General features: G+C 47.4%; 1 protein-coding gene across 1 annotated transcript; it reads left to right on the top strand.

Moving 5' to 3' along the window:
* The first annotated feature begins 16151 nt into the window (after nt 1-16151).
* Nucleotides 16152-222602, top strand: LOC135057112 (zinc finger protein 420-like). The gene is made up of 12 exons (XM_063963011.1): nt 16152-16235; nt 20506-20582; nt 20704-20801; nt 26661-26868; nt 45582-46647; nt 102394-103073; nt 167409-167503; nt 192030-192218; nt 193268-193346; nt 193465-193562; nt 215464-215575; nt 216913-222602. The coding sequence occupies exons 2-12, from the start codon at nt 20549-20551 to the stop codon at nt 217887-217889; spliced, it is 3636 nt and encodes a 1211-aa protein (XP_063819081.1). The 5' UTR covers nt 16152-16235; nt 20506-20548; the 3' UTR covers nt 217890-222602.
* Nucleotides 222603-288358: the final 65756 nt, after the last annotated feature.

The raw sequence follows: 288358 nt of genomic DNA on the forward strand, positions 1-288358 counted from the left end.
GAGTTGCCAGTGGCACATCATACTAATCGTCAGGTTTACCAACTGCAACGTCCTGGGTTCAAACCTCACCAGTCTCAGATTGATAACTTTAATCTGTTAATTTTTATTTTTATTTCTATTCAATTAACCTTTATTAAACAAAAATATATTGGTCATCATGTATATATCTATATACAATTTACTGATTCCTTAGAGTAATCAATAAATTATCGGCATTAACCAAAAATTCCCATCGCCCAAGGGGGATGAGAGGGCTGAACAGTGTCACAAAAGTATAATGGTTCTTAAATCAGTGTTCCAAGGTGTATCATTAGAGAGCTCTATAACAAAAGGACATATACATAGAGAAGACCTAAAAGGATTATATCACTAAATGATGTAGTGCACCTCTATATTTATTTCCAAAGATAGGGTCACTTAATCTAACTAATATAAAAAAAGGGGGGGAACTCGATATAAACAGACATTAGACATTGTTCATTTCAATACAGTCATTAAGACCATTTGGAAATAGAGTACCCAAAGAGAATATCCAAAAAGCTTCTCGTTTACAAAGGAGATTATATCTATCGCCTCCTCTGATAGTGGCCTTAATATGTTCTACACCCTGCTATCACATCAAAATCATATTAATGAGGCAATTTTGAACATCGCTGCTAATTACTTGCAACAACAGGGACACAGCTGACTGAACTTTTTGTCGGGTTATTAAGGAACGATAAATATACACCATCTTATTATTGGATATATTGGATTCCCTGTATCATAATTAATAGGGGACCAATTTTACATGTGTCTATCCAACACTGTTTGGTATAATCAATTGCTCCTGTCTAATTACCAATTGGCTCTGCAGCAGTCATTTTATGGTCAAATATATGCTGTTTTATCAATAATAAATTGTTTTTAAGATATTATATGTTTGCGCTCCCTATTATAGTATCTATAGTCTTTTTAGTCTACAGCTATCGCCTGAGGGTCTCTTGACCTGGGGCAATATCTCTGTAGCTTTTTGTTGAGGCGGGATGCCATCCATGTCCACCTGTGGCAGTTCCCACCGCCTTGCAATCTGCGTGAAGACTTCTTGATGAAGTCCCCACTCTCCCGGGTGGAGGTCATGCCTGCTGAGGAAGTCTGCTTCCCAGTTTTCCACTCCCGGAATGAACACTGCTGACAGTGCTCTTACGTGATTCTCCGCCCAGCGAAGAATTCTGGTGGCTTCCGCCATCGCCTCCCTGCTCCTTGTGCCGCCTTGGCGGTTTACATGAGCCACTGCGGTGATGTTGTCTGACTTAATCAGCACCGATTGGCCGCGAAGCAGGGTCTCCGCTTGACTTAGTGCGTTGTATATGGCCCTTAGTTCCAGGATATTGATGTGAAGGCAAGTCTCCTGACTTGACCACAGACCTTGGAAATTTCTTCCCTGTGTGACTGCCCCCCACCCTCGGAGGCTTGCATCCGTGGTCACCAGGACCCAGTCCTGAATGCCGAATCTGCGGCCCTCTAGAAGGTGAGCACTCTGCAGCCACCACACGAGAGACACCCTGCCCTGGGGGATAGGGTGATCAGCCGATGCATCTGTAGATGTGATCCGGACCACTTGTCCAACAGATCCCCTTGAAAGGTCCTCGCATGGAACCTGCCGAAGGGAATGGCCTCGTATGATGCCACCATCTTTCCCAGGACTCGCGTGCAGTGATGCACTGACACCTGTTTTGGTTTTAATAGGCCTCTGACCAATGTCATGAGCTCCTGAGCCTTCTCCATCGGGAGATAGACCCTCTTCTGGTCTGTGTCCAGAATCATGCCCAGGAAGGGCAGACGAGTCGTAGGAATCAACTGCGACTTTGGGATATTTAGAATCCAGCCGTGCTGTTGTAACACTTCCCGAGAGCGTGCTACGCTGATCAGCAACTGCTCTCTGGACCTCGCCTTTATGAGGAGATCGTCCAAGTATAGGATAATTGTGACCCCTTGCTTTCGCAGGAGCACCATCATTTCCGCCATTACCTTGGTAAATATTCTCGGTGCCGTGGAGTGACCAAACGGCAACGTCTGGAATTGGTAATGACAATCCTGTACCACAAATCTGAGGTACGCCTGATAAGGTGGATAAATGGGGACATGAAGGTATGCATCCTTTATGTCCAGAGACACCATAAAGTCCCCCCCTTCCAGGCTTGCAATGACCGCTCTTAGCGATTCCATCTTGAACTTGAACCTTTTCAGGTATATGTTCAGGGATTTTAAATTCAATATGGGTCTGACCGAACCGTCTGGTTTCGAGACTACAACATGGTCGAATAATACCCCCCTCCTTGTTGAAGGAGGGGAACCTTGACCACCACCTGTTGAAGATACAATTTGTGAATTGCAGTTAACACTGTTTCCCTCTCGTGGGGGGAAGCCGGCAGGGCCGTCGGTGAGGGGGCATCTTCTCAAAGTCCAGCTTGTATCCCTGAGACACAATATCTATTGCCCAGGGATCTAACAGGGAGTGAACCCACTTGTGGCTGAACTTACGAAGGCGTGCCCCCACCGAGCCTAGCTCCGCCTGTGGAGCCCCAGCGACATGCGGTGGATTTTTGTAGAGGCCGGGGAGGACTTTTGTTCCTGGGAACTAGCTGTGTTGTGCAGCTTCTTCCCTCTGCCCCCGCCTCTGCCAAGAAAGGGCGCACCTCGGACTTTCTTGTTTCTTTATTCGAAAGGCTGCATTTGATAATGTCGTGCTTTCCTAGGCTGTGCAGGAATATAAGGCAAAATATCCGAATTACCAGCTATAGCTGTGGAGACCATGGGGTATATTTACTAAGGTCCCGATTTTGACCGAGATGCCGTTTTTTCTTCAAAGTGTCATCTCGGTAATTTACTAAGCAAAAATCACGGCAGTGATGAGGGCATTCGTAATATTTTGGAAGACCTAGGAAAAAATCACGAATCAATACACCATCGGTCAAATACGCCTGCAATTTGGTAGAAATCGGTCATTTACTAAAAAGTGCAAAACACAAACACTGCCGACAATAGCCAAACACTGCCGTGCTAAAATAGAAATCGTGAAAAAGTGCTAAAAAAAAACAGACCTGCTTTTTTATCCCGTGTTTGTATAGGCATGCACGGATCCATGAGATCCGTGCATGTTTATCAGTGGGAAGGGGTGGGAAATGTTATAATTTTTCTAAAAAAAAATGCGTGGGGTCCCCCCTCCTAAACCAAACCAGCCTCGGGCTCTTTGAGCCGGCCTTGGTTGCAAAAATATGGGGAAAAAATTGACAGGGGTTCCCCCATATTTAAGCAACCAGCACCGGGCTCTGCGCCTGGTCCTGGTTCCAAAAATACGGGGGACAAAAAGCGTAGGGGTCCCCCGTATTTTTGAAACCAGCACCGGGCTCCACTAGCTGGACAGATAATGCCACAGTCGGGGGTCACTTTTATATAGTGCCTTGCGGCCGTGGCATCAAATATCCAACTAGTCACCCCTGGCCGGGGTACCCTGGGGGAGTGGGGACCCCTTCAATCAAGGGGTCCCCCCCCAGCCACCCAAGGGCCAGGGGTGAAGCCCGAGGCTGTCCCCCCCATCCAATGGGATGCGGATGGGGGGCTGATAGCCTTTGTGAAAAGTGTTTGATATTGTTTTTAGTAGCAGTACTACAAGGCCCAGCAAGCCTCCCCCGCAAGCTGGTACTTGGAGAACCACAAGTACCAGCATGCGGCGGAAAAACGGGCCCGCTGGTACCTGTAGTACTACTACTAAAAAAATACCCCAATAAAGACATCACACACACACACCTTGAAAGTATAACTTTAATACATACATGCACACCAACATACATACATACTTACCTATGTTCCCACACAGGTCGGTCCTCTTCTCCAGTAGAATCCATGGTGTACCTGTAGAAAAAATTATACTCACATAATCCATGGTTGAAGGCTCCTCTGCTTGTAATCCTTTTGTAATCCACGTACTTGAAAAAATAAAAAAACGGATACCTGACCACGAACTGAAAGGGGACCCATGTTTTCACATGGGACCCCTTTCCCCGAATGCCAGAAACCCCCTCTGACTGATGTCTAAGTGGGTTTCTTCAGCCAATCAGGGAGCGCCACGTTGTGGCACCCTCCTGATCGGCTGTGTGCTCCTGTACTGTCTGACAGGCGGCACACGGCAGTGTTACAATGTAGCGCCTATGCGCTCCATTGTAACCAATGGTGGGAACTTTCAGGTCAGCGGTGAGGTCACTTTCGGTCAACCGCAGACCTGAAAGTTCCCACCATTGGTTACAATGGAGCGCATAGGCGCTACATTGTAACACTGCCGTGTGCCGCCTGTCAGACAGTACAGGAGCACACAGCCGATCAGGAGGGTGCCACAACGTGGCGCTCCCTGATTGGCTGAAGAAACCCACTTAGACATCAGTCAGAGGGGGTTTCTGGCATTCGGGGAAAGGGGACCCATGTGAAAACATGGGTCCCCTTTCAGTTCGTGGTCGGGTATCCGTTTTTTTATTTTTTCAAGTACGTGGATTACAAAAGGATTACAAGCAGAGGAGCCTTCAACCATGGATTATGTGAGTATAATTTTTTCTACAGGTACACCATGGATTCTACTGGAGAAGAGGACCGACCTGCGTGGGAACATAGGTAAGTATGTATGTATGTTGGTGTGCATGTATGTATTAAAGTTATACTTTCATGGTGTGTGTGTGATGTCTTTATTGGGGTATTTTTTTAGTAGTAGTACTACAGGTACCAGCGGGCCCGTTTTTCCGCCGCATGCTGGTACTTGTGGTTCTCTAAGTACCAGCTTGCGGGGGAGGCTTGCTGGGCCTTGTAGTACTGCTACTAAAAACAATATCAAACACTTTTCACAAAGGCTATCAGCCCCCCATCCGCAGCCCATTGGATGGGGGGGACAGCCTCGGGCTTCACCCCTGGCCCTTGGGTGGCTGGGGGACGACGACCCCTTGATTGAAGGGGTCCCCACTCCCCCAGGGTACCCCGGCCAGGGGTGACTAGTTGGATATTTGATGCCACGGCCGCAAGGCACTGTATAAAAGTGACCCCCGGCTGTGGCATTATCTGTCCAGCTAGTGGAGCCCGGTGCTGGTTTCAAAAATACGGGGGACCCCTATGCTTTTTGTCCCCCGTATTTTTGGAACCAGGACCAGGCGCAGAGCCCGGTGCTGGTTGCTTAAATATGGGGGAACCCCTGTCCATTTTTCCCCCATATTTCTGCAACCAGGATCGGCTCAAAGAGCCCGAGGCTGGTTTGCCTTAGGAGGGGGGACTCCACGCAAATTTTTTTTTACATTTAAACTTTTTTTTATTTTTTATTTACAAGGTGCACAATGAAGCCCAGCACGGATCTCTCAGATCCGGCCGAGATTCATTGTATTAAAGTCGGCAGTGTTTTACAAGTCACTCACGTAAAACACTGCCAAAAAAAACGAATGACATCGACATCGGAAAACCCGAAAATGCAGAATACGGCAGCTTAGTAAATTAGTCGTAATCAATTCAAAAAGTTGCATATTTACACTTTCGATGTCATTCGTGATTGAACTTTGACCTCAAACGGGAAAATACGATTGTGACGACATGTGATGACACAGCTGGCGCGTCGTGTCGCTCAGTGGTAAAAGACACGTGGTTACTTTCCTAGCCCTGGTCCTACACATGGACTTCACCAATTGCCAATATGTTATTAGTTATATGTTAGGCAATATTGTATTGTATTGTGTGGTTATTATATTGTACAGTTATATTTTATCTGTTATATTTGGTATATGTAGTTTATTTGGTTATTATATATTCAATGTAATTGTTAACTGAATAAGTCTAGGACAGAGTGAGAGAGAGGCAGGAGACTGACTAAGAAGTAATGTTCTGTCAGGAGCTCCAGGAGGGAATTGTCGTGTAGAATTGGATCACAGAAGTGTGCTGAACTGTGTTATAACCTATTCTGTTAATAAACCACTGTTGGTTTTTCATCTACCACCGTGACTGAGTGATTTTGAACCCAATATCCTCACAACGATTCTTAGTAAATTTACCCCCATGACCGAGAACCCTTCTCCACACAATCCTCAGCCTTCCATATGCCTCTTAAGTCGGCATCATCTGTCCATTGCATATTCTACAGGACACGTCAAGCAGAAATCGACATAGCTTTGACTCTAGGACCCAGTATACTCATGTCTCTTTGGGCATGTTTTATATATACATATCTCTTAAGACAGCATTTTTAATATATATATATATATCTATATATGCATATATATATATCTATATGCATACTAGGGTCTCAATCTCTGCTGATAAGGTACCTCTCCACGCTGCCACAGCGCTATAAACCCATGCCGACACAATCGCCGGTCTGAGTAGTGTCCAGAATGTGCACGCTATCTGCAGGATCCCTGAGAATAGCTGTTATGTCAGGGCTACCTTTTGGGCAAACGTGACACCCTAGGGGAAGATTCCCATCCTATCCTGGCCCTAGTGGGGAAAGGATACTGTCTGGGAAATCTTTGTGGGAAACTGCAGTCTCTTGTCTGGAGATTCCCGCTCTTTTTTCTCATGAGAGGAGGGAAATTTACCTCAGCTTTCTTCCCCTTAAACATGTGTACCCTTGTGTCAGTGTCACGAACCGGTCTCTTACCTTTGCGGGTTCTGGGGTTCATCCATTGCCAGTGCGGTTGCTCGCGGTGCTGTGCGCCCGTGTGGGGACGCGGCGTGATCGGTGGCACAGGTAATGCAGAATCTGGGAACTGTGAGTGCGGGGACCAAATGGCCTAAAGCACTGCGGTGTGTCTGCTGTATAGGAGGTGGCCATGTTGGAGACCAAATAGGTAATACAGAGCACTTGTGAAAACACCTGTGGGCAGGTGTAAGCCAATCCCGTGCTTGTGCTGCCTTTAAGTAGGCTGGGATTATGTTACTCTGGGCCAGTGCTTTGTTGTATCAACGCTGTGCTCTAGCTCTGAGCTCTCTCCGTGCATTCCTGTGTGATTCCCGTGGTCCAGATATCGCCTCCGTTCCCAGAGGTCCGTCTGCAGCCTTCACTGCTGAAAGATCCACCGGCTCTCCGCTGTGCTGTCAGTTAATTGCTCACCTACTGGAAACAGTTGAATTCCCAGAGTCTTGCATGAGGTTACCTTGTCGGCCTACCATTCAAAGTTTGGAGGATTCCATTTCCCTCAGCTGTTCGTTTGTTCAACTCTGCATTTAACCCATTCATCACCTTGTCATCTACTGCAGTTTCACAGTGATCTCCGGAACCCGCAAGTAACCCTATTCAGTACTTTATATTTGCTATGTTGTCATAACAAGGATAATTCTTCACAGTCTCTCAGTTAACTCTCAAAACTCCATTGCAAATCCTTACAGTTATTTCTTCATGTCTGCATTATCCAGTTAATCACATTCTGCAGTTCAGCATCAAAGCTTGTTTATATTTGGACAATTCAACATTTATTCATCAGCTTGTTTTATATACAGTACCATGAACATTTCTTTTATTTGTCTTTGAGATTTATCCTGCATATTATTTCTGCCATTCCTGCAATACTTCAGTATGATATGATGATTAACAACTTGTCATTTAACTCTTTACTGGAATTGTTAATTTCAATAAATATATGGAATGGAACTTTCTTCGTCCTCCCTGCTTTCTTCATACCCCAGCACCTACACCTGTTGGTTGGTTCCGGGTTAACGGATTCACAAAAACACCCGGACCTGACAGTAAGCACTGGCCACATGGATCCGTCAAGTGACCAATTCGCAGGAGGCGGTGCTACGTCAGATATCCTTTCCCGTCTGGAAAACCAGGAGTCTATACAGACACAAATAGTGCAGTTTATGCAAACTATGGCAGACCGTTTAGAGACTCTTCATACGGCTATTAAAATGTCTCAAGTCCAGATTCCAACTCCGGTTGTCCCAATTACCACTACAGTTTCTCCTGTGACGTTGCCTACGTCCCGCTTGCAGTTACCCTCTCCGAGTAAGTTTGACGGAACTCCAAAACTTTGCAGAGGATTCCTGAATCAATGCGAGATCCAGTTCGAACTGTTGTCCGCCAGTTTCCCATCAGCTCGTGCTAAGGTTGCATATATTATTGCCCTCCTCTCCGGTCAGGCTCTGGAGTGGGCATCACCATTATGGGAAAGAGGTGATCCTATCCTCTCTAATTACAAGGAGTTCGTATCATCCTTCCGGAGAATCTTTGACGAACCAGGCAGAACCACCTCAGCATCTTTGGAGATTCTCCGTCTACGTCAAGGTTTACGTCCTGTCAGTCAATATATTATTCAGTTTCGCACGTTGTCTTCAGAGTTAAATTGGAATGAGGAGGCCCTGATCGCCGCGTTTTGGAATGGACTTTCAGAGAAAATCAAGGATGATTTAACCATCCGGGATGTGCCTACTAAACTGGATGAATTGATTTCTCTCTGTAACAAACTTGACCTACGCTACAGAGAGCGATGTTTAGAGAAATCCAGGACAGAGCGATCCAGTCCACGTTATCATCCTAGGCCTCGACAAGATTCTTCATCACAGTCGCCGGTAACAACAGAAGAACCTATGCAGATTGGGCGCTCTCGCCTCACAGAGGAAGAACGACTTCGTCGTCGACAGGGTAACCTCTGCATGTACTGTGGGTCCTCCGAACATTTGGTTAAATCCTGCAAACTCCGGCCTGGAAAACTCTCGCTCCTAGCTTATTCAAGGGAGGTTAAGCTAGGAGTTACTTTAGAATCACGTTCTGGGAAAGAGCCGACCTTGTCTATTCAATTAGAAGTTCCAAGTTCTACAGTGAAACTTTCAGCTCTCCTAGATTCCGGGGCAGCCGAGAACTTCATCTCCTCAGCCTTTGTCATACGGTCTAAAGTTCAAACCATGCCTCTGGAAGCAGCAGTTGCCGTTACAGCAGTGGATGGAAGTCGAATTCCAGATGGTATAATTACTCATCGAACTGTATGTCTCAAGATGAAAGTTGGTGTGCTCCATTCCGAATACCTCTCCTTCTACGTGATTCCCAAAGCCTCTCAAGATGTGATACTTGGTTTACCTTGGCTGCAGAAACATAATCCTCAACTTAATTGGCAAACCATGGAAGTCCTTTCATGGGGTAAATCTTGTACCAAGGACTGTTTAGCCTCAATTGTACCTCTCCGGTCAATTAGCCTTCCCGACCTACCTCCGGTGTATCAATCCTTTGCGGATGTTTTCAGTAAACAAGCAGCAGACTCTCTACCTCCTCATCGCGAATGGGACTGCCCAATTGTCCTGGTTCCGGGTAAAACACCTCCTAGGGGACGAATTTATCCGCTATCCATCCCAGAGACGCAAGCTATGTCTGATTATATACAGGAAAATCTAACCAAAGGATTTATCAGACCATCTTCTTCACCTGCAGGAGCCGGATTCTTTTTCGTTAAGAAGAAGGACGGTGGGTTAAGACCATGCATAGATTACCGTGGACTCAATGAGATCACTGTGAAAAACAAGTATCCATTACCCTTAATTCCAGAATTATTTGACCGGGTAAAAGGAGCTACTGTGTTTACAAAACTGGATCTCCGAGGGGCCTACAATTTAATCCGCATCCGGGCAGGGGACGAGTGGAAGACTGCTTTTAATACCCGGGATGGGCATTACGAATATCTTGTAATGCCTTTTGGTCTTTGTAATGCACCTGCAGTTTTTCAAAGCTATGTGAATGAACTTTTTCGTGATCTTCTCTACAAGTGTCTAGTAGTGTACCTGGATGATATCCTAATATTCTCTAGGGATATAAAGTCTCACCGTCACCAAGTTAAAGAGGTACTGACACGTCTGAGGAAAAATCAACTTTATTGTAAGTTAGAGAAGTGCACTTTTGAAGTATCTTCCATACCGTTCCTTGGTTACATCATTTCTGGATCAGAGCTATGTATGGATCCCGGTAAGGTACAAGCTATCCGAGATTGGTCCACTCCTACAACTCTCAAGGGGATTCAGCGATTTCTCGGCTTTGCTAATTTCTATAGGAGATTCATTAAGAATTATTCTCCGTTAGCTGCTCCCATCACAGCCCTAACTCGCAAGGGAGCAAATCCTACGAACTGGTCTTCAGAAGCAATCAAAGCCTTCTCTGATTTAAAGCAAGCCTTTGTGTCAGCCCCCATTCTTCGACAGCCTGATTTGAATCGTCCCTTTCTACTAGAGGTGGATGCATCTACAGAAGCAGTAGGAGCTGTGTTATCACAAGTCTTTGAAGATAAAAAGGTCCATCCCTGCGGATATTTCTCCCGTAAGTTCCTCCCGGCCGAACGTAATTATGCAATCGGTGAGCAAGAATTACTTGCCATCAAGTTGGCATTTGAGGAGTGGAGATACCTTCTAGAAGGAGCACAACATCGCATTACAGTTTATACTGATCATAAGAATCTTCTGTATCTGCAGTCAGCTCAGTGTTTGAATCCACGACAAGCTCGATGGGCGCTTTTCTTCACACGATTTGATTTCAAGCTCACCTATCGTCCAGGGTCTCAGAACAAAAAGGCAGATGCCCTTTCCCGGTCCTTTGCTTCTTCTGAATTAAATGATGCTACCACGAATCAAGCCATTGTGAATCCTACGTCCTTTTTAATGACTCGAACCTCTCCAGTTCCTCCGCCTGGCAAGACCTTTGTCGCCACAAGTCTTCGAAAACGGCTGCTTACCTGGGCTCACTCCTCTGCCTTCATGGGTCATCCTGGGGTTCTAAAGACTCTCAAGTTTATTCAACAGTCTTATTGGTGGCCACGTCTCAAAGCCGATGTCCAAGAGTTTATTGCAGCATGTCCTAAATGTGCCCAACATAAGAGTCCAAGAAGTTCTCCACCAGGTTTATTACATCCATTATCCATACCCAAACAACCATGGACTCATATCTCAATGGATTTCGTGACCGATCTACCTCCATCAAAAGGGCGAAATACCATTTGGGTGATAGTGGATCGATTTTCGAAAATGGCACATTTCATTCCATTAACTGGGTTACCATCAGCCCCTTTATTAGCCAGATTGTTCATCTCTGAAATCTTCAAGTTACATGGCCTTCCTCGAGAGATCATCTCTGATCGGGGAACACAGTTTGTGGCCAAGTTTTGGAGGTCGCTTTGTTCATCTTTAAATGTCAAGTTGAACTTTTCTTCTGCATATCATCCTCAGACAGATGGACAAACTGAGAGAGTAAACCAAGACCTTGAAACATTTCTCCGGCTATATATATCGTCCTCACAGGATGACTGGGTTGACTACCTTCCATTGGCAGAATTTGCTCATAATAATCTCTTCAATTCGTCTTCAGAATCTACGCCCTGTTATATTAACTTCGGCTTTCATCCTCGTGTGCCAGAGTTCCATCCATTGCCAGCCCTAGAGGTTCCAGCAGCAGATCAAGAGCTTCAACGTCTATCCAGAATCTGGAGTTGTGTGCGTAAGTCGTTGGTCAAAACTTCCGCTCGTTATAAATCTTTTGCAGATAGAAAACGTAAAGCTGTACCGAATTACAAGGTGGGAGACCAAGTTTGGATTTCTACGCGCAATCTCAGGTTCAAAGTTCCTTCTAAGAAATTTGCTCCCAAGTTTATTGGTCCATTTCCCATTGTAAAAGTACTCAACCCTGTGTCATACAAAGTCAAGTTGCCACCGTCTTTGAGAATTCCTAACGCCTTTCATACATCTTTACTGAAGCCTTTGATTCTCAATAAGTTCCGTACTACCCAGTCCAAATCTCCTAAAGTTCACTCTTTGCAGAATGAGGAATTTGAAGTTAAAGAGATTGTGGACTCACGTTCCCGATATGGACGTTTACAGTTTCTGGTCGACTGGAAGGGTTACGGTCCGGAGGAGAGATCCTGGGTTTTCTCTGAAGATGTTCATGCTCCAAGACTGGTACAAAAATACTTCTCCAAAAATCCTGATAAGGTTCAAAGGTGTTCGGAGACCACCCGTAGAAGAGGGGGTACTGTCACGAACCGGTCTCTTACCTTTGCGGGTTCTGGGGTTCATCCGTTGCCAGTGCAGTTGCTCGCGGTGCTGTGCGCCCGTGTGGGGACGCGGCGTGATCGGTGACACAGGTAATGCAGAATCTGGGAACTGTGAGTGCGGGGACCAAATGGCCTAAGGCACTGCGGTGTGTCTGCTGTATAGGAGGTGGCCATGTTGGAGACCAAATAGGTAATACAGAGCACTTGTGAAAACACCTGTGGGCAGGTGTAAGCCAATCCCGTGCTTGTGCTGCCTTTAAGTAGGCTGGGATTATGTTACTCTGGGCCAGTGCTTTGTTGTATCAACGCTGTGCTCTAGCTCTGAGCTCTCTCCGTGCATTCCTGTGTGATTCCCGTGGTCCAGATATCGCCTCCGTTCCCAGAGGTCCGTCTGCAGCCTTCACTGCTGAAAGATCCACCGGCTCTCCGCTGTGCTGTCAGTTAATTGCTCACCTACTGGAAACAGTTGAATTCCCAGAGTCTTGCATGAGGTCACCTTGTCGGCCTACCATTCAAAGTTTGGAGGATTCCATTTCCCTCAGCTGTTCGTTTGTTCAACTCTGCATTTAACCCATTCATCACCTTGTCATCTACTACAGTTTCACAGTGATCTCCGCAACCCGCAAGTAACCCTATTCAGTACTTTATATTTGCTATGTTGTCATAACAAGGATAATTCTTCACAGTCTCTCAGTTAACTCTCAAAACTCCATTGCAAATCCTTACAGTTATTTCTTCATGTCTGCATTATCCAGTTAATCACATTCTGCAGTTCAGCATCAAAGCTTGTTTATATTTGGACAATTCAACATTTATTCATCAGCTTGTTTTATATACAGTACCATGAACATTTCTTTTATTTGTCTTTGAGATTTATCCTGCATATTATTTCTGCCATTCCTGCAATACTTCAGTATGATATGATGATTAACAACTTGCCATTTAACTCTTTACTGGAATTGTTAATTTCAATAAATATATGGAATGGAACTTTCTTCGTCCTCCCTGCTTTCTTCATACCCCAGCACCTACACCTGTGGTTGGTTCCGGGTTAACGGATTCACAAAAACACCCGGACCTGACAGTCAGGGACAGATGAGTCATCAGTGATATGCAAATCATCTTTTATTACAATAATCATATATTGAATACTTTTCTGCCATTTTGGCTGTAACTTTGCATTATCGTAGTCGACAGTGGAGTCAAACTCTGTGTCGATATCAGTGTCTATTATTTTGGCAGTGCCTCCCCTGTCATTTGGCAGTGCCTCCCCTGTCATTAATGATTACAATATTACAAAGAAAATACTTATGACACATATTCTGTGTCATAAGTAAATGCTTTATATTATTGTAATCATTTTTACATTGTTAAAAAAAGGTTTAAATTAGTTTCGGAGGCACCGACAGCGGTGCCTCCTGCGGACAATGATGAAGGGCCGGAAGCGGGGGGCGAGGCCAAACAATGGGCAGTAAAAAGCCCATTAAAAAAGCAGTGTAAGCGGCACTAGTACAGAGTGCCTCAGTGACAGGGGCGTGCTTGTAGCCCATACGCATGCACGCCCCTGTCACTGAGACAGATATGATTGGGCACCAGATGGAGCTCTCCCTACGGTCCAGCCCACCACTTCACTGGCACTGACTGACTCTATTGCACATACCTCGGCTCGAGAGAGGTCCCAGCACGTGTTCCCCTGCACGGCGCCTCTGCTCCGCTCCTCTCTTTCATCGCCGCTGGAAGCTAGGGGGTACCGTAGCTGCAATCACGGCCCACCCTATCCAGGTAAGGCGTCACACTTTGAGGGCAGTGCAGCCTGACAGACCCTTTCCCAGCTGCCTCGGACACTGTTAGTGTCTCCTGTGACTGGCGCACCGCACAGCCCCCCTTCTCTCCAGCGTCCTCGGCCTCATGAAACAAGCGCTCCGCCCCTCCATGTCAGTGTGCATGCCGCTCTGGTCAGCAGCGCCGTGTGTGTGCAGTGTGGATATCCCACCATCTCCTGGGGGGGGGGGATGCATGTGTGCCAGGGTATGGGGGGGATGAATTTCTGCATATGTGCCAGAGATTAAAGGGGGAGGGGCGATCAATGTGTGTGTGCCAGGGTATATGGGGCTATCACTGTGTGTGTGTGCCAGGGTATAGGGGGCTATCACTGTGTGTGTGCCAGGGTATGGGGGGGCTATCACTGTGTGTGTGCCAGGGTATGGGGGGGGGGGGCTATCACTGTGTGTGTGCCCAGACTTTGCTGGCATTGGTGGTGGCATCAGACTGGGAATTAGCGGCGGGGGCAGTAGCAGACATGGGTAGCTGGCGGGGGCGGCAGTACAGTAGCGGTCACTGGTGGTGACTGTAATGGGCATGCCTCACCAGCCACTGACCTCACCGCACGCCACTGGCATTGAGAGACTCTAAAGGTCTCTGCGACAGACATGGGTAGATTTCCTGTCTGTTCTCTAATCTTTTGTGCAATAAATTCACCTTAGCATTTAATTACACATATCCAAACAGGTGTCGGCGTTGTCGACAGAGACACCCTCTCACACACATATTTGCTCCATCTCCTCTTTAGGGGAGCCTTTTACCTCAGACATGTCGACACACACGTACCGACACACCACACACTCAGGGAATGCTGATCTGAAGACAATTCCCCCATAAGGCCCTTTGGAGAGACAGAGAGAGAGTATGCCAGCACACACCCCAGCGCTATAAACCCAGGAATAACACAGTAACTTAATGTTAACCCAGTAGCTGCTGTTTATATTGATTTTTGCGCCTAATTATGTGCCCCCCCTCTCTTTTTACCCTCTTCTACCGTGTAACTGCAGGGGAGAGACTGGGGAGCTTCCTCTCAGCGGTGCTGTGGAGAAAAAACATGGCGCTGGTGAGTGCTGAGGAAGAAGCCCCGCCCCCTCGACGGCGGGCTTCTGTCCCGCTTTTATGTACAATTTTGGCGGGGGCTCATACATATATACAGTGCCCAACTGTATATTATGCAAACTTTTGCCAAAGAGGTCTCTAATTGCTGCCCAGGGCCATCCCCCCCCCCCCCCCCCATTGCTCCCTGCACCGTTACAGTGACCGGAGTATGTGGGTTTAGTGTGGGAGCAATGGCGCACAGCTGCAGTGCTGTGCGCTACCTCATATGAAGACTGGAGTCTTCTGCCGCCGCTTTCGAAGTCTTCTTGCTTCTCTCACCGGCTTCTGTCTTCCGGCTCAGCGAGGGGGACCAAGGGTGCGATCCTGTGTACGATCCCTCTGGAGCTAATGGTGTCCAGTAGCCTAAGAAGCAGGACCTAGCTTCAGAGAGTAGGGCTGCTTCTCTCCCCTCAGTCCCACGATGCAGAGAGCCTGTAGCCAGCAGATCTCTATGAAAATAAAAGACCTAACAAAATACTTTCTTTTTAGCAAGCTCAGGAGAGCTCACTAAGTAGCACCCAGCTCGTCCGGGCACAGATTCAAACTGGGGTCTGGAGGAGGGACATAGAGGGAGGAGCCAGAACACACCAGAATCCAAATTCTTTCTTAAAGTGCCCTGTCTCCTGCGGAGCCCGTCTATTCCCCATGGTCCTTACGGAGTCCCCAGCATCCACTAGGACGTTAGAGAAAATAAATTAAGAGGGAAGTCCAGAAACAGAGCATTTTGTACCTAGTGGGGCGGGTCATGTTGGAGGGTATGCTAATAACAATAACAGGACACCACCGGCTGCTCCCCCTGTATAATAATAATAATAATAATAATAATAATAACAACAACTACAGAACACCACAGCCTGCTCCCCCTATATAATAAGGTAGCGTCTATAGATTCTCTTTGTGCAGAGGACCTTTCCCATAACCCCCTGGGTCCATGTCACAGGCAACATAGACACAACCTATATAATAATGACAGCATCACGTGCTGTAGTTAAACACAGAGCTGTCTCCCAGCAGATGCCCGGAACTCAAAGCAGAAGGGCAGACGGCGGAGCTCACGTCGAACACACAGGCCGGAAGACTCGTGGAACGCACAGGCCGGAAGACTCGTGGAACGCACAGGCCGGAAGACTCGTGGAACGCACAGGCCGGAAGTCCGATGGAACGCACAGGCCGAAAGTCCGATGGAACGCACAGGCCGGAAGTCCGATGGATCGCACAGGCCGGAATTCAGGTGGCACGCAAAGGCCGGAAGTCAGAGAAGCAGACAGGACGGAGGATAAGCTCTATGTTTTGGTGAGTGATATAATTCCCCTGTGCTGGGTGTGTGGTTGCTTCCTAGCGCAACTCTCCTCCTGTTCCCCCAGCCTCAGTATCCCCCCTCACAGTCTCAGTATCCCCCATAACGATAGTATCCCCCCGCACAGCCTCATTATCACCCCTCACAGCCTCAGTATCCCCCCACACAGTCTCAGTATCCCCCATAACAGCCTCAGTTCCCCATAACAACCTCAGTATCCCCCATAATAGCCTCAGTTTCTCCCCTGTTCACAGCCACAGTATTCCCCATAACAGCCTCAGTATCCCCCATTTCACAGCCTCAGTAACCCCCTCCTCACAGCCTCAGTATCCCCCCTAACCGCGTCAGTATCCCCCCTCCTCACAGCCTCAGTATCCCCCCTAACTGCCACTATCCCCCCTCCTCACAGTCTCAGAATCCCCCATAACAGCCTCAGTATCCCCATAATAGCCTCAGTATCCCCCTCTTCACAGCCTCAGTATCCCCCCTCCTCACAGCCTCAGTATCCCCCCTCCTCACAGCCTCAGTATTCCCCTCCTGACAGCCTCAGTATCCCCCCTAACAGCCTCAGTATCCCCCCTAACTGCCTCAGTATCCCCCCTCCTCACAGTCTCAGAATCCCCCATAACAGCCTCAGTATCCTCATAATAGCCTCAGTATCCCCCTCTTCACAGCCTCAGTATCCCCCCTCCTCACAGCCTCAGTATCCCCCCTCCTCACAGCCTCAGTATTCCCCTCCTGACAGCCTCAGTATCCCCCCCAACAGCCTCAGTATCCCCCCAACAGCCTCAGTATCCCCCTCCTTACAGCCTCAGTATCTCCAGTAACAGCCTCAGTGTCCCCCCTCCTCACAGCCTCAGTATCCCCCTCCTCATAGCCTCAGTATCCCACATAACAGCCTCAGTATTCCCCCTCCTCACAGCCTCAGTATCCCACATAACAGCCTCAGTATTCCCCCTTCTCACAGCCTCAGTTTCCCCCTCCTCGCAGCCTTAGTATCCCCCCTCACAGCCTTAGTATCCCTGTAACAGCCTCAGTAACCCCCATAACAGCCTCAGTATCCCCCATAACAGCCTCAGTGTCCCCCCTCCTCACAGCCTCAGTATCCCCCCTAACAGCCTCAGTATCCCCCCTAACAGCCTCAGTATCCCCCCTCCTGACAGCCTCAGTTTCCCCCTCCTGACAGCCTCAGTATCCCCCTCCTGACAGCCTCAGTATCCCCCTCCTGACAGCCTCAGTATCCCCCTCCTCGCAGCCTCCGTATCCCCCCTAACAGCCGCAGTATTCCCCTCCTCACAACCTCAGTATCCCCCATAACAGCCTCAGTATCCCACATAACAGCCTCAGTATCCCCCTCCCTACAGCCTCAGTATCCCCCGTAACAGCCTCAGTATCCCTCCTCTCAGCCTCAGTATCCCCCTCCTCTCAGCCTCAGTATCCCCCTCCTCTCAGCCTCAGTATCCCCCCTAACAGCCTCAGTATCCCCCCTACCGGCCTCAGTGTCTTGGTGCAGAACCAGTGCGATCTAACTCAGCCATCTTGGATGCTGCTATCTGTTACGACATCTGCCTCTTCTTTTTCCATACTGTGCATTCCATTCGCATCCATTCACTAGTAGCAGGTCTGAGGAGGACTCTTCTTAAACCACCCACCGTTGTCCACTCTCTTCTGAAAAGGAAGCCAGCCGAAAGGTTCCTGATCCAAGCCAATAAGAATTGGGACCATGGGGGTAATTCAGACTGGATCGCGGCATCGATCACAGTCTGAATCCCTTTGTGGAGTGCGCTTGCGCACCCCAGGAGGCCCGGTGAGATGCTAACAGCATCTCAGGGCTGCGATCACCTCTGCCTATGGTGGGGAACCGTCCGGACAACGCAGGTGTGTCCGGACCGTTGCGGGGGCGTCCTGCGGCAGCTGCGTGACGTCACGCAGCCGCTGCAACCCGGGACGTGGCGGGCAGTGACCTGCCAACACAGCTATACTACGCACAGCGGCGATGCTTTTGCACTCTTGTGGGGGGGGGGGGGGGTTAGGGCCTGTGCTGAGCGTCCCCCCGCATGTAAGAGAGACTGATCGTAGATGTGCTACATTTAGCACATCTGCGATCAGATCTGAATATCCCCACCCCCCACCCCCGTGTTCCTTGCTCCTGCTTGCTTCCAGTTTCATTGTTCTGACATTGGTGTTCCTGTGGTCCTCGGATTTCCACTTGTGTCTTTCTCATTGGTGCCCCGTGCCTCAAGCCTTGCTGACTCACTCTTCTATTCAGCATTTCCACAGTCCCACAATCCTCCTCCATCCGGATTCTCTTTACGTGCCTCCGGCATCGTACCTCCAACATATAACTAATAGTCATATCCGTGCACTTTTCTCTGTACTCCTGCCAGTGACTTCGTCCCGTACCTGTCTCACCTGGTGCCTACTCAAAGGGCTATGGCCTGGGGGCTACCGGCAGAAAAGTCCACCCCTCCTTGCTGTGGTTCCTGTTGAAGACCGGGTAGTCCGTTAAACTCCACGCCTCTGAGTTACTGATACCAAATCAGGGTGGACCGGCTCAAGAGCCTCCTTATCTTAAAGCTGTGAAATAAAAGATTGTAGGGGTGAGGTATTGTAGATGAGAAGGACCAGCCTTGTTACTCCAGTCCTTGGTGACCCTCCTGTATTTTCAGCCTCAGAGAGTGTCCCTCATTCCCGTGACGGCAATCGGAGAGATAAACACCACAGAACTACTTTATACATCTTCTGTATATATTTTTTGTGACCATAAGGTTCTGTGAGGTCACTAAAAAGTAACCAAATTATTGTGTAGCATGTATGTCTGGAAGCATAAGTCATTACTCTCAAGCTCCTCAGCAGTACGTCATTATCCAGAGTGGTGTCTGGGATGACAAGGCCTCCATACACGAGTAGTGGGGCTGTGACTATATGCAACACAGAGCTGTGTGACTACCTTCAGGGAGCTGATCATAGGACAAGCACTCACCAGGACTCTATGGGGGGAAGAGGAGGACTCTTTCTAGTTTTATCTGACTATGGGACATTTGTGTTGTTTATTATAATATAATTACGTTTATAGTTATTCCTAGAGAACTGAACTGTGAGAAAACAGAGTCCCTTTTAAATGCTACATGAGGTTTACACCCTTCCTGCATAAATCCCTGAGTTACTGAGGATGGACAAGGACAGGAGTCACATGACTGAGAGGATACTAAATATAACTTTGGAGATCATTTACCAGCTGACTGGGGAGGTGAGGGGATCTGGGAGTGTCACAGTGACATCACTTATATCTATAGTAATAATACAGGGACTTAACTGGGGATTTGAGGGGAATCTCGGGAGTGTTACAGGGATATGACTGGGGAGGTGAGGGGATTTGGGAGTGTTAAAGTGACATCACTTCTATCTATAGTAATAATACAGGGACATGACCATGGAGGTGAGTAGATCTGGGAGAGTCACAGTGACATCACTTATATCTATAGTAATAATACAGGGAAATGACTGGGGAAGTGAGGGGATCTGGGAGTGTCACAGTGACATCACTTCTATCTATAGTAATAATACAGGGACATGACTGGGGAGGTGAGGGGATCTGGGAGTGTCACAGTGACATCACTTATATCTATAGTAATAATACAGGGACATGACTGGGGAGGTGAGGGTATCTGAGACTGTCACACGGACCTCACATCTATCTATAGTAATTATACAAGAACATGTCTGGGGAGGTGCAGGGATCTGGGAGTGTCACTGTGACCTCACTTATATCTATAGTAATAATACAAGGACATGACTGGGGAGGTGAGGGGATCTGAGAGTAGCACAGTGACATCACTTATATCTACAGTAATAATACAGGGACATGACTGGGGAGGTGGACATTACTTCTATCTATAGTAATAATGCAGGGACATGACTGGGGAGGTGAGGGGGTCTGGGAGTGTCACAGTGACATCACGTATACCCAGAACCCCATCACATTGCCTCCACCTCACTCACTGATACATGAGAGGCACAATGACCAGAAGATCCTGGAACTCACCAACAAGATCATTCAGCCGCTGACTGGAGAGGTGACTGCTGGGAATGGGACATTATACAGTAACACCAGGGGATGTGTCTGGGTGATGACTGGAGAGGTGACTGCCGGGAATGGGACATTATACAGTAACACCAGGGGATGGGTCTGGGTGATGACTGTATCACTGTGTGTGTCAGGTTCCTATAAGGTATCAGGATGTCACTGTCTATTTCTCCATGCAGGAGGGGTAGTATATAGAGGAACACGGGTCTGTACAAGAACGTGATGATGGAGAATCACCGGCCCCTCACACCACTGGGTAAGAGGAGACTGTCATGTATTGTACAGGGGAGAGCAGGTATGGGGGCCCCCTATATACACACACATCATCTGATAATCACATATATACACTATACTCAGTCACTGTGTGTCTCCTACAGATGGACCCAGTAACAGAGATACACCAGAGAGATGTCCCTGTCCTCTGTATTCCCAGGATTGTACAGAGGAGAATCACACGATCCCACAGGAGGATCAGGTAGGTGGGATTTAGGGTCTCACCAAATAAAAGTGACTGTTACTCTATAAGATGTATAGAAGTTGTTTGTTTTATTCATTTATATTCTATTGCTTAAATCAGAGACATCAGATATTGGTAAAGTGTTATATAAATGTTTCTCATACGTCCAAGAGGATGCTGGGGATGACATCAAGACCATGGGGTATAGACGGGATCCGCAGGAGACATGGGCACTCTAAAGACTTTTCATTGGGTGTGAACTGGCTTCTCCCTCTATGCCCCTCCTCCAGACCTCAGTTTTAGAAATGTGCCCAGGTTGACTGGATGCACTCTGAGGAGCTTTACTGAGTTTCTCTGAAAAGACTTATGTTAGGTTTTTTATTTTCAGGGAGATCTGCTGGCATCAGACTCCCTGCTTCGTGGGACTGAGGGGGCAGAAGCAGAACCAACTTCCTCAGAGTTTCATGGCTCTGCTTCTGGCTGACAGGACACCATTAGCTCCTGAAGGGAACTGAACGCTAGCCGTGTCTAGATGCTCACTCCCACAGCACGCCGTCACCCCCCTCACAGAGCCTGAAGTCAGAAGACAGGTGAGTATGAGAAGATTGAACTTCAATCAAGTAAGTGACGGCTGAGGTACGACGCGGCTGGCGGGAGCGCAGCGCGCCATTGCTGCCCACACACACAGGCACTGAAGGGTGCAGGGGGTGGGGGGGGGGGGCGCCCTGGGCAGCAAAATACCTCTATAAACTGGCTAATAGGGGACATAATATGCCCAGGCACAGCCCTACCCCCGCCAGTATAAATATTACAAACAGTCTCTGAGGTAAAAAGGGCGGAACTTCTTCCTCAGGCAGCCAGCACACTGCTCAGCACCATTTTCTCTCTCTCTCTCCTCAGGCTGCAGAGATATAGCTGGTCCTCCTCCACTTCTGACTACAAGTATTCAGGGTGTAAATAAGGGGGGCACAAAGCGATTTGGGTGCTTTACAAATGTGTTTTACTGTGTTAAGAGCGCTGCATGTCAGTGGGCATTCTGTGTTCACAGACATTAAATACAGGCGCTGGGGTTGTGAGCTGGCTGCTCCTAAACTGTGTCCCTCTGACAGATTTTACTGTGGGTCTGTCCCCAAATAAGTCCCAGTGTGTCTGTGAGTGCTGTACAAGTGAGGTATGTCTGAGGCAGGGAGTTCCTCCCCGGAGGAAGCCATTTTAGGGACACAGAGTTGTAATGTGGTGGCGCTACCGGCACACCAAGAGCCTGCATGGGTGAAAGAGCTACGTGACAGTATGCATCTGATTAACCGTAGATTGGATAAGTCTGAATCTAAGGCTGCATGCTGAAGAAAATCTGTGGAAGATGTGATTTTTCAGGATGCTGTTATTCCTTATGCGAACGGCCCCTCTGGGTCACATAAGAGACCATTTGCAAATGTTGTAAACACTGATACCGACACAGATTCTGATTCTTGTGTCGACGATAGTGAATCCAGAGAGATAGATCATAAATTGGCAAAAAGTATACAATATATGATTGTGGCTATAAGGGACATTTTGGCGGTTACAGAAAGCACTTCTGTACCTCTGGAGAAAGCTTATTTATGTAAGGAAAATAAATCCAAAGTCACATTCCCTCCTTCACACGAACTAAATGCTCTGTTTGAAGGGATGTGGGTGAATCCTGATAAAAGATTTCGTATTCCCAAAAGGATTCCCATAGCTTATCCTTTCCCGGTTGAAGACAGGAAAAAATGGGAGTCACCCCCTGTGTTAGACAGTGCACTTTCCAGGTTGACAAAGAAGGTAATTCTCCCTGCTCCTGGCACGGCTTCTCTTAAAGAGCCGGCAGACCGCAAAATGGAAACGACATTGAAATCCATTTATGTTATCAATGGTACACTGCTCAGGCCCACTATTGCCTGCGCATGGGTGAGTCGCGCTATTGAAAAATCGTCCGAAAGCGTGTCATCAGAAATTGACACGATTGTTAGAGATCAGATACTCCTTAAGTTAGGGAATATCAAGGACGCTGCCGCCTACATGCTGGAAGCAATGAAGGATATTGGACTCTTGAGTTCACAAGCCGCTACCATGGCAGTATCGGCTAGGCGGGCCTTATGGATTCGCCAGTGGAACGCGGATGCAGATTCCAAAAGAAACATGGAGGCTCTCCCATATAAAGGTGAGGCCTTATTTGGCGATGGCCAGAATGCGTTTGTGTTGGCGGCTACCGCAGGTAAGTCAACATTTTTGCCCTCTGCACCGGCAAAGAAGACCTATCACCCGCAAATGCAGTCCTTTCAGCCCAATAAATACAAAAAGACGAGAGGTTCCCCCTTCTTTGCAGGAAGGGGAAGGGGAAAGAAGCCCACACCAGCTCTAGGTTCCCAAGAGCAAAAGTCTACCCCTAATTCTGCCAAATCCCCAGCATGATGCTGGAACTCCCTTGCGGGAGGCCGCTCGGGTGGGGTCACGTCTCAAACTCTTCAGCCAGGATTGGATTCTATCTGACCCCTGGGTGTTGCAAATAGTATCCCAGGGATACAAACTAGAGTTTCAAGACGTTCCCCCATGCCAATTTTTTAAATCGACCTTGCCAGCTTCTCCGCCAGAGAGAGAAGCAGTAACAGCGGCAATCCAAAAATTATGTCAAGACCAGGTCATAGTCCTGGTACTGTTGTTACAACAAGGGCGGGGTTTTTATTCAAGCCTCTTTGTTGTCCCGAAGCCGGACGGCTCGGTCAGACTGATCTTAAATCTAAAAGTTCTGAATTTCTTCCTGAAAAGGTTCAAATTCAAGATGGAATCACTTCAGGCGGTAATTGCCAGTCTGGAGGAGGGGGACTACTTGGTGTCGGTGGACATAAAGGATGCTTACCTGCATGTTCCCATTTATCCTCCTCACCAGGCTTATCTGAGATTCGCGATTCAGGATTGCCATTACCAATTCCAGATGTTACCTTTAGGTCTCTCCACGGCGCCGAGGGTATTCACCAAGGTGATGGCGGAGATGATGGTCCTCCTTCGTCAGAAAGGAGTCAATATAATCCCTTATCTGGACGACCTCCTGATAAAGGCGAGATCCAGGGAGCAGTTATTACAAAACATATCACTCTCTCTGTCAATACTCCAACAACACGGGTGGATCATAAATGACCCAAAGTCACAGTTGGAACCGACGACAAGGTTGTCTTTCCTCGGGATGATTCTGGACACAGAAGCTCAGAGAGTATTTCTTCCACTGGAAAAGGCTCTGGAAATCCAGAAAATGGTAAAACAGATATCGAAACCATCGAGTGTGTCGATCCATCAGTGCATTCGGTTGTTGGGGAAGATGGTAACGGCCTACGAGGCCATACAGTTTGGCAGGTTCCATGCCAGAGTATTCCAGTGGGACCTGTTGGACAAATGGTCGGGGTCACACCTACACATGCACAGAAAGATAATCCTGTCGTCAAAAACCAGGATTTCGCTCCTGTGGTGGTTGCACAGCTTTCACCTGCTATAGGGATGCAGGTTCGGGATTCAGGACTGGGTCTTAGTAACCACGGATGCAAGTCTCCGAGGCTGGGGAGCAGTCTCTCGGGGAGAAAACTTCCAGGGATGTTGGTCACAACAGGAAGCCTGCCTTCACACAAACGTTCTAGAGCTAAGAGTAATTTACAACGGCCTTCAACAAGCGGTACATCTTCTTCAAGACCGTCCCGTGCAGATCCAGGCGGACAATGTAACAGCAGTCGCATACATAAACAGGCAGGGCGGAACGAAAAGCAGAGCGGCAATGGCAGAGGCGACAAAAATCCTCCGCTGGGCAGAAAAACATCTACAAGCTCTGTCGGCAATATTCATTCCGGGAGTGGACAACAGGGAAGCAGACTTCCTCAGCAGACACGATCTCCATCCAGGAGAGTGGGGTCTCCACCAAGAAGTCTTCGCAGAGATGACAAGTCTTTGGGGAGTTCCTCAAGTAGACATGATGGCGTCTCGTCTCAACAAGAAGCTTCAGAGATACTGTTCCAGGTCGAGAGACATTCAAGCAGTAGCAGTGGATGCACTGGTGACCCAGTGGGTGTTTCCGTTAGTGTATGTTTTCCCTCCACTTCCGCTGATCCCAAAAGTACTCAGGATCATAAGAAAGACAAGGGTTCGAGCAATCTTCATTGCCCCAGACTGGCCAAGAAGGGCTTGGTACCCAGATCTTCAGCAGCTACTCATAGGAGATCCTCAGCCTCTTCCTCCTCAGGAGGACCTGCTGCAGCAGGGGCCGTGTGTTTACCAAGACTTACCGCGGCTACGTTTGACGGCATGGCTGTTGAGTGCCTTATCCTAGCCAGGAAGGGTATTCCTAAGGAGGTCATCCCCACCCTTATTCAGGCCAGAAAGGGAGTAACGTCAAAACATTACCACCGTATTTGGAGAAAATATGTGTCTTGGTGTGAATCCAAGAAGGCTCCTTCGGAGGAGTTTCACTTAGGACGGTTTCTCCATTTTTTGAGGATGTTGTGGAGGCGGGCCTACGTTTGGGATCAATCAAGGTCCAGATTTCGGCCTTGTCAGTGTTTTTCCAAAAACAATTGGCCTCTCTACCAGAGGTTCAGACCTTCGTGATAGGGGTTCTGCACATCCAGCCTCCATTCGTGCCTCCAGTGGCACCATGGGACCTTAACGTGGTATTGCAGTTCCTTCAATCGGATTGGTTTGAGCCTCTACAAAAGATAGAGTTGAAGTTTCTCACTTGGAAAGTGGTGATGCTTTTGGCATTGGCATCCGCAAGACGGGTGTCTGAATTGGGGGCCTTGTCTCACAAGAGCCCTTACCTGATTTTCCATGAAGATAGGGCAGAGTTGCGAACTCGACAGCATTTTCTTCCTAAGGTGGTTTCTGCTTTTCACATAAACCAACCTATTGTGGTGCCAGTAGTTACTGACACATTCACTGGTTCAAAGTCTCTTGATGTGGTTAGAGCTTTGAAGATTTATGTTGCTAAAACAGCTCGTATACGGAAAACAGAGGCTCTGTTTGTTCTGTATGATCACAACAAGATTGGCTGTCCTGCTTCCAAGCAGACTATTGCACGTTGGATCAGAAATACGATTCAGCAAGCTCATACTACGGCTGGATTGCCGTTACCGACGTCGGTAAAGGCCCACTCCACTAGGAAGGTGGGCTCATCCTGGGCGGCTGCCCGGGGGGTCTCGGCATTACAACTTTGCCGAGCAGCTACTTGGTCAGGGTCAAACACATTTGCTAAGTTCTACAAGTTTGGCACCTTGGCCGATGAGGACCTAAAGTTTGGTCAATCGGTGCTGCAGGGTCATCCACACTCTCCCGCCCGTACTGGAGCTTTGGTATAAACCCCATGGTCTTGATGTTGTCAACAGCATCCTCTAGGACGTATGAGAAAATAGAATTTTGATAACCTACCGGTAAATCCTTTTCTCCTAGTCTGTAGAGGATGCTGGGCGCCCGTCCCAGTGCGTACTTTACCTGCAGTTTAGTTATTACAGTTACACAAGTTGTGTTATTTTGGTTTCAGCATGTTGCTGCAATTAGTTCATGCCTGTTGGCGTGTGTTATGTTGAATGCCATGTGTGCGCCATGGTTGAGGGTGTGAGTTGGTAGATATCTCACCACTAGTTAAGTAACTCCTTTCCTCGAAATGTCAGTCTCCCTGGGCACAGTTCCTATAACTGAGGTCTGGAGGAGGGGCATAGAGGGAGGAGCCAGTTCACACCCAATGAAAAGTCTTTAGAGTGCCCATGTCTCCTGCGGATCCCGTCTATACCCCATGGTCTTGATGTCGTCCCCAGCATCCTCTACGGACTAGGAGAAAAGGATTTACCGCTAGGTTATCAAAATCCTATTTTTGTGTATTAGGTTGAATATATTACTAATATTAAGGCAGAAGATATAGAGGAAGAAGAAGAGACATACGTGACTGATATAAAGTTAGAACCTATGGAGGGAGAAGAAGAGACGTATGTGACTGATATCAAGGTAGAACCTATGGAGGGAGAAGAAGAAACGTATGTGAGGGGTGATCAGCAGTGTAAGGAGGAGGAAATCCCTACAGATATCAGCACAGGTGAGTAATAATCACTTATTACAGAGAAGAGTCACATATTCTTCTTGCTCAGTCACTACATCAATCTCTCATCCCGCACCCTCATCTGTCACTTCAGACTAATGAGGAAAATTTATCTGCCCAGTGGGGGAGTCAGCCATCATTCCATATTCTTCTCCTGCTCTCCTCCTCACATCATGTCATTATTGTCATTACTGTTACCAACCGAGAGATCTGACCAGTCTTTCCCCCTCCCCACACGCTCTGGTGTGTCATACAGTACTGTACAACGTTTTAGGCATTTGTGGAAATATTTTTTTGCAAAGTAAGAATGCTTTCAAAAATAGAAGTGTTAGTAGTTTATTTTTATCAATTAACAAAATGCAAAGTGAATGAACAGAAGAAAAATCTAAATCAAATCACTATTTGGTGTGACCACTTTGTCTTCAAAACAGCATCAATTCTTCTAGATACACTTGCACATAGTTTTTGAAGGAACTCGGCATGGAGAACTAACCACAGATCATCTGTGTATGTAGACTTGCTCAAATCCTTCAGTCTCTTTATGTAATCCTAGACAGACCCGATAATGTTGAGATCAGGGCTCTGTGGGGGCCATATCATCACTTCCAGGACTCCTTGTTCTTCTTTACGATGAAGATAGTTCTTAGTGACATTGGCTGTATGTTTGGGGTCATTGTCCTGCTGCAGAATACATTTGGAGCCAGTCAGACACCTCCCTGTTGATATTGCATGATAGATGAGTTCCTGCCTTTTTTTCTCAGCATTGAGGACACCATTAATTCTGACCAAATCCCCAACTCCATTTGCTGAAATGCAGCCCCAAACTTCCAGGAACCTCCACCATGCTTCACTGTTGCCTGCAGAGACTCATTATTGTACCGATCTCCTGCCCTTCAGCGAACAAACTACTTTCTGTTATAGCCAGATATTTCACATCTTGACTCATCAGTCTATTGCACCTGCTGCAATTTTTCTACACCCCAATTCCTATGTTTTTGTGCATAGTTGAGTCCATTGACCTTGTTTCCTTAGCAAAGGTATGGCTTTTTGGCCGTAATTCTTCTATGAAGACCACTTCTGGCCAGACGTCCCTGATGGGTGTACCTGGGTCCCGCTGGTTTCTGCTAGACATTTGCCAATTCCAAAGGGAAGTAAGCATGATGTGTCTTTCATCTGATGCACTAAGTTTTCTTGGCAGACTACTACATCTACAGTCCTCAGTGTTGCCCATTTTTTGTGCTTCAATGCTAAGAAATACAGGCAGGTGTACTTCAAGCATGGTACTGGATGCCACTACTGCAATAATATGGTTCGTAAAATTTCATTCCTGCTGGGTATTCCACAGTCAGCTGTAAGTGATATTATTAGAAAGTGGAAGCATTTAGGAACAACAGCAACTCAGCCACGAAGTGGAAGACCACGTAAAATTACAGAGCGGGGACAACAACTGCTAAGGCACATGGGGGGTCATTCCGAGTTGTTCGCTCGTTATTTTTTTCTCGCAACAGAGCGATTAGTCGCTAATGCGCATGCGCAATGTCCGCAGTGCGACTGCGCCAAGTAAATTTGCTATGCAGTTAGGTATTTTACTCACGGCATTACAAGGTTTTTTCTTCGTTCTGGTGATCGTAATGTGATTGACAGGAAGTGGGTGTTTCTGGGCGGAAACTGTCCGTTTTATGGGTGTGTGTGAAAAAACGCTACAGTTTCTGGGAAAAACGCGGGAGTGGCTGGAGAAACGGAGGAGTGTCTTGGCGAACGCTGGGTGTGTTTGTGACGTCAAACCAGGAACAAAACTGACTGAACTGATCGCAGATGCCGAGTAAGTGTGGAGCTACTCAGAAACTGCTAAGTAGTTTCTATTCGCAATTCTGCTAATCTTTCGTTCGCAATTTTGATAAGCTAAGATTCACTCCCAGTAGGCGGCGGCTTAGCGTGTGCAAAGCTGCTAAAAGCAGCTTGCGAGCGAACAACTCGGAATGACCCCCATGGTGCATAAAAGTCACCAACGCTCTTTGATTCCATAGCTGAAGAGTTCCGAACTTCCAATGGCATTAATGTAAGTACAAAAACTGTGCGGCGAAAGCTTAATAGAATGGGTTTCCATGGCCGAGCAGCTCCTTGCAAGCCTCACATCACCAAGTCCAATGCCAAGCATCGGATGGAGTGGTGTAAAGCCCACCAACACTGGACTGGGGAGCAGTGGAAACATGTTCTGTGGAGTGACGAATCACGCTCTGTTTGGCAGTCAGATAGGCGAGTCTGGGTTTAGCGGATGCCGGGAGAACATTACCTGCCTTACTGCATTATGCCAGCTGTGAAGTTTAGTGGAGGGAAAGTGGTATGGGTCTGTTTTTCAGGGTTTGGGCCAGGCTCCTCATCTCCAGTGAAGGGTAATCTGAATGCTTCAGCATACCAAGACATTTTGGAGAATGCTATGCTTCCAATTTTGTGGTAACAGTTTGAGGAAGCCCTTTTCTATTCCAACATGACTGTGCCCTAGTGCCCAAAGCAAGGACTAGAAAGACATGGTTTGATGAGTTTGGTGTGAAAGAACTTGGCTGGCCCACACAGTGCCCTAACCTCAACCCCATCGAGCACCTTTGGGATGAACTGGAACGGAGATTGCGAGCCAAGACTTCTCATCCAACATCAGTGCCTGACCTCATAAATGCTCTACAGAATGAATGGCCACAAATTCCCACAGAGTCCTCCAAATCTTGTGGAAAGCCTTCCAAGAAGAGTGGAAGCTGCAAAAGGGGGACCAACTCCATATTAAAGTATATGTATTTGAACACAATGTCATTACAGTCCCTCTTGGTGTAATGGTCAGGTGTATATATATATTATATGTGTGTAGACATGTTTATGTATTTATTAATGTATCTATGTATGTGTGATGTGTATGTGTGTGTGTATATATATATATATATATATATATATATATATACACACACACACACACACACAACCTATCTCTTCTGAGGCAGCTCTTGATTTTGTGTCATAACCCTAACCTGCAGTAAGGTCTTTAATTAAGACATAGGGCGGTATTCAATTGTTTGAAAAGTCAGTTGGGTGTCTGTTTTTTCCTATTAAATAGGAAAAAACAGACACCCAACTGACTTTTCAAACAATTGAATATCCCCCATAGAATACAGTCTCATATGATGTGCAAAACTGCAAGTACTAAGTCGTCTTATTGCATAGTCTTGTAGGTCTCACACAGCCATAGTCAGTTCAAGACTAAAGATACCCTGATAGGATTCATCCGTTCCATCTCAACGTGAGTTTGGGTACGCCCACTTCTAAGAAGCATGGTGTAAAGATACCTTGATAGGAGTGTCTGTTATATATCTTCTGTGAGTTCAGGTACGCCTGGGGGAATTAATATATTTTGGACACACTGCAATGTATGAGCTGTGAGAATCACCGGTTAAAGAATACCTTCACGGGCACATCACCACCCAATTTCTTTGGTGTGAGTGGGGTACGCGAGATATTAGTTATCCACTATTATTCACCAAAGTATTAGTGCCTTTTCAATTTGTGCACTCTGAATTGCACAAAAAATACTACACATTGTCCGCCATTGTTTCCTTTCTCTCTGCATACCCATGAGCTACCGAATCAAACCACCAAAGTTGGACAGAAGCTCCACCATTGAATAAAGATACCTTGATAGGAGCAGAATATCCAGTTCCAGTGTGAGTTGGGGTACGCCTCATCTATACCGAGTATAAAGATACCTTTTAAGAAGTGCCCACCTCATCTTCTGTGTGAGTCTTGGGTACGCCTGTGTTTGACTAGCATATTTTAAATTGATGTCTGGTTATCTGGAAGCTGTGAATACCATTGCATAAAAGATACCTTTACACACCAATACTTATTTCAGTGTAAGTGGGGTACGCAAGACATCACAAGATCCCTATTATTCACAAAATATACCACTTGTCCATATTTTTTGTGAACATCGAACTATAAACAATATTACACATTGCATGTTATTATTATTTTTTTACATGTACGGATAACTACGAAATGTTGTAATTGGATGAAATTACGATTCTTCCCTGTTGTGTGAATCAACTCCGAGATCATCCTTCTTTCAAAGGAACGTATTGTATCCATCATTTATGGTTTAGTCACCTTATAAGCGCCTAGGACACATTTTAGTGTCTACTTTTTGTATATATCTGTGTTTTATAAATGTGGTGACATTTATTCTTGACATTAGAAGTGTACAGGCAGCTTTTGCGCCAAAAGAACTTGCTTGACTATTTTTCTATAAGGGAAGAACCTACCTAGGCCGTCTGTGTTTGTCAGCCCAAGGTTCAGTGTTCCAGCAGGTTTGTCTTATCATATCTTGGCTAGACTCTAGTCTTGAGGTTTTTTTCTTGCCCCTCACAGGCAAGGAGGTTGGGTAGCCTTCTCCAGGGCTAAAGCTTGCATTGCAGGGCTGCACTCAGTTTTCAGTGACCTGGAGACAGTTGCATTTGTGACCCCATGAATGGGAAGTTTGTGGCTAACCAGAAGGAGCAGTAGCTTTTTTTCTTTGTTGTGGCTGGCGGGTACCTAGGCCTGTGAAACTTCCAGATAGTTATGTTTTGGGGCACTACCTCTGTACCTGGCTGACCAGTTGGGCCATGTTTCCATCTTTTGCCATGCAGCTCAAGACAATTGCATGTCCAACTTTACCGGCATTGAGATTGCGGTCTTTTATCAGTCTTTGTGTACCATTGGCCTGTATTCTTTGCTGGAGCTGCCTATGCCAGACTGTCCCTCCTCTTTAGTTCATTACTCCCGTGAATGCGCACGCTTCATGGGAGATTCTGGCCTGTTTTACCGCACATCCATTTACAATAGGGTGTTTCACTGTTCCACTGTGGTTATCCTCATGGTTGCAGGTGCCACAAGCTATGTTTCTGGGCGTTCTACCAATTGACGATGTTAATGTCTCCTACTGTTTAGGTTCTTCCGCAGCACTCCTATATAGCTCAGGATTGTGGGAAATTCCATTTTCTATTCTTAGGTTTACCTACTATCTGGAATTTTAGGTTGCACATTGGCAGTATAATGGTCAGTCCAACAGTGTCTGTTTCCATCTGGACATCCTTCTTAGTTGGGCCCTGTTGCTAATATCCATTATTCAGCTCCTCTGGGGTTTTCATTAGGTTTGCAGGCTCTAGTTAGTTGGAGTATCCTCCTTCAGCCTACTCTCTTTTCAGAGGCTGGCTTTCCTTGGGGTGTTTGGTTAGCCCATAGACTTTGTAGCTGTGCATCTTGTGTACTTTCCTGAGTTCCAGTCACTAGACTGCTGTGTTGGGATTGAGGTCATAGCTTAGTTTCGTGGCCAGTTTGTGTTCATTCCATATCTCTTGGCAGTTTCAGCTTCTAGTTCTGCTACACTTCTCTTGTCTTTAGTGTAGCATTTGCCCCAGAAGTGTCTTGAAGGACACTATAAAGTTGAAGAACATGTGGACTTTTCCTAAGATTTCGGTTTCTATTCTCTTTTGCTCTTCATAGGCCAGGTAGACTTACGGTCTCCGACTTTGTTCTTTGACACATTTATGCAGGGTGTGCTCCATGTACAGCCTCCTTATGTTCTGCTGGTCCTGCCTTGGAATCATAATTTGGTCTTGGAGGTCCTTCAGCAGGCTCCTTTGAGCCTCTGGAGTAAATTGCCCTATGGTGGTTTACTGGAGACATGGCATTTCTCCGGCAGGGTCCACAGGTTATCCACAGGATAACATTGGGATATGAAGACGCGACAGCGGATTTGCACCAAACGGTCAGAGCTTTTGGCCTTCCAGCATGGAACGGGCCCATCCTTATATCCCCGCCTCCTGGCTCAGGCAAATCAGTTTTTGGTTTGGTGCGGCAGGAGCTGACCATGGTCAAGAGGGCTGCTGTTTTTTTAGCACCCATAAGATTTTTTATTTTATTTTTATAGTCTTACTATTTTTTGGTGATCTTTCTAAAAGTGTCTTATACTTACCTTAGAAAGAGTCGCTCCAAAAACTCTCTGCTGGGTCGCGACAATGCTTACCCAAAAGTACAGTGCCGTTTCCGCGGGCGTCTGTGTAGGATGTACTAGCAAGTCAAGCAGACGTTACCAGGCTGTGGCCGGAGCACGGGGAGAAGGTAAGGCATCGGTTCCACTTAAAGGGGAAACACGGACACAGCCGCACTGTTTTAGAAGGCGACTACCAAACAGTCGCTGACGCAGCTGCCACCTATGGTGCACCAGTGCTAGGCCCTAGGGATCATAGGCTCCAGGCGTAGTATGAGGCAGTGATCCCTAGGGTTGATGTCAGCAGTGTGGAGTCAGACGCTCCCCTGGTTGCCCCTCCCCCGGTTCATAACCAGTTTCCTCCGAGTCTCCCGCCATTCCCGCTTCCATCTGAGATGCTGTATATCTAAGGGGACCCAGTCGCAACATAAGCGGCTTTATGACTGGTGCGTCAGTGTTCACTTGGGCGTCTGTGTTCACTGTAGGTTCACGGGGTGACTGTGTACACTATTAGCATCTGGATCCACTCAGCGTTCGCTATCGTATTGATCGATCCTGGAAGCAGGGTGAGTCTCCCTGTATCCCACTCTATTGAGCCGGGTAATACAGCAATAAGTCTCTTATCTACTTTGAGTATGAATAGTTGGATAAGTGCCTAATGCATATTGCTGTTGTTTTCTTTCGCTGTGCGACTGAATACGGCTAAATCCTATATAAAGAATGCAGTAATATGTTTCTCCTACATACTTGAAATGTATCTGTAGTTGATTATGTGCTCATATTGCTTATTATACTAATGTATAACCTGTGACTGACTGCTAGTGTGATTGCTGACTTTACTATAATTCTGTCAGTTTTTCTGTCTATTCCGATCCTCAATGCTGGTGCAAAGCAGGGTAGGGTCGGATTGTATGTCACTTTAACAAAATTTAAAGTGATTACAGTCACAAATTGTGTAGTTTACACTGTGCAAGTGTGTGATTATTATCATGTCTAAGAGTGGTAAAGGTGAGGAAAATACACTCACAGCAACACCAACACTCATATCATGTTTGTCTTGCAAAGCTGGGTTAACCTCTCAGGATCTTTGTTCAGAATGGTTTGTGTGTAAATTGTTTTAGCTTTCACCAAAACAGTTAGGACTGAGTTTCCTGGGTCAGAACAGCTGACCGAAATCATGGAAGATGCTTGGGTTACGGCAGGCATGTCCAAACTGCGGCCCTCCAGCTGTTGTGAAACTACATATCCCAGCATGCCCTGACACTGTTTTGCTGTCGGAGAATGCTAAAGCTGTGTCAGGGAATGCTGGGATGTGTAGTTTCTCAACAGCTGGAGGGCCGCAGTTTGGACGTGCCTGGGTTACGCCCAGTAAGAAGTTCAGAATTCCAAGGAAATGGAATTACAATTATCCTCTTCCGGCGGGGGACTGTTTAAAAAGGGAGGTGACTCCCAAAGTAGATATGCATGTCATCCGATTAGTGCGAAAATCTACATTACCTCTGCCTTCAACATCAATAAATAATGTCACGGATAGGAGAGTTGATGCTTTTCTAAAAAACATTTCTCTTACGTCCTAGAGGATGCTGGGGACTCCGTAAGGACCATGGGTATAGACGGGCTCCGCAGGAGACATGGGCACTATAAAGAACTTTAGAAATGGTGTGCACTGGCTCCTCCCTCTATGCCCCTCCTCCAGACCTCAGTTAGATCCTGTGCACAGAGGAGACTGGGTGCATTACAGGGGAGCTCTCCAGAGTTTCTCTGTAAAAAGAATTTTGTTAGGTTTTTTATTTTCAGGGAGCACTGCTGGCAACAGGCTCCCTGCATCGTGGGACTGAGGGGAGAGAAGCAGACCTACTTAAGTGATAGGCTCTGCTTCTTAGGCTACTGGACACCATTAGCTCCAGAGGGACGGAACGCAGGTCTCACCCTCGCCGTTCGTCCCGGAGCCGCGCCGCCGTCCTCCTCACAGAGCCGGAAGATAGAAGCCGGGTGCGTAGAAGAAGAAAGAAGACTTCAAAGGCGTCAGAAGACTTCAGTTCTTCAGTGAGGTAATGCGCAGCGGTAACGCTGCGCGCCATTGCTCCCACACACACACACACACACACACACACACACACACACACACACACACACAACAGCGGGCACTGTAAGGGTGCAGGGCGCAGGGGGGAAGGGGCGCCCTGGGCAGCAATTAATAGCCTCAAGGGACACTGGCAGATGTAAATATACTGTGGAGGCAGTATATTATTAACCCCCGCCAGTTTTTTTATTATTTGAGCGGGACCGAAGCCCGCCGCTGAGGGGGCGGGGCTTGATCCTCCAGCACTAACCAGCGCCATTTTCTCCACAGCACATGCAGAGAAGCTGGCTCCCCGGACTCTCCCCTGCTGAACACGGTCACAGAGTGCAAAAAAAAGGGGGGGGGGCACTTTTTATTGGCGCAGTGAGTGTATATTTATATATTTATATAAAAGCGCTGTTTGTCGGGGAATTTGGTTTCCAGTGTCAGTTGGCGCTGGGTGTGTGCTGGCATACTCTCTCTCTGTCTCTCCAAAGGGCCTTATTGGGGAACTGTCTCCATATAGATATATCCCTGAGTGTGTGGAGGTGTCGGTACGCGTGTGTCGGCATGTCTGAAGCGGAAGGCTCTTCTAAGGAGGAGGTGGAGCAGATAATTGTGGTGTCTCCGTCGGCAACGCCGACACAGGATTGTATGGGTATGCTGAATGTTTTAAATGCAAATGTGGCTTTATTACATAAGAGATTGGACAAAGCAGAGTCCAGGGATAAAGCAGGGAGTCAATCCATGGCTTTGACTGTGTCACAGGGCCCTTGTGGGTCTTAGAAACGCCCACTGTCCCAAGTAGCAGACACTGATACCGACACGGATTCTGACTCCAGTGTCGACTACGATGATGCGAGGTTACACCCAAGGGTGGCCAAAAGTATTCATTATATGATTATTGCAATAAAAGATGTTTTACATATTACTGATGACCCCTCTGTCCCTGACACGAGGGTGCACATGTTTAAGGAAAAGAAACCTGAGATAACTTTTCCCCCATCTCATGAGCTGAATGAGTTATTTGAAAAAGCTTGGGAAACTCCAGACAAAAAACTGCAGATTCCCAAGAGAATTCTTATGGCATATCCTTTCCCGGCAAAGGATAGGGTACGGTGGGAATCCTCGCCCAGGGTGGACAAGGCTTTAACGCGCTTGTCCAAAAAGGTGGCGCTGCCATCTCCAGACACTGCAGCCCTCAGGGATCCTGCTGATCGCAGGCAGGAAACTACCTTGAAGTCAATTTATACACATACGGGTGCCTTGCTCAGACCGGCAATAGCGTCGGCTTGGGTTTGTAGCGCTGTGGCGGCTTGGACGGATACTTTGTCAGCTGACATTGATACCCTGGATAGGGATACCATGTTATTGACCTTGGGTCACATTAAGGACGCAGTCCTATGTATGAGAGATGCTCAGAGAGACGTTGGCCTGCTGGGTTCGAGAGCCAACGCCATGGCGATTTCTGCTAGGCGAGCCCTGTGGACCCGCCAATGGACGGGTGATGCCGACTCAAAGAGGCATATGGAGGTTTTGCCTTACAAGGGTGAGGACTTATTTGGGGAGGGTCTCACGGACCTGGTTTCCACAGCTACGGTAGGTAAATCTACTTTTTTGCCTTATGTTTCCTCACAGCAAAAGAAAACGCCACAATATCAGATGCAGCCCTTTTGGTCGCATGAGTCCAGAAGAGGTCGGGGCTCTTCCTTCCTCACCAGAGGTAAGGGTAGAGGGAAAAAACTGCCGGCTACGGCTAGTTCCCAAGAGCAGAAGTCCTCCCTGGCTTCTACTGAATCCTCCGCATGACGCTGGGGCTCTGCGGAGGGAGTCCGCTCCGGTGGGGGCACGTCTTCGACTCTTCAGCCACGTCTGGGCTCAATCAGAGGTGGATCCCTGGGCAATGGAAATTGTATCCCAGGGTTACAAGCTGGAATTCGAAGACATGCCTCCTCGCCGGTTTTTCAAATCGGCTTTACCAGCTTCTTCCCCAGAAAGGGAGAGAGTTTTAGCGGCAATTCAAAAACTGTGTCAACAACAAGTGGTTGTCGAGGTTCCCCTAGTTTAACAGGGGAAGGGGTACTATTCAACCCTATTTGTGGTCCCGAAGCCGGATGGCTCGGTCAGACCAATTCTAAATTTAAAATCCCTAAACCTGTACTTGAAAAAGTTCAAATTCAAGATGGAATCACTCAGGGCGGTTATCTCCAGCCTGGAAGGGGAGGATTTTATGGTCTCACTAGACATAAAGGATGCATACCTTCATGTCCCCTTATATCCTCCTCATCAGGCGTACCTGAGATTCGCTGTACAGGACTGTCATTACCAGTTTCAGACGTTGCCGTTTGGGCTTTCCACGGCCCCGAGGATTTTCACCAAGGTAATGGCGGAAATGATGGTGCTCCTGCGCAGGTAGGGAGTCACAATTATCCCGTACTTGGACGATCTCCTGATAAAAGCGAGATCGAGAGAACAGTTGCTACAAAGCGTTTCGCTCTCCCTAAGAGTGCTGCAGCAACACGGCTGGATTCTCAATCTACCAAAGTCACAGTTGGTTCCAACGACCCGGTTGACTTTCTTGGGCATGATTCTGGACATGGAACAAAGGAGGGTTTTTCTCCCGATGGAAAAAGCCCAGGAACTCCAGAACATGGTCAGACCACGGACGCGAGCCTCCGAGGATGGGGAGCAGTCACACAAGGAAGAAACTTCCAGGGACTATGGTCAAGCCAGGAGGCTTGTCTACACATCAACGTACTGGAATTTAGGGCTATATACAACGGCCTGTGTCAAGCGGAGAATCTTCTTCGCGACCTACCGGTTCTTATTCAGTCAGACAACGTCACAGCCGTGGCTCATGTAAACCGCCAAGGCGGAACAAGGAGCAGAGTGGCGATGGCGGAAGCGACCAGGATTCTTCGCTGGGCGGAAAATCATGTAAGCGCTTTGACAGCAGTCTTCATTCCAGGAGTTGACAATTGGGAAGCAGACTTCCTCAGCAGACACGATCTCCATCCAGGGGAGTGGGAACTTCATGAAGAAGTTTTTGCAGAGATAACAAGTCATTGGGGACTTCCTCAAATAGACATGATGGTGTCACACCTCAACAAGAAGCTTCGGAGGTATTGTGCCAGGCCAAGGAACCCTCAGGCAGTAGCAGTGGACGCCCTGGTGACACCGTGGGTGTTTCAGTTGGTCTATGTGTTCCCTCCTCTTCCACTCATCTCAAAAATATTGAGAATCATAAGACGAAAAAGAGTGCAAACCATACTCATTGTTCCAGATTGGCCTCGCAGGGCCTGGTATTCAGATCTTCAGGAAATGCTCACAGAAGATCCGTGGCCTCTTCCTCTCAGAGAGGACCTGTTGCAACAGGGGCCCTGTCTGTTCCAAGACTTACCTCGGTTGCGTTTGACGGCATGGCGGTTGAACGCCGAATCCTAGCTGGTAAAGGCATTCCGGAAGAAGTCATCCCTACTCTGATAAGGTCTAGGAAGGAGGTGACTGCGAAGCATTATCACCGTATCTGGAGAAAGTATGTATCTTGGTGTGAAGCCAAGAATGCTCCTGCGGAAGATTTCCATCTGGGCCGTTTTCTCCACTTTCTACAGACAGGAGTGGATATGGGCCTAAAATTAGGCTCCATTAAGTTACAGATTTCGGCCCTATCAATTTTCTTTCAGAAGGAATTGTCTTCTCTCCCAGAAGTCCAGACTTTTATAAAGGGAGTGCTGCACATCCAGCCTCCTTTTGTGCCTCCAGTGGCACCATGGGACCTTAACGTGGTGTTACAGTTCCTGAAATCTCACTGGTTTGATCCTCTTCAAACGGTGGAATTAAAATTTCTCACTTGGAAAGTGGTCATGTTGTTGGCCTTGGCATCTGCAAGGCGGGTGTCTGAATTGGCGGCTTTGTCTCACAAAAGCCCCTATCTGATTTTCCATGTGGATAGAGCAGAATTGCGGACTCGTCCTCAATTTTTGCCTAAGGTGGTTTCATCGTTTCATATGAACCAACCTATTGTGGTGCCTGTGGCTACAGGGGACTTGGAGGATTCCAAGTCCCTTGATGTAGTCAGGGCCTTGAAAATGTATGTAGCCAGGACGGCTCGGGTTAGGAAAACAGAGGCTCTGTTTGTCCTGTATGCGGCCAACAAGGTTGGCGCTCCTGCTTCTAAGCAGACTATTGCTCGCTGGATCTGTAACACGATTCAGCAGGCTCATTCTATGGCTGGATTGCCGTTAGCAAATTTGGTAACGGCCCATTCCACTAGGAAGGTGGGCTCTTCTTGGGCGGCTGCCCGAGGCGTCTCGGCATTACAGCTTTGCCGAGCGGCGACTTGGTCGGGATCAAACACTTTTGCAAAGTTCTACAAGTTTGATACCCTGGCTGATGAGGACCTACTGTTTGCTCAATCGGTGCTGCAGAGTCATCCGCACTCTCCCGCCCGGTCTGGAGCTTTGGTATAATCCCCATGGTCCTTACGGAGTCCCCAGCATCCTCTAGGACGTAAGAGAAAATAAGATTTTAAACTACCGGTAAATCTTTTTCTCCTAGTCCGTAGAGGATGCTGGGCGCCCGTCCCAGTGCGGACTATTTCTGCAAGACTTGTATATAGTTTTTGCTTACTTAAGGGCTATGTTACAGTTTGATCAGTCTCGGTCTGACGCTGTTTGGTTTCATGCTGTTAACTGGTTCGTATATTCCAGGTTATACGGTGTGGATGGTGTGGGCTGGTATGAATCTTGCCCTTAGATTAACAAAAATTCTTTCCTCGTACTGTCCGTCTCCTCTGGGCACAGTTTCTCTAATTGAGGTCTGGAGGAGGGGCATAGAGGGAGGAGCCAGTGCACACCCATTCTAAAGTTTTTTATAGTGCCCATGTCTCCTGCGGAGCCCGTCTATACCCATGGTCCTCTACGGACTAGGAGAAAAAGATTTACAGGTAGGTTTAAAATCTTATTTTTTTCCTTGTCTTGGGCAATCATAAGACCAGCCATGGCTTCAGCATGGTTGGCTAAAGCAGTGGCTGCCTTGGCTGATGCATTGGAGGAGGATCTTTCAATGGCATCTAGAGAGCAAAAATCCCATATACACTTTTCAAGCAGGCGGCAGTGTTTTTGGAAGAAGCAGCATTGGATATGGGTACAATTGCCTCTCAGGCATCAGCTTCAGCAGTAGCGCTCGCAGAGCAGTTTGGTTACGTACGTGGAAAGCTGATTCAGAATCCAAGAAGGTTCTGGAGTCTTTGCCTTTTACTGGAGATATTTTTTTGGGTAAGGAATTAACCAGTATTTTGGAGTCAGAAGCAGACTCCAAGAAAGTGAAGTTTCCTTCCACACACAAATTCAAGCCTAAATTTCCCGTTTTTCGGTCTCAAGGAAAAGGTGATGGCAAACAGTCCCAATACAAGTCTGGCAAAACTAAAAAGCATTGGTCTACCAGAGGCCCGGCTTCCAAATCAGGAGATAAGCCATCAGGCCAGGGTGGGAGGCCGACTTCTTCATTTTGCACAGATCTGGCAGAAGTCCACCACAGATGCCTGGATGCAAGAAGCTTTATTTCACGGTTCACCTCAAAGGTTTTTTTGTACCAGCCCATCTTCAGTAGAAACGAAGGCCAGGGCTTTGCAAGAGGCAGTTCAGAAATTGCTTCAGTTAGGAGTAGTCATTCCAGTTCCTCCTGCGTAAGGAGGACAGGGTTTTTACTCCAACCTGTTTCTAGTCCAGAAGCTAAATGGGTCGTTCCGGCCCATACTCAATCTCAAAGTGCTGAACAAGTACATTTGGGTGCCTTGGTTTCATATGGAGACTTTACGTTTCATCATTTTGGCCATGGACCCAGGGGATTTTATGGTATCTCTGGATGGTTGATGCTAGATTCAAGTGGGCTAAGGAACCTTTTCCATCAGGGGGAGGAGCCACGACACAAGGGGGAGGAGCTAGGCCAGCAGGATAGTTGCTCTACTATCCACGCCACCAACTATTACCTTTAGTAATCAGGTGGCGAGCGAAGCGAGCCCGCGAGGGTACTTTTCGGGTACCCTGTTCAGCCGTAGCTCCTCCCCCTGGTGACGTGTCTCCACCCTTAGGTACGTCAGAAGGTCCCTTCTCCCACTCCGATATAGAATCAACCTTCTCTGGATATTCAGAATGCTTACCTACATGTTCATATAGCCCTGTCCCATCAGTGCTATCTCAGGTTCACTATCCTCCAACAGCATTTTCAGTTCCAGGCCCTTCCATTTTTTACCAAGATTATGGTGGTAATGGCATCTTATCTCCGCCAACAGGGGATGAGAATTTTTCCATACCTCAACGATTTATTAATCCTGGCACAATCTCAGGAATTGCTTCTGTGTCATCTGCAACAGATAATAGAGTGTCTGCAGAAGCACGGTTGGCTCATAAATTGGGCAAAGTCGTCTCTGGTTCTGTCACAGCGGATGACTGACCTGGAGGCTGTATTGGATTCAAGCCTTCCTAGAGTAACCTTACTTCTGAACAAAATATCCAAAGTTCAGTCAAGGATTGAGGAGCTGCTACACAGTCGAAAGGTATCCATTCACGCAGCAATGCGGGTGATGGGATTGATGATGTAAACATTCGACATGGTAGAGTATGCTCAGTTTCACTTGAAGCCTCTGCAACGTCTGATCCTTACCAAATGGAATGGTTTTCATCAGACAATAAAAATGCAGACTATGGTCCTTACTCTGGAAGTAAGGAGGTCATTAGCCTGGTGGCTACAGACATCCCATCTGAACAAAGGGGGACCCTTTTGGATATCAGATTGGGAAATTCTGTCAACGGATGCCGAGGGCTGGAGAGCAGTGTCAGGATGAAGTTGTTTCCAGGGGCAGTGGACCAAGGAAGAAAGTTGCCTGCCAATAAATATATTGGAATTTCGGGCCATATACATGGCACTGATTCATGCAAAGGTCCTTCAGGGGAAACCAATTCAGATCCGCTCGGACAATGAGACGGCAGTAGCGTACATCAACCATCAGGGAGGAACTCACACCCAGAAAGCAATGAAGGAGGTAAGTCACATACTAAAGTGGGCAGAATTTCATCATCCAGCCTTGTCCGCAGTGTTCGTAGCGGGAGTCCTAAACTGGGAAGTGGATTTTCTCAGTTGACACGCCATTCATGCAAACGAATGAGCTTTACACCCAAGGTCTTCCAAACCCTGGTAGACAAGTGGGGGTTGTCCAGAGATAGCTCTCATGGCATCAAGTCAGAACAACAAAGTTCCTGCATACGGGTCAAGAACAAAGGATCCCAGAGCGATCTTTTTGGATGCCCTGTCAGTGAGATGGGACTTTCGTCTGGCCTATGTGTTTCCACCAATCGCCTTATTACCCAGGGTGATGCGAAAGGCAAAACGAGGAAAGGGCGCCGTGATACTAATAGCTCCGGCTTGGCCCAGAAGATATTGGTACATAGATCTGCAGAGACTGTCGATGGATGCTCCATTCCTACTCCCTCAACGTCCAGATCTACTGTCTCAAGGTCCTAGTTAACACAAACACCTGGATCGACTGTCTTTGATGGCATGACTCTTGAGACCTCTATCCTGAAGGTAAGAGGATTCTCACAACAAGTAATTCAAACAATGCTCAGAGCAAGGAAACCTTCCTCAGCTCACATTTATCACCAAATATGGCAAACCTATATTCAATGGTGCAGTGATCGGAAATTTGACCCTAGGTGTTTCAGAGTTTCCAGAGTCTTAGCATTCCTTCAGGCAGGAATGGATAAAGGTTTACGAGTGGCTTCCTTGAGAGTGCAAGTGTCAGCATTGACTGTATGGTTCCAAAAGAAAATTGCTAACCTACAGGATGTCCGCACTTTTTTCCAGGGAATTCTGCACTTTCAACCTTCTTTTGTTCCTCCTACATTGCCTTGGGACTTAAGTTTAGTCCTAAAGGCCCTTCCAGTTGCCCCATTTGAATCACTTAAAAGAGTGAATCTTAAATGGTTCACAGCAAAAGTTCTCTTCTGGCCATTGCTTCAGCTAGGAGAGTTTCAGATTTAGGGGCATTGTTATGTCGTCCTCCATTTCTAATTTTTTTTATCCAGATAGAGCAGTTCTCAGAACTAAATCTGGGTATCTTCCTAAGGTGGTGTCTAAATTCCACCTTAACGAAGAAATTGTAGTCCCGGCCTTCCAGGGGCCGGACCTTTCTGCGGGAGATGCATCGTTGGACGTAGTCCGTGCCTTAAGGATTTACGTGGATCGTACCAGTGCCATCAAAAAGACAGATTCTCTCTTCGTTCTCTACGGATTTCACAAGAGAGGATGGCCTGCTGACAATTAGACACTGGCGAGATGGCTTCGGATGACGATTTCAGAAGCATATTCTCAAGCTGATCTCCCTGTTATGGCTAATTTCTCTGCTCACTCTACTCGTAAGGTGGGTCCATCATGGGCAGCACAACTTGGTGCCTCAGCAGAACAGATATGTAAGGCAGCCACATGGTGTTCCATTAACAGATTCATTAGACATTATGCCTTTGATACCTTTGCCTCTCAAGATGCTGAATTCGGGTGAAGGATTCTCCTGTCCAATCATGAGCGTCCCCACCACTAAATTGATTTGTGACATCCCAATGTTATCCTGTGGATAACCTGTGGACCCTGCCAGAGAAATAGTCGTTATGGTAACAACTTACCATTGATAATGTTATTTCTCCTAAGTCCACATGATCCACAGGGATCCCACCTTGACGCACCTGATTTGAGGATCCTTTTACTCACTAACCTCTTCCTTCTTGTACGGAAGGGTGTGCATGTGTGTTCTTCTTGCCTGATTAGGGCTTTCTATGATGCTCCTGCCTTGATCTTTGGAAAAACAACTGATTTGCCTGAGCCAGGAGGTGGGAATATATGGATGGGCCCGTTGCAAGCTGGGAGGCCGAAAGCTTTGACCGTTTGGTGCAAATCCGTTGTCGTGTCATCATATCCCAATGTTATCCTGTGGACTTAGGAGAAATAACGTTATCAACGGTAAGTTCTTACCATAACGACTATTTTTGTTGTCCATTGCTTCCAGTAGGTGGGTCTCTGAGCTGACAGCTGTTTGCTTGTTCTCTAATATTTTTCAACTCTGTCCGGGCACTGCTTTGCACTTAGCCGGCCTTCCAGATCACAGTGTTTTTCCCAGTTTCAGCTGAACGAGACATCATGTTACCATTTTATTTTGTTCTTCCTATTCTGACCAGGCATTGTAGATTTATGTAGATCTGACATCAGATAGTCTCTTGGTCCTTTATGGCACTCACTGATGAGGCGGTCCTGCTTCCATGTAGTCTGTGGTTTGCGGAGCATGTACCTTCTGGATTAGCCAGTGACTGCTGCCCTATCCTTAGACATACTCCTCCGGCCTTGAGTTCTTCCTGGGCAACATGGTAGGATGCCTCATTTGTGCAGTTGTGGATTCTTGGTCCTTTGTGCATATTTCAATTGCTTTTATAGGTTCCACACATTTGTGGCCACAGCTGTCTATCTTGGGCATCAGGTGTCCACTGCTCAACAATCGCGTACTCCCCTCCCTCTTGAGTCTTGCTTAGGGAAGTCTCACAGTCTGTAGTGTCGCCCAGATAGAAGGAAAGAGGATTTTTTGTACACACCATAAAATAAATTCTTTCTGGACAACACGTAGTCCCCTCCGTAGTCCCTTCCCTGGTTGTTTGATATGGTGTTGCATGTTGTGTTTGGCTTTTGGTGGGAGGGATTGGGGGGATATCTGCTTCAGTAGATTATGTATGTTGTAGTCCTCTAGATGGACTCTGAAAAATGTATTTTACCGTTAGTACAATTTTTTTTTCCCCCTGCTTCCAACATAGAAATTTCAAGACCCTGAATTTTCAATTGCAGCCTAGTAATCCCACCCCCTTGACTGGCGCCATTTTAACAGGATACTCAATGTTACTTCACTTGACGTTGGTTTTAATGTTATGGTTGATCGGTGTATATCTTACTGCCCATAATAATAATCCAGTTTAAGAGGATTTTGGTGAATTCTTCAGAGGCCTGACTGGGTGGGGGGTTCTCAACATCAGATCTAGCTGGAACTGGAGAAACTCAAAGGCTCCTCAGTATCACATTATTCTCCCTTCCCATTTGGCATTCTAAATTAATTCATAGGGCCCAGAGGAGGATGTCTGGACTTAGGCTTACTGCTTCCTACCAAGAAAAACTTGATGGCATTACTGCTTTTAAGATAGGAATGTCTGCACTTTGATGGGATCACCATAAGCTTGTGTCTGACACTATGTATGAGGCACATGGGACCTTTGAAGTTGATGCCCCTCTTTTCATAAAGCAGTATTGGTATGAAATAACGAACATTCCCACTACTCACCCGCACCTTGATAGCTCGGACACTGATACATTTAGAAACATATTAGCGTGTGAGGGGCCTCCTGCAGTATTGCTCTCCACTCATGGGGATAGCCGGGGCTTCTTAGAGGCCAATAGGACAAGCGTGAAAGCTCACACACTTATCAGATGGATCCAGATCTGTCTTAAGCCAATGTTTTATCTGCTCAGCAAAAAAATCTTATTTACTTTATGTGTTAATTTGCTCCTCAAGTTAACAAAATTCTATTTTCATACATGTATTTCCAGCAGATGGAGGCACAAGCAGGAAGACCTCGGAGGGAGATCTCATTTTGTCTTCAGATTTTAAAATAGAAGATAACATCACACAGGATTCTCCAGAAGACATCCCCGTTACTCTAAATATTCATCCTGTACCCCAGAGTGCTGATCTATCATCTGATCCCTCTGATCATGGGGAATGTTCTCCCGATAACTTAAATATTGCTCCACACAGTATAGCTCATACAGGTGATTCAGTCTTTATCTGTTCAGAGTGTGGTAAAAGTTTTGTACATCAGTCAGTGTTTGTTATACATCAGAAACGTCACGCAGGTAAGAAACCATTTCCATGCTCTGAGTGCGGGAAATGTTTTACACAGAAATCACATATTGCTGAACACCAGAGAAGTCACACAGGTGAGAAACCATTTCCATGCTCTCAGTGTGGAAAATGTTTTACACAAAAAAAAGTTCTTGTTAAACATCAGAGAACTCACACGGGTGAGAAACCATTTAGATGCTCTGAGTGTGGGAAATGTTTTACACAGAAATCACATCTTTCTGAACACCAGAAAACTCACACAGGTGAGAAACCATTTCCATGCTCTGAGTGTGGGAAATGTTTTACACAGAAATCAGCTGTTATTACACATCAGAAAAGTCACACAGGTGAGAAACCATTCCCATGCTCTGAGTGTGGGAAATGTTTTATACAGAAATCAGCTCTTGTTAAACATCAGAGAAGTCACACAGGTGAGAGGCCATTTCCATGTTCTGAGTGTGGGAAATGTTTTACACAAAAAGAAGTTCTTTTTAATCATCAGAGAACTCACACGGGTGAGAAGCCATTTTCATGCTCCGAGTGTGGGAAATGTTATACACACAAATCACAGCTTGTTATACATCAGAGAAGTCACACAGGCGAGAAGCCATTTCCATGCTTTGAGTGTGGAAAATGTTACACAAAGAAATCAGATCTTGTTATACATCAGAGAAGTCACACAGGTGAGAAACCATTTCCATGTTCTGAGTGTGGGAAATGTTTTACACAGAAATCACATCTTGTTACACATCAGAAAATTCACATGAGGAGGTGATTGGCATGTGATGTCTGGTTGATACAAGAACATGTTCAGAGGTCTGAATGGCATGTACTCGAGTATTCAGAACTTATGAGATCTGAGAGGTTATTATTTTATGGCATGTTGGAGCAAGCGAGGGGCATTTTGGGATGAGTGAAGTGGGGTGACCCAGTTTTTCAATTTTTTTTGTCACTTCTGAATTTAAGGGCTATACATGTTCATTTTGAATCGTAAGACTGTACATGCTGCCCTTTACGTATCAGGATGCCTGTTGCAGAATTAGTATACATAGAACGTGAATTATAATTATTAAGAGAGTCATTGTAAAGTGTAGGTAAAATATACACATCAGTCTGATAGTGTAGTAAATGCGTAAAACCGTTCAAATCTGTAAATGTGAAAGCCGTGATTATGTAAGGTGATGGGGGTAATATATTCATACGTGATGTACTGTACATAATGAGAGTATAATGATAGGACACCAGGAGACACTGGGGGGTAAATTTACTAAGATGGGAGTTCTATTTCAGATTCCAGGTATTATCTTCTAGAAGGTGCTAGATAAATTAGAAGTAGAATCTGATTGGTTGCTATGGGCAACATCCCATCTTAAATAGAACTCCCATCTTAGTAAATTTACCCCTGGGCGTGATTCAGATCTGATTGCTGCTATACGTTTTCGCACAGCGGGCGATCAGGTCCTATCTGCGCATTCGTACGCATGCTGCTATACGTTTTCGCACAGCGGGCGATCAGGTCCTATCTGCGCATTCGTACGCATGTCCGAGAACAACAAAGGGCATCACCGGTCAGCGAGAGGATGATGCGAAAAATCCGATTGCACGGGCGTTGACAGGAAGAGGCCATTTGTGGGTGGTAACTGAGCGTTTATTGGGAGTGTACGGAAACCCGCAGGCGTGCCTAAGTGTTTTCAGGGAGGGTGTGTGACGTCAGCTCCGGCCCCGATCCTCCTCTTCTGATCGCAGTGTAGGAATAAGTCCTGGGCTGCGCAGAGACTGCACACAGTGGATTTTTGCAGCTCGGCGTATATATGGAATCGCACACTTGCACTTGATATATACGGTATGGCGTTGCTATGGCATGTCTGTCTGATAAGGGTAAAATGTACTATTAGAGAATAGGATTATACACATCACACAATGACCTCCTGTGACTGGGAAGGAGCAATGACTGATCGGCCTGCACTGACCATGGGGAAATAATGTGACTGGTGAGATAATGGGAACAGAGACTGGAAGGGGGAAAGTGTTTGTTACTCAGCGCTGTATATGGTGTTTTCTGCCTCCACATTGTTTCATTTCTGCAGCTGATAAGTAATTAAATGAACCTATTAAAACCCACAATACGAAAATTCATATTTTCAAACTATTGATAAACATTTCTCAAACATTGAAAAACATGATTATGCCAATATATTTACAAATCACGCACCGGTTACAAAATGATAAAGTGTCCTTTGTATAAGACGGGATAGTTTTTGGATCCCATCGCTTGGGATGCTGGTGGTCAGAATACGAGCAGTGATATCCTTAATCCCCTAACCCTCTGTACTCAGTCTGACCCTAATCATCCCCAATGGTCCCTAATCCCCCCTCCCCACAGCCTAAACCTAACCCCTCCCCCCTCCTCGCAGCCTAACCCTAACCTCCCCTTCCGCAGCTTAAACTTAATCTCCCCCAGGGACAGACCCTCAGCTGCCCTGGCATATGTATGTTCAGGATCCTGGTGTTCGGCAGTCCGACGGAAGCATCACAACCCATGTCGGCATTTGAGCAGTGGCAGGATTTCTCTTACGTCCTAGAGGATGCTGGGGTTCCATTTAGTACCATGGGGTATAGACGGGTCCTTTGGGAGCCACTGGCACTTTTAAAAGTTTAATAGTGTGGTCCTGGCTCCTCCCCTCTGTGCCCCTCCTACCAGACTCAGTTTAGAAAATGTGCCCGGAGGAGCCGGTCACAGCTAGGGGAGCTCCTAGGAGTTTTTCTAGTTTTATTATTTCTCGAACGTCCTAGTGGATGCTGGGGACTCCGTAAGGACCATGGGGATAGACGGGCTCCGCAGGAGACATGGGCACTTTAAGAAAGAATTTAGGTTCTGGTGTGCACTGGCTCCTCCCTCTATGCCCCTCCTCCAGACCTTAGTTTGATACTGTGCCCAGACGAGCTGGGTGCTTTTCAGTGAGCTCTCCTGAGTTTGTTGAGAGGAAGTATTTTGTCAGGTTTTTTATTTACAGGGAGCTCTGCTGGCAACAGACTCCCTGCATCGTGGGACAAAGGGGAGAGAAGCAGCCCTACTCTCTGAAGCTGGGTCCTGCTTCTTAGGCTACTGGACACCATTAGCTCCAGAGGGATCGTACGCAGGATCTCACCCTCGTCGTCCGATCCCAGAGCCGCGCCGCCGCCCCCCTCGCAGAGCCGGAAGCCAGAAGCGGTGAGTATGAGAAGCAAGTAGACTTCAAATCAGCGGCAGAAGACTCCATTCTTCACTGAGGTAACGCACAGCACTGCAGCTGTGCGCCATTGCTCCCACACACCTCACATACTCCGGTCACTGTAAGGGTGCAGGGCGCAGGGGGGGGGCATCCCTGGGCAGCATTTGAAACCTCTTTTTGGCAAAAGTAAACATATATACAGTTGGGCACTGTATATATGTATGAGCCCGCGCCAAGAAAATGCATATTTAAGCGGGACAGAAGCCCGCCATCGAGGGGGCGGAGCTTCTTCCTCAGCACTCACCAGTGCCATTTTTTCTCCACAGCTCTGCTGAGAGGAAGCTCCCCAGGCTCTCCCCTGCAGATTCACGGTAGAAGAGGGTAAAAAGAGAGTGGGGGCACATAAATTAGGCGCAAAAACACAATATAAACAGCAGCTACTGGGTTAACATTAAGTTACTGTGTTATTCCTGGGTTATAGCGCTGGGGTGTGTGCTGGCATACTCTCTCTCTCTCTCTCTCTCCAAAGGGCCTTGTGGGGGAACTGTCTTCAAAAAGGGCATTCCCTGTGTGTGTGGTGTGTCGGTACGCTTGTGTCGACATGTCTGATGAGGAAGGCTATGTGGAAGCAGAGCGGGAGCAAATGAATGTGGTGTCTCCGCCGACGGCGCCGACACCTGATTGGATGGATATGTGGAAGGTTTTAAATGATAATGTTAATTCCTTACATAAAAGGTTAGAAAAAGCTGAAGCCTCAGGACAGTCAGGGTCCCAACCCATGCCTGATCCTATGTCGCAGAGGCCGACAGGGTCTCAGAAGCGCCCACTATCCCAAATTGTTGACACGGATACCGACATGGATTCTGACTCCAGTGTCAATTACGATGATGCAAAATTACAGCCAAAATTGGCTAAATCCATCCGTTATATGATTATAGCAATTAAGGATGTGTTGCACATCACAGAGGAAACCCCAGTCCCTGACAGGAGGGTACATATGTATGGGGAAAAGAAGCCACAGGTAACCTTTCCCCCCTCACACGAGCTAAATGAGTTATGTGAAAAGGCTTGGGAATCTCCAGATAAAAAACTGCAGATTTCCAAAAGGATTCTTATGGCGTATCCTTTCCCGCCAACGGACAGGTTACGCTGGGAATCCTCCCCTAGGGTGGACAAAGCTTTAACACGCTTATCCAAGAAGGTAGCCCTGCCTTCACAGGATACGGCTACCCTCAAAGATGCTGCGGATAGAAAACAGGAGGGTACCCTGAAGTCCATTTATACACATTCAGGTACCTTACTGAGGCCGGCAATCGCGTCGGCCTGGGTGTGTAGTGCTGTAGCAGCGTGGACGGACACCCTGTCTGAGGAACTTGATACCTTAGACAAGGATACTATATTATTGACCCTGGGGCATATTAAAGACGCTGTCCTATATATGAGAGATGCTCAAAGAGACATTAGTCTACTGGGTTCTAGAATAAATGCTATGTCGATTTCTGCCAGAAGGGTCCTGTGGACTCGGCAATGGACAGGTGATGCCGACTCAAAAAGGCATATGGAGGTTTTACCTTACAAGGGTGAGGAATTGTTTGGGGAGGGTCTCTCGGACCTGGTCTCCACAGCTACTGCTGGAAAGTCAAATTTTTTGCCATATGTTTCCTCACAGCCTAAGAGAGCACCGTATTATCAAATGCAGTCCTTTCGCTCACAGAAAAACAAGAAAGTCCGAGGTGCGTCCTTTCTTGCCAGAGGCAGGGGCAGAGGAAAGAAGCTGCACAACACAGCTAGTTCCCAGGAACAGAAGTCCTCCCCGGCCTCTACAAAATCCACCGCATGACGCTGGGGCTCCACAAGCGGAGCTAGGCCCGGTGGGGGCACGTCTTCGAAATTTCAGCCACAAGTGGGTTCACTCCCAGTTGGATCCCTGGGCAATAGATATTGTGTCTCAGGGATACAAGCTGGAATTCGAGGAGATGCCCCCGCACCGATACCTCAAATCGGCCCTGCCAGCTTCCCCCCACGAGAGGGAAATAGTGTTAACTGCAATTCACAAATTGTATCTTCAACAAGTGGTGGTCAAGGTTCCCCTCCTTCAAGGAAGGGGTTATTATTCGACCATGTTTGTAGTCCCGAAACCGGACGGTTTGGTCAGACCCATATTGAATTTAAAATCTCTGAACATATACCTGAAAAGGTTCAAGTTCAAGATGGAATCGCTGAGAGCGGTCATCGCAAGCCTGGAAGGGGGAGATTTTATGGTGTCTCTGGACATAAAGGATGCATACCTTCATGTCCCCATTTATCCACCTCATCAGGCGTACCTCAGATTTGTGGTACAGGATTGTCATTACCAATTTCAGACGTTGCCGTTTGGTCTCTCCACGGCACCGAGAATATTTACCAAGGTAATAGCGGAGATGATGGTACTCCTGCGGAAGCAAGGAGTCACAATTATCCCATACTTGACCAATCTCCTCATAAAAGCGAGATCAAGAGAGCAGTTGCTGATCAGAGTAGTAGATGAAAAGTAATTCAGCGCTAGTAACTAGTTAAATGAATAATGAGAAATTTATTAATTATGAACATATATCATTGGTTTCTTGTGTATTGACATACATTTTACTGTTGCAACAGATAATAGTAAAAATTGGTGGTACCACAAAACAAAAATTAAAAAATTAATTAAAAGTTCCAAAAAATAGGGCCTAGATCAACACTGCTTATTTGTTGAAGAAAATCTTAAATTGCTGGGTATGTAGCAAGATGCCTTATCCTAGGGAAATGAGTAGACGGTGTTACCAGTTCGCTGTAGTGAGTCCTCCACTCGGTTAGCACTCCGTAGTTATGGGGATTCTCTCACTTGTTTGATTGTCCCGTGCTGGAATTAGTGTGGGAAATGAACCCTGGCAGGTCCTGATGCAGTATCTTCCCTGAAGTTATTCCATACGGATCACCGTTCCCAGAGATGGATTGCCGGCAAATCTTGCGGTTTGGAGGTCCCAGGCTTATCACCAACGCGTTTCACTGCTGGCGCAGCTTTGGTAACACCGTCTACTCATTTCCCTAGGATAAGGCATCTTGCTACATACCCAGCAATTTAAGATTTTCTTCAACAAATAAGCAGTGTTGATCTAGGCCCTATTTTTTGGAACTTTTAATTAATTTTTTAATTTTTGTTTTGTGGTACCACCAATTTTTACTATTATCTGTTGCAACAGTAAAATGTATGTCAATACACAAGAAACCAATGATATATGTTCATAATTAATAAATTTCTCATTATTCATTTAACTAGTTACTAGCGCTGAATTACTTTTCATCTATTGTTCTTTACAAAGGGTTTAACTAGCCCTTCTCATTTAGCTGCTTGAGGATCCACAACACCTGTCAGCGCCATCTCTACTTCGGTAGTTCACATTCCGCTGATCAGAGTAGCACTTTCTCTGGAAGTGTTAAACGGCAGCACGGCTGGATTCTAAATATTCCAAAGTCGCAGTTGGTTCCTACGTCTCGTCTGCCTTTCCTGGGCATGATTCTAGACACAGACCAGAAAAGGGTTTATCTCCCAATGGAGAAAGCTCAGGAACTCATGACACTAGTCAGGAATTTATTAAAACCAAAACAGGTGTCAGTGCAACACTGCACTCGTATCCTGGGAAAGATGGTGGCATCATACGAGGCCATTCCCTTCGGCAGGTTCCATGCGAGGACTTTTCAATGGGACTTACTGGACAAGTGGTCCGGATCACATCTTCAGATGCATCGGTTAATCACCCTATCCCCCAGGGCCAGGGTATCACTCCTGTGGTGACTGCAGAGCGCTCACCTTCTCGAGGGCCGCAGATTCGGCATTCAGGACTGGGTCCTGGTGACCACGGACGCAAGCCTCCGAGGTTGGGGTGCAGTCACACAGGGAAGAAATTTCCAAGGTCTGTGGTCAAGTCAAGAGACTTGCCTTCACATCAACATCCTGGAACTAAGGGCCATATACAACGCCCTACGTCAAGCGGAGACACTGCTTCGCGACCAACCGGTTCTGATTCAGTCAGACAACATCACCGCAGTGGCTCATGTAAACTGCCAAGGCGGCACAAGGAGCAGAGTGGCGATGGCGGAAGCCACCAGAATTCTTCGCTCTGCGGAGAATCACGTAAGCGCACTGTCAGCAGTGTTCATCCCGGGCGTGGACAACTGGGAAGCAGACTTCCTCAGCAGACACGACCTCCACCCGGGAGAGTGGGGACTTCATCAGGAAGTCTTCGCACAGATTACAAGTCGGTGGGAACTGCCACAGGTGGACATGATGGCATCCCGCCTCAACAAAAAGCTACAGAGGTATTGTGCCAGGTCAAGAGACCCTCAGGCGATAGCTGTAGACGCCCTGGTGACACCGTGGGTGTTCCAGTCAGTCTATGTATTTCCTCCTCTTCCTCTCATACCCAAGGTGCTGAGGATAATAAGAAAAAGAGGAGTGAGAACAATACTCATTGTTCCAGATTGGCCAAGAAGGACTTGGTATCCAGATCTGCAAGAAATGCTCACAGAGGACCCGTGGCCTCTTCCTCTAAGACAGGACTTGTTGCAACAGGGGCCCTGTCTGTTCCAAGACTTACTGCGGCTGCGTTTGACGGCATGGCGGTTGAACGCCGGATCCTAGCAGAGAAAGGCATTCCGGATGAGGTCATTCCTACGCTGATAAAGGCTAGGAAGGATGTGACAGCTCAACATTATCACGGTATATGGCGAAAATATGTTGCTTGGTGTGAGGCCAGGAATGCTCCTACCGAGGAATTCCAGCTGGCCCGTTTCCTTCACTTCCTACAGTCCGGAGTGAATTTGGGCCTAAAATTGGGTTCCATTAAGGTCCAGATTTCGGCCCTATCCATTTTCTTTCAAAAAGAGTTGGCTTCTCTACCTGAAGTTCAGACGTTTGTAAAGGGAGTGCTGCATATTCAGCCCCCTTTTGTGCCTCCAGTGGCACCTTGGGATCTTAACGTGGTGTTGAGTTTCCTGAAATCCCACTGGTTTGAACCACTCAAAACGGTGGAGTTGAAATATCTCACGTGGAAGGTGGTCATGCTATTAGCCTTGGCTTCGGCTAGGCGTGTGTCAGAGTTGGCGGCTTTGTCACATAAAACCCCTATCTGGTTTTCCATGCGGATAGAGCAGAATTGCGGACCCGTCCACAATTTCTGCCGAAAGTGGTTTCATCTTTTCATATAAACCAACCTATTGTGGTGCCTGTGGGTACTACTGACTTGGAGGATTCCGAGTTACTTGATGTGGTCAGGGCTTTGAAGGTTTATGTAGCCAGAACGGCTAGGGTCAGGTAAACAGGGTCATTGTTTATCCTGTATGCTTCCAACAAGCTTGGTGCTCCTGCTTCAAAGCAAACTATTGCTCGCTGGATCTGTAACACGATTCAGCAGGCTCATTCTGCGGCTGGATTGCCGCTGCCAAAATCAGTTAAGGCCCATTCCACTAAAGTGGGCTCTTCTTAGGCGGCTGCCCGAGGGGTCTCGGCATTACAGCTTTGCCGTGCGGCTACTTGGTCAGGTTCAAACACTTTTGCAAAGTTCTACAAGTTTGATACCCTGGCTGAGGAGGACCTTGTGTTTGCTCAATTGGTGCTGCAGAATCATCCGCACTCTCCCGCCCATTTGGGAGCTTTGTTATAATCCCCATGGTTTTTACGGAGTCCCCAGCATCCACTAGGACGTTAGAGAAAATAAGATTTTACTTACCGGTAAATCTATTTCTCGTAGTCCGTAGTGGATGCTGGGCGCCCGTCCCAAGTGCGGAATTCTTCTGCAATACTTGTATATAGTTATTGCTTCAATAAGGGTTATGTTATGGTTGCATCAGGGTTGACCTGATGCTCTGTTGTTTATCATACTGTTAACTGGTTGTTTTCACTTGTTTTACGGTGTGATTGGTGTGGCTGGTATGAATCTCTTGCCCTGGATTACCAAAATCCTTTCCTTGTACTGTCAGCTCTTCTGGGCACAGTTTCTCTAACTGAGGTCTGGAGGAGGGACATAGAGGGAGGAGCCAGTGCACACCAGAACCTAAATTCTTTCTTAAAGTGCCCATGTCTCCTGCGAAGCCCGTCTATCCCCATGGTCCTTACGGAGTCCCCAGCATCCACTACGGACTACGAGAAATAGATTTACCGGTAAGTAAAATCTTATTTTTTTCAAAGAGTTTAGGTACAGGCAGGCTGCTGGCAACAGCTTCCCTGCTTCGTGGGACTTAGGGGGGGAGTAGCATCCAACTCTCTGAGGTTAATGGCCACTATCTCCGCTGACAGGACACTAAGCTCCTGAGGGTGATGTTCGCAAGACCCCGATGTGACCACTCACTCCCGCAGGACTGCCGCCACCCCCTTACAGAGCCAGAAGATCGAGGTGGTGAGTAGGACGCCGGTGCCCCAATAAGCGGGTCACCGGCGAGAATGGCGGTGCTCCGGAGGGCTCAGAGGTACAGTGTGCAGCGCTGTGAGGGGCGCCCTGGGCCAGCGCAATACCCTACACTGGTCACTATTGCTATCAGGGACTCTGTACTGCTGCTAGCTACCATTACCTCAGGCTAGTATAATCTCCAGAAGTGCGGGAAGACGCACCATTACAGGGGGCGGAGCTTCTCCTCAGAGCGGATCCAGCACTCACCAGCGCCATTTTCTCCCTGCATATCACAGATCAGAGACGCTGACAGGGAGCGCTGACCCTCCACATAACTCCAGCTATCCTGTGCGGTACCAGGGGGTTATAGAAGGGGGGAGAGTGTTTATTCACATTATAGTACTGTGTAGTCTATTAAGGTTACTCAGTCAGCACCAGGCTTTTATTATATAACTGCCTACTGGGGCGCTGTGTGTGCTGGCTCCTGTGTCTCTCTGAAGGTACTTGGGGGAAACTGTGTCTGACATTTGTGTGTGTATGTAATATATATCACATTACCATGTCTATCTTGTGCTGCAGAGTGTGTATCTTCTCCAGAAGAGTCTATTCCTTGTACTCAGGAATGCAATATACTGTCTCAGCCTTCTGAATCTGAACCCCAATGGGTGGCTTCTATTAAGGGAATGATATCCCAGATTTCATCTAGAATAGCTCATAATGAGACTGAAACACAGGTTTTTAAAAAACCTGTAGAGGTTTTGTCGTATTCTGCACCCACTACCTCATCAAAATCCACTGGTATATGCCCAAAAAAGCGTGCCCTTGCCCAGATTATACACGGATACCGACTCTGATATGGAAGACAGTGATGGGGATATACTTGGGGGGGGAGGCATCCCTTGCTAAGGGAGTGCAACTCATGATTGAGGCCATTAGGGACGTTTTACACATTATAGACAAGGTACCTGAACAGGTCGAGGAGGCTTACTTTACAGATCATAAGAAAGCCTCCCTTACATTCCCTGCATCTAAGAATTAAACGCATTGTTTGAAAAATCCTGGGAAAACTCTGAGAAAAAATTCCAGATCCCAAAGAGGGTTCTCGTTGCTTTTCCTTTTCCTGAAGAGGATAGGAAAAAGTGGGAAAACCCTCCTATAGTAGACGCTTCTGTATCTAGATTGTCTAAAAAGGTGGTTTTACCTGTCCGCCGGCAGACCGCTAGATTGAGACTACACTCAAGTCAATACAGGTTGAGTATCCCTTATCCAAAATGCTTGGGACCAGAGGTATTTTGGATATGGGATTTTTCCGTATTTTGGAATAATTGCATACCATAATGAGATATCATGGTGATGGGACCCAAGTCTAAGCACAGAATGCATTTATGTTACATATACACCTTATACACACAGCCTGAAGGAAATTTTAGCCAATATTTTAATAACTTTGTGCACTGAACAAAGTGTGCGTACACTCACACAATTAATTTATGTTTCATATACACCTTATACACACAGCCTGAAGGTCATTTAATACAATATTTTTAATAACTGTGTGTATTAAACAAAGTTTGTGTACATTGAGCCATCAAAAAACAAAGGTTTCACTATCTCAGTCTCACTCAAAAAAAGTCCGTATTTCGGAATATTCCGTATTTCGGAATATTTGGATATGGGATACTCAACCTGTATACACTGCTTCAGGCCCACTATTGCTTGTGCATGGATTTCTAAAGCCATAGTAAAGTGGGTCAGGTACATTACTAGAGGATTTAGACTCTATGGATAGAAGTGACATTGAAATGTTTTTCTCTGACGTCCTAGTGGATGCTGGGGACTCCGTCAGGACCATGGGGAATAGCGGCTCCGCAGGAGACAGGGCACAAAATTTAAAAGTTTGACCACTAGGTGGTGTGTACTGGCTCCTCCCCCTATGACCCTCCTCCAAGCCTCAGTTAGGTTTTTGTGCCCGTCCGAGCAGGGTGCAATCTAGGTGGCTCTCATAAAGAGCTGCTTAGAGTAAAAGTTTTGATAGTTTTATTATTTTCAGTGAGTCCTGCTGGCAACAGGCTCACTGCAACGAGGGACCTAGGGGAGAAGAAGTGAACTCACCTGCGTGCAGGATGGATTTGCTTCTTAGGCTACTGGACACTAGCTCCAGAGGGACGATCACAGGTACAGCCTGGATGGGTCACCGGAGCCGCGCCGCCGACCCCCTTGCAGATGCCGAAGTAAGAAGAGGTCCAGAAACCGGCGGCTGAAGGCTTTTCAGTCTTCATGAGGTAGCGCACAGCACTGCAGCTGTGCGCCATTGCGCTCAGGCACACTTCACACCGGCGGTCACTGAGGGTGCAGGGTGCTGGGGGGGGCGCCCTGGGCAGCAATGTTAATACCTTTCTGGCTAAAAAGAATACATCACATATAGTCCATGAGGCTATATGGATGTATTTCACCCCTGCCAGGTCTCAGAAAAACCGGGAGAAGAGCCCGCCGGAATAGGGGGCGGGGCCTATCTCCTCAGCACACAGCGCCATTTTCCTACACAGCTCCGCTGCTAGGAAGGCTCCCAGGCTCTCCCCTGCACTGCACTACAGAAACAGGGTAAAAAACAGAGAGGGGGGGCATTTTTTGGCGATATTATATATATTTAAGCAGCTATAAGGAAACAACACTTATATAAGGTTGTTCCTATATAATTATAGCGCTTTGGTGTGTGCTGGCAAACTCTCCCTCTGTCTCCCCAAAGGGCTAGTGGGGTCCTGTCTTCTATCAGAGCATTCCCTGTGTGTCTGCTGTGTGTCGGTACGTGTGTGTCGACATGTATGAGGACGATGTTGGTGTGGAGGCGGAGCAATTGCCGGTAATGGTGATGTCACCCCCTAGGGAGTCGACACCGGAATGGATGGCTTTGTTTATGGAATTACGTGATAATGTCAGCACGCTGCAAAAGTCGGTTGACGACATGAGACGACCGGCAAACCAGTTAGTACCTGTACAGGCGTCTCAAACACCGTCAGGGGCTGTAAAACGCCCTTTGCCTCAGTCGGTCGACACAGACCCAGACACGGACACCGAATCTAGTGTCGACGGTGAAGAAACGAACGTATTTTCCAGTAGGGCCACACGTTATATGATCACGGCAATGAAGGAGGCTTTGCATATCTCTGATACTGCAAGTACCACAAAAAGGGGTATTATGTGGGGTCTGAAAAAACTACCTGTAGTTTTTCCTGAATCAGAGGAATTGAATGATGTGTGTGATGAAGCGTGGGTTACCCCTGATAAAAAAACTGCTAATTTCAAAGAAGTTATTGGCGTTATACCCTTTCCCGCCAGAGGTTAGGGCGCGCTGGGAAACACCCCCTAGGGTGGACAAGGCGCTCACACGTTTATCCAAACAAGTGGCGTTACCGTCTCCTGATACGGCCGCCCTCAAGGATCCAGCTGATAGGAGGCTGGAAAATACTCTAAAAAGTATATACACACATACTGGTGTTATACTGCGACCAGCAATCGCCTCAGCCTGGATGTGCAGTGCTGGGGTGGCTTGGTCGGATTCCCTGACTGAAAATATTGATACCCTGGATAGGGACAGTATTTTATTGACTATAGAGCAATTAAAGGATGCATTCCTTAATATGCGAGATGCACAGAGGGATATCTGCACTCTGGCATCAAGAGTAAGTGCGATGTCCATATCTGCCAGAAGAAGTCTATGGACACGACAGTGGTCAGGCGATGCGGATTCCAAACGGCATATGGAAGTATTGCCGTATAAAGGGGAGGAATTATTTGGGGTCGGTCTATCGGATTTGGTAGCCACGGCAACAGCCGGGAAGTCCACCTTTTTACCTCAAGTCCCCTCCCAGCAGAAAAAGACGCAGTCTTTTCAGCCGCAGTCCTTTCGTTCATATAAGAACAAGCAAGCAAAAGGACATTCATATTTGCCCCGAGGCAAAGGAAAGGGTAAGAGACTGCAGCAAGCAGCCCCTTCCCAGGAGCAGAAGTCCTCCCCGGCTTCTGCAAAGGCCTCAGCATGACGCTGGGACCTTACAAGCGGACTCAGGGGCGGTGGGGGGTCGCCTCAAGAATTTCAGCGCACAGTGGGCTCACTCGCAGGTGGACCCCTGGATCCTGCAGGTAGTATCTCAGGGTTACAGGTTGGAATTCGAGAAGTCTCCCCCTCGCCGGTTCCTAAAATCTGCTTTGCCAACGTCTCCCTCAGACAGGGCGACGGTATTGGAAGCCATTCACAAGCTGTATTCTCAGCAGGTGATAATCAAGGTACCCCTTCTACAACAGGGAAAGGGGTATTACTCCACGCTATTTGTGGTACCGAAGCCGGACGGCTCGGTAAGACCTATTCTAAATCTGAAATCTCTGAACCTGTACATACAAAAATTCAAGTTCAAGATGGAGTCACTCAGAGCAGTGATAGCGAATCTGGAAGAAGGGGATTTTATGGTGTCCTTGGACATCAAGGATGCTTACCTTCATGTCCCAATTTGCCCTTCACACCAAGGGTACCTCAGGTTCGTGGTACAAAACTGTCATTATCAGTTTCAGACGCTGCCGTTTGGATTGTCCACGGCACCCAGGGTCTTTACCAAGGTAATGGCCGAAATGATGATCCTTCTTCGAAGAGAAGGCGTATTAATTATCCCTTACTTGGACGATCTCCTGATAAGGGCAAGATCCAGAGAACAGCTGGAGGTCGGAGTAACACTAACTCAAGTAGTGCTCCAACAGCACGGGTGGATTCTGAATTTTCCAAAATCCCAACTGATCCCGACGACACGTCTGCTGTTCCTAGGGATGATTCTGGACACTGTTCAGAAAAAGGTATTTCTTCCGGAGGAGAAAGCCAGGGAGTTATCCGAACTCGTCAGGAACCTCCTAAAACCAGGGACAGTGTCTGTGCATCAATGCACAAGAGTCCTGGGAAAAATGGTGGCTTCTTACGAAGCGATTCCATTCGGCAGATTCCATGCACGAATTTTTCAGTGGGATCTGCTAGACAAATGGTCCGGATCGCATCTGCAGATGCATCAGCGGATAAAATTGTCGACAAGGACAAGGGTCTCTCTGCTATGGTGGTTGCAGAGTGCTCATCTGTTAGAGGGCCGCAGATTCGGCATACAGAACTGGGTCCTAGTGACCACGGATGCCAGCCTGAGAGGCTGGGGAGCGGTCACACAAGGAAGAAACTTCCAGGGCGTGTGGTCAAGCCTGGAAACGTCTCTTCACATAAATATACTGGAACTAAGAGCAATCTACAATGCTCTAAGCCTGGCAAAACCTCTGCTTCAGGGTCAGCCGGTGTTGATCCAGTCGGACAACATCACGGCAGTCGCCCACGTAAACAGACAGGGCGGCACAAGAAGCAGGTGGGCAATGGCAGAAGCTGCAAGGATTCTTCGCTGGGCGGAAAATCATGTGATAGCACTGTCAGCAGTGTTCACCACATGATTGTAGTCCATTGGGAAAGACCAATGGTGGACATGATGGCGTCCCGCCTCAACAAAAAACTGGACAGGTATTGCGCCAGGTCAAGAGACCCTCAGGCAATAGCTGTGGACGCTCTGGTAACACCATGGGTGTACCAGTCAGTGTATGTGTTCCCTCTTCTGCCTCTCATACCCAAGGTACTGAGAATTATACGGCAAAGGGGAGTAAGAACAATACTAGTGGCTCCGGACTGGCCAAGAAGGACTTGGTACCCGGAACTTCAGGAGATGCTCACGGAAGATCCGTGGCCTCTACCTCTAAGAAGGGATCTGCTTCAGCAGAGACCGTGTCTATTCCAAGACTTACCGCGGCTGCGTTTGACGGCATGGCGGTTGAACGCCGGATCCTAAGGGAAAAAGGCATTCCGGAAGAGGTCATCCCTACCCTGGTCAAAGCCAGGAAGGAGGTGACTGCACAACATTATCACCGCATTTGGAGAAAATATGTTGCATGGTGTGAGGCCAGGAAGGCCCCGACAGAGGAATTTCAACTGGGTCGATTCCTACATTTCCTGCAAACAGGATTATCTATGGGCCTCAAATTAGGGTCCATTAAGGTTCAAATTTCGGCCCTGTCGATTTTCTTCCAGAAAGAATTGGCTTCAGTTCCTGAAGTCCAGACTTTTGTAAAAGGAGTACTACATATACAGCCCCCGGTTATGCCCCCAGTGGCACCGTGGGATCTCAATGTAGTTTTGGATTTTCTCAAATCCCATTGGTTTGAGCCACTCAAATCGGTAGATTTGAAATATCTTACATGGAAAGTAACCATGCTACTGGCCCTGGCTTCAGCCAGGAGAGTGTCGGAATTGGCGGCTTTATCGTATAAAAGCCCATATCTGATTTTCCATTCGGACAGGGCAGAATTGAGGACGCGTCCTCATTTTCTGCCTAAGGTGGTATCAGCGTTTCACCTGAACCAGCCTATTGTGGTGCCTGCGGCTACTAGCGATTTGGAGGATTCCAAGTTGCTGGACGTTGTCAGAGCATTGAAAATATATATTTCAAGGACGGCTGGAGTCAGAAAATCTGACTCGCTGTTTATACTGTATGCACCCAACAAGCTGGGTGCTCCTGCTTCTAAGCAGACGATTGCTCGTTGGATTTGTAGCACAATTCAACTGGCACATTCTGTGGCAGGCCTGCCACAGCCTAAATCTGTCAATGCCCACTCCACAAGGAAGGTGGGCTCATCTTGGGCGGCTGCCCGAGGGGTCTCGGCATTACAACTCTGCCGAGCAGCTACGTGGTCAGGGGAGAACACGTTTGTAAAATTCTACAAATTTGATACCCTGGCTAAAGAGGACCTGGAGTTCTCTCATTCGGTGCTGCAGAGTCATTCGCACTCTCCCGCCCGTTTGGGAGCTTTGGTATAATCCCCATGGTCCTGACGGAGTCCCCAGCATCCACTAGGACGTCAGAGAAAATAAGAATTTACTCACCGGTAATTCTATTTCTCGTAGTCCGTAGTGGATGCTGGGCGCCCATCCCAAGTGCGGATTATCTGCAATACTTGTACATAGTTATTGTTACAAAAAAATCGGGTTGTTTATTGTTGTGAGCCATCTTTTCAGAGGCTCCTACGTTATCATACTGTTAACTGGGTTCAGATCACAAGTTGTACGGTGTGATTGGTGTGGCTGGTATGAGTCTTACCCGGGATTCAAAATCCTTCCTTATTGTGTACGCTCGTCCGGGCACAGTATCCTAACTGAGGCTTGGAGGAGGGTCATAGGGGGAGGAGCCAGTACACACCACCTAGTGGTCAAACTTTTAAATTTTGTGCCCTGTCTCCTGCGGAGCCGCTATTCCCCATGGTCCTGACGGAGTCCCCAGCATCCACTACGGACTACGAGAAATAGAATTACCGGTGAGTAAATTCTTATTTTACGTCACATACAGGATTCTGCAGGTTTCATGGTGGAGGCCATGAAGGACCTTGGTCATCTAAATGCACGGACGTCTTCCATGGCTGTCTCGGCACGCAGGGGACTCTGGCTGCGCCAATGGTCTGCGGATGCGGAATCCAAGGAGAGTGTGGAGAACCTACCTTTCACAGGTCAGGCTCTGTTTGGGGAAGTATTGGATGTGTGGATTTCCACGGCATCCGCGGGTAAGTCAACCTTTCTTCCCTCAGCCACTCCGCCAACGAGAAAATCTTTTCCTACTTCTACAATGCAGTCCTTTCGGACTGCAAAGGTTAAAAAATCCAAGCCCCTTCCACTTTCTTCAGAGATGGTCGGGGAAAATACAGAAAACCTGCACCAACAGGTTCCCAGGAACAGAAGCCTGGTTCTGTTTCCTCAAAATCCTCAGCATGATGGTGGACCTCCCAGCCTGGAGATCGGGCAGGTGGGAGCACATCTAAGAAATTTCAGTCAGGTCTGGGCGTCATCAGGCCTGGACACCTGGGTACAAGATATGTGTCCCAGGGGTACAGACTGGAGTTTCAAGAACTCCCACCTCACAGATTTTTCAAATCAGGCTTACCAGCTTTGCAGACAGAAAGGGCTATCCTACAGGAAGCCATTCAAAAATTGGAAAAGGCAAATGTTATTGTTCCAGTTCCACCTCATCTGGATACCAAGGGTTACTACTCAAACCTCTTTGTGGTACCGAAACCGGACGGAGGGAATTCAAGTTCAAGATGGAGTCTCTGAGAGCGGTGATCTGAGGTCTGGAGGAGGGGGGATTTCTGATATCCCTGGATATCAAAGATGCGTACCTCCACATTCCGATTTGGCTGCCTCACTAGGCTTATCTCAGATTTGCGCTGTTGGACTGTCACTATCAGTTCCAAGCCCTGCCATTTGGCCTATCCACGGCACCGAGGGTGTTCACCAAGGTAATGGCAGAGATGATGCTACTCCTCCGCAAGCAGGGAGTGAACATAATTCCATATCTGGACGATCTGCTGATAAAAGCATCTTCCAGGGAAAAGTCGTTGCAGGACATTGCTCTCACAACTCGACTACTCAGGGATCATGGATGGATCCTGAATCTTCCAAAGTCACATTTGGAGCCCACAAGGAGATTGTCTTTCCTGGGGATGATCCTCGACACGGAAGTGCAGAGGGTGTTTCTACCATTGGAAAAGGCGTTGGTGATACAATCAATGGTCCGGGATGTCTTGAAGCCTGCCCGGGTATTGGTTCAGCAGTGCATTTGCCTGCTGGGGAAGATGGTTGCCTCCTACGAGGCTCTACAGTACGGAAGATTTCATGCATGGTCCTTCTAACAAGATCTCCTGGACAAGTGGTCGGGATCTCACCTGCACATGCACCAGAGGATACGTCTGTCGCCGAAAGACAGGATTTCACTCCTGTGGTGGCTACAAATGCCTCACCTTCTCGAGGGCCGCAGGTTCGGGATTCAGACCTGGATCCTTCTAACCATGGATGCAAGTCTCAGAGGTTGGGGCGCGGTCACCCAAGGGGAAAACTTCCAAGGAAGGTGGCCAAGTCTGGAATTCATCCTTCCGATAAACATTCTGGAACTAAGGGCCATGTACAACGGTCTTCTACAAGTGGCCCATCTTCTGCAAGATCAGGCCATTCAGGTGCAGTCAGACAATGTAACAACGGCTTACATAAACCGACAAGGCGGAACAAAGAGCAGAGCTGCAATGGCAGAGGTGACAAAGAGCCTCCTCTGGGCAGAAAAGCACGCAACGGCGCTGTCAGCAATCTTCAATTCGGGAGTGGACAACTGGGAATCGGACTTCCTCAGCAGACACTATCTCCATCCAGGGGAGTGGGGCCTCCATCCGGAGGTGTTCACAGAGGTGACAAGTCTTTGGGGTGTACCTCACATAGACATGATGGCATCCCGCCTCAACAAGAAGTTTCGCAGGTACTGTTCCAGGTTGAGAGACCCACAGGCAGTGGCGGTGGACGCACTGGTGACTCTGTGGGTGTTCAAGTCAGTGTATGTGTTCCCTCCATTTCCACTCATCCCAAGGATTCTCAAACTTGTAAAAAAAAATCAAGAGTTCAGGCGATCCTCTTTGCTTCGGACTGGCCAAGAAGGGCTTGGTACGCGGATCTTCTGGAGTTACTGCTGGAAGATCCGAGGCCTCTTCCTCTTCGAGAGGACCTTCTGCAACAGTGGCCGTTCGCTTTTATCAAGACTTACCACGGCTACGTTTGACGGCCTGGAGGTTGAACGCCAGATTTTAGCTAGGGAAGGCATTCCGAATAAGGTTATTCCTACCCTAATACAGGCTAGGAAAGGAGTAACGTCTAAACATTACTATCGAATTTGGAAAAAGTATGTGTCTTGGTGTGAGTCCAAGAAGTTTCCTACGGTGGAGTTTCAACTTGGGCGGTTTCTCCTCTTCCTGCAAGCGGATGCGGTTGTGGGCCTGCATTTGGGCTCCATAAAAGTCCAGATTTCGGCCTTGTCCATTTTTTTCTAGAAACAATTGGCTTCCCTCCCTGAGATTCAGACTTTCTTGAAAGGGGTTCTGCACATCCAACCTCCCTTTGTGCCTCCTATGGCACCTTGGGTTCTTAACGTGGTGTTGCAGTACCTGCAATCGGATTGGTTTGAGCCTTTACAGGAGGTTGAGGTCAAGTTTCTTACTTGGAAGGCGGTCACACTGTTGGCATTAGCATCTGCTAGACGTGTGTCAGAACTGGGTGCATTGTCCTGCAAGAGCCCCTAATTAATTTTTTCATGAAGATAGAGCTGAGCTCAGGACGCGTCAGCAGTTTCTCCCGAAGGTTGTGTCGGCTTTTCATTTCAACCAACCTATTGTGGTGCCAGTGGCTACTGACTCCTCGATTACCTCAAAGTCCTTGGATGTTGTGAGGGCTTTGAAGATTTATGTGAAGAGAACTTCTCGTCACAGAAAGTCGGACGCACTATTTGTCCGTTATGATCCCAACAAAATTGGGTATCCTGCTTCTAAGCAGACGATTTCTCGCTGGATCAGGTTCACTATCCAGCATGTTTATTCTACGCAGGATTGCCGTGTCCAAAATCTGTTAAGGCCCACTCTACTCGTAAGGTGGGTTCTTCTTGGGCAGCTGCCCGGGGTGTCTCGGCTTTACAGCTTTGCAGAGCGGCTACTTGGTCAGGGTCGAACACGTTTGCTAAGTTCTACAGGTTCGATACTTTGGTCTCTGAGGACCTTAAGTTTGGTCAATCAGTTCTGCAGGAGCCTCCGCGCTCTCCCTCCCGTACTGGGAGCTTTGGTACATCCCCATGGTACTAATGTGGACCCCAGAATCCTCTAGGACGTAAGAGAAAATAGGATTTTAATTACCTACCGGTAAATCCTTTTCTCATAGTCTGTGGAGGATGCTGGGCGCCCGCCCATTGCTTCGTATTTATGCATTGTTATTTGGTTCAGTATTATTGTTTCAGCCATTGCTGAATTGTTCCAAGTTGGTTAGCTTGGCTTTCCTTTTTGTTATGTGTGAGCTGTTGTTACTCTCATCACTTTCTGTGTATTTTCTTCTCATGAAGTATGTCGTCTCCTCGGGCACAGTTTCTAGACAGAGTCTGGTAGGAGGGGAATAGAGGGAGGAGCCAGCCCACACTATTAAACTCTTAAAGTGCCAGTGGCTCCCAAAGGACCCATCTATACCCCATGGTACTAAATGGAACCCCAGCATCCTCTACGGACTACGAGAAAAGGATTTACCGGTAGGTAATTAAAATCCTATTTTCTGCATTGGTATTCCGACTGCCGGGATCCCAACCGGATCCCTTATAGGACATTGGGGTCTATATGTATACATATGTATAAATAGTATTTCTGCAGCGAGGTACACTATGTTCCACAGGGAAAACATTGGGGGTATAGAGCAGGATCTTGATACAGAGGCACCATCAGGCAAAGCTTTGACTGTCCCAGGATGCATTGGGGCCTCCTCTATAACCCCGCCTCCAGCCACTAAGAGCTCATTTCGAGTGGTGCCTGCAGCAGCAGGTCACCTACCAGGCGGGCTGCACTGGGCAGCCCTGAAAAAGCTAAAAGAAGACTTCAAGGGCCGCAGCACTGTTATGTCAGGGTGACATTCAGTGCTGCGTCTTCGTCACCTCCCAAGCGGCGCCACATACCTCCGCAGCTCAGATCGCGGAGACGCTGCGGCTTAGGCACACGGTCGCAGACACTCCTGGTTTGCGTGGCCGCTACGAAGGGAGGAGGTAAGAGGGTCCCCCAAGTGGGAACCGCCACTAAATCGCGTTCCCGGTCACAGTCTAAGGAGATGGACTGCGACGCTGGCGTGGACACTGTCACCGAGCAGAGACCCCACTATATCCGCCAGGGCATAGGAGTACAAGTCGGGTGTACTAACGCCCCTATTGGTAAGGCTCCGTAGTACCGGCGGTGAGGACCAGCATAGGGGAGCTGGCACTTGACCTGTAGCCCCTCCCCCAGCCCAGGGAGCCATCTCCTCACAGATTTTCCCACCCTGGAGCTGCCTCACACTCTCCCTCAGTTCCTGACAGAGACACTGGGCGCCATCTTCTAAGCATAGCTGCTGCTGGTCTCTGGGATTGCAGGGCAAGGTCTCCCCTGTAAAGCCGCCTGTATACAGCGCTGTGACTTTACAAACACTTGAGTATTCTACATGTCTTACTACAGACAGCGTTAGGTAAGAAAGTGTGTACCTATTACAGGATATATTGTACGAGTATTCTGATATACCTCCGGTCTAGGACTGCACTGTGTTACAGTATATATATATATATATATATATATATATATATAGTAGTCCAGTGCAGTTATATTGTGCTTATAATAATTTCTGCATTGCCTGTGGCTGTGTGTGCCTGTATCTGCTGTATAGTTTCACTCTCATGTGTATCCCATCTAAGGTAGCTATCACTATATTCTGTACCTGAAGGGACTAGGGGGGTCATTCAGACCCGATCGTTGCAGTGCATTTTCGCACAGCAGCAATCGGGTCTGAACTGTGCATGCGCCGGTGCATGCCAGACAGCCGACGGCTGTCTTAGGCTAGCGAGCTCCTCTGCCTGATTGACAGGCAAATGCAGGAGGGGGCGGGCCAGCACCATTTGTCCACCGTTTAGGGGGTGTGGACCGGGCAACGCAGGCGTGCCCTTACTGTTGGGGGGGGCGGGCCGCAGCGGCTATGTGACATCACGCGCAGCCGCTGCAACCGTCACAGTGACGGGTAGCTCCCTGTCAGTGCGCAGGATCTGCGCTGGCTGGGAGCTACTCCTACAGTGCAAAAGCATCGCCACTGTGCGATGCTTTTGTACTTCTACAACAGGGCAGGGACTGACATGCGGGGCGGACTAGGCCTGTACTGGGCATGTCAGTGTGACTACGATCAACTCTGAATCACCTCCCAGGTGCATCAGGGTCCTCTAATATAGTATACACAGTGATAGAAAATGGGTCTAAAGAGCTACTGTGGCGCCAGATGAGAGACGCTCTGGGGAGCGTTGTGATTTCAGGGAATTGTCCCGAAACGCGTTGCAGCAGGAGAGTGGAGTGTTCTTATTCGTATGGGAACAGGCTGACCAGACGGTAGCGTCACATGGACCAGGGAGAAGAGTTCCGGAGCAAGTCACCCCACTTATACATCTTAAGGCCCACATTTCGCAGCTATCTGGTAATCCTCTACCTTAACCATAACCCACGGCTTGGGTTATTTTTTATGAAGTTACATCCATTTCGTATATGTTTTATATGTCCAACATTTAAGTTTTTGTCACATTAAATTTTCCTATATAAATATACTACACTATGGCCCTCATTCCGAGTTGTTCGCTCGCTAGCCGCTTTTCGCAGCAGTACACACGCTAAGCCGCCGCCCTCTGGGAGTGAATCTTAGCTTAGCAGAATTGCGAACGAAGTATTCGCAATATTGCAAAAAGACTTTTCTGTGCAGTTTCTGAGTAGCTCCAGACTTACTCTTCCAGTGCGATCAGTTCAGTGCTTGTTGTTCCTGGTTTGACGTCACAAACACACCCAGCGTTCGCCCAGACACTCCCCCGTTTCTCCAGCCACTCCCGCGTTTTTCCCAGAAACGGCAGCGTTTTTTCACACACTCCCATAAAACGGCCAGTTTCCGCCCAGAAACACCCACTTCCTGTCAATCACACTCCGATCACCAGAACGAAGAAATAACCTCGTAATGCCGTGAGTAAAATACCAAACTTCTTAGCAAATTTACTTGGCGCAGCCACAGTGCGAACATTGCGCATGCGCAGTTAGCGGAAAATCGCACCGATGTGAAGGAAAAGAACGAGCGAACAACTCGGAATGAGGGCCTATATGCCATTTTCTGTTTCCTTTACATATGGAACTCATTTGAGATGTTGTGCATAAATGAACGTGTGAAGTATATGGTATCTATTCATCCATTTTTTAGCACATAGTATACACAGTACTTATCACTATATGGATATTTTACTGTGTTACAGTCACGTACACTCGGAATTAGGTCACAAGTTTGTGTACTCTTATGCTGGTTGTGTTCTTTGTCCGCAGGTAGTGTACTCTGTCTGGCTTCATCGTACTATTAGACTAATTGTTGCTTTATTACAATGTCTAACAATAAGGACAGTAAAACTCTGGAGGCTCCTGTAAGTTGCAAGAGCATGCGCCAAGGATATACCTGAGGGGGAAGTATTGTGTGATGGTCTGTGTTCTAGATGTCATACACCTCCCAGTCAGTCTGCAGCTCCTGTGACTACAATGTAGCCACCCTGGCTATGTTCACTACCCTCCTGTGGACTATGTTGGACCATTTAGCTCCCCTATGGGACCGCCACTGCCACCACAAGTTGTCTCTGTAGAAAATCCACCTTGGGCAGAAAATTTGTCTAACCAACTGCAGCAGGTAAATCAGTCTTTGGTTAGACAGAAATCTACCCCAGGTCACTCCTGTGTTCCTGGGACCTCTAAGCGGGCTGCTTCCTCCTCACAATCCACTAACCTCTCTGGTGTTTCATCTGATGTGGAGGGGGAGCATACTGTCCTGTCAGACTCGGAATCATGTGTTATTGACGAGGATTCTACCCTACAGGTTGATGTCCCTGGCCTAGGTGGATGCTATTAAGCAGATCCTACAGATCACCGAGGAGGTTAAAACTGTTCCCATTCCTGTACCCCATTCTGATCTCTTGGACATCAGGAAGGAACCCTGGTCTACCGAAAATAAGAAATTCCGACTCCCTAAATGGGCTTTGGCTTGCTATCCTCTCCCTGGAGAGTTATGTAGTAAGTGGGAAAATCCACCACCGGTAGATTCTCACGTCACCCGTCTCGTGGTGTCGTCTACTCTGCCTGTCACCTCCCTGAAGGAACCGACATATAAGCATGTGGAGGGATGCCTGAAATCTATGTATTCCCTCAAAGGGGCCATTCATAGGCCCACCATGGATGCCTCTTGGGCCGCAAAAGGTATTGAGGTGTGGGTTCAGGCGTTAAAAGGATGATCTGCCTGAGGATATTTCTGACAAAGCCAGACAATACCTGTCTCACATATGCACCGCCGCCTATTACATTCAGGAGGCATCCTTTGAGGTGGGGGTACTGGAAGCCAAAGCGTCCTCAACGTCTGTCCTGGCTCACCGCATACTGTGGTTAAGGTCGTGGAAAGTGAATTTGGACTCCAAGAAGACCGTGGAGGTACTCCCCTTTACTGGGGACATTCTATTTGGAGAGAACCTTAATAAAATAGTGTCTGAACTAGCAGTTGCTAAGACTGCTTTTCTTCCTCCTACTAATCCTTCTACTCAGAAGGCGAAGACTACCACTTTTCATTCCTTTCGACCTCAAGGGAAAGCCAAGAGTCAGTCTTACCCCAGACAATCTCATGCTCCCAAGACCACCCAGCCCAAGATGAAACAGTCCTGGGCAGCCCGTCAGCCTGCTTCGAAACAAGACAAGCTTGCTGCATCACGGGGTGGGCCTCCCCATGGGGGACACCAGGATGGGAGGCCGACTTCTACAGTTCGCCCAGGTCTGGTTAAAGACCACTTCAGATGCTTGGGTGCTGGAAGTTGTGTCTCATAGGTACGCTGTCTCATTCAAGAGACGTCCCCCTCACCAGTTCTGCACTACGGTACTCCCTTCGGATCCGTTGAAGGCGCAGGCTTTACAAACGGTGGTAGGTTCACTCCTGAGTACAGGAGTGGTTGTGCTGGTGCCTCAGTCCCAGCGTGGCAGAGGCTATTATTCGACCCTGTTTCTGGTGCAGAAATCCAATGGGTCTTTTCGGCCTATACTTAACCTCAAGTCACTGAACAAATTTGTGAGGGTAGCCAAGTTTCGTATGGAAACGTTGCACTCTATTGTGCTGGCGATGGAACCCGGAGATTACATGGTATCCCTGGATGTACAGGATGCTTATCTGCATACTCCTAGTGCCATATTGCATCAGCAGTTCCTGCATTTTGCTATTGGCGACAGTCACTACCAATTTCAGGCTCTGCCGTATGGACTGGCCATGGCTCCTCAGATCTTCACCAAGGGACCTCTGTCGCCAGGGAGTCAGAATCCTGCCGTACTTACACAACCTGCTGATTCTGGCGAGTTCCCACGATGTCCTTCTCAGTCATCTACAATTGACGGTGAGTTGCTTACAAGCCCACGGATGGCTGATCAATTGGAAGAACTCCTCGCTGGTCCCAGCTCAGAGCATGGTGCACCTAGGGGCGCTTCTAGACACAGTCAGAGACTGTTCCTGTCTCCAGACAAGGTCCTGAGAATCCAGGACAGGATAAGACACTTCATCCGTCACCCCAGAGTGTCGATTCACTCTGCGATGCAGGTACCTGGCCTGATGGTGTAGACGTTTGACATGGTGGAGTACGCTCAATTTCATTCCTGCCCTCTGCAATGATTAATTCTTGCCAAGTGGGACAGCCTGCCTCATCGGATCAGATCACAGATGATCCTGTTGATTTCAGAGGTTCATTTGTCGCTGCCCTGGTGGCTCCAGGACCAGCAATTGAGCAGGGGTCATCCCTTCTGTATCCCCGACTGGGTCCTGCTGCCGATGGATGCCAGTCTGAGGGGGTGGGGAGCGGTGTTGGAGCAATCCTCTTTTCAGGGTTGGTGGACCAAGCAAGAATCACTCCTTCCAATAAACATCCTAGAGCTGAGGGCGGTGTTCAGTGCATTATCACTTGCCCTGCATCTGGTACGGAACAGACCGGTTCAAGTACGGTCAGACAACGCCACGACAGTGGCATACATAAACCATCAAGGCGGCACTCGAAGCCGCATGGCTATGAAGAAAGTGTCAAAAATCCTTTGTTGGGCAGAACGCCATCTGCCAAGTATATCAGCAGTGTTCATTCCGGGTGTCCAGGACTGGGAAGCGGACTACCTCAGTCGCCAGGACATACACGCTGGAGAGTGGAGTCTTCATCCAGAAGTCTTTCAACTCCTAGTGGACAGGTGGGGTCTACCGGACGTAGACCTCATGGCGTCTCAACACAATCACAAGGTTCCGGTCTTCGGATCAAGGACAAGGGATTCTCAAGCAGCGTTCATGGACTCACTAGCAATTCCATGGAACTTTCGGCTGCCTTTACGTGTTCCCTCCAGTGTCACTCCTGCCCAGGGTTCTACGGAAGTTCAAACAGGAAGGAGGAATGCTGCTTCTAGTCGCTCCAGCATGGCCTAGGCGGCATTGGTTCTCAGACCTGCAGCGTCTATCGATGGGGCATCCCATTCTACTTCCTCAACAACCAGATTCTCCTCGTACAGTGCCCTTGTCTCTACCCAGACTGGCTTTGACGGCGTGGCTCCTGAAGCATCACTCCTGAGAGCCAAAGGATTTTCAGAGGTTGTTATTCAAACAATGTTGAAAGCCTGCAAACCGGCCTCATCCGGATTTATTACAGGGTTTGGAACTCTTACTTCACCTGGTGTGCTGAGAAGAAATATGATGTCCATGGATTCAGAACTTCCTGAATACTGGCTTTTGTGCAAAGAGGCTTGGACTTAGGTCTTCGTCTGGCCTCCCTCAAGGTTCATATATCGGCCTTGTCGGTTTGGTTTCAGAGAAAAAATGCCTCTATACCTGATGTTCATCCAGGGTGTTATTTGGATTCAGCCTCCCTGTGTCCCTCCTGTGGCTCCATGGGATTTGTCTGTTGTGCTGAATGCTCTGCAAGAGTCTCCATTTGAACCTCTTGAAATGGTGGACCTTAGATGGCTCACAGCCAAGGTCCTGTTCTTGCTGACCTTTGCCTCTGCCAGACGGGTGTCGGACTTAGGCGCTTTGTCCTGTCGTCCACCCTTTCTCATATTCCACCGGGACTGGGCGGTTCTACAAACTCGCCTCGGTTATTTGCCTAAGGTGGTGTCATCTTTTCACCTTAACCAAGAGATTGTGGTTCCGGCCTTTGTCTCTTCCGATTTGTCTCCCAAAAAACGTTCTTTGGATGTGGTTAGGGCTCTCCATGTCTATGTGGAGGGGACTGCCTCTGTCAGAAGGCCAGATTCCCTTTTTGTACTGTTTGGTTTTCACAAACGTGGCTGGCCTGCGAATAAACAAATCTTGGCCAGATGGATTAGAATGGTGATTGCACAAGCCTATGCGCAGGCTGGACTCCCAGCTCCTGCTGCAGCTAAATCCTATTCTACTCGGTCTGTTGGACCTTCTTGGGCGGCCCGCCGTGGTGCGGCCCCAGAACAATCGTGCAAGGCGGCTACGTGATCCTCAGTGAACATGTTCATTAGGTTCTATGTCTTTGATACTTCCACCTCCCAGGATGCTTCCTTTGGACGCCGGGTTCTTGTACCTGCTAAGGCGTGTCCCCTCCCTTGAGGAACTGCTTTAGGACATCCCCGATGTTTTCCCTGTGGAGCAGTGTACCCCACTGCAGAAAAGAAGAGTTATGGTAGACTTACCATGGTTAACTCTTTTTCTGCGAGGTACACTGTGTTCCACAGGGCGCCCACCCTGATGCACCTAGCTTCTTTTGGTTGTATGGCATTAGCCGTTGGTACCCTTTCCTGTCGTGAGATTGTGGTTCTGTGTGACTAACATCTGCCTTCTCTTTTACCTGCTCCTGCATTGGACTGGTTAACGAAACTGAGCACTCAGTGCCTGGAAGCGGGGATATAGAGGAGGCCCCAATGCATCCTGGGACAGTCAAAGCTTTGCCTGATGGTGACTCTGGATCAAGATCCTGCTCTACACCCCGATGTTTTCCCTGTGGAACCCAGTGTACCTCGTAGAAAGAGAGTTAACAATGGTAAGTCTACCATAACTCTCCTTTTTTTGCCTTCTCTCATATTCACCTCTAAACATTTCCATGTCTATCTCACTGTCTGTCACTCTCACTGTGATAAGGGTCAAAGCATCTCATACAGAGTCCTCTGTTACATCACACATATTGTGGAAGGTTTGCCTTTTGGGCAATATACACAACAAAATTGTTTGCCAGTTTGATTTTTTGGAATTTCTTTTGGAATAAAATGATGTTAAAGGTTCAGTCATTACGTAAGTGTATTCAGCCGACAATTTATGTGAATATGGTGAAACACAAACTAAGATCGCATCTAGCGCCCTGAAAGGCAATGTGGATAAAATGCAGACGTTCAATTCCATAACAGGTTACATAAAAATACATAGAAAGAAAATACAATTAAAAATAAGAATTTACTTACCGATAATTCTATTTCTCGTAGTCCGTAGTGGATGCTGGGGACTCCGTAAGGACCATGGGGAATAGCGGCTCCACAGGAGACAGGGCACAAAAGTAAAAGCTTTAGGATCAGGTGGTGTGCACTGGCTCCTCCCCCTATGACCCTCCTCCAAGCCTCAGTTAGGATACTGTGCCCGGACGAGCGTACACAATAAGGAAGGATTTTGAATCCCGGGTAAGACTCATACCAGCCACACCAATCACACTGTACAACCTGTGATCTGAACCCAGTTAACAGCATGATAACAGCGGAGCCTCTGAAAAGATTGCTCACAACAATAATAACCCGTTTTAGTTAACAATAACTATGTACAAGTATTGCAGACAATCCGCACTCGGGATGGGCGCCCAGCATCCACTACGGACTACGAGAAATAGAATTATCGGTAAGTAAATTCTTATTTTCTCTGACGTCCTAAGTGGATGCTGGGGACTCCGTAAGGACCATGGGGATTATACCAAAGCTCCCAAACGGGCGGGAGAGTGCGGATGACTCTGCAGCACCGAATGAGAGAACTCCAGGTCCTCCTCAGCCAGGGTATCAAATTTGTAGAATTTTGCAAACGTGTTTGCCCCTGACCAAGTAGCAGCTCAGCAAAGTTGTAAAGCCGAGACCCCTCGGGCAGCCGCCCAAGATGAGCCCACCTTCCTTGTGGAATGGGCATTTACATATTTTGGCTGTGGCAGGCCTGCCACAGAATGTGCAAGCTGAATTGTACTACACATCCAACTAGCAATCGTCTGCTTAGAAGCAAGAGCACCCAGTTTGTTGGGTGCATACAGGATAACAGCAAGTCAGTTTTCCTGACTCCAGCCGTCCTGGAAACATATATTTTCAGGGCCCTGACAACATCTAGCAACTTGGAGTCCTCCAAGTCCCTAGTAGCCGCAGGTACCACAATAAGCTGGTTCAGGTGAAACGCTGACACCACCTTAGGGAGAAACTGGGGACGAGTCCGCAGCTCTGCCCTGTCCGAATGGACAATCAGATATGGGCTTTTGTGAGACAAAGCCGCCAATTCTGACACTCGCCTGGCCGAGGCCAGGGCCAACAGCATGGTCACTTTCCATGTGAGATATTTCAAATCCACAGATTTGAGCGGTTTAAACCAATGTGATTTGAGGAATCCCAGAACTACGTTGAGATCCCACAGTGCCACTGGAGGCACAAAAGGGGGTTGTATATGCAGTACTCCCTTGACAAACTTCTGGACTTCAGGAACTGAAGCCAATTCTTTCTGGAAGAAATTCGACAGGGCCGAAATTTGAACCTTAATGGACCCCAATTTGAGGCCCATAGACACTCCTGTTTGCAGGAAATGCAGGAATCGACCGAGTTGAAATTCCTCCGTGGGGCCTTCCTGGCCTCACACCATGCAACATATTTTCGCCAAATGTGGTGATAATGTTGTGCGGTCACCTCCTTCCTGGCTCTGACCAGGGTAGGGATGACCTCTTCCGGAATGCCTTTTTCCCTTAGGATCCGGCGTTCAACCGCCATGCCGTCAAACGCAGCCGCGGTAAGACTTGGAACAGACATGATCCTTGCTGAAGCAAGTCCCTTCTTAGTATCTCTTGAAGTTCCGGGTACCAAGTCCTTCTTGGCCAATCCGGAGCCACGAGTATAGTTCTTACTCCTCTCCGTCTTATAATTCTCAGTACCTTGGGTATGAGAGGCAGAGGAGGGAACACATACACCGACTGGTACACCCACGGTGTTACCAGAGCGTCCCTGCTATTGCCTGAGGGTCTCTTGACCTGGCGCAATACCTGTCCAGTTTTTTGTTCAGACGGGACGCCATCATGTCCACCTTTGGTCTTTCCCAACGGTTCACAATCATGTGGAAGACTTCCAGATGAAGTCCCCACTCTCCCGGGTGGAGGTCGTGCCTGCTGAGGAAGTCTGCTTCCCAGTTGTCCACTCCCGGAATGAACACAGCTGACAGTGTTATCACATGATTTTTCGCCCAGCGAAGAATCCTTGCTGCCATTGCCCTCCTGCTTCTTGTGCCGCCCTGTCTGTTTACGTGGGCGACTGCCGTGATGTTGTCCGACTGGATCAGCACCGGTTGACTTTGAAGCAGAGGTCTTCCTAGGCTCAGAGCATTGTAAATTGCCCTTAGCTCCAGTATATTTATGTGGAGAGAAGTCTCCAGACTTGACCACACTCCTTGGAAATTTCTTCCCTGTGTGACTGCTCCCCAGCCTCTAAGGCTGGCATCCGTGGTCACCAGGACCCAGTCCTGAATGCCGAATCTGCTGCCCTCTAGTAGATGAGCACTCTGCAGCCACCACAGAAGAGACACCCTTGTCCTTGGAGACAGGATTATCCGCTGATGCATCTGAAGATGCGATCCGGACCAATTGTCCAGCAGATCCCACTGAAAAATTCTTGCATGAAATCTGCCGAATGGAATCGCTTCGTAAGAAGCCACCATTTTTCCAAGGACTCTTGTGCATTGATGCACTGACACTTGGCCTGGTTCTAGGAGGTTCCTAACTAGCTCGGATAACTCCCTGGCTTTCTCCTCCGGGAGAAACACCTTTTTCTGGACTGTGTCCAGAATCATCCCTAGGAACAGCAGACGTGTCGTCGGAATCAGCTGCGATTTTGGAATATTTAGAATCCACCCGTGCTGTCGTAGAACTACTTGAGATAGTGCTACTCCGACCTCCAACTGTTCTCTGGACCTTGCCCTTATCAGGAGATCGTCCAAGTAAGGGATAATTAAGACGCCTTTTCTTTGAAGAAGAATCATCATTTCGGCCATTACCTTGGTAAAGACCCGGGGTGCCGTGGACAATCCAAACGGCAGCGTCTGAAACTGATAGTGACAGTTCTGTACCACGAACCTGAGGTACCCTTGGTGAGAAGGGCAAATTGGGACATGGAGGTAAGCATCCTTGATGTCCAGGGACACCATATAGTCCCCTTCTTCCTGGTTCGCTATCACTGCTCTGAGTGACTCCATCTTGATTTGAACCTTTGTATGTAAGTGTTAAAAGATTTCAGATTTAGAATAGGTCTCACCGAGCCGTCTGGCTTCAGTACCACAAATAGTGTGGAATAATACCCCTTTCCTTGTTGTAGGAGGGGTACTTTGATTATCACCTGCTGGGAATACAGCTTGTGAATTGTTTCCAATACTGCCTCCCTGTCGGAGGGAGACGTTGGTAAAGCAGACTTCAGGAACCTGCGAGGGGGAGACGTCTCGAACTTCCAATCTGTACCCCTGGGATACTACTTGTAGGATCCAGGGGTCCACTTGCGAGTGAGCCCACTGCGCGCTGAAACTCTTGAGACGACCCCCCACCGCACCTGAGTCCGCTTGTACGGCCCCAGCGTCATGCTGAGGACTTGGCAGAAGCGGTGGAGGGCTTCTGTTCCTGGGAAGGAGCTGCCTGCTGCAGTCTTCTTCCCTTTCCTCTACCCCTGGGCAGATATGACTGGCCTTTTGCCCGCTTGCCCTTATGGGGACGAAAGGACTGAGGCTGAAAAGACGGTGTCTTTTTCTGCTGAGATGTGACTTGGGGTAAAAAAAGGTGGATTTTCCAGCTGTTGCCGTGGCCACCAGGTCCGATGGACCGACCCCAAATAACTCCTCCCCTTTATACGGCAATACTTCCATGTGCCGTTTGGAATCTGCATCACCTGACCACTGTCGTGTCCATAAACATCTTCTGGCAGACATGGACATCGCACTTACTCTTGATGCCAGAGTGCAAATATCCCTCTGTGCATCTCGCATATATAGAAATGCATCTTTTAAATGCTCTATAGTCAATAAAATACTGTCCCTGTCAAGGGTATCAATATTTTCAGTCAGGGAATCCGACCAAGCCACCCCAGCGCTGCACATCCAGGCTGAGGCGATCGCTGGTCGCAGTATAACACCAGTATGTGTGTATATACTTTTTAGGATATTTTCCAGCCTCCTATCAGCTGGCTCCTTGAGGGCGGCCGTATCTGGAGACGGTAACGCCACTTGTTTTGATAAGCGTGTGAGCGCCTTATCCACCCTAGGGGGTGTTTCCCAACGCGCCCTAACTTCTGGCGGGAAAGGGTATAACGCCAATAATTTTCTATCGGGGGAAACCCACGCATCATCACACACTTCATTTAATTTATCTGATTCAGGAAAAACTACAGGTAGTTTTTTCACACCCCACATAATACCCTTTTTTGTGGTACTTGTAGTATCAGAAATATGTAACACCTCCTTCATTGCCCTTAACATGTAACGTGTGGCCCTAATGGAAAATACGTTTGTTTCTTCACCGTCGACACTGGAGTCAGTGTCCGTGTCTGTGTCGACCGACTGAGGTAATGGGCGTTTTAAAGCCCCTGACGGTGTTTGAGACGCCTGGACAGGTACTAATTGGTTTGCCGGCCGTCTCATGTCGTCAACCGACCTTGCAGCGTGTTGACATTATCACGTAATTCCCTAAATAAGCCATCCATTCCGGTGTCGACTCCCTAGAGAGTGACATCACCATTACAGGCAATTGCTCCGCCTCCTCACCAACATCGTCCTCATACATGTCGACACACACGTACCGACACACAGCACACACACAGGGAATGCTCTGATAGAGGACAGGACCCCACTAGCCCTTTGGGGAGACAGAGGGAGAGTTTGCCAGCACACACCAAAACGCTATAATTATACAGGGACAACCTTATATAAGTGTTTTCCCTTATAGCATCTTAATATATTATAATATCGCCACACAAAATGCCCCCCCTCTCTGTTTTAACCCTGTTTCTGTAGTGCAGTGCAGGGGAGAGCCTGGGAGCCTTCCTAGCAGCGGAGCTGTGTAGGAAAATGGCGCTGTGTGCTGAGGAGAATAGGCCCCGCCCCCTTTTCGGCTGGCTTCTTCTCCCGTTTTTCTGACAACCTGGCAGGGGTTAAATACATCCATATAGCCCCAGAGGCTATATGTGATGTATTTTTAGCCAGCATAGGTACTTTCATTGCTGCCCAGGGCGCCCCCCCCCAGCGCCCTGCACCCTCAGTGACCGTTGGTGTGAAGTGTGCTGAGAGCAATGGCGCACAGCTGCCGTGCTGTGCGCTACCTTAAGAAGACTGGGAAGTCTTCAGCCGCCGATTTCTGGACCTCTTCTCTCTTCAGCATCTGCAAGGGGGTCGGCGGCGCGGCTCCGGTGACCCATCCAGGCTGTACCTGTGATCGTCCCTCTGGAGCTAGTGTCCAGTAGCCTAAGAAGCCAATCCATCCTGCACGCAGGTGAGTTCACTTCTTCTCCCCTAAGTCCCTCGTTGCAGTGAGCCTGTTGCCAGCAGGACTCACTGAAAATAAAAAACCTAACAAAACTTTTACTCTAAGCAGCTCTTTAGGAGAGCCACCTAGATTGCACCCTTCTCGGCCGGGCACAAAAACCTAACTGAGGCTTGGAGGAGGGTCATAGGGGGAGGAGCCAGTGCACACCACCTGATCCTAAAGCTTTTACTTTTGTGCCCTGTCTCCTGCGGAGCCGCTATTCCCCATGGTCCTTACGGAGTCCCCAGCATCCACTTAGGACGTCAGAGAAAATAATTTAAAAAAAAGAATAAAATGCGTGAATTATTCTGCTGTGAAATACACGTTCTTGAAATACATGTATTATTGAACAATATGTAATCATACGGCGGAGGAGCCTATTATGTATCCTGCAATGCCTATGCTCACTTAAAAAAAAATTGTGACTGCGCATGCATCGCTAATAAGTCGGACAGCATGAGTGTCTACGCACAGTCACAGACTCGATTGAGCCGCACGGACTCCGGCATGCATTGTGCAGTGACTAAGACGCACAAAGTCCCGATACTGCTACTGATGGTTGCGACTCCCAGCCCTTGCGCATTAAGACGCACACTTGTTCGCCTTGGGAATAGCTTTTACCAGTATTTGCATAAAGTAGACACTAAAGTGGTCACAGCAGCATACGAATTTGGTCCATCACCTTCAAAGGAACATTCAGAAATAAAAATGCAGGTGCACACTCTAAGCACTAAGAATAATGTTTATTCTAGCACCCTTCACCTGTCTTAACCCATGCAGTTCCTCTGGGATGTCTCTCTCTGCAATGGTGCTTCTAGCACTCTCTGGCCTGTATCTTGGCACTGAGATACAGACCAGTGTGTGCTAGAAGCACCAGAGCAGACAGCGACAACCCAAGCAGGAAAGAGAAACTGCATGGGTTGTGACAGGTGCAGGGTGCTAGAATGAACACTACTAAGAATACTGATAATCAAAACAATTATGAGAAACTCTACAATGTTCATGGAGTGTAATTGAGGTTCTTTGTATATGTTTGGCCAAAAATGCATGCCCACCTACCACAACAAGGTGAACCTCATCACATGAGTTCCTAATGTCTGTAATACTGACACATTATATAAATGTATCCAGGACTTACCTATAATAGTGCCCATTCTGATATGTATATAGCAAATCGCAAGGCTCTATAATGATTAAAATCACATAAGGGCAGAAGGGGAGGGGTGCTAGTATCTGGCAGAAGGAGGCTCTACCTTCAGTGATACATTATATACACAAAGGAAGGCTGGACTGCACAACCTAATTCTAAACATAAATGGTGCTATCATGCATGGTAGCACATCTTATGTTTAGAATTAGGGTGTGCGGTCCACCCCCCACCCCTTTATTCAAAGGAACGTGCCAACACAAGAAACATTTATCTAATTATTTGTAACCTTAAAAAAAAACCTCTCTCAAAATAGTCCGTGTACCGTGTCATTTTTGCATATTTGCCCCCGGAAATGCATCTTAGACACAAAGTGATACAAGTATGACGCACAAGCAGCTTTTGCTAATTAAAATTATATGCGGCATGGCTATACTCTGTGTGTAATAGGAACTGTATCTGCATACGGAATGTTATGCTACAGTGTAATATAATTTGGTATGCCGATACTTCTGCAATTACACACAGAATATAGTCATGCCACATATCATTTTACTCAGCAGCATCTGCTTGTGCATCCTGGAGGACTGGGGTTTATATAGGGTGTATGTTGTTTCAATCATGAGACTTGTGGATGACTGACAATGGGTAACTTTCTAACACTGTGCAACTGTTATACTAATCGAGGCATTCCAGTTGGTCTGAAAAAGTCGGACGCTTACTGGTCTAAATATCCCATGAGAAGTCGGATCTGACTTGCATGCATGCCATTACATTGGCCAAGTTCCGGGAAACAGACGCACATTTTAATGCCTGAATTTGTCCGAGTTTTTCCCGGACACAAAACTCTGCTCCCATAACATTCCGGCCATCGTGTGTGGTCTTTCTATTGTATTCATGAAGACTATACACATTTAACTCTAAAATTGCATTTGCAATCTAGTCATTTTGTTGTATACCAAATTAAAGAAGAACAAGAACATATTTGTTTAATATTATTTTGGAAGGTGTTATTATATATTTCCCAAATGGAACAGAACATCTCCACCAGTTTGAAGACATAAAACAATCTACCTTTGAACATGGCCTGGGTTGGAGGGTAGAAAAGATCCATTGTTGTCATTGTTTTCTCTGACGTCCTAGTGGATGCTGGGTACTCCGTAAGGACCATGGGGAATAGACGGGCTCCGCAGGAGACTGGGCACTCTTAAAAGAAAGATTAGGTACTATATCTGGTGTGCACTGGATCCTCCCTCTATACCCCTCCTCCAGACCTCAGTTAGAATCTGTGCCCGGCTAGAGCTGGATGCACCTAGTGGGCTCTCCTGAGCTTACTAGAATAGAAAGTATTTGTTAGGTTTTTTATTTTCAGTGAGATCTGCTGGCAACAGACTCACTGCTACGAGGGACTGAGGGGAGAGAAGCAAACCTACCTGCTTGCAGCTAGCTTGTGCTTCTAAGGCTACTGGACACCATTAGCTCCAGAGGGATCGAACACAGGGCCCGACCTCGATCGTCCGTTCCCGGAGCCGCGCCGCCGCCGTCCCCCTTGCAGAGCCAGAAGACGGAAGAACCAGGAGAAAATCGGCGGCTGAAAACTCCGGTCTTCAATAAGGTAGCGCACAGCACTGCAGCTGTGCGCCATTGCTCCCACAGCACACCACACGCTCCGGTCACTGGTGGGTGCAGGGCGCTGGGGGGAGGGCGCCCTGGGCTGCAATATGTATACCTTTTTGGCAAAATGCACATAGGCCCTCATTCCGAGTTGTTCGCTCGCAAGCTGCTTTTAGCAGCATTGCACACGCTAAGCCGCCGCCTACTGGGAGTGAATCTTAGCTTCTTAAAATTGCGAACGAAAGATTCGCATTATTGCGAAAATACATCTCTGTGCAGTTTCTTAGTAGCTCGAGACTTACTCGGCATCTGCGATCAGTTCAGTGCTTGTCGTTCCTGGTTTGACGTCACAAACACACCCAGCGTTCGCCCAGACACTCCTCCGTTTCTCCAGCCACTCCCGCGTTTTTCCCAGAAACGGTAGCGTTTTTTCCCACACACCCATAAAACGGTCTGTTTCCGCCCAGAAACACCCACTTCCTGTCAATCACATTACGATCACCAGAACGAAGAAAAAGCCGTGAGTAAAATTCCTAACTGCATAGCAAATTTACTTGGCGCAGTCGCAATGCGGACATTGCGCATGCGCACTAAGCGGAAAATCGCTGCAATGCGAAAAAATTTACCGAGCGAACAACTCGGAATGACCTCCATAATACAGTTATAAACTGTATATGTGCCTAATCCCCCGCCATAAATATTATTAAAAAAGCGGGAGAAGCCCGCCGCTGAAGGGGCGGGGCTATCTTCCTCAGCACAGCCAGCGCCATTTTCTCTTCACAGCTCCGCTGGAAGGACGCTCCCCAGGCTCTCCCCTGCAGTATACACTACGAGAAGGGTAAAAAAGAGAGGGGGGGCACATAAATTTAGGCACAATTGTGATAATAAGCAGCTATTGGGGGAAAATTCACTTTGTATTAGTGTAAATCCCTCTGTTATATAGCGCTGTGGTGTGTGCTGGCATACTCTCTCTCTGTCTCCCCAAAGGACTTTGTGGGGTCCTGTCCTCAGTCAGAGCATTCCCTGTGTGTGTGTGCGGTGTGTCGGTACGGCTGTGTCGACATGTTTGATGAGGACGCTTACGTGGAGGCGGAGCAGGAGCCGATAAGTGTGATGTCGCCCCCTGCGGGGCCGACACCAGAGTGGATGGATATGTGGAAGGTATTAACCGACAGTGTCAACTCCTTGCATAAAAGGTTCGATGATGTAACAGCTTTGGGACAGCCGGCATCTCAGCACACGCCTGCCCAGGCGTCTCAGAGGCCATCAGGGGCTCAAAAACGCCCGCTACCTCAGATGGCAGACACAGATGTCGACACGGAGTCTGACTCCAGTGTAGACGAGGATGAGACAAATGTACAATCCACAAGGGCCATCCGATGCATGATTACGGCAATGAAAAATGTGTTGCACATTTCTGACATTAACCCGGTTACTACTAAAAAGGGTACTATGTTTGGGGAGAAAAAGCAGCCAGTGACTTTTCCCCCATCTGATGAGTTAAATGAATTGTGTGAAGAAGCGTGGTGTTCCCCAGATAAGAAATTAGTGATTTCTAAGAGGTTACTAATGGCGTACCCTTTCCCGCCAACGGACAGGTTGCGTTGGGAAACATCCCCTAGGGTGGACAAGGCGCTCACACGCTTATCAAAAAAGGTGGCACTGCCGTCTCAGGATACGGCCGCCTTAAAGGAGCCTGCAGATAGAAAGCAGGAGGCTATCCTGAAGTCTGTGTATACACACTCAGGTACTATACTGAGACCTGCTATTGCTTCAGCATGGATGTGTAGTGCTGCAGCAGCATGGTCTGATACCCTGTCAGATAACATTGATTCCCTTGACAGTTATACTATTTTGCTAACCATAGAGCATATTAAAGACGTAGTCTTATATATGAGGGATGCACAGAGGGACATTTGCCGGCTGGCATCTAGAATTAATGCAATGTCCATTTCTGCCAGGAGAGTATTATGGACTCGGCAGTGGACAGGTGATGCTGATTCTAAAAGGCACATGGAAGTTTTGCCTTATAAAGGTGAGGAATTGTTTGGTGACGGTCTCTCGGACCTCGTATCCACAGCAACAGCTGGGAAGTCGACTTTTTTACCTCAGGTTCCCTCACAGCCTAAGAAAGCACCATATTATCAAGTACAGTCCTTTCGGCCTCAGAAAGGCAAGCGGGTCAGAGGCACGTCCTTTCTGCCCAGTGGCAGGGGTAGAGGGAAAAAGCTGCACCAGACAGCCAGTTCCCAGGAACAAAAATCCTCCCCTGCTTCCACTAAGTCCACCGCATGACGCTGGGGCTCCACAGGTGGAGCCAGGTGCGGTGGGGGCCCGTCTCCGGAACTTCAGCGACCAGTGGGTTCGCTCACAGGTGGATCTCTGGGTTCTACAAGTGGTATCTCAGGGATACAAGCTGGAGTTCGAGGCGTCTCCCCCTCGCCGTTACCTCAAATCAGCCTTGCCAGCTACTCCCAAGGAAAGGGAGGTAGTACTGGCGGCAATTCACAAGCTGTACCTTCAGCAGGTGATAATCAAAGTTCCCCTCCTTCAACAGGGACGGGGTTACTATTCCACAATGTTTGTGGTACCGAAACCAGACGGTTCGGTGAGACCCATTCTAAATTTGAAATCCTTGAACACTTATATAAGGAAGTTCAAGTTCAAAATGGAATCGCTCAGGGCGGTTATTGCAAGCCTGGAAGAGGGGGATTTTATGGTGTCACTGGACATCAAGGATGCTTACCTACATGTCCCCATTTACCCACCTCACCAGGAGTACCTCAGGTTTGTGGTACAGGACTGCCATTACCAATTCCAGACGTTGCCGTTTGGTCTGTCCACGGCACCGAGGGTATTTACCAAGGTAATGGCCGAAATGATGATACTCCTTCGAAAGAAGGGAGTTATAATTATCCCGTACTTGGACGATCTCCTTATAAAGGCAAGGTCCAAGGAGCAGTTGTTAGTCGGAGTAGCACTATCTCGGGAAGTGCTACAACAGCACGGCTGGATACTGAATATCCCAAAGTCGCAGCTGGTTCCTACGACGCGTCTGCTGTTCTTGGGCATGATTCTGGACACAGAACAGAAGAAGGTGTTTCTCCCGGAGGAGAAGGCCAAGGAGTTGTCATCTCTGGTCAGAGACCTCCTGAAACCAAAACAGGTGTCGGTGCATCACTGCACGCGAGTCCTGGGAAAGATGGTAGCTTCTTACGAAGCAATTCCCTTCGGCAGGTTCCATGCAAGGATCTTTCAGTGGGTTCTGTTAGACAAGTGGTCCGGATCGCATCTTCAGATGCATCGGCTGATCACCCTGTCCCCGAGGGCCAGGGTGTCTCTGCTGTGGTGGCTGCAGAGTGCTCATCTTCTCGAGGGCCGCAGATTCGGCATTCAGGACTGGGTCCTGGTGACCACGGATGCAAGCCTCCGAGGTTGGAAGGCAGTCACTCAGGGAAGAAACTTCCAAGGACAATGGTCGAGTCAGGAGACTTCCCTACACATAAATATTCTGGAACTAAGGGCCATTTACAATGCCCTAAGTCAAGCAGAACCCCTGCTTCAAAACCAGCCGGTGCTGATTCAGTCAGACAACATCACGGCGGTCGCCCATGTAAACCGACAGGGCGGCACAAGAAGCAGGATGGCGATGGCAGAAGCCACAAGGATTCTCCGATGGGCGGAGAATCACGTGCTAGCACTGTCAGTGGTGTTCATTCCGGGAGTGGACAACTGGGAAGCAGACTTCCTCAGCAGGCACGACCGACACCCGGGAGAGTGGAGACTTCATCCAGAAGTCTTCCAGCTGATTGTAAATCGTTGGGAAAGGCCACAGGTGGACATGATGGCGTCCCGCCTCAACAAAAAGCTAAAAAGATATTGCGCCAGGTCAAGGGACCCTCATGCGATAGCTGTGGACGCTCTAGTGACACCGTGGGTGTACCAGTCGGTTTATGTGTTCCCTCCTCTTCCTCTCATACCAAAGGTACTGAGGATAATAAGAAAGAGAGGAGTAAGAACTATACTCATCGTTCCGGATTGGCCAAGAAGAACTTGGTACCCGGAACTACAAGAAATGATCTCAGAGGACCCTTGGCCTCTGCCGCTCCGACAGGACCTGCTACAGCAGGGGCCCTGTCTGTTCCAAGACTTACCGCGGCTGCGTTTGACGGCATGGCGGTTGAACGCCGGATCCTAATGGAAAAGGGCATTCCAGTTGAAGTCATTCCTACGCTGATAAAAGCTAGGAAGGATGTGACAGCAAAACATTATCACCGCATATGGCGAAAATATGTTGCTTGGTGTGAGGCCATGAAGGCCCCAACAGCTGGGTCGATTTCTGCACTTCCTACAGTCAGGAGTGACTATGGGCCTAAAATTGGGATCCATTAAAGTCTAGATTTCGGCCCTGTCTATTTTCTTTCAAAAAGAATTGGCTTCACTGCCTGAAGTTCAGACGTTTATTAAGGGAGTGCTGCATATTCAGCCCTTTTTTGTGCCTCCAGTGGCACCTTGGGATCTCAACGTAGTGTTGGATTTCCTAAAATCACATTGGTTTGAGCCACTTCAGACCGTGGAGTTGAAGTATCTCACGTGGAAGGTAGTCATGCTGTTGGCCTTGGCCTCAGCTAGGCGTGTGTCAGAATTGGCGGCTTTGTCCTGTTAAAGCCCATATCTGATTTTCCATATGTACAGGACAGAATTGAGGACTCGTCCCCAATTTCTCCCAAAGGTGGTATCAGCGTTTCATTTGAACCAACCTATTGTGGTGCCTGCGGCTACTCGGGACTTGGAGGATTCCAAGTTGCTGGACGTAGTCCGGGCCCTGAAAATCTATGTTTCCAGGACGGCTAGAGTCAGAAAAACTGACTCGCTGTTTATCCTGCATGCACCCAACAAGCTGGGTGCTCCTGCTTCAAAACAGACTATTGCTCGCTGGATCTGTAGCACGATTCAACTTGCACATTCTGCGGCTGGACTGCCGCATCCTAAATCAGTAAAAGCCCATTCCACGAGGAAGGTGGGCTCTTCTTGGGCGGCTGCCCGAGGCGTCTCGGCTTTACAACTTTGCCGAGCTGCTACTTGGTCGGGATCAAACACTTTTGCAAAATTCTACAAGTTTGATACCCTGGCTGAGGAGGACCTTGAGTTTGCTCATTCGGTGCTGCAGAGTCATCCGCACTCTCCCGCCCGTTTGGGAGCTTTGGTATAATCCCCATGGTCCTTACGGAGTACCCAGCATCCACTAGGACGTCAGAGAAAATAAGAATTTACTCACCGGTAATTCTATTTCTCGTAGTCCGTAGTGGATGCTGGGAGCCCGTCCCAAGTGCGGACTTTCTGCAATACTTGTATATAGTTATTGCTTAACTATAGGGTTATTGTTCTGAGCCATCTGTTAAATGAGGCTCAGTTGTTGTTCATACTGTTAACTGGGTATAGTTAACACAAGTTGTACGGTGTGATTGGTGTAGCTGGTATGAGTCTTACCCTGGATTCCAAATCCTTTCCTAGTAATGTCAGCTCTTCCGGGCACAGTTTCCCTAACTGAGGTCTGGAGGAGGGGCATAGAGGGAGGAGCCAGTGCACACCAGATATAGTACCTAATCTTTCTTTTAAGAGTGCCCAGTCTCCTGCGGAGCCCGTCTATTCCCCATGGTCCTTACGGAGTACCCAGCATCCACTACGGACTACGAGAAATAGAATTACCGGTGAGTAAATTCTTATTTTTTGTTTTGTTTTTTGCTATGGCTGGAATACATATGGATCTTTTGCCACCTGTGGAGACCCTAATGCCGGTAGGAGGAATGTCTAGGATTGCCAGCTCTGGAGGCAAGGGCAGATCATTCCTCAGGTCATAGGTGTTACACTGTTTTGAATGGTCCAGTATCTTTTAGTTGTACTTTAATAGTATCTGCTAAACAAAAGCACCAAGACAAAAATAAAAACTGCTAACTGATAATAATAATAATAATAACCCCGGCACACAAAGAACAACCCTACAGGAGATTCGAGTGTTATCAACACCTCTATGAGAAATTATGCTTTATACTTCCTTCCCCCTCCTACCCATAAATGTATCACTCTCCCCTCACCACAAGGACTCTGCTCAGATTACAAAACAAACCAATCCGTAGTTTCAAACAATATAAGAATATGGCTGAGATGGGATATGAAACTTTGTACTGATATTGGTGGCAGGGTCGGTTCTAGCCCTTGTGGCGCCCCAGGTGAAAAATAGGGGCGTGGCTTCATACAGGGGCATGGTCAGTTACGCCCCCTGTAGTTATGCCCCCAGTAGCGCCCCCATTTGTGCCTCCAGTAGCGCCGCTTAAAAAAAAATAAAAAAATGAATACTTACAATCCCCGCTCCTGAGTCCCGACCGCTGCAGACCTCCGCCGGCGCAGCTCCTCTCCTTGGATCTATGGGAGAGACGTCATGACGTCTCTCCCATAGCACAGCATAGACACTAGAGGTCAATCATGACCCCTAGCGTCTGTGCCAGTCCCACAATGCTGTGCGGTGCACGATGACGTCATCACGCACCGCACAGCAAAGGTCCTCTCCACGAAGGAAAACTAGACGGGTAGCGTCTAGTTCCCTTCACAGCGGGGGGGGGGCACTGCCAAACAGTAGTGGATGTTGCCATGGTGCGTGCCCTCCGGAAGGCGGCGCCCCGGGCAAAAGTCCTGCTTGCCCGTGGCAAGATCCGCTACTGATTGGTGGGTGAGTATAGTCTCGACTGAATCAAACACATCTTTAATGGCTTCAATGCTTTATCTTTTTACAATAAATAAATTGTATTATCCAGTTCCAGAGTAATAAGAGGGTTATCCCACAATGCAATGAGACGGGACACTATATGGGGTCTGATCATTGTACGACAAATGCCAATCCATGCACAATAGATTCCCAGAGTTCAGCATTGGGAAGTATGTTAGGGAGACAGAAGCGCCTTTGGTACATGTAGAGGGGCTGCTGGAGGGCAGAGCTTCCAAACCTTACTGTGTAGAAGGTTATCAAACATCCAATGTAGTGAAATAAACTAAGCAGGAAGAGCTTTTCTGCCTCTAAAGTAATTGCTGCTTTAAGTCTAATGACTATCTCATCAGAATCATGGCAGCTCCCGTAAAATCCCAAACTGTTACATTATGCCTAATGACTGCATTGAGGTAGATATTTCCATATTTTATCTAATTCATATTCAAGAGTTACCTGCTTAACTTCAGGTTTTAATCCATACAGTTCTACACTCTGATAAATCCCTTTGTCACACAATCTATTCCATCCTCCCATATACCTCTGCCTGACTGCCCGCTGGTCTAGGGCCAAAAGTCTCTGCTGTATGTATAGAGTTAGAAGGTGGATCACTAGGCAGGTGATGATAGTTGGAACTTGCCCCTTTATACATGGGAAATTTGATGGTTGAGCTGTGGAAGAAGGTGGACTGCCTGGAAACATCACAAATCACGACCAATGATCACGATGGTCATCCGAGGCTGTGTACTCAAACGAAGCACTTGGATCCCACAAATGCTAACAGGAGGCATCTGTCTCCTACAGACACCTCCTGCTGATTTTAATTAAATGGAATTGCTCCTGGACCTGCTTATTGTAATGTGGTATAAAAATAGCTGGCGTGCATTATTATGTTATGTAATATGAACTGAGGCACTGTAATGATAAGGTCCCTTTTTGCTAAAAACTTATCCTTATAATTAAACCATTTATAATAATCCTCTACTTCTTTACCCCCTGTTTACCACTTTATTCAATCACACGTGTTCACACACTGCTGTCTAAGGCCGTATAGGGGCATACAGTATGTAGTGTCCGCTTTTGAGTATTACTTTGGTTAACGCTTGAAGGAGGAATAGATAGAAATAAGTCACATTAAAGGAACGAAAGTGAAAAACACGTAATAATACTGAGGCATATGTAATAGAGGGGCAGATGTATTAACCTGGAGACGGCATAAGGAAGTGATAAACCAGTCATATGTGCAAGGTGATAAAGGCAGCAGCCAATCAGATCCTAACTTGTTATTTACATATTGGAGCTGATTGCCTGGTGCCTTTATCACCTTGCACATATCACTGGTTTATCACTTCCTTATCCCTTCTCCAGGTTAATACATCTGCCCCAGAGTTCGAGTTTGCCATAGGTATAGGATGCCGACAAAACTCAGAATTTTTTTTTAAAGCGCCAATCATTTACTAGGCATGGTTTTGCCGTGTAAATCACTGCCGCTTTAAAAAAACATCCGAGTTCATCCGTCATCCCACACATCCAGCAATCTCGAACCCTATTACATATGCCCCATACTAGTATTGTGTTTTTCACTTAACGTTCCTTAAATGTGGCTTATTTCTATCTATTCCTCTTTCAAGCATTAACCGAAGTACAGGTTGAGTATCCCATATCCAAATATTCCGAAATACAGACTATTTTGAATGAGCGTGAGATAGTGAAACCTTTATTATTGATGGCTCAATGTACACAAACTTTGTTTAATACACAAAGTTATAAGAAATATTGTATTAAATGACCTTCAGGCTGTGTGTATAAAGTGTATATGAAACATAAATGAATTGTGTGAATGTACACACACTTTGTTTAATGCACAAATTTATAAAAAAATATTGGCTAAAATTGACTTCAGGCTATGTGTATAAGGTGTATATGTAACATAAATGCATTCTGTGCTTAGATTTAGGTCCCATCACCATGATATCTCATTATGGTGTACAATTATTCCAAAATACGGAAAAATCCGATATCCAAAATACCTCTGATCCCAAGCATTTTGGATAAGGGATACTCAACCTGTAATACTTAAAATCGTAATTCTGTCCATCACTCAGACTCCGTGAAGGCCAGTCCAAATCACATACACTCACTTATTCATACGGTGATTAAAATGTTTTTTTAACATTCTCTTAAATAAACAGCAAAAAGAAACATTGGAAATGATTCAGTATCCATTCAAAAGTTGAATAATAATATCTTTTATACTGATAATTCATTAACATCAAAAAACGAAATTTATGGTAAGAACTTACGTTGTTAAATCTCTTTCTGCGAAGTACACTAAGCTCCACAGGGAATGACATTGGGGTGTAGAGTAGGATCTTGATCCGAGGCACCAACAGGCTCAAAGCTTTGACCTTCCCAGAATGCATAGCGCCACCTCCTCTATAACCCCACCTCCGTGCACAGGAGCTCAGTTTTTGTTAACCAGTCCAATGCAGTAGCAGGCAAAAGAGACGACAACTGTTCATAGCCACATACACCACACACTCACGACAGAAGAGGGTGTCAGCGGCTAATGCCATACAAATCCAAAGACGCATCAGGGTGGGCGCCCTGTGGAGCCCAGTGTACCTTGCAGAAAGAGATTTAACAATGGTAAGTTCTTACCATAAATCTTGTTTTCTGCTGTGGGGTACACTGGACTCCACAGGGAATGACATTGGGTATGTCCTAAAGCAGTTCCTTATGGGAGGGGACGCACTGTAGCAGGCACAAGAACCCAGCGTCCAAAGGAAGCATCCTGGGAGGCGGAAGTATCGAAGGCATAGAACCTTATGAACGTGTTCACTGAGGACCACGTAGCCGCCTTGCACAATTGTTCAAGGGTCGCACCACGGCGGCCCGCCCAAGAAGGTACAAACGACCGAGTAGAATGGGCCTTAATGGTAGCAGGAGATGGAAGGCCAGCCTGTACATAAGCATGTGCAATCACCATTCTAATCCATCTGGCCAGGGTCTGCTTGTGAGCAGGCCAGCCACGTTTGTGAAAACCAAACAGAACAAAGAGAATCCGACTTCCTGATAAAGGCAGTTCTCTTCACGTAGATACGGAGAGCCCGTACCACATCCAAAGACCTCTCTTTGGAAGACAAGTCAGGAGAGGCAAAGGCCGGAACCATGATCTCCTGATTAAGGTGGAAAGAAGACACCACCTTCGGCAAATACCCGGGACATGTTCTAAGAATCAGATAAGGTGACCTACAAGACAAGGCACCCAAATCCGACACCCGTCTAGCAGAGGCAATAGCCAGCAGAAACAATACCTTAAGGGAAAGCCACTTAAGGTCTGCAGATTCAAGAGGCTCAAATGGAGAACCTTGCAAAGCCCCCAGAACCACCGACAGGTCCCAAGGAGCCACAGGCGGGACATAAGGAGGTTGAATCCACAACACACCCTGAGTGAATGTATCCACATCAGGTAAGGTCGCAATTTTTCTCTGGAACCAAACCGACAAGGCAGAAACATGAACCTTGATGGAGGCCAGATGAAGGCCCAAGTCCAGGCCCTGTTGTAGAAAGTCCAAAAGTTTGGCCGTACTAAACTTGTAAGCGTCATAATTGTTAGATGCGCACCAAGCAAAGTAAGAATTCCAGACCCTACGGTAAATCTGAGCAGAAGCCAGTTTTCGGGCCTTCAACATGGTTTGAATGACCACCTCAGAAAATCCTTTGGCCCTCAAGACGGAAGCTTCAAGAGCCATGCCGTCAAAGCCAATTGGGCTAAATCCTGATATACACAGGGGGCCACAACGAGGAGATCTGGGCGCTGCAGAAGTAGAAGGGGACGCTCTCGAAGGTCTGAGAACCAATGCCATCTGGGCCATGCTGGAGCGATCAGAAGTAGGATTCTTCCTTGGACTTCCTTGGCAGCTGAAAGTTCCATGGAATTGCCAGTGCGTCCACGAACGCTGCTTGAGGATTCCTTGTCCTTGCTCCGAAGACCGGAACCTTGTGATTGTGTTAAGATGCCATCAGGTCCACATCTGGAAGGCCCCACTTGTCCACGAGGAGTTGAAACACTTCTGGATGGAGGCTTCACTCTCTGGCGTGTACGTCCTGATGACTGAGAAAGTCGCTTCCCAATTTAGGACCCCCGGAATGAACATTGCCGATATGGCTGGCAGATGGCTTTCCACCCACTGAAGAATCCGTGATACTTCCCTCAATGCCATGCGGCTTCGAGTGCTGCCTTGATGATTGATGTACGCCACCGTGGTGGCATTGTCCGACTGTACTTGAACAGGTCTGTTCTGTATTAAGGGGGTAATTCCAAGTTGATCGCAGCAGGAAATTTTTTAGCAGTTGGGCAAAACCATGTGCACTGCAGGGGGGCAGATATAACATTTGCAGAGAAAGTTAGATTTAGGTGGGTTATTTTGTTTCTGTGCAGGGTAAATACTGGCTGCTTTATTTTTACACTGCAATTTAGATTGCAGATTGAACTCACCACACCCAAATCTATCTCTCTCTGCACATGTTATATCTGCCTCCCCTGCAGTGCACATGGTTTTGCCCAACTGCTAACAAAATTCCTGCTGCAATCAACTTGGAATTACCCCCTAAATGCTGGGCCAAGTTCAATGAGTTGAACACCGCCCGCAATTCCAGAATGTTTATCGGGAGGAGAGACTCCTCCTTGGTCCACCGACCCTGAAGGGAGTGTTGCTCCAACACGGCGCCCCAACCTCTCAGACTGGCATCCGTTGTCAGAAGGACCCAGTTGGAGATCCAGAAGGGACGACCCCTGCTCAATCGTTGGTCCTGAAGCCACCAGCTCAGTGACAGACGGACCTCCGGAGACAAGGAGATCATTTGAGACCTGATCCGGTGAGGCAGGCCGTCCCAACTGGCAATAATCAGCTTCTGCAGAGGGCGGGAATGGAATTGAGCATACTCCACCATGTCGAAAGCCGACACCATGAGACCTAGCACTTGCATTGCCGAATTAATTGACAATTGTGGACAAGATAGGAAGCATTGAATCCTGTCTTGAAGCTTCAGGACTTTCTCCTGAGACAAGAACAACCGCTGATTGTGAGTGTCCAACAACGCCCCCAGGTGCACCATGCTCCGACCAGGGAAGATTTCTTCCAGTTGATGAGCCACCCGTGGGCTTGCGGAAATTGAATAGGCAGATCCAGATGGCGTAAGAGTTTCTGGGGAATTTGCCAGGATCAACAAGTCATCCAGGTACGGTAGGATCCTGACCCCTTATCGGCACAGCACAGCCGTCATGACCGCCATGACCTTGGTAAAGACTCACGGAGCCATGGTCAAACCAAAGGGTAACACCCGAAATTGGTAATGGAGGTTGCCAACTGCAAACCTCAGTTACTGCTGATGCGACATTGCAATGGGAATATGCAGGTAAACATCCTGTATGTCCAGGGAGACCATATAATCCCCAGGTTCCAATGCCAGAACAATAGAGCGAAGAGTTTCCATACAAAACTTGGAGAACTTCACAAATTTGTTCAAGGAGTTGAGGCTGAGAATGGGCTGGGATGACCCATTTGGTTTCGGGACTAGGAACAGCGGTGAATAATACCCCTTGCCTCTCTGAGCCAGAGGCACCTGTACTACCACTCCTGTGTCCAGGAGGGACTGTACCACCGAATGAAGAGTTTTTGCCATCACCTGATCCGAAGAGATGTCTGTCAGGTAAAATCGATGAGGGGGGCGATACTTGAAGGATACGGCGTAGCCTCGAGTGACGAATTCCCATACCCAGGCATCGGAAGTGGTCTTCAACCATTCCTGGGTATACCCTAGAAGTCGGCCCCCGACCCTGGGATCCCCCATGCGGCAGGCTTGTCAGTTTTGGAAGCAGGCTGATGGGCAGCCCAGGCCCGTTTGGGTTTATTGGGTTTGGAAGTGCGAACCTGTTTCGGGTACGCCTGACCTTTTGCTTTCCCTGAAGTACGAAAGGAGCGAAAGGGAGTACTCTTAGCTGACATATCTGAAAGCTCAATGCAAGGCAACACAGTACAATATCAGCAGCACAAGAACCCTCTGTGCAGTGTATCAGCACAAACAGGGAATTCAAGAGGTATATGGTGATTAAAAATCACAGAGAAAAATACACACTGAGTATATCCTGTGAACTGCCTATATAATGATAAACCTGACGCACTTAGCCCCCTCAGGTTATAGAATATAGCAGGCATTTTCAACTGGTGTGCCGTGGCACACTAGTGTACTGTGACTGGTTGTAAGGTGTGCCGCGGGGCCAGAGCCGCTGCCCCACCTTCAAAACAAACTGTGAACCCAGGCAGCCGCAGCACTGGGATTCCCTGGGAGGCTCAGACTCAAGCGTGCATGGGCCGTGACCTATGCCATGGAGATGCAGCGGTGACTTCATAGGTCATGCCTGCCGCATCCCACAAGCCAGGTAGCCTGCCCGCCCGCATCCACATCTACCCTCCCTCCTGCCCGCCACTCTCCCACATCCATATCTGCCCTCCCTCCTGCCCGCCACCCTCCCGCATTCACATCTGCCCTCCCTCCTGCCCACCACCCTCCCGCATCTGTACCTGCCACCCGCCAGCATGCAGGCATCCACACCCACCCGCCTGCTGCTCAGTGCTCGTAGGACTGTGAGCAACCCCCACCATTGAGCTACAGCCAAGGAGGAGGACAGATGACAACAGGGGCTAATATTTGTGGGGAATAATGTATGGGGGGGCAATGTAACTTATTTGGGGAAGAATATATTGTATGTAGGGAGCAATGTCATTTATGTGGGGAGCAATGTGATTGTTTTTTATTTGGGGAATAATGTAATCGTTTTTTTCCTGTGGAGGCCAATGTGTGTGGGGGGGGGGGCTTTTTGTTTTACTGTGGGGGGCCAACGTCTTTGTTTTTTTCTCCCGTGGGGTATGATGGTGTACTTTGGTAATTTTAATAATATTGTTTGGTGTACCGCGAGTTAAAAAAGGTTGAAAATCACTGAAATATAGGGATAGCAATCTGAGTGAGATACACGAAATGGAGGTCACACAGCAGCTTTATGCACGCACACATAGTCACATTGTACAATGCAGAAATTATGAAATGTAATAAAACTGCACTGGACTAGCAATACAAAGTAGTACTAAGTATAGCTATACACTCAATGGATATAACAATGCACAGTAAAGACTGGATGTATATCACAGGGTACTTGTACTATATAACCCTGACTAAATGCACTCTTTCTTAACTATCACTGGGGGTGATTCCGAGTTGTTCGCTCGCTAGCTGCTTTTAGCAGCATTGCACACGCAAAGCCGCCGCCTACTGGGAGTGTATCTTAGCATATCAGAATTGCGAACGAAAGCTTCTCTAATGTTCTCGTAATGATTATCCCGCAGTTTCTGAGTAGCTCCAGACTTACTCAGCCATTGCGACCAGCTCAGTCCTTTTCGTTCCTGGTTTGACGTTACAAACACACCCAGCGTTTGCCCAGCCACTCCCCCATTTCTCCAGCCACTCCTGCGTTTTGCAACTCGAACGCCTGCGTTTTTCCGCGAACCTTGCGCATGCGCAGTAAGCGACTAATCGCAGAATAGCGAAAATCGGCAATGAGCGAACAACTCGGAATGACCCCCACTGTCAGCAGACATGTAGAATACTTAAGTGTCCTGTAAAATGCACAGCGCTGATATGCAGGCGGCTTTACAGAGTAGGATTTGCCCAAACAGTCCCAGGATCAGCTAATGGCACCCAAACGCTGACAGGGAGTGAGGGAGAGAGAGATATGCAGCTCCAGGGCGGGAACATTTACTCTAAATGGTCCCTGGGGTTGTGGGAGGGGCTATAGGTTAAAGCCTTATTCCCCTGCTGGACTTCACCACCGGCAACTGTGGGCTTATGTAAACGGTTTATGAGAGAAAACCGACCTGTGCTCTTGCCCTGGTGGTTTTGTGGGGTCCCTGTACTACCACAGTGTCCACACCAGCGCGCGGCCCGCTTCCCACCAGCCACGCGGGATTGCGATTTACAGCAGGTCCCGTTGTTGAACTTCATCACTGAGAATGTCTGTTCACATGTGTAGGTAGATCCAAAGAGGACTAGAATCCTCAGAGCATGTCTCCTCATGTGTGGAAAGTTCTCCTCTTTGAGTGAAGAGTAAAACTCAAGCAGTGGGACTGACCTAAAGTGCTCTGCCAGAAGTGTGTCAGACTGCAAGTCAATGAGTTCCATATGAACATCACTGGGTGCATTATCCACACTGCAGGTGAAGGGAGAAGAAACCATGTTCATTTCACTCTCAAGTGTTTTGAAGTCTTGAAATCGCCTTGAAAACTCACCATGCAGTGCTTCTAACATGGATGCGTACCTGTGGAGGTGATCAGCTGATGGTGTGGCTTCCTTTAGTGTTGGCATGTGAGTGAGGATATTGTCCCCCATTTGGCTTGAGAGAAGCTGCAACTTTCTCATGAAAGCCTTCACTGAGCTGCAGTGGCGGAACAAGCAAGCGGTGGGCCCAGGTGCGACAAAATGCTTTGGGCCCCCCCCCATCCAAGTCCACCCCGGGGGCAGTGCGCGCCGTAGGCGCGCGCAAAAATACATAGTGGCGTGGCTTCGTGGGGAAGGGGTGTGGCCACAAAATAATACCAACACAGTAGTCTCCATTATTCAAATTACGCCGCACAGTAGCACCACTACACCAGGTAGAGACCCTTTTACACCTTACAGCGAACAGATTCCTCTTTTTACACATTACAGCAGACAGCGTGCCCTTTTTACACATAACGGCAGACAGCGTGCCCTTTTTACACATAACGGCAGACCGCGTGCCCTTGTTACACATTACGGCAGACAGCGTGCCCTTTTTACACATTACGGTAGACAGCGTGCCCTTGTTACACATTACGGCAGACAGCGTCCCCATTTTTACACATTACGGCAGGCAGATTCCTCCTTTTTACACATAGCAGCAGGCAGATTCCCCATTTTTACACATAGCGTCAGGCAGCCCCCCTTTTTTACACATTACGGCAGGCAGATTCCCCATTTTTACACATAGCGTCGGGCAGATTACCCCTTTTTACACATAACGGCAGACCGCGTGCCCTTGTTACACATTACGGCAGACAGCGTGCCCTTTTTACACATTACGGCAGACAGCGTGCCCTTGTTACACATTACGGCAGACAGCGTCCCCATTTTTACACATTACGGCAGGCAGATTCCCCTTTTTACACATAGTGGCAGGCAGTCCCCCCTTTTTACACATTGCGGCAGGTAGTCCCCCCTTTTTACACATTGCGGCAGGCAGTCCCCCCTTTTTACACAGTGCGGCAGGCAGTCCCCCCTTTTTACACATTGCGGCAGGCAGTCCCCCCTTTTTACACATTGCGGCAGGTAGTCCCCCCTTTTTACACATTGCGGCAGGCAGTCCCCCCTTTTTACACATTGCGGCAGGTAGTCCCCCCTTTTTACACATTGCGGCAGGCAGTCCCCCCTTTTTACACAGTGCGGCAGGCAGTCCCCCCTTTTTACACATTGCGGCAGGTAGTCCCCCCTTTTTACACATTGCGGCAGGCAGGCACAAGAAAGAAAGAAGGAAAGAAAAAGAAAGAAAGAAAGAAAGAAAGAAAGAAAGAAAGAAAGAAAGAAAGAAAGAAGAATTATACTTACCCTCAGGCTCCTCGGTGCAGCTGCGTCAGACGACGATTCCCGGGCAGTAGAGAATGAGGAGGAGGGAGCCGGAGGACGGAGCCGCAGCAGCGCTTTGTTACTGGTGGAGGCGCTGCTGCTGCTGCCCCTCTGCTTCCCTATAGGCTGTTCTCGGAAGACAGCCTATAGGGAAGCAGAGGAGCAGCAGCAGCAGCGCCTCCACCAGTAACAAAGCGCTGCTGCGGCTCCGTCCTCCGGCTCCCTCCTCCTTCCCCCGTCTGTACCGCTGCTCAGCTCCTATCTCCGGGCGGCTGTGCGCTGCGGGCAGCGGTTGCCTGCAGCGCACAGCGGCATGTAATGAGTCAGTTTGACTCATTACATGCTTGGGCCCCTGGACAGAGGCGGGCCCCAGTGCAGTGCACTGCCTGCACTGCCGGTAGTTCCGCCTCTGCTGAGCTGTACATTTCATGCACAAAAAGGCCCTTGCATTGCAGTTTGACATTCAGTTCATTCATCTGAGCAGTCACATCTACAGCAAAACCAAGGTCTACCAGCCAGTCTGCATCTGAAAGCTGAGGGATGTCATTTCCCTTCTTCACACAGAACTCCAAGATCTCTTCTCTCAGGTCCCAGAAATCTTTCAGCACTTTTCCCAGGCTGAGCCACCTGGCAGATGTGTGGTAGCTGATGTCACGATGTTCAGTCTCAATTTCCTCCAAAAGTGCAACAAACTGTCTGTGATTCAGTGCTCTTGCTCTGATGAAGTTAACTGTTTTAGTTACAACATCAACAACATGGTTCATTTTTAATACTGACTTACACAACACTTCCTGATGTATAATACAATGCAAAAATGTTCATTTCTGCTCAGGGTTTATTTCTGTCACTTTATCCTGCATTCTCTTCAAAAGTCCAACATTTTCCCCGTCAGATTTGGACAACCATCTGTTGTCACGCCTACAAGTTTGTCCCATTTCAGTCCCAACTTGTCCAAACATGCATTTACCTCCGTTAATAAATCACTCCCTGTTGTTGCCCCTTTCATTGACTGCATGGCTGCCAGCTCCTCCGTTATTTTGAAGTCTGCAGTAATCCCCCGTAAGAAGATAAGTAGCTGGGCAGTGTCACGTACATCGCAGCTCTCATCCAGAGCCAGGGTAAAACAGTCAAAGTTAACTGCTCGGTTCTTCAGCTGAAACTCCAGATTTCCCGCGATGTCCTCAACCCTTCTCGTTACAGTGCGCCGGAAGAGGGGGATGTTCTCAAATGCGCCCTTTTTCTCTGGGCATATAAGCGTAGCAGAGTCCACTCCAAGAAGTAGACAATATGAGCATGGACTGGGGAGCCAGCAGGCGTCCCTGAAGTTCGACCTCCAAATCCTGGATAGGAATCCCTCTGTCTGTTCACCTTCCTTGCCAACGCGTTTCGATACCCACAGTATCTTCCTCAAGGCATAAGGAAGGTGTGCACACAGTGGGCCATTTATACCCACTAAGTGGTGAACATGAGCTATCCCTAAAACTAGACATGGATCAACTGACATTCTTTCCCTAAGTATACATATGGAACAAATTTTCCCACATCCAATCCATTTCCTAAATTATAAGATCCCCTTTTTTTAAAAAGTCCGCCAAAAGGAGCCGTATACATCATCTAAACATCATCAGGCCGCGTCACTACGTATGACCACATCCCTCGTTCCCGTCCGTCTCCCGGAAGTGACGTGAGCCGCGCCGTCATCAGCGGCGTCACACCCGGAAGTCCAGTGTTGCGTTTCAGACCTTCGCCTCCCGGAAGTGATGTATACCGCGTCATCATCATCGGCATTGCACCCGGAAGTCTTATTCCACGCTCCGTCCTTAATCTTGTATGGGACTTAAGGGATGAAAAATAATACCCGAAATGGATTCCAAATATTCTTGGCTTGTCTTTCACAATAAATATCCCATGATGTCATCATCAGCGGAACATATTTGTATATCACGATGTAGTAGATTTTTATAACTCAGCTGTATTGAATCTTCATCTAATATACCTTAATACAAAAATGCATATGTTAGATTTTTTCTTGGATACAATGGGTGTACATTATAAAAACCACTTCAACTCAAAGTCTTTGTTAATACCCTCTGGTGTCAGTGTCTTAAAACAATGTATCATATTCATTTCCATTTTAGCCAACCTTTTATTAATATCACTATGTCTTATGTCACCACTAATTTTTTTCAAACCATAAAAATGAATGACGTGTTTAATATCACAGCTGTGTTTTTCTCTAAAATGTGAAGATAAAGCATGGGTTTCTATCCCCTTTTTAATATTGTGTAGGTGCTCACTAATTCGTATTTTTAGCGGCCTACTTGTTCTGCCAATATAAAATAAATGGCATGAACACTCAATCCCATAGACAACGCTATTAGTGTTGCAAGTTATAAACTCCTGAATCTTACACATTTTCCCATTTATGTTGACATCCTCTTTTTTGTTGCCAAAAGTATTCTTTACGTTCTTGCATCCTACACAGTCTCCACATCTATAGAAACCTTTTGATGTTATCGTGGGGATGTTTACTGGTGTTGGGCATAAACTTTTAACCAGCTGTGATTTAAGGTTTGGTGCTCTTCTAAATATGCACAGAGGTTTTTCAGGGATATAATTTCCAATGACCGGATCCCTTTTTAACAAATTCCAGTGTTTCTTCAGAACCCCTTCTACTTGTTTATGTTGTGAGGTGAACTGTGTTGTAAAGGCACTCTTAAATCTTTCATCTTCCCTATTTGTCTTCCGTTCTTTATATATAAGATCTTTTCTGTCAGTGTTTTGGGCGATTTCTAATGAGCTCAGGACACTTTTCTCATCATAGCCACAGGCTAAAAAGTTATCTTTCATTTCAGCCGCCTGTTCATTAAAAGTAGAGTTTTCAGTGCAGTTCCGTCTTAACCTTTTGAACTGCCCTATAGGTATCGATTTTAACCAGTTGTCGTGATGACAACTGTCCCTTTGGATATATGCCCTTGAATCAGTTGGCTTGATGAAATTCTTCGTTTTTAGAACCCCTTCTTCCACATATAAACTAAGGTCTAGGAAATCTATCCGGTGTTTATCAATATTAAATGTTAGAACAATATTCCTGTCATTAGAGTTGAGGTAGGCACAGAAAGAGTCGCCCCGGGGCGAACCTGGTGGCCTGGCGGAGGTATATAGACGACATAATTTTCGTCTGGAAAGGGAATAGAGAAGAGTTAGACTCTTTCTGTGCCTACCTCAACTCTAATGACAGGAATATTGTTCTAACATTTAATATTGATAAACACCGGATAGATTTCCTAGACCTTAGTTTATATGTGGAAGAAGGGGTTCTAAAAACGAAGAATTTCATCAAGCCAACTGATTCAAGGGCATATATCCAAAGGGACAGTTGTCATCACGACAACTGGTTAAAATCGATACCTATAGGGCAGTTCAAAAGGTTAAGACGGAACTGCACTGAAAACTCTACTTTTAATGAACAGGCGGCTGAAATGAAAGATAACTTTTTAGCCTGTGGCTATGATGAGAAAAGTGTCCTGAGCTCATTAGAAATCGCCCAAAACACTGACAGAAAAGATCTTATATATAAAGAACGGAAGACAAATAGGGAAGATGAAAGATTTAAGTGGGCCTTTACAACACAGTTCACCTCACAACATAAACAAGTAGAAGGGGTTCTGAAGAAACACTGGAATTTGTTAAAAAGGGATCCGGTCATTGGAAATGATATCCCTGAAAAACCTCTGTGCATATTTAGAAGAGCACCAAACCTTAAATCACAGCTGGTTAAAAGTTTATGCCCAACACCAGTAAACATCCCCACGATAACATCAAAAGGTTTCTATAGATGTGGAGACTGTGTAGGATGCAAGAACGTAAAGAATACTTTTGGCAACAAAAAAGAGGATGTCAACATAAATGGGAAAACGTGTAAGATTCAGGAGTTTATAACTTGCAACACTAATAGCGTTGTCTATGGGATTGAGTGTTCATGCCATCTATTTTATATTGGCAGAACAAGTAGGCCGCTAAAAATACGAATTAGTGAGCACCTACACAATATTAAAAAGGGGATAGAAACCCATGCTTTATCTTCACATTTTAGAGAAAAACACAGCTGTGATATTAAACACGTCATTCATTTTTATGGTTTGAAAAAAGTTAGTGGTGACATAAGACATAGTGATATTAATAAAAGGTTGGCTAAAATGGAAATGAATATGATACATTGTTTTAAGACACTGACACCAGAGGGTATTAACAAAGACTTTGAGTTGAAGTGGTTTTTATAATGTACACCCATTGTATCCAAGAAAAAAATCTAACATATGCATTTTTGTATTAAGGTATATTAGATGAAGATTCAATACAGCTGAGTTATAAAAATCTACTACATCGTGATATACAAATATGTTCCGCTGATGATGACATCATGGGATATTTATTGTGAAAGACAAGCCAAGAATATTTGGAATCCATTTCGGGTATTATTTTTCATCCCTTAAGTCCCATACAAGATTAAGGACGGAGCGTGGAATAAGACTTCCGGGTGCAATGCCGATGATGATGACGCGGTATACATCACTTCCGGGAGGCGAAGGTCTGAAACGCAACACTGGACTTCCGGGTGTGACGCCGCTGAGGACGGCGTGGCTCACGTCACTTCCGGGAGACGGACGGGAACGAGGGATGTGGTCATACGTAGTGACGCGGCCTGATGATGTTTAGATGATGTATACGGCTCCTTTTGGCGGACTTTTTCAAAAAAGGGGATCTTACAATTTAGGAAATGGATTGGATGTGGGAAAATTTGTTCCATATGTATACTTAGGGAAAGAATGTCAGTTGATCCATGTCTAGTTTTAGGGATAGCTCATGTTCACCACTTAGTGGGTATAAATGGCCCACTGTGTGCACACCTTCCTTATGCCTTGAGGAAGATACTGTGGGTATCGAAACGCGTTGGCAAGGAAGGTGAACAGACAGAGGGATTCCTATCCAGGATTTGGAGGTCGAACTTCAGGGACGCCTGCTGGCCCCCCAGTCCATGCTCATATTGTCTACTTCTTGGAGTGGACAACACCATCTGGTAGGAGTCCCAGCTTCTGTATTTTAGGATTACATTCTGTTGTGATTTTAGCAGAGTGGGTTCATATATTTGTCCCACATGATTTTATAAAAATAAAATGCTGTAAGGTTTTACACTATGGAGGCTTTTCTTTTCTTCATTGTATAACTGTGGAAGTGAAAAACCCACATACCATTAGAAGAAGACCAGACAGACCTCACGGTGATATCCGCTCCTCCAAAGCTTTATTGTCTACATACGGTAGACCATCAGAAGGGGTACGAGTCATCACCTTAACATTCGATATTGATTTCACTCATTATCATATTACGCTATGTTCATTTTTGTTTTTTTGAGGTATTGAGTATCACTGATCTATGTGAACCTCGAGAAGGAAAAGAACCGGTTCTGTTTGGGCCATTTACTTGAGGAGTTGTGCGTTTTTTGTGTGGTGGTATTTTGTTCCATTGTATTGTATTTGTTTGGGGTGTGGGTGACACTCCCTCCATTTCACACATTAGCAGCCATTCTTTGCGCAGTGGGAAAATTCCATCTACCCCATTCCAGAGTGATAAAGGTCTGCTTGGGGAGAACCACACTTCCAACAAGCATGTGTGTCAGCTAGCCCTATGAGACATCGTCTATGAGGTGATAAATAAGTCCTGTGCAAAATATTGAGAGACATTTCTTTATACCTAGAAGAGGAAAACAGTTTACAAGCTTTTACATGGGCCGTAAGCAAGTCAGTCGTCTCGATCCCCGGGAGACATTCCGTCCAGGACCGGATACCTCCCTGTCCCGTAGAGTAGTCTAGAACAGTCCGAAAGTACCCATATGCCAATGATATTGATTTCCTAACTCTAGGGGCTTGTTGCAGTAGTTTATCTATCGGATTGTTCCAATCCATAGGAGATAAACAGCCAATAATAGTAGAAACATAATGTTGGGCTAGCAGAAAGGCCACAGGATAGGCCAGTAGAACTGGGTGTCTAGCTGTGGCTTCCTGGAACGTGAGCGGCCTCAAGCTTTGCGAATCTACCAAATGAGCTATCTTGGAGACACCCCCCATCCGCCAGATGTTGTATGGATAGTGCGCCCTACCCTCCTGGAAGTCCGGATTCGCCATGAACGGAAGGTACAGTGATTTGTGGGAGTTCAGATCTAGTTTATTACGCATGTCAGTCCATAGTTTTTTTAATGGTCCACAATAGCGGATTCCTCCTCCACTCCCCGGACACCTCTCGAGCATGCAAATGTAAGAATGCGACCAGGTCCCCCCCTTGTAAAAATTCTCTATCTAAGTCAGTGTTTGTGTAGTTGTTGTCATTGTGCATCCAGTCATGCAAATACCGTAGTTGAGCGGCATGGGCATACCAAAGAACATTAGGAAAATTAATTCCCCCATTCTCCGTGGTTTGCTGTAATTTAATCAGCGCTATACGTGGTTTTCTTCCCTGCCAAATAAAGCGTCTAAAAAGAAAATTGATGCGTTGAACATCTTTGGGTAGGAGGACATGTGGCATGGCCTGAATAAAGTACATCAGACGAGGGAATGATATCATCTTTATCAAATTCGCTCTTCCCATGTACGATAAAGGCAGAGATTTCCAGGAGTCAAGTTCTGCCTCAATTTTTCTGATGGCCGAGGTAAAATTTAGGGTGTAAAGTCGCTCCAGTTGTCTCGAAATTTGAATCCCCAGATAGGTGAGTTGATCTGAGCTCCATGTCAGTGGTAAACCCCCCACCCCGTTTCTCAAAAACGCACCACTCCCGAGTCGTAGTGCCACTGACTTCGACCAGTTTACATTGAAGCCCGAAATATGTCCATACGCCTGCAGTAGATTGAATATATGAGTCAAGGAAGTCCCCGGATCTGAAACATACAGCAGTAGATCATCAGCAAATGCCGTAAACTTTAGCTCCCTGCGACCTATCTGAATGCCATGAAACTGAGTGTCAGTCAATAGCAGACGATGGAGGGGATCTATGGCCAAATTGAACAATAAGGGTGACAGGGGACAGCACTGACGTGTGCCACGATGCATAACCACCGGATCACTAGTATAGCCATTCAGTAAGAGGGTAGTGGAAGGAGAGTCATATAAGTAACGAATAATATTAACAAAGTCTTGGTTGAAGAGTCTACGTTCCAAGACCCTGAATAGATGGGGCCACAGTACCGTATCGAAGGCCTTGGTAGTGTCCAGGCTGAGGAGTATATTCCTGGATTGGGGAAAATGAGCAGAGGCTATGACTGCAGCAACCGCAGCCCGAATTTCTTTTACCGAATGTGTATTATGAACAAAACCAAGTTGATGAGTAGTTAGAGCATGGGGGAGAATCGTTTGCAGTCGATCTGCCAAAATCTTGGTAAATAATTTTATGTCGGTATTTAACAACGTAATGGGCCTGTATGAAGTCACCAATTGAGGGTCCTGGGCAGGCTTGGGGATAATAATGGTATGGGCTGTTGTGAAATGATGAAAAGGGGCACGGTGATGCAGCAGGCCGTTAAACAGCTCTAGCAGAGTCGGAGTTATATGAGGTTGAAGGATTTTATATAATTCATTGGAGAGGCCATCCAGGCCCGGGGATTTGTGCAGGTGGAGTTTGGACATAGCCGAGGCAAGCTCCTCCTCAGTAATTGCACTCACCAGAAAATCCGACTGCGTACTCGTTATAGGAGGCAAAGCTGAATCAGGTACGAGTGCTGTATGAGCACCTTCATTAAAAGGGAGATCCGAATATAAGTCTGCAAAATAAGTTTCAAAATGCTTCACTACAGCAGGGGAAGAGGTAAGGAGCTGCCCCGTATCCCGATGTTTAACAGCCGTTATGAATTTTCGAGCAGTTTTCTTCCTAGCCATATTAGCCAAAAGTCTACCAGACTTGTTACCCCACTGGTAATACTTGTGAGAAAGTACTGCTTGCGCCAGCAAGTGGTCATTCAGCAGTTGTTTTGCCTGCAAGTAGAGCCGCAATGATTCCTCAGTTTGTAGGGCATGGTGATTCTGCAGCGCAGCATCTTACTCTGAATGTAGTGCAGTATAAATCGCCAGATTTTTCTTTTTCAATCTATGGACATACTCAATAATCTGGCCTCGAAGAACAGCCTTTGCTGCACCCCAGAGGATATTCGGGCGATCCCAGTGCTCAAGGTTATCGTCTAAGAAGTTAGCCCAATTAGTTATCAAGAACTTCCGAAAGTCATCGCAATTATAAAGATAACTCGGAAACCTCCGGTGTCTGGAGCCCCCTGACTGAAGAGTTCTCTTTAGCATCAATGACACCGGAGCGTGATCCGAAATCAAAATGTTATGGATATCAGCATGCGCGACTCGCGTGACAAGAGAATCCGCAACTAGAACTGGACCAGGATCGATGAACCCCGGAGAAAAAAGTGAACAATCGATTTGTCGGAGGGGTTTAGGAGACGCCAAACGTCAGTAAGCTGGAGGGAGACCATTAGAGTTTGAAGGTGTGACCAAAAAGAAGATTGGGAAGTGCATGGGACAGGAGATTTATCGACAGTAGGATCATCTACAGTGTTCCAGTTACCCCCCAGAACGAGCTGAAAATTGTCACGTTGCAGCAACTGAGAACTCAGTTCCTGGAGGAAGGCAGCAGTTTCGACATTGGGTGCGTAGGCATTCACTAATGTATATTTAGTACCCCAAATTTCCACATCCAAAATTAAATAGCGCCCCTGTGGGTCAATAATAAAGTCCAGAATAGTGTATTGTAATTTCTTACTAAATAGGATCGCAACCCCCCTGGTCTTTCGTGTATTGTCAGCGGAAATACAGTCATCTAACCAAGGTGCCCGAAGAGCAGAGGAGGCGCCCGACACCCAGTGGGTCTCTTGGAGAAATATAATCTGGGGTTTAAATCGTTTTAAATGCGTAAGGACCCGCTTACGTTTAATCGGGGAGTTGAGGCCGCCCACGTTCCAGGACAGAATCTTAAAAAATTCATCCGAGGAGGAGGCTCTTGTATCGAAGGCAGTCATGAAAGATTACCAAGAACTAGCGCTATATTTGGATTACAGTAAAACTGATATGGATATTGCCACGTAGAAATCCCCTGTACGGTCTCTCCCCTGGAAAAACACTTACAGGTTGTTTCTTTCACGTGTGTCCATAAAGGTATCTTTTATCAGCATATGGATTTCACCCACTGGCACCACAGTATTCTTTCACTGATAACTGACAGTATTACAACTTACATTGCACTTCTGTCCCGCGTGCTCATAAAGGTATCTTTCTCCTCTCTGTGTGCTGATTTCCAGTCGGACAAGCTTGTTTCCAAAAGGGTTTTATTAAAATACAAAATTCATAAAAAAAGTCCACATACACCAACAGGAACTGGGTATCGGCAGCTGATGGAAAACCCCGTAGAAGAACGCACCGGCTGCAGACAGGTAAGCGCACAATACGGAGTCCGAATCACCGACTTCCAGGACCTTCTAAACACAGACACAGGACGGCTTCGACGCGTTTCAGGGAGTTCACTCCCCTTTTTCAAGAAGTACCGTCCCCTTCCTCATGTCCGATATTTATACTCTCACTCATTTCACAGCTGTCATCAATTATTAACAACTCTTTAAAAATTATTACAAAATCCATTTAAAACATTTATGTTACATTTTAACTTCTTATTCCCTGTGCATTTGTTTTGTCCGCTGTTTACTGGGTCCAAATACACCAATGCTGATATTCTCAATACTATAGTTCCATGAACTTTATTCTAAAGTGCTAATTATCACACTAATTAATAATTATTGTGGTGGGTATTGTGGTAGGCTGTATTGTGATCCCTTCACAGCCGGACAAAACATTACTCTTAGGTACAATATACATACATAAAATGAAGTAAAACTAAATAAAAACCAAACGATTCCACTATTTGAAGTGCCGCAGTATGTATTGAACGGTGGAACACTATAAAACCATTATAAACATCGCGTAAATATTCAATATCAAAAACGTCCTTTATTAGGGCAGTCTTCTTATTTTATCAGTCAGAAACGTAACCAGTGTCCATGGCTTGTTAAATCCAATGGTGAGGATCCTCGTAGAAAATGAGGGAACAAAAAGACAAAACAACACCATACAAGTGTATTAATAAACAGTTTCTTAAATGAACCATTTTGTTTCAAAGTCCATATTGAGACCATTAGGTGTCAAGGTCCTGAGTTCAAATATAGTCCTCATCTCTAATACGCGATGTTTATAATGGTCATAGAATGGAAGTGTGGATATTTCTTTACCTTGGAGGAAATGCACCGTTTTATACGTAGGTTTATACTAAATGTTTAGTTTAATATAGTTATTATGGAAAATATCCGTCTCCTGCGGGCCATATGATCGCAGCAGTTAGCAGGGTACTTTAATAATCATTATATGATGGTTGCATCCCTTGTAGGATCGGAATGACCACATTTCCATCCAATGTATTGTTGAAATGAGTTTGGGATAACGGGGAACCCTTTTGAACTGTGTATATGCGGGGAAGATATGGCTGTGAAGTGTCTCCGTACGTATCTAGTATTTTCCAGCCCCACGGGTCAAGTAATTTGCCCAGGCTTTGTCCAGTCCCTTAGCGGTATAATGAAGTCAGCAACTCCATTCCATGCCGATCACATGATCGGAACTTTTAAGGTTAAAGGCGGCTTATTTTAGTGTTCCACCGTTCAATACATACTGCGGCACTTCAAATAGTGGAATCGTTTGGTTTTTATTTCGTTTGACTTCATTTTATGTATGTATATTGTACCTAAGAGTAACACTGAGGAAGCCGCCGATGCTTGTTAGTAGGCGGCGAAACGCGTCTGTCAGTACCTCCGGTTACAAACCACAGACTACAGCAGACGAAAAGGTATCAGCTGGTCGGCCGTATTATACCCTTGAGGAGGGGAGCGCTGGATGATTCATCTGCCCACGGACTCCAGATAAGGCCGAGAATACGAGCACCGGCCGGGAGGGCAAAGCCTGATTTCCGTGGCCAAAGCGCAAGGTTGTATTTACTCTATATAAAGCTGATTATGAGTAATTAGCCAGGAGGAATATCACCTGCATCGTGATCAAACATAAGCATATGCATGGTATACCCACTTTTCAGTCACAAGATTGCTACATTACAGTGACTATTATGTATAAAATACTTTTGCACTAATCACTTTAAATTACGAACCAGCTGTGAACAAGGATGCACTTTATATAACATGATCAATACATGCTCCATTAATCAGATCAAACGGATATATGGACATAAGTACGTTCTAGTATGAGGCTGGGAAGCTTTTGAGCAGTGCATTTGAATATAATTGTTTCATTGTTGGACACAAGTCATCCACAGAGTATCCGGCTGATTGGAAATACAATGCAAACTCTGGATATCTGAGGAATAAGGAAATGTAATAAAATAAGTGGGACGGTTATCCCTACACATGCATGTGTAAAGAATTTATTTGAATATAATCAGTGATTTATCTGTTTTTAGGATTTTATGAAGTTATATTGTTATTTTTATTATATGTATATGTATTGCCGGCCGGCATGAATATTAGAGATTTTTGAATTGTAAAATAAAATCCACTTTGGATGTGAATAGCGCTCTTTCGTTTGTATTTTCTTAGTTTCGATTTTAGGGACAAATAACCAATTGCCCCTGAAAGAGCAGCTTACACATCTGTGGAATCACAGCGCCAGGAATTGTTTGGTTTTAATAATAGATACTGCGTTGAAGGGCAAGCTGATTGGTGTGGTACGGGACTCATGGTCTCCCAGCCGTCAAGGATAATCCCACCCCAGGCAGTAAACATGTTGTGGAGTAATAACTAATACTTATGTTACGGGTTCTCAGGATTCAACATATTTGTGACATGGGATTTGGCAGTAACAGGATCAGCAAATAGTAGCGTGCGGCCATTGTCATGTATCCTCAACTTAGCTGGATACATCAACGCAAATTTAGTATTGCTCTCATGAAGCATCCTGCAAACGTCAGAAAATTCTCTCCTCTTTTGCGCAACCGAGGCAGAGAAGTCATGAAAGAGTAAAATACGTTTACCATTCACTAGCAGTTGCGGGATTTTCCTGTAAGAGCGCAAAACACGTTCCTTCATGCGGAAATCCAGAAATCTTGTAATGACAGGCCGTGGCCTCACATCAACATCTGGGCCACGAATGGGACCAATTCTATGCGCTCTTTCAATATGCTTTAGAAATGGGGGGTCTGATATATCTAGAGCGGAGAACAGGTCATGCAGTATAAAATCAGCCAGCTGCCCATCCCTGATTGATTCGGGGATGCCCACGAAGTGCAAATTCGATCTCCTATCTCTGTTCTCAAGATCATCTATCTTCGCCTGCAGAGCAGCAATAGATGAATCTTGGGTGGCAGTGGATCGCTGGAGTGTATGCATCTGATCCTCCCCGTCACTAACCCTTTGCTCTAAGGAGTTTATCCGTGAGGTGTTCTGATCAATCTTTGTAAGTGTGGAATCTAGTATTGTTTGTATCTGCTCCAGTCTTTTGTCAATTAACTGTATATTTTCAAGTTTCTTGTCAATTTGAGGCATGAGGAGTCGCGAGATCTCCTGTGCCATATGTAGTAAAGAGGGCTGGTCAGGCAGAGCCTCTGTTTCTTGAGGCCGAGCCTGAGGATTGCCCACACCCGGTGGAGAGGGGGGGTTAAGTCTCCCCGTATTGTTTTTATTTTTACTCATTCTTGTAGTCACTGAGGATTGAGAAGGTCTAACCGCTGGAGTTTTATGGACAAATTTGTCCATAACCCGGTCGTCAGACCGTTAAACAGAAAGGGTATCAGGCCCTGATGTGAACACACAGTGGCATATGATAATAAAACACCTCACGGAAGCGCTCAAGTTGGAAGATATGTCAGAACTACTCAGCAAAAACAAATAAAAAATTAAAACATCAAGTTACCTAAGCATAATAAGGCACTTTAAAATAAATACTCCTGTGGAAGTAACCGGAAAGTGCACAGCACAGCAGAAGTCTACAATATGCTAAAGTAGTAGTGATTTTCAGGCCTCTGCGCTAAATCCTATGGTACAATTATAAGCGACAGTGACTACGTTAGCAATAACAGAGGTTAATCAGGGTAAGGAGCTCTGCAGCGTGTATTCTACAGCAGAAGAATTGCACCAGTAGAGTTCTATTGTACCACTGCAGGCAGGCACCAGGTGGCAGCAGAGGCCAAGATATATTCCTGTGAAAATAAACATCGATTGCACAAGACAAACAACTGTATCGATGCGAGAAGGAAAATAACAAACTATTTCTGAACGTTCTATTAGTAGATAATCCCTAAGTGTTACTATAACCTAGCAGAGAATTAAACATCGATAGATCTCAAACCTCGACTATAGCACAGCTTTGATCACTGTGAGGCAAGGTAAAATAATGGTGCCGGCTATAGCAGCACAGGTAGACAATCAGGAGAGGAAAGCCAGAGATAAGAGAAGGAAGAAGACAGGAGGAAAAAGAAATTTGTAGATAAGAAACAGGAAAGAGAGAGGCAGAGTCCAGGCTGGTTATAAGAAAAAGAGAGTCACAGTGGTGTTCCAGGAGTGTTGCAGTCCCAACCGCAGGGCTTAGTAGTCAGTGATCCGGAGGTTGCCTGGTGTCGTTGAGTCACTGCAGCACATTGTAAACCGTCCCCTGTAGTAGAGTGGGTAAAGGCGGTCTCTTTATCCGGGTAGCTGTCCCTTCAGGAGAATTGCGACACTGACCTCGCCACGCCACCCCAGGAATCCGGAATGGTGAATCGCCCACTCCAGCTGTCCCCCGCCACCACGCAGAATCAGCAGAGAGATAGGCGCCTCCGGCAAACAGGTCGTCACCCCAAAGGCCTCAGGTGTCAGGGCCACAGGGTATGGGGAAGAAGGGGATAAATAGGGGGCTAATGGTATCGTTAGGGACTCAGCATCCACTCCCCCCCAAAAAAGTAAAGAACGTAAGCCTTCCACCATCTTCAGGAACTCTCAGCTCACAGTCCCGAATGCACTGGAGTCCGATGTCGTCCGGGGTCTTTCAGCGCCAATTACCCAGGGTCAGTCTCGTCCGCCGCACCGTTCACCCCACCGGAGGAACCCGCACAGCCAGACGGGCACGGACAGAAGGAGCCGGGCTACAAGTAGGGACCACAGCGGCAGAGGTCGTCTCTCCTCCGGCAGCAGCAGGCAGTATGTTAAGTCCCCGCGGCGATCAGCCCGACGGTCATAGGGGGGGCTGCAAGGGTGTCTTGCCGCTCCACATGTCACGGGTCTATCAGCGTCACTCACCCAGGGTCAGTCCATTCCGCCACACAGCTCACCCCGCCGGAGATCTCCACACCACCAGACGGGTAAGGATAGAGGGAGCCGGGTCACAATCAGGGACCTCCGCAGCAGAGGTAATCTCTCTTCCTTCGTTGCACCGCAGCCAGCAGTAAGAAGCACGCTCTGTCCCCGTGGCGGTCAGCCGGATGGTCACAGGACAGCCGGAGCTGCAGGGGGCCGCGTCTCTCCACTTATCAGCCCAATGCAGGGGACACCGCCGAAATGCAGCAAGGCAAGGGGGGCTCCCCACTAGGGTAGGCAACGCAGAGACTGAAAAGGTAGACTCGGGTTCAGTCAGCCCGTTTTCGCGCCGAATGCACGGCGGTCATAGATGCCGTCTCTTTGAGGGCCGGCCACCGGGGGCATACAATCTCGCTCTGGTACTTGCAGGGTATCCCCAAGTGCAGTAAGATGTGGGGAACAATCCTGAGAGCTTCCCAGGAAAATATAGTGGTGATAGCAGGAGGATGTCTTTGGATTAATAGCCTGCAAAACCGAGCTCATCTAAAAGCAGCCATGCTGGATGGCCCGCCCACCGGAAGTCGCCTAATCGTATATTTCTATTTAATATTTGTTTTGAGTAGAAATAATTTGAGGCATATTTCTGCCTTATAGGTAATGTGGCAACATGTAAAGAGGAGGCACTATAGTGTGGCATAATATGAACTGGGGACACTGTCATAATGTGTATTGGGGGTACTTTGTTGCATAGTGTTCTGACAGCCCTACAATGTGACATAACGTGAACTACGGCACTACTAAGGTTCAGAAATTGAACATGGGCACTATTAGACTATTAAGGGGCATAACGTTAACTAAGGCACTACTATAGTTCAGAAAATTAGGGCACTATTATAGGGTGTAACATTACCTAGGGCACTACTATAGTTCAGAAAATGAATTAGGGCACTATTATAGGGTGTAACATTAAGTAGGGCACTACTGTAGTTCAGAAAATTAACTAGGGCACTATTGTGGGGCATAACATTAAGTAGGGCACTACTGTAGTTCAGAAAATAAACTAGGGCACTGTTATGGGGCATAATATTAACTTAGGTACTACTATAATTCAGAAAATGAACTATTTATTTATTAATAACAGTTTCTTATATAGTGCAGCATATTCCATTGCATTTTACAGTAATAGCACAAAACTGGGTAAAACAGACAGACATTCCCAACCTCGGTCCTCAAGGCACACTAACAGGCCAGGTTTTAGTGATATCTTTGCTTGAACACAGGTGACTTAAATCAGTACCTCTGTTATTTTGATTTAACCATTTGTGCTGAAGCCTGGATATCACTAAAACCTGCACTGTTACTGTGCCCTGAGGACAGAGGTTGGGAATGCTTGCTACAGAAAAATAGGCATTGATACACAAGGATAGATGCTACCTTTTTGCATAACGGTTCACCATATTGCAAAGGTTCTTAATGGGCTGTATGGTCACCCAGTAATGTTGGCCAAGGGTTAGGAAAGGGTGAATGTGAAGAAAGATAAAAAATTTAGGTTATGTGTGGACTGTACAGAGGGGATGTAATTAGATAGGGAGGTTATGTGGGTAGGTCTGGAATTTGATAAGCTTGCCTGAAGAGGTGAGTTTTCAGGGAACGTTTCGAGACTAGAGGTGAGTCTTATTGTGCGTGGGAGGGCATTCCACAGAGTGGGCACAGCTCAGATAAAGTCCTGTCATTTTAAGTGGGAGCAAGTAATGCGTGTGGATGAGAGATGCAGATCTTGTGCAGAGCGGAGGTCGGGTAGGGAAATATTTTGAGATGAGTGAAGAGCTGTATGTTGGTGCAGTTTGGTTAATAGCCTTATATGTGAGTAAAAGAGTTATGATAGACTTACCATTACTAACTCTCTTTCTGCGAAATATTACAAAGACAAGTACAATTAGCGCTGATGAACTGGATATGTTTAAAAAAGATACAAATTTATTACATACTCCACATAATTAATTGTTGCAACATATTAAAAAACCACATAGAAAAGTAATACGGGCATATCAGAGCACTGCTTCTAATTGAAATGAACAATAATATTTTGTATTGGAATTAACTACCCCTATTTTAATTAGCTGCTAAAGCTAGCCCATAATCAGCGCCAGACCAATTACTTGGTAATTTCTCTTTCTGTGAAGTACACAGGGTTCCACAGGGAAACATCAGTGTGTAGAGTGGATCTTGATCCAGAAGCACTAACAGGCAAAACTTTGTCCCAGGATGCATAGGGGCCTCCTCTATAACCCCGCCTCCAGGCACTGAGAGCTCAGTTTCGTTAACCAGTCCAATGCAGGAGCAGGCAAGAGAAAAGGCAGATGTTAGTCACATAATACCATACCACATGCTTACGACAGGAGAAGGTATCAGTGGCTAATGCCATACAAACCCAAAGAAGCTAGGTGCATCAGGGTGGGCGCCCTGTGGAACCCTGTGTACTTTGCAGAAAGATAGTTAACAATGGTAAGTCTACCATAACTCTTACTTTCTGCAGCAAGGTACACAGGTTTCCACAGGGAAACATCAGGGATGTCCTAAAGCAGTTCCTCAAGGGAGGGGATGCGCCTTAGCGGATATGAGAATCTGGCGTCCAAAAGAAGCATCCTGGGAGGTGAAGATACCAAAGGCATAGAACCTAAGACACGTGGTCACAAAAGACCACATAGCTGCCTTGCACAATTGTTCTGCGGATGCGTCACGGCGGGCTGCCCAAGAAGGTCCAATGGGCCTTAATCGAAGCAGGAGCTGGAAGACGAGCTTGCTTGTTAAGCATGTGCAATCACCATTCTAATCCATCTGGCCAAGGTTTGCTTGTTCGCAGACCAGCCACATTTGTGGAAACCAAACTGGACAAAGAGGGCATCCGATCGTCTAATGGAAGCAGTCCTATTCACATAGACACAGAGAGAACTGACCACATCCAAAGAGCATTCTTTTGCAGACAAGTCCGAAGAGATAAAGGCCGGGACCACAATCTCTTGGTTAAGGTGAAAGGATGACACTACCTTAAGTAAATAACCGGGTCCAGTTCGTAGAACTGCCCGGGTCACGTGAAAAATCAGGAAGGGTGGACGACAGGACAAAGCACCCAAGTCCGACACCCGTCTTGCAGAGGCAATAGCCAGCAAGAACAGAACCTTGGCTGTGAGCCATTTACGGTCCACCGATTCAAGAGGTTCAAACGGAGACTCTTGGAGAGCATTCAGCACAATAGACAGGTCCCATGGAGCCACAGGTGGAACATAGGGAGGCTGAATGCATAGAACACCCTGAGTGAATGTACGAACATCAGGTATAGAGGCAATTTTTCGCTGAAACAACACTGACAAGGCAGATATGTGAACCTTGAGGGAGGCCAGATAAATACCTAAGTCCAAGCCTCTTTGCAGAAAAGCCAGAATTCTGGTAGCTTTACACCTACCAGTGTCATATTTCATATCAGCACACCAGGTGAAATAAGAATGCCAAACCCTATAATAAATCCGGGCAGAGGCCAGTTTACGGGCCTTAAGCATAGTTTGAATAACCGCCTCAGTAAAACTTTTGGCCCTCAGGAGTGATGCTTCAAGAGCCGTGCCGTCAAAGCCAGTCTGGCCAGGTCTGGATGGAGACAAGGGCTCTGAACAAGAAGGTATTGACGCTGAGGAAGTAGAAGGGGATGTCCTGTTGACAGACCCTGCAGGTCTCAGAACCAGTGCCATCTGGGCCACACTGGTGCGACTAGGATTAGCATTCCTCCTTCTTGCTTGAACTTCCGCAATACCCTGGGCAGAAGTGACACCAGAGGGAATATGTAAGGCAGCCGAAAGTTCCCCGGAACTGCCAGTGTGTCCATGAACACTGCCTGAGGATCCCTGGTCCGTGATCCGAAGACCAGAACCTTGTGATTGTGCCGAGACGCCATGAGGTCTACGCCTGGTGGGCCCCACCTGTCCACCAGGAGTTGAAAGACTTCTGGATGAAGACTCCACTCTCCGGAGTGCATGTCCTGGCAACTGAGGAAGTCCGCTTCCCAGTTTAGGACGCCTGGGATGTACACTGCAGATATGCCCAACAAAGGATTTTTGTCACTTCCATCATTGCCATGCAACTTCGAGTGCCGCCTTGATGGTTTATGTAAGCCACCGTGGTGGCGTTGTCTTATTGTACCTGAACAGGTCTGTTGTGTACCAGAGGCAGGGCAAGGGATAGTGCATTGAACACTGCCCTCAACTGCAGAATGTTGCTCAGGAGGAGTGATTCTTCCTTGGTCCAATGACCCTGAAACGAGTGTTGCTCCAACACAGCTCCACATCCCTGCAGACTAGCGTCTGTTGTCAGTAGGACCCAGTTGGGGATCCAGGACAGCCCCTGCACAATTGCTGGTCCTGGAGCCACCAGGACAGTGACAGGCAAACCTCCAGAGTCAACGAGACCATCTGGTATCTGATCCGATGAGATATTCCGTCCCATTTTGACAGAATAAACCATTGTAGAGGATGGGAGTGAAACTGATGTCGAAAGACGACACCATCAGGCCAAGAACCTGCATCACCGAGTGTATCGACACTCTTGGGCAACAAATGAAGCATCTTGTCCTGTCCTGAAGTTTCAGGACTTTGTCTGGAGACAGGAACAGTCTCTGACTGTGTGTGTCCAAGAGTGCCCCTAGGTGCACCATGCTCTGAGCTGGGACCAGTGAGGACTTCTTCCAATTTATTAGCCTCCCATGGGCCTGCAGGAAAGTCACCGTCAGTTGCAGGTGACTGAGGAGGACTTTGGGAGAATTTGCCAGAATCAGCAGGTCATCCAAATGCGGAAGGATCCTGAGTCCCTGGTGACGGAGATGAGCCATCATCACGACCATCACCTTGGTGAAGATCCGAGGAGCCGTAGCCAGTCCAAATGGCAGAGCCTGGAATTAGTAGTGAAGGTTGCCAATAGCAAACTGCAGGAACTGCTGATGCGATAGGGCAATAGGAATATGCAGATATGCATCCTGTATATCCAGGGATACCATATAGTCTCCAGGTTCTTTAGCCAGCACAATTCAGTGCAGCATTTCCATACGAAACTTGGACACCCTCACAAACTTGTTCAGAGATTTGAGGCTGAGTATAGGCCGGAAAGACCCATTGGGTTTTGGAACCAGAAACAGGGTTGAGTAGTAACCTCTGTCTCTCTGGGACTGAGGTACCGGCACAACCATTCCCCCCATTTGCAGAGCCTGCAGTTTCAACGGATCTGAAGGAAAAACCGTAGTGCAGAACTGGTGAGGGGGGCATCTCTTGAAGAAGAGAGCGTACCCGATAGAGACAACTTCCAGTACCCATGCATCTGAAGTGGTCGTTCGCCAGACCTGGGCGAACTGTTGAAGTCTGCATCCCACCCTGGGGACCTCCAGCGGGAGGCCCACCCCGTCATGCAGCAGGCTTGTTGTGTTTCGCAGCAGGCCGACGGGCTGCCCAGGATTGTTTCGCCTTGGGCTTGGTGGTTTTGGGAGCATGAGATTGTCTCGGTTATGTCTGACCCTTTGCTTTTCGCCTGAGGCAGAAAGGAACGAAAAGTGGTTCTTTTAGCCTTCTGTGTAGAAGGATTAATAGGAGGGAGAAAAGCAGTCTTAGGAGCCGCCAGTTCAGACACAATTTTATTTAGGTCTTCCCCAAATAAAATGTCCCCAGGGAAGGAGAGTACCTCCAAAGTCTTTTTGGAGTCCAGGTTTGAGAACATTCCATCCAATAAGGACTTTACTGGGAAGAGTTAGATTTGGGAGGGGTGTATTCAAACTGAAATGTAAATTGCAGTGTAAAAATAAAGCAGCCAGTATTTACCCTGCACAGAAACAAAATATCCCACCCAAATCTAACTCTCTCGGCACATGTTATATCTGCCCCCCTGCAGTGCACATGGTTTTGCCCAATTGCTAACAAACTTGCTGCTGCGATCAACTCAGAATTACCCCCTATGTTTTCTACCTTTTATTTTTTTCATATGTGGAATAACTGCAAGCAACTTATACATGTCACAACTGAGGGTTTAGGCTGACGGGAGGAAGCCTCAGTTGTAGGGGCTGAGATGAAATTAAACCTGGGAGGTTTAATCAGACCCCTGGACATGTAAGTGCAGAATGATTACCCGAAGGTGTGACCATGACAACCAAGTTAAAACTCAAAATAAAAGTTTATTAACAGACTCCGTGATACAATAAGCAGCATTCAAGGTTAGCAATTGACAGTGGCAAATAACACAGTTCCTGGAACACGTAACCGTAGAAGGTATTGCAGAGCACTGGTAGGTTAGAACAGATGTAAAAGTCCTTTGATAGAAATCCTTACCAGGCCTGGTTGTAGTAGTGGAGATAGCCGAGGAACATGCCAGTAGTTGTAACAGGTGAATCTGTAACTTGAGTATGCTGCTGTATCAGCTGGATGGAACCAGCCAGATGGTAAGACACGGAGTGGATGCTGAGTGGAATCAGCCGGGTGATGAAACACAGAGTGGATGCTGAATGGAATCAGCCAGGTATTAAAGTCACGGAGTGGGTGCAGGATGGAACCAGCCAGGTGATGAAACACAGAGTGGATGATGTGAGATGCTAGTGAGCGTAGAAACAGAATAGCTGATAAATGATTACCGGTGGTAGTGGATACTGCTGGTAAGATAGGATCCGCTGGATCAGCACCGGTGTTTTGTAGAAGCTGAAATCTGTTTGAAAGCTGGCTGCTGTAAGCAGGTAGTAGATAGCTGGAAACTGGACAGCCACGGGGGACTGTAAAGTCAGGCTGCACCGCAGGATGGAAAGCAGGTGCGGGTCTCTTTGTGGATGCTGGAGACAGGAACTGGAACCTGGAGAAACAAGCCATAGGAGAGAGAAACTGGAACAAGGTATGACATTCAAAGCACTGACATCTATCTGGCCTAGACACAGGATACTTATACCTGCTGCTATGCAGGCATTGGCTAGGCAATTATGCAGATTCCAGAGATGGTGGATTGGAGGAATTGGAGCATGTGATCAAATCCAACATGGCTGCGCCCATGCTGGAACCTGGAGGGAAAACTGGTTTGTAATGAAATGTGCAAACATAGTGATAATGGTGGCGCCAGCCGCGGAGGACAGGAGACGCCAGATGACAGTTATATGCTGAGACACGTGGAGGACAGCGGAGGCCGCGGCAGGCATAATAACCACTCTGAGAACCTGCAACAATATCACAGGAACGGCGGCGGAGGCGGCGGAGGACGGGAGACGCCATGTTGGATTCAAACATGGCGCCGCTGTGGTAGTGTCTCAGAACAACAGGAGAGATGCGCAGAGTGTTGACACAGATGAGATCCGGACTTGGAACGCTGGGCCAGTCTCAGAAGACACCTGAACGGCAGGTAATGGCGTCCAGATACCCGGATCGTGACAGCACCCCCCCCCCTTTAGGAGTGGCCCCAGGACACTTCTTAGGCTTTAAAGGAAACTTTGAGTGGAAATTTCGGACCAAGGCAGGAGCATGGACGTCTGAGGCATTGGTCCAAGAGCGTTCTTCAGGACCATAGCCCTTCCAGTCAATGAGGTACTGTAACTGACCGTAACGGAAACGTGAGTCCAAAATCTTGGCCACCTCGTACTCGACTCCCCGTTGAGTCTGAACTTTGGGAGCTGGAGGAAGTGCGGAATGAAACCGATTCAGGATCAGCGGTTTCAACAAGGAAACATGAAATGTCCTGGGTATTTTCAAGAAGGGTGGTAACTGTAATCTGTAGGCAACAGGATTGATGACTTGTTCAATCTGGAAGGGACCGATGTAGCGAGGTGCAAATTTCATGCTGGGAACTCTCAACCTCAAATACTTCGTGGACAACCACACACGATCACCCACCTTGAGAGCAGGAACCGCTCTACGCTTCCTATCGGCAAACTTCTTATACCTGAATGAGGCTTTAAGCAGGGCTGCGCGGACGTTCTTCCAGTTATTTGAAAACTGACGCAAGGTGACATCCACTGCTGGAACAGAAGTTGCGGGAAGCGGTTGGAATTCTGGGACTTTAGGGTGGAATCCATAATTGATGAAGAATGGTGTCGAAGAAGATGAGGAATGGTATTGATTGTTGTGGCTGAACTCGGCCCAAGGAAGGAGTTGAACCCAGTCATCTTGAGAGGAAGACACATATATATACGGAGGAAGGCCTCCAAGTCCTGATTCACCCTCTCGGTTTGACCATTGGTCTGAGGATGGTAAGCAGTGGAAAACTTTAACTTGACTTGGAGGGCTTGACACAAACTTCGCCAAAATTTGGCTACAAATTGTACTCCACGATCCGAGATGATCTCTTCAGGAAGACCGTGAAGTCGGAAGATCTCTTGTATAAACACTTGAGCCAACTTGGAAGCTGACGGAAGACCGGTGAGAGGGATGAAATGTGCCATCTTGGTGAACCGGTCAACTACCACCCAGATGGTATTAAACTTATTGCACATAGGTAGATCAGTAACAAAGTCCATCGACAAATGGGTCCATGGTCGACGGGGAACAGATAGTGGAACCAGTTGCCCCGCAGGCGACTGGCGGGAGACTTTGTGTTGGGCACACTTTGGGCAGGAGGCAATAAATTCCATAACGTCCTTCTTCAGAGTTGGCCACCAGTAGGACCTAGAGATAAACTCCAGGGATTTCTGAATGCCTGTATGTCCAGCAAAACGGGAAGCGTGGGCCCACTGCATGAGCTTCTTCCTTAGAACTGGTTTAACAAAACTTTTCCCTGGCGGGGGCGTAGAGTCCATCCCTACCGTGGAGAATGCCAACGGATTAATAATAGGATGCTTGTCTGAAGACTCGGACTCATTTTCTTGCTCCCATGAGCGGGAAAGGGCATCGGCCTTACGATTCTGAGAACCCGGACAGAACTGGAGTTTAAAGTCAAACCTAGAGAAGAAAAGTGCCCATCTGGCCTGACGAGGGTTCAGACATTGTGCGCCTTTGAGATATAAAAGATTTTTGTGGTCGGTAAGTATGGTGATTGAATGAGAAGCTCCCTCCAACAGGTATCTCCACTCCTCCAGAGCGAGCTTGATGGCTAGCAACTCCTGATCGCCAATGGCATAGTTGCGCTCAGCTGGGAAGAACTTCCGGGAGAAGAAACTGCAAGGATGTAGATGACCATCTTTAGCCCTCTGGGATAACACCGCTCCTACTCCAACGGAGGAGGCATCCACCTCTAAGATGAAAGGAGAGTCGGTGTCGGGCTGTTTCAGAACTGGTGAAGAGATGAACCGTTGCTTCAGAAGGTGAAAGGCCTGCGTAGCTTCTTCGGACCACTTGGACGGATTAGCACCTTTCTTGGTTAATGCAGTGATAGCGCCACAATGGTGGAAAAGTCTTGTATAAACTTTCTATAATAATTGGCGAACCCCAAGAACCTCTGGACCCCTTTGAGGGTTAAGGGTATAGGCCAATTCTGGATTGCTTGGAGTTTCTCAGGATCCATCTCTAGTCCGGAACCGGACACAATGTAACCTAGAAACGGAATGGTTTTAACGTCAAACACACACTTCTCCAATTTACAATAGAGGTGATTGACACGGAGACGGGAAAGAACCTCCTTTACCCAGAAACGTTGATCTTCTAGATTATTAGCAAAGATGAGGATGTCATCTAGATAAACCACGACATGGCGGTATAAGATGTCCCTGAAGATCTCATTCACGAAGTGCTGGAAGACTGCTGGAGCGTTGCTCAATCCGAAGGGCATGACGAGGTACTCATAATGTCCGTCACGGGTGTTAAAGGCGGTCTTCCACTCGTCACCCTCACGGATCCGGATGAGATTGTAAGCACCCCTCAAGTCCAGCTTTGTAAAAATGGTTGCACCACTAACTCTATCGAAGAGCTCTGTAATCAGGGGTAAAGGGTATCGGTCCTTGATGGTAATGTCGTTCAGACCTCTGTAGTCGATGCTTGGACGCAGACCACCGTCTTTCTTCTTAACGAAGAAGAAGCCTGCGCCGGCTGGAGAAGACGATGGTCGGATGAAACCCTTCGCCAGGTTCTCTTTGATGTACTCTTCCATGGAGTGTGTCTCAGGCAGAGACAATGGATAAGTTCGGCCTCGTGGTGGAACCTTCCCTGGAATGAGGTCGATTGGGCAGTCCCATTCTCTATGAGGAGAAAGGATATCAGCCGAGGCTTTACTGAACACGTCCGTGAAGTCTTGATATGGAGGAGGTGGACCATCAGATGACCTGGGGAAGGAAGAGCAAACAGGAAGAACTTTGGCTAAACAAGTCTCAGCACAGGAGGGTCCCCATGCCAGTATTTGCGTAGTCGTCCAGTCAATCGATGGGTTGTGGAGACGGAGCCATGGAAGGCCTAAAACCACTGGATGTGTGGCTCTTGGAATCACTAGAAAAGAAATATACTCAGAATGAAGAACTCCCACTCTCAGACGAACTGGAAGAGTCCTTAGGGAAATGACTGCGTCAAAAATCTTGCTGCCATCCACGGCAGTCAAAGAGATGGACGAGGACAGTCTCTCGGTGGGTAGGGACCACCGTTTAACATAAGCTTCGGTTATGAAATTCCCAGCTGCTCCGGAATCAAGGAGGGCAATGACGTTCCTGTAACGTTGAGCAATTTGGAGCGACACTGGGAGGTTACCATCATGAGGAGATGGAGAGGAGATCATTACTCCTAGCCGGCCCTCTCCTTGGCGAGCTAGGTTTTGGAGTTTCCCGGACGTTTGGGACAGGCATTGATAGTGTGCGACGGAGCTGCACAGTAGAGACAGAGAGACTCGGAGAGACGTCTTCGGCGCTCAGCGGGAGATAGACGGGAACGACCAATTTGCATAGGCTCATCCTTGGATGGAGATGGTTGACGAGGAGGAGGAGCAGAAGATTTAGGAACGGATGATCTTCCTCGCTCGATTGCTCTCTCTCTAAACCGTAGCTCAACCTTCGTGCATAGTGAAATTAGCTCATCCAGTTTAGAAGGCAAATCTCTGGTAGCTAACTCATCTTTAATGCGTTCTGACAAGCCATGCCAGAATGCAGCATACAGGGCCTCGTCGTTCCAGGCCAGATCAGATGCCAGGATTTTGAACTGTATAAGATACTGTCCCACAGTACGTGTTCCCTGGCGTAGACGGAGAATCTCAGATGAAGCAGATGATACCCGGCCTGGCTCATCGAAGATGCGCCTGAATGATGCCACAAAGTCAGTATAGGAGGACAGCAGGGGATCAGACTTCTCCCATAACGGTGATACCCAATCAAGGGCTGAGCCACTGAGGAGAGAAATAATATAAGCAACTTTGGTACGGTCACTGGGGAAGTTGCCAGGTTGAAGCTCAAAATGGATTTCGCATTGGTTGAGAAATCCCCTGCAGAACCTTGGAGATCCGTCAAATTTTGCTGGCGTTGGAAGATGAAGACGTGGTATGGAAATTGGTAAGATGGGTGGGGTTACAGCTGGAGTCACTGTGGTGGACGCACCAGACGTGCCAGGTCCACGGAGGGTCGTCTGAATCCCATCCAGCCGAGTAGAGAGATCCTGGAGACAGCGGACGATGTGACCTTGTGCAGCCTCCTGATGTTCGAGTCTGGCTGCCAGTTCTTGCATAGGTCTAGCCGCTTGATCCTGGTCTCCGGCTGGATTCATATGGTCAGTGCTTACTGTCACAACTGAGGGTTTAGGCTGACGGGAGGAAGCCTCAGTTGTAGGGGCTGAGATGAAATTAAACATGGGAGGTTTAATCAGACCCCTGGACATGTAAGTGCAGAATGATTACCCGCAGGTTTGACCATGACAACCAAGTTAAAACGCAAAATAAAAGTTTATTAACAGACTCCGTGATAAAATAAGCAGCATTCAAGGTTAGCAATTGACAGTAGCAAATAACACAGTTCCTGGAACACGTAACCGTAGAAGGTATTGCAGAGCATTGGTAGGTTAGAACAGATGTAAAAGTCCTTTGATAGAAATCCTTACCAGGCCTGGTTGTAGTAGTGGAGATAGCCGAGGAACATGCCAGTAGTTGTAACAGGTGAATCTGATAACTTGAGTAAGCTGCTGTATCAGCTGGATGGAACCAGCCAGGTGGTAAAACACGGAGTGGATGCTGAATGGAATCAGCCAGGTAATGAAACACAGAGTGGGTGCTGAATGGAATCAGCCAGGTACTAAAGTCACGGAGTGGATGCTGGATGGAACCAGCCAGGTGATGAACACAGAGTGAATGATGTGAGATGCTAGGGAGCGTAGAAACTGAATAGCTGATAGATGATTACCGGTGGTAGTGGATACTGCTGGTAAGATAGGATCCGCTGGATCAGCACCGGTGTTTTGTAGAAGCTGAAATCTGTTTGAAAGCTGGCTGCTGGAAGCAGGTAGTAGATAGCTGGAAACTGGAAAGCCACGGGGGACTGTAAAGTCAGGCTGCACCGCAGGATGGAAAGCAGGTGCGGGTCTCTTTGTGGATGCTGGAGACAGGAACTGGAACCTGGAGAAACAAGCCACAGGAGAGAGAGACTGGAACAAGGTATGACATTCAAAGCACTGACATCTATCTGGCCTAGACACAGGATACTTATACCTGCTGCTATGCAGGCATTGGCTAGGCAATTATGCAGATTCCAGAGATGGTGGATTGGAGGAATTGGAGCATGTGATCAAATCCAACATGGCTGCGCCCATGCTGGAACCTGGAGGGAAAACTGGTTTGTAATGAAATGTGCAAACATAGTGATAATGGCGGCGCCAGCCGCGGAGGACAGGAGACGCCAGATGACAGTTATATGCTGAGACACGTGGAGGACAGCGGAGGCCGCGCCAGGCATAATAACCACTCTGTGAACCTGCAACAATATCACAGGAATGGCGGCGGAGGCCGCGGAGGATGGGAGACGCCATGTTGGATTCAAACATGGCGCCGCTGTGGTAGTGTCTCAGAATGACAGGAGGGATGCGCAGAGTGTTGACACAGATATGATCCGGACTTGGAACGCTGGGCCAGTCTCAGAAGACACCTGAACGGCAGGTAATGGCGTCCAGATACCCGGATCGTGACAATCCATCTCTATGTAATTGAATCTCTCATACTGAGAACTGATTATTACTACAATTAGGACTAATTATCATTTTACTCAACCAATAAGAGTTTTTTAATCATTGACTATATAAGGTGATCTTTTCTCCATTGTTATACCAACTGACTTTGATATATTTTACAGAAAAAATAAGATTTTACTCACCGGTAAATCTATTTCTCGTAGTCCGTAGTGGATGCTGGGACTCCGTAAGGACCATGGGGAATAGCGGCTCCGCAGGAGACTGGGCACAACTAAAGAAAGCTTTAGGACTACCTGGTGTGCACTGGCTCCTCCCCCTATGACCCTCCTCCAGACCTCAGTTAGGATACTGTGCCCGGAAGAGCTGACACAATAAGGAAGGATTTTGAATCCCGGGTAAGACTCATACCAGCCACACCAATCACACAGTATAACTCGTGATACTATACCCAGTTAACAGTATGAAAATTTAACTGAGCCTCTCAACAGATGGCTCAACAATAACCCTTTAGATTAACAATAACTAGGGCCCTCATTCCGAGTTGTTCACTCGCAAGCTGCTTTTAGCAGCATTGCACACGCTAAGCCGCCGCCTACTGGGAGTGAATCTTAGCATAGTAAAATTGCGTACGAAAGATTATCAAAATTGCGATTACACACCTCTTAGCAGTTTCTGAGTAGCTCCAGACTTACTCGGCATCTGCGATCAGTTCAGTGCTTGTCGTTCCTGCCTTGACGTCACAAACACACCCAGCGTTCGCCCAGACACTCCTCCGTTTCTTCAGCCACTCACGCGTTTTTCCCAGAAACTGTAGCGTTTTTTCGCACACACCCATAAAACGGCCAGTTTCCGCCCAGAAACACCCACTTCCTGTCAATCACATTACGATCGCCAGAACGAAGAAAAAAACGTGAGTAAAATACCTAACTGCATAGCAAATTTACTTGGCGCAGTCGCAGTGCGAACATTGCGCATGCGCACTAAGCGGAAAATCGCTGCGATGCGAATAAATTTACCGAGCGAACAACTCGGAATGAGGGCCTATATACAAGTATTGCAGACAATACGCACTTGGGATGGGCGCCCAGCATCCACTACGGACTACGAGAAATAGATTTACCGGTGAGTAAAATCTTATTTTCTCTGACGTCCTAAGTGGATGCTGGGACTCCGTAAGGACCATGGGGATTATACCAAAGCTTCCAAACGGGCGGGAGAGTGCGGATGACTCTGCAGCACCGAATGAGCAAACTCAAGGTCCTCCTCAGCCAGGGTATCAAATTTGTAGAATTTTGCAAAAGTGTTAGACCCTGACCAAGTAGCTGCTCGGCAAAGTTGTAAAGCCGAGACCCCTCGGGCAGCCGCCCAAGAAGAGCCCACCTTCCTTGTGGAATGGGCTTTTACAGATTTAGGATGCGGCAGTCCAGGCGTAGAATGCGCAAGCTGAATTGTGCTACAGATCCAGCGCGCTATAGTCTGCTTCGAAGCAGGAGCACCCATTTTGTTGGGTGCATACAGGATAAATAGTGAGTCAGTTTTCCTGACTCCAGCCGTCCTGGAAACATATTTTCAAGGCCCTGACTACGTCCAGTAACTTGGAATCCTCCAAGTCCCTAGTAGCCACAGGCACCACAATAGGTTGGTTCAAGTGAAAAGCTGATACCACCTTAGGAAGAAACTGGGGACGAGTCCTCAATTCTGTCCTATTCATATGGAAAATCAGATAAGGGCTTTTACATGACAAAGCCGCCAATTCTGACACATGCCTGGCCAAGGCCAACAGCATGACCACCTTCCACGTGAGATATTTTAAATCTACAGATTTAAGTGGCTCAAACCAATGCGAGTTTAGGAAATCCAACACCACGTTGAGATCCCAAGGTGCCACTGGAGGCACAAAAGGGGGCTGAATATGCAGCACTCCCTTAACAAATGTCTGAACTTCAGGCAATGAAGCCAGTTCTTTCTGGAAGAAAATCGACAGAGCCGAAATCTGGACCTTAATGGAACCCAATTTTAGGCCCATAGTCACTCCTGACTGTAGGAAGTGCAGAAAACGACCCAGCTGAAATTTCTCCGTTGGGGCCTTCCTGGCCTCACACCACGCAACATATTTTCGCCATATGCGGTGATAATGATTTGCAGTTACATCTTTCCTAGCTTTAATCAGCGTAGGAATGACTTCCTCCGGAATGCCTTTTTCCTTTAGGATCCGGTGTTCAACCGCCATGCCGTCAAACGCAGCCGCGGTAAGTCTTGGAACAGACAGGGCCCCTGCTGCAGCAGGTCCTGTCTGAGTGGCAGAGGCCATGGGTCCTCTGAGATCATCTCTTGAAGTTCTGGGTACCAAGCCCTTCTTGGCCAATCCGGAAATATGAGTATAGTTCTTACTCCTCTTCTTCGTATTATTCTCAGTACCTTGGGTATGAGAGGCAGAGGAGGGAACACATACACCGACTGGTACACCCACGGTGTCACTAGAGCGTCCAGCGCTATCGCCTGAGGGTCTCTTGACCTGGCGCAGTACCTTTTTAACTTTTTGTTGAGGCGGGACGCCATCATGTCCACCTGTGGCTTTTCCCAACGGTGTACAATCATTTGGAAGACTTCTGGATGAAGTCCCCACTCTCCCGGGTGGAGGTCGTGCCTGCTGAGGAAGTCTGCTTCCCAGTTGTCCACTCCCGGAATGAACACTGCTGACAGTGCTAACACGTGATTTTCCGCCCATCGGAGAATCCTTGTGGCTTCTGCCATCGCCATCCTGCTTCTTGTGCCGCCCTGTCGGTTTACATGGGCGATCGCCGTGATGTTGTCTGACTGAATCAGTACCGGCTGGTTTTGAAGCAGGGGTCTTGCTTGACTTAGGGCATTGTAAATGGCCCTTAGTTCCAGAATGTTTATGTGTAGTGAAATCTCCTGGTTTGACTATAGTCCCTGGAAATTTCTTCCCTGTGTGACTGCCCCCCAGCCTCGAAGGCTGGCATCCGTGGTCACCAGGACCCAGTCCTGTATGCCGAATCTGCGGCCCTCTTGAAGATGAGCACTCTGCAGCCACCACAGCAGAGACACCCTGGTCCTTGGAGACAGGGTTATCCGCCGATGCATCTGAAGATGCGATCCGGACCACTTGTCCAAGAGGTCCCACTGAAAAGTTCTTGCATGGAACCTGCCAAATGGAATTGCTTCGTAGGAAGCTACCATCTTTCCCAGGACTCGTGTGCAGTGATGCACCGACACCTGTCTTGGTTTCAGGAGGTCTCTGACTAGAGATGACAGCTCCTTGGCTTTCTCCTCTGGGAGAAACACTTTTTTCTGTTCTGTGTCCAGAACCATCCCCAGGAACAGTAGACGTGTCGTAGGAACCAGCTGTGACTTTGGAATATTCAGAATCCAACTGTGCTGTTGTAGCACCTCCCGAGATAGTGCTACCCCGACCAACAACTGCTCCCTGGACCTCGCCTTTATCAGGAGATCGTCCAAGTACGGGATAATTAAAACTCCCTTTTTTCGCAGGAGTATCATCATTTCGGCCATTACCTTGGTAAATACCCTCGGTGCCGTGGACAGACCAAACGGCAACGTCTGGAATTGGTAATGACAATCCTGTACCACGAATATGAGGTACTCCTGGTGAGGATGGTAAATGGGGACATGCAGGTAAGCATCCTTGATGTCCAGAGATACCATGTAATCCCCCTCGTCCAGGCTTGCAATAACCGCCCTGAGCGATTCCATCTTGAACTTGAATTTTTTTATATAAGTGTTCAAGGGTTTCAAATTTAAAATGGGTCTCACCGAACCGTCCGGTTTCGGTACCACAAACATTGTGGAATAGTAACCCCGTCCTTGTTGAAGGAGGGGTACCTTGACTATCACCTGCTGGGAATACAGCTTGTGTATTGCCTCTAACACAGCCTTCCTGTCTGAGGGAGTTGTTGGCAAGGCAGATTTGAGGAAACGGCAGGGGGGAGACGTCTCGAATTCCAGCTTGTACCCCTGAGATACTACTTGAAGGATCCAGGGATCCACCTGTGAGCGAGCCCACAGATTGCTGAAGTTTTTGAGACGGGCCCCCACCGTACCTGGCTCTGCCTGTGGAGCCCCAGCGTCATGCGGTGGATTTAGAGGAAGCGGGGGAGGGCTTTTGCTCCTGGAAACTGGCTGTCTGCTGCAGCTTTTTCCCCCTACCTCTGCCTCTGGGCAGAAAGGACGCGCCTTTAACCCGCTTGCCCTTATGGGGCCGAAAGGACTGTACCTGATAATACAGTGCTTTCTTTGGCTGTGAGGGAACATGGGGTAAAAATGCTGACTTCCCAGCTGTCGCTGTGGAAACGAGGTCCGAGAGACCATCCCCAAACAACTCCTCACCCTTATAAGGTAAAACTTCCATGTGCCTTTTAGAATCTGCATCACCTGTCCACTGCTGAGTCCATAACCCTCTCCTGGCAGAAATGGACATTGCACTTATTTTAGATGCCAGCTGGCAAATATCCCTCTGTGCATCTCTCATGTATAAGACTGCGTCTTTTATATGCTCTATGGTTAGCAATATAGTGTCCCTGTCTAAGGTATCAATATTTTCCGACAGGGAATCTGACCACGCAGCTGCAGCACTGCACATCCATGCTGAAGCAATAGCTGGTCTCAGTATAATACCCGTGTGTGTATATATAGACTTCAGGATAGCCTCCTGTTTCCTATCAGCAGGCTCCTTTAGGGCGGCCGTATCCGGAGACGGTAGTGCCACCTTCTTTGACAAGCGTGTGAGCGCTTTATCCACCCTAGGGGATGTTTCCCAACGTGACCTATCCTCTGGCGGGAAACCTTTTAGAAATTACTAGTTTCTTATCGGGGGAAGCCCACGCTTCTTCACACACTTCATTTAATTCCTCAGATGGGGGAAAAACCACTGGTAGTTTTTTCTCCCCAAACATAATACCCTTTTTTGTGGTAGCTGGGTTAATATCAGAAATGTGCAACACATTTTTCATAGCCTCAATCATGTAACGTGTGGCCCTATTGGAAGTTACACTAGTCTCATCGTCGTCGACACTGGAGTCAGTATCCGTGTCGACATCTGTGTCTGCCATCTGAGGGCGTTTTAGAGCCCCTGATGGCTTCTGAGATGCCTGGGCAGGCACGGGCTGAGAAGCCGGCGGTCCCATATTTGGTATGTCGTCAAACCTTTTATGTAAGGAGTTGACACTTTCACGTAATTCCTTCCATAAATCCATCCACTCAGGTGTCGGCCCCGCAGGGGGTGACATCACATTTATTGGCATCTGCTCCGCCTCCACATAAGCCTCCTCATCAAACATGTCGACACAGCCGTACCGACACACCGCACACACAGAGAATGCTCTGACAGAGGACATGACCCCACAAAGCCCTTTGGGGAGACAGAGGGAGAGTATGCCAGCACACACCAGAGCGCTATATAACACAGGGATGAACACTATAACTGAGTGAATTTCCCTTATAGCTGCTTATATATCTATTACTGCACCTAAATTTAGTGCCCCCCCTCTCTTTTTTACCCTTTTGTAGCTTGAAACTGCAGGGGAGAGCCTGGGGAGCGTCCTTCCAGCGGAGCTGTGAGGGAAAAATGGCGCCAGTGTGCTGAGAGAGATAGCCCCGCCCCTTTTTCGGCGGGCTTCTCCCGCTTTTTTTCTGGATCTCTGGCAGGGGTATTTTTCACATATATAGCCTCTGGGACTATATATTGTGATGTTTTTGCCAGCCAAGGTGTTAATATTGCTGCTCAGGGCGCCCCCCCCCCCCAGCGCCCTGCACCCATCAGTGACCGGAGTGTGAGGTGTGCATGAGGAGCAATGGCGCACAGCTGCAGTGCTGTGCGCTACCTTGTTGAAGACCAAAGTCTTCTGCCGCCGATTTTCAGGACCATCTTCTTGCTTCTGGCTCTGTAAAGGGGATGGCGGCGCGGCTCCGGGACCGAACGATAGAGGTCGGGCCCTGTGTTCGATCCCTCTGGAGCTAATGGTGTCCAGTAGCATAAGAAGCCCAAGCTAGCTGCAAGCAGGTAGGTTCGCTTCTTCTCCCCTTAGTCCCTCGTAGCAGTGAGTCTGTTGCCAGCAGATCTCACTGAAAATAAAAAAACTAAAATTATACTTTCTTTTCTAGGAGCTTAGGAGAGCCCCTAGTGTGCATCCAGCTCAGCCGGGCACAAGATTCTAACTGAGGTCTGGAGGAGGGTCATAGGGGGAGGAGCCAGTGCACACCAGGTAGTCCTAAAGCTTTCTTTAGTTGTGCCCAGTCTCCTGCGGAGCCGCTATTCCCCATGGTCCTTACGGAGTCCCAGCATCCACTTAGGACCTCAGAGAAATTTGGGATTTTGTATGATACCGTTCTTTTACGATTTTATCTGTGAATGTGGTAGCACCCAAGCTGTTTTCATTGTTATTCTTTTTTTTGGGTACATTAGTTTTCAATTTAGAATAACTTGCGCTCTTATAATGAAGCTACTGATTGGCGTCAACAGGATTTTTGTTATAGGTTTTGGTGAAGATGGAACCAAATTTTGGAGAGTGGGTTAGATCAAGATGGGTAATACTGATGGTATTATAAAAAGAAATAATAATGTGACTTAATAAACTAAGAAAATATAATGCTTGTGTCTGACCACCACAAATAATAATTAAGTAATCTATGTAACAAACATAGAAGTCCAAGTCCACCCTCTCTCCCACACATGGGAATGTTTGAATTCATGCATGTAGAGGCTTAACTGAGGGCAAACTTGGGCCCCATGGCTGTCCTGCACTAATGACCCTACTGAAACTTCACATCACTGTTTTCCACTGACTTTGATTACCCACATTGGATCACCTACTGTATGTAATATAAATATATATATATATATATATATATATATATATATATATACATACATATATATATATATATACATACAAATATAAGATTTTAAACCTACCGGTAAATCTTTTTCTCGTAGTCCGTAGAGGATGCAGGGACTCCGTAAGGACCATGGGGATAGATGGGCTCCGCAGGAGACATGAGCACTTTAAGAAAGACTTTGACTCTGGGTGTGCACTGGCTCCTCCCTCTATGCCCCTCCTCCAGACCTCAGTTAGAGAAACTGTGCCCAGAGGAGACGGACAGTACAAGGAAAGGATTTTTGTAATCCAAGGGCAAGATTCATACCAGCCACACCAATCACACCGTATAACCTGTGATATACTATCTAGTTAACAGTATGAAGAACAACATATCATCAGCCCAAAACCGATGAAACTATAACATAACCCTTATGTAAGCAATAACTATATACAAGTCTTGCAAAAGTAGTCCGCACTTGGGACGGGCGCCCAGCATCCTCTACGGACTACGAGAAAAAGATTTACCGGTAAGTTTAAAATCTTATTTTCTCTAACGTCCTAGAGGATGCTGGGACTCCGTAAGGACCATGGGGATTATACCAAAGCTCTTAAACGGGCGGGAGAGTGCGGATGACTCTGCAGCACCGATTGAGCAAACAGGAGGTCTTCCTCAGCCAGGGTATCAAACTTATAGAACTTTGCAAAGGTGTTTGACCCCGACCAAATAGCAGCTCGGCACAGCTGTAGTACTGAGACCCCTCGGGCAGCCTCCCAAGAAGAGCCCACCTTCCTAGTGGAATGGGCCTTAACCTGCCGTAGAATGCGTAGAATCCTGCCGTAGAATGTGCCTGCTGAATCGTGTTACAGATCCAGCGAGCAATAGTCTGCTTTGTAGCAGGGCCGCCAACCTTGTTGGCTGCATACAAGACAAACAGTGCTTCTGTTTTTCTGATCATAGCCGTTCTGACCACGTAAATTTTCAAAGCCCTGACCACATCAAGGGACTCGGAATCCTCCAAGTCACGTGTAGCCACAGGCACGACAATAGGTTGGTTCATATGAAAGGATGAGACCACCTTAGGTAGGAATTGAGGACGGGTCCGCAACTCCGCTCTATCCATATGGAAAACCAGAAAGGGGCTTTTATGTGATAAAGCCGCCAATTCCGAAACTCGCATAGCCGAAGCCAAGGCTAACAACATGACCACTTTCCAAGTGAGATATTTCAACTCCACTGTTTTAAGTGGTTGAAACCAATGTGACTTAAGGAAACTTAACACCACGTTAAGGTCCCAAGGCGCCACCGGAGGTACAAAAGGAGGCTGAATATGCAGTACTCCCTTCACAAAACTCTGTACTTCAGGTAAAGAGGCCAATTCCTTTTGAAAGAAAATGGATAAGGCCGAAATCTGAACCTTAATGGAGCCTAATTTTAGGCCCAAATTCACTTCAGTTTGTAGGAAGTGAAGAAAACGGCCTAGATAGAATTCTTCCCTAGGAGCATTCCTGGCCTCACACCAAGAAACATATTTTCGCCATATTCGGTGATAATGTTTAGACGTCATGTCCTTCCTAGCCTTTATTCGTGTAGGAATGACCTCATCCGGAATACCTTTTTCCGCTAGGATCCGGCGTTCAACCGACATGCCGTCAAAGGTATCCGCGGTAAGTCTTGGAACAGACAGGGACCTTGTTGTAACAGGTCCTTCCTTAGAGGAAGAGGCCACGGATCTTCTGTGAGCATTTCTTGCAGATCCGGATAAGAGGTCCTTCGTGGCCAATCTGGAACAATGAGAATTGTTCTCACTCCTCTTTTTCAACACCTTGGGTTTGAGAGGAAGAGGAGGAAACACATATACCGACTGGAACACCCACGATGTCACTAGGGCGTCCACAGCTACCGCCTGAGGGTCTCTTGACCTGGCGCAATACCTTTGTAACTTTTTGTTGAGACGGGATGCCATCATGTCTATTTGGGGTAGTCCCCACCGACTAGCAATCTGCGTAAAGACTTCCTGATGAAGTCCCCACTCTCCCGGATGCAGATCGTGTCTGCTGAGGAAGTCTGCTTCCCAGTTGTCCACTCCTGGAATGAACACTGCTGACAGAGCGCTTACATGATTCTCCGCCCAGCGAAGAACTCTGGTGGCTTCCGCCATTGCTACTCTGCTCCTTGTGCCGCCTTGGCGGTTTACATGAGCTACTGCGGTGATGTTGTCTGACTGGATCAGAACTGGTCGATTGCGAAGTAAGATCTCCGCTTGACGTAGGGCATTGTATATGGCCCTTAGTTCCAGGATGTTGATGTGAAGACGTCTCTTGACTTGACCAAAGGCCTTAGAAATTTCTTGCCTGTGTGACTGCTCCCCAACCTCAGAGGCTCGCGTCCGTGGTCACCAGGATCCAGTCCTGAATGCCGAACCTGTGGCCCTCTAGAAGGTGAGCACTGTTTAGCCACCACAGTAGAGATACTCTGGCCCTGGGGGACAGGGTGATCCGCTGATGCAATTGCAGATGCGACCCGGACAATTTGTCCAATAGGTCCCATTGGAAGATCCTTGCATGGAATCTGCCGTATGGAATTTCTTCGTATGTTGCCACCATCTTTCCCAGAACTTGAGTGCAATGATGTACTGACACTTGTTTTGGTTTCAACAGGTTCATGACTAGAGTCATGAGTTCCTGCGCTTTTTCCGTCGGAAGGAAAACACTTTTCTGGTCTGTGTCCAGAATCATGCCCAAGAAGGGCAGACGAGTTGTAGGATTCAGCTGCGACTATGGAATATTGAGAATCCAGCCGTGTCGCTGTAACACATTCAGTGAAAGTGATACGCTGTTCAGCAACTTCTCCCGTGATCTCGCTTTTATGAGGAGATCGTCCAAGTACGGGATAATCGTGACACCCTGCTTGCGCAGGAGCACCATCATTTCCGCCATTACCTTGGTGAAAATTCTCGGGGCTGTGAAAAGCCCAAACGGCAACATCTGAAATTGGTAATGACAATCCTGTACCGCAAATCTCAGGTACGCCTGATGAGGAGGATATATGGGGACATGCAGGTATGCATCCTTTATGTCCATAGATACCTAAAAATCTCCCCCTTCTAGGCTGGCGATGACCGCCCTGAGCGATTCCATCTTGAACTTGAACCGTTTTAAGTAAAGGTTCAGGGATTTTAAATTTAAAATGGGTCTGACTGAACCGTCCGGTTTCGGAAGCACAAACAGAGTTGAGTAGTACCCCTGCCCTCTTTGAAGCAGGGGAACCTCTACCACCACTTGTTGAAGACACAATTTGTGAATCGCATGTAACACTATCTCCCTTTCCAGGGGTTGTTTCGGTAGGGCCGATTTGAAAAACCGGCGAGGAGGCACTTCTTCGAATTCCAGCTTGTAACCCTGGGAATGTTAGGCGCGGCGGTGCGCCCGCTCTCTGACAGAGCAGCGGTCACGGCCGCCGCGCCTCTCTTCTTGTTTCTTCTGCACGGCGCCTAGCAACGCCGGGACGCTAGGCGCGCGCTAGCCGCCGGCTCCCTGGCAACGCTAGGACGCCGTGCGTGCAGGGCCGCCGGGTCCTTAGCAACGGGGACGCCACAGGCGGACCGCGTTCCCCGTTGCACTAATCAGCATTCACTTGTTTTCCCCTGCTCGTGCAGCAAAGCAGCTGCATGACATTTGTTCATTAGGCTCTGTGTTCCTATTGGAGGGTTCCCTGTTATATGCCTCCTCAGTGCCTCACACTAACGCCGGTGATAGCATCCTGCATGCTGCTCCTGTTTGGTGAACGTCTGTTCTTGGTCTGCCGTATCCAGTCCCTCCTGTTCCCTGAGTTCCTGTATTTTGGAGTTCGTTAGCCGGTCCCGGGAATCCTTCTGGTCCTCATTTACCTGTGGCTGTCGGTTGGGGTTCTCACCCGGTTTCGTGAGTGGCGGCCTTAGTATTGTTTTTTGTACTGGAGCATTTGCGGAGGGTTCCGCTTCCATTGTCCTCCCCGGCACTCGGCGGTGCCGTGTAGGGGAGTGGACAAGTGGTATCTTTTGGTTGTTCTTTTCCTTGGCGGTAAGCCGCACATACTTTTAGTTTTAGGTTAGCCAGTAGCCCCTGGCCTTGTTGTTTCAGTTAGAGGGCCCCTTGTTATTACCCTGTCTCAGTTCACTCTTTGTCTCTCCTTAAGACCTGAGGGGGCATCGGAGTTGGGCAGACTTAATCCGCCCTTCAAACGCGGCTGTCATGGGCCTAAGAAACCATAGTCTCGCAAGAGTAAATTGACAGCACGGGTAAAACAACGGAAGTAGGGTGCCAGGGGCTATTCCCATTCCGTTTCCCTTTCCCAGCATTACGTCCTGCTGCTCTGGACTACTATCTCCCTGGACCTGAGCCTCCGGGTCGTAACAGGGAAACTATTTCTAATGCCCATGGATCCACCTGTGAGTGAACCCAGATGTGGGTATACAGTCGAAGACGTGCCCCCACTGAAGCGGACTCCCTCAGGGGAGCCCCAGTGTCATGCGGTGGATTTTGCAGAGGCCGTGGAGGACTTCTGTGCCTGGGAACTAGCTGTATTATGCAGCTTTTTCCCTCTGCCCTTACTTCTGGCAAGAAAGGACGATCCACGTGCTCTCTTGCTTTTACTGGAACAAAAGGACTGCATTTGATAATGAGGCGCTTTCTTAGATTGTGAGGGAATATATGGCAAAACATTTGATTTACCTGCCGTAGCCGTGGAGACGAGTTCCGAGAGTCCCTCTCCAAACAATTCCTCACCCTTGTAAGGCAACAACTCCATATGTCTCTTGGAGTCGGTATCACCAGTCCACTGTCGGGTCCATAAGACACGCCTAGCAGAAATAGACATAGCGTTTATCCTGGAACCCAGTAAACTAATGTCTCTTTGAGCATCCCTCATATACAAGACCGCATCTTTTATATGCCCTTGGGTCAGTAAAATGGTATCCTTATCAAGAGTCTCAATATCCGTTGATAAGGAATCTGTCCATGCTGCTACAGCACTACAAACCCAGGCCGACGCAATAGCCGGTCTGAGTAACATACCAGAATGTATGTAAATGGACTTCAGGGTAACCTCCTGCTTGCGGTCAGCAGAATCCTTGAGGGTAGCCGTATCTTGGGATGGAAGCGCTATCTTTTTTGATAAGCGTGTCAAGGCCTTGTCCACCCTAGGGGAGGATTCCCACCGTATCCTGTCCTGAGATGGGAAAGGATACGCTGTTAGGATCCTTTTGGGAATCTGCAGTTTTTTTGTCTGGAGTTTCCCACGCTTTTTCACATACTTCGTTCAGCTCATGTGAGAAGGGAAAGGAGACCTCAGGTTTCTTTCCTTTATACACGTGTACCCTCGTGTCAGGGACAGGGGGTTCCTCAGTGATATGCAACACATATTTTATTGCGATAATCATATATCGAATACCTTTAGCCACCTTTGGCTGTAATTTTGTATCATCGTAATCGACACTGGAGTCTGAATCCGTGTCGGTATCTGTGTCAACTATTTGGGATAGTAGGCGCTTCTGAGACCCCGAAGGTCCCGCCGACATAGGGACAGGCATGGGTTGACTCCCTGACTGTGCCCCAGCTTCGGCTTTGTCACTCACCGGTAAATCTATTTCTCGTAGTCCGTAGTGGATGCTGGGGACTCCGTAAGGACCATGGGGAATAGACGGCTCCGCAGGAGACTGGGCACATCTAAAGAAAGCTTTAGGACTATCTGGTGTGCACCGGCTCCTCCCCCTATGACCCTCCTCCAAGCCTCAGTTAGGACACTGTGCCCGGAAGAGCTGACACAATAAGGAAGGATTTTGAATCCCGGGTAAGACTCATACCAGCCACACCAATCACACCATATAACTCGTGATAGGAACCCCGGTTAACAGTATGATAACAATGGAACCTCTGAATAGATGGTTCGCAATAACAACCCGATTTGTGTAACAATAACTATTTACAAGTATTGCAGACAATCCGCAATTGGGATGGGCGCCCAGCATCCACTACGGACTACGAGAAATAGATTTACCGGTGTGTAAAATCTTATTTTCTCTGACGTCCTAGTGGATGCTGGGGACTCCGTAAGGACCATGGGGATTATACCAAAGCTCCCAAACGGGCGGGAGAGTGCGGATGACTCTGCAGCACCGAATGAGAGAACTCAAGGTCCTCCTCAGCCAGGGTATCAAATTTGTAGAATTTTGCAAACGTGTTTGCCCCTGACCAAGTAGCAGCTCGGCCAAGTTGTAAAGCCGAGACCCCTCGGGCAGCCGCCCAAGATGAGCCCACCTTCCTTGTGGAATGGGCTTTTACAGATTTAGGCTGCGGTAGTCCCACCGCAGAATGCGCAAGCTGAATAGTGCTACAAATCCAGCGCGCTATAGTCTGCTTAGAAGCAGGAGCACCCAGCTTGTTGGGTGCATCCAGGATAAACAGCGAGTCAGTTTTCCTGACTCCAGCCGTCCTGGAAATATAACTTTTTAGGGCCCTGACTACGTCCAGTAACTTGGAATCCTCCAAGTCCCTAGTAGCCGCAGGCACCACAATAGGTTGGTTCAAGTGAAAACCTGATACCACCTTCGGGAGAAAGTGAGGACGAGTCCTCAACTCTGCCCTATACATATGGAAAATCAGGTAAGGGCTTTTTCATGACAAAGCCGCCAATTCTGACACATGCCTGGCCGAAGCCAGAGCCAACACATGACCACTTTCCAAGTGAGATATTTCAAATCCACGGTTTTAAGTGGCTCAAACCAATGTGATTCCAGGAACTCCAAAACCACATTGAGATCCCAAGGTGCCACTGGGGGCACAAAAAGGGGCTGAATATGCAGCACTCCCTTATAACGTCTGAACTTCAGGCTGACATCCTTCCTGGCTTTGATCAGGGTAGGAATGACTTCCTCCGGAATGCCTTTTTCACTCAGGATCCGGTGTTCAACCGCCATGCCGTCAACGCAGCCGCGGTAAGTCTTGGAACAGACAGGGCCCCTGCTGCAGCAGATCCTGTCTGAGTGGCAGAGGCCATGGGTCCTCTGAGATCATTTCTTGAAGTTCCGGGTACCAAGCCCTTCTTGGCCAATCCGGAACAATGAGTATAGTTCTTACTCCTCTTTTTCTTATTATCCTCAGTACCTTGGGTATGAGAGGGAGAGGAGGGAACACATAAACCGACTGGTACACCCGCGGTGTCACTAGAGCGTCCACAGCGATCGCCTGAGGTTCCCTTGACCTGGCGCAATATCTTTTTTATTGAGGCGGGACGCCATCATGTCCACCTGTGGTCTTTCCCAACGGTTTACCAGCATTTGGAAGACTTCTGGATGAAGTCCCTATTCTCCCGGGTGGAGTCTGCTGCGGAAGTCTGCTTCCCAGTTGTCCACTCCCGGAATGAACACTGCTGCCAGTGCTACCACGTGATTTTCCGCCCAACGGGGAATCCTTGTGGCTTCTGCCATTGCCCTCCTGCTTCTTGAGCCGCCCTGCCTGTTTACATGGGCGAGCGCCGTGATGTTGTCTGATTGGATCAGTACGGCTGGTTTTGAAGCAGGGGCCTTGTTTGGCTTAGGGCCTTGTAAATGGCTCTTAGCTCCAGAAAATTTATGTGAAGTGAAATCTCCTGTTTGGACCACCGTCAATGGAATTTTACTCCCTGTGTGACTGCACCCCAGCCCCGAAGTCTGGCATCCGTGTTTACCAGGACCCAGTCCTGTATTCCGAATCTGCGGCCCTCTAGTAAATGAGCCCTCTGCAGCCACCACCGCAGCGACACCCTGGTTCTTGCCGACCGGGTTATCCGCTGCTGTATCTGGAGATGGGACCCGGACCATTTGTCCAACAGGTCCCACTGGAAAATCCTTGCGTGGAACTTTCCGAATGGAATTGCTTCGTACGAAGCTACCATTTTTCCCAGGACTCGTGTGCATTGATGCACCGACACCTGTCCCGGTCTTAGGAGGTTTCTGACTAGAGATGACAACTCCTCGGCTTTTTCCACTGGTAGAAACACTTTTTTTCTGGTCTGTTTCCAGAATCATTCACAGGAACAGAAGACGTGTCGTCGGGACCAGCTGTGACTTTGGAATATTGAGAATCCAGCCGTGCTGTTGCAGCACTTCCCGAGAAAGTGCTACCCCCACTACCAACTGCTCCTTGGACCTTGCCCTTATCAGGAGATCGTCCAAGTACGGGATAATTAAAACTCCCTTCTTGCGAAGGAGTATCATCATTTCGGTCATTACCCTGGTAAAGACCCTCGGTGCCGTGGATAATCCAAACGGCAGCGTCTGGAACTGATAGTGACCGTCCTGTACCACAACCCTGAGGTACTCCTGGTGAGGAGGGTAAATGGGGACATGTAGGTAAGCATCCTTGATGTCCAGAGAGACCCTGTAATCCCCCTCATCCAGGTTCGCAATAATCGCCCTGAGCGATTCCATCTTGAACTTGAATCTTTTGTTATATGTGTTCAAGGATTTTAAATTTAAGATGGGTCTCACCGAACCGTCCGGTTTCGGTACCACAAACATTGTGGAATAGTAACCCTTTTCCTGTTGAAGGAGGGGTACCTTGATAATCACTTGCTGTGAATGTAGTTTTTGGACAGCCACCAACACTGCCTCCCTGGCAGAGGGAGTTGCCGGTACGGCAGATTTTAGGAAACGGCGGGGGGGAGACGTCTCGAATTCCAGCCTGTACCCCTGAGATACTGTTTGAAGAACCCAGGGATCCACCTGTGAGAGAGCCCACTGTGCGCTGAAATTTCTGAGACGGGCCCCCACCGTACCCGGGTCCGCCTGAGCAGCCCCAGCGTCATGCTGTGGACTTACCGGACGCAGGGGAGGACTTCTGCTCTTGGGAACTAGCTGTGTGCTGCAGCTTTTTCCCTCTACCTTTTCCTCTTTGCAGAAAAGATGAGCCTCTAGCCCTCTATTTTTCTGGGGCCGAAGGGACTGTACCTGATAATACAGTGCTTTCTTTTGCTGTGGGGTAGCTTGTGGCAAAAGTTTTGATTTCCCAGCCGTAGCTGTGGAAACGAGGTCTGAAAGACCATCCCCAAACAGTTCCACCCCCTTATAGGGCAAACTTCCATGTGCCGTTTTGAATCGGCATCGCCCGACCATTGCAGAGTCCATAACCCCCGCCTGGCGGCAATGGTTTTACATAGCGCTTATTTGTGATGCCAGTCGGCAAATATCCCTCTGTGCATCACGCATGTATAAGACAGCGTCTTTTATATGCTCTATTTTCAGCAAAATATTGTCCCTATCTATAGTATAAATATTATCCGACAGGGAATCTGACCACGCAGCTGCCGCGCTACACATCCATGCCGAGGCAATAGCAGGTCTCAATATCATGCCCGTGTGGGTGTATATAGCTTTAAGGGTAGTTTTCTGCCTTCTATCAGCAGGTCCTTCAGGACCTGCTGACGGTAGTGTCACCTTTTTTAATAAGCGTGTAACCGCTTTTTCTAACCTAGGGGGTATTTCCCAATGTGACCTATCCTCTGGCGGAAAAGGGTACGCTGCTTAGAAATTATCAATTTCTTATCGGGGGAAGTCCACGCTTCCTCACACACCTCATATCAATTCCTCAGATGCAGGAAAAACTACTGGTAGTTTTCTCTCACCAAACATAATACCCTTTTTTGTGGTACCTGGGGTATTATCAGAAATGTGTAATACATTTTTCCTTGCCTCAATCATGTAACGGGTAATTGGAAGGTACACTAGTCTCATCATCGTCGACACTGGAGTCGGTATCCGTGTCAACATCTGTGTCTGCCATCTGAGGCAGCGGGCGTTTTAGAGCCCCTGATGACATTTGAGATGCTTGGACAGGCACAAGCTGAGTAGCCGGCTGTCCTATGTCGTCAAACCTTTTATGTAAGGAGTTGACACTGTCACGTAATTCCTTCCATAAGTCCATCCACACCGGTGTCGACCCCGCAGGGGGTGACATCCCATTCACAGGCATTTGCTCCGCCTCCACATCATTTTCCTTATCATACATGTCGACACAGCAGTACCGACACACAGCACACACACAGGGAATGCTCTGACAGAGGACAGGATCCCACAAAGCCCTTTGGGGAGACAGAGGGAGAGTATGCCAGCACACACCAGAGCGCTATATATCACAGGGATATCACCTATAGAGAGTGTTTTCCCTTATAGCTGCATATATATTCTATACTGCGCCTAATTTTGTGCCCCCCCTCTTTTTAACCCTTTCTGTAGTGCAGGACTGCAGGGGAGAGCCAGGGAGCGATCCCTCCAGCGAAACTGTGAGGGAAAATAGCGCCAGTGTGCTGAGGGAGATGGCTCCGCCCCTTTTTCGGCTGGCTTTCTCCCGCTATTGTAAAAGTTCTGGCAGGGGTTAATAAACACCTATATAGCCCCTGGGGTTATATATGGTGTCAGTTCGCCAGCCAAGGTGTTAAAATTGCTGCTCAGGGCGCCCCCCCAGCGCCCTGCACCCATCAGTGACCGCAGTGTGTGGTGTGCATGAGGAGCAATGGCGCACAGCTGCAGTGCTGTGCGCTACCTTGGAGAAGACAGAAGTCTTCAGCCGCCGATTTTCCGGACCTTCTTGCTTCTGGCTCTGTAAGGGGGACGGCGGCGCGGCTCCGGGAACGAACGACGAGGTCGGGTCCTGTGTTCGATCCCTCTGGAGCTAATGGTGTCCAGTAGCCTAAGAAGCCCAAGCTACCACCACTTATACCCCTTTTCCACCTACGTACCGTGTCCGATACGGGATGTTTAACACGGCTACAACCCGTGTCGGCTCCCCCGTTTCCACTACACTTCGACACGGGTTATTCCCGTGTCTGATCTGTTTCCACCTAACCCGGGTAAGCTCTGTAAAAGCCTATTGCTGTCATTACAAATGGACTTTTTACTGTCTCATCAAGATGATGTCATCAAAAGGACCAAAACGGAGGGGTAGGGCCTGCTCACAGCATTGCAGCAATGGACACCGGTGCAGTAGCTGTGTCTAGCATGGAGTCGCAGACTGTTTGCAGTTTACTGCTGCTTTCTGCTACAGACAGCTTGATGCAGCTTTTCACCTTGTGCTACCTACTGCAGAGCTGGAGAAGGAGAGCTCAATTCTTTGCAGAGAGGGCTACCTATCGACGCAAATATTTGAAAAGGAGGAGAGCGCGTATATCATCCACTGTTGTTATTTCTTTCATAACAATGAACTGTACACCAAGCCGAAGAATGTGGATGAGAGATCGCAGACATGGGGAAGCATTCATGCAGACTATTCTAGCATATCAGGAGGAGCAGTGGATGTCAAACTTCAGGATGTCTCGTGCTACATTCGAGTATGTTTTGGAACTACTGTCCCCCGCAATAACCATGCAGACCACCAGGTTCCGTAAGCCCATTGAGCCAGCCAGGAGATTAGCAATTGCTCTCTGGTGGTATGCTACCCCTGGAGAGTATCGCACAGTTTCCAGTTTATTTGGAGTAGGGATTGGCACGGTCTGCAAGATTGTATACCAGGTCACGCGGGCATTGCTGGATACCATGTACCATCGCTTTATTTCCTTGCCACAAGGACAGCGGCTAGATGAGACTATAAAAGGGTTTAAGAAGCGTGGCTACCCACAGTGTGCTGGTGCCATAGATGGGACCCACATCCCCATCATCGCCCCCCATGACAACCCAGCAGACTATTACAATCGTAAGGGTTGGCATTCCATTGTTCTGCAAGCTGTAGTGGACCACAAATACTGGTAAGCACTGTTTCACTAATGTGTTTGAAATAGGCTTGGCCTGTTTTATGATAATGCATAAACCTTTATTTTTAGTTTCACAGATGTCTTCATAGGGTGGCCCGGACGGTCACATGATGCAAGGGTTCTCGCCAACTCCGATCTTTACAGTATTGCTGAGGACAAGCTTGGTGGATGGCTTTTCCCTCGAGAGGTAAGATTATTTACTACTTAAACTAATGTTCGCCCATAAACCAATAGTCAAGTTTTACCCCTGTAATAATATTAATGTTTTATTAACAGAAATCGGTGATCGTACATGGTGTGGACATCCCGGTCCATCTCATTGGTGATGCAGCATACCCATTACAGTGCTGGCTAATGAAGGGCTACACCCAGCATGTTCACTTATCCCCCGAACAGACATCATATACCCATGCCCTAAGTTCGGCCCGTATGGCAGTGGAGAATGCGTTTGGGCGTTTAAAAGGACGCTGGCGCTGCCTCATGAAGAGGAATGATGTGGACTTGAAAATAATGCCAGATATAGTAGCGGCCTGCTGCATTCTCCATAACATATGTGAGATACAAAAGGAAAACTTTCTCCCCGAGTGGAATATACATGATCATGGGGCGGGGGTCGCTGTACATGATGCACCAGGCTTGGTGGGGGGGCATGACGCTGCCAGCGAGTGCATAAGGGCCACCATTGCAGCTAATCTTCAAACAATGTTGCAGTAGAGAAAACAGACAAGTTTTTGTGTGCAAACAATTTTTGTTTATTTCGTTTTAACAGTTATAAAAATTTGGTTCAAAAGTTGTTATTATATTTTTCCTTTTAAACAGTTGGCACACATTTTCTGAGGTAACAATATAAAATATTTAAGTGCAAACATGTCACTGTAAAATTCCACATAACGCAAGGGGTCTTCAACATGTGTCCCTCCAGCTGTTGTGGAACAACATGTACCAGCATGTGTTGCTATGTGTTTCCACAACAGCTAGAGGGCCACATGGTGAAGACACCTGCCCTGAGGTAAAAGAGTAAAGTGCAAACAGGGCACTCTGTAAAAAAAAAACCCTAATGTTTGGTTTGGCAGATATCGGGTCACCCCCAATATTTGGATCGCACTGCCGCACATTTTCTGAGGTAACATTATAAAATATTTAAGTGCAAACATGTCACTGTAAAATTCCACATAACGCAAGGGGTCTTCAACATGTGTCCCTCCAGCTGTTGTGGAACAACATGTACCAGCATGTGTTGCTATGTGTTTCCACAACAGCTAGAGGGCCACATGGTGAAGACACCTGCCCTGAGGTAAAAGAGTGAAGTGCAAACAGGGCACTCTGTAAAAAAAAACCCCTAATGTTTGGTTTGGCAGATATCGGGTCACCCCCAATATTTGGATCGCACTGCCGCACATTTTCTGAGGTAACATTATAAAATATTTAAGTGCAAACATGTCACTGTAAAATTCCACATAACGCAAGGGGTCTTCAACATGTGTCCCTCCAGCTGTTGTGGAACAACATGTACCAGCATGTGTTGCTATGTGTTTCCACAACAGCTAGAGGGCCACATGGTGAAGACACCTGCCCTGAGGTAAAAGAGTAAAGTGCAAACAGGGCACTCTGTAAAAAAAAAACCCTAATGTTTGGTTTGGCAGATATCGGGTCACCCCCAATATTTGGATCGCACTGCCGCACATTTTCTGAGGTAACAATATAAAAAGGTAGCCCAAATATCTGGATCCCACTGCCCATTTTCTGAGGTAACACTATAAAACTTTAAAGTGCCAACAGGGCACTCTGTAAAATCAAAATAATGTTTGCATTTGTAGGTATCAGGGTTGAGGATACAGTGCAAACATAACCTTAAAACACAAACATTGTTTTATAACCCGCTGCTCTAAGGCAGTTGTCTATATACCCGAAATTCTGAGGATTGCGGGATTTGTGTTGGGGGATTTGAGGGAGGCTCATAGTTGTATGGACCATATGGGTGCTGTGGGTAGGCTGTGTCTTGCTGTTGTGTTTGTGTGGTATTCCCTATGGTACGTGCAAACGTGCGTTCAAAAAATGTCATCTGCCTATCATGCATGGTCATTAACTGACTCATAAAAGTTTGATGCATTTCTTTTTCTGGCGCAAGGAATCTCTCAAGCCGTGCATCTTCCTGGGCATTGAGCTCACTATCTGCCTCACGCAGGTGATCCACGATAATGGACTTCATTGCTTTGACCGTTTGTTCTGTTTTGTTCAGTTTCTTTTTCCGCTGTGGAACGTTGTAGACTGTGAAGGAGATGAAACAGAATGTAAGCAACAATGGCCCTCATTCCGAGTTGTTCGCTCGTTATTTTTCATCGCATCGCAGTGAGAATTCTCTTAGTGCGCATGCGTAATGTTCGCACTGCGCATGCGTCAAGTAACTTTACTAAGAAGAAAGTAATTTTACTCACGGCTTTTTCGTCGCTCCGGAGAACGCATTGTGATTGACAGGAAATGGGTGTTACTGGGCGGATGTACGGCGTTTTAGGGGCGTGTGGCAGGAACCGCTACCGTTTCCGGGAAAAACGCAGGCGTGTCTGGAGAAACGGTGGGAGTGCTTGGGCGAACGCTGGGTGTGTTTATGACGTCAGCCGGGACCGAAAAGCACTGAATTGATCGCACAGGCAGAGTAAGTCTGGAGTTACTCAGAAACTGCTAACTCGGTTTTGATCGCAATATTGCGAATACATCGGTCGCACATTTAAGATGTTTAGATTCACTCCCAGTAGGCGGCGGCTTAGCGTGTGTAACTCTGCTATAATCGCCTTGCGAGCGAACAACTCGGAATGAGGGCCAATATAAAAATAGCAGTGGTAGCATATACGTGTTTGTGGCCTTCTCCCACCTGCACACTAGCTATACTCTGCAACATTACCATGATTCTATTAAAAAATAGCAGTGGTAGCATATACGTGTTTGTGGCCTTCTCCCACCTGCACACTAGCTATACTCTGCAACATTACCATGCCTTTACATATAGGGACTGCTGCAACTGTATTTGTAATGGTAATACTTACTATTTGAGCGCAAAGTCGTGGTCTTGGGGGGTTGCGACGTCTCCGCCTGAGACTGTGGTACGTCCTCAATAGTGGCACTGATGGAATCATCATTGACGGTCGAGTCTTCAAAACTGCTGTCCGATATAAGCAGCGGGGATGATGGGCTGCATTGTGAGCTGGGAAGGCTGTGCTGTGTTTCCTCACAGTCCTCGTCGACTGACATCTGGCGACTGGCAGAGCTGGATGACGATAGTGCTATGGGATTTGTTATCGCAGTTTTGCCGAAGACACTATAGCATAGGTCATAATATGGCCATTCCATACGCCCAGCACCACTTTTCTTGCGGTTATGGTCGTGTACTTTGGTGAATTGTCTGCGTAGTGCCTTCAATTTGTTAACGACTTGTTGCTGGGTTTTTTGGATGCCCCTTTCTGCCAGCATAAGGGATATGTTCTTGTAGACGATAGCATCCTTAACTGTTCCAGTCACCTGCCTTCTTATTTCTTCCTCTCCCCGAATATTAAGCAGCTCTTTGATCTCTGTGTCTGACCAGATATGGCTAGCCATGTTGCTGTGCTGGAGCTTCTGCTGCTGTATATTGTCTGTTTGTTTGGAAGCTGCTGCAATAAAAATATCTGTATGTACCCAGCGCGACTTCAGAGTGTTTTGTTTGCTGCCTCAATGCCTGCATGTGCCCAGCGTGTCTCCAAGGGATGACATCATCTTCCAGTGCCCCAGAAGCACCAATCAGCATCTCAGAGCGTTACTCGGGTCTGAAAACACGTGTAATGACCGTTTCCACTGCACCGCTATCCGTGTCATTACCGTGTTCTACCCAGGTAAATAGCCGGGTTGGATTCCCGGGTCACTCAACCCGTGTTGACCCGTTTCCACCTATACCCCTTTTCCACTAGCTGTTTTTACCCGTGTTTTTGCACGGGGGCGCGCATCGACACAGATTTTTAGTAGGTGGAAACGGGTCAACACGGGTTGAGTGACCCGGGAATCCAACCCAGCTATTTACCTGGGTAGAACACGGTAATGACACGGATAGCGGTGCAGTGGAAACGGTCATTACACGTGTTTTCAGACCCGAGTAACGCTCTGAGACGCTGATTGGTGCTTCTGGGGCACTGGAAGATGATGTCATCCCTTGGAGACACGCTGGGCACATGCAGGCATTGAGGCAGCAAACAAAACACTCTGAAGTCGCGCTGGGTACATACAGATATTTTTATTGCAGCAGCTTCCAAACAAACAGACAATATACAGCAGCAGAAGCTCCAGCACAGCAACATGGCTAGCCATATCTGGTCAGACACAGAGATCAAAGAGCTGCTTAATATTCGGGGAGAGGAAGAAATAAGAAGGCAGGTGACTGGAACAGTTAAGGATGCTATCGTCTACAAGAACATATCCCTTATGCTGGCAGAAAGGGGCATCCAAAAAACCCAGCAACAAGTCGTTAACAAATTGAAGGCACTACGCAGACAATTCACCAAAGTACACGACCATAACCGCAAGAAAAGTGGTGCTGGGCGTATGGAATGGCCATATTATGACCTATGCTATAGTGTCTTCGGCAAAACTGCGATAACAAATCCCATAGCACTATCGTCATCCAGCTCTGCCAGTCGCCAGATGTCAGTCGACGAGGACTGTGAGGAAACACAGCACAGCCTTCCCAGCTCACAATGCAGCCCATCATCCCCGCTGCTTATATCGGACAGCAGTTTTGAAGACTCGACCGTCAATGATGATTCCATCAGTGCCACTATTGAGGACGTACCACAGTCTCAGGCGGAGACGTCGCAACCCCCCAAGACCACGACTTTGCGCTCAAATAGTAAGTATTACCATTACAAATACAGTTGCAGCAGTCCCTATATGTAAAGGCATGGTAATGTTGCAGAGTATAGCTAGTGTGCAGGTGGGAGAAGGCCACAAACACGTATATGCTACCACTGCTATTTTTTAATAGAATCATGGTAATGTTGCAGAGTATAGCTAGTGTGCAGGTGGGAGAAGGCCACAAACACGTATATGCTACCACTGCTATTTTTATATTGTTGCTTACATTCTGTTTCATCTCCTTCACAGTCTACAACGTTCCACAGCGGAAAAAGAAACTGAACAAAACAGAACAAACGGTCAAAGCAATGAAGTCCATTATCGTGGATCACCTGCGTGAGGCAGATAGTGAGCTCAATGCCCAGGAAGATGCACGGCTTGAGAGATTCCTTGCGTCAGAAAAAGAAATGCATCAAACTTTTATGAGTCAGTTAATGACCATGCATGATAGGCAGATGACATTTTTTGAACGCACGTTTGCACGTACCATAGGGAATACCACACAAACACAACAGCAAGACACAGCCTACCCACAGCACCCATATGGTCCATACAACTATGAGCCTCCCTCAAATCCCCCAACACAAATCCCGCAATCCTCAGAATTTCGGGTATATAGACAACTGCCTTAGAGCAGCGGGTTATAAAACAATGTTTGTGTTTTAAGGTTATGTTTGCACTGTATCCTCAACCCTGATACCTACAAATGCAAACATTATTTTGATTTTACAGAGTGCCCTGTTGGCACTTTAAAGTTTTATAGTGTTACCTCAGAAAATGGGCAGTGGGATCCAGATATTTGGGCTACCTTTTTATATTGTTACCTCAGAAAATGTGCGGCAGTGCGATCCAAATATTGGGGGTGACCCGATATCTGCCAAACCAAACATTAGGGTTTTTTTTTTACAGAGTGCCCTGTTTGCACTTTACTCTTTTACCTCAGGGCAGGTGTCTTCACCATGTGGCCCTCTAGCTGTTGTGGAAACACATAGCAACACATGCTGGTACATGTTGTTCCACAACAGCTGGAGGGACACATGTTGAAGACCCCTTGCGTTATGTGGAATTTTACAGTGACATGTTTGCACTTAAATATTTTATAATGTTACCTCAGAAAATGTGCGGCAGTGCGATCCAAATATTGGGGGTGACCCGATATCTGCCAAACCAAACATTAGGGTTTTTTTTTTACAGAGTGCCCTGTTTGCACTTTACTCTTTTACCTCAGGGCAGGTGTCTTCACCATGTGGCCCTCTAGCTGTTGTGGAAACACATAGCAACACATGCTGGTACATGTTGTTCCACAACAGCTGGAGGGACACATTTTGAAGACCCCTTGCGTTATGTGGAATTTTACAGTGACATGTTTGCACTTAAATATTTTATAATGTTACCTCAGAAAATGTGCGGCAGTGCGATCCAAATATTGGGGGTGACCCGATATCTGCCAAACCAAACATTAGGGGTTTTTTTTTAACAGAGTGCCCTGTTTGCACTTTACTCTTTTACCTCAGGGCAGGTGTCTTCACCATGTGGCCCTCTAGCTGTTGTGGAAACACATAGCAACACATGCTGGTACATGTTGTTCCACAACAGCTGGAGGGACACATGTTGAAGACCCCTTGCGTTATGTGGAATTTTACAGTGACATGTTTGCACTTAAATATTTTATATTGTTACCTCAGAAAATGTGTGCCAACTGTTTAAAAGGAAAAATATAATAACAACTTTTGAACCAAATTTTTATAACTGAAAAAACGAAATAAACAAAAATTGTTTGCACACAAAAACTTGTCTGTTTTCTCTACTGCAACATTGTTTGAAGATTAGCTGCAATGGTGGCCCTTATGCACTCGCTGGCAGCGTCATGCCCCCCCACCAAGCCTGGTGCATCATGTACAGCGACCCCCGCCCCATGATCATGTATATTCCACTCGGGGAGAAAGTTTTCCTTTTGTATCTCACATATGTTATGGAGAATGCAGCAGGCCGCTACTATATCTGGCATTATTTTCAAGTCCACATCATTCCTCTTCATGAGGCAGCGCCAGCGTCCTTTTAAACGCCCAAACGCATTCTCCACTGCCATACGGGCCGAACTTAGGGCATGGGTATATGATGTCTGTTCGGGGGATAAGTGAACATGCTGGGTGTAGCCCTTCATTAGCCAGCGCTGTAATGGGTATGCTGCATCACCAATGAGATGGACCGGGATGTCCACACCATGTACGATCACCGATTTCTGTTAATAAAACATTAATATTATTACAGGGGTAAAACTTGACTATTGGTTTATGGGCGAACATTAGTTTAAGTAGTAAATAATCTTACCTCTCGAGGGAAAAGCCATCCACCAAGCTTGTCCTCAGCAATACTGTAAAGATCGGAGTTGGCGAGAACCCTTGCATCATGTGACCGTCCGGGCCACCCTATGAAGACATCTGTGAAACTAAAAATAAAGGTTTATGCATTATCATAAAACAGGCCAAGCCTATTTCAAACACATTAGTGAAACAGTGCTTACCAGTATTTGTGGTCCACTACAGCTTGCAGAACAATGGAATGCCAACCCTTACGATTGTAATAGTCTGCTGGGTTGTCATGGGGGGCGATGATGGGGATGTGGGTCCCATCTATGGCACCAGCACACTGTGGGTAGCCACGCTTCTTAAACCCTTTTATAGTCTCATCTAGCCGCTGTCCTTGTGGCAAGGAAATAAAGCGATGGTACATGGTATCCAGCAATGCCCGCGTGACCTGGTATACAATCTTGCAGACCGTGCCAATCCCTACTCCAAATAAACTGGAAACTGTGCGATACTCTCCAGGGGTAGCATACCACCAGAGAGCAATTGCTAATCTCCTGGCTGGCTCAATGGGCTTACGGAACCTGGTGGTCTGCATGGTTATTGCGGGGGACAGTAGTTCCAAAACATACTCGAATGTAGCGCGAGACATCCTGAAGTTTGACATCCACTGCTCCTCCTGATATGCTAGAATAGTCTGCATGAATGCTTCCCCATGTCTGCGATCTCTCATCCACATTCTTCGGCTTGGTGTACAGTTCATTGTTATGAAAGAAATAACAACAGTGGATGATATACGCGCTCTCCTCCTTTTCAAATATTTGCGTCGATAGGTAGCCCTCTCTGCAAAGAATTGAGCTCTCCTTCTCCAGCTCTGCAGTAGGTAGCACAAGGTGAAAAGCTGCATCAAGCTGTCTGTAGCAGAAAGCAGCAGTAAACTGCAAACAGTCTGCGACTCCATGCTAGACACAGCTACTGCACCGGTGTCCATTGCTGCAATGCTGTGAGCAGGCCCTACCCCTCCGTTTTGGTCCTTTTGATGACATCATCTTGATGAGACAGTAAAAAGTCCATTTGTAATGACAGCAATAGGCTTTTACAGAGCTTACCCGGGTTAGGTGGAAACAGATCAGACACGGGAATAACCCGTGTCGAAGTGTAGTGGAAACGGGGGAGCCGACACGGGTTGTAGCCGTGTTAAACATCCCGGATCGGACACGGTACGTAGGTGGAAAAGGGGTACTACTAAAAATCCGTGTCGATGCGCGCCCCCGTGCAAAAACACGGGTAAAAACAGCTAGTGGAAAAGGGGTATTAGGTAGGTTCGCTTCTTCTCCCCTTAGTCCCTCGCTGCAGTGAGCCTGTTGCCAGCAGGTCTTACTGTAAAATAAAAAACCTAAACTATACTTTCTTTCTAGGAGCTCAGGAGAGCCTCCTAGTGTGCATCCAGCTCAGCCGGGCACAGAAATCTAACTGAGGCTTGGAGGAGGGTCATAGGGGGAGGAGCCGGTGCACACCAGATAGTCCTAAATCTTTCTATAGAGTGCCCAGTCTCCTGCGGAGCCGTCTATTCCCCATGGTCCTTACGGAGTCCCCAGCATCCACTAGGACGTCAGAGAAATTAACAGTTGCACTAAAACATTCCCCATATCCATCCAGTCAGGCGTCAGCACCGCCGATGGAGACCTAACATTCATAAACTCCCCCTCCTCCTTAGGTGAGCCCTCAACCTCAGACATGTCGACACACATGTACCGACACACAACACATATACAGGGAAGCTCTTTCTGAAGACAGGTTCCCCACCAGGCCCTTTGGAGAGACAGAGAGAGAGTATGCCAGCACACACCCCAGCGCTATATGACCCAGGAATAACACAGTAAATTAATGTTTACCCAGCAGCGCTGTTTTATGTATCTGCGCCAATTATGTGCCCCCCCTCTACTTTAAAACCCTCTGTCACTGTGTGTCAAGCAGGGGAGAGTCCGGGGAGCTTCCTCTCAGCGGTGCTGTGGAGAAAAAATGGCGCTGGTGAGTGCTGAGGGAGAAGCCCCGCCCCCTCTGAGGCGGGCTTCTGTCCCACTCAAATTCTTCAATACATGGCGGGGGCTCTCTTTATACATGTACAGTGCCCATCTGTACATGTATATATCTATCTGTGCCATAAGAGAGGTTTATATTGCTGCCCAGGGTGCCCCCCCCCCCTGCGCCCTGCACCCTTACAGTGACCGGAGAGTGTGAGGTGAAGGGGAGCAATGGCGCACAGCTGCAGTGCTGTGCGTTACCTCAGTGAAGATCCAAGTGTCTTCTGCCGCCTCAGATGGTCTTTTCCTCACATACTCACCCGGCTTCAATCTCCCGGCTCTGCGAGGATGGTGGCGCGGCTCTGGGATGGACGGCGAGGGTGAGACCTGCGTACCGATCCCTCTGGAGCTAATGGTGTCCAGTAGCCGAAGAAACAGAGCCCTGAAACTCAGAGAAGTGGGTCTGTTTCTCTCTCCTCAGTCCCTCGCTGCAGGGAGTCTGTTGCCAGCAGGCTCCCTGAAAATAAAAAACCTAACAAAAATGCTTTCTTACAGGAAACTCAGGAGAGCTCCTGAAATGCACCCAGTCTCCTCTGGGCACAGTATCAAACTGAGGTCTGGAGGAGGGGCATAGAGGGAGGAGCCAGTGCACACCCATACCTAAAGTTCTTTCTTAAAGTGCCCATGTCTCCTGCGGAGCCCGTCTATCCCCATGGTCCTTACGGAGTCCCAGCATCCTCTAGGACGTTAGAGAAACAGTACTTTCCCACTGTGTCACCTTGGTCCAAGCAGGACTTATCACCATTTGTGGGGGCTTACCAACTTCTGATAGTCTACTATTTGCACAGCTATAGGGTCGTATGTATTATTGCTGTTAAGGCAGTAACTACTACAGTATATTTTATATTGTTCTAATTTCTGTAATTTGCAGATTAAAATAATTAGATCAAATTTACATTTACTCAGTACAAGCACTGCTACACACCTTCTAATTTCATTGGGATCATTGCAGTAGTCCCCAGCAGCCACTGAGGTGCCTCTTCACATATACCCCTTTCACACTGCATTTGGCGGGTCACACCTGGGAGCCACAACCCGATTTGTCTACTTTCACAGCGGCATCCCCAGCCTGTCATATTACCGGGTTGGTGACGTCAGCGGCGGCAGCGCTTGGAGATCAGATGATCTCCAAATGCAGCTCCGTCCATAATGTGTGAACGGGAAATGGGTCTCATCGACCCAGCAACCCGTTCACACCGCACAGCGACTTGGGTTGAAACCGTGTTCAACCTTGGTCGCTACTAGGGCTGAAGTAATCGCGTCACTCGACCCGGGATATTTCATCGGGGCCCTTTCAGACTGCACAAAAACCCGGGTTACTACGCGCTCACGTGTAATAAACCGGGGTATAGGCTGGCGGTCTGAAATGGGTAACAGATGCTTATTGTGATTGCACCCTTGTACTGCCGAGGGAGATTTTTGTGTTTATATCTGTTTTTATAGCTATTTATATATGTCTATAAATATCTCTACAGCGATCTATATATGTTTATAACTATATATATCACTCTGTATACTGAAAGGATATCAGCCTCTTCTTGTACCCCTCGATTTGATGGCCACTGACGTCAGTGAGAGCAATCCTTAAAATTACAGATTATACACGACACCATGTAATTAAGAATCACTCTGCGTTTATTGTTCATAACAATGGTATATAAGGCATCATTGTCTAGGGAGGGATTGGAATGTCCAGGGAGGGGTAGGCAAAAGTAAATACTTTATTGGTTTAACTTTACTGCATAGGAGGGATAAAACAGGCTACATGGGGGGGGATGTAGGATACAGCCTAGTACTTCATCTAGGGGTGGTGATTTCACACAGTTCCCAACAAACTATGGGTGGAGCTATATTCATTTTATGCAATGCAAGCTAAATCCAAGGCAAAAGAAAAAGAAACAATATTTACACAATGCACACTGACAGAGGAGATTTAACCCTTCAATCCCCTCTTAGAATCATGATTGTTATATGACATGATTCTTCTGTAGAGCCCCCTTTTTGTTTCTCCAATTTTTTAGATATTGAACATAATCATCGGGGCCTTTGCTATCAGAGGAGGTGATGGGGCTAGTGGTAACATCATAATACATCAGGGCCTTATCAATGCCTTTGGAGGTAAGTTTCTTTCCACAGGGAATCACACAATAAACTATGAGACCTATAAAGATTAAAGTTATTATTATGAATATACTTATTTGCACAAGAGCCTGTTTCCAATTTTCAATCCACCCAAAATATTGGCTCCATGGGTTATCAACACCCGAATTTTTCTTGAGTTCTATGGATAAGGTTTCTAACTTGTTTATGGCTAAAGTAACCTTACCGTTGGGACCAGTGTTGTCAGGAATATATGTACAACAGCCTTCCACCTTACTAATGTAAACACATGTACCGCCTTTTTCTGCTAGAATCATGTCAAGGGCCATTCTATTTTGGAAGGTCATTTGGGAAGTGGCTTCTAGCTGTTCAGCTATACCTTTAAGAGCATCTTTGGTATCATTAACAAATCTTTGTTGGTTATAATATATATAATTAATCCAGGCTACGTTTTTATTTACAGTTACTATAGGGAACAATGATTCAAAACCCGCAGCCACTTCATCTCTAGCTTTGAACTCATTTGGAACACCTCTTGGGACCCCTATAGCATCAATGTATACGTGGGGGTCAAAGCTACCTCCTGGGAGTGCTCTTTTCTTTCGATTAGCAGGAGTATTAGAGGGAGGAGTGGGGTCATCGGTGATCATTAGGAGTGGCATTATGACTTTGGCCAGGGCACACTCACCATACCATGGTGTGTCTAATTTACTTCTAAGTTTCATATCCCCACATATGTAATAAATGTCGCCTAATGATCTAGTTTGGTTGACTAAAACAGTTGTTCTTTTATTTGCACAATACCCTGGTGGGAAGGTTTTTAAATTTCTCCCTGTGGTGGTGTTAGATGTATAACAGGTATAGTTTCCAGGATATATGGTTATGGTGCTTCCTGGGTTGGGATTTTTTGACAATATGGGATATTCCCTTTTCCACATTTCGCACTGACTGTCATTTGTTTTGGTGTCATTAAAAAGGCTGAAAAAACAATTTTCCTGTTCTAGGGGTATATTAAGGGGCACTGTACCTAGGTGGGGCCTAGATTTGCCACAGACATAACAGTTACTTTTATTATGTTTGCTAGCACTATACTTCATCCATTCTAACCAGAAATTGATGTCAGAGAAACCAGTTTCAATAGCTAGGGTGTCTTTAAAGGTGGGATTGTTAACGGCCATCATATCCTTGAAGGTGGTTATATGAGGTTTCAAGAGGTTGGGGCGTGGTTTAGGGGGCTTGAGCTGGGCATACTTTTCATTGTTAAGCATATCCTGTAACAAGAATGGTGTAAGGGATGGGTTTAAAAAAAAAGGATTCACCTAGGACATAGGTGCCTGCATCAGTAGACTGGGGATGTTTTATGCTTAATATGAATTTACTATCACATCTGTTTTGTCTATGAAGGGTAAGACGGGTAAGCAGGGACTCACCATATTTGTCTTTTCTTGAGAGAGCCTCTTTGGGCTGGTATCCATAACTATGGCCAGAATTCCATCCCACTGATCCCCAATACGCACATTTATTTCCCCAATATTTGCTAGTAACACAAATATAGGCTTCAGTGGGGGTATTACGTGTACCATACTGATCACACTGCCAGGCATAATGTTTGTTAAGACAGGGAGCAATGGTACAGAAATCTATTTTATAGGCGGCAACCTCAGTATTGGAGGAGTTATACCAAAATGTGTAGGTGCCGGATTTTTGTGTAATGTCTACTTCAGCTGTAGCTTGGCAAGTGAGGACCATTAGGATTATCAACATAGTCCCCAGGATAGAGGTAGGGGACAGGTTCCTCATCCTCCTCTGTTCTTCTGTCTTCGCTAGGTGGGAGGTCAGGGCTGTCTGCCCCCGTTTGTACCTCGCTGGAATCACTTGCTTCCCTCTCTAGGTCTGGTCTAGGAACCTTTTTCACTCGGGATGCATGGATCCAGGTGGGGCTTTCCTCTGTCAGGACTGCTGTTCTGGTTACTGCTACGACCTCTGTCTCTGGACCGTAGGTAAAGTCTCCTGGGCTCTTGTTCCTGGGGAGCACCTTCACCACGACTCTGTCTCCGACTTTAAAGGGGTGTGTAGGTTCCTGTGGATTCAAAGGGTTTTTACAAACAACCTCATGTTCAATTTCATTCAGTTTTATTATCAGGGACCTGACATACTCTTCTCTGATAAGTTCTAGATCTCCCTCCTGTATTACTAATGGTTTCTTAGCCCAAGGTGTAGGGAAGGGCCTACCCATTAATATTTCAAAGGGGGAGTAACCCAAAGTCTTTTGTGGTGTCATTCTGATCTCTGCTAGGATAATAGGAAGGACCTTCTTCCATTTATGGAAGGTACCCCCTGTGGCCTTCCTAAGCTTGTCTTTGAGGGTCCTATTCATGCGTTCTACGACCCCTGAACTCTGCGGGTGATACGGGATGTGGAACTTCCATTCCACCTGCAGGGCCTTTACCAAGGCCTGTGTAATTTTTGCTGTAAAGGCGGAGCCTTTATCACTATTGATTTGCAATGGGCACCCCCATCTGGGGATGATTTCCTGAGTTAGGATCCTAGCAACTGTCTTTGCATCCTCAGATTTAGTGGGGAATACCTCTGGCCATCGAGAGAACATGTCTACAATGACCAGGGCATATTCCTGTTTACCAGTACCTGGGATATGGGTGAAGTCAATTTGCAGGTGTGTAAAGGGTGTGGTGGGGTATTCAAGATGCTGATGTTTTGCCTTGTCAGGGTTGTTGGGGTTGTTTCGCAGGCAAGTGATGCATCTACTGACATACTGATCTACTAATGACTTGGCATCCGTGACATAGAAATCATTACGTAAGAGTAAGGTAGTTGTTGCCTTACTGTGGTGTCCTATGCCATGGTAGTGGGCAATAAACAAGGGTGCACTGGACTGGGGTATACAAGGTTTCCCCTCTTTGCAGATTAATCCTGTTTTAGGATTCTTCTGCAAAACTGGGTAAGTCCAGTCAGCTAGGTCGGCATTGGAGGCTGAGGCCTGTAACTGGGTGATCAGGTAATGGTTGTCGAGAGCTGGGGGGGTCATGATGGTCATGTGGGCCTGAGTGATGGGCTGTGAGGCCGCATGTTTGGCAGCAGAGTCAGCAAGAGCATTTCCAAGGGAGACTGCATCCTTCCCCCCCGTGTGTGCCCTGCAATGGAGGATTGCAATGTCAGAGGGCAGGGTTATGGCATGCAGAAGGTCAGAGATGAGTTGGGCATGTGATATGCCTTTTCCATCAGCTCCAAGGAAACCACGGCGTTGCCAAATGACCCCATGGTCATGCACGACGCCGTACCCGTATTTGGAGTCAGTGTAGATGGTGACTGGTTTATTCCGGTAAAGGTGACAAGCCCTTGTGAGAGCAATGAGCTCTGCAGCCTGTGCTGACTGGTAAGGAATGGGCTGTGCTTCCAGAATAATGTCAGGGAGAGTGACAATAGCATAACCCGCTTGGTACGTGGTGTCATTGGGTCTGCTACAGGAACCATCTACAAAAATGACATCCGCGTCGGGGACAGGGACAGGGGACATGTCCAGTCTGGGGGATGTTTCTGACTCAATGGAGGCTGAGCAGTCATGGGGTTCAGGAGGGTGGTCTTCAGGACCTTTGAGCCCCAGGAGAGCGTTGAGAATGGGTGCAGGACCTGAAGAGTTGGTGGCATACTTAATGGTGAGGGAGGGGTTGTTCAAAAGGAGAACCTCATATCCACTAAGGCGCTGAGCTGACATGTGTTGTGTGTGTAACCCTTTTAAAATGGTTAGAACATCATGAGTGGTGTGAAGTATTGTTGTGTGGCCTAGGGTGAGTGTGGTGGCCATTTCAGTTACCATTGCACAGGCTGCAAGTGCCCTGAGGCAAGCAGGCATACCTTGCACAGTGACAGGCATTACTTTGGAAAAAAATGCCACTGGGCGCAACTTTCCTCCATGAAACTGTGTGAGCACCCCCGCCATGGTTTTACAATTGTCCCTTGCAAACAAATGAAAAGGTAGTACATAGTTGGGGAGGCCAAGTGCCGGACTTTTCATTAACATACACTTTAAGCTTTCATATGCAGTTAACATTTCTTGTGACCATTGTACAATATTAGGTTTGTCTTTCAGTGTGGCTTGTCTCAAAATGTTATCATAATAGGAACAATCAGATATCCACTGTCTGCAGTACTTTACCATACCCAGAAAAGACAGCAGTTCTCTCTGGGTAGTTGGGGTGACCAGGCCCAATACAGACTGAATGCGCTGTGGACTGACTTTCCTTTCCCCCTGAGTGAGCACAAAACCTAAGTAATCCACATGCTTCTTACACCATTGCATTTTTGTTTTGGACACCTTGTGTCCACATTCACAGAGCCAGTTTAACAGTGATATACCATCCTCCCGGCAGGCCTCCTCAGTTTGACTACAGAGCAGCAGATCATCTGCATACTGTAGCAGGACTGAACCATGGTGAGGTTGCCAGGGCCCCAATGTGGCCTGGAGTACAATGCTATAGACAACGGGTGCGTCAATATAGCCCTGGGGTAAACGACACCAGGTGAGTTGCTTGCCCTCAAAAGAAAATGCAAAAAGTAACTGTGTCTGTGCATCCACTGGAATGCTAAAAAATGCATTTTTTAAATCAATCACAGAAAAAATTGCAGCATCTGCAGGGATAGCTGAAATGAGTGAGTTAATGTCAGGTACAATGGGTGCTATGGGCACAATGAGTTGGTTAATTGCCCTGAGGTCTTGTACAAACCTTACACTACCATCTGACTTAGCAACAGGGTTGACTGGTGTGCAGTAAGGTGAGATTATGTGTCTGAGAATGCCTTGTTGGAGAAACTGTTGTATCATTGGTCTAAGACCTTCAACCTTCTCTTGTGACAAGGGGTATTGCTTTTGATAGACAGGTTGTGTGTCAGGTTTCAGGGTTGCTCTATATGGTGTGCAAGGAATGAGGCCAGTGTCATAGGGACCCTCCGACCATAGAGCAGGGTTCACTTTGTCAAAATCAGGTGTAATGTCTGTTGCCTCCCACACCGGTAGGTGTGGGGACTCGACCTCCAGGCCACTGCTAGTGGGTGAAGGGAGAATGGAGATTTCGAGTTTGCTAAGAAGATCCCTTCCCAGAAGATTAATTGGACATTCAGGTATTACAGTGAAATTGTGTTTACCCATATACGTGCCTCCCGTGGTTCTGACACTAAGGGCATCTGTCAGGTAAGCATCTGTGGGTATCCCATTGATTCCCATTGAAGGAGCAGTCTTTTCCAAATGACCATCGTACAGGTCGACACACAAAACACTAGTAGTTGCCCCGCTATCTACCAGGAAAGGGATTGCTCTCTTTCCTATAATCAAGGTTAGTAGCGGTGGGTCCTTCCAGTGTCTGGTGAGTTGGGCAAAGGCTGGGATACCCTCCTCCGGGCCCCGTCAGTGGGAGGGGTCCTGCCAGTCAACTCGGAATCGGACATGATCCTGAAAGGGGTTGTTGTGTGACTGTCGGGGATGATCCCGGGAGGGAGCCGGAGCTTGGGGCTGTCGGTGGTTTTGTGGGGGACAAGGGCAATCCCTTGCCCAGTGATCGTCCCTTCCACAGTTGAAGCAGGAGGTTTGTTTCCTGCTGGCAGAGTCAGGGGGGTGGGGTGGCCTGGCTTGTGGGTTTTGATATCGGGCTGGATTGCGGGGTGGGCCAGTAAAGTGCTGCTGGCGTCTATCTCCCCGGTTTCTGTGATTTTGGTAATTATGAGTTGGGGCATTCTGCAAGGGTTTTTTAACATCAAAGCATCCTGCAGCTTCCTTTTCATATAAGTGCTTTTCAAATTCCTTAATATTATCAGAGGTCCAGGAAGAAACACCTTGCTTAACAGGGACCATAACAGATGGCAACAAGTTATTTACAAAGGTAGAAATTAGTAAATGGTCTGTATCTACAAGAGTAAGACCTGCATCTTCAGACCAACACTTTTTAAACCTCTTCCAAAACTCAGTGACAGTTTCAGTGGGCTTTTGTTTACATGCTACGGCAATAGGAAGAGAAGCTCGGGTTTTAAAAATCTCTTTCATATGGGTCTCAATTTCCTTCCACATCTCCGTTACACCGTCCCCAGTATTGAGAGGGTAGCGAACGGCATCGTTAAGGATGGTAGGAGTGTTTATGGTGGGAATCTTTTTCCAATCCCACCCGTTGTAATGGTCTATAACCCCATCTATGATCAGCTTCATATCTTCTTGAGTATAGCTGCGTCCTGTGCAAGCCTTTTTCAAGTAAGCTATGCAGCCGTCAGGTGCAACAGTGGGTTTGGGACAGTTCTTAACAATTCTGTCTAAATCCTCTATTTCAATGGGTTTCTTTAACAACTGATCCCCTACTGTCATGAAGGGCAGGTGCTGGGTGGCGACACTGCTGGCATCAGCACTGTTTTCAAGGAAACCAGTGCCGGATCGCGTTATGGAGGGGGTAAGAGGGTGGTGAATGATAACAGTTGAGTCAGCGTTACGGCGGGAGGTGATTTGTTTGTTAGGAGTAGGGGCACTAGGGGCGGGGGTGGTTACGTCTATGTGGAGGGTACTGTCAGGGGGGGCTATTCCTCCTGAGCCTCCTTCTCCTTCCCCTTCCCCTCCTCCCCCTCCCCTTTGCATCGGCATTCGTGACAAAGCAACTGAGCTTCCTTCTCCTTCCCCTTCCCCTCCTCCCCCTCCCCTTTGCATCGGAATTCGTGACAAAGCAACTGCAGCTAACAGATCTGTGTCTTTTAAGGAGGGGTATAGGGGATTGTAAGGCGGGGGAGAAGAATTTTTCAGAAACTTGTTGCTTCTAAATTCCTCAACTTTATGCAGTCTGGAAGTTACAGATTTTATTCTACGCTGTTTCTGCTTGATATTCTTGTCATACCAATGAGGTGCTATCGTGAGCCATTGCTCTCCTCCAGCACGCATATATGTCATGTCCCATTGTGGGTCATGATCGTACCATGGCCAGGCTTCCTTGTCTTCCAGACAAAGACCTTTGACCATGTCCATATAAAAGGGATAATTAATACCGTCACGGGGGAATGGACTGGGGCTGCCAACTTTCTCTGTCCATCCTGCTAAGTTATCCACCCAAGGGTTAACTAAATAATAATCTGTGGTGGAGTTACGGGCAACATATTCCTTACATGTTTCTCCTGGTAAAGGTGGAGGATAAATGACTGTCTTACTCTGACCCCCTCCCATAGTAAAGAATACAATCTACACCAGCTTTCTACGCAATTTCTACAACAACTTATAACAACTGTCTATGCAATATCACAACAAAAATGCAGTTTAAAAAAAAACCTTCTATACAACTTCACAACAAAAAGACTTTCTATGCAATTTACAAAAACTTTCTATGCATGCATTAGTTAACACCAGTTAATTAGTCATTGACAATATCACAATATTATCTGTATAATGAGAACATGAAATCTTTTGACGGGTACGCTTACCTTCGTACAAGATGTCAGAAAAAATACAGCGTTTTAAACAGGAAGCAAGAAAAGTGTTTTGAGTAAAGATATCTGGCAGACGAAAACTTACCAGCCGTCTGGACCAAACATAAGAACTTATCACACTACAAGCATACAAGAATATAGGCGATCAAATCGGGGTATTTTCTACGTTACGTATAGACCCCAGGTCTATTTTTTTTAAGTATCCCAGATACTAACGTCTTTGGAGAATTGCGCTTTTCTCAGACGTATCTTTAAGTCCCAGACATTAAAGATTATATGGTATCCCTGATACCTGTTTTATGGCTTTACATAAAACTACGTAATATTAAGTCCCGGACTTAAATATTACCTTGTCACGTGTTCCCGGAACACGGAGCGAGTTCAAATTCAGTGTTTGAACGCAATCCCTTACGGAAAAGACAGACAATGAATTCTCTATCTTACCGATTCGGGGGCGATCAACTGAATCCAGGACTGAGCCCCCACTTGAAAGGATATCAGCCTCTTCTTGTACCCCTCGATTTGATGGCCACTGACGTCAGTGAGAGCAATCCTTAAAATTACAGATTATACACGACACCATGTAATTAAGAATCACTCTGCGTTTATTGTTCATAACAATGGTATATAAGGCATCATTGTCTAGGGAGGGATTGGAATGTCCAGGGAGGGGTAGGCAAAAGTAAATACTTTATTGGTTTAACTTTACTGCATAGGAGGGATAAAACAGGCTACATGGGGGGGGATGTAGGATACAGCCTAGTACTTCATCTAGGGGTGGTGATTTCACACAGTTCCCAACAAACTATGGGTGGAGCTATATTCATTTTATGCAATGCAAGCTAAATCCAAGGCAAAAGAAAAAGAAACAATATTTACACAATGCACACTGACAGAGGAGATTTAACCCTTCATATACATATCTCTAAAGCTATGTATCTATAATTCATACCTCCCAACATGACCCTCTCCAGGAGGGACACAATGCTCTGCTCCTGGACTTTTCTCTTAATGTATGATAGCCAGCACCTGTGTTGAACAGGTTATAAGAAAGGTGTTTCAGCACAGGTGCTGGCAATCATACAGTAAGAGGTAAGTGCAGGAACAGAGCATTCTGTCCCTCCTGGAGAGGGTCATGTTGGGAGGTATGATAATTACATATATCACTATACAATGTACATGTCTGTCTCCCTATATATATATATATATATATATATATTATTATTATTTTGTTTAGCTATTTTATCTCTATATACATATTTATCTGTCTACCCATATATCTCTCTATACCCATACACATATAAGGTGTAGAGCATTATATCCTTATATCCATATCTGACACTCTGTATATATCTCTCCCCGGCCAGGCTGCAGGGGGGGGAGCAGTCACCGCACATCAGCTACATGCTCCCATCTCACACGCTATTCCTGCACATACACCCTATCACCCGCTGCTCCCCCCTCCCTGTATCCAAGCCTCGTCTCTATGGCTACACCCCCACGTGACCCGCACTTCCTGTATGCCGAGCCTCGTTCTCGCCGTCACTCCCCCCTCACGTGACCAGCACTTTCTGTATGCCAAGCCTCGTTCTTGCCGTCACCCCACTCACGTGAGCCGCACTGCCAGTATGCCAAGCCTCGTTCTTGCCGTCCCTACCCCTCACGTGACCCGCACTTCCTGTATGCCAAGCCTCGCTCCCAGTTGCGCTCCCTCTGACCTCTCTCATTCTCCTCCGCCTGGTGATCGCTGCCAGTGACCGGGCTCCTCTGCTACAGTAAGTTCTGTCCTTCCTCTGCCTGTCCCCTGTCTGCCTGCTACTGGGAGAAGGTGGGGGGACTGGTGCTCGGAGAGGGAGTGGGGGGGACTGGTACTGGGAGAGAGGGGTGACTGGTAGTGGGAAGGGGTGACTGTTACTGGGAGAGAGGGGAGACTGGTACTGGGAGGGGGGCTGGTACTGCGAGAGGGGGGTGATTGGTACTGGGTCGGGGGGGTGCTGGTACTGGGAGAGGGAGGTGACTGATTCTGGGAGGGGGGCTTGTACTGGGTGAGGAGGGTGACTGGGAGTGGAGGGGACTGGTAGTGGGAGAGGGGGGGGTGACTGGTACTGGGAGTGGAGGGTAGTGGGAGGGGGGGTGACTGGTACTTGGAGAGGGTACTGGGAGGGGGGGGTGACTGGTACTGGGAGAGGGGACTGGTACTGGGGGTGGAGGGGACGGAAGCGTCTAGTTCCTCTTCCGTAAATGTTAGCCAGTGACATCACAGGCCATGTGACCAGACCATGTGACGGTCCATTTTTCAACAGTGTAGCATCTAGTTTCCCTTCGTGGAGAGGACCTTTCCCATAAGACATGTCGCAAACTATTTGGAATAGTAACCTGTGGCGAGCGAAGCGGAGCGAGACACCGAGCCCGAAGCGTGGCGAGCGTCCATTGGTGCATAGACAAAAACAAATAACCTATCTGAACAGCGGGAAACAAAAATTTACATAAACAGAAGGGGAAATAGAGGGTTTATAATAAATAATCTAGTTCCTCTTCAGTTACTGAAACAGAGGGGGATCTAGTCTCCACTTTGTTAGTGTCTAGTTCCCCTTCCGTAAAAACGTACATAAACAGAAGAGGAAATAGAAGGCTCATACTAAATAGTTCCTCTTCAGTTACTGAAACAGAGGGGGATCTAGTCTCTACCTGGAGGGGGGACTGGTACTGGGAAAGGGGTGGGTGACTGGTACTGAGAGAGGGGGTGGGACTGGTAGAGGGGGGCTGGTACTGGGAGAGAGGACTGGTACTGGGAGAGGGGGTGGGACTAGTACTGGAAGGGGGGGGTAACTATATGTAAATGTTACTTTCTATTCTTTTTACTTGTCAACATATTTTGGGGCCATTGTCCTGGGGTTGTTAGGTCTTCTACAGCTACCTCATGAATGTCGATTCCTTGTTTTTCCCAGGATAACATGGACATTGGTCTTACTCTGTCACCCACCTGTGTGTTCAGGGTCTCTCTCATATTTTTGCATTTTGAATGCTTTAAGATAATTTATACTATTCCTTATACTGCAGAGTGCCCCTTCAGTAGTCAGAAGTCAGCAGATCCCGGCAATAACCGGTGAGCCGATCCAACTCTGGTCTCGTAGGATGAGAGAACCATTGGTTTACTGATCAGTTTTATGCAGCTGGATCAGGGAAATATCTGAGAAATGCTGACCAGGGCTTTGTGGCTCAGGGGAAATAGGAGGATGTAATGGTCACTCAGTGTACTCTGTGGTACTTTTACTAATAATTATATTTATTCCTAGAATACTGTGCAGTGAGGACCGAGAGCCCTGTTTTACTGGGGATCACAGGAGTGTAACCTGTCCTGTATAAATCATTGATTCATTGAGTATGGACATGGACAAGAATCCTATAAATGAGAGGATAATGCAGCTCACCCTGGAGATCATCTACCTACTGACTGGGGAGGTGAGGGGATCTGGGAGTGCCACAGTTACATCAACTATATCTATAGTAATACAGGGACATGACTGGGGAGGTGAGGGGATCTGGGAGTGCCACAGTGACGTCACTTATATCTGTAGTAATAATACAGGGACATGACTGGGGAGGTGAGGGGATCTGGGAGTGACACAGTAACATCACTTAGATCTATAGTAATAATACAGGGACATAACGGGAGGTGAGGGGGATCTGGGAGTGTCACTGTGACATCACTTATATCTATAGTAATAACACGGACATGACTGGGGAGGTGAGGTAATCTGGGAGTGTCACAGTAACATCACTTATATCTATAGTATGAATACAGGGACATGACTGGGGAGGTGAGGGGATCTGGCAGTGTCACAGTAACATCACTTATATTTATAGTATGAATACAGGGACATGACTGAGGAGGTGAGGGGATCTGGAAGTGTCACAATGACATCACATATCTATAGTAATAATACAGGGACATGACTGGGGAGGTGAGAGGATCTGGGAGTGTCACAGTTGCATCAACTATATCTATAGAAATAATACAGGGACATGACTGGGGTGGTGAGGGGGTCTTGCAGTGTCACAGTAACATCACTTATATTTCTCTAACGTCCTAGAGGATGCTGGGACTCCCTAAGGACCATGGGGATAGACGGGCTCCGCAGGAGACATGGGCACTTTAAGAAAGACTTTGACTCTGGGTGTGCACTGGCTCCTCCCTCTATGCCCCTCCTCCAGACCTCAGTTTGATACTGTGCCCAGAGGAGCTGGGTGCATTTCAGGAGCTCTCCTGAGTTTCCTGTAAGAAAGCATTTTTGTTAGGTTTTTTATTTTCAGGGAGCCTGCTGGCAACAGACTCCCTGCATCGAGGGACTGAGGAGAGAGAAACAGACCCACTTCTGAGTTTCAGGGCTCTGTTTTTTAGGCTACTGGACACTATTAGCTCCAGAGGGAGTCAGAACACAGGTCTCACCCTGGAGTTCGTCCCGGAGCAGCGCCGCCGTCCTCCTCACAGAGCCGGAAGATAGAAGCCGGGTGAGTATGAGAGGAAAAGCTCTTCAGAGGCGGCAGAAGACTTCATTGATCTTCACTGAGGTAACGCACAGCACTGCAGCTGTGCGCCATTGCTCCCATACACCTCACAAACGGCAGTCACTGTAAGGGCGCAGGGGGGGGTGCCCTGGGCAGCATTATAAACCACCTCTTATTTTGCAAAAGAGAGCATATATACAGCTGGACACTGTATATATGCATGAGCCCCCGCCAATTTTACACTTTTAGCGGGACTGAATCCCGCCGTCGAGGGGGCGGGGCTTCTCCCTCAGCACTCACCAGCGCCATGTTTTTCTCCACAGCACCGCTGAGAGGAAGCTCACCGGACTCTCCCCTGCTTATACCACGGTAGAAGAGAGCGTTTTAAAGAAGAGGGGGGGCACATAATTCGGCGCAGATAATAATAACAGCGCTACGGGGTAAACATTAAATTGCTGTTTTTTTCCTGGGTCATATTGCGCTGGGGTGTGTGCTGGCATAATCTCTCTCTGTCTCTCCAAAGGGCCTTGTGGGGGAACTGTCTTCAGAAGAGCATTCCCTGAGTGTGTGGTGTGTCGGTACGTGTGTGTCGACATGTCTGAGGTAAAAGGCTCTCCTAAGGAGGAGATGGAGCAAATGTGTGTGGTGTCTCCGTCGACAACGCCGACGCCTGATTGGATATGTGAAATTAAGTGCTAAGATGAATTTATTATACATAAGATTAGATAACAGACAGGGAATCTACCCATGTCTGTCCCTATGTCACAGAGACCTTCAGGGTCTCACAACGCTCACTATCCAAAATAATAGACACTGATATCGACACGGAGTCTGACTCCAGTGTCGACTACGATAATGCAAAGTACAGCCAAAAATGGCAGAAAAGTATTCAATATATGATTATTGTAATAAAAGATGTTTTGCATATCACTGATGACTCATCTGTCCCTGAAACGAGGGTACACATGTTTAAGGGGAAGAAAGCTGAGGTAAATTTCCCTCCTCTCATGAAGAAAAAGAGCGGGAATCTCCAGACAAGAAACTGCAGATTCCCAAAAAGAATTCTCCGGGAGTATCCTTTCCCTAATGGGGCCAGGATACGATGGGAATCTTCCCCTAGGGTGTACAAGGCATTGACACGTTTACCCAAAAAAGGTAGCGCTGACTTTACAGCTATCCTCAGGGATCCTGCAGATAGCATGTAGTAAAAGTACTTTGAAGTCCATTTACACACATTCTGGTACACTACTCAGACCGGCGACTGTGTCGGCATGGGTTCATAACGCTGTAGCAGCGTAGACAGATACCTTATCAACGGGGATTGAAACCCTAGAAAAGGATACCATGTTATTGTCCCTAGTGTGTGTGTGTGTGTATATATATATATATATATGTGTATGTATATGTGTGTGTAAAAGATGTTGTGTGTGTGTGTATATGTGTATATATATGTATGTGTGTATATATATATATATATATATATATATATATATATCTCATGCCCAAAGAGACGTTAGTCTACTGGGTTCTAGAGTCAACGCTATGTCGATTTCTGCTAGACGTGTCCTGGGGAACATGCAATGGACAGGTGATGCCGACTAAAAGAGACATATGGAGTTGTTGCCTTACAAGGGTGAGGAATTGTTCGGAGAGGGCCTCTCTGATCTCGTCGCTACGGCAGGTAAATCAAATTTTTTGCCATATATTCCCTCACAATCTAAGAAAGCGCCTCATTATCGAATGCAGTCCTTTCGTTCCAATAAAAGCAAGAGAGTACGTGGATCGTCCTTTCTTGCCAGAGGTAAGGGCAGAGGGAAAAAGCTGCATAATACAGCTAGTTCCCAGGAACAGAAGTGCTCCCCGGCCTCTGCAAAATCCACCGCATGACGCTGGGGCTCCCCGGAGGGAGTCAGCTCCTGTGGGGGCACGTCTTCGACTGTTCAGCCACATCTGGGTCCACGCACAGGTGGATCCATCGGCAATAGAAATTGTTTCCCAGGGTTACAAGCTGGAATTCGAAGAGGTGCCTCCTCGCCGGTTTTTCAAATCGGCCCTACCGAAACAACCCCTGGAAAGGGAGATAGTGTTACATGCGATTCACAAATTGTGTCTTCAACAAGTGGTGGTAGAGGTTCCCCTGCTTCAAAGAGGGCAGGGGTACTACTCAACTCTGTTTGTGGTTCCGAAACCGGACGGTTCGGTCAGACCCATTTTAAATTTAAAATCCCTGAACCTTTACTTAAAACGGTTCAAGTTCAAGATGGAATCGCTCAGGGCGGTCATCGCCAGCCTAGAAGGGGGAGATTTTTTGGTATCTCTGGACATAAAGGATGCATACCTGCATGTCCCCATATATCCTCCTCATCAGGCGTACCTGAGATTGGCGGTACAGGATTGTCATTACCAATTTCAGACGTTGCCGTTTGGGCTTTCCACGGCCCCGAGAATTTTCACAAAGGTAATGGCGGAAATGATGGTGCTCCTGCGCAAGCAGGGTGTCACAATTATCCCGTATTTGGACGATCTCCTAAAAGCGAGATCACGGGTGAAGTTGCTGAGCAGCGTATCACTTTCACTGAATGTGTTACAGCGACACGGCTGGATTCTCGATATTCCAAAGTCGCAGCTGAATCCTACAACTCGTCTACCCTTCTTGGGCATGATTCTGGACACAGACCAGAAAAGGGTTTTTCTTCCGAAGGAAAAAGCGCAGGAACTTATGACTCTAGTCATGAACCTGTTGAAACCAAAACAAGTGTCAGTACATCATTGCACTAAAGTTCTGGGAAAGATGGTGGCAACATACAAAGCCATTCCATACGGCAGATTCCATGCAAGGGCCTTCCAATAGGACCTATTGGCCAAATGGTCCGGGTCGTATCTGCAATTGCATCAGCGGATCACCCTGTCCCCCAGGGCCAGAGTATCTCTCCTGTGGTGGCAAAACAGTGCTCACCTTCTAGAGGGCCGCAGGTTCGGCATTCAGGACTGGATCCTGGTGACCACGGAACTAAGGGCCATATACAACGCCCTACGTCAAGCGGAGATCTTACTTCGCAATCGACCAGTTCTGATCCAGTCAGACAATATCACCGCAGTAGCTCATGTAAACCGCCAAGGCGGCACAAGGAGCAGAGTGGCAATGGCGGAAGCCACCAGAGTTCTTCGCTGGGCGGAGAATCATGTAAGCGCTCTGTCAGCAGTGTTCATTCTGGGAGTGGACAACTGGGAAGCAGACTTCCTCAGCAGACACGATCTGCATCCGAGAGAGTGGGGACTTCGTCAGGAAGTCTTCGCGCAGATTGCAAGTCGGTGGGGACTACCCCAAATAGACTTGATGGCATCCCGTCTCAACAAAAAGCTACAAAGGTAATGCGCCAGGTCAAGAGACCCTCAGGCGGTAGCTGTGGACGCCCTAGTGACACCGTGGGTGTTCCAGTCGGTATGTGTGTTTCTTCCTCTTCCTCTCATAGCCAAGGTGTTGAGGATAATAAGAAAAAGAGGAGTGAGAACAATTCTCATTGTTCCAGATTGGCCACGAAGGACCTGGTATCCGGATCTGCAAGAAATGCTCACAGAAGATCCGCGGCCTCTTCCTCTAAGGCAGGACTTGTTACAGCAAGGTCCCTGTCTGTTCCAAGACTTACCGCGGCTGCGTTTGACGGCATGGCGGTTGAACGCCGGATCCTAGCGGAAAAAGGTATTCCGGATGAGGTCATTCCTACGCTAATAAAGGCTAGGAAGGACGTGACATCTAAACATTATCACCGAATATGGAGAAAATATGTTTCTTGGTGTGAGGCCAGGAATGCTCCTACGGAAGAATTCCACCTGGGCCGTTTTCTTCACTTCCTACAAACTGGAGTGAATTTGGGCCTAAAATTAGGCTCCATTAAAAGTTCAGATTTCGGCCTTATCCATTTTATTTCAAAAGGAATTGGCCTCATTACCTGAAGTACAGAGTTTTGTGAAGGGAGTACTGCATATTCAGCCTCCTTTTGTACCTCCGGTGGCGCCTTGGGACCTTAACGTGGTGTTAAGTTTCCTTAAGTCACATTGGTTTGAACCACTTAAGACAGTGGAGTGGAAATATCTCACCTGGAAGGTGGTCATGTTGTTAGCCTTGGCTTCGGCTAGGCGAGTTTCGGAATTGGCGGCTTTATCACATAAAAGCCCCTATCTGGTTTTCCATATGGATAGAGCGGAATTGCGGACCCGTCCTCAATTCCTGCCTAAGGTGGTCTCATCCTTTCATATGAACCAACCTATTGTCGTGCCTGTGGCTACACGTGACTTGGAGGATTCCGAGTCCCTTGATGTGGTCAGGGCTTTGAAAATTTACGTGGCCAGAACGGCTAGGATCAGAAAAACAGAAGCACTGTTTGTCCTGTATGCAGCCAACAAAGTTGGCGGCCCTGCTTCAAAGCAGACTATTGCTCGCTGGATCTGTAACACGAATCAGCTGGCGCAATCTACGGCAGGATTGCCGTTACCAAAATCGGTTAAGGCCCATTCCACTAGGAAGGTGGGCTCTTCTTGGGCGGCTGCCCGAGGGGTCTCGGCACTACAGCTGTGCCGAGCTGCTACTTGGTCGGGGTCAAACACCTTTGCAAAGTTCTATAAGTTTGATACCCTGGCTGAGGAGGACCTCCTGTTTGCTTAATTGGTGCTACAGAGTCATCCGCACTCTCCCGCCCGTTTGGGAGCTTTGATATAATCCCCATGGTCCTTACGGAGTCCCAGCATCCTCTAGGACGTTAGAGAAAATAAGATTTTAAACCTACCGGTAAATCTTTTTCCCGTAGTCCGTAGAGGATGCTGGGCGCCCGTTCCAAGTGCGGACTACTTATGCAAGACTTGTATATAGTTATTGCTTACATAAGGGTTATGTTATAGTTTCATCGGTCTTGGACTGATGCTATATTGTTTTTCATACTGTTAACTGGGTAGTATATCACAAGTTATACGGTGTGATTGGTGTGGCTGGTATGAATCTTGCCCTTGGATTACAAAAATCCTTTCCTTGTACTGTCCGTCTCCTCTGGGCACAGTTTCTCTAACTGAGGTCTGGAGGAGGGTCATAGAGGGAGGAGCCAGTGCACACCCAGAGTCAAAGTCTTTCTTAAAGTGCCCATGTCTCCTGCGAAGCCCGTCTATCCCCATGGTCCTTACGGAGTCCCAGCATCCTCTACGGACTACGAGAAAAAGATTTACCGGTAGGTTTAACATCTTATTTTATAGTATGAATACAGGGACATGACTGGGGAGGTGAGGGGATCTGGGAGTGTCACAGTGACATCACTTATATCTATAGTAATAATACAGGGACATGACTGGGGTGGCGAGGGGATCTGGGAGTGTCACCGTAACATCACTTATTTCTCTTATGTCCTAGAGGATGCTGGGGACTCCGTAAGGACCATGGGGCATAGACGGGCTCCGCAGGAGATAGGGCACCTATGGGTGTGCCCTGGCTCCTCCCGCTATGGCCCTCCTCCAGACCTCAGTTAGATCTTGTGCCCAGAGGAGAATGGGTGCACTGCAGAGAGCTCTCCAGAGTCTTCTGTGGAAAAATAATTTTGTTAGGTTTTTTATTTTCAGGGAGTCCTGTTGGCAACAGGCTCCCTGCATCGTGGGACCGAGGAGAGAGAAGCAGAGCTGGCTTGTCAAGTTGGGCACTGCTTCTAAGGCTACTGGACACCATTAGCTCCAGAGGGAGTCGGAACACAGGTCTCACCTGGGGTTCGTCCCGGAGCCGCGCCGCCGTCCTCACAGATGCCGAAGATAGAAGCCGGATAGAGAAGGCAGAAGACATCTTAGGCGGCAGAAGACATCAGATCTTCATGAGGTAAGGCTCGCAGCGGTAAGCTGCGCGCCATTGCTCCCGGTCACACACACACAGAGCAGCACTGAAGGGTGCAGGGCACAGGGGGGGGGGGGGGGGGTGCCCTGGGCAGCAATAAACCTCACATTTTGGCACAAATACAGTTGGATTAGACTGCGGAGGCAGTAAATCTATGATGCCCCGCCATTTTATTGAAAAATCACTGGGACCGAAGCCCGCCGTCGGGTGGGCGGGGCTTGATCCTCAGCACTAACCAGCGCCATTTTCTCCACAGAAGCTGCATGAGGAAAACGCTGGCTCCCTGGTCTCTCCCCTGCTGTACATTACAGGCGGGGAAAAAGAGGAGGGGGGCACATTAGCGACGCAGTGAGTGGGAATTGGCATAATATATATAAAAAAGCGCTATCTGGACATATTTTTTCCAGTGTTTTTAAGCGCTGGTGTGTGATGGCATACTCTCTCTCTCTCTCTCTCTCCTTAAGGACCTGGTTGGGGTTTTGTCCCCTTATAGGTTAATCCCTGTGTGTGGGGAGTGTCGGTACGTGTGTGTCGACATGTCTGAGGCGGAAGGCTTCTCCAAGGAGGAGGTGGAGCAAATGAGTGGTGTGTCCCCGTCGGTTGTGCCGACTCCATATTGGATGGACATGTGGCATATGTTTAATGCAAGTGTGGCATCTTTTCATAAAAGGCTTGATAAGGCTGATTTAGGGGGACATCAGGGGGTCAATCCTCAGATTGGACCGACTCACAGGGCCCATCGGGGTCTCAAAAGCGTCCCTTAACACAAGACACTACTACCGACACGGATTCTGATTCCAGTGTCGACTGTGACGAAGTAAAATTGCACCCTAGGGTGACTAAAACCATTCAGTGTATGATTGTGGCAATAAGGGATGTGTTGCATATTGTGGAGTCCCCGACACAAGGGTACACATGTTTAAGGAAAAGAAACAGATTATTAACTTACACACATCTCATGAATTAAATGAATTCTTTGGAAAAGCTTGGGAGACTCCGGATAAGAGACCGCAGATCCCCAAAAGAATTTATATGGCATACCCTTTCCCTAAGCAGGACAGGGAGATTTGGGAATCACCCCCCACTGTGGACAAGGCCCTGACGTGCTTGTCCAAGAAAGTGGCGCTACCGTCTCCGGACACAGCGGCCCTTAAGGACCCTGCAGATCGCAGGCAAGAAACTATCTTAAAGGGTATTTATTCTCATACGGGTGCTGTGCTAAGACCGACAATTGCGTCGGCATGGGTGTGTAGCGCAATTGCAGCTTGGACAGATGAGCTGACAGATCAATTTGATAATATGGATAAGGATACTATATTCCTAACACTAGCCCATATTAAAGACGCAGTCTTATTTATGAGGGATGCTCAAAGGGACATTGGATTGCTAGCTTCTAGGGTCAATGCCATGTCTGTCTCAGCGAGAAGATCCTTATGGACTCGCCAATGGACGGGTGATGCGGATTCCAAGAAACATATGGAAGTACTACCCTATAAGGGGGATGTATTGTTTGGGGATGGGCTGACGGACCTGGTTTCCACAGCTACAGCAGGTAAACCAAATTTTTTACCATATATTCCCCAACAGCAAAAGAAAGTAACACCCTATCAGATGCAGTCCTTTTGGCCGCACAAGTCCAAGAGAGGTCGAGGATCCTCTTTCCTCGCCAGAGGTAAGGGCAGAGGCAAGAGAGCACCTGCTTCGGCAGGTGCCCAGGAACAAAAGTCCTCCCCGGCTGCTCCAAAACCCACAGCATGACGCTGGGGCTCCCCTGAGGGAGTCCGCACCGGTGGGGGCACGTCTTCGACTTTTCAGTCAGGCCTGGGTCAGTTCGGACCTGAATCCCTGGGTGTTGGAAATAGTTTCCCAGGGTTACAAGTTGGAATTCGAGGAGGTGCCCCCCGCGCCGATTTTTCAAATCGGCCCTACCAGCTTCCACATCGGAAAGGGATGTAGTGTTAGCTGCAATTCAAACGCTGTGTATACAGCAAGTGATAATCAAGGTTCCCCTGCACCAGCAGGGAAGAGGTTACTACTCAACCCTATTTGTGGTCCCGAAACCGGACGGTTCGGTCAGACCTATTTTGAATCTGAAATCCCTAAACCTGTACATAAAAAGATTCAAATCCAAAATGGAATCTCTCAGAGCGATAATAGCCAACATGGAGGAGGGGGAGTTTATGGTGTCTCTGGACATAAAGGATGCGTACCTTCATGTCCCCATATATGCCCCCCATCAGGAATACCTGAGATTCGCTGTACAGGATTGTCATTACCAATTTCAGACGTTGCCGTTTGGACTCTCCATGGCCCCGAGGATTTTCACCAAGATAATGGCGGAAATGATGGTGCTCCTGCGCAAGCATGGAGTCACAATTATTCCATAAATGGACGATCTCCTGATAAAAGCGAGATCAAGGGAGAAATTGCTGAGCAGTGTGGCGCTCTCTCTGAGAGTGCTCCAGCAACACGGTTGGATTCTAAATCTACCGAAGTCACAGTTGATTCCGACAACTCGGCTACCGTTCCTAGGTATGATACTGGATACGGAACAAATGAAGGTCTTCCTCCCAATAGAGAAAGCCCAAGACATCCAGAACATGGTCAGAGACCTGCTAAAACCGAAAAGGGTGTCAGTTCACCAATGCACTGGAGTTCTGGGGAAAATGGTGGCGGCCTACGAGGCCATTCCCTTCGGAAGGTTCCATGCAAGGACTTTTCAATGGGACCTTCTGGACAAGTGGTCCGGGTCCCATCTGCACTTACATCGGAAAATAACTCTGTCCCCAGGGACCAGAGTGTCCCTCCTGTGGTGGTTGCAAAGGGCTCACCTCCTGGAGGGTCGCAGGTTCGGAATTCAGGATTGGATCCTGGTTACCACGGACGCGAGCCTCCGAGGATGGGGAGCGGTCACACAGGGAAAAAATTTTCAGGGGCTTTGGTCAGACCAGGAGTACTGTCTACACATCAATGTGTTGGAACTCAGGGCCATTTACAACGGCCTTCGACAAGCGGAGAGTTTTCTTCGAAACCTACCGGTTCTGATTCAATCAGACAATGTCACAGCAGTGGCTCATGTGAACTGCCAAGGCGGGACAAGAAGCAGAGTCGCGATGGTGGAAGCCACAAGGATCCTTCGCTGGGCGGAAAATCATGTAAGCGCTCTGTCGGCTGTCTTCATTCCGGGAGTGGACAACTGGGAAGCTAAATTCCTCAGCAGACACGATCTCCATCCAGGAGAGTGGGGACTTCATCAAGAAGTCTTTGCAGACGTAACACGTCTTTGGGGAACTCCTCAAATAGACATGATGGCGTCACGCCTCAACAAAAAACTTCGGAGGTATTGCGCCAGGTCTCGGGACCCTCAGGCAGTAGCAGTAGACGCTCTGGTAACACCGTGGGTGTTCAAATCGGTCTACGTGTTTCCTCTTCCTCTCATCACAAAAGTGTTGAGGATCATAAGACGAAGAAGAGTACAGACGATACTCGTTGTCCCTGACTGGCCTCGAAGGGCCTGTACTCGGATCTACAAGAGATGCTCACAGGAGATCCCTGGCCTCTTCCTCTGAGGGAAGACCTGTTGCAGCAGGGGCCCTGTATATTTCAGGACTTACCGTGGTTATGTTTGACGGCATGGCGGTTGAACGCTGAATCCTAGCGAAAAAGGGGATTCCGGAAGAGGTCATCCCTACTTTAATAAAGGCTAGGAAGGAGGTGACGGTAAAACCGTATCTGGCGAAAGTATGTGTCTTGGTGCGAGACCAAGAATGCACCTACGGAAGATTTTCATCTGGGTCGTCTTCTCCACTTCCTACAGACAGGAGTGGATATGGGCCTGAAATTAGGCTCTGTTAAGGTACAGATTTCGGCCCTCTCGATTTTCTTTCAGAAGGAATTGGCTTCTCTTCCAGAAGTCCAGACGTTTGTAAAGGGAGTGCTGTACATCCAGCCCCCTTTTGTGCCTCCAGTGGCACCATGGGACCTGAACGTGGTGTTGCAGTTCCTAAAATCACACTGGTTTGAACCGCTTAACAAGGTTGAGTTGAAATTTCTTACCTGGAAGGTGGTCATGTTGTTGGCCTTAGCATCAGCAAGGCGAGTGTCAGAATTGGCGGCTTTGTCACACAAGAGCCCCTACTTGATTTTTCATGTGGATCGAGCTGAATTGAGGACACGTCCGCAATTTTTGCCTAAAGTGGTTTCTTCGTTCCATATGAATCAACCTATTGTGGTGCCTGTGGCTACAAGTGACCTGGAGGATTCCAGATCCCTGGACGTAGTCAGGGCCTTAAAAATTTATGTAGCCAGGACGGCTAGAATTAGGAAAACAGAGGCTCTGTTTGTCCTGTATGCGGCCAATAAGATTGGCGCTCCTGCTTCGAAGCAGACTATTGCTCGCTGGATCTGTAATACGATTCAGCAGGCTCACTCTACGGCTGGATTGCCGGTGCCAAATTCGGTTAAGGCCCATTCCACTAGGAAGGTGGGCTCTTCTTGGGCGGCTGCCCGAGGCGTCTTGGCTTTACAACTTTGCCGAGCGGCCACTTGGTCGGGGTCAAACACTTTTGCTAAATTCTACAAGTTTGATACCCTGGCTGATGAGGACCTAGCGTTTGCTCAGTCGGTGCTGCAGAGTCATACGCACTCTCCCGCCCGATTGGATGCTTTGGTATAAACCCCATGGTCCTTACGGAGTCCCCAGCATCCTCTAGGACGTAAGAGAAAATAAGATTTTAAACCTACCGGTAAATCTATTTCTCCTAGTCCGTAGAGGATGCTGGGCACCCGTCCCAGTGCGGAAACTCTGCAAGACTTGTATATAGTTGTTGCTTATATAAGGTTATGTTACAGTTGACATCGGTCTTGGACCGTTACTGTCGTTTGTTCATACTGTTAACTAGTTATGTATGTTCCAAGTTACATGGTATGATTGGTGTGGGCTGGTATGAATCTTGCTCTTGGATTGCTAAATCCTGCCTTGCATTGTCCATCTCCTCTGGTCACAGTTCTCTAACTGAGGTCTGGAGGAGGGGCATAGAGGGAGGAGCAAGTGCACACCCATAGTCAAAGTTCTTTTTAGGTGCCCTATCTCCTGCGGAGCCTGTCTATACCCTATGGTCCTTACGGAGTCCCCAGCATCCTCTACGGACTAGGAGAAATAGATTTACCGGTAGGTTTAAAATCTTATTTCTCTAACGTCCTAGTGGATGCTGGGAACTCCGAAAGGACCATGGGGAATAGCGGGCTCCGAAGGAGGCTGGGCACTCTAGAAAGATTTAGGACTACCTGGTGTGCACTGGCTCCTCCCACTATGACCCTCCTCCAAGCCTCAGTTAGATTTTGTGCCCGGCCGAGGTTGGATGCACACTAGGGGCTCTCCTGAGCTCTTAGAAGAAAGATAGTCTTAGGTTTATTATTTTCAGTGAGACCTGCTGGCAACAGGCTCACTGCAGCGAGGGACTAAGGGGAGAAGAAGCGAACTCGCCTGCTTGCAGCCGGATTGGGCTTCTTAGGCTACTGGACACCATTAGCTCCAGAGGGATCGACCGCAGGCCCAGCCTTGATGTTCGGTCCCGGAGCCGCGCCGCCGTCCCCCTTACAGAGCCAGAAGCAAGAAGATGGTCCGGAAAATCGGCGGCATGAAGACATCAGTCTTCACCAAGGTAGCGCACAGCACTGCAGCTGTGCGCCATTGCTCCTCTCACACTTCACACTCCGGTCACTGAGGGTGCAGGGCGCTGGGGGGGGGCGCCCTGAGGCAGCAATAAAAACACCTTGGCTGGCAAAAATACCTCAATATATAGCCCCAGGGGCTATATATGAGGTAAATACCCCTGCCAGAATCCAGAAAAAAGCGGGAGAATAGGCCGCGAAAAAGGGGCGGAGCTATCTCCCTCAGCACACTGGGCGCCATTTTTCCCTCACAGTTCCGCTGGAAGGAAGCTCCCTGGCTCTCCCCTGCAGAGAAAAGGGTAAAAAAGAGAGAGAGAGGGGGCATTTAATTTGGCGCAGTATATAGTTTATATTAAAAAGCAGCTATAAGGGACATAACTCAGTTAGTCGCTGCCTTATATAGCGCTCTGGTGTGTGCTGGCATACTCTCACTCTGTCCCCCCAAAGGGCTTTTGTGGGTCCTGTCCTCTATATTGAGCATTCCCTGTGTGTGTGGAGTGTGTCGGTACGGCTGTGTCGACATGTTTGATGAGGATAATGAGGTGGAGGCGGAGCAGATACCTTTAGAAGGGATGTCACCCCCTGGGGGGCAGACACCTGAGTGGATGTGCTTATGGAAAGAAATGAGTGCACGTATAGACTCATTACATAAGAAATTTGACGACATGCCGACTGCGGGACAGCCGAGTTCTCAGCTCGTGCCTGTCCAGGTGTCTCAAAAGTCATCAGGGGCTCTGAAACGCCCGCTATCTCAGATGGCACAAGTAGATGTCGACACGGATACTGACACCAGTGTCGACGACGAGGAGTCAAATTTAATGCCCATTAAGGCCATTCATTGCATGATTGAGGCAATGAAAGAGGTGTTAAATATCTCTGATTTACATCCAGGTACCACAAAAAAGGGTATTATGTTTGGGGAGAAAAAACTACCTGTAGTTTTCCACCCGTCAGATGAATTAAATGAAGTGTGTGAAGAAGCGTGGGCTTCCCCTGATAAGAAATTGGTAATTCCTAAGAAGGTACTAATGGCGTTCCCTTTCCCGCCAGAGGATAGGTTACGTTGGGAAACACCTCCTAGAGTGGATTAAGCGCTCACACGTTTGTCTAAAAAGGTGGCACTACCGTCTCAGGATACGGCCGCCCTTAAGGAACCTGCTGATAGAAAGCAGGAGGCGATCCTGAAGTCTGTATATACACACTCAGGCATTATACTTAGACCAGCTATTGCGTCAGCATGGATGTGCAGTGCTGCCGCTGCGTGGTCGGATAAACTGTCAGAAAATATTGACACACTAGACAGAGACACGATTCTGCTAACAATTGACCATATCAAAGATTCAGTCTTATATATGAGAGATGCACAGAGGGAAGTCTGCCGGCTAGCATCTAAAATAAGTGCATTGTCCATCTCTGCTAGGAGATGCTTATGGATGGGGGCCCGCCTCATGAAATTCAGCGATCAGTGGGCTCGCTCAGAGGTGGATCCCTGGATCCTTCAAATAGTATCTCAGGGGTACAAGCTGGAATTCGAGGCGGCTCCACCCCACCGGTTCCTAAAATCTGCCTTGCCGATTGCTCCCTCAGACAGGGAGGCGGTGCTAGCAGCGATTCACAAGCTGTATTCCCAGCAGGTGATAATCAAGGTACCCCTACTTCAACAAGGCCGGGGTTACTATTCCACACTATTTGTGGTGCCGAAACCAGACGGTTCGGTGAGACCCATTTTAAAATTGAAATCCTTGAACACATACATAAAAAAATTCAAGTTCAAGATGGAATCGCTCAGGGCGGTTATTGCAAGCCTGGAGGAGGGGGATTACATGGTATCCCTGGACATCAAGGATGCTTACCTGCATGTCCCCATTTACCATCCTCACCAGGAGTACCTCAGATTTGTGGTACAGGATTGCCATTACCAATTCCAGACGCTGCCGTTTGGACTCTCCACGGCACCGAGGGTATTTACCAAGGTTATGGCGGAAATGATGATACTCCTTCGAAAAAAGGGAGTTTTAATTATCCCATACTTGGACGATCTCCTAATAAAGGCACGATCCAAGGAACAGTTGTTAGTGGGATTAGCACTATCTCAGGAAGTGCTGCGCCAGCACGGCTGGATTCTGAATATCCCAAAGTCACAGCTGGTCCCGACGACACGTCTAATGTTCCTGGGAATGATTCTGGACACAGTCCAGAAAAAAGTGTTTCTCCCGGAGGAGAAAGCCAGGGAGTTGTTTTCTCTAGTCAGAGACCTCCTAAAACCAAAACAGGTATCGGTGCATCACTGCACGCGGGTCCTGGGAAAGATGGTAGCTTCTTACGAAGCAATTCCATTTGGCAGGTTCCATGCCAGGATTTTTCAGTGGGACCTGTTGGACAAGTGGTCCGGATCGCATCTTCAGATGCATCGCTTGATAACCCTGTCCCCAAGAACCAGGGTGTCTCTTCTGTGGTGGCTGCAGAGTGCTCATCTTTTGGAGGGCCGCAGATTCGGCATACAGGACTGGGTCCTGGTGACCACGGATGCCAGCCTACGAGGCTGGGGGGCAGTCACAAAGGGAAGAAACTTCCAAGGACTATGGTCAAGTCAGGAGACTTCCCTTCACATAAATATTCTGGAACTAAGGGCCATTTACAATTCCCTAAGTCAAGCAAAATCCCTGCTCCTACACCAGCCGGTGCTGATCCAGTCAGACAACATCACGGCAGTCGCCCATGTGAATCGACAGGGCGGCACAAGAAGCAGGATGGCAATGGCAGAAGCCACAAGGATTCTCCGATGGGCGGAAAATCATGTACTAGCACTGTCAGCAGTGTTCATCCCGGGAGTGGACAACTGGGAAGCAGACTTTCTCAGCAGGCACGACCTCCACCCGGGAGAGTGGGGACTTCATCCAGAAGTCTTCCAAATGATTGTAAATCAGTGGGGTCGTCCACAGGTGGACATGATGGCGTCCCGCCTAAACAAAAAACTAGAGAGGTATTGCGCCAGGTCAAGAGACCCTCAGGCGATAGCTGTGGACGCTCTAGTGACACCGTGGGTGTACCAGTCAGTTTATGTGTTCCCTCCCCTACCTCTCATACCAAAGGTATTGAGAATAATAAGAAAGCGAGGTGTAAACACAATTCTCGTGGTTCCGGATTGGCCAAGAAGAGCGTGGTACCCGGAACTTCAAGAGATGATCTCAGAGGACCCGTGGTCTCTGCCGCTCAGACAAGACCTGCTACAGCAGGGGCCCTGTCTGTTCCAAGACTTACCGCGGCTGCGTTTGACGGCATGGCGGTTGAACGCCGGATCCTGAAGGAAAAGGGCATTCCGGAGGAAGTCATTCCTACGCTTATTAAAGCTAGAAAAGAGGTTACAGCAAATCATTATCACCGCATATGGCGGAAGTATGTTGCATGGTGTGAGGCCGAAAAGGCCCCAACAGAGGAATTTCAACTAGGTCGATTTCTGCATTTCCTGCAAGCAGGAGTTAATATGGGCCTAAAACTAGGCTCCATTAAAGTACAGATCTCGGCTCTGTCGATTTTCTTTCAAAAAGAACTAGCTTCAGTACCTGAAGTTCAGACATTTGTGAAGGGAGTGCTGCATATTCAGCCCCCATTTGTGCCTCCTGTGGCACCTTGGGATCTCAACGTGATGTTGAGTTTCTTAAAATCACATTGGTTTGAGCCACTAAAAACCGTGGATCTGAAATATCTCACGTGGAAAGTGGTCATGTTATTGGCTTTGGCTTCAGCCAGGCGTGTGTCAGAATTGGCGGCTTTATCATGTAAAAGCCCTTATCTGATTTTCCATATGGATAGGGCAGAATTGAGGACTCGTCCCCAATTTCTCCCAAAGGTGGTGTCAGCGTTTCACCTGGACCAGCCTATTGTGGTGCCTGCGGCTACTGGGGACTTGGAGGACTCCAAGTTGCTAGACGTTGTCAGGGCCCTGAAAATATGTTTCCAGGACGGCTGGAGTCAGAAAATCTGACTCGCTGTTTATCCTGTATGCACCCAACAAGCTGGGTGCTCCTGCTTCTAAGCAGACTATTGCTCGCTGGATTTGTAGTACAATTCAGCTTGCTCATTCTGTGGCAGGCCTGCCACAGCCAAAATCTGTAAATGCCCATTCCACTAGGAAGGTGGGCTCATCTTGGGCGGCTGCCCGAGGGGTCTCGGCTTTACAACTTTGCCGAGCAGCTACTTGGTCAGGGGCAAACACGTTTGCAAAATTCTACAAATTTGATACCCTGGCTGAGGAGGACCTGGAGTTCTCTCATTCGGTGCTGCAGAGTCATCCGCACTCTCCCGCCCGTTTGGGAGCTTTGGTATAATCCCCATGGTCCTTTCGGAGTTCCCAGCATCCACTAGGACGTTAGAGAAAATAAGAATTTACTCACCGGTAATTCTATTTCTCGTAGTCCGTAGTGGATGCTGGGCGCCCATCCCAAGTGCGGTTTATCTGCAATACTTGTACATAGTTATTGTTAACTAAATCGGGTTATTGTTGAGCCATCTGTTGAGAGGCTCAGTTGTTTCATACTGTTAACTGGGATTCATATCACGAGTTGTACGGTGTGATTGGTGGGGCTGGTATGAGTCTTACCCGGGATTCAAAATCCTTCCTTATTGTGTACGCTTGTCCGGGCACAGTGTCCTAACTGAGGCTTGGAGGAGGGTCATAGTGGGAGGAGCCAGTGCACACCAGGTAGTCCTAAATCTTTCTAGAGTGCCCAGCCTCCTTCGGAGCCCGCTATTCCCCATGGTCCTTTCGGAGTTCCCAGCATCCACTACGGACTACGAGAAATAGAATTACCGGTGAGTAAATTCTTATTTTTCTCCGGCAGGGTCCGCAGGTTATCCACAATATAACAATGGGATATGATGAAGCGACAGCGGATTTGCACCAATCGGTTAAAGCTTTTCGGCCTCCCAGCATGCAACCGGCCCGTCCATATATCCCCGGCTCAGGCAAATCCGTTTTTGTGGGTGCGGCAGGAGCCGGACCATGGTCAGGGGGCTGCTGGTTTTTAGCAGCCCTAAGCTTTCTTAATTTATTTTTATAGTCTTACTATTTTTTTCTTGAGTGATCTTTCTAAAAAGCGTCTTATACATACCTTAGAAAGAGTTGCTCCAACAACTCTTCGCCGGGTTGCGACAACGCTTACGCACGAGTACAGTGCTGTTTTGGCGGGCGTCTGTGTCGGATATACTAGCAGGTCCAGCAGACGTTACCAGGCTGTGGCCGGAGCACGGGGAGATGGTAAGGCATCGGTTCTGCTTAGTAGGGGCATACGGACACAGCCTCACTGTTTTGGGAAGAGACTACTAAACAGTCGCTGACGCGGCTGCCAATTCGGGTGCACCAGCGCTATGCCTTAGGGATCAGAGGCTCCAGGAATAGTATGAGGCTGCGATCCCTAGGGTTGATGTCAGCAGTGGGGAGTCAGACGCTCTCCTGGTCGCCCCTCCCCCCGGTTCATGACCAGTTTCCTCCGAGTCTCCCGCCATGAGCTGTTTCCCGCTACCGTCTCAGACGCTGTACACAAAAGGGACCCAGTCACAGCATAGGTGGCTGTGTGACTGGTGCATCTGTGTTCACTGAGCGTCTGTGTTCACTATAAGTTCATGGAGCGGCAGTGTACACTAGTAGCGTCTGGATCCACTCGGCGTTCGCTAATGTATTGATCGGTCCTGGAAGCGGGGTGAGTCTCCCTGTATCCCACTCTACTGAGTATGGGTAATACAGCACTAAGTCTCTATCTACCTTTTTGAGTATGAATAGTTAGATAAGTGCCTATTGCATATGAGTCTGTATACATTTACTGTTGTTTCTTTCGCTGTGCGTCTGAATACGGTAGATCTGTTTAAACATGATTCAGTAATATGTTCTCCTACATACTTGAAATGTAGTTGTAGTTGATGTGCTCATATTGCTTATTATACTAATGTATAACATGTGACTGACTGCTAGTGTGATTGCTGACTTTACTAGATATTCTGTCAGTTTTGTTAATCCGATCCTCAATGCTGGTGCTTGCGTAGGGTCGGATTGTTTGTTACTTTAAAAAGCTTAAAGTGATTACAGTCACAAATTGTGTAGTACACTGTGGAAGTGTTGATTATTTATCATGTCTAAGAGCGGCAAAGGTGATGAAGATACACTCAAAGCAACAGCAACACTCATATCATGTTTGTCTTGCAAAGCTGGGTAAACTTCTCAGGATCTGGTTCAGGATGGTTTGTGTGCAAATTGTTTTAGCTTTCACCAGGGATTCTTGAAAAATACAAGGCAGATTCATGTGCAGGTTGATCCACCTTGGGCTTTGTTTGCACAGACTTTACCCAGTATAGCTGAATGGATAATTCCTCCAAATCCTGTACCAGGGATAGGTTACACAATTAACCCTTATATGCAGCTTCCCACATGTAGTTTATCACTTCCAGCAACAGCCTCTCAAAAGAAACAGGCTGATAAGCCAGTGTTAAGTAAATCTTCATTCTCACAGGCTACACATGATTCAGATGAGGATTCATTAGAGGATGAAAGCTCAATTAACGCTACTTCGGCATACGAAGAGGATGAGGAAGGTCTCAACTCAGTGGATATAGCTGAGTTATTTAAAGCAATGAAAGCCATTCTACCCTTAGATGATTCAGCAGATCCTGTGTTAAAAACTAAGGTACCTGTGTTTAAATGTCCCAAAACAGTTAAGACTGAGTTTCCTGGGTCAGATCAGCTGACGGAAATAATGGAAGAGGCTTGGGCTACGCCCAATAAGAAGTTTAGAATTCCTAAAAAATGGAATTCCAATTATCCTCTTCCAGCTGGGGATTGTTTAAAAAGGAGTGGCTCCCAAAGTAGATACGCATCTGATTCGATTAATGCAAAAATCTACATTACCTTTGCCTTCAACATCATTATATGATGTCACGGATAGGAGAGTGGGTGGTTTTTAAAAAAAAACATTTTTTCCCTGTCTGGGGCAGTTATAAGGCCAGCCATGGCTTCAGTTTGGATGGCAAAGGCAGTGGCTGCCTGGGCTGATGCATTGGAGGGGGATTTTTCTATAGCTTCTAGAGAGCAAAAATCCCATATAGCTCATATAAAACAGGCTGCAATGTTCTTGGAAGAAGCAGCATTGGATATGGGTACTATTGCCTCCAGGGCATCAGCTTCAACATTTTTGGTAAAGAATTGACAGATATTTTGGAGTCCGAAGAAAGATAAAGCAAGGAAAGGGTGCCGTGATACTAATAGCTTCGGCTTGGCCCAGAAGGCATTGGTATACAGATCTGCAGAGAATGTCGATGGATGCTCCACTTCTGCTCCGTCAACGTCCAGACCTACTGATGCAGGGTCCTTGTTATCACAGACATCTGGATCGACTGTCTTTGACGGCGTGGCTCTTGAAACCTCTATCCTAAAGTCAAGAGGGTTCTCACAACAGGTAATTCAAACAATGAATTCAAAAATGACTAAAGTGATGGATAAAGGTGGAGCCATGGATATAGCTTATCTAGACTTTAGCAAGGCTTTTGACACTGTTCCACAACGCAGACTGCTAAATAAATTTGAAAGTTTGGGATTGGATATTAGGATTATTGAATGGATAAGATCTTGGTTGAAGGATAGAAAACAGAGAGTTGTGGTAAATGGAGTGCATTCACAGGAGGGAAATGTTACCAGTGGAGTACCCCAGGGATCTGTACTTGGACCAGTTCTTTTTAATATCTTTATTGGTGACATTGCAAATGGCATTAAAGGGAAAGTATGCCTTTTTGCAGATGACACAAAGGTATGCAACAGGGTAGACACACCAGGTGGGGTAAAATAAATGATTGAGGATCTAGGTAGACTAGAGGAATGGTCAAGAGTGTGGCAATTACAGTTTAATGCCAAAAAATGCAAAATCATGCACTTGGGTCTCAAAAATCCAAAGGCTAAATAGAGTATTAATGGCACTATACTGGAAACTACTGAGGAGGAAAGGGATTTATTTATTTATTTATTAACAGTTTCTTATATAGCGCAGCATATTCCGTTGCGCTTTACAATTAGAACAACAGTAATAGAACAAAACTGGGTAAAAACAGACAGAGGTAGGAAGGCCCTGCTCGCAAGCTTACAATCTATAGGGAAATAGGCATAGATACACAAGGATTGATGCTACCTATTGCATAATGGTCCACCAGATTGCTAGGTTCTTAATGGGTTGTATGATGATACCCCACAAAGTTATCCAAGTGTCAGGAGGGTGTGAGACTAAAGAAAGACAAGATATGTGATGTTATGAATACTCTACAGAGGATGTAATTAGATAGGGAAGCACTGAAGGTTATGTGGGTGGGTCTGGAATTTGATAGGCTTGTCTGAAGAGGTGAGTTTTCAGGGAACATTTAAAGGTTTGGAGACTAGAGGCGAGTCTTACTGTGCGTGGGAGGGCATTCCACAGAGTGGGTGAAGCCCGGATAAAGTCCTGTAATTTTGAGTGTGAACAAGTAATGCGTGTGGATGAGAGACGTAGGTCTTGTGCAGAGCGGAGAGGTCGGGTAGGGAGATATTTTGAGATGAGTGAAGAGATGTATGTTGGTGCAGTTTGGTTAATAGCCTTGTATGCGAGTAAAAGTATTTTATATTTAATACGGTAGAATACCGGTAAACAATGGAGGGACTGACAGAGCGGATCTGCAGACGATGAACGTCTGGCAAGGAAGATTAGCCTCGCAGCTGCATTCAAAATGGATTGTAGTGGTGAGAGCTTATGTTTGGGAAGACCGGTCAGGAGACTATTACAATAATCAATGCGGGAGATAATGAGAGCATGGATTAGAGTTTTTGCTGTGTCTTGTGTAAGATAAGGGCGTATTTTGGATATGTTTCTTAGATGTATGTAACATGATCTTGAGACAGATTGAATGTGGGTAACAAAGGACAGTTCAGAGTCAAGAATGACACCTAGGCAGCGAGCTTGTGGGGTAGGGGTGATTGCAGAGTTCTCAACAGTGATAGAGATATCAGGTTGGAAACTACTATTGGCCGGTGGAAATATAATTAATTCTGTTTTGGAAATATTAAGTTTGAGGTGGCGAGATGTCATCCAAGATGAAATGGCAGAAAGGCATTCAGTGACAAGGGATCTAGGAGTCACTATTTCAGATGACTTAAAGGCAGGTAAGCAATGTAACAAAGCAATGAGGAAGGCTAGTCAGATGCTTGGCTGCATTGGGAGAGGAATCAGCAGCAGAAAGAAAGAAGTAATAATGCCACTGTATAGGTCATTGGTACGGCCTCATCTAGAATACTGTGTTCAATTCTGGAGGCCAGATCTCCAAAAGGATATTAATACATTAGAAACTGTACAAATAAGGGCAACTAAAATGGTGCATGGCCTACATCACAAAACATACCCAGAAAGACTAAGAAATCTCAATATGTATAGTTTGGAGCAGAGAAGGGAAAGGGGGGACATGATAGAAACTTTCAAATATATCAAGGGTTTTAACAAAGTCCAGGAGGGAAACATTCTCCAAATGAAGAGAAGCAATAGGACACGAGGACATGCACTGAGACTGGAGGGGGGGAGGTTCAGGGGAAATTTGCGGAAAAATTACTTCACAGAAAGGGTAGTGGACAAGTGGAATAGCCTCCCATCGGAGGTGGTAGAGGTTAAGACAGTAGAGCAATTTAAACATGCATGGGATAGACATAAGGATATCCTTACAAAGAAATAAGGATCAATTAAGGTTAGAGATAAAAAAAAAAAAAGGGGGCAGACTAGATGGGCCAAGTGGTTCTTATCTGCCGACAAATTCTATGTTTCTAATGCTGAGAGCAAGGAAATCTTCCTCAGCTCGTGTTTATCACCGAATATGGCAAACCTATATTCATTGGTGCAATGAAAGAAAAATTGACCCTAAATCTTTGAGTTTCCAGGGTCTTAGCATTCCTTCAGATAGGAATGGATAAAGGTTTGAAGGTGGCTTCCTTGAGAGTGCAAGTGTCGGCATTGACTGCATGGTTCCAAAAGAAAATTGCCAATTTACAGGATGTACGTACTTTTTTCCAGGGAATGCTGCGCATACAACCTCCGTTTGTTCCTCTTACAGTGCCTTGGGACTTAAGTTTAGTCCTGAAAGCCCTTCAAGTTGCTCCATGTGAACCACTTAATAAAGTGGATCTGAAATGGTTGACAGGCTAAAGTTCTCTTTCTACTGGCTATAGCATCAGCTAGAAGAGTATCCGATTTGGGGACACTGTCATGTCGTTCCCCATTCCTGATTTTCTATCCAGATAAAGCAGTTCTCAGAACTAGATCTGGGTATCTTCCTAAGGTGATGTCTAAATTCCACCTTAATGAAGAAATTGTTGCCCCGGCTTTCCAGGAACCGGGCCTTTCTGCGGGAGATGCATCGCTGGACGTGGTGCGAGCCTTAAGGATCTATGTGGATCGTACCAGTGCCATCAGAAAGACAGATTCTCTCTTCATTCTCTATTGATTTCACAAGAGAGGATGGCCTGCTGATAAGCAGTCACTGGCAAGATGGCTTCGGATGATGATTTCAGAAGCATATTCTCAAGCTGATCTACCTGTTCTGGCTAATGTCTCTGCTCGCTCTACTCGTAAGGTAGGTCCATCATGGGCAGCACAACGTGGTGCTTCAGTAGAACAGATATGTGAGGCAGCCACATGGTCTTCCATTAACACATTCATTAGACATTATGCCATGGATACCTTTGCCTCTCACGACGCTGAATTCGGGCGAAGGATTCTCCTGTCCAATCAGTAGCGTCCCCACCACTGAATTGCTTTGGGAAATACCATTGTTATCCTGTGGATAACCTGTGGACCCTGCCGGAGAAATATACATTATTGTAAGAACTTACCGTTGATAACAGTATTTCTCCCAAGTCCACAGTATCCACAGTGATCCCACCATGACATACCTGATTGAGGATCCTTTTATTCACTAAACTCTTCCTTCTTGTACGGAAGGGTGGGTATGAGTGTTCTTCTCGCCTGATTAGGGCTATCTATGATGCTCCTGCCTTGAGCTTTTGAATATAACTGATTTGCCCGAGCCGGGAGGCGGGGATATATGGACGGGCCGGTTGCATGCTGGGAGGCCGAAAAGCTTTAACCGATTGGTGCAAATCTGCTGTCGCTTCATCGTATCCCATTGTTATCTTGTGGACTTAGGAGAAATACCATTATCAACGGTAAGTTCTTACCATAACGTATATATTTATAGTATGAATACAGGGACATGACTGGGGAGGTGAGGGGATCTGGGAGTGTCACAGTGACATCACTTATATCTATAGTAATAATACAGCGACATGACTGGGGAGGTGAGGGGATCTGGGAGTGTCACATCACATATCTATAGTAATAATACAGGGATATGACTGGGGAGGTGAGGGGATCTGGGAGTGTCACAGTGACATCACTTACATATATAGTAATATTACATCGATATGACAGGGGAGGTGAGGGGATCTGGGAGTGTCACAGTGACATCACTTATATCTATAGTAATAATACAGAGACATGACTGGGCTGGTGAGGGGATCTGGGAGTGTCACAGTGACATCACTTATATCTATAGTAATAATACAGAGACATGACTGGGCTGGTGAGGGGATCTGGGAGTGTCACAGTGATATGGTATTAGTGCCTCAGTCTTCTCATAAGCACAGCTGTAAACCAGCAGCAAGGAGACGCTCTCAGATATAGTATCCGTCCTAGAGTCCTCATTGGAGTTGGGATTATTTACATTGCTTACAAAATGTTTTCTTTCTATCACTGAAACAGAAATATCAGAGCTACTTTTTCCTGTCTATAGGAGATGGCTACAACACCTGTTTTTGTTAGTCTTGTATATTATACAGCACATACACCTGAATAAACAGCCCCACCTTTTGTTGATGTCCCTCACAATATACAGGAATACACAATAGTGAAGAAGACATCCAGTGAGTGTGAGACACCCAGCAGCCGTCCCCATGTGTCAGGACTGAGCAGGACCCAGAGCCCCATCACGGTGCCTCCACATTGCTCACTGATTCATGAGAGACACAATGACCAGAAGATCCTGGATCTCACCAACAAGATCATTCAGCTGCTGACTGGAGAGGTGACTGCTGGGAATGGGACATTACACAGTAACACCAGGGGACATGGCTGGGTGATGACTGGAGAGGTGACTGCCGGGAATGGGACTTTATACAGTAACACCAGGGGATGTGTCTGGGTGATGACTGGAGAGGTGACTGCTGGGAATGGGACATTATACAGTAACACCAGGGGACGTGTCTGGATAATGACTGGAGAGGTGACTGCTGGGAATGGGACATTATACAGTAACACTGGGGGATGTGTCTGGGTAATGACTGGAGAAGTGACTGCTGGGAATGGGGCATTATACAGTAACACCAGGTGACGTGTCTGGGTGATGACTGGACAGGTGACTGCTTGGAATGGGGCATTATACAGTAACACCAGGGGACGTGTCCGGGTGATGACTGGAGAGGTGACTGCTTGGAATGGGGCATTATACAGTAACACCAGGGGACGTGTCCGGGTGATGACTGGAGAGGTGACTGCTGGGAATGGGGCATTATACAGTAACACCAGGGGACGTGTCTAGGTGCAGACAGGAGAGGTGACTGCTGGGAATGGGACATTATACAGTTAACACCAGGGGATGTGTCTGGGTGATGACTGGAGAGGTGACTGCTGGGAATGGGACATTATACAGTAACACCAGGGGCGTGTCCAGGTGATGACTGGAGAGGTGACTGCTGGGAATGGGACATTATACAGTTAACACCAGGGAATGTGTCTGGGTGATGAATGGACAGGTGACTGCTGGGAATGGGGCATTAGACAGTAACACCAGGGGACGTGTCCGGGTGATGACTGGAGAGGTGACTGCTGGGAATGGGGCATTATACAGTAACACCAGGGGATGTGTCTGGGTGCTGACTGGAGAGGTGACTGCTGGGAATGGGGCATTATACAGTAACACCAGGGGACGTGTCCGGGTGATGACTGGAGAGGTGACTGCTGGGAATGGGACATTATACAGTAACACCAGGGGATATGTCTGGGTGATGACTGTATCATTGTGTGTGTCAGGTTCCTATAAAGTATCAGGATGTCACTGTCTTTGTCTCCATGCAGGAGGGGGAGTGTATAGAGGAACACAGGGGTCTGTACAAGGACGTGATGATGGAGAATCACCGGCCCCTCACATCACTGGGTAAGAGGAGACTGTTATGTATTGTACAGGGGAGAGCAGGTATGGGGGCCCCTATATACACACATCACCTGATAATCACATATATACACTGTACTCAGTCACTGTGTGTCTCCTACAGATGGACCCAGTAACAGAGAGACCCCAGAGAGATGTCCCCGTCCTCTGTATTCCCAGGACTTTACAGAGGAGAATCCCAGGATCCGAAAGCAGGGTCAGGTAGGTGGGATTTAGGGTTTCACCAATATACCATTGTGACTGATCCGAGGTGGGAGTGTCCAAACTAAAATCTAAATTACTTGCTCATTTCTGCAGCGGGGTACACTGGGGTTTCCACAGGGATAACATCAGGGGGTGTATAGTTGGATCTTGAGCCGAGGCACCAACAGGCTAAAAGCTTTGACTGTTCCCAGGATGCACTGCACCGCCTCCTCTATAGCCCCGCCTCCAGGCACTGGAGCTCAGTTTGTAAGTTGGTGCCTGCAGTGCAGGCTGACAACAGGGTGGGCTGCGTTGATCAGCCCTAAAAAGAGCTTTTCTAAAAAAAAAAGAAGACTTCAAGGGCCGCAGCATAGGCACTTAAGAGTGCTATATGTCATTACTGACATATCATGCTGCTGCTCATTCACTTCCCAGCGGCGCTGTACGCTCCCGTGCCCTGGTTGCCGGGCAACTACAGCGAAGGGCTCCGGTTCTTCGATTAAGGCACACACACTGCCGCTGCTCTCTGGGATTGCATGGCCGCATTCAGGAGGAGGTAAGAGGGTCCCCCAGGCGGGACCCACTGCATATCGTGATCCGGCGTGGTCTCTAGGAGACGGACCGCGCACGCTGGCGTGAACACTGTGGCCGTGCAGGGACCTCACTAGACCACCAGGGCAAGGGCACAGGTCGGATTCTATGCATGATCCGTTTTCTAAGACCCGTAGTACCAGGTGGTGTCCAGCAAGGGGATAAGGCTCTGACCTGTAGCCCCTCCCCCAGCCCCAGGGCGCCATTTACTGCAAATGTTTCTACCCTGGAGCTGCAGCTCTCGCTCCCTCACTCCCTGTCAGCGTTTAGGCGCCATTTCTCACATGTGCTGATCCTGGGACTGCTGGGCACTGTCTCCTCTGTAAAGCCGCCTGCATCATCAACGCTGTACATTTACAGGACACTTAAGTATTCTACATGTCTTTAGACAGTGTTAGTTAAGAACAAGTGCATACATTTAGCGATATTTAGTACAAGTACCCTGTGATATACATCCAGTTTCACTGTGCATTGTTGTATCTATATTACCATATAGCATTACTCTGTAGTGCAGTTACTTAGTATTGCTAGTCCAGTGCAGTTTTATTGTTGTTTATGATAATTTCTCTAACGTCCTAAGTGGATGCTGGGGACTCCGTAAGGACCATGGGGAATAGCGGCTCCGCAGGAGACTGGGCACATCTAAAGAAAGCTTTAGGACTATCTGGTGTGCACTGGCTCCTCCCCCTATGACCCTCCTCCAAGCCTCAGTTAGATCTCTGTGCCCGAACGAGAAGGGTGCACACTAGGGGCTCTCCTGAGCTTCTTAGTGAAAGTTTTAGATTAGGTTTTTTATTTTCAGTGAGACCTGCTGGCAACAGGCTCACTGCATCGAGGGACTAAGGGGAGAAGAAGCGAACTCACCTGCGTGCAGAGTGGATTGGGCTTCTTAGGCTACTGGACATTAGCTCCAGAGGGACGATCACAGGCCCAGCTTGGATGGGTCCCAGAGCCGCGCCGCCGGCCCCCTTACAGAGCCAGAAGGCAGAAGAGGTCCGGAAAATCGGCGGCAGAAGACGTCCTGTCTTCAACAAGGTAGCGCACAGCACTGCAGCTGTGCGCCATTGCTCTCAGCACACTTCACACTTCGGTCACTGAGGGTGCAGGGCGCTGGGGGGGGGGCGCCCTGAGACGCAATAAAAACACCTTGGATGGCAAAAAAAATGCATCACATATAGCTCCTGGGCTATATGGATGCATTTAACCCCTGCCAGAATCCATAAAAAAGCAGGAGAAAAGTCCGCGAAAAAGGGGCGGAGCCTATATCCTCAGCACACTGGCGCCATTTTCCCTCACAGCTCTGTTGGAGGGAAGCTCCCTGTCTCTCCCCTGCAGTCCCTACACTACAGAAAGGGTTAAAAAAAGAGAGGGGGGCACTAATTGGGCGCAGTATTAACTATACAGCAGCTATAAGGGGAAAAACACTTATATAAGGTTATCCCTGTATATATATAGCGCTCTGGTGTGTGCTGGCAAACTCTCCCTCTGTCTCCCCAAAGGGCTAGTGGGGTCCTGTCCTCTATCAGAGCATTCCCTGTGTGTGTGCTGTATGTCGGTACTTTTGTGTCGACATGTATGAGGAGAAAAATGATGTGGAGACGGAGCAGATTGCCTGTAATAGTGATGTCACCCCCTAGGGGGTCGACACCTGAGTGGATGAACTGTTGGAAGGAATTACGTGACAGTGTCAGCTCTGTATAAAAGACAGTGGTTGACATGAGACAGCCGGCTACTCAGCTTGTGCCTGTCCAGACGTCTCATAGGCCGTCAGGGGCTCTAAAGCGCCCGTTACCTCAGATGGCAGATATAGACGCCGACACGGGTACTGACTCCAGTGTCGACGGTGAAGAGACGAATGTGACTTCCAGTAGGGCCACACGTTACATGATTGAGGCAATGAAAAATGTTTTACACATTTCTGATAATACGAGTACCACCAAAAAAAGGGGTATTATGTTCGGTGAGGAAAAACTACCTGTAGTTTTCCTGAATCTGAGAAATTAAATGAGGTGTGTGATGATGCGTGGGTTTCCCCCGATAACAACGGATAATTTCTAAAATGTTATTGGCATTATATCCTTTCCCGCCAGAGGTTAGGGTGCGTTGGGAAACACCCCCTAGGGGGGATAAAGCGCTCACACGCTTGTAAGGGCTCTACCTTCGCCTGAGATGGCCGCCCTTAAGGATCCTGCTGATAGAAAGCAGGAGGGTATCCTAAAAGGTATTTACACACATACTGGTGTTATACTGCGACCAGCAATCGCCTCAGCCTGGATGTGCAGTGCTGGGTTGGCGTGGTCGGATTCCCTGACTGAAAATATTGATACCCTAGATAGGGACAGTATATTTTTGCCTATAGAGCATTTAAAAGATCCATTTTTATATATGCGTGATGCACAGCGGAATATTTGCCAACTGGCATCAAGTCTAAGCGCGTTGTCCATTTCTACCAGTAGAGGGTTATGGACACGTCAGTGGTCAGGTGATGCGTATTCCAAACGGCATTTGGAAGTATTGCTTTATTAAGGGAGGAGTTATTTGGGGTCGGTCTTTCAGACCTGGTGGCCACGGCAACAGCTGGGAATTCCACGTTTGTACCCCAGGTCGCCTCTCAACATGAGAAGACGCCGTATTATCAGGCGCAGTCTTTTCGTGGACAAGCGGGCAAAAGGTTCCTCATTTCTGCCCCGTGACAGAGGGAGAGGAAAAAGGCTGCAGAAATCAGCCAGTTCCCAGGACCAGAAACCCTCTCCCGCCTCTGCCAAGCCCTCAGTATACGCTGGGGCTTTACAAGCAGAATCAGGCACGGTGGGGGGCCCGTCTCAATGAATTTCAGCGCGCAGTGGGCTCACTCGCAAGTAGACCCCTGGATCCTTCAGGTGATATCTCAGGGGTACAAATTAGAATTCGAGACGTCTCCCCCTCGCCGTTTCCTAAAGTCGGCTTTACCGATGTCTCCTTCTGACAGGGAGACAGTTTTGGAAGCCATTCACAAGCTGTATTCCCAGCAGGTGATAATCAAGATACCCCTCCTGCAACAGGGAACGGGGTATTATTCCACACTGTTGTGGTACCGAAGCCGGACGGCTCGGTGAGACCGATTCTAAATCTAAAATCTTTGAACACTTACATACAGAGGTTCAAATTCAAGATTGAGTCACTCAGAGCAGTGATTGCGAACCTGGAAGAAGGGGACTACATGATGTCTCGGGACATCAAGGATGCTTAGCTTCATGTCAAAATTTACCCTTCTCACCAAGGGTACCTCAGGTTTATGGTACAGAACTGTCACTATAAGTTCAGACGCTGCCGTATGGATGGTACACGGCACCCCGGGTCTTTACCAAGGTAATGGCCGAAATGATGATATTCCTTCGAAGGAAGTGAATTTTAGTTATCCCTTCCTTGGACAATTCCCTGATAAGGGTAAGATCCAGGGAACAGTTGGAGGTCGGTGTAGCACTATCTCAGGTAGTGTTGCGGCAGCACGATTGGATTCTCAATATTCCAAAATCGCACCTGGTTCCGACGACGTGTCTTCTGTTCCTAGGGATGATCCTGGACACAGTCCAGAAAAAGGTGTTTCTCCCGGAGGAGAAAGCCAGGGAGTTATCCGAGCTAGTCCGGAACCTCCTAAAACCGAGCCAAGTCTCAGTGCATCAATGCACAAGGGTTCTGGGTAAAATGGTGGCTTCCTACGAAGCAATCCCATTCGGCAGATTCCACGCAAGAACTTTCCAGTGGGACCTGCTGGACAAATGGTCCGGATCGCATCTTCAGATGCATCAGCGGATAACCCTGTCACCAAGGACAAGGGTGTCCCTCCTGTGGTGGTTGCAGAGTGCTCATCTTCTAGAGGGCCGCAGATTAGGCATTCAGGACTGGGTCCTGGTGACCACGGATGCCAGCCTGCGAGGCTGGGGAGCAGTCACACAGGGAAGGAATATCCAGGGCTTATGGTCAAGCCTGGAGACATCACTTCACATAAATATCCTGAAGCTAAGGGACATTTACAATGCTCTAAGCTTAGCAAGACCTCTGCTTCAAGGTCAGCCGGTGTTGATCCAGTCGGACAACATCACGGCAGTCACCCACGTAAACAGACAGGGTGGCACAAGAAGCAGGAGGGCAATGGCAGAAGCTGCAAGGATTCTTCGCTGGGCGGAAAATCATGTGATAGCACTGTCAGCAGTATTCATTCCGGGAGTGGACAACTGGGAAGCAGACTTCCTCAGCACGATCTCCACCCGGGAGAGTGGGGACTTCACCCAGAAGTCTTCCACATGATTAAAAACTCGACAGGTATTGCGCCAGGTCCAGGGACCCTCAGGCAATAAGCTGTAGACGCTCTGGTAACACCGTGGGTGTACCAGTCAGGGTATGTGTTCCCTCCTCTGCCTCTCATACCCAAGGTACTGAGATTGATAAGATGGAGAGGAGTAAGCACTATATTCGTGGTTCCGGATTGGCCAAGAAGGACTTGGTAACCGGAACTTCAAGAGATGCTCACGGAGGATCCGTGGCCTCTACCTCTAAGAAGGGACCTGCTCCAGCAAGGACCCTGTCTGTTCCAAGACTTACCGCGGCTGCGTTTGACGGCATGGCGGTTGAACGCCGGATCCTGAAGGAAAAATAAGAATTTACTCACCGGTAATTCTATTTCTCGTAGTCCGTAGTGGATGCTGGGGACTCCGTCAGGACCATGGGGAATAGCGGCTCCGCAGGAGACAGGGCACAAAATTTAAAAGTTTGACCACTAGGTGGTGTGTACTGGCTCCTCCCCTATGACCCTCCTCCAAGCCTCAGTTAGGATACTGTGCCCGGACGAGCGTACACAACAAGGAAGGATTTTGAATCCCGGGTAAGACTCATACCAGCCACACCAATCACACCGTACAACTTGTGATCTGAACCCAGTTAACAGTATGATAACGTAGGAGCCTCTGAAAAGATGGCTCACAACAATAAACAACCCGATTTTTTTGTAACAATAACTATGTACAAGTATTGCAGACAATCCGCACTTGGGATGGGCGCCCAGCATCCACTACGGACTACGAGAAATAGAATTACCGGTGAGTAAATTCTTATTTTCTCTGACGTCCTAGTGGATGCTGGGGACTCCGTCAGGACCATGGGGATTATACCAAAGCTCCCAAACGGGCGGGAGAGTGCGGATGACTCTGCAGCACCGAATGAGAGAACTCCAGGTCCTCCTTAGCCAGGGTATCAAATTTGTAGAATTTTACAAACGTGTTCTCCCCTGACCACGTAGCTGCTCGGCAGAGTTGTAATGCCGAGACCCCTCGGGCAGCCGCCCAAGATGAGCCCACCTTCCTTGTGGAGTGGGCATTGACAGATTTAGGCTGTGGCAGGCCTGCCACAGAATGTGCCAGTTGAATTGTGCTACAAATCCAACGAGCAATCGTCTGCTTAGAAGCAGGAGCACCCAGCTTGTTGGGTGCATACAGTATAAACAGCGAGTCAGATTTTCTGACTCCAGCCGTCCTTGAAATATATATTTTCAATGCTCTGACAACGTCCAGCAACTTGGAATCCTCCAAATCGCTAGTAGCCGCAGGCACCACAATAGGCTGGTTCAGGTGAAACGCTGATACCACCTTAGGCAGAAAATGAGGACGCGTCCTCAATTCTGCCCTGTCCGAATGGAAAATCAGATATGGGCTTTTATACGATAAAGCCGCCAATTCCGACACTCTCCTGGCTGAAGCCAGGGCCAGTAGCATGGTTACTTTCCATGTAAGATATTTCAAATCTACCGATTTGAGTGGCTCAAACCAATGGGATTTGAGAAAATCCAAAACTACATTGAGATCCCACGGTGCCACTGGGGGCACAACCGGGGGCTGTATATGTAGTACTCCTTTTACAAAAGTCTGGACTTCAGGAACTGAAGCCAATTCTTTCTGGAAGAAAATCGACAGGGCCGAAATTTGAACCTTAATGGACCCTAATTTGAGGCCCATAGATAATCCTGTTTGCAGGAAATGTAGGAATCGACCCAGTTGAAATTCCTCTGTCGGGGCCTTTTCAGAATCCACCCGTGCTGTTGGAGCACTACTTGAGTTAGTGCTACTCCGACCTCCAGCTGTTCTCTGGATCTTGCCCTTATCAGGAGATCGTCCAAGTAAGGGATAATTAATACGCCTTCTCTTCGAAGAAGGATCATCATTTCGGCCATTACCTTGGTAAAGACCCGAGGTGCCGTGGACAATCCAAACGGCAGCGTCTGAAACTGATAATGACAGTTTTGTACCACGAACCTGAGGTACCCTTGGTGTGAAGGGCAAATTTGGGACATGAAGGTAAGCATCCTTGATGTCCAAGGACACCATAAAACCCCCTTCTTCCAGATTCGCTATCACTGCTCTGAGTGACTCCATCTTGAACTTGAATTTTTGTATGTACAGGTTCAGAGATTTCAGATTTAGAATAGGTCTTACCGAGCCGTCCGGCTTCGGTACCACAAATAGCGTGGAGTAATACCCCTTTCCCTGTTGTAGAAGGGGTACCTTGATTATCACCTGCTGAGAATACAGCTTGTGAATGGCTTCCAATACCGTCGCCCTGTCTGAGGGAGACGTTGGCAAAGCAGATTTTAGGAACCGGCGAGGGGGAGACTTCTCGAATTCCAACCTGTAACCCTGAGATACTACCTGCAGGATCCAGGGGTCCACCTGCGAGTGAGCCCACTGTGCGCTGAAATTCTTGAGGCGACCCCCCCACCGCCCCTGAGTCCGCTTGTAAGGTCCCAGCGTCATGCTGAGGCCTTTGCAGAAGCCGGGGAGGACTTCTGCTCCTGGGAAGGGGCTGCTTGCTGCAGTCTCTTACCCTTTCCTTTGCCTCGGGGCAAATATGAATGTCCTTTTGCTCGCTTGTTCTTATAGGAACGAAAGGACTGCGGCTGAAAAGACTGCGTCTTTTTCTGCTGGGAGGGGACTTGAGGTAAAAAGGTGGACTTCCCGGCTGTTGCCGTGGCTACCAAATCCGATAGACCGACCCCAAATAATTCCTCCCCTTTATACGGCAATACTTCCATATGCCGTTTGGAATCCGCATCGCCTGACCACTGTCGTGTCCATAGACTTCTTCTGGCAGATATGGACATCGCACTTACTCTTGATGCCAGAGTGCAGATATCCCTCTGTGCATCTCGCATATAAAGGAATGCATCCTTTAATTGCTCTATAGTCAATAAAATACTGTCCCTATCCAGGGTATCAATATTTTCAGTCAGGGAATCCGACCAAGCCACCCCAGCACTGCACATCCAGGCTGAGGCGATTGCTGGTCGCAGTATAACACCAGTATGTGTGTATATACTTTTTAGAGTATTTTCCAGCCTCCTATCAGCTGGATCCTTGAGGGCGGCCGTATCAGGAGACGGTAACGCAACTTGTTTGGATAAACGTGTGAGCGCCTTGTCCACCCTAGGGGGTGTTTCCCAGCGCGCCCTAACCTCTGGCGGGAAAGGGTATAACGCCAATAACTTCTTTGAAATTAGCAGTTTTTTATCAGGGGTAACCCACGCTTCATCACACACGTCATTCAATTCCTCTGATTCAGGAAAAACTACAGGTAGTTTTTTCAGACCCCACATAATACCCCTTTTTGTGGTACTTGCAGTATCAGAGATATGCAAAGCCTCCTTCATTGCCGTGATCATATAACGTGTGGCCCTACTGGAAAATACGTTCGTTTCTTCACCGTCGACACTAGATTCGGTGTCCGTGTCTGGGTCTGTGTCGACCGACTGAGGCAAAGGGCGTTTTACAGCCCCTGACGGTGTTTGAGACGCCTGTACAGGTACTAACTGGTTTGCCGGTCGTCTCATGTCGTCAACCGACTTTTGCAGCGTGCTGACATTATCACGTAATTCCATAAACAAAGCCATCCATTCCGGTGTCGACTCCCTAGGGGGTGACATCACCATTACCGGCAATTGCTCCGCCTCCACACCAACATCGTCCTCATACATGTCGACACACACGTACCGACACACAGCAGACACACAGGGAATGCTCTGATAGAAGACAGGACCCCACTAGCCCTTTGGGGAGACAGAGGGAGAGTTTGCCAGCACACACCAAAGCGCTATAATTATATAGGAACAACCTTATATAAGTGTTGTTTCCTTATAGCTGCTTAAATATATATAATATCGCCAAAAAATGCCCCCCCTCTCTGTTTTTTACCCTGTTTCTGTAGTGCAGTGCAGGGGAGAGCCTGGGAGCCTTCCTAGCAGCGGAGCTGTGTAGGAAAATGGCGCTGTGTGCTGAGGAGATAGGCCCCGCCCCCTATTCCGGCGGGCTCTTCTCCCGGTTTTTCTGAGACCTGGCAGGGGTGAAATACATCCATATAGCCTCATGGACTATATGTGATGTATTCTTTTTAGCCAGAAAGGTATTAACATTGCTGCCCAGGGCGCCCCCCCCAGCGCCCTGCACCCTCAGTGACCGCCGGTGTGAAGTGTGCCTGAGCGCAATGGCGCACAGCTGCAGTGCTGTGCGCTACCTCATGAAGACTGAAAAGCCTTCAGCCGCCGGTTTCTGGACCTCTTCTCTATTCGGCATCTGCAAGGGGGTCGGCGGCGCGGCTCCGGTGACCCATCCAGGCTGTACCTGTGATCGTCCCTCTGGAGCTAGTGTCCAGTAGCCTAAGAAGCAAATCCATCCTGCACGCAGGTGAGTTCACTTCTTCTCCCCTAGGTCCCTCGATGCAGTGAGCCTGTTGCCAGCAGGACTCACTGAAAATAATAAAACTATCAAAACTTTTACTCTAAGCAGCTCTTTATGAGAGCCACCTAGATTGCACCCTGCTCGGACGGGCACAAAAACCTAACTGAGGCTTGGAGGAGGGTCATAGGGGGAGGAGCCAGTACACACCACCTAGTGGTCAAACTTTTAAATTTTGTGCCCTGTCTCCTGCGGAGCCGCTATTCCCCATGGTCCTGACGGAGTCCCCAGCATCCACTAGGACGTCAGAGAAAAAGGCATTCCGGATGAAGTCATCCCTATCCTGATCAAAGCCAGGAAGGATGTAACCGCAAAAACATTATCACCGCAATTGGCGAAAATATGTTGCGTGGTGCGAGGCCAGTAAGGCCCGACGGAGGAAATTCAACTGGGTCGATTCCTACATTTCCTGCAAACAGGAGTGTCTATGGGCCTGAAATTGGGGTCCATTAAGGTTCAAATTTCGGCCCTGTCAATTTTCTTCCAAAAAGAACTAGCTTCAGTCCCTGAAGTTCAGACGTTTGTAAAAGGGGTACTGCATATACAGCCTCCTTTTGTGCCTCCAGTGGCACTTTGGGATCTCAATGTAGTTTTGGGTTCCAAAAGTCACATTGGTTTGAACCACTTAAATCTGTGGAGTTAAAATATCTCACATGGAAAGTGGTCATGCTGTTGGCCCTGGCCTGGGCCAGGCGCGTGTCAGAATTGGCGGCTTTATCCTGAAAAAGCCCTTATCTGATTTTCCATTCGGACAGGGCGGAATTGAGGACTCGTCCTCAGTTTCTCCCCAAGGTGGTTTCAGCGTCTCACCTGAACCAACCTATTGGTGGTGCCTGCGGCTACTAGGGACTTGGAGGCCTCCAAGTTGCTAGACGTTGTCAGTGCCCTGAAAAGATATGTTTCCAGGACGGCTGGAGTCAGGAAATCTGACTCGCTGTTTATCCTGTATGCACCCAACAAGCTGGGTGCTCCTGCTTCTAAGCAGACTATTGCTCGTTGGATTTGTAGTACAATTCAGCTTGCACATTCTGTGGCAGGCCTGCCACAGCCAAAATCTGTAAATGCCCACTCCACAAGGAAGGTGGGCTCATCTTGGGCGGCTGCCCGAGGGGTCTCGGCTTTACAACTTTGCCGAGCAGCTACTTGGTCAGGAGCAAATACGTTTGTAAAATTCTACAAAATTGATATCCTGGCTGAGGAGGACCTGGAGTTCTCTCATTTGGTACTGCAGAGTCATCCGCACTCTCCCGCCCGTTTGGGAGCTTTGGTATAATCCCCATGATCCTTACGGAGTCCCCAGCATCCACTTAGGACGTTAGAGAAAATAAGAATTTACTTACCGATAATTCTATTTCTCTAACGTCCTAGTGGATGCTGGGGACTCCGTCAGGACCATGGGGATTAGCGGCTCCGCAGGAGACAGGGCACAAAAATAAAGCTTTAGGATCAGGTGGTGTGCACTGGCTCCTCCCACTATGACCCTCCTCCAAGCCTCAGTTAGGTTTTTGTGCCCGTCCGAGCAGGGTGCAATCTAGGTGGCTCTCCTAAAGAGCTGCTTAGAAAAAGTTTTTTAGGTTTTTTATTTTCAGTGAGTCCTGCTGGCAACAGGCTCACTGCATCGAGGGACTTAGGGGAGAGAAGTGAACTCACCTGCGTGCAGGATGGATTGGCTTCTTAGGCTACTGGACACCATTAGCTCCAGAGGGAGTCGGAACACAGGTCTCACCCTGGGGTTCGTCCCGGAGCCGCGCCGCCGACCCCCCTTGCAGATGCCGAAGTTGGAAGAGGTCCAGAAGCAGGCGGCAGAAGACTTTTCAGTCTTCCTGAGGTAGCGCACAGCACTGCAGCTGTGCGCCATTGTTGTCAGCACACTTCACACAGCGGTCACGGAGGGTGCAGGGCGTTGGGGGGGCGCCCTGGGCAGCAATGTATAATACCTTTTTTATGGCTAAAAATACATCACATATAGCCCTTGAGGCTATATGGATGTATTTAACCCCTGCCAGATCTCACAGTCTCCGGAGAAGAGCCCGCCGAAATAGGGGGCGGGGCTTATTCTCCTCAGCACACAGCGCCATTTTCCTGCTCAGCTCCGCTGTGAGGAAGGCTCCCAGGACTCTCCCCTGCACTGCACTACAGAAACAGGGTAAAACAGAGAGGGGGGGCACTTTTTTGGCGATATTACTATATTTAAGCTGCTATAAGGATACAACACTTATATAGGGTTGTTCCCATATATATTATAGCTCTTGGGTGTGTGCTGGCAAACTCTCCCTCTGTCTCCCCAAAGGGCTAGTGGGGTCCTGTCTTCAATAGAGCATTCCCTGTGTGTCTGCTGTGTGTCGGTACGTGTGTGTCGACATGTATGAGGACGATGTTGGTGTGGAGGCAGAGCAATTGCCGGTAATGGTGATGTCACCCCCTAGGGAGTCGACACCGGAATGGATGGCTTTGTTTATGGAATTACGTGATAATGTCAGCACATTACAAAAATCAGTTGACGACATGAGACGGCCGTCAAACCAGTTGGTACCTGCCCAGGCGTCTCAGACACCGTCAGGGGCTGTAAAACGCCCTTTACCTCAGTCGGTCGACACAGACCCAGACACGGACACTGAATCTAGTGTCGACGGTGAAGAAACAAACGTATTTTCCAGTAGGGCCACACGTTATATGATCACGGCAATGAAGGAGACTTTGCATATCTCTGATACTACAAGTACCACAAAAAGGGGTATTATGTGGGGGGTGAAAAAACTACCTGTAGTTTTTCCTGAATCAGAGGAATTGAATGATGTATGTGATGAAGCGTGGGTTAACCCATTATACCCTTTCCCGCCAGAGGTTAGGGCGCGCTGGGAAACACCCCCTAAGGCGGATAAGGCGCTCACACGCTTATCAAAACAAGTGGCGTTACCGTCTCCTGATACGGCCGCCCTCAAGGATCCAGCTGATAGGAGGCTGGAAACTACTCTAAAAAGTATATACACACATACTGGTGTTATACTGCGACCAGCCATAGCCTCAGCCTGGATGTGCAGTGCTGGAGTGGTCTGGTCGGATTCCCTGACTGAAAATATTGATACCCTGGATAGGGACAGTATTTTACAGACTTTAGAGCAATTAAAGGATGCTTTTCTTTATATGCGAGATGCTCAGAGGGATATTTGCACTCTGGCATCGAGAGTAAGTGCGATGTCCATATCTGCCAGAAGAAGTTTATGGACACGACAGTGGTCAGGTGATGCGGATTCCAAACGGCATATGGAAGTATTGCCGTATAAAGGGGAGGAATTATTTGGCGTCGGTCTATCGGATTTGGTGGCCACGGCAACTGCCGGGAAATCCACCTTTTTACCTCAGACCCCCTCCCAACAGAAAAAGACACCGTCTTTTCAGCCGCAGTCCTTTCGGTCCTATAAGAACAAGCGGGCAAAAGGACAGTCATATCTGCCCCGAGGCAGAGGAAAGGGTAAGAGAGGGCAGCAAGCAGCTCCTTCCCAGGAACAGAAGCCCTCCGCGGGTTCTGCAAAGCCCTCAGCATGACGCTGGGGCTTTACAAGCGGACTCAGGAACGGTGGGGGGTCGACTCAAGAATTTCAGCGCGCAGTGGGCTTGCTCACAGGTGGACCCCTGGATCCTGCAGGTAGTATCTCAGGGTTACAGGTTGGAATTCGAGAAGTCTCCCCCTCGCCGGTTCCTAAAGTCGGCTTTGCCAACGTCTCCCTCAGACAGGGCGACGGTATTGGAAGCCATTCACAAGCTGTTTTCTCAGCAGGTGATAGTCAAGGTACCCCTCCTACAACAGGGAAAGGGGTATTACTCCACGCTATTTGTGGTACCGAAGCCGGACGGCTCGGTAAGACCTATTCTAAATCTGAAATCTTTGAACCTGTACATACAAAAATTCAAGTTCAAGATGGAATCACTCAGAGCAGTGATAGCGAATCTGGAAGAAGGGGACTTTATGGTGTCCCTGGACATAAAAGATGCTTACCTACATGTCCCAATTTGCCCTTCACATCAAGGGTACCTCAGGTTCGTGGTGCAAAACTGTCATTATCAGTTTCAGACGCTGCCGTTTGGATTGTCCACGGCACCTCGGGTCTTTACCAAGGTAATGGCCGAAATGATGATTCTTCTGCGAAGAAGAGGCGTATTAATTATCCCTTACTTGGACGATCTCCTGATAAGGGCAAGGTCCAGAGAACAGCTGGAGGACGGGGTAGCACTAACCCAAGTAGTGCTGCAACAACACGGGTGGATTCTGAATTTTCCAAAATCTCAGTTGACCCCGACAACACGTCTGCTGTTCCTGGGAATGATTCTGGACACGGTTCAGAAAAAGGTGTTCCTTCCGGAGGAGAAAGCCAAGGAGTTATCCGAACTTGTCAGGAACCTCCTAAAACCAGGAAAAGTGTCTGTGCATCAATGCACAAGAGTCCTGGGAAAGATGGTGGCTTCTTACGAAGCAATCCCATTCGGCAGATTCCACGCACAAACTTTTCAGTGGGATCTGCTGGACAAATGGTCCGGGTCGCATCTGCAGATGCATCAGCGGATAACCTTATCGCCACGGACAAGGGTGTCTCTTCTGTGGTGGTTGCAGAGTGCTCATCTGTTAGAAGGCCGCAGATTCGGCATACAGGACTGGGTCCTGGTGACCACGGATGCCAGTCTGAGAGGCTGGGGAGCGGTCACACAGGGAAGAAACTTCCAGGGAGTATGGTCAAGCCTGGAGATGTCTCTTCACATAAATATACTGGAGCTAAGAGCGATTTACAATGCTCTAAGCCTGGCAAAACCCCTGCTTCAGGGTCAGCCGGTGTTGATCCAGTCGGACAACATCACGGCAGTCGCCCACGTAAACAGACAGGGCGGCACAAGAAGCAGGAGAGCAATGGCAGAAGCTGCAAGGATTCTTCGCTGGGCGGAAGATCATGTGATAGCACTGTCAGCAGTGTTCATTCCGGGAGTGGACAACTGGGAAGCAGACTTCCTCAGCAGACACGATCTACACCCGGGAGAGTGGGGACTTCATCCAGAAATCTTCCACATGATTGTGAACCGTTGGGAAAAACCAAAGGTGGATATGATGGCGTCTCGCCTCAACAAAAAACTGGACAGGTATTGCGCCAGGTCAAGAGACCCTCAGGCAATAGCTGTGGACGCTCTGGTAACACCGTGGGTGTTCCAGTCAGTGTATGTGTTTCCTCCTCTGCCTCTCATACCCAAAGTACTGAGAATTATACGGCAAAGGGGAGTAAGAACGATACTCGTGGCTCCGGATTGGCCAAGAAGAACTTGGTACCCGGAACTTCAGGAGATGCTCACGGAAAATCCGTGGCCTCTACCTCTAAGACGGGACCTGATTCAGCAGGGACCGTGTCTATTCCAAGACTTACCGCGGCTGCGTTTGACGGCGTGGCGGTTGAACGCCGAATTCTAAGGGAAAAAGGCATTCCGGAAGAGGTCATTCCTACACTGGTTAAAGCCAGGAAGGAGGTGACTGCACAACATTATCACCGCATTTGGAGAAAATATGTTGCGTGGTGCGAGGCCAGGAAGGCCCCCACGGAGGAATTTCAATTGGGTCGATTCCTACATTTCCTGCAAACAGGATTGTCTATGGGCCTCAAGTTGGGGTCCATTAAGGTTCAAATTTCGGCCCTGTCGATTTTCTTCCAGAAAGAATTGGCTTCAGTTCCTGAAGTCCAGACTTTTGTAAAAGGAGTACTACATATACAGCCCCCGGTTGTGCCCCCAGTGGCTCCGTGGGACCTTAATGTAGTTCTGGATTTTCTCAAATCCCATTGGTTTGAGCCACTCAAATCGGCGGATTTGAAATATCTTACATGGAAGGTAACCATGCTACTGGCCCTGGCTTCAGCCAGGAGAGTGTCAGAATTGGCGGCTTTATCGTATAAAAGCCCATATCTGATTTTCCATTCGGACAGGGCAGAACTGCGGACGCGTCCTCATTTTCTGCCTAAGGTGGTGTCAGCGTTTCACCTGAACCAGCCTATTGTGGTGCCTGCGGCTACTAGCGATTTGGAGGATTCCAAGTTGCTGGACGTTGTCAGGGCATTGAAAATATATATTTCAAGGACGGCTGGAGTCAGAAAATCTGACTCGCTGTTTATACTGTATGCACCCAACAAGCTGGGTGCTCCTGCTTCTAAGCAGACGATTGCTCGTTGGATTTGTAGCACAATTCAACTTGCACATTCTGTGGCAGGCCTGCCACAGCCTAAATCTGTCAAGGCCCATTCCACAAGGAAGGTGGGCTCATCCTGGGCGGCTGCCCGAGGGGTCTCGGCATTACAACTCTGCCGAGCAGCTACGTGGTCGGGGGAGAACACGTTTGTAAAATTCTACAAATTTGATACCCTGGCTAAAGAGGACCTGGAGTTCTCTCATTCGGTGCTGCAGAGTCATCCGCACTCTCCCGCCCGTTTGGGAGCTTTGGTATAATCCCCATGGTCCTGACGGAGTCCCCAGCATCCACTAGGACGTTAGAGAAAATAAGATTTTACTTACCGATAAATCTATTTCTCGTAGTCCGTAGTGGATGCTGGGCGCCCATCCCAAGTGCGGATTGTCTGCAATACTTGTACATAGTTATTGTTAAAAAAAAATCGGGTTGTTCTTGTTGTGAGCCGTCTGTTCAGAGGCTCCTACGTTGTCATACTGTTAACTGGGTTCAGATCACAAGTTGTACGGTGTGATTGGTGTGGCTGGTATGAGTCTTACCCGGGATTCAAAATCCTTCCTTATTGTGTACGCTCGTCCGGGCACAGTATCCTAACTGAGGCTTGGAGGAGGGTCATAGGGGGAGGAGCCAGTGCACACCACCTGATCCTAAAGCTTTATTTTTGTGCCCTGTCTCCTGCGGAGCCGCTAATCCCCATGGTCCTGACGGAGTCCCCAGCATCCACTACGGACTACGAGAAATAGATTTATCGGTAAGTAAAATCTTATTTTCTCATAGTCCGTAGTGGATGCTGGGCGCCCATCCCAAGTGCGGATTGTCTGCAATACTTGTACATAGTTATTGTTACAAAAATCGGGTTATTATTGTTGTGAGCCATCTTTCAGAGGCTCCTCTGTTATCATGCTGTAAACTGGGTTCAGATCACAGGTTATACGGTGTGATTGGTGTGGCTGGTATGAGTCTTACCCGGGATTCAAAATCCTTCCTTATTGTGTACGCTCGTCCGGGCACAGTATCCTAACTGAGGCTTGGAGGAGGGTCATAGGGGGAGGAGCCAGTGCACACCAGATAGTCCTAAAGCTTTCTTTAGATGTGCCCAGCCTCCTGCGGAGCCGCTATTCCCCATGGTCCTTACGGAGTCCCCAGCATCCACTACGGACTATGAGAAATAGAATTATCGGTAAGTAAATTCTTATTTTCTGCATTGTACATGTGACTGTGTGTGCCAATAGCTGCTGTGTGATTTCCATTCCGTGTATCTCACACATATTGCTATCCCTATATTCTGTACCCTGAGGCGGGGGGGGCTAAGTGCATCAGGGTTTTCATATTATATAGGGTCTCACAGGATATACTATATTGGTATTTTTCTCTGTGTTTTCCATTCACCATTTGCCTCTTAATTCCTCCGTGTGTGCTCTGCCTGTAGTCACCCTACCCAGGGGATTTTTGGCAGGTATTTTGTCTGCTTTTATTGTACTTTTTCACCCTACGGTAAAGCTTTCATATAATGTCAGCTCAGCAGGGTGCTAATTCTATGGCTGATCCTGCACTCTGCAGTGCTAATGCCATGGATGTCTCTGAGGAAAATATTGCAGCTGAGGGTTCAGGTACTGGGGGTTTTATACCCTTCAGTCAGTCTTCTGCAATGGGGGCGACTAATGACCTGCCGTGGGCTACATTTTCTAACTTACTGACTATGCTAGTAACTAGACTTGCGACCCCTATGGGACCTCCTGTGCCATTACAGCCACATATTGTCCCTGCTGTTAATCCGCCATGGGCAGATACTCTGTCCTCTCAGTTACAGCAATTAAATCTGTCTTTGGCCAAGCAAAATCCCAACCCTCGCCCGCCTAAGACCAAGGGGACATCTAAGCGGGCCTTTACATCCTCACAATCCACTCATGTTTCAGATACTTCATCTGATGACGATGGCGTATATACCGACCCCTCAGACACTGATGCAGATGCTTCTGTTGGGAAATCCATGACTCAAGTGGATGTTCCTGACCTCTTAGAGGCTATCAGGCTGATTCTTCAAATTGATGATGACTAAGAACCCTCGGCTACCTCTAAGAAGCCAGATAAGTTCAAGCATCAGAAGGTTACTAAATTAGTTTTACCCCATTCTGACTATTTAGTTGATGTACGTCAGGAATCCTGGGAGTATCCAGGAAAGAAATTCTCCCTGTCCAAAAAGATGCTAGCTCGTAATCCCCTCGCTGCAGAGTTTAGCAAAAACTGGGAAACACTGCCGCCGGTGGACTCGCAAGTCGCACGTCTGGTGTTGTCATCTGCTCTGCCTGTCACTACCGTCACCTCTCTGAAGGAACCGACGGATAAACATGTGGAGGGTTGCTTGAAGTCCATTTACACTCTGGCTGGAGCTGTGCATAGGCCTACTATTGCAGCCTCTTGGGCTGCTAAAGCTATAGAGGCCTGGGTTCAGGAAGTTGAAGCGGAATTACCATCTAATTTTCCTGATAATGCTAAACAGTGTCTTTCTTACATTGTTACAGCCTCTCATATTCAGGAGGCAGCATCTGATGCAGGTATCCTGGCGGCCAAAGCGTCTACTACGTCTATTCTGGCTCGCCGGATCCTCTGGTTTCGGTCCTGGTCTTTAGATCTGGACTTGAAAAAGACCTTGGAGGTTATCCCTTTTAAGGGAAACATTCATTTTGGGGAAGATCTCAACAAGATTGTTCCTGACTTAGCGTCTGCTAAGACTGCATGTCTACCTAGTACTACTCCTTCGGCTCTGAAGGCTAAGAGTACTTCCTTTCGTTCCTTTTGACCTCCAGGTAAAGCAAAGGGTCAGGTGTACCTGAAACAGGCTCGCACTTCCAAATCCACTAAGCCCAAACCTAAACATGCTTGGGCTGCCCGTCAGCCTGCTGCCAAAACAGACCAGCCTGCTCCATGACGGGGCGGGCCTCCTCCTGGGGGACCCCAGGGTGGGAGGCCGACTTCTATGGTTTGCTCAGGTATGGTCATAGACCACTTCGGACGCCTGGGTAAGGGAAGTAGTCACTCACGGATACGCCATCTCTTTCCAGACACGTCCCCTTCACCAGTTTTGCTCAACAAACGTCCCTTCAGATCCGGTAAAAGCAAAAACTCTCCATCTGGTGGTGCAGTCCCTCCTGGACACGGGAGTGGTGGTGCTGGTGCCTCTGGCTCAGAGAGGCAGGGGGTACTATTCAACGCTGTTCCTAGTTCCGAAACCGAATGGATCTTCTCGGACCATTCTCAACCTCAAGTCTTTGAACAAATTTGTGAAAGTCTCCAAATTCTGCATGGAAACTCTTCGTTCTATTGTTCTGGCCTTGGAGCCCAAGGACTATATGGTATACCTGGACATATAGGATGCTTACCTGCATATACCTATTGCAGTGTCGCATCAACAATACCTGTGTTTGGTATTGGCTACCTACATTTTCAATTCCAGGCCTTGCCTTTTGGTCTGACCTTGGCTCCTCAAATTTTCACCAAGATCATGGCAGTCATGACGGCCCTACTCCGCTGCCAAGGTATCAGGATCCTGCCGTATCTCGCCGACTCGCAAACTCTCCAGAGGTTGTCCTTCGTCATCTGGAACTGATAGTCCAATTCCTGCAAGCCCACGGGTGGCTCATCAACTGGAAGAAGTCTTCCCTGGTTCCTGCTCAGAGCATGGTGAACCTGGAAGCACTATTGGACACCCACAAACAGCGGTTGTTTTGGTCTCCGGAGAAGGTCTTGAAGCTTCAGGACAAGATAAGATGCTTCCTCTCTCGCCCACGTATGTCAATACACTCAGCGATGCAAGTACTAGGCCTCATGGTGCCGGCTTTCGACATGGTGGAGTACGCTCAATTTCATTCCCGCCCTCTGCAGAGGTTAATTCTCTCCGAGTGGAACAGCCTGCCTCAACGGATCAGGTCTCACATGATATCCTTGACTCCGGAGGTCCGTCTGTCACTGACGTGGTGGTTGCAGGACCAACAATTGAGCAGGGGTCGTCCATTCTGGATCTCCAACTGGGTCCTTCTGACGACGGATGCCAGTCTGCGGGGTTGGAGCAACACTCTCTTCAGGGTCGGTGGACCAGGGAGGAATCTCTCCTCCCTACAAACATTCTGGAATTGCGGGTAGTGTTCAATGCGTTGACTCTAGCCCTGCCTCTAGTACAGAACAGGCCTGTTTAAGTACAATCGGACAACGCCACCATGGTGGCGTACATAAATCATCAGGGCAGCACCCGGAGCCGCAAAGCACTGATGGAAGTGTCTAGGATTCTTCGTTGGGCGGAACACCATCTGCCAGCCATATCGGCAGTGTTCATTCCGGGGGTCCTAAACTGGGAAGCGGACTTCCTCAGTCGTCAGGACGTACACGCCGGAGAGTGGAACCTGCATCCGGAGGTCTTTCAACTCCTAGTAAACCAGTGTGGGGACTACCAGATGTAGACCTTATGGCATCTCGACACAATCACAAGGTTCCGGTTGTCAGAGCAAGGACAAGGGATCCTCGAGCAGCGTTCGTGGACGCACTGGCAATTCCATGGAACTTTCGGCTGCCGTACATATGTTCCCTCCAGTGTCCTTTCTATCAGGGTGATAAGGAAGTTCAAGCAAGAAGGAGGAATACTACTTCTACTCGCTCCGGCGTGGCCCAGACGGCGTTGGTTCTCAGACCTGCAGGGTCTCTTGATAGAGCATCCTCTTCTGCTTCTGCAGCGCCCAGACCTCCTCGTTCAGGGCCCTTGTGTCTACCAGGATTTGGTCCGGCTGGCTTTGACGGCACGGCTCTTGAAGCTTCCGTACTGAGGGCCAAAGGTTTTTCGAAGGCGGTCATTCAAAGTATATTGAAGGCCCGTAAACCGGCTTCTGCTCGGATTTATCATAGGGTCTGGAATTCTTATTTTGCTTGGTGTGCAACTAACAATTATTAGGCATACAAGTTCAGTACTGCCAAACTCTTGGCTTTTCTGCAACAGGGCCTGGACTTAGGCCTTCGTCTGGCCTCCCTCAAGGTTCATATTTCTGTCTTGTCTATATGGTTTCAGAGAAAAATTGCGACTCTACCTGATGTTCATACATTCACTCAGGGTGTTTTACGGATTCAACCTCCCTATGACCGGTCTGTGGCTCCTTGGGACTTGTTGGTTGTTCTGGAGGCCTTACAAGAGTCTCCGTTTGAACCTCTTGAGTCTGTGGACCGTAGTGGCTTACTCTTAAGGTCTTGTTCTTGCTGGCTATTGCCTCTGCTAGAAGGGTTTCAGACTTTGGTGCCTTGTCCTGTCGGTCACCGTTTCTGATTTTTCACCGTGACCGTCCTGGTTATTTGCCTAAGGTGTCATCTTTTCACCTTAACCAAGAGATTGTGGTTACAGCCTTTACATCTCAGGGTTTATCCTCCAAAGAGCGGTCTTAGGATGCGGTACGGGCTCTCCGTATTTATGTGAAGAGAACAGCTTCTCTTAGGAGATCTGATTCTCTCTTTGTCCTTTTTGGTTTTCACAAACGCGGCTGGCCTGCTAACAAGCAGACCTTGGCCAGATGGATTAGAATGGTGATTGCACATGCTTATGTACAGGCTGGCCTTCCAGCTCTGCTACCATCAAGGCCCATTCTACTTGGTCTGTTGGACCTTCTGGGCCGCCCGCTGTGGTGCGACCCTTGAACAATTGTGCAAGGCGGCTACGTGGTCCTCAGTGAACACGTTCATAAGGTTCTATGACTTCGATACTTCTGCCGCCTAGGATGCCTCCCTTGGAAGCTGCGTTCTTGTGCCCGCTACAGTGCGTCCCCTCCCATAAGGAACTGCTTTAGGACATCCCCGATGTTATCCCTGTGGAACCCAGTGTACCCCGCAGCAGAAAAGGAGATTTATGGTAAGAACTTACCTTTGTTAAATCTCTTTCTGCGAGGTACACTGGATTCCACAGGGCGCCCACCCTGACACACTTAGCTTCTTTGGGTTGTTATGGCATTAGCCGCTGACACCTTCTCCTGTCGTGAGAGTGTGGTGTATGTGGCTACTAACGGTTGTCGTCTCTTTTACCTGCTACTGCATTGGACTGGTTAACAAAACTGCGCTCCTGTGCACGGAGGCTAAGTTATAGAGGAGCCTGCGCTAAGCATCCTGGGAACAGTCAAAGCTTTTAGCCTGTTGGTGCCTTGGATCAAGATCCAACTCTACACTCCCGATGTTATTCCCTGTGGAACCCAGTTTACCTTGCAGAAAGAGATTTAGCAAAGATAAGTTCTTACCATAAATCTCCTTTTTTGCTTTACTCCCAGCTCAGATTTGGGCCCTGTGTGATGTGTGGAGTATCGGACATTACGCAATATTTTATTTTCTGAATTAGGATGAAGATCTGAGTAATATTAATACACGTTGTATAGAGGGAGAAGAAGAGACGTATGTGAGGGATGATCGGCAGTGTAAGGAGGAGAAAATCCCTACAGATATCAGCGCAGGTGAATAATTATCACTTATCACAGAAAAGAGTCACATATTCTCTTTGCTCAGTCACTACAGCAATCTCTTATCCTACACCCTCCTCTGTCAGTACAAACTAATGAAGGAAATGTATCTGCCCAGTTAATCGGAAGTTATCAGCCCCTATTATACTCTTGCTCTACCCCTCACATCATGTCACTGTGTGTTACCAACCCAGAGATCTGACCAGTCTCCTCCCCACACTCTCTGGTGTATCTCGTACATCAGGAGCCATCAGCCCCTATTATACTCTTGCTCTACCCCTCACATCATGTCACTGTTTGTTACCAGCCCAGAAATCTGACCAGTCTCCTCACACTCTCTGGTGTATCTCGTACATCAGGAGCCATCAGCCCCTATTATACTCCTGTTCTCCCCCCTCACATCATGTCACTGTGTGTTACCAGCCCAGAGATCTGACCAGTCTCTCCCCACACTCTCTGGTGTATCTCATACATCAGTACAAGGGGCGTCACAACAGCGATTCTCTCTGTGATCAGTGGGATGTCTCTTCCTGTGCCCTAATAGTAATATATGTATATGCTGTACTTTGTAGTGTTTACGTCATTATTTTTTTATCCGATCTACATACTCGCAATACAACTGCCTACATTACTACATGTAACACTGCACATTATGGGTGTGTGATGTGAAGCTGTGAGGTCACAGGCCATGTGATATAATACTCCTATACTGACACTACAGCATATGTATCAGGGACTATACACAACATGGGCCAGTAAGGGGAAACTACATCTCACTGCCCAGAGTAATGATCCTGTATAAGAGGATATTGGAGCTAGCTGGAAGCGGAGAAACCTGCAGGCTTTTCAGTATCATTCTCCTCTATGGCTCTGGCATTAAGAAATGGTAAGTCATAGGACTCAGAGGACGATGTCAGTGTTGCACCATGGTGGGATTCACCATCAGCTTGTGGACACCATTTGTGAGACACATGGGACCTATGAAGATGATGCCTCTTCTGTACATAAACCAGTAGCGGTATCACATAACTAACACCCACACTACTCACCCGCACTGTGATCGCTTGGACACTGATACATATAAAACAGTACCTGTGTGTGTGGTCCTCCTGTTATATTGCTTTCCACTGATGGGGGAAAACGCCTTAGATCATAGCCTGGGGTTTCTCAGAGGCCACTAGGACAAGTGTTGTAGCTCACACACTTATCAGATGGATCCGGCTCTGTTTTAAACCAGTGTTTTATCTGTACAGCAATAGAGTCCTATTTACTGTATGTACATGTATAATAATTTGCTCCTCAGATTAACAGTATTCTACATTTATTTACAGCAGACGGAGGCACAAGCGGGAAGACCTCAGAGCGAGATCACATTTTGTCTCCAGATTTTAAAATGCAAGATAACATTACTCAGTATTATCGAGGAGAAAACCCCAATACAGTAGATATACATCCAGTACCTGACAGTGCAGAGATATCATCTGATCCCTCTAATTGTGAGGAATATCTCTCAGATATTGCTACACATAGTGCTGCTCTTACATTTGACTCAGTCTTTATTTGTTCTGACTGTGGTCAAAGTTTTGTAAATCAGTCCGTGTTTGTTAAACATCAAAGAAGTCACACAACTGAGAAACCATTTCCATGTTTTCTGTGTGGGAAATGTTTTTCACAGAAATCAAATCTTGTTACACATCAGAGAACTCACACAGGTGAGAAACCATTTCCATGCTCTTTTTGTGGGAAACGTTTTACACAGAAATCAGATCTTGTTACACATGAGAGAGGTCATACAGGTGAGAAACCATTTTCATGTTCACTGTGTGGGAAATGTTTTACACAGAAATCAAATCTTGTTACACATCAGAGAACTCACACAGGTGAGAAACCATTTCCATGCTCTTTGTGTGGGAAACGTTTTACACAGAAATCAGATCTCGTTACACATGAGAGAGGTCATACAGGTGAGAAACCATTTGCATGTACTCAGTGTGGGAAATGTTTTACACAGAAATCCAATCTTGTTACACATCAGAGAACTCACACAGGCGAGAAGCCATTTGCGTGCTCTGTGTGTGAGAAACGTTTTACGCAGAAATCCGATCTTGTTACACATCAGAGAAGTCACACAGGTGAGAAACCATTTCCATGTTCTGAGTGTGGGAAATGTTTTACACAAAAATCAAATCTTGTTACACATCAGAGAACTCACACAGGTGAGAAACCATTTCCATGCACTGTGTGTGGGAAACGTTTTACACAGAAATCCGATCTGGTTACACATTCGAGAACTCACACAGCTGTGTAACCATTCCACATATTGAGTGTGTAAAACATTGCACACTGAAATCCATACCTTGTTACACATCTGAAAATTCATATAAGGGAGGACTGACTGGCATGGGGTGATGTCTGGTATAAGTGCGTGTCTGAGAGGAATGTTCATAGGTCTGAATGTCATGCTTTTCAGTGCTGGCGGGATCTGTGGGAATATTTTATGACATTATAGAGATGTGAGGGGCAATTTGGGATGAATGATGTGGGCTTTCCAGGGATGTATTAATTATTATTATTTTTTTTCTCTTTCATTTCTGTAAGTGATTATGTGTATTTCTTTTGCATGCTGTAGGGCTGCACATGCTGTCTTATGCGTATATCTGGATCATAGAGTTAGTGTATGTAGAAAGGTAATTATGAAAATTTAAGGTCATGATAAAGTGTAAGTAAAATATATACAGTCTGATAGGTGTGTGGTATGGAGGGTCAACAGTGTCTAGGTCGACCGCTATTGGTCGACAGGGTTTCTAGGTCGACATGAGTTTTTTGTTGTCGTTTTCTCCGTACAGTGACCGGGAACCCCAATTAGTGCACCGTGTCCGTTTGCAGTACTTCGGGTACCGTGCCTCGCTCCACTACCGCAGAGCTCGGCCCAGTTTACTATTCCCAATCGTAGTCCATGTGGATCGTTAAGTATGAAAAAGTTCAAAAAAAATTTAACTTTTTTTAAAAAACTCATGTCGACCTTTTGCCCTGTTGACCCAGTTACTGTCCACCAATAGTGGTCGACCTAGAGACCGGATCCTGTCTGATAGTGTAGTAAATGCTTAAAATAAAACAAAAGAAAAAAAAACATTCAAATTGCAAAATTGAAAACGATGATGTAAGGTGGCAGGGGGTAATATAATATTAGTGTGTGATGTACTTAATGAGAGCACGATAAAGGAAGAGTGTAAGAGAAGGGCAATATGGAAGCAGTGACAGATGTAATAATGTCCTGCATCCATGTGATATAAACAGTATGGAGTTTGCTATGGAATATCTGCTAAGGGTAAAAAGTACTTTTAGAAAATACAGATGGAGCCTCCGTTAGGTGAATGGGGCGTGTCTCCGGGCGCACACGCCCATCCAGACGGAGACTCTCACAGTGACTAGGTGCGCCCAGGCAGGCGCGCCTAGTCACAGAAGGAGCAAAGATAACGGAGGCTCCATCGGTAGGAAGGTTAGACACATCAGTGGGGTCAGTCCAATTAGGTGCTAATTTATTTCACCGGCGAGGTCGCGCGGCAGCAGCTACACTTTTATGGCAGCACAAATTGTGCGAATTATGGCTAAAGTTTGGCCGCGAGTTTGATGCCGTTGCTGACGTTGAAATACCACGGTAGCAGCAACCCGCACCCTCCGCATTTCATTAGATTGACCCCTAATGAGTTATTTTGACTTAGAATTAACAATGAATGCACTGGCTGCAGCGAACGTGGGGAAAATAGGGTGACTGGTGAGATAATGGGAACAGAGACTGGGGCCGGGATGTAATGATGTCAGAGTTTGACGGCTGTGTGGGATGCTGGCCGAACTCGGACGTTTTTTTTTAAAGGGGAAATCATTTACAGCCATGACTAAAATAAGAATGACACAAGTATTGGTTTTCACAAATCTGCTGCCTCAGTTTTTCTGATTGCAATTTGCACATACTCCATAATGCCAGAATGTCATGAATAGTGATCAGATGAACTGCAATTAATTGCCATGACAATGAACTTAATCCCAAAAACAACGTTTCCACTGCATTTCAGCCCTGCCACAAAAAAGACCAGCTGGCCTCATGTCAGTGATTCTCGCGTTAACACAGGTGAGAGTGTTGACGAGGACAAGGCTGGTGATCATTCTGTCATGCTGATTGAATAGAATAAAAAACCTGGAAGCTTTAAAAGGAGGGTAGTGCTTGAAATCATTGTCCTTCCACTGTTAACCATGGTTACCTGCAAGGAAACGCGTGCAGTCATCATTGCTTTGCACAAAAAGGGCTTCACAGGCCAGGATATTGCTGCTAGTAAGATTGCACCTAAATCAACCATTTATCAGATCATCAAGAACTTCAAGGAGAGAGGTTCAATGTTGTGAAGAAGGCTTCAGGGCGCCCACGAATTTCCAGCAAGCGCCAGGACCGTCTCCTAGAGTTGATTCAGCTTTGGGACCGGGGCACCACCAGTGCAGAGCTTGCTCAGGAATGGCAGCAGGCAGGTGTGAGTGCATCTGCACGCACAGTGAGGGGAAGACTTTGGGAGGATGGGCTGGTGTCAAGAAGGGCAGCAAAGAAGCCACTTCTCTCCAGGAAAACCATCAGGGACAGACTGATATTCTGTAAAAGGTTTCAGGGATTGGATTGCTGAGATCTAAGGTAAAGTAATTTTCTCTGATTAAACCCCTTTCAGATTGATTGGGGCATCTGGAAAACCGCTTGTCTGGAGAAGGAAAGGTGAGCGCTACCATCAGTCCTGTGTCATGCCAGCAGTAAAGCATCCTGAGACCAATCATGTGTGGGGCTGCTTCTCAGCCAAGGGAGGGAGCTCACTCACAGTTTTTCCTAGAAACACAGCCGTGAATAAAGAATGGAACCAAAACATCCTCCAAGAGCAACTTCTCCCAACCATCTGAGAACAGTTTGGTGAGGAACAATGCCTTCTCCAGCATGATGGAGCACCTTGCCATAAGCCAAAAATGATAACTAAGTGGCTCGGGGAACAAAACATCGAAACTTTGGGTCCATGGCCAGGAAACTCCCCAGACCTTAATCCCATTGAGAACTTTTGGTCAATCCTCAAGAGGTGGGTGGACAAACAAAAACCCACAAATTCTGACATGTCCAAGCATTTATCAGTCAAGAATGGGCGGCTATTAGTCAGTATGTAGCCCAGAAGTTGATTGACAGCATGCCAGAGCGAATTGCAGAGGTCCTGTAAAAGAAATGTTAGCACTGAAAATATTGATTAATGTAATTGTCAATAAAAGACTTTGACACTTATGAAATGCTTGTAATTTTACTTCAGTATACCATAGTAACATCTGACAAAAAGGTATAAAAAAAAAAATCTGAAAACCAATACTTGTGTAATTCTCAAAACATTTGGCCATAGCTGTACAAGGCATGGTTTAGTCTTGTAAATTATTGCCCCTTTAAGAAATGTCAGAGTTCGGCTGGCATCCCGCACGGCCGCTGAACTTGAGTTTCATTACATCCTGCCCTGGAAGAGGGATAGTGTTTGTTACTGACAGGCATATATATAAATATCAATAGTAATGTGAAAAAGGGAGCCTTGCGATAATAACGCTCTCTGGAGATGGCGTTAAGTAGGGTGATCCAGCTTTGTTGTCTGAAAAGTCCAGAAGCTGATAATTGTAAAAACAATAAAAACAAAACAAAGAGCAAATACTCGCCAGGCTCCTGCTCTGCGAACCCGGTCAGCTGTGCTGTAAACTGGCATCTCCCTTTACAGCATATGAGATGCCGCTTTACAGCACAACTGATCTGGTGCCCGGCCCAGGAGCCTGGTGACCAGCTGACCAGAGGAAACACTCACCGATCACTGGGCTGGTAAATAGGAGCCGGAGGAGCAAGGGCGGATCCTGGCGGCGCATGCTCGGTACAATCTCTGTATTTTTCATGAAAAATACAGAGAAATGTGGATTCGCAGGGACAGTCTGTCCCTAAGTGTAATAACTGATGCATCCCTAAAATGTATTCAATTATCGCATTGTGGATTGGGGCAAGTTTATGTCATCTGCATCTGACATGCGGATTGTGATAATTATCCCCATCAGTGCTGTATATAGCATTAATAGCATTAAACAATGTGTGTTATGTTTATTCAATACATTTAACCACTTGCCTGGCATGGTGGCATCAGTTGCGACCACACCAGGCAGTGTTTTATCTGACCTGGTCGCCCAGGATGCGACCAGTCAGCCACTGGGTAAGTGTAAAACAACCTGCCAACCCAGACCCCCCCCCCCTCTGCCTGCCTTCTGGGTACCTGGCGGCTGTCCGGGCTCTAAAAGGTAAAATTGCGATGGTCACGATGTTCTCGACTGATGTTTGGGAGAGAGAACATTTTTAAAAAATAAATTAACATTTTTTTTCTTTTTTTTTTTCTTTTTTAAACTAAAATAATTTTTCATAGGGTTAAATTCATATTTTTCACCTAATTCACTCATAAAAAAATGACCATTTCTGAGCGTTTTTTGGGAAAAAAATTGTCAGTTAAGTGGCTAGAAATATATAAAGTTGTGTATGGCTATCAGCTGCTGCCATTTAATTAGCAAGTCCCGGAGCCTAGAAGCAAATACTAAATAGAGAACAAATGAAGGCGTTACTATTGAGTTGCTGTATCAAAATTTGATTACATTTAATTTGATACTATTCACTTATAATTAACATTTAAACATCTGCATAGTATAGGAATATACAGTGTGTGTGTATGTGTGTGTGTGTGTATATATATATATATATATATATATATAATTTATTTATACACACACACATACATATAATATCTGTGGGTACAGAGTAGAACAATGCATTCATAAAATATGGTTACTAATGCTTACAGCTGTGTTTTAGTGGTAATGTACAGAAAATTAGGCTATAGCTTATGCAGAGTCTTATTGGTGTATAAATATAGTATGGCTGATTGATATACCATCTGGAAAGTATTCACAGCGCTTCACTTTTTCCACATTTTCTTATGTTATAGCCTTATTCCAAAATGGAATAAATTAATTGTTTCCACTCAAAATTCTACACACAATACCTCATAATGACAGCGTAAAAAAAAAAGTTTTTTTGAGATTTTTGCTAATTTATTACAAATAAAAAACAAAGAAATCACATGTACATTAGTATTCACAGCCTTTGCTCAATACTTTGTTGATGCACCTTTGGCAGCAATTACAGCCTCAAGTCTTTTTGAACATGATGCCACAAGCTTGGCACACCTATCTTTGGGCAGTTTCGCCCATTCCTCTTTGCAGCACCTCTCAAGCTCCATCAGGTTGGATGGGAAACGTCGGTATACAGCCATTTTCAGATCTTTCCAGAGATGTTCAATCGGATTCTAGTCTGGGCTCTGGCTGGGCCACTCAAGGACATTCACAGAGTTGTCCTGAATTTACTCCTTTGATATCTTGGCTGTGTGCTTAGGGTCGTTGTCCTGCTGAAAGATGAACCGTCGCCCCAGTTTGAGGTCAAGAGCGCTCTGGAGAATGTTTTCATTCAGGATGTCTCTGTACATTGCTGCATTCATCTTTCCCTCTTTCCTGACTACTCTCCCAGTTCCTGCCGCTGAAAAACATACCCACAGCATGCCACCACCATGCTTCACTGTAGTGATGGCCTGGTGATGAGCGGTACCTGGTTTCCTCCAAACATGACGCCTGGCATTCACGCCAGAGAGTTCAATCTTTGTCTCATCAGACCAGAGAATTTTGTTTCTCATGGTCTGATAGTCCTTCAAGTGCATTTTGGCAAACTCCAGGCGGTCTGCCATGTGCTTTTTACTAAGGAGTGGCTTCCGTCTGGCCACTCTACCATACAGGCCTGATTGGTGGATTACTGCAGAGATTATTGTCCTTCTGGAAGGTTCTCCTCACTCCACAGAGGAATGCTTTAGCTCTGACGGAATTACCATCGGGTTCTTGGTCACCTCCCTGACTTGGGCCCTTCTCCCCACGATCGATCCGATTAGATGACCGGCTAGCTCTAGGAAGAGTCCTGGTGGTTCCGAACTTCATCCAAAAATGGAAGATGGAGGACACTGTGCTCATTGGGACCTTCAAAGCAGTAGATATTTTTCTGTACCCTTCCCCAGATTTGTGCCTCAAGACAATCCCTTTGTTGCTTGGTTTGTGCTCAGACATGCACTGTCAAGTGTTGAACCCTTTATAGACAGGTGTGTGTCTTTCCAAATCATGTCCAATCAACTGAATTTACAACAGGTGGATTCCAATTAAGCTGTAGAAACATCTCAAGGATGATCAGTGGAAACAGGATGCACCTGAGCTCAATTTTGAGCTTCATGGCAAAGGCTGTGAATACTTATGTACATGTGATTTCTTAGTTTTTATTTTTTATTTTTAATAAATTAGCAAAAATCTCAAAAACACTTTTTTCACGTTGTCATTATCGGGTATTGTGTGTAGAATTTTGAGGGGAAAAAATAGTTTATTCCATTTTGGAATACGGCTGTAACATAACAAAATGTGGAAAAAGTGAAGCGCTGTGAATACTTTCTGGATGCACTGTAGTAAGACTAATATAGTATGACTGATAAATATAGTACGGCTGTTATACACTTTGTTGACAAAAGTGATTGGACACTGACAGCAAATAGATCAGCGACATGTTATTGACCAGTACTCTGTAGGTCCACCATGTGCAGCGATTACTGCAGACAGCCTTCTTGGCAAACTGTCCACAAGTTCCTGGACAACAGCAGGTGGTATGTTTTGCTATACCGCCTTAAGTACAGTGACCAACTCTGACACTGAAGGTGGTTGAGTCGGCCTAGAACACACCTGTCACTCCAATTCATCCCAGAGGTTCTCAGTGGGGTTAAGATCTGGACTCTGAGCTGGCCAGTCCATACAGGTTGCTGAATTTTCTGTATACCAGTCCAGCGTCGACCTGGAAACATGACGGTGGCATTTGTCATCCTGATAAAACATTCATCGTTTCCCTAGAACCTCCACAATGTCGGGAGCACAGAGTTATCGAGAACATTTCTACATTTCTCAGAGTTAATGTGACCATGTATTACAGCTAGTGGACACATGCCTAACCAGCTGTAACAGCCCCACAGCATAATGCTGCCGCCACTTCCATGCTTTACTGTAGGTACTGTACACTCTGACATCAGACGTTCTCTTGGCAATCGCCAAACCCAAACACGTCCATCTGTTCTGAAACGTATACCTTGTGATTCGTCACTCCATAACACTCGCTACCATTGTTCACCTATCCAGTTTTTGTGGCTCGCTACACTATTGTAAGTGCTGGGCTGCATTGTTCTTTGTGATTAGAGGTTCAGCTGTTCGCCCGTAATATCCAAGTGCATGAGCCTCCCTACGAAGTGTTCTTGTCGAAACCGGCACATTAGCAGCCATTTGGAACTCGTGTGTAATGTTTACATGGGACGACCCCTGTTCTTTTGCAGTTCCCTGGTTAGAACTCTCTGGTCCTTGGGTTGCAATTGACTGTTCTTCTTCCACGCATTAATGACAAAAGACACAGTGGATTTAAGAACCTTCTTACCATCTACAATGCTTCTCATACCTCCGATCCAGCAGCCAATGATGTTCCCCTTTTCAAACTCTGCTCCATCCAGCAAGCCATTTCATTACGGAATGAGCTGATCAGTGCCGCTTTACCTATTTTTTTTTTTATACCTTCACGAACACGTGTCTGCTGCAGGACCACACCATTCTGCTTGTGTAGGGGTGTCCAATCACTTTTGTCTACATAGTGTAGTATGTCTGATTTAATATAGTATGACTGATCTAGTATGGCCAAAATGCAGGTTACTGGTTACAGTCCAATGAATTATCCTTATCTTTATTTACTCAACAGCTTTTATATTATACGGACTTCTTAATTCTCATTCGGCAGCAGTCCTAAGTGTGGCAATTGTAAAGTGACAGAAAGGTGAGGTATGCCTCCTCTCACAGCCACACAATGTTGAATACTATAGTTTCCGCACAGGGATAAGGGTGGTATATGGGCTCCAAACTTATAACAGCAAACAACTTATCAACAGCTCACGGCAGATCTCATCCGCCCTTAGTGTCACTCCCTATGCCTGAATTTTGTTGAGCTCTAATTTGCTGTGGGTCTGTATATGCCTCTCATATGAACGTACTGGTGATCAGCTGAAAAGGGTTCTCGCCTAGCAATCCACCGTAAAAGTGTGGAACAAGAATGCTCGGTGGAAATAAAGGGAAGGGAGTGGTCATCCTTGATCAGTGTGACCTGGTTCTTGTTACCTTAAGTGGTGCAGTTTTCGGCATCTCCAGCAGGTAATGTTAGATGGAGTTCCAGGCGACATGGAAAACCCGGAAGTGCGCCGTACAGCGATTTTCAAAAACCATAAGTAGAAAGATACAAGAAATCGTCTTCTGGTTTTTGTATTTGCGGTAATGGCCATTTCCAGATTTTAATGTCACCTGGATTGTCCCCTGGTACACCTGTTGGGAAAGATGAAGAAAAACTGCACCACTTGGAGTAACAAGAACCGTAAGTTACGGCACTTCTGGTAATGCTGTGAAACCAGAAGTTGCAGGATGAGGTCACTCCTAATCAACGTGGCACCCTTTTTTGCTATAAAAATATAAAACACTGACCAGCATGCATGGCCTTTAAAAAGAGCCCTTTCTCGACATGCATTGGTGTTCTGCTGTGACCGGCCACCGCATCCCAGCGGAGACTTTGCAGTTAGACAGGCAGTGTTTCCCAAGTCACTCTGCGTGTTCACGAATGTTGATCTTTCATTTAATTTTCTTTGTTATTTCATCAGAACTTTTTATCGCAAACTTTGATAATGTGTCTTCTCTATACAAGCTAAATTGTATTACCGGTATTTGACTTTTATATCTGTTATTGGCTCTATGCTAGCTTATTTGTTCAGTGTTTAAATAAACCTTTTATGCTATACCTTCCAGCTTGTATGTATTTTATGGGTGTGGTTCGTTTTATCAACAGTATCTAGGTTGACAATGTTTAGGTCGACCACTATAGGTCGACAGTCACTAGGTCGACATGGATGGAAGGTTGACAGGGTTTCTAGGTCGACATGTGCTAGGTCGACAGGTCTAAAGGTCGACATGAGGAATTTTTTTTTTTTTGGTGTCGTTTTCTTCGTAGAGTGATTGGGATCCCAAATTAGTGCACCGCGTCCCCTCACATGGCTCGCTTCGCTCGCCATGCTTCGGGCATGGTGCCTTCGCTTCGCTCGGCACACTTTACCGTTCCAATCGTAGTCCACGTGGATCGTTAAGTATGAAAAAATCCCCAAATTTTTTTTTTGAAAAACTCATGTCGACCTTTAGACCTGTCGACCTAGAAACCCTGTCGACCTTCCATCCATGTCGACCTAGTGACTGTCGACCTATAGTGGTCGACCTAAACATTGTCGACCTAGACACTGTCGATCTTCAGACCCGATCCCGTATTTTATACGGTCCATAGAGACACCTACATCACCATTGTTTTTAGCAGAGGCGGAACTACCATTGGTGCAGCAGGTTTATTGCCACTGGCCCTGTAGGACTAAGGGGCCCAATGCTGCCCAGATCAGCAATGAGTTATCCCCTGAGCCCCCTGAAGACCATTTTGAGCAATGTCGGATGAATGGCCCAGTGCTGTCTGTGAATTAAAGGCCACTCACACCCTGGCACTGTCAGAGTCTGCCTGACCAAGCGTCAAACTGAGCAAAGCACAAGGAGTGGGGTCCTCTGTCACAGGCAGAGCAGAGGCTGCTGTGTTCCTGCCCCCCACCATGGTACATGCCCCCTGTTCTCTGCACCGCATAGGACATTGTGCTTGTACCCCTCTCACCCACTGTCTCTCCCCGTCAGCCTCTGCCTCCCTCTGCATTCCACTGTCACCCTCTGCCTTTCCTTGCCTTATGTTATCTAACTCTGCCTCCCCCTGTGAGCCAGTGCTGTGTGGCATATTGTGCACTTGAGTTGGGACCAGATTATATTTTTGCACCTGGGCCCACCGCTCTCAAGTTCTGCCACTGGTTTTTAGGATAAAATGTTTTCTTTGTATTTCATTTTGCATGTTGGAAAAATGTATCTGCAATTTTGGAAAGTAAGTGTGTGTGTATGTGTAATATATATATATATATATATATATATATATAATATGATCCATTTGGGATCCCGCCAGTTGAAATACCAACATCAGAAACCTAACTGGTTGGAATGCTGCAAACTGGCATCCCGATTAGGAACACAAACCCGACTGCTAGGATCCTGAGTGTTGCCTTGGGGTAGGAGAGGGGGGGCGGGGTAGATTTAGGCTGTGAGAAGAGGGGTTAGGTTTAGGCACCACAGGGAAGAGGTTAGGGTTAGACTGCAGGGGGGCAGGTTAGGGTTAGGCTGAGGGAAGGACATTTCAAACATCAGCATATCAGCCCCAACCCATATATATATATATATATATATATATATATATACATATATACATACATACATACATACATACATACATACATACATATACATATACATACAGGTTGAGTATCCCATATCCAGATACAGGTACACCACCGATTTTCCGGCAACCGATGATCCGGAACCTCTTTTAATCCGGACAATTTTGATTTGTCCGGATTAAAGGGGGTTAGGGAAATCCTTTAATCCGGAACATTTCTCTAACGTCCTAGAGGATGCTGGGGACTCCGTAAGGACCATGGGGAGAGACGGGCTCTGCAGGAGACATGGGCACTTTAAGAAAGAATTTAGTTCCTGGTGTGCACTGGCTCCTCCCTCTATGCCCCTCCTCCAGACCTCAGTTTGATTCTGTGCCCAGAGGAGCTGGGTGCTTTTCAGTGAGCTCTCCTGAGTTTGCTGAAAGTTTTTTGTGAGGTTTTTTATTTTCAGGGAGCTCTGCTGGCAACAGACTCCCTGCATCGTGGGACTGAGGGGAGAGAAGCAGCCCTACTCTCTGAAGCTAGGTCCTGCTTCTTAGGCTACTGGACACCATTAGCTACAGAGGGATCGGTACGCAGGATCTCACCCTCGCCGTCCGTCCCAGAGCCGCGCCGCCGTCCCCCTCGCAGAGCCGGAAGACTGAAGCCGGGTGAGTATGAGAAGCAAATAAGACTTCACAGGCGGCAGAAGACTTCGTGATCTTCACTGGAGGTAACGCACAGCACTGCAACTGTGCGCCATTGCTCCACACACCTACACATACTCCGGTCACTGTTAGGGCGCAGGGGGGGCGCCCTTGGCAGCATTTGGGATCTCATTCTGGCAAATAAACACATATATACAGCTGGGCACTGTATATATGTAGGAGCCCCCGCCAAAGAAATAAAATTTAAGCGGGACAGAAGCCCGCCGCCGAGGGGGCGGGGCTTCTCCCTCAGCACTCACCAGCGCCATTTTTTTCTCCACAGCACGCTGAGAGGAAGCTCCCCAGGCTCTCCCCTGCTGATACACGGTAGAAGAGGGTTGAAAAGAGAGGGGGTACATAATTAGGCGCAAAAAAGTATATTAACAGCAGCTACTGGGTTAACATTAAGTTACTGTGTTATTCCTGGGTTATATAGCGCTGGGGTGTGTGCTGGCATACTCTCTCTCTGTCTCTCCAAAGGGCCTCGTGGGGGAACTGTCTTCAGAAAGGACATTCCCTGTGTGTGTGGTGTGTCGGTACGCTTATGTCGACATGTCTGATGTGGAAGGCTATGTGGGAGAGGAGCGGGAGCAAATGAATGTGGTGTCTCCGCCGATGGCGCCGACACCTAATTGGATGGATATGTGGAAGGTTTTAAATGATAATATTAATTCTTTGCATAAAAGATTAGACAAGGCTGATGCATTGGGACAGTCAGGGTCTCAACCCGTGCCTGATCCTATGTCGCAGGGACCATCGGGGTCTCATAAGCGCCCACTATCCCAAATTGTTGACACAGATACCGACATGGATTCTGACTCCAGTGTCGATTACGATGATGCAAAGTTAAAGCCAAAGTTGGCTAAATCACTCCGATATATGATTATAGCAATTAAGGAGGTTTTGCACATCACAGAGGAAACCCCTGTCCCTGACACAAGGGTTTATATGTATAAGGGAAAGAAACCTGAGGTAACTTTTCCCCCCTCACACGAACTGAATGAGTTATGTGAAAAAGCTTGGGAATCTCCAGATAAAAAACTGCAGATTTCCAAACGGATTCTTATGGCGTATCCTTTCCCGCCAACGGACAGGTTACGATGGGAATCCTCTCCTAGGGTGGACAAAGCTTTAACTCGCTTATCCAAAAAGGTAGCCCTGCCGTCCCAGGATACGGCTACCCTCAAGGATGCTGCTGATCGCAAACAGGAGGGTACCCTGAAGTCCATTTATACACATTCAGGTACCTTGCTCAGACCAGCAATCGCGTCGGCCTGGGTCTGTAGTGCAGTAGCGGCATGGACTGATACCTTATCAGAGGAGTTTGATACCCTAGATAGGGATACTGTTTTATTGACCCTGGGGCATATTAAAGACGCTGTCCTTTATATGAGAGATGCATGCTCAAAGAGACATTAGTCTGCTGGGTTCTAGAATAAACGCTATGTCGATTTCTGCCAGAAGGGTCCTGTGGACTCGGCAATGGACAGGTGATGCTGACTCAAAACGGCATATGGAGGTTTTACCTTACGGGGTGAGGAATTGTTCGGTGAAGGTCTATCGGACCTGGTCTCCACAGCTACGGCTGGAAAGTCAAATTTTTTGCCTTACGTTCCCTCACAGCCTAAGAGGGCACCGCATTATCAAATGCAGTCCTTTCGTTCACAAAGAAACAAGAAAGTCCGAGGTGCGTACTTTCTTGCCAGAGGGAGGGTCAGAGGAAAAAAGCTGCACAACACAGCTAGTTCCCAGGAACAGAAGTCCTCCCCGGCCTCTGCAAAATCCACCGCATGACGCTGGGGCTCCACTGGCGGAGTCGGGGCCAGTGGGGGCGCGTCTTCGGAATTTCAGCCACATGTGGGTTCACTCCCAGGTGGATCCCTGGGCAATAGAAATTGTGTCTCAGGGTTAAAAGCTGGAATTCGAAGAGGTGCCTCCTCGCCGGTTTTTCAAATCGGCCCTACCGTCTTCCCCCCTAGAGAGGGAGATAGTGTTAAATGCAATACAAAAATTGTATCTTCAGCAGGTGGTGGTCGATGTTCCCCTCCTTCAACAGGGAAGGGGGTATTATTCGACCATGTGGTTCGGTAAGACCCATATTGAATTTAAAATCTCTGAACCTATACTTGAAGAGGTTCAAGTTCAAGATGGAATCGCTAAGAACGGTCATCGCCAGCCTGGAAGGGGGGGATTTTATGGTGTCACTGGACATAAAGGATGCGTACCTTCATGTCCCCATTTATCCACCTCATCGGGCGTACCTAAGATTTGCGGTACAGGACTGTCATTACCAATTTCAGACGTTGCCGTTTGGTCTCTCAACGGCTCCGAGGATTTTCACCAAGGAAATGGCGGAAATGATGGTGCTCCTGCGCAAGCAGGGTGTCACAATTTCCCCTGTACTTGGACGATCTCCTCATAAAAGCGAGATCAAGAGAGCAGTTGCTGAACAGCGTATCTCTTTCACTGAAAGTGTTACAACAACACGGCTGGATTCTCAATATCCCAAAGTCGCAGTTGGTTCCTACGACTCGTCTGCCCTTCTTGGGCATGATTCTGGACACGACCCAGAAAAGGGTTTATCTTCCGATAGAAAAAGCCCAGGAACTTATGACGCTGGTCAGGAACCTTTTGAAAACAAAACAGGTGTCCGTGCATCATTGCACTCGAGTCCTGGGAAAGATGGTGGCCTCATACGAGGCCATTCCCTTTGGCAGGTTCCATGCGAGGACTTTCCAATGGGATCTGTTGGACAAGTGGTCCGGATCACATCTACAGATGCATCGGTTGATCACCCTGTCCCCCAGGGCCAGGGTGTCACTCCTGTGGTGGCTGCAGAGTGCTCACCTTCTCGAGGGCCGCAGATTCGGCATTCAGGATTGGATCCTGGTGACCACGGACGCAAGCCTCCGCGGTTGGGGAGCAGTCATACAGGGAAGAAATTTCCAGGGTCTTTGGTCAAGTCAAGAGACTTGTCTGCACATCAACATCCTGGAACTAAGGGCCATATACAACGCCCTACGTCAAGCGGAGGCCTTACTTCGCGACCAACCAGTTCTGATCCAGTCAGACAACATCACCGCAGTGGCTCATGTAAACTGCCAAGGCGGCACAAGGAGCAGAGCGGCAATGGCGGAAGCCACCAGGATTCTTCGCTGGGCGGAGAATCATGTAAGTGCACTGTCAGCAGTGTTCATTCCGGGAGTGGACAACTGGGAAGCAGACTTCCTCAGCAGACACGACCTACACCCGGGAGAGTGGGGACTTCATCCAGAAGTCTTCGCACAGATTGTGAGTCGGTGGGAACTGCCACAGATAGACATGATGGCGTCCCGCCTCAACAAAAAGCTGCAGAGGTATTGCGCCAGGTCAAGAGACCTTCAGGCAGTAGCGGTAGACGCCCTCGTGACACAGTGGTTGTTCCGGTCCGTCTATGTATTTCCTCCTCTTCCTCTCATACCAAAGGTGTTGAGAATAGTAAGAAGAAAAGGAGTGAGAACAATCCTCGTTGTTCCAGATTGGCCACGACGGACCTGGTATCCAGATCTACAGGAAATGCTCACGGAAGATCCGTGGCCTCTTCCTCTAAGGCAGGACCTGTTGCAACAGGGTCCCTGTCTGTTCCAAGACTTACCGCGGCTGCGTTTGACGGCATGGCGGTTGAACGCCGGATCCTAGCGGAAAAAGGTATTCCGGTGGAGGTTATCCCTACGCTGATAAAGGCTAGGAAGGAAGTAACAGCAAAACATTATCACCATATATGGCGAAGATATGTTTCTTGGTGTGAGGCCAGGAATGCGCCTACGGAAGAATTCCATCTGGGCCGTTTCCTTCACTTCCTACAAACTGGAGTGGATTTGGGCCTTAAATTAGGCTCCATTAAGGTCCAGATTTCGGCCCCATCCATTTTCTTTCAAAAAGAATTGGCTTCTCTCCCAGAAGTTCAGACTTTTGTTAAGAGAGTACTGCATATTCAGCCTCCGTTTGTGCCTCCGGTGGCACCTTGGGACCTTAATGTGGTCTTGGGCTTCCTAAAGTCACACTGGTTTGAACCACTGAAAACGGTGGAGTTGAAATATCTCACTTGGAAGGTGGTCATGTTATTAGCCCTGGCTTCGGCTAGGCGAGTGTCGGAATTAGCGGCTTTATCACATAAAAGCCCCTATCTGGTTTTCCATATGGATAGAGTGGAATTGCGGACACGTCCTCCGTTCCTGCCAAAAGTGGTTTCATCCTTTCATATGAACCAACCTATTGTGGTGCCTGTGGCTACACGGGACTTAGAGGATTCCGAGTCCCTTGATGTGGTCAGGGCTTTGAAAATTTATATAGCCAGGACGGCTAGAGTCCGAAAAACAGAAGCACTGTTTGTTCTGTATGCAGCCAACAAGCTTGGCGGCCCTGCTTCAAAGCAGACTCTTGCTCGCTGGATCTGTAACACGATTCAGCAGGCGCATTCTACGGCAGGATTGCCGTTACCTAAATCGATCAAGGCCCATTCCACTAGGAAAGTGGGCTCTTCTTGGGCGGCTGCCCGAGGGGTCTCGGCACTACAGCTGTGTCGAGCTGCTACTTGGTCGGGTACAAACACCTTTGCAAAATTCTATAAGTTTGATACCCTGGCTGAGGAGGACCTCATGTTTGCTCAATCGGTGCTGCAGAGTCATCCGCACTCTCCCGCCCGTTTGGGAGCTTTGGTATAATCCCCATGGTCCTTATGGAGTCCCCAGCATCCTCTAGGACGTTAGAAAAAATAGGATTTTACTTACCGGTAAATCTATTTCTCGTAGTCCGTAGAGGATGCTGGGCGCCCGTCCCAAGTGCGGACTTCTTCTGCAATACTTGTATATAGTTATTGCTTCAATAAGGGTTACGTTATTGTTGCATCGGGCGTGAACTGATGCTATGTTATTGTCATACTGTTTACTGGATTGTTATCACAAGTTATACGGTGTGATTGGTGTGGCTGGTATGAATCTTGCTCTTGGATTAACAAAATCCTTTCCTCGTACTGTCCATCTCCTCTGGGCACAGTTTCTCTAACTGAGGTCTGGAGGAGGGGCAGAGAGGGAGGAGCCAGTGCACACCAGGAACTAAATTCTTTCTTAAAGTGCCCATGTCTCCTGCGGAGCCCGTCTCTCCCCATGGTCCTTACGGAGTCCCCAGCATCCTCTACGGACTACGAGAAATAGATTTACCGGTAAGTAAAATCTTATTTTTCTGCGCATGGGCGTAACACGCAATACGCGCAAGTGTCAGTGGGTACAGCTTCCACGGACACTGCAGGTGACACAGCAAGCATCAGTGGGGCTGTTATGGCGTCCAAGGTCACAGCAAGTACCGCACATGGGCGGAACACACAGCCTGAGCCTAATACCTGTTTTGCTTATAAACAGTTTTGCATACACTACTGTGTTTATTCATTAATTAATATTATACTGTAGCATATATTTTACTATTTATTGCTTTAGAAATGTTCTGGAGGTGCAAAATTAGTTTCCACCGTTAATCCGGCACGGCACTGGAACCGAGGATGCCGGAAAATCGGTGGTGTACCTGTATTCCGAAATACGGACTTTTTTGAGTGAGAGTGAAATAGTGAAACCTTTGTTTTTTGATGGCTCAATGTACACAAACTTTGTTTAATACACAAAGTTATTAAAAATATTGTATTAAATGACCTTCAGGCTGTGTGTATAAGGTGTATATGAAACATAAATTAATTGTGTGAATGTACACACACTTTGTTTAATGCACAAAGTTATAAAAAATATTTGCTAAAATTACCTTCAGGCTGTGAGTATAAGGTGTATATGTAACATAAATGTATTCTGTGCTTAGATTTAGGTCCCATCGCCATGATATCTCATTATGGTATGCAATTATTCCAAAATACGGAAAAATACCATATCCAAAATACCTCTGGTCCCAAGCATTTTGGATAAGGGAGACTCAACCTGTATATTTTTTTTATTTTTTAATACATACTCCCACACATATGTTAAATAGCTCTACTGTATTGTCACAATGTATTCCCTGTAGTACCCTTGGCTCATTACCACTATATACAGCACAGCATGGACAAAGAGCCCCCGACAGCTGGTTAGCCCCCAAACAAGGTATTTCCTCATTAGTGGATACTGGAATTTTGTGCTATTTGATTAGGCAGAATAGTAAGTGCTGGTGTATCTTAATTCCAGTGCGCCTTCAGCAACATTGAGAGTCAAAAATAAACATTTGAGCTGTGTATAAATCATTTGTGGGAAAGCGGGGTGTGACGTTCTGCGAGGATTTGCACGGATCTGTGTGATCTGTGCAGTTCTCCTCTGTGCAAAAATAGTGAAAGTAAAAAAAAAAAAAGTGGGTTCCCCACATCGCATAACCAGCACATGGCTTTACAGCCAGACCTGGTGCAGGAAATACAGGGGGAAATGGCGTGGGGGTCCCCCATATTTAAATGAGCCAACACCAGGCTCTTGTGCCCGTATTTCCAGTACCAGCGGTGGTAATGCCACAGCCAGGAGACCCCAGTTCATTGGACCCCCTTCAAAAGCTTTCACTCCCTAACTAGTCACCCTAGCCCTGGGATTCCTTAAAAAATGGGGACACCCAAATGAAGGGGAAAAAGGAGAGCGTGGGTAGGATCTCAAACCAGCCGCCAGTTCGTGAGCCAATCAGGAGCCACCGGTCCGCGAGCTCTGATTGGCTCACGAACGGCAGCTGGTTTGAGGTCCGCCACCACCGCCCAACATAGCTGCGCTCTCCTCCCTGCCTGGCCCCTGATAACTGAGACATGCCGCCGCCAGATGGAGCACTAAGGGGCAGGAGAGGCGCGCTGCACTCTCCTCCCCTGACACACAGAGCAGCACAGTGGGGTGGGGGGCATGTGTGGGGCAATGTGTATCTGGCACTGTGGGGGCATTTGTGTATCTGGCACTGCACTATTGGAGGCATATGTGTATCACGTCCCATTTTAATTGGCCACACCCATTTTGTGGCGCGGGCACTCAATACCACGAAGGGGCATAACTACTCGGGGGCAGGGTAATTTTTAAGTTGATAATTTTTGTATGGCCCCCGAAGGATTTTATAAATATCCAAATGGCCCTTGGTAGAAAAAAGGTTCCCCACCCCTGATTTAAATGATCAGGGTAGTATCAAGATCCTTCTCAACCCTCCACATATCAGGCAAAGAGAACGTCACAGCAGTGGGAGCTGCATACATCCATATTCAAGACCATTGTGAAAGGCTCCTTTGTCCAGAAATAGACTTCATAGCAACAAACGTGAACAATAAGCTGCCACGTTTCTCCAGGTATCGTCTTCCTTCACGGAGATGGAGGTTTCACCTAAGGTATGTGTTCCCACCTTTCCCATTGATGAATCACACGTTGACGAAAATGAAGAGGAAAAAAAAAAAAAAGAGGAGGTAATAACAGTAATGCCTTATTGGCCCAGAAGAGCATGGTATTCAACCACACTAGAATTGGAAATAGAAGAACCTTGCGTGTTACCAATCAAGGCAGATCTATTAATTCAGGGACCACTACTCTATCTGAATCTAGTAAACCTCAATTTAACTCATGAATCTTACTCACAATTATTCTAGAAATGTTTAATTTCCTACACCAGAACGAAGGTTGATGCTATGAAAGCAGACCACTCACAAGTCCTACAGCTACGGCATGATGGCATTATAAAAGGACTATCTGCCTCAACAATAAAGGTACAAATGTCCGCTATCAGAGTGCTATTGAACAGAAAATTGGTGGAAAAATACTTGGTTAAAAGACTCTGTCTAGCCATAAAAATAATTCGCCCACAGATCAGCTCATTTATAGCTCCATGGTTATCTAAACCTAATTCTGAATGCCTTGGTGTCACCTCATTTTGAGCCCATACAGGATGCACCTTTAAAATACCAGACCTGGAAGGTGGTTTTCTTGAATGCAATTACATCAGCTAGGAGAGTGATACCCCTTTCAGACTGACAATAACCGGGTCGCACCCGGGAATGTGTACACGGGTGCGACCCGGCTTGAGGCCCCTTCAGACTTGTGGCCCGACCCGACATATTCATCTCCAAGCACTGCCTCCTCCTATGCAGAGAACGGGTGCTGGGCCGCCTTGACCCGGCTTACCCGTTCACACTGCGCGCATCCCGGGACGATCCCGGATTCAACCCTGGTCGAGACCTGGGATGAAATGCTGGGACACTTGTCTCGGGATATTCTTTCAGGACCCTTTCACACTGAGCAAATTCCCGGGTTGATGCGTGTTCATGTGCAATAACCCGGGAATATTTGTCAGTCTGAAAGGGTATGAGTGAGCTTTATAGGTGGGGAAACCATATTGGAATATCATGTCAGACAGTAGTATTAAGAACAAATCCAAGATTTCTGCCAAAAGTATAATCTCAACCAAGACATCACACCGCCATCTATCTTCCCTCAACCAAAGGATGACAAGGAGAAAGAACTAAGGGCCTAATTCAGACCTGATCATTGTTGTGCGATTTCACAAGGTGGCCGTTTATCGATCGACTGCGCATGCGCATGGATCGTAGTGCGTACGCACAAGGCCAAACCGACAAAATACAGTTTCTTATTTGATCGCTAGGCGTACACAAGTTGCTTGACAGGAAGTGGATGCATGGGGGTGGTAACTGGCCGTTTTCTGGAACAGTCAGGAAAAACACAGGCGTTCCCAAGCGTTTTCAGGGAGGGTGTGGGACGGCAACTCCGGACCCGATCAGCCTGATTCTATCGCACTTTAAGAGTAGGTCCTGGGCTACGCACAGACTGGAAAAATCAGTCGGTGGTGAGTGAGATGCGAACGGATTTGCAGATGTCCACCATCAGGCGTTCGCACACTTGCATGGGGCAGGTTTTCACTCTGTCTGGGCGGCGACAATCTGATCGCAGCCCTCTGCAAATTCACAGAGGAGCAATCAAGTCTGAATTAGGCCCTAAATACGTTAGACCTTGTACGAACAACCTCTGTCTACTTACTGAGAGTGAAAGAGTTCTGCAAAACAGAACAACTGTTTGTTCTTTCAGCAGGAAACATGAGCCAACTAAGCAAACCATTTTGTGATGGAAAAGAGAAGTAATTGTCTTCATCTATAAGAAGGAAGGGATCAAGGTACCCAAAATTCTTAAGGCCCACATGAATACAGCAGTATGGAATGGGCAACGAAGGTGCAGGCATCTGTGAAAGACATCTGCAGAGCAGCATCCTGGTCCTCTAATGGGGTACCGAGACTGCACGTCCCTGAATTCTCCTGAGAAGTCTGATTCTGCAAAGTCAGCTATCTGGGAGCAAGAATGGCGCACACATACACAATGGCGATGGGTGGTAGCAAGCAGATCTGACTGCATCATCGCTCAGGCTCATTATTTATACCAAAAAAGTTGCAAAGCTTGCATTATTTCTACAGATTATTCTTTGTCTTTTGTTCTCCCATCTATGTTCTTGCTGTGTGCATCTCAAGGCTGGGATCCGAAGGTCACTGGACAGTACATATCTGAATAGCGTATTGGAACGTGTAACTTGTAAAAAAATATGAGCTTAGTAACTAAACAAAGTCTGTTAAGATTTAACCCTCACATCCTCCATACCTATGTAGACTTGTCACTATGCATTGGCTCTGTTGGACACCCATTGTTTTCAAGTTCTTCAATAGGCACTTAATTTAACTTTTTATGCAAATCCATGAAGTCTTGACTGTTATTAGCACTCCAGGTATTCTGCTTTTTGTATATCCTTGGATAATGGCTACCATGGTGGAACAAAGAAGAAAATAACCAAATATACTCTATGATAATTCTGTTTCTTCAAGATGCTTCATGTCAGCCTATAGAATACCCCCGTGATTGCATTTTTTCCCTGGACTGATTAAGAGGAGACACTCAAAAAGACATGCAGTAGGAGAAGGAGCTGGACTACATACACCAGGTGAACATTCCCTTGAAAAATACTTCCTGTCTATACTTACCGTGTTTCCCCGATAATAAGACACTGTCTTATTATTTTTTTTGGACAGAAAAACACCAGAGGGCTTATTTTCAGGGGAGGGCTTATTTTAATGAACATTGACAGCAATTTTAATAAACAGGTAAATGTGAACAAAAAAAATGTTGAGTTCTTCTTTTATCCTCCATCATTCCCCCTGAGTGCTTATTTTATCCTCCATCATGCCCCCTGAGTTCTTCTTTTATCCTCCATCATGCCCCTTTTATCCTCCATCATGCCCCTTTTATTCTCCATCATGCCCCTTTTATCCTCCATCATGCCCCCTCACTCCCGCTTACATACCGGGTTTTTATGTTGTCCTGCCTCAGCTCTCCTCCGCGGCACTGCTCTCAATGGCGCCAGCAAGCAAATCACTGGGGAAGAACAGGATGACGCGCTCACTGCTGCAGCTCTGATTGGATGCAGCTCGGAGCGCGGCGTGCGTTTCACACGGGGGGGGGGTAAATACATAGGGTACCGTAATGTCGCGTGTAGCGCAGGGGATCACCTTCACTACAGTAGCAATCTCAATAGGGCTTATTTTCGGGGGAGGGCTTATTTTAGAGGAATCTTACACAGTAAGGGGAGGGCTTATTTTCGGGATAGGTCTTATTATCGGGGAAACACGGTAGTAGAATAGGTCCTTAACCCTGAGCAATGGTTGCCATGGAGTATATCAAAGAAACAGAATTATCAGTGAGTATAATCCATTATTTTATGTACCAACTAACAAAAATCTGTATTTAATTAAATATGGCTTGGCCACTGATTCAGCAACAATGTGTGGTCCCAACAACTTTACCCTGTCATCTGCAGCTTACAGGGATACACCAGTGGACCTCCCAGTGCCTTCAGAATACCTGCTGCACAGGCTCTGCTATCATAGCCAGTCCCTGCTTCCTCTCACTTCTCTAGTGCTGCCAAGCACACAGAGCTTCCTGGAGCTTCCAGCAACAAAAGACTGACAGACCCCTCCCCCAGCCCCTGTTCTCTTTTAAAACCACACTGAAACATAACTATGGGCGTATTTGCTTCACAGTGCCAGCAAAACAGGAAATCCAAGAGGAGTATGCTGGGAGATGTAATCCTACTGGGTAGTAACGTCTAAAGAAACAGGAACTCACAGATCTTGCTGGGAGATGTAGTGAAACTAGACAGTGACTGCTGGGAAAACAGAGAGCCCCAGCACAACTTCTACCCACAGAAGAGACCACCCAGACTGCCGGACTCCACTTTAGAACAATCATATTAGTAAACAAAAATACTCCCTCTATAACAGTCTAAACCCTCACATTGTCTATGCACAGAGTCAAAGGACCGATAGAGTCCCGCTGACTGGAATGTCTTGTGAGTTCCTGTGCAGTAGCTAAACAGATGCACAAAGATTCATCTGAGGGTGAGTGTCGCAGGAGTGTTTGCAGACACAGGCACTTTTTCTTGTACATTGGAGGCCATACTCTGAAGTAGAATCTGCACGTTGCATGGTGATGGTGCAAGTCCCAATGGTTGCGACTGCAGCTGCTAAAAGTGGGCATCCCTGCCCGCCCACATTCAGATGCTTGTTCACTAGAGGAAGGGCTTTATCCAGCAATAGCATAGAGTTGACAAAAGGCGCTAAAGCAGTTGCAGGCACGTGTGACTCAGTATCAGCCTCTTTGCTTTCAAAGGAATGTGAGAGGGTGGGATATGGACTGCACACCCTAATTTTATAAATAATAAAATGTGCCACTATGATGAGACTTGTTGTACCATGCAGGAAAAAGAAAATGCAGGTGCACACTCTAAACACTAAGAATATGGATAGTCAACATAATTATGATAAACTCTACAATTAACATGGAGTATGAATGAGGCTTTAGCACATTTGTCCAAAGATATATGCCCATCTACCACATTATGAATATCTGTTATTTATCTGCGCCACAAGGGTTCTGCAGCGCCTAACAAAGTACATAAACAATCAGCAAGACAAGAATACAATTACTTATGGTACAAGACAATGTAGAGCAAGTACATGGTATATACACATTGCTGCATCAGGGGACACTGAAATAATTATCAGGGTGGCAGAAATTGAAGGTTAGGTATTGTAGGGAGTAAGAAAATGAAAATAGTCTAAAAGAGGGAAAGCAAATGTGGGCAGGGGACCCTGCTCGTGGAGAGGGGCAAACAGACAGGGGGTACACAGATGGAGTAGAAGTGAACATGTGACAGAGGGTTAGGATGAGATCTGGGTTTGGTGAAGAAGTGTGTCTTGAGAGCCCGTTTAAAGTTTTGTAGAGAGGTGGAGAGTCTGATAGGGAGGAGTAGAGAATTCAAGAGGTAGCAAGCACCAGGGCCATACTCTTGGAGGTAGGAATGGGAGGAAGTAATCAGTTGGCAGGAGAGGTGAAGAGGGCAGGTAGGAGTGTAAAGGGAGATAAGGTCAGTTATGTAAATGGTAGAGGAATGGGTAAGGGCTTTGTAAGTGAGTGTGAGAAGTTTGAATTGGATTCAAAATTGGGAGCCAAGGAAGGGCTTGTAATAGAGGGTAAGTGGACATAGTAGGCTTGGAGAGGAAGATGAGCCGGGCTGCAGCAATGAGCATACACCAGATAAGAGGAGATTACAGTAGTCCAAATCTGGAGATGTCCAGTGAGTGGATGAGTATCATCAAGGGTGAGAAAGGGTCTGATCCTTTAAATTTCTCATACGTCCTAGAGGATGCTGGGGACACTTCAAGAACCATGGGGTATAGAAGGGATCCGCAGGAGACATGGGTACTTTAAGACTTTTAAGGGGCGTGAACTGGCTCCTCCCTCTATGTCCCTCCTCCAGACTCCAGTTTTAGAATTGTGCCCAGGGAGACTGGTCACACACAGGGGAGCTCTACTGAGTTTCTCTGAAAAGACTTTATGTTAGGTTTTTTATTTTCAGGGAGGCTGCTGGCAACGGTCTCCCTGCATCGTGGGACTGAGGAGAGAGAAGTCAGACCTACTTCTAATGAGTTTAAAGGCTCTGCTTCTTGGCTACAGGACACCATTAGCTCCTGAGGGTTTGGAACACTAGGTACGCCTAGGGGTTCACTCCCAGAGCCCGCCGTCACCCCCCTTGCAGAGCCAGAAGTCAGAAGACAGGTGAGTAGAAGAAGATCAGAAGACTTCAGTGACGGCTTTCTGAGGTACCGCACAGCGATCGCGCTGCGCGCCATGCTCCCACACACAGCGGCACTACAGGGTACAGGGCGTGGGGGGCACCCTGGGCAGCATAAAATCCTCTTTTTAAGGCTGGCAAGAGTGGATTGGAGTGCCTGGGCACAAGAACCGAACCCCCGCCAGTAATATATATTAAGAAAATAGCGGGGCTGAAGCACGCCATCAAGGGGGCGGGGTTTAGCCCTCACAGCTCTTACCAGCGCCATTTTCTCTTCACAGAAGCTGCAGATACGCTGGTCCTCTCCTCCAAACACGGCAGATAACTGGGCAGATAACTTGTCATCTGATATAGATACCCTAGATAGGGATAGCATCCTGTTAACTCTGGGTTATATCAGGGACGCTGCGGCCTACATTTTGGGATCAAGAGCCAATGCCTTGGCAATTTCAGCTAGACGAGCATTGTGGATTCATCAATGGAATGCTGATGCTGACTCTAAGAAAGCTATGGAGTCTCTCCCATATAAAGGTATTGTCTTGTTTGGTGAGGGTCTCACTGATTTGGTATCTACGGCTACCGCGGATAAGTCGGCATTTTTGCCTCATGTTCCTCCACAACAAAAGAAAGCTCACCACTTTCAGATGCAGTCATTTTGGCCAAATAAATACAAAAAAGGCCGAGGTTATTCCTTCCTTGCCAATTGAGGAAGAGGACAAGGTAAAAGATCTCCGGCCGTGGCAGGTTCCCAGGAGCAGAAGTCCTCCCCGGCTTCTGCCAAATCCACCGCATGACGCTGGGGCTCCTCTGTGGGAGTCCGCACCGGTGGGGGCACGTCTCAGGCTCTTCAGTCAATTCTGGTCTCGTTCGGCCCTGGACCCATGGGTTTTAGAAATAGTGTCCCAGGGGTACAAACTGGAGTTTCAAGACGTGCCCCCTCACCAATTTTTCAAATCGGCCTTACCAGCTTCTCTTCCGGACAGGAAGGTTGTAAGCGATGCGATACAAAAGTTGTGTCTAAATCAAGTCATTATCAGGGTTACCCCGTCACAACAGGGAGAAGGCTTTTATTCAAGCCTGTTTGTGGTTCCAAAACCGGACGGTTCGGTCAGACCAAATCTGAACCTAAAGTCCCTCAATCTTTATCTAAGAAAATTCAAATTTAAGATGGAATCTCTCCGAGCAGTGATTTCCAGTCTGAAGGAAGGGGATTTTCATGGTGTCGGTCGACATAAAGAATGCCTACTTACACATCCCCATATATCCTCCGCATCATGCTTACCTGAGGTTTGCTATTCAGGATTGTCATTACCAATTTCAGACGTTGCCGTTGGTCTGTCCACGGCTCCGAGGATTTTCACCAAGGTAATGGCGGAAATGATGGTTCTCCTTCGCAAACAAGGAGTCACAATTATCCCTTACTTGGACTATCTCCTGATAAAGGCGAGATCCAAAGACAAGCTGGAGCAGGACATTGCGCTCTCCCTGACAGTTCTACAGCAACATGGTTGGCTCCTAAACTTGCCGAAGTCATAGTTGAATCCGACAAAATGGCTGTTGTTTTTGGGAATGATTCTGGACACGGAATTACAGAGAGTTTTTCTTCCAGAAGAGAAGGCTCTGGAAATTTAGAGTCTGGTCAAACAAATTCTGAAACCAGCGAGAGTATCAATCCATCAATGTACTCGATTGCGGGGAAGATGGTGGCGGCCTACGAGGCAATTCAATTTAGCAGATTCCATGCCGGAGTGTTTCAGTGGGACCTATTGGACAAGTGGTCCGGATCCCATCTGCACATGCACCGGAAAATAATCCTATCCTCCAAGACCAGAATCTCACTCCTGTGGTGGCTGCACAGCTCTCACCTCCTAGAGGGACGCAAGTTCGGGATCCAGGACTGGATCCTAGTAACCACGGATGCGAGTCTCCAAGGCTGGGGAGCAGTCACACAGGGGGAAACCTTCCAGGGAAAATGGTCAAGCCAGGAAGTTTGTTTACACATAAACGTTCTAGAGTTAAGAGCCATTTACAACGGCCTTCTTCAAGCGGAACGTCTTCTTCGCAACCTGCCCGTCCTAATACAGTCGGACAACATAACAGCAGTAGCGCACATAAACCGCCAGGACGGAACAAAGAGCAGGGCGGCAATGGCGGAGACCACAAAAGTTCTCCACTGGGCGGAAAGACATACAAGCGCTCTGTCAGCAATATTCATTCCAGGAGTGGACAACTGGGATGCAGACTTCCTCAGCAGACACGATCTCCATCCAGGAGAGTGGGGTCTTCATCAAGAGGTCTTCACAGAAGTGACAAGTCTTTGGGGAATTCCTCAAATAGACATGATGGCGTCTCGCCTCAACAAGAAACTTCAGAGATATTGTTCCAGGTCGAGGGACCCTCAAGCAATAGCAGTGGACGCATTGGTGACACCATGGGTGTTTCAGTCGGTGTACGTGTTCCCTCCGCTTCCACTCATTCCAAAGGTGCTAAAGATAATAATAAGAACAACGGTTCAGGCGATCCTCATTGTTCCGGACTGGCCAAGGAGGGCTTGGTATCCAGATCTTCAGGAATTACTCATAAGAGATCCCTGGCCTCTTCCTCTACGAGAGGATCTGTTACAGCAGGGGCCGTGCGTATATCACGACTTACCGCGGCTACGTTGGACGGCTTGGCTGTTGAACGCCGGATCCTAGCCCGAAAGGGTATTCCCAGTGAAGTCATTCCCACACTTCTTCAGGCTAGAAAAGGAGTAACGTCAAAACATTATCACCGTATTTGGAGAAAATATGTGTCTTGGTGTGAATCCAAGAAGGCTCCTACGGAAGAATTTCAGCTAGGGTGTTTTCTCCATGGATGCGGGCCTAAAGTTAGGCTCGATTAAAGTACACATTTTGGCCCTATCGGTTATCTTTCAAAAACAATGGGCCTCCCTTCCAGAAGTTCAGACTTTCGTGAAAGGAGTTTTGCACATCCAACCTCCATTTGTGCCCCCAGTGGCACCATGGGATCTAAACGTGGTGTTGCATTTCCTTCAGTTACATTGGTTTGAACCTTTACAGAAGGTAGAGTTGAAATTTCTCACTTGGAAAGTGGTCATGCTATTAGCCTTAGCATCCGCAAGGCGGGTGTCTGAGTTAGCGGCTTTGTCTCACAAGAGTCCTTATTTCATCTTCCATGAAGATAGAGCGGAGTTGAGGACTCGTCAACAATTTCTGCCGAAGGTGGTTTCATCGTTCCACATGAACCAGCCTATTGTGGTACCGGTGGCTACTGACGCCTTCGTGGAGTCAAAATCTCTCAATGTTGTCAGGGCCTTAAAGATTTATGTCACCAGAACGGCTCAACTTAGGAAAACGGAAGCTCTGTTTGTCCTGTATGCTGCCAACAAGATTGGGACGCCTGCTTCCAAGCAGACTATTGCGCGCGGGATCTGTAATACGATTCAGCATGCTCATTCTACGGCTGGATTACCGTTACCGAAATCAGTGAAGGCCCACCCTACCAGAAAGGTGGGCTCATCCTGGGCGGCTGCCCGGGGGGTCTTGGCATTACAACTCTGCCGAGCAGCTACTTGGTCGGGTTCAAACACTTTTGCGAAATTTTACAAGTTTGATACCCTGGCTGATGAGGACCTCATGTTTGGTCAATCGGTGCTGCAGAGTCATCCGCACTCTCCCGCCAGTTCTAGAGCTTTGGTATAAACCCCATGGTTCTTGAAGTGTCCCCAGCATCCTCTAGGACGTATGAGAAAATAGGATTTTAATACCTACCGGTAAATCCTTTTCTCATAGTCCGTAGAGGATGCTGGGCGCCCGTCCCAGTGCGGACTCTGCAGTTATTTATTAGTTATGTTTACACACAGGTTGTGTTTCTGTTATAGTCAGCCTGTTGCTGACATGGTTCATGCCGTTGACTGGAATTCTGTTAAATGCCATGTTGTATGGCGTGTTTGTGGTGTGAGCTGGTATGTATCTCACCTTAGTTTAACAATAAATCCTTTTCCTCGAAATGTCCGTCTCCCTGGGCACAGTTCCTATAACTGGAGTCTGGAGCAGGGGCATAGAGGGAGGAGCCAGTTCACGCCCCTTAAAAGTCTTAAAGTGCCCATGTCTCCTGCGGATCCCGTCTATACCCCATGGTTCTTGAAGTGACCCCAGCATCCTCTACGGACTAAGAGAAAAGGATTTACCGGTAGGTATTAAAATCCTATTATTTTTGAGATGGAAACGGCAGGACTGTGAAAGGTAAGAAATGTGTGGTTTGAAGAAGAGGGAGGAATCAAGGATAACTCCAAGACAGCGTACTTGAGGGCTAGAGGAGATAGTTTTACCATCAATTAAATTATGGGAGGTCAGTTTATGCAGGAGTGTGGGAAGATGATCAGCTCAATCACATCAAGGTGAACCCCACCAGAAGGGTCCCTAACATCCCTAGTACTGGCAAATTTTATCAATTTATCAAGGATTGCCATAATAGTGTCCACCTAAGATCAGATGGGAGGAGAGCTTATACCAAGCAGAAAGAGTGTCAATTGTCAAGTGTACATTATATACACAAATAACTATAAATGTCATGACTGTGGTTTTTGTTAACCCGGTGTGTTAGTGAAGTCTGTGCTGGCGACTGGAGGACTGTGTATATTTGGCTGGTCTGTAGGAATCAGTTAGAAGTAGTAAGGAGCAATCCCTAACCGGGTGTTGAACCCAGGACTCGGCAGAGGGAGCCGTATCCTGACCACCGGATCACCAGGGACTTGGTGTTGATAGCAGGATGGTGAACGTATTGGTGAGAATGAATTGGATATACTGTCTCAGGAGTAGGTGTTTGTGCACTCAAGGTTACAATGAAATAGGTTCTCTGGAGTTGCGCAGAACTGAGAGGAGAGCTGAAGACATTGAACAGGACTGGTTACCGGTGAGACTGAGAACCGGGCTGGTTACCGGTGAGACTGAGAACCGCGCTGTGAACTGGGCTGTGTACCGGTATACTGGAACGCAACTGTAATCCAGGCTGGTACCGGATATAACTGGAAACGCAACTGTAAGTAGAACAATGACTGTAGCTGTGACTTTAAGATGAGGCTGAAAAACTGAAGACTAGCTGTGACTTTAAAATGAGGCTGAAGAACTGAAGACTGTAACTTTAAGACGAGACTGAAGAATACTGCAGCTGTGGCTTTAAGACGAGACTGAATAATACTGCGGCTTTAAGACGAGACTGAAGAATACTGCGGCTGTGGCTTTAAGACGAGACTGAAGAATACTGCGGCTTTAAGACAAGACTGAAGAGGACTTCCGGTGGGCAGCCCCTGCAACAGGCTGAATTTTAGGTGAGCTCTCTGCTCCTCGCACGCTGGGCGCCTATTACACACTGCTGGCGCCGGGAGCTGTACCCCCATACTGTCACCTGGGGTACTGGAGATAGTGGTGGACAAGTGGACGCTGGTCCCGGCTCTCCACCGCCCTGTTACTGCCGGATCTGGAGGGTTTTAGTCGGCGCTCCCGCCCGCGGCCGCCATCTTGGATCGGCTGGGCTCTTTTCCCCCTCTGTCTTCCCCTGCTCCTGGGACTCTGGGAGGCGGCCAGTGTGAGTACTGAGGGCTGTAAACGGCACTGTGGACCTGCAGCTACTGCCCTGCTGTGTGTCACCTCCTGTCTCCCACATCTCAGACCCGCTGGAAGGCTGAGTTTGTCACCCCTGGAGACTATACTCACCTTCTTCCTGAAGTCATCAGTCCTGTGGGGACTCCCAGGTACCTCTCAGCTGCTTCTCCTCTACCTGGCCTGATCTCTTTGCCCTCTGCTAAACACACTGCACACGAGGTGGATTTAATTTTATTTTTTTCTTGTTTGTTTGCTGGCTTTGACTTTGGCTCCCCCTGCTGGTCAGACACCTGCAGTGTCTGCTTTTTTTTTTTTTGCTTTTTTTCATCTTTTATATAGTGATTAATTTTTTGGTACCACGTCACCTGTTTTGTCATGGATAAATATATGGCCAAGCAACAGAAGGGTGGTAAAGGTAACCAGGCTACTAAAAGTCGTGAAACCAGAGCTTCCACTCCGGTCTCCCAAGGCTCCCCAGCTTCTCCAGCTAGAGATAACGTCCTTGCAGGAGTCTCGGATTCGACCAAATATGCATCTGCCTCTGTCGCTAAAGCACAAGAAATTTCTGATATTACCTCCCCGCTGCTTGCCAAAAAATTGGCAAGTTTGAAGGAGGCGATTGACTCTACCATGGTGCAAATAAAAGTACATGAGACACGTCTGGATGAGGCAGAACAACGGATCTCAGATCTTGAGGATGATTTGTACGCTGCAAAAGCACTGATTGATACACATGAAACGACCCTCGCAGCAGTACGCGACAAGTTAGAGGACCTTGAAAACCGAAATCGTCGGGATAACTTACGTCTGATTGGTCTGCCTGAGTCGGTCCGCCAAAGGGATCTCATGGATATGGTCTCCACCTGGCTGCCGCAGGAACTTAATTGCGCACCTGCTTCCGGCTCCTTCCTGATTGAAAGAGTTCACCGCGTTGGACCTGACCGTCGGACTGACCAGTGCAGACCTCGGCCTGTTATATTCCGGTTCCTTAATTACACGGATAAAGTTTGTGTCATGGAGGCATACCGCAAAGCTCAAGATCTGTCCTATCAAGGGAATCGTTTGATGTTGTTTCAGGACTTCTCTTATCAGGTGGCGATGAAACGCCGTGAATTTTCGCCGGTGTGCAAGTTACTGTTCGAGGCTGGAGTTCGCTTCGCTCTTCTATACCCTGCCAAACTTCGAGTACATCATGACGGCAAACAATTCTTTTTTGATTCAGTGGAACCAGCCAAGACTTTCGTGGCCTCTCTTCCTGCTATCTCTACTGCCGCGGAGTGATTGACTGTCACGCCAGCTAGTATTGTGCAATTGTTCTTATTGCAATTATCATCATGATGTTTCTCGCTGTTTATTTCATCATGTTGTGGTTAACTGTTATTTTATGTCCCGGGCTGTTTCTGACTGACACCGTTCCCGGGGTCTTATTCTTGTTCCATCTCATTGCCTGCTTTTTTGTTCTTTCCTTTTTCTCTTCCTTTTCTAGCTCTCTTCACCCCTCTCTCCCTTTTGTTATTATTTCCTTTTTCCTCCAGCTCCTTTCCCACCTTATTCATATCAGAGGTTTCTATTTGTTTCATGATAGACTGCTCTGGTCTATTACGTTGGTTCTTATAATGTTACAAAATGGAAGAACTGCAGGACTTATGTCATATGTTATTTTGTTCGTCTTCTTTTGTTGTATGCTGTTGTTGGGGTTGGGGGGTCACACGCGGTCGCACCTTGTAGTTTCCTTGCTCGCTGGGACATGGGGGACTCCTTTCCTTGCTGTATTCAAATTTACTTCTTTTACTAAATGTGGTATTGGCTAATCCTATAGACCCTGCTACTTTATCACTGAGTAGAAAAACACATATTAAATTCCTATCCTGGAATGTGGAGGGCTTAAATACCCCTATAAAGGGGAAAAAGGTGTTACAACACCTTAAACGTCTTAAACCGGTTTTAGCTGTACTCCAGGAGACCCATTGGAGGGAGGGTGACAATAATAAATTGCGGGACACTTGGATAGGGGAATTCTTCTCTGCCTCCTTTACGACTAAAAAAAGGGGTGTGACGCTGCTTCTTCATAAGGTTCTACGTTATGTTGTCATTGATAAACTGTGTGACTCTGAAGGCAGATTTCTATTTGTTAAACTGCGCATTGAAAACTCAATTTACACGATAGCCACTATATATGCACCCAATGGCCCGAATGGTGCCTTTTTTACCGATCTTTATGTTAAATTACAGGAATGGGCTGAAGGGGCCATCATTTTGGGTGGGGATTTTAATGCTACTTTGGACCCTATGTTAGACAGATCAGGTACCGGGGGGCGAGGTAGCGCGCCATCCGCATTACGATTTTTTATTTCTTCCTTGCAGCTGTCAGACCCGTGGCGTCATCAACATCCTGTGGAAAGGGATTACACCTTTTATTCTCATCCTCACCGCACCTCCACTAGAATTGACTTTTGGCTTTTGCCTACACATTTACTTTCCAGGGTCTCTCAATCTAAGGTGGAAAATATTGTCATCTCCGATCACGCCCCTACCTGGTTCACTTTATCTCTTTCTAATCCCTCAATGACTTCATTTAATTGGAGATTTCCCTCGTATCTGTTTGACTCCCCCGACTTCAAATTAGATTTAGAACGACATTTTCTAAATTATGTGGATGACAATCTACAACACATGGACGACATTAATCTGTTCTGGGCCGCATCAAAACCGGTACTGCGTGGTCACATAATTAATTATGTTGCCCATAAACGGAGAGTACTTAATCAGAGGTATACGGATCTTGGACAGACATTGACTACAGCATATGCAAATATGTTGAGATCTGACACCGCTGAGACTCGCCACACATATTTGACCACTAAACACCTTTATGACACTCTGTGTACCTTGCGTGCTCAATGTGTCTTAGATTTTCAAAAACATTGATACTTTAGATGGGGTAATAGGTCAGGCAAATTGCTGGCTAACGTGGTTAGAAGTCAGCGCCCCCCATTTACTGTCTTGCGTATTCTCTCAGACGGACAGGTTTTAACTGCTCCCTCAGAAATAACAGATTCTTTTTTTGAATTATTTTAAGACATTGTATGCTGCTCCACCGGATCACCCTTCTTTAGGTATGTCCTTCCTCAGATTGGCAGGTTCACCTGTTTTGACGGATGAGGAACATGAATCTCTTACTGCCCCTACCAATGACTTAGAAATTTTATCTGTGATAAAACGCCTAACCAACGGTAAGGCTCCAGGCCCCGATGGCCTATCCGCAGAATATTATAAAATATTGGCTCCACATATCGTCCCTCATTTAGTTGTCCTTTTTAATTCAATTCTTTCTGGCCAAGCCCCACCTCCCTCCTTTACTCAAGCCCGCATTATCCTGATACCCAAACCTGGGAAGGATCCCACTTTAATACAGTCCTACCGCCCCATATCTTTACTAAACCAAGATTTAAAACTATTCACTACCTTGCTGGCACAGCGTCTACAGTTACTGCTTTCAAAGTTGCTTCACCATTCCCAATCTGGTTTTGTGAAAGGCAGGTCCTCTGTACATAATATTAGACAAGTGGTCGCTGCTCTTACACAATCCACGAGAGTAACTGGGGGAAGTTCTTTATTGGTCAGCTGTGACGCCGATAAAGCCTTTGATCGAGTTTCCTGGAACCATCTCCTTAGGCTTTTTCACCTACAAAATTTTGGTTACTCTTTTGTCCGACTTTTTCGCATGTTATACTCTAGCCCGACCGCGTTTCTCACGGTAAACGGCTTGAACACTGATAGTTTCTCACTATACAGGGGCACTCGGCAAGGTTGCCCCTTATCTCCCCTACTTTTCGACTTAGCCCTAGATCCCCTTATTAGGCAATTCTACAAAAATACTGACTGGCTAGGCATAAAAATTGGTTCTCATGAGCTTAAGGTTTCGGCCTATGCTGACGACTTGTTATTATATTTTGCTAACCCTCAAGAGGCCTTCTCCAGTTTTTTCAGACTGCTTCATACCTTTGAGTCCATTTCAGGGTTCCAGGTAAATGAATCTAAAACAGAGGCCTTGGTATTACATTCAAAAGCTGTGGAGGGGTGGGATGGCCGATTTCCTTTTAAATGGGCACACTCCTCTCTGAAATATTTGGGACTTAATATCCCGGTGCTTCCGTCTGACCTTCATAAGGTTAATTTCCCAACAGTAATCTCTCGCATTATGGCAGATTTTCAATCTTGGAAACACCTCCCGCTTTCATACATTGGCAGATGCCATTTAATTAAAATGATCTCGTTCCCCAGATTGCTTTATCCTATACAAATGCTCCCTTTGATGCTTAAGGATTCAGACATTCGGTTACTGTCTACGGCCATGAGTAAATTCATATGGGCGGGGAAAAAGCCTAGAATTTCACTTTTTAAGTTAAGCCAAGGTCAAAACTATGGGGGTATTACCTTGCCTTGTATACGCAGTTATGTTTTAGCAGCGCAATACAGAATAGCAGTGGATTGGTTACAAGGATCCTCTGATTTTGCAAATACTGATTTGGAACAAGCCTTTTGTCCAGAGATTCTCCTCCCTAGTTTACTACATATGAAACCCACTACATATCCTCCACATGTGGCCTGTAACCTATTATTAATTAGTACTTGTATGGCATGGAGACGGTCTCGCTCCCTGATGGGCATCTCGACCTATACCACACTATTTCTTCCACTATCACACAACAAGGACTTTCAAATGCCTTACACTACTACATCTACTGTGCTTAGGGACTGGTATTTTGGAGGTTTGCGCTTACTTCACCAGATTATAGATCCAACCTCCCTTAAAGTGTTCTCCCACGATTGTTTGGTGGAGAAATTCCCTCATTTGTATATCCCCCTTTTTCTTTATTTTCAGATACGCAGTTACGCTACAAAGGTGGTGTCTAAATTGTCTATATCTGACAAGGCGAATGTGCTGGATGGTGCGCTATGTTGCTGCCCAGGGAGGGGTTGCTCCACATCTGTTATTTATGTACATATCAAACGATCCGTGAATGTTGATACTCTGTCTACGGGTATGGCTAAGTGGACAAATGATTTTCCATCTTTACCTTTCAAATCTATACTTGATGCCTTTGTACGGCTTAACAAACTTTTGATTTCAACATCTTATGCAGAAATGACGTATCAGATCTTACATAGATCTTATATTACACCTAGGTTGCGCTGTCTCATGGGTATATCATCGACTTCTGCCTGTTTTAAGTGTCAAGCTCCTGATGCAGATCTCTATCATTGTTTATGGAGCTGCCCTGAGGTGGCCAAGTTTTGGTCGCTTGTACAGAATTATATTCAAAACACCCTGGGTATATCTTTCACCCTTTCTCCTGAATGGGCCCTTTGGGATATATATCCGACTTCTAGTGGAAGGCCGCCCATGGGACACCGCAACTTAATAGCAAAAATTGCTGCCGCAGGGAGGAAGACCATCCTCTCACAGTGGATATCCTCAGACACTTTGACCCTTACGTTATTACTGCCTAGAATCACTCATTTATTCAATATGGATTGGTTAGAAATGTCCATTAATAAGGAGGCGAGGGCAGACAAATTTTTTAAAACCTGGTTGCCTTATATAAAAACTTTGCCTCTGGCCCAAAGAGATATAATGCGGAAAGGTGTATTACTTACTTCCTGGTACAACTTGGAGATGCTCTCCTCGAACTGTCCTCCATTTTGAGCTCTCATTGACACTGCTTAAAATTGATTGTGTTGTTGCCTTTTGATTTGATATGTGTTTGTGTGCGATGTGCGGGATGTGTGACCCCCTCAACATTCATTTTTATCTGTTTACCTGATATATTTCATGTTTGCTTTAACTCATTTGCTGTTGCAGATCTACTTATTACTTATGCATATATTTTTTGTATGTTGTGCATTTCTTCAATAAAATGTTTAAAAAAATAAAAAAAGACAAGACTGAAGAATACTGTGGCTTTAAGACGAGACTGATACTGGATATAACTGATAACGCAACTGTAATCCAGACTGGGTAGCGAAAGAGCAGAGTTTTACAGGAACCAAAGTAAAAGTGTTACCTTTTAGGGAGCTCAGCTGCAACACTCACACAGAGCTGTGTGACACAAGGAACTGGCAGATTCTGTAACAAGTCTCCTGACTTATACTTCCTGGTCCTTGGTGATTAGTGAGCAGAGTCAGGTGAGTCTCAGGCTGGCACAGAATTGAACAGCTCCATGTCAGGTGATCAGACACTGTCACGTCAATACTCCAGATTAGGCTCTGATGTGGAGTGAGGCCTAGCAGGCCGAAAGAACACTGAAGCCTGAACTCCTACAAATGAACAGAGGATGCTGGCTTTTAGGCCTAAACTCCAGATTGCTGAGCACAGTTGAGAATGTATCTGGTGACCACTGGAGTCAGAGAGGCATATAGTATAATGACAACAATGATTGCTGTGTAGGCACAGCATAGAGAAACCTGCTGAATTCAGATTCACACAGAAGGTTAATCACCACAGGTGGAGCTCGTTAACTCTTACCTTCCAGGCAGAGAACTCAGCACTCAGGAAACTCATGGTACTGGCAAGCTGTTTATCCCAGTGAGCAGAAAAGATGCAGGATCCAGGACAGATGGCAGAGGTAAGTCACCAAATATGAGAACTACAGTCAGGATCGTGACAATAAAAAGTCTCAACATGGTAGAAGGAAACCAATAGGGAAATATCCAGTGTGACTGATTAAACAGTGATGATCTTATGCATATTAACCACAGAATGCCTCCCAAAAATAAAACCAGTGGGATTTGCGGAAACAAGCAATGGTAATATCAATTTCGCTCAGTATTAATTAGAGACATTGTCTCTTACGTCCTAGAGGATGCTGGGGTCCACATTAGTACCATGGGGTATAGACGGGTCCACCAGGAGCCATTGGCACTTTAGGAGTTTGAGAGTGTGGGCTGGCTCCTCCCTCTATGCCCCTCCTACCAGACTCAGTTTAGAAAATGTGCCCGGAGGAGCCGGTCACAGCTAGGGGAGCTCCATAGGAGTTTTTCTAGTTTTATTATGTTATTAGATTTTAGGCACAGGGAGGCTGCTGGCAACAGCCTCCCTGCTTCGTGGGACTTAGGGGGGGAGTAGTGTCAGCCCTGAGTGGTCCGAGCTACTATCTCTGCTGACAGGACACTGAGATCCTGAGGGTGATGATCGTTAGCCGCCCCAGGCGACCGCTCACTCCCGCAGCATGCCGCCACCCCCTAACGGAGCCAGAAGATAGAAGGTGGTGAGTTATGGCGGCACAAGGGTAGGAGCGCAGCTCTGAATGGCTGCACTCCGGGGAAAGCTCAGCGGCACACGGAGCTATGAGGGGCGTCCTGAGCCAGCGTCTAAATTCCCTAAACTGGTCACAGCCGCTAATCGGAGACTGAATCCCCCGGCTAGCGACGGAATCCTCAGCGTTCAGCGCCATTTTCCTGCCTGCAGCTCCTATTCCACAGACGCTGACAGGGAGAGCTGTCCCTCCAAGCAACTCCAGCTATCCTGTGCGGTACCAGGGAGTTGTAGCGAGGGGGGGGGGCTGTGTAAAGTCTGTGTAGTCTAATCAGGTACACAGATAGAGCTGGTAGTTTTATTAGTTCTACCTCAGAAAGCGCTGTGTGTGGGTTGGCTCCAATCTCTGTGTCTCTCTGTGGCATGCTTGTGGGGAAACTGTGTTTGACATTTCCCTGTGTGTGTGGGTGTTTAATATCTCCCATAGCCATGTCTAGAGACTCTGTGTCATATTCTGCAGAAGATGTTTCCTCTCAGGAGGATTCCATTCCATGTGCACAGGAATGTAATGCCTTGTCTCAGATCCCTATTGCTGAGCCTGAGTGGTTAACTTCTATCAAAGGACTGATTTCACAGATCTCTACTAGGGTAGCCAATACTGAGACTGAAACTTAGGTGTTTAAGACATCTATGGCAGTTTGGTGAGGCTCTGTTCCTATTCCTGCAAAATCCCCTAGCATGCTCCCACAGAAACGTGCACTTGCCCAAATTATGCAAGATGACATGGATACCAACTCAGATACCGCAGACGGTGATGGGGACATGTTGAGGGGGGTGGCATCCCTTGCAAAGGGGGTGCAGCTCATGATTGAGGCCATTAAAGATGTGTTAAACATTACTGACACGACATATGAGCAGGTTGAGGAGGCTTACTTCGCCTTCAATAAGAAAGCCTTGCTAACCTTCCCTGCGTCTAAAGAATTAAACGCTATATTTGAAAAATCCTGGGAAAACCCGGAGAAAAAAGGGTTCTGGTTGCTTTTCCCTTCCCTGAGGAGGATAGGAGAAAATAGGATTTTAATACCTACCGGTAAATACTTTTCTCTTAGTCTGTAGAGGATGCTGGGGTCACATTAAGAACCATGGGGTATAGATGGGATCCGCAGGAGACATGGGCACTTTAAGACTTTCAAATGGTGTGAACTGGCTCCTCCCTCTATGCCCCTCCTCCAGACTCCAGTTATAGGAACTGTGCCCAGGGAGATGGACATTTCGGGGAAAGGATTTATTGTTAAACCAAGGTGAGCATCTTACCAGCTCACACCTTAAGCATGCCACAGAACGTGGCATTCAACAGAACACAAGCCAACGGCATGAACAATTGCAGCACAAGCTGACCAGACCCGTAACACAATATGTGTGTAACCACAAGTAATAACTGCAGACACAGTACGCACTGGGACGGGCGCCCAGCATCCTCTATGGACTAAGAGAAAAGGATTTACCGGTAGGTATTAAAATCTTATTTTCTGATACGTCCTAGAGGATGCTGGGGTCACATTAAGAACCATGGGGTTATACCAAAGCTCTAGAACGGGCGGGAGAGTGCGGACGACTCTGCAGCACCGAATGACCCAACTTGAGGTCATCATCGGTCAAGGTATCAAACTTGTAAAACTTAGCAAAAGTGTTTGCTAAATAGCTGCTTGGCAAAGTTGCAATGCCGAGACTCCCCGGGTAGCCGCCCAGGACGAGCCCACCTTTCTAGTAGAATGGGCCTTCACCTAATTCGGTAACGGCAATCCTGCCGTGGAATGAGCATGCTGAATCTTACTACAGATCCAGCGCGCAATGGTCTGCATGGAAGCAGGACACCCAATCTTGTTGGGAGCATACAGGACAGAGCCTCTGTTTTCCTAATATGAGCCGTTCTGGCGACATAAATTTTCAAAGTTCTGACCACAGCCAGAGACTTCGACACAACGAAGGCGTCAGTGGCCACAGGCACCACAATAAATTTGTTCAAGTGGAAAGATGAACCACCTTCGGCAGAAATTGTTGACGTGTCCTCAATTCTGCTCTATCTACATGAGAGATCAAATAAGGGCTCTTGTGAGACAAAACCACTAACTCAGACACCCGCCTTGTAGATGCCAAGGCCAACCAGATGACCACTTTCCAAGTGAGGAACTTCAACTCCACCTTCTGTAAAGGTTCAAATCAATGTGATTGAAGGAACTGCAACACCACATTAAGATACCATGGTGCCACTGGAGGCACAAAGGAGGTTGGATGTGCAAGACGCCTTTCACGCAAATCTGAACTCCTGGAAGGAAGGAAAGAAAACCGATAAGGTTGAAATCTGAACCTTAATTGAGCCCAATTTTAGGCCCCCATCCACACCTGCTTGTAGAAAATGGAGAAAACGCCCTAGCAGAAACTCTTCCGTAGGAGCCTACTTGGATTCACACCAAGAAACATACTTTCTCCAAATATGGTGGTAAAGTTTAGATGTTACCCCCTTTTTTTATTTTTAAGCCTGAACAAGTGTGGGAATGACTACGCCGGGAATACCCTTATGGCTAGGATTTGGCGTTCAACCGCCATGCCGTCAAACGTAGCCACGGTAAGTCTTGATACACACACAGCCCCTGCCGCAACAGGTCCTCGCGCAAAGGAAGAGGCCAGGGATCTCCTATGAGTAATTCCTGAAGATCTGGATACCAAGCCCTCTTTAGCCAGTCTGGGACAATGAGGATTGCTCGAATCTTTGTTCTTCTTATGATCTTTAGAACTTTTGGAATGAGAGGAAGCGGAGGAAATACATACACCAACTGAAGCACCCATGGTGTCACCAGTGCATCCACTGTTATTGCTTGAGGGTCCCTCAACCTGGAACAATATCTCTGAAGCTTCTTGTTGAGACGAGATGCCATCATTTCTACTTGAGGAACTCCTCAACGACTTGTCACCTCTGTGAAGACTTCTTGGCGGAGGCCCCACTCTCCTGGATGGTGATCGTGTCTGCTGCGGAAGTCTGCTTCCCAGTTGTCCACTCCTGGAATGAATATCGCTGACAGAGCGCTTGTATGTTTTTCCGCCCAGCGGAAAATCTTTGTGGCTTCTGTCATTGCCGCTCTGCTTTTCGTTCCGTCCTGACGGTTTATATATGCTACTGCTGTTACAGTGTCCGACTGGATCAGTACGGATAGACCCCGAAGAAGATGTTCCCCTTGTAGAAAGCCGTTGTAAATGGCCATTAACTCCAGAACGTTTATGTGGAGACAAGTTTCCTGACTTGACCATCTTCCTTGGAAGTTTTCCCCCGTGTGACTGCTCCCCTGCCTCGGAAGGTTGCATCCGTGGTCCCTAAGATCCAGTCCTGGATCCCGAACCTTTGCCCCTCTAGGAGGTGAGAACTGTGCAGCCTCCACAGGAGTGAGATTCTGGTCTTGGAAGACAGGATTATCCTCCGGTTCATGTGTAGGTGGGATCCGGACCACTCGTCCAACAAGTCCCACTGGAACACTCTGGCATGGAACCTGCCAAACTGAATGGCCTTGTAGGCCGCAACCATCTTCCCCAGCAATCGAATGCATTGATGGATTGACACCCTTGCTGGTTTCAGAATTTGTTTGACCAGACTCTGGATCTCCAGAGCCTTTCTACTGGAAGAAAACCTCTCTGTAGTGTCCAGTATCACTCCCAAAAACGACAACCGCGTCGTTGGGACCAACTGTGATTTCGGCAAGTTTACGAGCCAACTATGTTGTTGAAGAACTGTCAAGGAGAGTGCAATGTTTTGCACCAACTGGTCCCTGGATCTCGCCTTATCAGGAGATCGTTCAAGTACGGGATAATTGTGACTCCTTGCTTGCGAAGGAGAACCATCATTTCCGCCATCACCCTGGTGAAACTCCTCGGAGCCGTGGACAGACTAAACGGCAACGTCTGAAATTGGTAATGACAAACCTGAATTGCAAACCTCAGGTAGCTTGATGCGGAGGATAAATGGGAACATGTAAGTAGGCATCCTTTATGTCTACCGAAACCATGAAATCTCCTTCCTCCAGACTGGAGATCACTGCCCTGAGAGATTCCATCTTGAAATTGAATTTCTTTAGGTAGAAATTGAGGGATTTCAGATTGGTCTGACCGAGCCGTCCGGCTTCGGGACCATGAAGAGACTTGAATAAAGACCTTCTCCCTGTTGACTAAGGCCGATTTGAACAATCGGTGAGGGGGAACGTCTCGAAACCCCAGTTTATACCCTTGGGACACTATTTGTAAAACCCACGAGTCCAGGTCCGAACTAATCCAGAACTGACTGAAGAGTTTTAGACGTGCCCCCACTGGTGTGGGCTCCCGCAAGAAAGCCTCAGCGTCATGTGGTGGATTTGGCAGAAGCAGAGGATGATCTCTGCTCTTGCAATCTTGAAGAAACTGCGGACCTCTTCCCTCTTCTCTTTCCTCTACCTGCAAAGAAAGGGGAATCTTAACTTCTTGCGTATCTATTGGGCCGAAATGACTACGTCAGATAATGATGCGTCTTCATCCGTTGTGAGGGAACATAGGGCAAGAAGGTTGACTTACCTGCGGCAGCTGCCGAGATCAAATTAACTAGGCCGTCACCAAACAAGGCTTCACCTTCATAGGGAAGAGACTCCCTTTCTTCTTGGAGTCAGCATCAGCATTCCCTTGGTGAATCCACAGCGCCCTCCTATCTGAGACCGCCATGGAATTGGCCCGTGAACCCAAGAGTCCTATATCCCTTGCAGTCTCACGTAAGTATGTTGCAGCGTCCTTGATATGACCCAACGTAAGGAGTATCCCATCTCTCGAGGGTATCTATATCGGATGACAAGGTATCCGACCAATTCTTGAATACTACTACTCACCCATGCGCATGTAATGGCAGGTCTAAGTAACGTACCAGTGGTTACATAACTAGTAATAACGTAGCTTTTTGCATACGATCCGTTGGATTTGTGACAGGGCCCCGTGCAGAACAGGGGGTGACTCCCACTTTATTCTGTCCGCGGCGGGAAATGAATAAACAACCGGAATCCTCTTGGGGATTTGAAACCATCTTGTCAAACAGAGCGTTCAGCACATGAGATGGAGGAACGTTACCTCAGCTTTCATTATATATCTATATATACATACATATATAAATATATATATATATATATATATATATATAGACCCCTTTGTCAGTAACAGCAGGGTTCTCAGTGACGTTAATACGTCCTTAATATCCACAATCATGTACTGAATGCTCCGTGCCAATATTGGATCTAAACAGGAATCATTATGGTCAACATAGGAATCAGTATCCGTGTCGGTATCAGTGTGTAGTAACTGGGCAAAATAAAATATTGCGACCCCGAGGGGCTTGAGGGAAAAAAAGCATAGCCATGAACATCACATCTTTTCTCTACGTCTGTGTCTGGGACACAGATTTATCCAACCTTACTCTGATATTACTGAAACTTTCACCCAGTCAGTTATTGGTGGTGCCGACAGGGCCACCATCATATGTCTGAATTCCTAATATAGTTTCCTCTTGGGAAAAACATTCAGCCACCGACATGTTGACACACATGTACCAAGTACCCACAGACACACCGGCTTATTGGGGGATAGACCCACAGTAAATCTGTCAAAGGGACACAGAGGATTTTTCAGCTCACAACCCAGCGCCAAAAGTACAGTCTGGGAAATAATAAACTCTATAGTGATAGACTTGTAACGCTCTATAGATTAATACCAAGCACCCATATCGCTGCGCCCCCCCCCCCCTGTTTTGCACCCTGATCATGTCAGCAGTGAAGGAAGGACCAGCGTCTCTCTGAGGAGAAAATATGGCGCCGAGCAGTGTGCTGGTGAGGTGAGGAAGAAGCCCCGCCGCTGTAATGGCGCGCTTCTGTCCCGCTCAGAAATAATTACGTTGGCGGGGTAAGGACAGTGCCCCGGCACTAATGTCCGCTTTTGCCAGCCTTTTTATGTGAGGAATTTATGCTGCCCAGGGCGCCCCCCCCCCCCCCCCCCTGACCCCTACAGTGCCTGTGTTTGTGTGGGAGCATGGAGCGCAGCGTTCAGCCCGCTCCACGGTACCTCAGAATGCCGTCACTGGAGAAGAAGTCTTCTGTTCTCCTGCTACTCACCTGTCTTCTGACTTCTGGCTCTGTAAGGGGGTTGACGGCAGGCTGTGGGAGTGAGCATCTAGGCGTACCCAGCGATCAGCACCCTCAGGAGCTAATGGTGTCCAGTCAGCCAGAAGCAGAGCCATTGAACTCACTAGAAGTTGGTCATACTTCTCTCCCCTAAGTCCCACGAAGCAGGGAGACTGTTGCCAGCAGCCTCCCTGAAAATAAAAAACCTAACATAAGTCTTTTCAGAGAAACTCAGTAGAGCTCCCCTGTAGTGCATCCAGTCTCACTGGGCACAATTCTAAAACTGGTCTGGAGGAGGGGCATAGAGGGAGGAGCCAGTTCACACCCTGTGAAAGTCTTAAAGTACCCATGTCTCCTTCGGATCCCGTCTATACCCCATGGTTCTTAATGTGACCCCAGCATTCTCTAGGACGTATGAGAAAATGGGAAAACCCACCCATTGTTGACGCATCTGTCTCCAGACTGTCTAAAAAGGTGGTTTTACATGTCCCTGGATCTACCGCGTTAAAAGAACCGGCTGATCGTAAGATTGACACTACGCTCAAATCCATTTACACTGCTTCAGGAGTGGCGTTAAGGCCCACTATTGCCTGTGCGTGGATTTCTAAAGCCATAGTAAAGTGGTCAGGCACATTACTAGAGGATTTGGATACAATGGATAGAAGTGACATTGAATTGTTTTTGCGTAACGGGGTTCATGGTGGAATCCATGAAGGACCTGGGTACACTGACTGCGCGGATATCTTCAATGTCGGTATCAGTTTGCAGGGGACTCTGGCTACGCCAATGGTCTGCAGACGCGGAGTCCAGGAGAAGTGTGGAGAACCTAGCCTACACAGGTCAGGCTCTATTTGGGGAAGCATTGGATGCGTGGATTTTCACGGCAACTGCCAGTAAGTTGCCTTTCCTTCCCTCTGCTACGCCTCCTACACAGAAACAATTTTCTTCAGCTGCTTTGCAGTCCTTTTTGGACTGCTAAGGCAAAGAAGTCAGAGCCTCCTACCACCTTCTTTAGAGGTGGTCAGGCGAAATCCAAAAAGCCTGCTCCCACAGGCTCCCAAGACCAGAAACCTGCTTCTGGTTCATCAAAATCCTCAGCATGACGGTGAACCGCACAGCCTGGAGGAAGGGTTGGTGGGTGCGATACTCAGGCGTTTCAGCCATGTCTGGGTGTCGTCCGCCCTGGATCCCTGGGTACAGGATATTGTGTCCCAGGGGTACAGACTGGAGTTTCAAACACTCCCGCCTCACCGATTCTTCAAATCAGGCTTGGCAGCCTTGCTGACAGATAGATTGAGCCCCTTCCTTTTCTTTCCTTTTATTATAAACTGTTTATGGTTTTTTTTAGATTAATTTCCATCATCTCAATCTATGGTTATCTATAGGTATAATGAGGTTTGTGAATATAGCTTAGTCCTTCATCAGGATATAACAAATACTGCCTATCTCAGATATAGGTCTTATTACTAAAAATGTGCGTTTTGGGAACCCTTATTGGTTAAGTGGAATTAAACTACATGTCATTATGGTCACGGTCACTGGCTTATATTGTTATTGGTGTATTTATACACAATTGTTACACTCCATGGTGTTGCTCCTTTTGATCCGCAATGTGAGTTTCTTACCATATGTTTTTTTACATATGTTGTTTATATATACATATTTTTCTTTTTTATATATACATTTTTATATGTTTATAGTAAAAAAAAAATATGTATGTCTTTATTAATTATTAGATGTCTTTTGTACATACTAATTTTACTTAAAGAATACATTCTAGATGGCTTAAGCGAGAGAGACTATATAACATCTGAAAGATCTCTTTACAGAACCGTTAAAATGCTGGGTAATTAGGTATACTCGTTTGAATAGAAAAAAAATTCTGTGAGGCTCACAGCTGGAGGTATTAATTAATGCCCCTTAAAAGTAACTCCGTTTGGGTGAGGAGGTATTACTTTGAAAAAGTCACGTGATTCCGTGACGAAATGCGTCAGTCTCCGCCCACTTCGTGCGGCTGCAGCAGTGTTCCTGACTAACATAGAGGTGCACGGCACAGCAGAGCGGGAGCCGCTACGGGACATTGCCATCTGTCCATCCCGCTACGAGTAGAAGTATCTGCGTTAAACAGGCGCCAGCATTGCAAGTCCGCCCAATACTCTCCTCCCGTGGAGCAACCTGCAGTCACAGCCGGTGATATGAAAGGCAACCCCCGTGGACATTCCTAAATATCCGAGGACGCTCGGTTACTGGGGGCACGACCACATCGTGATATCTACAAGGGAGGTAATCGGACACTTTGAAAACGCTGTTATTAGCCGTTACACCTCTATAATCTCAGCGTGCAACAGTTACCATTATTGACTGATACAAAGTTACTACACGCTGACAGTACAACAGCACGGTTCTTTAATGCACTGATTCCTCATTGAGGGAAGTTTTATTAGTAATTATTACCAATTCAAACTGCTGGCCAGCAAGGAATTATCATACTATATTGGGTGCAATTAATTAATTGTTTTTGATATATCTATTGGTATCATTTTTATAAAATAAAAATTTTTTTTAATTCATTTACCGGCTCTGAATATACTTATTAGGTTTCTATTATGAACCCATGAGCGCTGCTCTCTCTTTATATGTTTAACTATTGCTTTATTGTAGGGGTCTATACAACCCCTTGAGTGCAGCGAACGTGTGTTCTGGTGGTTACTTAATAGTCTTCAATTTTGTTTAATACAGACGCAGGCGCTTCATATTTTTGTGTTTTGCTGACAGACAGGGCTATCCTACAGGAAGCCAGTCTAAAATTGGAAAAGTCACGGGTTATTGTTCCAGTTCCACCTCATATGCAAAACAAGGGTTATTACTCGAACCTTTTCGTGGTACCGAAACTGAATGGTTCGGTCAGACCAATTTTGAACTTGAAATCGCTGAACCGTTATTTGAAGGTGTTCAAATTCAAAATGGAGTCTCTCAGAGCAGTGATCTCAGGTCTGGAGGAGGGAGAGTTTCTGGTATCCCTAGATATCAAGGATGCGTACCTCCACATTCCGATTTGGCTGCCACACCAGGCTTATCTCAGATTTGCACTGTTAGACAGTCACTATCAATTTCAGGCGCTGCCATTCGGCCTCTCCACAGCACCAAGGGTGTTCACCAAGGTGATGGCAGAGTTGATGGTTCTCCTCTGCAGACAAGGGGTGAACATAATCCCATATCTGGACGATCTGCTGATAAAGGTGTCATCCAGGAAGACATTGTTGCAGTCCATTGTTCTCACGACTCATCTGCTCAGGGAACACGGTTGGATCCTGAACCTTCCAAAATCACATTTGGAGCCGACAAGAAGATTGTCCTTTCTGGGAATGATCCTCGACACGGAAGTGCAGAGGGTGTTTCTTCCAGAGGAGAAAGCGTTGGTGATTCAAACAATGGTCCTGGACGTCCTGAAGCCAGCCCGGGTATCGGTTCATCAGTACATTCGCCTTCTAGGGAAGATGGTTGCCTCTTACGAGGCTCTACAGTATGGAAGGTTTCATGCTCGGTCCTTCCAACTGGTTCTCCTGGACAGGTGGTCGGGATCTCATCTATATATGCACCAGAGGATACGTCTGTCGCCGAAAGCCAGTATTTCACTCCTCTGGTGGCTGCAAATACCTCACCTTCTGGACGGCCACAGGTTCGGGATTCAGGACTGGATCCTCCTAACCACGGATGCGAGTGTCCAGGGCTGGGGCGCAGTCACTCAGGGGGAAACCTTCCAAGGAAGGTGGTCAAGCCTGGAATCCAGTCTTCCAATAAACATTCTGGAACTAAGAGCCGTCTACAACGGTCTTCTCCAAGAGGCTCATATTCTACGAGATCGAGCCATTCAAGTGCAGTCGGACAATGTAACGACGGTGGCCTACATAAACCGACAGGGCAGAACGAAGAGCAGAGCTGCAATGTCAGAGGTAATAAGAGTCATCCTCTGGGCAGAAAAAACACGCGTTGGAGCTGTCAGCAATTTTCATTCCGGGCGTAGACAACTGGGAAGCAGACTTCCTCAGCAGACACGATCTCCATCCAGGAGAGTGGGGCCTCTATCTGGAGGTGTTCACGGAGGTGACAGATCTTTGGGGTGTACCCCAAATAGACATGATGACCTCCAGTCTCAACAAGAAGCTTCGGAGGTATTGTTCCAGGTCAAGGGACCCGCAAGCCGTGGCAGTGGACGCCCTGGTGTCTCCGTGGATGTTCCAGTCGGTGTACGTGTTTCCTCCACTTTCACTCATTCCAAGAGTTCTAAAACTCATAAGGAGAACAAGAATTCAGGCAATCCTCATTGCTCCGGACTGGCCAAGAAGGGCTTGGTACGAAGATCTTCTGGGTCTAGTGCTGGAAGATCCGAGGCCTCATCCTCATCGGGAGGACCTGTTGCAACAGGGGCCATTCGCTTATCAAGACTTACCGCGGCTACGTTTGGCGGCATGGAGGTTGAACGCCAGATATTAGCTCAGAAGGGCATTCCGAACAAAGTCATTTCTACCCTGATACAGGCTAGGAAAGGAGTAACGTCTAAACATTACCATTGCATTTGGAAAAAGTATGTATCTTGGTGTGAATCCAAGAAGTTTCCTACGGTGGAGTTTCAACTGGGACGGTTTCTCCTCTTCCTGCAGGCAGGTGTGGATATGGGCCTGAGGTTGGGATCTGCAAAGGTCCAGATTTCGGCCTTATCCATTTTCTTCCAGAAACAATTGGCTGCCCTCCCTGAGGTTGACTTTTCTCTGACGTCCTAGTGGATGCTGGGAACTCCGAAAGGACCATGGGGAATAGCGGCTCCGCAGGAGACTGGGCACAAAAGTAAAAGCTTTAGGACTAGCTGGTGTGCACTGGCTCCTCCCCCTATGACCCTCCTCCAAGCCCCAGTTAGATTTTTGTGCCCGAACGAGAAGGGTGCAATCTAGGTGGCTCTCCTGAGCTGCTTAGAGTAAAAGTTTAAATTAGGTTTTTTATTTTCAGTGAGTCCTGCTGGCAACAGGCTCACTGCATCGAGGGACTAAGGGGAGAAGAAGCGAACTCACCTGCGTGCAGAGTGGATTGGGCTTCTTAGGCTACTGGACATTAGCTCCAGAGGGACGATCACAGGCCCAGCCATGGATGGGTCCCAGAGCCGCGCCGCCGTCCCCCTTACATAGCCAGAAGAGCAGAAGAGGTCCGGAAAATCGGCGGCAGAAGACGTCCTGTCTTCAATAAGGTAGCGCACAGCACCGCAGCTGTGCGCCATTGCTCTCAGCACACTTCACACTCCGGTCACTGAGGGTGCAGGGCGCTGGGGGGGGCGCCCTGAGACGCAATAAAAATACCTTAGATGGCAAAAAATACATCACATATAGCTCCTGGGCTATATGGATGCATTTAACCCCTGCCAGAATACATAGAAAAACGGGAGATAAGGCCGCCGATAAGGGGGCGGAGCCTATCTCCTCAGCACACTGGCGCCATTTTCCCTCACAGCTCCGTTGGAGGGAAGCTCCCTGGCTCTCCCCTGCAGTCACTACACTACAGAAAGGGTTAAAAAAGAGAGGGGGGGCACTAATTACGCGCAGTATTAAAGATACAGCAGCTATAAGGGGAAAAACACTTATATAAGGTTATCCCTGTATATATATAGCGCTCTGGTGTGTGCTGGCAAACTCTCCCTCTGTCTCCCCAAAGGGCTAGTGGGGTCCTGTCCTCTATCAGAGCATTCCCTGTGTGTGTGCTGTATGTCGGTACGTTTGTGTCGACATGTATGAGGAGAAAAATGATGTGGAGACGGAGCAGATTGCCTGTAATAGTGATGTCACCCCCTAGGGGGTCGACACCTGAGTGGATGAACTGTTGGAAGGAATTACGTGACAGTGTCAGCTCTGTATAAAAGACAGTGGTTGACATGAGACAGCCGGCTACTCAGCTTGTGCCTGTCCAGACGTCTCATAGGCCGTCAGGGGCTCTAAAGCGCCCGTTACCTCAGATGGCAGATATAGACGCCGACACGGATACTGACTCCAGTGTCGACGGTGAAGAGACAAATGTGACTTCCAGTAGGGCCACACGTTACATGATTGAGGCAATGAAAAATGTTTTACACATTTCTGATAATACGAGTACCACCAAAAAGGGGTATTATGTTCGGTGAGGAAAAACTACCTGTAGTTTTCCTGAATCTGAGAAATTAAATGAGGTGTGTGATGATGCGTGGGTTTCCCCCGATAACAACTGATAATTTCTAAAATGTTATTGGCATTATATCCTTTCCCGCCAGAGGTTAGGGTGCGTTGGGAAACACCCCCTAGGGTGGATAAAGCGCTCACACGCTTGTAAGGGCTCTACCCTCTCCTGAGATGGCCGCCCTTAAGGATCCTGCTGATAGAAAGCAGGAGGGTATCCTAAAATGTATTTACACACATACTGGTGTTATACTGCGACCAGCAATCGCCTCAGCCTGGATGTGCAGTGCTGGGTTGGCGTGGTCGGATTCCCTGACTGAAAATATTGATACCCTAGATAGGGACAGTATATTTTTGCCTATAGAGCATTTAAAAGATGCATTTCTATATATGCGTGATGCACAGCGGAATATTTGCCGACTGGCATCAAGTCTAAGTGCGTTGTCCATTTCTACCAGTAGAGGGTTATGGACACGACAGTGGTCAGGTGATGCGGATTTCAAACGGCATTTGGAAGTATTGCCTTATTAAGGGGAGGAGTTATTTGGGGTCGGTCTTTCAGACCTGGTGGCCACGGCAACAGCTGGGAAATCCACGTTTGTACCCCAGGTCGCCTCTCAACATGAGAAGATGCCGTATTATCAGGCGCAGTCTTTTCGTGGACAAGCGGGCAAAAGGTTCCTCATTTCTGCCCCGTGACAGAGGGAGAAAAGGCTGCAGAAATCAGCCAGTTCCCAGGAACAGAAACCCTCTCCCGCCTCTGCCAAGCCCTCAGTATGACGCTGGGGCTTTACAAGCAGAATCAGGCACGGTGGGGGGCCCGTCTCAATGAATTTCAGCGCGCAGTGGGCTCACTCACTAGTAGACCCCTGGATCCTTCAGGTGATATCTCAGGGGTACAAATTGGAATTCGAGACGTCTCCCCCTCGCCGTTTCCTAAAGTCGGCTTTACCGATGTCTCCTTCTGATAGGGAGACAGTTTTGGAAGCCATTCACAAGCTGTATTCCCAGCAGGTGATAATCAAGGTACCCCTCCTGCAACAGGGAACGGGGTATTATTCCACATTGTTGTGGTACCGAAGCCGGACGGCTCGGTGAGACCGATTCTAAATCTAAAATCTTTGAATACTTACATACAGAGGTTCAAATTCAAGATTGAGTCACTCAGAGCAGTGATTGCGAACCTGGAAGAAGGGGACTACATGATGTCTCGGGACATCAAGGATGCTTACCTTCATGTCCAAATTTACCCTTCTCACCAAGGGTACCTCAGGTTTATGGTACAGAACTGTCACTATCAGTTCAGACGCTGCCGTATGGATGGTCCACGGCACCCCGGGTCTTTACCAAGGTAATGGCCGAAATGATGATATTCCTTCGAAGGAAGGGAATTTTAGTTATCCCTTACTTGGACGATTCCCTGATAAGGGTAAGATCCAGGGAACAGTTGGAGGTCGGTGTAGCACTATCTCAGGTAGTGTTGCGGCAGCACGATTGGATTCTCAATATTCCAAAATCGCAGCTGGTTCCGACGACTCGTCTTCTGTTCCTAGGGATGATCCTGGACACAGTCCAGAAAAAGGGTTTCTCCCGGAGGAGAAAGCCAGGGAGTTATCCGAGCTAGTCAGGAACCTCCTAAAACCGAGCCAAGTCTCAGTGCATCAATGCACAAGGGTTCTGGGTAAAATGGTGGCTTCCTACGAAGCAATCCCATTCGGCAGATTCCACGCAAGAACTTTCCAGTGGGATCTGCTGGACAAATGGTCCGGGTCGCATCTTCAGATGCATCAGCGGATAACCCTGTCACCAAGAACAAGGGTGTCCCTCCTGTGGTGGTTGCAGAGTGCTCATCTCCTAGAGGGCCGCAGATTCGGCATTCAGGACTGGGTCCTGGTGACCACGGATGCCAGCCTGCGAGGCTGGGGAGCAGTCACACAGGGAAGGAATTTCCAGGGCTTATGGTCAAGCCTGGAGACATCACTTCACATAAATATCCTGAAGCTAAGGGCCATTTACAATGCTCTAAGCTTAGCAAGACCTCTGCTTCAAGGTCAGCCGGTGTTGATCCAGTCGGACAACATCACGGCAGTCACCCACGTAAACAGACAGGGTGGCACAAGAAGCAGGAGGGCAATGGCAGAAGCTGCAAGGATTCTTCGCTGGGCGGAAAATCATGTGATAGCACTGTCAGCAATTCCGGGAGTGGACAACTGGGAAGCAGACTTCCTCAGCAGACACGACCTCCACCCGGGAGAGTGGGGACTTCACCCAGAAGTCTTCCACATGATTATAAACCGTTGGGAAAAACTCGACAGGTATTGCGCCAGGTCAAGGGACCCTCAGGCAATAGCTGTAGACGCTCTGGTAACACCGTGGGTGTACCAGTCAGTGTATGTGTTCCCTCATCTGCCTCTCATACCCAAGGTACTGAGATTGATAAGATGGAGAGGAGTAAGCACTATATTCGTGGCTCCGGATTGGCCAAGAAGGACTTGGTAACCGGAACTTCAAAAGATGCTCACGGAGGATCCGTGGCCTCTACCTCTAAGAAGGGACCTGCTTCAGCAAGGACCCTGTCTGTTCCAAGACTTACCGCGACTGCGTTTGACGGCATGGCGGTTGAACGCCGGATCCTGAAGGAAAAAAGGCATTCCGGATGAAGTCATCCCTATCCTGATCAAAGCCAGGAAGGATGTAACCACAAAACATTATCACCGCATTTGGCGAAAATATGTTGCGTGGTGCGAGGCCAGTAAGGCCCGACGGAGGAAATTCAACTGGGTCGATTCCTACATTTCCTGCAAACAGGAGTGTCTATGGGCCTGAAATTGGGGTCCATTAAGGTTCAAATTTCGGCCCTGTAAATTTTCTTCCAAAAAGAACTAGCTTCAGTCCCTGAAGTTCAGACGTTGTAAAAGGGGTACTGCATATACAGCCTCCTTTTGTGCCTCCAGTGGCACCTTGGGATCTCAATGTAGTTTTTGGGTTCCAAAAAGTCACATTGGTTTGAACCACTTAAATCTGTGGAGTTAAAATATCTCACATGGAAAGTGGTCATGCTGTTGGCCCTGGCCTGGGCCAGGCGCGTGTCAGAATTGGCGGCTTTATCCTGTAAAAGCCCTTATCTGATTTTCCATTCGGACAGGGCGGAATTGAGGACTCGTCCTCAGTTTCTCCCTAAGGTGGTTTCAGCGTTTCACCTGAACCAACCTATTGTGGTGCCTGCGGCTACTAGGGACTTGGAGGACTCCAAGTTGCTAGACGTTGTCAGGGCCCTGAAAATATATGTTTCCAGGACGGCTGGAGTCAGAAAATCTGACTCGCTGTTTATCCTGTATGCACCCAACAAGCTGGGTGCTCCTGCTTCTAAGCAGACTATTGCTCGTTGGATTTGTAGTACAATTCAGCTTGCACATTCTGTGGCAGGCCTGCCACAGCCAAAAATCTGTAAATGCCCACTCCACAAGGAAGATGGGCTCATCTTGGGCGGCTGCCCGAGGGGTCTCGGCTTTACAACTTTGCCGAGCAGCTACTTGGTCAGGAGCAAATACGTTTGTAAAATTCTACAAAATTGATACCCTGGCTGAGGAGGACCTGGAGTTCTCTCATTTGGTGCTGCAGAGTCATCCGCACTCTCCCGCCCGTTTGGGAGCTTTGGTATAATCCCCATGGTCCTTTCGGAGTTCCCAGCATCCACTAGGACGTCAGAGAAAATAAGAATTTACTTACCGATAATTCTATTTCTCATAGTCCGTAGTGGATGCTGGGCGCCCATCCCAAGTGCGGATTGTCTGCAATACTTGTACATAGTTACAAAAATCGGGTTATTATTGTTGTGAGCCATCTTTTCAGAGGCTCCTCTGTTATCATGCTGTTAACTGGGTTCAGATCACAGGTTGTACGGTGTGATTGGTGTGGCTGGTATGAGTCTTACCCGGGATTCAAAATCCTTCCTTATTGTGTACGCTCGTCCGGGCACAGTATCCTAACTGAGGCTTGGAGGAGGGTCATAGGGGGAGGAGCCAGTGCACACCAGCTAGTCCTAAAGCTTTTACTTTTGTGCCCAGTCTCCTGCGGAGCCGCTATTCCCCATGGTCCTTTCGGAGTTCCCAGCATCCACTACGGACTATGAGAAATAGAATTATCGGTAAGTAAATTCTTATTTTTTGAAGGGGGTTCTGCACATCCAGCCTCCTTTTGTGCCGCCTACGGCGCCCTTGGATCTTAACGTGGTGTTGCAGTTCCTCCAATCGGATTGGTTTGAGCCTCTACAGGAGGTTGAGGTCAAGTTTCTCATGTGGAAGGCTGTCACTTTGTTGGCCTTAGCTTCTGCTAGACGTGTGTCAGAGTTGGGGGCTTTGTCCTGTAAAAGCCCCTACTTGATCTTCCATGAAGAGAGAGATGAACTCAGGATGCGTCAGCATTTCCTTCCAAAGGTTATGTCGGCTTTTCATGTCAACTAACCTATTGTGGTGCCAGTATCTACTGACTCCTCAATTTCATCAAAGTCCTTGGATGTTGTAAGGGCTCTGAAAATCTATGTGAAGAGGACGGCTCGTCACAGAAAATCGGACTCTCTGTTTGTCCTGTATGATCCCAAGAAAATTGGGTGTCCTGCTTCTAAGCAGACGATCTCTCGCTGGATCAGGGTCACTGTCCAGCATGCATATTCTACGGCAGGATTGCCGTGTCCAAAATCTGTTAAGGCCCACTATACTGATTGATTACTGCAAGGATTTCTCTTCTGTCTATGGGAGTAATGAGTAATCCTTCCAGGCATCATACATCTTGGGAAGCCATCTCAGAAAGGAGGCTTCTGTGTGAAATCAATGGACTCTGACAAAATTTTTATACAACCCCTTTAAAATCTCTAAAATAACTACCCCTTTGTGAGTTCTGGAACCACTGACTCTGCAGAGGGTTACAACATTATTAGATGGCCTGGCACCTTTCAGTAAATTAGAAAGAAGTCTTCTTTCTAAAACTGAAAACTTTTGTGAAGTGTCTAGGGCGAGATTGTTCCTTGGGTGTCATTACATCCGGCCCGAAATCTTTATTATGTTTCTGCACATACTCACCTCTAAGCACTGACTTGTATCCTTTTAACACCGAGCAATTGACCCAAGTTATTGCTGGGTTAACCATGGCTCAGTAAAAAAGGGTCCCAAAAATAACCCGGGTAGCTCTGCAGGGTTGGTCCTGGGAAGGACCCAGGTTAAGGGGAAGTGCACATGGGTAACCCAGGTCATCTGACCTGGGTCCTGTTTACAGCATGGGAAGATCCGGATTTACCAGCACTTGGAGATGATGTCAACTCCATGTGCCATCATAAGAGTTCCACTGCACACGGGTGCAGTGTGAACAGTGCCAACCCAGAAATATCCCAGGTCAGTGGTGCAGTGTGAAAGGTGTCTGTCTTGGGTCTGACCCAGTTTGGAATCGTATTCCAAATCCCGAGTCAGACCCAGGACTTTGGTGTAAAAGGGGTATAAGGCAAGCTGCCTGGCAAATAGCAATTGTTCAGAGTCAGACATATGTTCCTGATTACTATGAAAGTTTCCTCCCATTCACCATATTATGAAGTTTAAGAGAATTAGTCAACTCATACCTCTTTTACACCAAGCTCCTGACCCGGTTGTTGCCAGGTTTACCCATGTCGCAGCTAAGTGTAAAAGGGTAAAAAAAAAAAAAAAGCCAGGTCCAGTGACCCGAGAATCCAACCCAGGAAACTTGCACAGTTGGTCCTGGGAAGGAAGGACCCAGGTTAAGGGGCAGTGTAACCTGGGTCATCCAACCTGGGTCCCATTTACAGTCTGAGGAGATCCAGATTTCCTGACATTTGGAGATGATGTCAGAAGAGTTCCCGAAGAGTGTGAATGGTGCCGACCCGGATTTGGAACCATGTTCCAAATCATGAGTCAGACCCAGGACTTTGGTGTGTAAAGGGGTATAGAAAGGAAAACACCACTGTCTGTATGTCCCCCCGTGTCATCAGTTGTAGGCAAGGTGGTGATATCGGCAAAGCTGAGGTTGATTCAGGGAGTAATTCACATCTGATCGCTGCTGTGCGTTTTCGCACAGCAGGCGATCAGGTCCTAACTGCGCATGCACCGCACTGCGCACGCGCGTCAGACAACAACGGGCATCGCTGGTCAGCAAGGGGATATTGCAAAAAAAATCCGATTGCACAGCGTTCACAAGGTGATTGACAGGAAGAGACCATTTGTGGGTGGCAACTGAGCATTTACAGGGAGTGTCCGGAAAAACGCAGGCGTTCCAAAGCGTTTTCAGGGAGGGTGTCTGACGTCAGCTCCGGCCCCGATCAGCGCGTTCTCATCGCACTGGAGGAGTAAGTCCTGGGTTGTGCAAAAACTGGAGAAAGCGGATTTTTGCAGCTCTGCATACACATGCGATCGCACACTTGCATGGCGAATTTATACTCACTCTGGAGGCAGTAACTATCTGATCGCAGGACAGCAAAATTAGCAGGCCAGTGATCAGATCTGATTTACCCCCTCAGAGTAAATATATCATGAACATTTTTACCTAAACAAGCTTTATTAGTTTGCAATCACTGAGAAAGTTGCATCATTTGCTCTTTTACTTCTTGCAGCTTGTTTAAGGGGGTCAGCTTATTCCTTCAAAAAGGGGGTCATGTATTTTCTAGCCTTAACCATGTCCTGTTATAAGATCCTCTTGGGAACCAGGGGAGAAGATGTTGGTACTTCTCCAGCAGAGGAGTGAGACGGTTTTGCCTGCAAAGTAATTGCTGCTTTATCTCCTAGAAATCCACCTTGTCCTGCAAATTGCAGAATATTACATTTGGCCCAAAGATTTAATCAAAGTTGATATTTCTATATTTTATCTAAGTCATTCAGCATCAAGAATTAACTAGCTTCAGGATTAAATAAATTGTTCATTGATAGTTCCTCCTTTTGACAAAAAAAACCTTGTTATAATGCGATATATAAATCCAGGTGGATCTCTTCCCTATTTGTAGACATTCTAAGGGGGAAAAAGGGGAAGGTGGATGTGAAGGTTCCAGATTTAGGACATAAAGCACAAATTTCTTTTTGGACCCCTTTAGATAAGAAGAAGGTGCCTTTTAATCATATTTTTTGGATGGTGATATGAAAAAACAACAACAGAAGCCTCCTAGGCAACATCACGCAATCACCAAAGGGCTTTTAACGACATCTCATAACTATTAGGTTGAGGACCAATCTCCCCAAAAGTCCCAGCAGAGTCCCCAAAACTCATCAGAGGCAGTTACCCAAGTTTAATACAGTTCCTACCAGGATCTCACGTAAACAACTCCAGCAAATTCTTCACGGTCCCGGCCGCTTGGCCACTGCGCTTCACCAACATGGTGTCTCCTGGTATAATTCTTTTCAATTCCTGATTTCTGTGCTGTATGCTCTGGTTCTGTCTCCTGATACAGCTTCTACTATTCCTGGTTCCTGTGCTGTATGGTCTGGTTCAGTCTCCTCATACAGCTTCTACTATTCCAGGTCCCTGTGCTGTATTCCCTGGTTCAGTCTCCTGATACAGCTTCTACTATTCCTGGTCCCTGTGCTGTATGATCTGGTTCATTCTCCCGATACAGCTTCTACTATTCTTGGTTCCTGTGCTGTATGGTGTGGTTCAGTCTCCTGATACAGCTTCTACTATTCCTGGTTCCTGTGCTGTGTGGTGTGGTTCAGTCTCCTGTGTCACAACTGAGGGCCTGAGCTGACGGGAGGAAGCCTCAGTTGTGGGGGCTGATGTGAAGTTAAACTTCAGCGGTTTAATCAGACCCCCTGGACATATGAGTAGGATGTAGAAAGGTTGCCCGAAGGTGTGACCATGACAACCAGGATTAAAAGTCAATAAAAGTTTATTAACAAAACTCCATGTATTCACAGCAGTGGTAAATGAATGCAGATATACAGCAGATATGATAAAACAGTTCCTGGAGAACTATGGGTTTGGCAATGGCCACAGGGTACTGGTAGCAGTAGGTCCAATTCTTAATGTCCCAGAGATGGAATGTCCTTACCAGACCCGTCCGTAGTATTAAGTGTAGCCAAGGAACACACCAGCAGATGTATCACTGGAAGCCGGTAACACTGTAGTTGAGGTAGCTGCTGTGAATGCTGGATGGAACCAGCCAGGTGTTAGAACATGGAGTGGATGCTGGATGGAACCAGCCAAATAGTAGAATGAAGCTAGGGAGCGAGGATATAGGAACCGATGGTGTGCGGGTACCGATGGTATGCAGGTAACCGCTGGAGACGCACCGGCTCTTTAAGGAAGCTGATCACTGCTGGAAGCTGACCGCTGGAAGCAGATTAAACTGTAGCTGGAAGCTGGAGCAAACACAGAAGACTGCAGAGTCAGGCTGCACCGCAAGGTGGTAAGCAGGTGCGGGTCTCTTAGTGGTAACTGGAAACAGGAGCTGGAAACCTGGAATGAAAACAACCACAGGAGAGAGAAACTGGAAACAAGGTTTGACAACCAAAGCAAAGCAAGAATAGAGGACTGCGCTCGTTTGCCTCTCCTAATCAACTGAAGCTGCTAGGAGTATAAATGAGGATATCGACTATCCCCACAAAAATACTGATAGAAAGAAAAGGATTTCTCCCAGCGCTAATGTTGTTAGGTATAGAATAATTATTTAGTGGCAGTATGGGCTCAAGAGATAATATTCATACAATCAATGATAGTTAAAATATAATGTTTTATTGACACATAAAAAACACTTTTCCAAGGATATCTTATTCCCTAAAGTGATCCTAATACCGGTATACACAAAACAAACACACACAACAATTAACATATAAGAATACCAGTGATACGCTAGAATAGCGATTTATTCACTGGATGGGAGTTTATATTCCTCAGGTAAATATAGACATATATATGTGTATAATAACTGTATTGTTTGGAGCCCCTTTGGTAAATGCAGGCATATATATGTGATAGCTGTATCACAGTCCCTTATCGTATAAGGAATAAGTCCAAAACGTCTTGATTGATGTCAGCTATTCACTGTAAAGTCCTTCCAGAGTGGAGATCAGCACATTGGGCCAAAATCCTAAACTCCTTTATGGGAAAATGTCCAAAAATACAAGACACTTACTTTAAAAAGCAGGATGGTTACTGGAACAGGTGTCTGCCGGCAGACATATCCAATAGCTCCGCAATCACTGATGATTTCCTGGTGCAGGCTCAATCCCTTTATATCCTTAGGTATGCAGGGATTGGATGAGCAATTTGGCAGACTTCAGCGGAGCTATGGATTGGAGGTCAGGATCATGTGACTAGAACTAAGATGGCTGCGCCCATACCGGCCAGTGGAGGGAAACCTTGTTTGTAACACCACATGGAGATTCCTCTGTAATGGCGGCGGTGAACACAGAGAACGCCGACTTGCGTCTCAAACCTCCAGCATGGACGGCTGCGGCCACAGTAGGTGAAGAGTGCCACATACCCTGTAATGCATTGAGAATACGGAGACGATGCCCGAGGCCCCGCCGGCAGGTGACGCCATGCCAGTCACCCGGGCATTGGAAGGACAACATCCACGGATCAGCAGAGATGAGACATGACGTATGAATGCTTGCATCATAGCTGGAAACCGGGCCTAGGACGCTGAGCCAGCCTTAGGAGACACCTGAAAGGTAAATAATGGCGTCCAGATACCCGGATCGTGACATCCTGATACAACTTCAACAATTCCTGGTTCCTGTGCTGTATTCTCTGGTTCAATCTCTTGATACAGCTTCTACTATTCCTGGTTCCGGTGCTGTATGCTCTGGTTCAGTCTCCTGATACACCTTCTACCATTCCTGGATCCTGTGCTCTATGCTCTGGTTCAGTCTCCGGATACAGCTTCTACTATTCCTGGTTCCTGTGCTGTATGCTCTGGTTGTGTCTCCTGATACAGCTTCTACTATTCCTGGTTCCTGTGCTGTATGCTCTGGATCAGTCTCCTGATACAGTTTCTACCATTCCTGGTTCCTGTGCTGTATGCTCTGGTTCAGTCTCCTGATACAGCTTCTACTATTCCTGGTTCCTGCGCTATATGCTCTGGTTCAGTCCCCGGATACAGCTTCTACTATTCCCGGTTCCTGTGCTGTATGCTCTGGTTCAGACTCCTGATACAGCTTCTACTATTCCTGGTTCCTGTGCTGTATGCTCTGGATCAGTCTCCGGATACAGCTTCTACTATCCCTGGTTCCTGTGCTGTATGCTCTGGTTCAGTCCCCGGATACAGCTTCTACTATTCCCGGTTCCTGTGCTGTATGCTCTGGTTCAGTACCCGGATACAGCTTCTACTATTCCCGGTTCCTGTGCTGTATGCTCTGGTTCAGACTCCTGATACAGCTTCTACTATTCCTGGTTCCTGTGCTGTATGCTCTGGTTCCGTCTCCTGATACAGCTTCTACTATTCCTGGTTCCTGTGCTGTATGCTCTGGATCAGTCTCCGGATACAGCTTCTGTGATTCCTGGTTCCTGTGCTGTATTCTCTGGAACAGTCTCCGGATACAGCTTCTACTATTCCTGGTTCCTGTGCTGTATGCTCTGGTTCAGTCTCCTGATACAGCTTCTACTATTCCTGGTTCCTGTGCTGTATGCTCTGGTTCTGTCTCCTGATACAGTTTCTACCAGTCCTGGTTCCTGTGCTGTATGCTCTGGATCAGTCTCCTGATACATCTTCTGTGATTCCTGGTTCCTGTGCTGTATGCTCTGGATCAGTCTCCGGATACAGCTTCTACTATTCCTGGTTCCTGTGCTGTATGCTCTGGTTCAGTCTCCTGATACAGCTTCTACTATTCCTGGTTCCTGTGCTGTATGCTCTGGTTCTGTCTCCTGATACAGTTTCTACCAGTCCTGGTTCCTGTGCTGTATGCTCTGGATCAGTCTCCTGATACATCTTCTGTGATTCCTGGTTCCTGTGCTTTATGCTCTGGTTCTGTCTCCTGATACAGCTTCTACTATTCCTGGTTCCTGTGCTGTATGCTCTGGTTCAGTCTCCTGATACAGCGTCTACTATTCCTGGTTCCTGTGCAGTATGTTCTGGATCAGTCTCCGGATACAGCTTCTACTATCCCTGGTTCCTGTGCTGTATGCTCTGGATCAGTCTCCGGATACAGCTTCTACTATTCCTGGTTCCTGTGCTGTATGCTCTGGTTCAGTCTCCTGATACAGCTTCTACTATTCCTGGTTCCTGTGCTGTATGCTCTAGTTCTGTCTCCTGATACAGTTTCTACCAGTCCTGGTTCCTGTGCTGTATGCTCTGGATCAGTCTCCTGATACATCTTCTGTGATTCCTGGTTCCTGTGCTGTATGCTCTGGATCAGTCTCCTGATACATCTTCTGTGATTCCTGGTTCCTGTGCTGTATGCTCTGGATCAGTCCCCGGATACAGCTTCTACTATTCCTGGTTCCTGTGCTGTATGCTCTGGTTCAGTCTCCTGATACAGCTTCTACTATTCCTGGTTCCTGTGCTGTATGCTCTGGATCAGTCTCCGGATACAGCTTCTACTATTCCTGGTTCCTGTGCTGTATGCTCTGGATCAGTCTCCGGATACAGCTTCTACTATTCCTGGTTCCTGTGCTGTATGCTCTGGTTCAGTCTCCTGATACAGCTTCTACTATTCCTGGTTCCTGTGCTGTATGCTCTGGATCAGTCTCCTGATACATCTTCTGTGATTCCTGGTTCCTGTACTGTATGCTCTGGTTCTGTCTCCTGATACAGCTTCTACTATTCCTGGTTCCTGTGCTGTATGCTCTGGATCAGTCTCCTGATACATCTTCTGTGATTCCTGGTTCCTGTTCTGTATGCTCTGGTTCTGTCTCCTGATACAGCTTCTACTATTCCTGGTTCCTGTGCTGTATGCTCTGGTTCAGTCTCCTAATACTGCTTCTACTATTCCTGGTTCCTGTGCTGTATGCTCTGGATCAGTCTCCTGATACATCTTCTGTGATTCCTGGTACCTGTGCTGTATTCTCTGGTTCTGTCTCCTGATACAGCTTCTACTATTCCTGGTTCCTGTGCTGTATGCTCTGGTTCAGTCTCCTGATACATCTTCTGTGATTCCTGGTTCCTGTGCTGTATGCTCTGGTTCTGTCTCCTGATACAGCTTCTACTATTCCTGGTTCCTGTGCTGTATACTCTGGATCAGTCTCCTGATACATCTTCTGTGATCCCTGGTTCCTGTGCTATATGCTCTGGTTCAGTCCCCGGATACAGCTTCTACTATTCCTGGTTCCTGTGCTGTATGCTCTGGATCAGTCTCCGGATACAGCTTCTACTATTCCTGGTTCCTGTGCTGTATGCTCTGGATCAGTCTCCGGATACAGCTTCTACTATTCCTGGTTCCAGTGCTGTATGCTCTGGTTCAGTCTCCTGATACAGCTTCTACTATTCCTGGTTCCTGCGCTATATGCTCTGGTTCAGTCCCCGGATACAGCTTCTACTATTCCTGGTTCCTGTGCTGTATGATCTGGTTCTGTCTCCTGATACAGCTTCTACTATTCCTGGTTCCTGTGCTGTATGCTCTGGATCAGTCTCCGGATACAGCTTCTACTATTCCTGGTTCCTGTGCTGTATGCTCTGGTTCAGACTCCTGATACAGCTTCTACTATTCCTGGTTCCTGTGCTGTATGCTCTGGATCAGTCTCCGGATACAGCTTCTACTATCCCTGGTTCCTGTGCTGTATGCTCTGGTTCAGTCCCCGGATACAGCTTCTACTATTCCCGGTTCCTGTGCTGTATGCTCTGGTTCAGTACCCGGATACAGCTTCTACTATTCCTGGTTCCTGTGCTGTATGCTCTGGTTCAGACTCCTGATACAGCTTCTACTATTCCTGGTTCCTGTGCTGTATGCTCTGGTTCCGTCTCCTGATACAGCTTCTACTATTCCTGGTTCCTGTGCTGTATGCTCTGGATCAGTCTCCGGATACAGCTTCTGTGATTCCTGGTTCCTGTGCTGTATTCTCTGGATCAGTCTCCGGATACAGCTTCTACTATTCCTGGTTCCTGTGCTGTATGCTCTGGTTCAGTCTCCTGATACAGCTTCTACTATTCCTGGTTCCTGTGCTGTATGCTCTGGTTCTGTCTCCTGATACAGTTTCTACCAGTCCTGGTTCCTGTGCTGTATGCTCTGGATCAGTCTCCTGATACATCTTCTGTGATTCCTGGTTCCTGTGCTGTATGCTCTGGATCAGTCTCCGGATACAGCTTCTACTATTCCTGGTTCCTGTGGTGTATGCTCTGGTTCAGTCTCCTGATATAAATTCTACTATTCCTGGTTCCTGTGCTGTATGCTCTGGTTCTGTCTCCTGATACAGTTTCTACCAGTCCTGGTTCCTGTGCTGTATGCTCTGGATCAGTCTCCTGATACATCTTCTGTGATTCCTGGTTCCTGTGCTGTATGCTCTGGTTCTGTCTCCTGATACAGCTTCTACTATTCCTGGTTCCTGTGCTGTATGCTCTGGTTCAGTCTCCTGATACAGCGTCTACTATTCCTGGTTCCTGTGCAGTATGTTCTGGATCAGTCTCCGGATACAGCTTCTACTATCCCTGGTTCCTGTGCTGTATGCTCTGGATCAGTCTCCGGATACAGCTTCTACTATTCCTGGTTCCTGTGCTGTATGCTCTGGTTCAGTCTCCTGATACAGCTTCTACTATTCCTGGTTCCTGTGCTGTATGCTCTAGTTCTGTCTCCTGATACAGTTTCTACCAGTCCTGGTTCCTGTGCTGTATGCTCTGGATCAGTCTCCTGATACATCTTCTGTGATTCCTGGTTCCTGTGCTGTATGCTCTGGATCAGTCTCCTGATACATCTTCTGTGATTCCTGGTTCCTGTGCTGTATGCTCTGGATCAGTCTCCGGATACAGCTTCTACTATTCCTGGTTCCTGTGCTGTATGCTCTGGTTCAGTCTCCTGATACAGCTTCTACTATTCCTGGTTCCTGTGCTGTATGCTCTGGATCAGTCTCCGGATACAGCTTCTACTATTCCTGGTTCCTGTGCTGTATGCTCTGGATCAGTCTCCGGATACAGCTTCTACTATTCCTGGTTCCTGTGCTGTATGCTCTGGTTCAGTCTCCTGATACAGCTTCTACTATTCCTGGTTCCTGTGCTGTATGCTCTGGATCAGTCTCCTGATACATCTTCTGTGATTCCTGGTTCCTGAACTGTATGCTCTGGTTCTGTCTCCTGATACAGCTTCTACTATTCCTGGTTCCTGTGCTGTATGCTCTGGATCAGTCTCCTGATACATCTTCTGTGATTCCTGGTTCCTGTACTGTATGCTCTGGTTCTGTCTCCTGATACAGCTTCTACTATTCCTGGTTCCTGTGCTGTATGCTCTGGTTCAGTCTCCTGATACATCTTCTGTGATTCCTGGTACCTGTGCTGTATTCTCTGGTTCTGTCTCCTGATACAGCTTCTACTATTCCTGGTTCCTGTGCTGTATGCTCTGGTTCAGTCTCCTGATACATCTTCTGTGATTCCTGGTTCCTGTGCTGTATGCTCTGGTTCTGTCTCCTGATACAGCTTCTACTATTCCTGGTTCCTGTGCTGTATGCTCTGGATCAGTCTCCTGATACATCTTCTGTGATCCCTGGTTCCTGTGCTGTATGCTCTGGTTCTGTCTCCTGATACAGCTTCTACTATTCCTGGTTCCTGTGCTGTATGCTCTGGATCAGTCTCCGGATACAGCTTCTACTATTCCTGGTTCCTGTGCTGTATGCTCTGGTTCAGTCTCCTGATACAGCTTCTACTATTCCTGGTTCCTGCGCTATATGCTCTGGTTCAGTCCCCGGATACAGCTTCTACTATTCCTGGTTCCTGTGCTGTATGCTCTGGATCAGTCTCCGGATACAGCTTCTACTATTCCTGGTTCCTGTGCTGTATGCTCTGGTTCAGTCTCCTGATACAGCTTCTACTATTCCTGGTTCCTGCGCTATATGCTCTGGTTCAGTCCCCGGATACAGCTTCTACTATTCCTGGTTCCTGTGCTGTATGCTCTGGATCAGTCTCCGGATACAGCTTCTACTATTCCTGGTTCCTGTGCTGTATGCTCTGGATCAGTCTCCGGATACAGCTTCTACTATTCCTGGTTCCTGTGCTGTATGCTCTGGTTCAGTCTCCTGATACAGCTTCTACTATTCCTGGTTCCTGCGCTATATGCTCTGGTTCAGTCCCCGGATACAGCTTCTACTATTCCTGGTTCCTGTGCTGTATGATCTGGTTCTGTCTCCTGATACAGCTTCTACTATTCCTGGTTCCTGTGCTGTATGCTCTGGATCAGTCTCCGGATACAGCTTCTACTATTCCTGGTTCCTGTGCTGTATGCTCTGGTTCAGACTCCTGATACAGCTTCTACTATTCCTGGTTCCTGTGCTGTATACTCTGGTTCAGACTCCTGATACAGCTTCTACTATTCCTGGTTCCTGTGCTGTATACTCTGGTTCAGTCTCCGGATACAGCTTCTACTATTCCTGGTTCCTGCACTATATGCTCTGGTTTCAGTCCCCGGATACAGCTTCTACTATTCCCGGTTCCTGTGCTGTATGCTCTGGTTCAGACTCCTGATACAGCTTCTACTATTCCTGGTTCCTGTGCTGTATGCTCTGGATCAGTCTCCGGATACAGCTTCTACTATCCCTGGTTCCTGTGCTGTATGCTCTGGTTCAGTCCCCGGATACAGCTTCTACTATTCCCGGTTCCTGTGCTGTATGCTCTGGTTCAGTACCCGGATACAGCTTCTACTATTCCTGGTTCCTGTGCTGTATGCTCTGGTTCAGACTCCTGATACAGCTTCTACTATTCCTGGTTCCTGTGCTGTATGCTCTGGTTCCGTCTCCTGATACAGCTTCTACTATTCCTGGTTCCTGTGCTGTATGCTCTGGATCAGTCTCCGGATACAGCTTCTGTGATTCCTGGTTCCTGTGCTGTATTCTCTGGATCAGTCTCCGGATACAGCTTCTACTATTCCTGGTTCCTGTGCTGTATGCTCTGGTTCAGTCTCCTGATACAGCTTCTACTATTCCTGGTTCCTGTGCTGTATGCTCTGGTTCTGTCTCCTGATACAGTTTCTACCAGTCCTGGTTCCTGTGCTGTATGCTCTGGATCAGTCTCCCGATACATCTTCTGTGATTCCTGGTTCCTGTGCTGTATGCTCTGGATCAGTCTCCGGATACAGCTTCTACTATTCCTGGTTCCTGTGCTGTATGCTCTGGTTCAGTCTCCTGATACAGCTTCTACTATTCCTGGTTCCTGTGCTGTATGCTCTGGTTCTGTCTCCTGATACAGTTTCTACCAGTCCTGGTTCCTGTGCTGTATGCTCTGGATCAGTCTCCTGATACATCTTCTGTGATTCCTGGTTCCTGTGCTGTATGCTCTGGTTCTGTCTCCTGATACAGCTTCTACTATTCCTGGTTCCTGTGCTGTATGCTCTGGTTCAGTCTCCTGATACAGCGTCTACTATTCCTGGTTCCTGTGCAGTATGTTCTGGATCAGTCTCCGGATACAGCTTCTACTATCCCTGGTTCCTGTGCTGTATGCTCTGGATCAGTCTCCGGATACAGCTTCTACTATTCCTGGTTCCTGTGCTGTATGCTCTGGTTCAGTCTCCTGATACAGCTTCTACTATTCCTGGTTCCTGTGCTGTATGCTCTAGTTCTGTCTCCTGATACAGTTTCTACCAGTCCTGGTTCCTGTGCTGTATGCTCTGGATCAGTCTCCTGATACATCTTCTGTGATTCCTGGTTCCTGTGCTGTATGCTCTGGATCAGTCTCCTGATACATCTTCTGTGATTCCTGGTTCCTGTGCTGTATGCTCTGGATCAGTCTCCGGATACAGCTTCTACTATTCCTGGTTCCTGTGCTGTATGCTCTGGTTCAGTCTCCTGATACAGCTTCTACTATTCCTGGTTCCTGTGCTGTATGCTCTGGATCAGTCTCCGGATACAGCTTCTACTATTCCTGGTTCCTGTGCTGTATGCTCTGGATCAGTCTCCGGATACAGCTTCTACTATTCCTGGTTCCTGTGCTGTATGCTCTGGTTCAGTCTCCTGATACAGCTTCTACTATTCCTGGTTCCTGTGCTGTATGCTCTGGATCAGTCTCCTGATACATCTTCTGTGATTCCTGGTTCCTGTACTGTATGCTCTGGTTCTGTCTCCTGATACAGCTTCTACTATTCCTGGTTCCTGTGCTGTATGCTCTGGATCAGTCTCCTGATACATCTTCTGTGATTCCTGGTTCCTGTACTGTATGCTCTGGTTCTGTCTCCTGATACAGCTTCTACTATTCCTGGTTCCTGTGCTGTATGCTCTGGTTCAGTCTCCTGATACATCTTCTGTGATTCCTGGTACCTGTGCTGTATTCTCTGGTTCTGTCTCCTGATACAGCTTCTACTATTCCTGGTTCCTGTGCTGTATGCTCTGGTTCAGTCTCCTGATACATCTTCTGTGATTCCTGGTTCCTGTGCTGTATGCTCTGGTTCTGTCTCCTGATACAGCTTCTACTATTCCTGGTTCCTGTGCTGTATGCTCTGGATCAGTCTCCTGATACATCTTCTGTGATCCCTGGTTCCTGTGCTGTATGCTCTGGTTCTGTCTCCTGATACAGCTTCTACTATTCCTGGTTCCTGTGCTGTATGCTCTGGATCAGTCTCCGGATACAGCTTCTACTATTCCTGGTTCCTGTGCTGTATGCTCTGGTTCAGTCTCCTGATACAGCTTCTACTATTCCTGGTTCCTGCGCTATATGCTCTGGTTCAGTCCCCGGATACAGCTTCTACTATTCCTGGTTCCTGTGCTGTATGCTCTGGATCAGTCTCCGGATACAGCTTCTACTATTCCTGGTTCCTGTACTTTATGCTCTGGATCAGTCTCCGGATACAGCTTCTACTATTCCTGGTTCCTGTGCTGTATGCTCTGGTTCAGTCTCCTGATACAGCTTCTACTATTCCTGGTTCCTGCGCTATATGCTCTGGTTCAGTCCCCGGATACAGCTTCTACTATTCCTGGTTCCTGTGCTGTATGATCTGGTTCTGTCTCCTGATACAGCTTCTACTATTCCTGGTTCCTGTGCTGTATGCTCTGGATCAGTCTCCGGATACAGCTTCTACTATTCCTGGTTCCTGTGCTGTATGCTCTGGTTCAGACTCCTGATACAGCTTCTACTATTCCTGGTTCCTGTGCTGTATACTCTGGTTCAGACTCCTGATACAGCTTCTACTATTCCTGGTTCCTGTGCTGTATACTCTGGTTCAGTCTCCGGATACAGCTTCTACTATTCCTGGTTCCTGCACTATATGCTCTGGTTTCAGTCCCCGGATACAGCTTCTACTATTCCCGGTTCCTGTGCTGTATGCTCTGGTTCAGACTCCTGATACAGCTTCTACTATTCCTGGTTCCTGTGCTGTATGCTCTGGATCAGTCTCCGGATACAGCTTCTACTATCCCTGGTTCCTGTGCTGTATGCTCTGGTTCAGTCCCCGGATACAGCTTCTACTATTCCCGGTTCCTGTGCTGTATGCTCTGGTTCAGTACCCGGATACAGCTTCTACTATTCCTGGTTCCTGTGCTGTATGCTCTGGTTCAGACTCCTGATACAGCTTCTACTATTCCTGGTTCCTGTGCTGTATGCTCTGGTTCCGTCTCCTGATACAGCTTCTACTATTCCTGGTTCCTGTGCTGTATGCTCTGGATCAGTCTCCGGATACAGCTTCTGTGATTCCTGGTTCCTGTGCTGTATTCTCTGGATCAGTCTCCGGATACAGCTTCTACTATTCCTGGTTCCTGTGCTGTATGCTCTGGTTCAGTCTCCTGATACAGCTTCTACTATTCCTGGTTCCTGTGCTGTATGCTCTGGTTCTGTCTCCTGATACAGTTTCTACCAGTCCTGGTTCCTGTGCTGTATGCTCTGGATCAGTCTCCCGATACATCTTCTGTGATTCCTGGTTCCTGTGCTGTATGCTCTGGATCAGTCTCCGGATACAGCTTCTACTATTCCTGGTTCCTGTGCTGTATGCTCTGGTTCAGTCTCCTGATACAGCTTCTACTATTCCTGGTTCCTGTGCTGTATGCTCTGGTTCTGTCTCCTGATACAGTTTCTACCAGTCCTGGTTCCTGTGCTGTATGCTCTGGATCAGTCTCCTGATACATCTTCTGTGATTCCTGGTTCCTGTGCTGTATGCTCTGGTTCTGTCTCCTGATACAGCTTCTACTATTCCTGGTTCCTGTGCTGTATGCTCTGGTTCAGTCTCCTGATACAGCGTCTACTATTCCTGGTTCCTGTGCAGTATGTTCTGGACCAGTCTCCGGATACAGCTTCTACTATCCCTGGTTCCTGTGCTGTATGCTCTGGATCAGTCTCCGGATACAGCTTCTACTATTCCTGGTTCCTGTGCTGTATGCTCTGGTTCAGTCTCCTGATACAGCTTCTACTATTCCTGGTTCCTGTGCTGTATGCTCTAGTTCTGTCTCCTGATACAGTTTCTACCAGTCCTGGTTCCTGTGCTGTATGCTCTGGATCAGTCTCCTGATACATCTTCTGTGATTCCTGGTTCCTGTGCTGTATGCTCTGGATCAGTCTCCTGATACATCTTCTGTGATTCCTGGTTCCTGTGCTGTATGCTCTGGATCAGTCTCCGGATACAGCTTCTACTATTCCTGGTTCCTGTGCTGTATGCTCTGGTTCAGTCTCCTGATACAGCTTCTACTATTCCTGGTTCCTGTGCTGTATGCTCTGGATCAGTCTCCGGATACAGCTTCTACTATTCCTGGTTCCTGTGCTGTATGCTCTGGATCAGTCTCCGGATACAGCTTCTACTATTCCTGGTTCCTGTGCTGTATGCTCTGGTTCAGTCTCCTGATACAGCTTCTACTATTCCTGGTTCCTTTGCTGTATGCTCTGGATCAGTCTCCTGATACATCTTCTGTGATTCCTGGTTCCTGTACTGTATGCTCTGGTTCTGTCTCCTGATACAGCTTCTACTATTCCTGGTTCCTGTGCTGTATGCTCTGGATCAGTCTCCTGATACATCTTCTGTGATTCCTGGTTCCTGTACTGTATGCTCTGGTTCTGTCTCCTGATACAGCTTCTACTATTCCTGGTTCCTGTGCTGTATGCTCTGGTTCAGTCTCCTGATACATCTTCTGTGATTCCTGGTACCTGTGCTGTATTCTCTGGTTCTGTCTCCTGATACAGCTTCTACTATTCCTGGTTCCTGTGCTGTATGCTCTGGTTCAGTCTCCTGATACATCTTCTGTGATTCCTGGTTCCTGTGCTGTATGCTCTGGTTCTGTCTCCTGATACAGCTTCTACTATTCCTGGTTCCTGTGCTGTATGCTCTGGATCAGTCTCCTGATACATCTTCTGTGATCCCTGGTTCCTGTGCTGTATGCTCTGGTTCTGTCTCCTGATACAGCTTCTACTATTCCTGGTTCCTGTGCTGTATGCTCTGGATCAGTCTCCGGATACAGCTTCTACTATTCCTGGTTCCTGTGCTGTATGCTCTGGTTCAGTCTCCTGATACAGCTTCTACTATTCCTGGTTCCTGCGCTATATGCTCTGGTTCAGTCCCCGGATACAGCTTCTACTATTCCTGGTTCCTGTGCTGTATGCTCTGGATCAGTCTCCGGATACAGCTTCTACTATTCCTGGTTCCTGTACTTTATGCTCTGGATCAGTCTCCGGATACAGCTTCTACTATTCCTGGTTCCTGTGCTGTATGCTCTGGTTCAGTCTCCTGATACAGCTTCTACTATTCCTGGTTCCTGCGCTATATGCTCTGGTTCAGTCCCCGGATACAGCTTCTACTATTCCTGGTTCCTGTGCTGTATGATCTGGTTCTGTCTCCTGATACAGCTTCTACTATTCCTGGTTCCTGTGCTGTATGCTCTGGATCAGTCTCCGGATACAGCTTCTACTATTCCTGGTTCCTGTGCTGTATGCTCTGGTTCAGACTCCTGATACAGCTTCTACTATTCCTGGTTCCTGTGCTGTATACTCTGGTTCAGTCTCCGGATACAGCTTCTACTATTCCTGGTTCCTGTACTTTATGCTCTGGTTCTGTCTCCTGATACAGCTTCTACTATTCCTGGTTCCTGTGCTGTATGCTCTGGTTCTGTCTCCTGATACACTTTCTACCAGTCCTGGTTCCTGTGCTGTATGCTCTGGATCAGTCTCCTGATACATCTTCTATGATTCCTGGTTCCT

The sequence above is a fragment of the Pseudophryne corroboree genome, chromosome 3 (assembly GCF_028390025.1).
Source record: "Pseudophryne corroboree isolate aPseCor3 chromosome 3, aPseCor3.hap2, whole genome shotgun sequence".
Taxonomy (NCBI): Eukaryota; Metazoa; Chordata; class Amphibia; order Anura; family Myobatrachidae; genus Pseudophryne; species Pseudophryne corroboree.

Coding starts and splice junctions, on each gene's coding strand:
- LOC135057112 (XM_063963011.1), top strand. CDS start 20,549: ATGATGGAGAATCACCGGCCCCTCACACCACTGG. Junction 26,869..45,581: donor CCCTACAGATATCAGCACAG/GTGAGTAATAAT, acceptor ATGTATTTCCAG/CAGATGGAGGCACAAGCAGG. Junction 46,648..102,393: donor CAGAAAATTCACATGAGGAG/GTGATTGGCATG, acceptor CTCTAATGACAG/GAATATTGTTCTAACATTTA.